The sequence below is a fragment of the Bufo bufo genome, chromosome 9, assembly GCF_905171765.1.
Source record: "Bufo bufo chromosome 9, aBufBuf1.1, whole genome shotgun sequence".
Lineage (NCBI taxonomy): Eukaryota > Metazoa > Chordata > Amphibia > Anura > Bufonidae > Bufo > Bufo bufo.
In genome coordinates, this window is record NC_053397.1 from 216,483,217 (window position 1) to 216,713,456 (window position 230,240).

Consider the following 230,240-nt stretch of genomic DNA (forward strand, 5'->3'; position numbering starts at 1 on the left):
ACACTAGCGTTAAAGTTTTCCGGTATTGAGTTCCGTCCTAGAGGCCCAATACCGGAAAAAAACGCCGTGCGCCAGGCACAGAGGCCGATGGGGCGCGTGCGCCAGGCACAGAGGCCTTTTTCCTAGATAAAGGAATCAAGTCAGACATAACTAAGCCAGGTTGTTAGACCTGAAAGATTTAAGTCTGCAACCTTGTCAATTGAATGCAGCCTGAAAATTTTTACTCTACATTCAGTCCTCATTAAAGAACAGGTGATGCTACTATCACCTGAGCTCCCATTTAGATCCACACACACAGATTCTCAATTAAAGTAATTAGAACTGTTGAGGCCATCCAGCTGGTTAAACACATGCATGGTTTACTCACCAGTCTTGGAGTATGTACCGCCAAAGCAAGCACCAATAATGTCACGCAGCTTCTGCCAACACTTTCATACGGAGCGTTGGTAAGGAGAAAAGAAAAGGCCCCATTCCAGCTGCTGTTTCAGACGCACTGAGGCGCGATCCTGAACCCATAGCCGTCCATAGTGAGGTAACCAGCACTCCATCAGGGTTAGGAGCAAGCCAGGGGACCTCCACATAAAAGGTACTGGCACCGCCACTTATAGGGTAGGAAGGATGAGGATAAATCCAACAATCGAACCCAGGCCATTAGAGAACCCACTTATAGGCTTGGACTCCACCAGGTGGGTTCCGGGCTGCTAAGGGACCTCTACCCCGAGGGGTGTTAGCAAGGCTATTTGAGGCCAGACCCCCCCCCCCGCTGTTAGTTTGGATCATCAAACCACGGTCAGGCACGAATTTGCAGCTGTAATACAAAAGCAACCGCATTACGGCGATCTGAATGGGGCCTCCTTTGATTTATTAATGGCGAAACACAGAATTATAGAATTCCACATATTTTCCAAAAGAGAAATTTAATTTCCAAAGAACAAGTTTTAAAACTAAAATACCAACAACAGTGCAAAAGAAAGAAAAGTGAATTATGATCCACTGTGTCAAAAACGTACATTCAGTTAAAGCTCAGCTCTTATCAGGTAGTGTAGAAATAGCTTTTTTTTTTTCTGCAGAAAGACAAAGAAACAACTTAGCTAAAGCCGCCATCATTCACACAGGTTGTATATAATCTCAGCCACGATCTATGCTCCAGCCCTTCCTTCTCAACATGCATGGTGGGGAAGGAATGGCTTTGACCCCTGTAGCCAAGTGAAACCTGCCACAAAGGGAATACAGCAGCGCCCAGGTCTGGTAGCTGCACAGACGGATCCGCACCTATAATGCAAACGCTTGTATCCGTTCAGAACGGATCCGTTTGCATTACCATGAACAAAAGGATCCGTTTTGACTTGCACTGAAAGACAATGGGAGCCGGATCTGTTTTCTATTGCACCATATTGTGTCAGTGAAAACGGATCCGTCCCCATTGACTTACATTGTAAGTCAGGAGGGATCAATTTGGCTCCACATCGTCAGGCGGACATCAAAACGCTGCAGGCAGCCTCCAGAGCGGAATGGAGGCTGAACGGAGGCAAACTGATGCATTCTGAACGGATCCTTATCCATTCAGAATGCATTGGGACTAAACTGATCCGTTTTGGGCCGCTTGTTAGAGCCTTGAAACGGATCTCACAAACGGACCCAGAAACGCCAGTGTGAAAGTAGCCTAAGGCCAACACAAGTGTATTACACACGCATTATTGGGGTCATTTATCAAACTGGTTTAAAGTAGAACTGGCTTAGTCGCCCATAGCAACCAATCAGATTCCACCTTTCATTTTTGACAGCTCCTTTGGTAAATGAAAGGTAGAATTGAATTGGTTGCTATGGCGACTAAGCCAGTTCTACTTTACACCAGTTTGATAAATGACCCCATACAAGTCTGTAATACACTTATGTGGACCTGGCTTAAAGGGGTTGTCCAAGCTATATTTATTGATGACCTATCCTCAGGATAGGTCATCAATATCAGATCGGCGGGGGTCCGACACAAGGCACCCCCGCCGATCAGCTGTTTGAAGAGACGGTGCGCGCCTCCTCTTCAAACAGTTGATCGGCGGGGAGCCGGGTGTCGGACCCCCACCGATCTGATATTGATGACCTATCCTGAAGATAGGTCATCAATTAATATAAGTTCGACAACCCCTTTAATTTGGAAAAACAACCTCTCTATCTGCAAGACGTTGCCTTCATTTACCCCCTCCCCCTGGCACATGATGTAAGATGGTCTCTCGGCCACTCTGCATTTATGAAAAATTTCTGCAAATTACAAATACAACAGTAGTGTACTTATTTTGCCCATCGTTTCTGCCCAGGTATGTGCTGTGGTGCACGTACAGTAGCAATCCTTATGTAGATTCTTAACGAATTAAGAAAATAGAAAGAAAATTGACTTTTTCAATGGCTTTTGAGACACGCTATCACACCCAACTGCTCCATCTGTATATAACGGGCAGCTGTCTTCACAGGTTTTCAATGAGTCCTAAGAACAGCTGACCGCCAGTTTGGTTTTTGAAACCCCAGTCCAAGTGGTTCTAACCAGAAAGTTGGTCTGCAAAAGGTAATGTTATTACATGGCAGACACGAATACCTCTTCAGTTGGCTGCGTAATGAGTGCGCCTGCACCTGCTAGATTAAGATAAAGGTATGCTCAGACAGGGTGGTACAAATATGGAATACACCTGTTCAGATTTCACTGTGGGCGATAACTTTTGTAAGGCCAAGAGCGAAATCTGCTGCAAAGTTTGACATCTTTCCACAGCAGAACAGCGCATACTGTGAATTTGTTCCACAAGGTGTGAAAGATCTTTTGAAAACCTAGTTCTCCGCAAATCCACCCTGTGTGAACACAGCATCTTAGTTTGCCGGCCATGCTTGTATTGCAGCCCGCAAACAGCGGGTCTGCAATATACGGCAGCGGCTGTGTGCGCTCCGTGCCACAGATGCGGACCCATTAAACTTAAACGGGTCCGCAATCCGGAAGATATGGAGCGGAAGGCCACGGAAGCACTACGCTGCGCTTCTATGGGATTTCGGTCTGTGCCTCTGCCCCGCATAAAATAGAACATGCTCAATTTTTTGCGGCACGGACGGATCGTGGACCCATTCAAGTTCAATGGGTCTGCATCCGTCAGTGCAGGCCACACAGATGGTGCCCGTGCATTGGGGACAGCTATGGGCGACACACGTTCATGTGCTTAGGCCCCATCTCTGTAACAATACTAAAAGGACAAATTTAAGCAACTGTCTAAGGCTGTGTTCACATCACGTTTTTGTCCCACATTTAACATAAACACGTGAAATATATGTAAAAGGGTTTGTGTAGAAGGAAGCCATACAGTGGCATCTGTATAGGGTTTCATTGTAAAAAAAGAAAAAGGATCCGGCAGGCAGTTCCGGCGATGGAACTGCGTGACGGAATCCTCTGCCGCAAGTGTGAAAAATACCCTTAGGGTCCATTCACACGTCCGTTGTTTCTTTCCTGATCTGTTTTGTTTTGTGCGGAACAGATCTGGACCAGATCTGTACCCATTCATTTTCAATGGGTTCTGAAAAAAAAAAACGGACAGCTCAATGTCGGATTTTTTTTCAGGACCCATTGAAAATGAATGGGTACAGAACTGGTCCAGATCTGTTCCGCACAAAACAAAACAGATCAGGAAAGAAACAACGGACGTGTGAATGGACCCTTAGGCTTTTTTTTCCTGGATGGAAAAGTCTAATGTACTACACTTTTGCATCCCCCCCAAAATAAATATAAATAAAATATATATATATTAAACATGGGACAAAAACGTGAAGTTAGCAGCCCCTGTGTATCTAAAACCACAAGCTATACATCTAAGAAAATAAACCAGAGCTTTAGGGCATATTGTCAGTAAACACGCTATACATACAGTACACATGCAGCCCGCAGTCATACATGAGCAACCCATGTACACTACAACCTGTTGAATGATGTGGAAAAATTCTGAATTAAAAGGTTCGTCGATTCGTGCAATAATACAAGATTCCCGATCAGACTTGTACCATACGGTGATTTCCTCATGAAAAACATGCTGAAAGTCGTATAGCAATAGATGCTATATTATTAAGCAGTGAAATTAATTATGATCCATGATGTACAAGTGTAAAACACAATCTATAAAGGTGTAACATTTGATTCTGGGGAGGAGAAAGATACAACACTTTATAAAAAGTCCTGCTATTAACATCATGCAAATGCAATTACAAAGCAGTCAGAAATGAAACAGGATCATTGCATGGGCGCTTTTTCTATAAAATGGTTTCACAGCAAAACTGTGCTGCATATTGGTTTATTCACAACCACTTATGTGGAGAGACCCCTGCAGGGAACGTGAAGTATTACACAGCATCAATGGCTGTCCATGAAATATAGGCTTGGCCCAGAGCGGGAGTTGTTAAAGATTAACAGCTCTCTACTCATCGAGGTCCATAGGAACTAAGGCATTTGCGGATCTGCAATACACCGGCACCGTTCCATGTGCATTCCGCATCGCGGATGCGGACCCATTAACTTCAATGGGTCTGCAAATCCGGAGATGAGAAGCACTACAGACTGCTTCCGTGGGGTTTCGCCCCGTACTTCCGTTCCGCAAAAAGATAGAACATGTCCAATCTTTTTGCAGAAGGGCCGGATCGTGGACCCATTAAAGTGAATGGGTCCGCGATCCGCTGCGGGTGCCCCACGGTGGGTGTTCGTGCATTGCGGCCTGCAGCACGGCCACGGGGCACATACGTTCGTGTGCAAGAGGCCTAACTGTGTATATCGAGAGGGGTTGTGTTACTGAAACAACCCCTTCAATGGCAAGCTTCAGTTTTGTTGGAATAAACTTTATAGAATAAAGCCCAAATGCCACAAAAAAGTTTAACATAAAAGTTTTTTTTGTTGTAACTTTCACTTGTATATATGTAAAGCTGCAGAACGTGTGAGTTTTCAGTTTGTATAAAAAAAAAATATATATCTACTGAAAATGTACATACACAAGGAAGTAGCCGCTGCACTATGGGTATAAATTAAAATAAAAAAATACCTTCTTAAGGCTATACATGCAAAAGGCAGCAAAAGGAGAAACGCTAAAATGACAACTGGAATCCATACTCCATGGAGCTTAATTGTAGAATGTCAGGCAGGGATCAGCAACCCCCAAGCTTTCCAGCTGTGGTGAAACTACAACTCCAAGCATGTACACGCTTGGCTGTTCTCATAAATCCCTTAGAAGGAAATAGAGAATGCTTGGAGTTATAGTTTCACAAGATAACTGCATTACCTAAGGGTATTGACCCCTGAAGTGGCCCCCGATTCAGACTGGCATATTGGACCCGTAATTTAATGGTTTGTATTTTGGAAGTAACACATGGACCACTATAAGGGACTTGTGGTCCTGCAGGTTCAGTTAAGTAGAACTGAAGTAGATTTCAGTGTTCACCTGGCCATACATCTTCAATAGCTGTCGGGTGAACGCTCATTAAGCAGACGGCTATTCCTCCCCGACCCCCTTCCCCAACACACACATCCCTGCTAGACCGGACACGTTTCTTCAATATAGAGGTGAGTGGAATAAGTCAGTGCTAGATCTGCACCACCAAAAGGATAGGGTGTTTAAAGCCAACACGCCTGACCCACCTCCCCCACCCACCAGCTACCATACACATTAGATCAGGCATGGCCAACCTGCAGCTCTCCAGCTGTTGTAAAACTACAACTCCCACCATGCCTTGCTGTAGGCAGTCTGGGCATGCTGGGAGTTGTAGTTTTGCAACAGCTGGAGAGCTTCAGGTTGGCCATCCCTGCATTAGATGGTTGGTTGGGCAGTCCTGTGAAAAGCGGCAGACTAAGCTGGCATTCACTTCATGTGTATGGCCAGTTTTACATACGGAATACAGACCATTAAATGCTGGTACGATACACTAGTCTGAATCCGGCCTAACAAAATGGGTGTTTAACAAAAAATATAATAATTCTTAATGCTCACAAGTTTTAGAAAATTTGCATATATACATGTAAATATCACTAATTTCTTTATATTATAAGGCAACATACACATGTTAGGTGTAGTGGGCAATAAGTCATTATATTACACAAGGAAAATGTGCCGATATCATGAATAACCTGCAACATGATCATTTCAGCAATAAAACAAAATTGACTGTAGGGGGGGAAAAAAAGCAAAACAAAAAACATACAATTTCCAGAATATTCATTTCTCATAAAAGTTTATCAACTGTACAAGTTAAGAAAATTATACAAGCTTTGTTTAAGAAAGGACAGTTCATTCAAAACATAGTTACTGTAAAAATCTCTCAAAGGCTACGAAGAAATCTGGAAAAATACACCACGTATCTTTTTTCAGCCCAGATAGCAATAGAAAAAGACATCATTGATGTCAATAATTTACATACACAAACCTTATTTGGTTTATTCTTAACTTCTACCTATAAAATTGGTGCCTACAACATTCAGGGTCCACCTTTCTTAGCAATTTCAAATCCGGCAAGATAAAATGAAAAAAAAAAAAAAAAATATATATATATATATATATATATATATACACAAAATAAAAAATAATAATTCTTCCCAAATAATGCAGAAAATGTAAATACTATGGTACCAGCAACTATTCACGCCTATGTTGTGGTATATGAATGTTACATTCTGAAGGTCCTTCCATTATTTCTCAAAAAGATAATATAAAATCCCAAAACAATGTGGCTGAAATGTTTTTTTTGGATCAGAAGAAACAATGAAAAAATATATATATATATATATATATATATATATATATATATATATATATATATATATATATATATATAAAAAAAAAAAAAAAAAATAGAGCTTGTTAAATAACCAGTTGAACCCTGAAATTTCGAGAACCCTAAAAACATACTTCAAAAATGTCTCAACCACTGACGGGCGAGGAGGAACATACTTTAAACCTCTCCTTGTGAAAATATTTCCTGAGAAATTTCCGATGATCCGGGACTGTCTTTTCCAGGGCTGTCAACCCGCCGTCTCTTTGCGGAGCGTTCATTGGTGTCATCCAGCTCTTTATCACAGCTGCTGTTAGCATGGCTCGATTTGGAATCACTGGATAAAGTGTCACGGTTGTAGCCATTGGTGTCTGTGTCGTTTGAAGATGGTTCTCCAGCGCTGGGGCCATTTAGGTGAACTCCTCCTAGCGTGGCATCATCTTTATAGGTGGAGACCTCAGAAGGACCATTAACAGCGACCCCTAGGAATTCAGAAAATAAAATTAGAGACAACACTCATCCTAAAATTATTTGTTTAGAGGCATGAGGAGCTGCAAGGGAGTCACGGGACAGTACTAAGAACATACCATAAAGAAAAGGCCCTGTGGCTGCTATAAGAACCACGAAGGAGGGTCCTAGATTTAGTTAGAAGAGCTTCTCTTCTCCATAGACTATGAAGGATTAGATAAGGAGAAACTGGACGAAGACCTGAATCCACTCTTTATTCTTTCAACAAGCCCAGAGCCACTCCATCCTAGGGTGGGAAGGTGTAATGCACCAGCACAGGGGCCAGATTTAGATCCCCCCCCCCCCTCTAGGGAGTCGTAGTTTTAACACAGCGGGAGGGCCGGAGGTTAGCCATCACAGCTCTAGGGAATTTGTTCCCAAATGTGCTCCCTTGCCAAACATAGTAACTTAGTTCATTTCTGAAACCTAGGCTCTGTTCACACTGGAATTTCCCATACCCCTGCCCTCAAAAATACCAGAAACTTGACAGACCCCGTTTAAGCCACTGTGGTCTCTTAGGTTGGTATCCTTTGGACCACAATTTCACCCATTCGTATGTTTTTATTGCATATATACTTACATAGTATTCGCATATACTTCTGTAAATATTAAAACAAAAACAGAACTTAAAGTATAACTGTTCTATTTTTTTTTTGTTGGGAGTATTGGATTGTGGTGATTAATATCTCCTTGGTGGCCCTATTTCCACTTTTCACTGTGTATTCAATTACCCCTTAATTCCACAGCTTTGTTCCCTGTACTGTCTGCTTTTACCTGTGCTTAAAATAGGGTTGCTAGGTATGGTCAGGACGGAGGACGCAGAAGCAGGCAGCGTGCAAGGTCACATTACTGACAGCCAGGGACTGTAAGTAAATGATTAAAGCCAGGTCCTCCCCAGCAGCTGATAACCGTGCCTGGGCTGTGTGCACTTCTCCCTGTCCCTGCACTTGGCAGACGCTCCCTCACTCAGCAGAGCTGGAGAATGCAGAGTTGGAGCAGCGCAGACCAGGGAATGGAGATCTGCCATCTGTTCAGTGTATAAATGAAAGCAACATGTGGTAAGAGGACCCCTTTGTGCTGCAGGAGAGTAACCATTTAGGGGGAGGGCTCTGGTTACTGACACTTCTGGGGGGCTATTGTTACTGGCTAGTGAGGGCAGGCGGGATTAGCCTCAGGGTGAGGGCAGTGGCGGCCATCTTAACTGAATAATGAGATTGCAGTTTTATGCAGACTGGTTGCTAAGGGCTGAATCTTATTAAATATGGGGTAAGTCAGTCTAATAGTAACTGATTCTGGAATATCATGTTATTAGTAACTACATATATGAAAATTGAAATTAGGGTCTAAGTGTGACAGTTATCCTTTAACATCCGTATATCTATATTTATTTTTTTACCATTCTGGTTAGTGTTGGCAGCTGTGCTATCCTCCTTCTCAGACTGGCTGGTGCTACTGTTAGAGGTAGTAGGTGGTGGGGACGGAGCCCGACTAGATGCGGCACTTTCACTTTCATCCAGAAGCCGGTCCATATAATCCCTACAAAGAGAAGTCAAATAGAGTCAGTACTTTTTCTAAACTGGAAAACATACACACAGGAAATACCAGCTAATTATACAAGACACTCACGTTACACCAGGGTGTAGGTTGTACTTCTTTTTGCCAAATCTTGTTTGTTGTGCAAAGAAGTCATACCGCTCCGACTTCTTCCACATGTAGTAAAAAGCCACACATTCTCCAACTGATCGTGTTCTCACCTAGACAACAAATGAAAACGTGGAGATCATCCGCTGCACTTCTGTGGATTTTGGTATATAGTATCACATTCTGCTTTTACATCAGCGTGTATTCTCTGCATAAGGATCCATTTACACGTCTGCAAGTGTTTTGCGGTCTGCAAATTGCGGATCCGCAAAACACGGACGCCGGCCATGTGCATTCCGCATTTTGCGGACCGCACATGGCCGGCCCTGCGATATAAATGCCTATTCTTGTCCGTGGCTGTGGACAAGAATAGGACATGCTCTATCTTTTTTGCAGGGCCGCAGAAGGGAACTATGGATGCAGTTGGCACACAGTGTGCTGTCCGCATCTTTTGCAGCTCCGTTGAAATGAATGGGTCCACACCCATTCTGTAAAATTGCAGAACGGATGGGGACCCATTCATACAGACGTGTGAATGGACCCTAAAGGGTAGTGACAAAGAAGGACAACATACTGTAATTGTGAGGGGCCCGATTTTTTTTTAAACGTTAAAAGAAAATATTCAAAAAAGTTAGACACCTGGCCCTCTGATGACCGTAAAATGTGAATCTGAATGTATTTTCTATACAGTAGACTGAAAATCTAAGGCTGGGTTCACAACGTGGTTGTCCTACATTTTACATATATGTTGAGGGGGAAAAAAAGGATGCAAATGCATAGTTCGCTATGCTTTTCCATCCTGCAGAGCCCAGCAAAAAAAGTTGTTTTTTTTTTAACATTAAAATTCTACAGTGACTTATGCTTCAGTATGGCATCTATTTAACGCAATGTAAACCCAGCCTTGGGCCTCATGCACACCACCATATGTATTTTCCGGTCTGCAAAACGGTGATATGCAAAATACAGATTATGTCTGTGTTGCTTTTTTTTTTTTTTTTTTTGTAGACTGCATTTTGTGGCCAAGAATAGGACATGTTCATTCATTTGCAGAACGGACATGCATATGCAGAAAGCACAAGGATCATCATGCAGACCACAAAATGCATATGGTCGCGCGCATGAGGCCTTAGACTTAGCAAGTATATTTGTCTATATTATACGCTCCACTTTAGGGCTCATTCACATGACCGTGCAGTTTTTTGTGGCCCGCAAATTGTGGATCCGCAAAACACGGAACGGAACAGGAAGCCTATTATAGAAATGCCTATTCTTGTCCACAAAACGGACAAGAAAAGGACAGGACAAAATTTTTGCAGGGCCACGGAACGGAGCAACGGATGCGGACAGCGCACAGAGTGCTGTCCACATCTTTTGCAGACCCATTGAAATGAATGGTTCCGTATAGGCCCGTATACGGAACGCAAAATATGTTCGTGTGAACGAGCCCTTATACAAAGGATCCTTGTATAGCAAGGTAAGGTCTCATGCACACAACCGTAGTTTTGGCCCCCGTCTGATCCACATTTCTTACGGATCGCACACAGACCCTTTCATTTCAATGGGTCCACAAAAAACGGGGACAGAACACAGATGTCATCTGTGTGCTGTCCACATCCATGTGGCCATTCTGCAAATTATAGAACATGCCCTATACTTGTCTGTTGTGCGGATAAGAATAGCCAGTTCTAGTAAAATGTGGAATGCACATGAGTGGGATCCGTGATTAGCGGATGCACAGTTTGTGGACTGCAAAATGGATAGAGTTGTATGCATGAGGCCTTAGTGGCAGGATCTCCATCGCATAAGCTGCACTTCCAACTTCCAGCAGTATTGCTACCTTGTTTGCTTGTATCAAATGGAAATCTTTTCCATATGCTTTCAGACCTTGCTCAAAATTCCGGCATTCTTCTTCAGTCCATACAGAAAGTTCTTCTGGGGAAGAAGAGCCACAAAAACAAGAGATTGTTTCAATTTCACTTTTTGCCATAAAAAAGATTTATTACAAGCAATCTATATCAATTGCATTTTAGGCTGCTTTCACACTGTGTTTTGCGTTTAGTCTGTCTTCGGACACTCTTAGCTTCCATCAAATGAATGAAGGCCTATGGATCACACAATCACCTTCCTGTGCATGCGTCAAATGTATCCATATGTGCCCATTCACAGAAAATAAGAAAAATGCCATTTTGACCTTCTTTGTGGCTGGTATAGCATACAGTGTGTATGTATGTAAAATATGTGTGTATGTATGTAAAATTATATATATATATATTTTTTTTTTTCATGGGATCCTAGGAGTGACAAATACCACTATGCCTATAATACTACACTATACAGTGGCATCTTTTGAAAGTGTATGTCGGGATATCCTCTTGATATGCTGCAAAGCACAGTGTGATAGCTCCTCTAAAGGCCCCTATACACCAGTCGGCACAGCAGGCAATTATGAGAAACAAATCTTTCTTTCCTGATAATTGGCTGCTCATTACAGGAGGTGAAAGATACATTTACACGCATCAATCACCTCCGCTGTAGCGTATACATTCAGTGTTTCTGGGCAGTACATCGTTATTTTGACAGCCGGATCTGCTGCTCAGAAATGACGACTTAGGTGACCACAGCAGTGATGCTTTTACCCAATGAACTAGCGTATCAGCATCTTTACACAGAGCAATTATCTGTAAGGAGCGTTCCTAGGAGTGCCCCTTCCTCATATTTGCCCCGCTCAGTGGCCCATGGTAAAGGAGCATTTACTGAGAAGTTTGGCGGCATAGTACAAGACCGGTTGCTTACCACGTGCTGCTTTCACATTAAACCTTAATCTTCTCAAAGCTTCTTCTGTGTCAAAATTACATTTCACCAGTTCATAAAGGGCCTGAGAAACAGTAATTGGCAATTTAGGAGTCATAATTAATAGTGGAGTTTTCTTTAATAAAATCTATCAAACTGGACACAGACATAAAATTTTAAAATAACTTCTAAGATTCCTAGATTAGTTTTAAGAGAACATGTATTACTAGACATCACATTACATTTTTTTAAATTAAAGGGGGCTGTTCAACAAAAATTCTGGCAGCCATTGTAAATGTGGTAAAACAATCAGCATTCACCTCTTCTCTCCCTTCCACTTCCAGCACTACGCTCTGGCCCTCCTCGCTGCGGACATCTTCCTAGCTGCAGCGTTTAACATTGTGATCATACAGGTCCATCACTGCAGTCAATCACTGGCCCCAGAAGAACAAGAGGTGTCAATGCTGAGGCCAGTGATTGGTTGCAGCTGTGAACTGTGCACACTGAAGGTCACCTCTGCAGCCAGGGAAAAATAAACAGCAGGAAGGACCTGAGCTCGGCACTGGAAAAGGGAGGGGAGAAAAGAAAAGGGCGGAGGGGGTACCCCTTTAAAACAACCCACAAGAGAGGTAAAAATGAAAGTAAAACTGTGGGACAAGGGAGCAAATATTGTAACCAGACTTCAACCCGCAATGTTTAGATCATAACAGGAATTTCCTCTCTGATCATATACATTATTTAAATAGTTTAATGCTTGTTTTTTTAACCGCTTGCCGCACACGTAACGCCGATAGGCGTCCGGGCGGCAGTGCTAAGCGACGCCTATTGGCGTCATCTCGTGAGACCAGAGATTTCCTGTGAGCACGCGTTCACAGGATCGCGCAGTTCACAAGTTGATCTACAGCCTGCCAGCGCTGATCATTCGCTGGCAGGCTGTAGATGTTAAAAAATAAATAAATAATAAAAAAAAATAATAATAAAAATATCGCATCAGAAAGGTATATTAGACGCTGTTTTGATAACAGCGTCTAATATACCTTCTACCTGGTCCTCTGGTGGTCCCTTTTGCTTGGATCGACCACCAGAGGACACAGGCAGCTCTGTAAGTAGCACCAAGCACCACAATACACTACACCCCCCCCCCCGTCATTTATTAACCCCTGATCACCCCATATAGACTCCCTGATCACCCCCCTGTCATTGATCACCCCCCTGTAAGGCTCCATTCAGACGTCCGTATGTGTTTTGCAAAACACGGACACCGGCAATGTTTCCGCAAAACACGGACACCGGCAATGTGCTTTCCGCATTTTGCGGATCCGCACATTGCCAGAACTATATAGAAAATGCCTTTTCTTGTCGGCAATTATGGACAAGAATAGGACATGTTCTATACTTTTGCGGAACAGAAGTGCAGATCCGCAATTTCGGATCCGAGCGGGACAAAGTCTGTCCCCATAGAAATGAATGGGTCTGCAATTCCGTTCCGCAAAATGCTGAACAGAATTGCGGACGTGTGAATGGGGCCTAAGGGTCCCTTATCACCGCCAGTTAGCCACTTGTTAGGTAGTTAGCGCCCAGCCCACCGCACTCACTGATTAGCGACAGCGATGACGCTAATCAGCGACTAATCAGCACTAGTACTATATAGTATCTGCAAGTGATCAAGACTGATCGCATTCAGATCTATATCAGTACATTAGGGTCTCCTTAGGCTCTACAAAAAACGAAGTGTTCACCCGATCAGGCCTGATCTTGAGCGCACACTTGCGTTCAGTCCGCCCCACCGCAGTGACAATTTTTTTTTTTCTGATCACTGCAAAAACACACTGTAAAATCGCTGCGGCCCTATAAAGATCACTTTTGAGCTTTTTGGATCTTTATTAGCGATCGCAGCTTTACTTTGCAAGCACTCCCATGTCCTTTCCCCTCTTTTTTTTGCACATTTTCTGGCAGAGATTTTTTCATCCACATTGATCGATGCGAATGAAGAAATCTGTGCCATTCATTTTTTCTTTCAGCCCAGAGGCTGAACGAAAAAAAAAATAATCTCATTACCCGTATGCTCAATATAAGGCCTCATGCACACGACCGTGCCGTTTTTTGCGGTCCGCAAACTGTGGATCCGCAAATAAACGGAAGGCGCCCGTGTTGCCTTCCACAATTTGCGGAACGGAAGCCGGCAATATAAATGCCTATTCTTGTCCGCAAAGCAGAACGGAGCCACGGATGCGGACAGCACACGGAGTGCTGTTCGCATCTTTTGCAGCCCCATTGAAATGAATGGGTCCGCATCCAAGCTGCCAAAACGGCGGCTCGGATGCGGACCCAAACAACGGTCGTGTGCATGAGGCCTAAGGAGAATAGCAGAAACTCCTAATGCTGGCAATACATCTACTGATTGCGGAGACCCTCAAAATGCCAGGGCAGTACAAACACCCCACAAATGACCCCATTTTGGAAAGAAGACACCCCAAGGTATTCGATAAGGGGCATATTGAGTCCATGAAAGATTGAACTTTTTGTCACAAGTTAGCGGAAAAGGAGGCTTTGTGAGAAAAAAAAATATATAAATAATCAATTTCCGCTAACTTGTGCCAAAAAAAAAAAAAAAAAAAATCTTCTATGAACTCACCATGCCCCTCACGGAATACCTTGGGGTGTCTTCTTTCCAAAATGGGGTCACTTGTGGGGTAGTTATACTATCCTGACATTCTAGCACCTCAAGAAACATGACAGGTGCTCAGAAAGTCAGAGCTGCTTCAAAATGCGGAAATTCACATTTTTGTACCATAGTTTGTAAACGCTATAACTTTTGCGCAAACCAATAAATATACACTTATTGCATTTTTTTAAATCAAAGACATGTAGCACAATAAATTCTGACACAAACTTGTATAGAAATGTAATTATATTTGAACAATTTAACCAGAGAACGTTAAAAATACACTTTTTTAAAGAAAATTGCGGCCTATTTTGATTAATATCAGAAAAACGAAAAATCTCAGCAGCAATCAAATACCACCAAAAGAAAGCTGTATTTGTGAGAAGAAAAGGAGGTAAAATTCATTTGGATGCCAAGTTGCATGACCGAGCAATAAACCGTTAAAGTTGTGAAGTGCCGATTTGTAAAAAAGGGCCTGGTCACTAGGGGGGTATAAACCTGTGGTCCTTAAGTGGTTAAGGACAGTCCACCAAAAAAAATGATGGCAGTGTAAAATTGTACAGTACGTGTATATGCTGGCTGTGCAAGCAAGTGTTGCCATAGTTGGGGCTCTTTTTTGTATTATGGCGGCAGTTATCAATTATTTCACAAAACCTATGTACCTGGACAACTATAGTAAAAGCTACGCAATATGTTAGCATGTTGAACACATCCATCAAAAGTTGAGAAGAATAAACATACCTGTTCATTGTCCTTTATATGTGCTCCTTCAGGGATAGCATCCAAACCTTTCTCCTCCCCAGTCCTTCTTGATGCTTCATTCAGAAACTCAATCACTCTTTCCTCCACTACAAAATCTGGGTTCCACAGTAATTGGTCGTCATTTTCATACACTGCAATAACAAAAAGCTAAAAATCTGAACAATTTTTTTATTTTACTAACTTAAATAGTTATATATATATATATATATATATATATTCTGTAGCACTTTACAGACAATAAGGAGACTTTTGTATTACTTACCAGTAAAGTCTCTTTCTCGCTCTTCCTTGGGGGACACAGGAAACCATGGGTATAGCTCTGCTCCCTAGGAGGCGTGACACTAAGCGAAAGCTGTAAGCCCCTCCTCCATCAGCTATACCCTTCAGCCTGGAGAAGAGACTGCCAGTTGCGTGTCCAAGTAGTGAAAGATAACCACCAACCGGAAAAAGAACTGTCGAGCCCCAACGGGGGCAACCAAGCCGGAACCACAACTGTAACCCAATGAAGGGCGGGTGCTGTGTCCCCCAAGGAAGAGCGAGAAAGAGACTTTACTGGTAAGTAATACAAAAGTCTCCTTTTCTCGCCCATATTCCTTGGGGGACACAGGAAACCATGGGACGTTCCAGAGCAGTCCCAGAAGGGAGGGACCAGAACAAACTCAACCAACGCCAGAGGCATCAATCCACTGCCGCCTGCAACACCAGACGGCCTAAAGCAGCGTCAGCCGACGCATGAGTATGCACCCTGTAGAACTTGGTGAAGGTGTGCAAGGAGGACCAAGTGGCCGCCTTGCAAATCTGCTCCGAAGAAGCCCGATTTCTCTGAGCCCAGGAAGCCCCGACCGCTCTAGTGGAGTGAGCGGTAACACCAAGGGGAGGAACCCTGCCCTTGGCGAGATAAGCCTCAGTAACAGCCATCTTGACAAAACGAGCGATAGCAACTTTGGATGCCGCCATCCCTCTGCGCGACCCTTCCGGGACCACAAAGAGCGAGTCAGTATGCCTGAAAGAGCTGGTTACTTCCAGGTAAATCTTGAGCGCCCTGACAACGTCCAGGCGATGAAGCTTCCTCTCCCGCGGATGGGAAGGGGAAGGACACAAAGAGGGGAGAACGATGTCCTCGTTCAGATGAAAGGCGGAGACCACCTTAGGAAGGAAGGAAGGGACCGGACGAAGAACCACCTTGTCCTGGTGGAACACTATGAAAGGTTCCAGACAGGAGAGTGCAGCCAATTCGGACACCCTCCGAAGAGAGGTGATGGCTACAAGGAAAATAACCTTGCAGGACAGAAGTCGCAAGGAAACCGTCCGCAGAGGCTCGAAAGGAGAAGCCTGGAGCGCTGAGAGAACCAGGTTCAGGTCCCAGGGCGGTACCGGAGGGCGATACGGGGGAACCGCGTGAGCCACGCCCTGAAGGAAGGTCTTGACAGGACCAAGGGGGGCCAGTGGGCGCTGAAACAAAATGGACAGCGCAGATACCTGACCCTTCAAAGAACTAAGGCCTAGACCTTGGGCCAGTCCGCTCTGCAGGAAGGACAAAACGGTGGGGAGAGAAAAGCGGAGCGGAGGAATCCCCAGATCGGTACAGAACCCCAAAAAAGTCCTCCAGGTCCTATAATAGATCCTAGAAGAGGACGGCTTACGGGCGCGGATCATGGTGCGGACGACATCCGCAGAAAAACCCCTACGTGTCAGGACGGTGGTCTCAACAACCACGCCGTCAAACGTAGGGACCCTAAACGCGGGTGGAAGATCGGTCCCTGAGAGAGAAGATCTTCCCTGGCGGGCAGTGGCCAGGGCGCGTCTGCCAGGAGCAGCATGAGGTCGGCATACCAAGACCGGCGGGGCCAGTCCGGAGCGACCAGAATCACCGAGACGCCTTCCGCCGCGATCTTCCGAAGGACCTTGGGCAGGAGAGGGATGGGAGGGAATATGTATGGGCGCGCGAAGCCTCGCCAAGGAAGAACGAGGGCGTCGGCTCCGCAAGCTCCCGGATCCCTGGCCCTGGACAGATAGGCGGGGACCTTGTGATTGAATTTTGAGGCCATGAGGTCCACGTCCGGAATGCCCCAACGAAGGCAAATGGCCTCGAATACCTCCGGGTGAAGAGACCACTCGCCGGGGTCGACGGTGGTGCGACTGAGGAAGTCCGCCGCCCAATTGTCCACCCCTGGAATAAAAATTGCAGATAGGGCCGGGACGTGGGCTTCCGCCCAACGGAGAATGCTGGTGACCTCCCGCATCGCTGCAGCGCTGCGAGTGCCCCCCTGGTGGTTTATGTACGCCACGGCCGTGGCGTTGTCTGATTGTACACAAACTGGATGACCCTTCAGCAGATGAGTCCAGTGTCGTAGAGACAGAAGGGCCGCTCTCAGTTCCAGGACATTGATCGAGAGTTTGGACTCCGATGGAGACCAAATGCCCTGGACGGATCGGGGAGGAAACACGCCTCCCCAGCCCGAGAGACTGGCATCGGTTGTAACCACCAACCAGTTGAGTGGCAGAAAGGACCTGCCCAGAAGAGGGGACTGTAACCACCAGCGGAGAGATGACCGCACCGGAGGCGACAGATGGAAGGGATGATCCAGAGACTGCGGCGATTTGTCCCAGGAGGAGAGGATCGCCCGTTGGAGAGGGCGGGAGTGAAACTGCGCAAATGGGATCGCCTCGAAGCAGGCAACCATCTGCCCCAATACCCGCATGCAGAAGCGGAAGGACGGTCGACGGTGGAGAAGGAGACCCCGAACCGCCCCACGGAGGATCAGACGTTTTTCCGAGGGAAGACGTACCTCCGCCGTTCCCGTGTCTAAAAGCATTCCCAGGAAGACGAGTTGTCTGGAGGGGGGAAGGGAGGACTTGGGGAAGTTGATGACCCAACCAAACCTCGCCAGAGTCTCTAGAGTGAGATCCACGCTGGCAACCGCTTGAGAAAGGGACGGAGCCTTGATGAGGATATCGTCCAAGTACGGTAGCAGAAAAACACCCCTGGAACGGAGTAAGGCTAAAACCGGGGCCAGGACCTTGGTGAACACCCGGGGGGCTGTTGCCAGTCCAAAGGGAAGGGCGACAAATTGGAAGTGGAGATCCCCCACGGCGAATCGAAGGAAGCGATGGTGACACTGGGCTACCGGAACATGGAGGTAGGCATCCTGTATATCGATGGAAGACATGAAATCTCCCTGCTCCAGGGAAGCCACCGCGGCGCGGAGGGACTCCATCCGAAACCGTCGAAGGAGGAGAAAACGGTTGAGCTTTTTGAGGTCCAAAATGGGCCGCACCGAACCTCCCTTCTTGGGAACTACAAAGAGGTTCGAGTAGAACCCTTGGAATCTTTCCTCTAGAGGAACGGGGGTAATCACCCCCCTGTCCAGTAAAGCTTGAACGGCCGCGGAGAACGCGGCCGCGTCTTTCGGGTCTCGCGTGGGGCGGGAGCGAAAGAACCGATCCGGAGGGAAGGATGCAAATTCGATTTTGTATCCGGAGGACACAATTTCGAGGGCCCAGGCGTCGGAGACGTGAGCCATCCAGACGTCCTTGAAAAGGAGGAGCCGGCCCCCCACCCGGGTGGGTGGGGGCGCGCCTTCAGGCAGAGGACTGTTTTGCTGCGGGTGTGCGGGCAGCCTGCGGCTTGCGCCAGGAGGGCTGCGCCCGAAAAAACGGCTTCCTACGCTTGTCCTGGGGAGGAGCCGAAGCGGCAGCTGTGGTGGGAGCCCCAGAGGCCCTGCGGGAGGACCGAAAACGAGACGCACCAGGGCGTCCGCGGGGGGCGCCCCTGGCTTGGGGTTGAGGAAGATGGGTGCTTTTACCACCCGTGGCCTCTGAAATAAGTTCGTCTAAGCGGACCCCGAAAAGGCGGGAACCCGCAAACGGTAGCCCCGCCAAGGAACGTTTGGAGGCAGCGTCCGCTTTCCAGACCTTCAGCCAGAGCTCCCTCCTGACGGCAACTGCCAGGGCGGAGGAGCGCGCAATAAGGGCTCCCGCATCAAGGGAGGCCTCGCAGACAAAATTCCCGGCCCGAATAATAAGCTGGGCCAAGGAACGTAGGTCCTGGATGGGGATGTCCGAGTCCAACTCCTGTTCCAGCTGCGTACCCCAAGCAGAGATTGCTTTCCCTGCCCAAGCAGAGGCAAAAACCGGTCTGAGGGCAGAACCGGAGGCAGCAAAAATGCCCTTGGACAGGGTCTCCATGCGACGGTCCTCCGCTGACTGAAGAGAGGACCCGTCGGGAACAGGGATGGCCGTGTTCTTTGACAGCCGGGCCACAGGGGGGTCTACCTTGGGTGGGGAAGACCAGGTGGCCACGACATCGGCTGGAAAAGGATAGCAAATGTCCAGCTTCTTTGGGTTGACAAAACGGGCGTCCGGGCGAGCCCAAGCCTTAGACACCACGGAGGAGAAATCAGAGTGGATTGGAAAGACTTTTGAGGCCTGCCTGGGTCTGATAAAGGAGACGCTAGCTGCGTCCGAGCTAGGGGGGTCATCCTGCACCTTAAAGGTGTCACGTATATCAGAGATGAGTTGAGCCATCGCTGAGGCTAGCTTGGACGGCAGGGCCGAGTCCATTTCCAAATCTGAAGCCGCCAATTCACCTTCAGAGAGCGAATCCTTTGGAGAGGAGAGGCTCGTCTGGGTGCGCACGCGTGGCGGGGAGAGGGAGGCATCCGAGGAGGAGGCTCGCTCTACTCTAATACGCTTCTGAGAGTGCCTAGCTCGGGAGGGGTCACTAGGAGAGGATGAACCCGCTGCAGCGGCAGAAGCAGTGGACCCGGAGGGCGCGACAGTCAGAGTGGCGTCCTGCGGGGTAGGTGGCCTGTCTATTAGGCGGCCCACGACATGAGTGAGGCTTTCCACGGCCTGGGACAGGGATCTAGCCCAGTCAGGCGGGTCAGAGGAAGCAGGGAGCGACACAGCGGGCGACTGAGGCTGCGGTGGAGCTCGGCATGCAGTACAGTGCGGATCAGACTGCCCCCGGGGAAAGGGTTCCCTACAAGCGGTACAGGCATGGTACCATGGCTTGGCGGCTGCAGAAGGGTCTGACATGGTGGAAAGATGTTGCACTTTAAAGCAACAGTACTGTGGCACGGAGGGGGTTAAACAGTCCTACCAGACCCGATGATACAAGCGGCAGCTGTAAGGGGAACAGACTGAGGAGGCTGTGGAGGAGAGGCAGCAGCACGGAGCTGAAAGGCTTCAGGATCGCACGGCAGAGAGATGAACCCGGAAGTAGCGGAGCGCAGCAGCACGGAGCTGAATGTGTAAGGAAGCTCCGCCCCCCCTCTGCCGCGCTGAAGCCGAAGCAGAGCCGCGCGCGCGCGGCAAAATGATTTTAACCCCCAAGGATGTTGAAGTGCCGGCCATGACATGGCGCCGTTCATGCCAGGAGAACGGCTCCCACCGCGCCTAGATGTAGCAGACGGCTTGCAAGTCTGCAGCCGTCCCCTGTAAGGCAGCGTTCTAGGACTTGCCCAGATAGACTGCCCTCCAACTATGCCCGGTAACGTCCCGATATGCGGGGGGGGGGGGGGGGGGGGCGTGGGGCGGGTTTGCAGTGGTCATGTAACAGTGGCCATGTTGGTAGCAGCGGTGGGAGGGAGGAAGGGGAGGCTGGAGCAGCCACTCTCACCATACGCTGTCTTCGCCCTCAGTCCATCCAGCGGGGTCGCCCCTTCAGCTCCTGGCACCGCGGTGGCAGGAAGCCGGGGGAGGGACTTGGCGTGCGGGCGACCCTGAGCTGGCGGGACGCAGGGGAGCGAGGCTGCCCTGGTCCACCTTGTCTTCTGTGGGGGAGGCGGCAGTGCGGAATTACCGGCACTGGCGCAACTCAACCCCGGGAGAAACAGAGGGGTCTAATGCGCCTCTGTTGTCCCTGTAGGTAGACAAAAAACCGAGTTAAAAACAACAAATACGTAAAAAATAAAAATCATAGGATAACAACCCTGCATAAGCAGGGGGTGTCTTGCCTCCTTGGACACTAAGCAAAAACTGGCAGTCTCTTCTCCAGGCTGAAGGGTATAGCTGATGGAGGAGGGGCTTACAGCTTTCGCTTAGTGTCACGCCTCCTAGGGAGCAGAGCTATACCCATGGTTTCCTGTGTCCCCCAAGGAATATGGGCGAGAAATCATTTTTATCACTAAGTACACAAAACAAAACTAGGACAGATTCAAATCTACCACTAATGGACACACACTTTCATCCTATTTAAAATGGAGCTACACTGCATTTCACTCGTTAAAGTAAAATCAAACATCCTATCCACTGGCATTAACCAGTCTCTGTTGCCAACCCATTCCATCTATACAGCGGGTAACAGGATCCGGAAAGCCAGCGACCAGATTTGTTTGGCCAAATTCAATTGATATTACCAAGGTAATAAAAGAAAAAAATATATATAAAAATATATATTATTACATTTAAAGCTTTTTAAGACTATTGCCCAGGTAAATACTCACCCTTTTCTGTTTCTCGGTATCTAGAGATTCCAATTGGGATTTCAGCTTGAAACATAGACCCCACCATAATCTCCTGGGAGGAAAAAAGTAAAGCTCATATACCAATACCTTTATACTTAACCAAGACTAATCATTTATTACAGCAATGTCCAAAGTAGGGGTGGGCGATATAGGCGATATGCGATATAAATTTGTGCCACGATATGGATTTTGAGCTTATCGCCTATATCGCCGGACCGCGATATGATCGCGCTCTCTGCGCGCACCATCTTCTCCTGAGCTGGCACACTGGGCACAGTGGAGAAGGAGAGAGTCCATCCCTCCCCACCGTGCGCGGCTGCCGCTGACCACCAATGACAAAAGAGGAGGAGGGGAGGGACTGACAGTAAATCATTGAGTTTTCACGATCTCAGTGAGCGCGTGAAAACTCAAATCCGATGGTATATTCTAACCCCCAGGCGTTCCCATGGTGACAGGGACGCTTGCCTGGGGGTTAGTTAGAATATACAGGGCCACGCCGCTGACAGTAGAACATTTAAAAACGAATCCGTAACTTTAACTTTATTCATTGGTGATCTCTTTACTGTATACCAACCTTACTAGGTCTTAGCTCCGGTAACAGCAGGCAGTGCGGGCGGGCGGCGCTCACTCACTGACGTCCTCCCACTAGGCGGCGCAGGCGCATGACGTCAGTGAGTGAGCGCCGCCCCCCGCACTGCCTGCTGTTATCGGAGCTAAGACCTAGTAAGGTATACAGTAAAGAGATCACCAATGAATAAAGTTAAAGTTACTGATTAGTTTTTAAATGTATTCCTGTGAGCATCGGGGGGGGGGGGGGGGGGGGGGGGGGATCTGTGGATGGCACCGTTTAGGGGAGGGGGGGGGGGGATCTGTGGATGGCACCGTTTAGGAGGGGGGGGGGGGGGGGAATCTGTGGATGGCACCGTTTAGGGGAGGGGGGGGGGGGGGGGAATCTGTGGATGGCACCGTTTAGGGGAGGGGGGGGATCTGTGGATGGCACCGTTTAGGGGAGGGGGGGGGATCTGTGGATGGCACCGTTTAGGGGGGGGGGGGGAGCTGTGGATGGCACTGTTTAGGAGGGGGGGGGGAATCTGTGGATGGCACCGTTTAAGAGGGGGGGATCTGTGGATGGCACCGTTTAGGGGAGGGGGGGGGGGATCTGTGGATGGCACCGTTTAGGGGAGGGGGGGGGGATCTGTGGATGGCACCGTTTAGGGGAGGGGGGAATCTGTGGATGGCACCGTTTAGGGGAGGGGGGGGGATCTGTGGATGGCACCGTTTAGGGGAGGGGGGGGGGATCTGTGGATGGCACCGTTTAGGGGAGGGGGGGGGATCTGTGGATGGCACCGTTTAGGGGGGGGGGGGGGTCTGTGGATGGCACCGTTTAGGGGGGGGGGGGGGATCTGGGGATGGCACCGTTTAGGGGAGGGGGGGGGGATCTGTGGATGGCACCGTTTAGGGGAGGGGGGGGGATCTGTGGATGGCACCGTTTAGGGGAGGGGGGGGATCTGGGGATGGCACCGTTTAGGGGAGGGGGGGGGATCTGGGGATGGCACCGTTTAGGGGAGGGGGGGGGGGGGATCTGTGGATGGCACCGTTTAGGGGAGGGGGGGGGGGGGGATCTGTGGTCGGCACCATTTAGGGGAGAGGGATCAGCTCCCTGCTGTTGTGTGCACAAAGCACAGGGCAGCAGGGAGAGTGTAAAGTCCTATTCACCCTAATAGAGCTCTATTACGGTGAATATGACAAGGGTTCTACGTTCTAGCCCTTAAGGAGACAAATAGTTATTAAATAAAAAGTAAAAAAAAGTTTAAACACGCCCCCCCAAATATAGAAAACAATATATCGCAATATATATCGCATATCGCACATGCTTAAAATTATATCGCAATATAGATTTTAGGCCATATCGCCCACCCCTAGTCCAAAGCTAACCAGGGTAATGGGACAGTGACATGTAAGGACACCTCTCCACTTGGTCTCAATGGCAGATGAATCCTATTTTACTCATCACTTGGGGTCTCAGATGCCCACCTACCAGATATTTATAGTGTATCCTGTGGACATTTACAGCATCACAAAAAGTAGTCATTTAAAAACATTTACTTTTTTCCAGTCTTCTGATGGAATGTAATCTTCATCGTCCTCAGATTCTTCTTCAATTTCATTATCTGTGAAAACAGAGACTGGTTTTAATTTTGCTGCTTTAAGTCCAGGACAAGTCATTAGAAATTAGTTTGTAATACTTTGTCTAGCGCAACGCTGAAGAGCCATCACTTACTTGCATCAAAATACTTGCAGCGTCGAGGACGGATAACTTCTTGCGTTTCTTGAGTAACTGGTGTGGGGTCGTCATTAGAGGAACGAGTCTCATCTTCCTGACCAGATGAATCTTTAATGGCTTCATCCTGGGAATAAAAAAATAAAAAAAGTAAAGCCATTTGTTACCAGCGCTGATCTGACCAGAGTTCTTCACCCCCCTCCTCACAATAAAATAAATACGTTCAGCCCATGGCAAGGTGATATTTGTCCATTGTGGGACGACCCCTTTAAGCATTTCTCCATCCAGCATGGATCGTATAACATTGGGGGAATGGGAGAATTTATTAAAAAAGGTCAATTAAATGCATGTATTCCTAAAAATATAGATATCATATTATTATAAGACACTGGCGAGCTTATAACCGTGGTGCTTTGTATTTGTATCTCGCCTACAAAACATTTTTTATTTTTTTAAATAAAGAGTTTCAAGCACCTTATGTTCTCCACTACAGCCGCTGTTTCCATCATTATCTTCCTCTTCTTCCTCCTCCTCCTCCTCTTCTTCATCCTCTTCATCTTCTCCAGGCATAGGTACTGTGCTGCCGTAGCCATAGAGTCTCAGCAACTCATGAATTGGCATCTCACTTTCCTGAAACATTACACATGCTTATAATAAGTTGAACTTTACAGCATCTTCTTTTTCATTACAGAAAAAAAAAAAAAAAGCTAAAAAAAATTAAAACAATATCTGCAAATGGCGTCACCTTCATAAGAAAGCGTTTCCAGACTGGAGTAATCCTTGTAAAGGCAGGACCTCTACCCAATGCAATAAAGTAATAAAATATCTAGGCAGGTCTTGTTAACCCCAGTGTAAACTATGGTCAGCCAGGAAAAATAAGGTAAGATACCAAAAATCATCATCCAACGTGTATGCACTATGCCATATGTAAATGGAAATTGCATATTAAGCATCCTTTGTGTTCAGGTTGCCTTGACTTCCACTCCGCACAGTGACTTATGTAGGCTCATAAAAACACACAGGAGTGCACACCGCATCATTAATTTACTCAGCTTGCTCCACTTCACCTTCTTGTGGCATTCTAAAAATTTAAATCCTATGAAAAACTAGATTTTTGTACTTACCGTAAAATCTGTTTCTCTTCCGTTCATGGGGGACACAGGCTTGACCATGGGTATAGATGTTGCCGCTAGGAGGCGGACACTAAGCACACAAAGTGTAAGCTCCTTCCTCTTCAGCTATACCCTTCCTACAGGGACTACGCTAAATCAGTTTAGTGCAAAAGCCGTAGAAGCCAGACATGAGAAAATCACATTATGTGAAAACCCAGAACCACACAGGCCCGAAAAAGGCCCTTAAACAAAAAACTGCCCCCCCCCCCCCCCCAATGAACGGAAGAGAAACAGATTTTACGGTAAGTACAAAAATCTAGTTCTCTCATCCGTATCATTGGGGGACACAGACTTGACCTTGGGACATTACAGAGCAGTCCCAGGGTGGGCCCAACAAGAAACCCTCTAGCCACTCAGAGGACCGCCATCTGCAAAACTCTACGCCCCAGAGAAGCTTCAGAAGACGCAAAGTTGTTAACTCTGTAAAACCAGGAGAAGGTGTGCAAAGACGACCAGGTAGCCGCCTTGCACACCTGAAGGGCTGAAGCCCCATGATGCATCGCCCAAGCAGAATGAGCAGTCACCCGGAAGGGTGGGGCCCGGTCACTATCACAGTACGCTGACAGCCCCTGTCTCGGCTGTTCGGGAACCACAAACAGGGAATCCGTCCGCCGTAAAGATGCAGTCTGGAACAGATATACTCGGAGTACAGAGCGACTGCTCCAGAGAATGCGACGGGTCCGGACAGAATAAACTGAGAAAAATCTCATTCAGATGGAATGCCGACACCACCTTCGGAAGGAAGGACTGAACAGGACGATGGACCACCTTATCCTGATGGAGGACCAGGAAAGGCGACCAACATAACAGAGCCGCGAGTTCTGACACCCTAGGGATAGAAGTGATTGCAATATAAAAAAAAAAAAAAAAAAAAAAAAAAACCACACACCTTATAAGACAGGAAGCGCAGCGACACTTGCTGCAAAAGGCTCAAACGGTGAAGACTGGAGTGTTGAGCACTAGATTAAGATCCCAAGGATCCCTGCAGAAAAGTCCAAACTGCCCAAAGCGAAGCTAAATTCCGTTGAAAAGGAATAGAGAGAGTCGACACTTGCCCTTTGAGGGAGCCGAAAGCCAGCCCCAAGTACATGCCAGACTGCAGGACAGCCAAAAGCTGCGGCAAAGAAAAGCGAACGGGAGACAGCTGCTGCCGCTCGCACCAACTAAAGTAAGACTTCCAGATCTGGTGGTAGATCCGGGAAGACGACTGCTTTCTGGCATGAATTATGGTCTGGACCACGGACTCCGAGAACCCCCGAGCCTTTAGTACGGCGGCTTCAACAGCCATGCCGTTAAATGTAGCGACCCGAAGATCGGCCCCTGAGACAGGAGGTCCTCCCGAAGAGGAAGATGCCAAGGCTAGTCGGCGAGGAGAGTGATCAGAGACGCAAGCCACACCTGGCGTGGCCAATCGGGGGCCACGAGAATGACCGGCAGTCCTTCGGACCTAATCCAGGGAGGTCTGCCTCCTACAGACACTAAGCTAAAACTGATTTAGCTTAGTCCCTGTAGGAAGGGTATAGCTGAAGGGGAGGAGCTTACACTTTGCGTGCTTCGTGTCAGCCTCCTAGCGGCAACAGCTATACCCAAGGTCAAGCCTGTGTCCCCCAATGATACGGATGAGAAATAGCCGTTTGTTTTTTCTTTTACCACAAATTTTCCAGCCTGCTCCACACAGCACTACTTATGGATACTAACCCATGGCTTAGATGTCAAGCTAAAAGGGAATTTATAAAAAATATAGTAAAATATATTCCTTTTTCTAGTGTTTTGATTTTCTGATTGTAGATTTTTTTTTATTCCATTTTGTATATGATTATGGGAGCAGCCATCAAGCCAAAGCTGCAGGGTGTTGTGCTTTTCATAAGTATATAAAACATTTATCTAAATATCATAATTATGGTGGATTTGATTATACCTATAAGAAAGGGTTACAGCCAGCTCACCTTCCGATCCTGTGTAGCGGTGCACGGGGCGGACTCAAGCCAGTCCAGCGGTAAGTAGACAAAAGTGAAAAAATGCTCCAGCACCAAAGGACGTTTTGTGCAAAAAATCCCGGTCTTTATTAATTCTTCACCAAAATGCAGGTACAGACAGCAACAGTGACAAGAACCCACTGCTCCCCACGATCTGCGCGTTTCGAACGGTGTCGTTCTTACTCATGATCTCAGAGATCTCATGAGTAAGAACGACACCGTTCGAAACGCGTAGATCGTGGGGAGCAGTGGGTTCTTGTGTCACTGTTGCTGTCTGTACCTGCATTTTGGTGAAGAATTAATAAAGACCGGGATTTTTTGCACAAAACGTCCTTTGGTGCTGGAGCATTTTTTCACTTTGTCTATATACCTATAAGAGGCCATATTGCTATATGTATGTATTTTAAAGATGGCCGAGAGAGGGTCATGGGAAGGACAGTTCAGATAAGATTTCTTCTCATGGATGTACCAGTTTGAAAAAAAGGCCTTGTCTCCTTATGGATTTATGACGGGGGATAAGGATGTTCACCAGACGCAGCTGGTGCTAATTACCTCTACAGTTTGGTATTTATTAATGAGGCAGAAAAGCTGTAATATCTATATACCCATATAATAAACCATAGTTTTGTATAAGAAAATCAATAAGAAACATGTATCGTTTTATATTGTTACGTATTATTAATGACGTTTATTTGTCATTATAAATTTCTCAATAGAAATGCATATATTCCTATTATATTATTAAAACTGTTTAAGTGTAAACTCTGTTAGTGTACTTTCACATTTGCGGCAGAGTGATCCGGCAAGCAGTTCCGTCTCCGGAACTGCCTACCGGATCCGGCCATCTGCATGCAAACGGACAGCATGTGTAGACTGATCCGTCTTACAAATGCATTGCAAAAACTGATCCGTCTCTCCGGATGTCATCCGGAGAAACGAATCAGTTATATATATTTTTTGCACATTTTTACCGGTCTGCGGAAGGACGGAGCCGGCATTGTGGTATTTTTAATACCAGTCCCGGCACTAATACATTTCAATGTAAATTAATGCAGGATCCGGCATTCCGGCAACTGATCCGGAATTTTGGACGGAGATCATACCGCAGCATGCTGCAGTATTTCCTCCGTCCAAAACGCCGTTCAGTGACTGAACTGATGACATCCGGAATGGATTTCTCTCCATTCAGAATGCATGGGAAAAAACTGATCAGTTCTTTTCCGGTATTGAGCCCCTATGACGGAACTCAGTGCCGGAAAAGAAAAACGCTAGTGTGAAAGTACCCTTAGTAAGATGTGTTATTTTAACTAACCATCAATCACCCATTGGTGTAGCAGAGGAGGCACAGATATCTATGAGAAAACAAGGCTCATCATTATTATCTATAACATAAATTTAGTAGTATGGGAAACATTCAAATGGTGCCCAAACATCTGTGTTTTAGTTTGTTTTGTGTCAAAATGAATCCCTCTAGCTTTGGTTTAGGTTCCAGAGGTCACGTGTATAGAATGTGAGAGTCATATTTGGATATTTAACCCTTAATAGAATGATACTAATAGCTTAGGTAATAGTGTCACCTAGGGGTAAACGAGCAACATTACACCAACAGCAGAAATGCATTTTGGGCAATACAATGACATCACAGTCATTATCGTATATACGCGCCTAGCCGACAATGATTGGAAAACTCCAAGCTAGGAAGGTGTGTCTAACTGATGAGTTTATGATCATAAACCACACACACACACACGAGGGAGAGGAACAGAACGGAAAAAAAAAAAAAAAAAAGCAACTGGACAGCAACAAAAGGGGAACTCTGATTGGAATAATTTCATTCCATAGTCAATACCAGGCTTGATAATTTATATTGCTACCCCATTATCCGAGATTTGTCATAGTTTGTGCAGAGCAAGGATTCGTATCTTATTAACGTTAGAGTTTTTATATCTCAAAAGTGTGGTCGGGACATTATATTTTCTTCTGTCTGAGAGGAACTGTGTATACGCTGGTATTTGTGTTGGTGCCTAGTGGCGAATTTTGGGTACTGCATATCACTGTGTATCATTGAGGTTCACATTGATTAATCTTTGATTGTATTTTAAATTATTGTATAAATTTTTTCTTTGATACTTTCTTTTATATAAAGCCTTTTGCTTTACATCCCCGACAAGGGTGAGGGGTGTAGATAAGCTGTGGCCATAGCGTTAGCAGTATATTGCTGTTAGCTATCAATAAGTATAATAGGGTCCAGTAGAGATCTGGCATATTCCCAGCACTGTCAGCTGGAAGTCACATTGGAGGAGGAGTGAAACTAGTCTAAGGCCAGACACAGACAAGCAAGTTCAATGCGAGAAACACATTGCACGTGTACGCTTGATTTCCCGTTCTGACCTCTGCTCCTCTGATATATAATGCTGCTGTGTGTCCCCGCCAGACCTGTCTCTTGATTTACACTGAGGGAATTAGGTCCAAACAATTCAGTAGATTCGAGGTCTCCCATGGGCACACAGTCAATATAATTAGGCTTGAGCGAATCGACTTTCGGATCATAGATCCAAAGTCAATTCATTCAAATACTTTGATCTTAATGCTGTTTCCATACAGCATTACAATGTATTTCTGTGGAGCCAAAGTTTGTCTTGCCAGAAGTCGCGTAAGACTTTGGTGAATTACTACTGTATTCATATCTGCGTATTTAAAAACAATTTTAAATATGAAACCAAAGTGGGCTTTGGTACCGAAGTACCAGCCAGTACCAAAGCTCACTTCGGAATGCTAATTTTAAATATTTTTTAAATATGCAGACATGCATACAGTAGTAATTCGCAACTTTGGGCGAGACGAACTTTGGCTCCAGGAAGCCAATACATTGTAATGCTGTACAGAACAGCATTAAAATTGAGGCATTTGAACTAATAGACTTTGGATCCATGATTCAAAGGTCGATTCGCTCAAGCCTAATTATAATGTGGTGTGATCCTGTCAGAGATCAGAACGGGGAATCACTCTTACACACGCTGCAAGTTTCTTGCATTGAACTGGCTTGTCTGTGTCTGGCCTTAATGAGGACAGGTCCTCAATATTAAACTCCCAGAAAACCCCTTTAATGTTCCAAATCAATGTCTTTTTGACATTGTGGCTTTCTTTAATACTAGCTGTCTTGCTCATTAAGTTATTCTCATTGAAATTCAATTATTTCACTACTTGTGGTAATGTCGCAGGGTGGGACAAACCTCAGGAGCCAGAGTGCTGCAGCGTTATGGACCGCTTTCTATTGGTGATAAAGTTCTTAGGTTATATTCACATCATACAAATTCATAAATAGGTAGGCTCACCAGATAATATTCCGGAGCTCAGCCTGCTCTCTACCAAAAAGCATCCAATTTAAGCACAAATATACAAATGACTGGCTCACGGAAAAAGTTAACATTTATCATTAAGAACATATACATATCACAGTCTAATACTAATAGAAATAAGAATCATAAAAATAGATAAATAAAATGTAAAATATTGAGATCTCATTAACGAATATACCCCAATAGCATAAATAATAATAGATAGATAAAAATAAATAAATTGATAAAATAGAATCAAATCGGTTTTGGTCCCATTTATTATCATCACATGCGGAGCTCTCGCACGTGCTGTTGTCAATGACGGCTTGGCTGACTGAGGCTAGGTTCAGACCTGAGCGTTTTGCAGCGCGTTCCTACGCGCTGTAAAACGCTCAACAGGCAAGAACCAATGCTTCCCTATGGGCATGGTTCTCACCTGAGCGTTTTACAGCGCGTACGATCGCGCTGTAAAACGCCCGACGCCCCAAGAAGTACAGGAGCTTCTTTGGGGTGTCTTGTCGCGCGTTCCCGTACAAAGACTTCAGCGGGAACGCGCGACAATGGGCGTTCGCTTGTTCCGGAGCCGCGTCTGTAAACGCGCATACAATCGCGCATACAGAGCGCTCCATCCCGTACGCTCAGGTCTGAACGCAGCGTAAGGCTACTTTCACACTAGCGTTTTGGCTTTCCGTTTGAGAGATCCGTTCAGGGCTCTCACAAGTGGTCCAAAACAGATCAGTTTTGCCGTTAATGCATTCTGAATGGAAAAGGATCCGCTCAGAATGCATCAGTTTGCCTCCTTTTAGTCACCATTCTGCTCTGGAGGCAGACACCAAAACGCTGCCTGCCTGACGAGGCGGAGCCAAACGGATCCGTCCTCGCACACAATGTAAGTCAATGGGGACGGATCAGTTTTCTCTGACACAATAGAAAATGGATCCGTCCCCCATTGACTTCCAATGGTGCTCAAGACGGATCAGTAATGGCTATAGAAGACATAATACAACCGGATCCGTTCATGGCGGGTGTATTATTGTAACGGAAGCGTTTTTTGCAGATCCATGACGGATCTGCAAATAACGCTAGTGTGAAAGTAGCCTTAGTTTTGAATCATAGTCCTGGTAAGAGATATCTAATACGTTATTATAAAGTATCAAAGAACATTTACTATATATGAGCAGACAGCTAAAGTGTAGTCTGCAATACGAACTATTGAGACATTTAATATCTTGAGCGCAATAACATTGCGTTACCGCTGCAGAAAAAAATCAATCATACATATGATATACTAATGAAGGAGATCAAAACTTAGTCAGCCAAGCCATCATTGACAACAGCACATGCAAGAGCGCCGCATGTGATCATATTAAAAAGGGACCAAGACTGATTGATTGTATTCTATTTTATCTATTTATTTATGCTATTGGGGAATATGTGTTAATGAGATCTCAATATATTACATTTTATTTATCTATTTTTTATTCTTATTTCTATTACTATTAGAGTGTGATGATATGTATATGTTGTTAATAATTAATGTAAACTTTTTCCGTGAGCCAGCCCTGTGTATTTCTATATTCATCTTAGCCTGAGAAATGCTGAGTGTGTCCTAGTAGACTACACTATACCATACAACTTTATCTAGTAAAACAAAGTATATGTTAAATGTATGGATGACATGTCTCTGTATAGCATCACTCAGAGGCATCTTTTTAACTAATATTTCCTGACATATTAAATGCAGGTCTTGTTTACATTTCCATTTGATGTCTGTAAAAAAATTTGTACGCGTTTCATTCAGGATGTCGTCAGTGTTTGGCCGTGTGTCCATTTTTTGCCCTCCGTGCTTCATCCATATTCCACGGACACCGCTTGGCTCAAAATTCATTTCCAGAGCATCTCCTATTGGTGGCCGAAACACGGATGCCATCTGTTTTGTGTCCATGTTTTTTTCCTGACCCATAGAGTATAATGGCCAGGTTTGTTCCGCATCACGTACCAAAGTAGCGTCTCTGACTTTCACTGACCCACGGTCAGTAAACAAAAATAAATAATAAAAATACTGACGTGTGAACAGACACCTTAGAAATTGATGGGAATGTGTGCTGTCCGTGGAAAATGCAGACAGCAGAGGTCAGTGAAGAACAGAAATGTGAACAAGGCCTCAGTGATGTGAACAGAGCTTTGTGTAGATGCTAAACAAGCCATGAACGAACACATCAAGCAAAAGGTCTACACTACTGCAACTGAACCCGTAAAAATGAAAACCAACTGAACATAAAATGACTATTTTTGTACAGGTTGCAGAGATTTAGGAATACCCAGGGCTCCAGATGGCGACCAAAATGGTCGCCAATGCGACTTAGAATTTACAAATGGCGACAAGACTTTTTAGTCTTGTCGCCATTTGCGACTAGACCCGCCGCCGCAGCTCTGCTCAATACAGCGGCGGGGCACAGGAGATCTTTTAAACAAAGTCCCTTTTAGAGACCCTCAGGATATTTATATTCGTGCGCCAATGGTCTCTTGAGACCTACAATCCCTATAGGGGTCCCTAACTGATCATAAAATATTTATCTTTATTAATTTTTTTTTTTTAAAGTTTTTGTATTCACAATAACACACAACAAAAAAGATGAACTTTTAAAATTGTCAGTGTCCAGTGATCTATGGGATAATGTCCGTTGGAGTAGTGTACTTTATTTGACACTCATCTGGTGAGGGCCCTCTTGTTTGATATAGGGTAGTATGCACGCTGTTTATAGGTTGGTTGGTTATTTGCATGTGTATACATATAGAGTTCTGGTGGAGGTATTGCTCCTGCTGAGATTTGCTACTTTTTGGCCCTTAATCTTAAGGTAACCATGCAGCTACAATGTTGCTGTCCTTTCAATAATTGTAGCTATTTTTTCTCTGCTGCAGGGCTGCCTCTGTAACCCTATTCAATCTTCACTGCTGTTTTCCTAACTCTCAACCTATACCGCAGCTATACTAGGTCCTCTATTCCTATTCATAGAGGTCTCTGTAGCGCTATGAGTATCTGTTACCCTCACTGCTGACACTCTCCTATCTGCTGCATCGTGCTGTATAACATAAATTTCCCTGCACGTGGACGCTGTTTAAAATTGTCACACTATACCACCCCTCCCGACATGTTTCGCCACATACTGTGGCTTCGTCAGGGGATGTGGGGCACAGGAGATGATCGTTCTCAGCAGCGCAGGAGGAGTCTCTCCCTCCCCCCTGTGCTGCCAATAAGAAGAGAGACGGGAGGAGGAGGAGGGGCTGTGGCCACTGCGCCACCAATGAAGAAAACTGAGCTGTAATACAAATACAGGAGGCGGGTGCCGGAATCAAATAGCCGGCACCCGACCTCTGTGACAGGGAGCTGCGATCAGCTGCAGTTGAGTTAACCCTTCAGGTGCGGTACCTGAGGGGTTAACTGTAGCTGATCGCAGCCCCCTGTCACAAAGGTCGGGTGCCGGCTATTTGATTCCGGCACCCGCCTCCTGTATTTGTATAAGAAACATTGGTGCGCAGTGCGCCCCCCCCCCCCCCCCCTTCCCCAGTATAATAAACATTGGTGGCTCAGTGGGAAGTGCCAATGAGGGTTAAAAATAAAAAAATAATTAACTCACCTCCTCCAGTTGATCGCGTAGCTGCCGGTCTCCTGTTCTTACTTCTTTCTTCAGGACCTGTGGTGACGTCACTGAGCTCATCACATGGCCCATTACCATGGTGATGGATCATGTGAGGAGCTCAGTGACGTCACCACAGGTCCTGAAGAAAGAAGTAAGAACAGGAGATCGGCAGCTACGCGATCAACTGGAGGAGGTGAGTTAATTTTCTTTTATTATAGTGTGACATTTCGATTTGGCGACTAAAAATTTGATTTGGCTCCTAAATTTTTCAGTTCAGGAGCCAATGGCTACTAGGTATTTTTTTTAGGCTGGAGCACTGATACCATTATTATAATTCATAATGTTAACATTTATGTTGTACAAAAAAAAAAAAAAAAAACACACACATGGATAATCTGGCATGTCAATCATGGTCACACAGGGTGGACTTTGGTCATCTGTAGTTCACAGTATGGTTACTAGGTGACTGTTACCTACGGCACGTTTCTGTTCAATATATTGTGCATTATAAAACTGAGCGAGCTGTAAACCAGCAAATCAAAAAGGTAATAAAAACACGGCACTCAGACTAATTGTTCTTACCCTTTCTAGATGCTCAATCTCAGAGGTGAAATTCACTTCCCCCTCCATTAACTCCTCCTCTTCCAACGTCCTCTCGTCGTCAAACTCGTGAACCAACATGTCAGCCGATGGATCGAACTCATGGTCATCAGATGTAGCCGAGCCTCCTGGTCACAAAGGCAACGCTTAGCAATTCATTAAAATACTTCAGCACAAAATTAAAAGTTTTATTCTGACCTAAATGTGAAAAAGCCACAATTAAAGGGGTTGTCTCACTTCAGTAAGTGGCATTTATCATGTAGAGAAAGTTGATACAAGCCACTTACTAATAAATGTATTGTTATTCTCCATGTTGCTTCTTTTGCTGGCTAGACTCATTTTTCCATCACATTATACACACACTGCTCGTTTCCATGGTTACGACCACCCTGCAATCCATCAGTGGTGGTCGTGCTTGCACATGCACACCATAGGAAAAAGCGTCAGCCTCTCCGGTGGCCGGGACCATGGGAGCTCACATAGGCTAGTGCTTTTTCCTATATTGAGCAAGAACGTCCACCACTGATGGAATCCAGGGTGGTCTGTAACCATGGAAACGAGCAGTGTATAATGTGATAGAAAAATGAATCCAGCCAGCAAAGGAAGCAATTAGTAAGTGGCTTGTATTAACTTTCTCTACATGATGAATGCCACTTACTGAAGTGAGACGACCCCTTTAAGGTTTAGGTTTTTCACATTTATCCTATTGCATTACTATTCTGCAGTCAATCCCCCCACAGCTCATATCACCCATGGTCTTCATTAGTTCAGGCTGGATGGAAAAATATTTGTGGGCATGCTTATTACGTAAAACACTTGAGGGCTACAATCACACAAGCAGATTTGATGTAGTTTTTGAGCCAAAGTCTGGAGTGGATTTAAAAAGAACAGGAAATATACAGGACAGACTTCTACTTCTCCTCCGTGCTGCATGAAACTGCATTAGGCCAAGTGTCTTTTTATGTTTATGTTTTTTGGCTTAAAAAACAAAACAAAAAACAAAACAAAAAAAACACTCCATGAAATTCTGGTGGTTTTTACAAGCATTTTTTTGGGGGTGTCATTTTTAGTCACACACTTTTTTTTCAGAATTTTACTTTCATAAAGGAAAAAAAAAAAAAAAAAAAAAGCCAGAGCTGCTGCGATTTTAAAATAAAAAATCATTTAAAATTGCATGTATGTTTCTAGACAAGCTGTGGATTAACTATTGTGATTTCATCATCAAAACAAATACTTTTGAAGACAGAGGGTATCACAATCATATAGCTATATTTTACCATTCTTCTATTATTCTTTCTAAAAGTTTATGAAAGAATTGCCAGCAGTCAGCATTAAAGGTCCATACGACTGGTACCAGTTTGGGGTGCGCCCTTGCACAATCTTAGGATACAACCCCATGGTGCGGGCATTGGCTGCCACCAGCCGCAGTGTAACCCTGACACTACCCAGTCAGTGACTCTGCAGGGACCCCCCCCTAAACCCCTGTAAGGCTACTTTCACACCTGCGTTAGGTGCGGATCCGTCTGGTATCTGCACAGACGGATCCGCACCTATAATGCAAACGCTTAGATCCGTTCAGAACGGATCCGTTTGCAATACCATGAACAAAAAAAATAAAATAATCATTTTTATTTTTTTTTGTTCATAATGCAAACGGATCCGTTTAGACTTTGCATTGAAAGTTAATGGGGGACGGATCAGTTTGAAAATTGAGCCATATTGTGTCAACTTCAAACGGATCCGTCCCCATTGACTTGCATTGTAAGTCCGGACGGATCCATTTGCCTCTGCACGGCCAGGCGGACACCCGAACGCTGCAAGCTGCGTTCAGGGGTCCGCCTGCTGAGCGGAACGGAGGTCAAACGGTGCCAAACTGATGCATTCTGAGCGGATCCACGTCCACTCAGAATGCATTAGGGCTGGACGGATCCGTTCAGGGCAGCTTGTGAGAGCCTTCAAACGGAGCCCCGAACGCTAGTGTGAAAGTAGCCTAAAACTCTGTTCTCTATTGCAGACTGTTGGCAACTCATTTATAAAACTCTAGTGGGTGTAATAGAGGAACGGCACAGCATAGAGTCATGAAAATAGATGCTCCAGAAATGATGTTACATTGGGAATGCAAGTAGTAACTAAAAACAGACATGCCGAGAGATGACAGGTCCTCCTCAATCCTGTGCAAAGACGCTAAGCAAGGACTTGGCATACACATCCCTTGCTACCTGGAAAGAAATCTTGTGGGGGTCTCAGCTCTCTAGGACGTACCGTTCCGGAGATATTCCCCAAAAATGACCTGCATTAGCCAATACAAGCCTAGCAAGTCTCTCTCTTCATATCCCAACTGCCATACACACAGTCACATGTCCCTCATCAGCCAATAGAAGCTTGCAGGCCCTTAGTCTCCACATACACACAGTTTTACTCCAGGTTTTCATAACAACCCAGCCATTTTTCTTCACAGCTGTAGGTCAGCTTTTGGCTAGGGCCGCACAACACATAGGGCACAACTACACTGCTACATGTGTCGCATGACAATTTTTATAGTAAGAGGCTATGGTGTTGCACTGCGACATGTGACATGCTGCGACGAGGCAGGATGGATTTTTGCAACTGTCGTGTCGCAGTCGCTGTATGTCACATGTCACAGTGCAACACCATAGCCTCTTACTATAAAAATTGTTGAGACAAATGTCACGCGACACAGGTCGTGTAGCCCTAGCATTAAAGGGGCAGGGCACTGTGGAGGTCACTGTTAAGGGGGCAGGGGCCACTATTAAAAGGGGCAACTGCTGTGGAGGTCAATGTTAACCACTTAAGGACCCTGCCATATTTCACCTTAAGGACCAGGCCATTTTTTGCAAATCTGACCAGTGTCACTTTAAGTGGTGATAACTTTGAAACTCTTACTTATCCAGGCCATTCTGAGACTGTTTTCTCGTCACATATTATACTTCATGACACTGGTAAAATGGAGTCAAAAAATACCAAATTTACCAAAAATTTTGAAAAATTAGCAAATTTCCAAATCTCAATTTCTCTACTTTTATAATATACAGTATTACCTCCAAAAATAGTTATTACTTTACATTCCCCATATGTCTACTTCATGTTTGTAGCATTTTGGGAATGACATTTTATTTTTTGGGGACGTTACAAGGCTTAGAAGTTTAGAAGCAAATCTTGAAATTTTTCAAAACCCACTTTTTAAAAAGGACCAGTTCAGTTCTGAAGTCACTGTGAGGCTTACATAATAGAAACCACCCAAAAATTACCCCATTTTAGAAACTACGCCCCTCAAGGTATTCAAAACTGATTTTACAAACTTTGTTAACCCTTTAGGTGTTCCACAAGAATGAAAGGAAAATGGAGATTAAATTTCAGAATTTCCCTTTTTCGGCAGATTAACAGCAAAAAAAAAACTCAATATTTATTGCCCTGATTTAGTAGTTTACAGAAACACCCCATAAATGGTCGTAAACTTCTGTACGGGCACACGGCAGGGCGCAGAAGGAAAGGAAAGCAATATGGTTTTAGGAAGGCAGATTTTGCTGGACTGTTTTTTTTGACACCATGTCCCATTTGAAGCCCCCCTGATGCACCTCTAAAGTAGAAACTCCAAAAAGTGACCTAATTTTGGAAACTATGGGATAAGGCCTCATGCACACGACCGTTGTTGTGTTCCGTGTCAGTTGTTCCGTTTTCCTGCGGACCCATTGACTTTCAATGGGTCCGTTGAAAACTCGGATAATGCACAGTTTGTCATCCGCGTCCGTGATCCATGTTTCCAGTCCGTCAAAAAAAATGACCTGCCCTATTTTTTTTCACAGACAACGGTTCGCAGACCCATTCAAGTAAATGGGTCCGTGAAAAAACACGGAGGCACACAAGATTGTCATCCGCGTCCGTGTCCGTTTTTTTCCTATCATTTGCATGGCAAACTTGACTTAGTTTTTTTTTTCACTTTTCATGTCTGGCGATCCTCCAAAAATCAAGGAAGACACACGGAAACAAAAAAGGGAAATGATAACGGAACAACGGAACCCCGTTTTGCGGACCGTGAAAAAAATACTGTCGTATGCATGAGGCCTAAGGTGGCAGTTTTGTTGGTACTATGTTAGGGTACATATGATTTTTGTTTGCTCTATATTACACTTTTTGTGAGGCAAGGTAACAAAAAATAGCTGTTTTGGCACCGCTTTTATTTTTTGTTATTTACAACATTCATCCAACAGGTTAGATCATGTGGTATTTTTATAGAGCAGGTTGTTACGGACGCGACAATACCAAATATGACAACTTTTTTTTAAAAATGATTCTTTAGTGTCTCCACATTCTGAAAGCCATAGTTTTATTTTATTTTTTTGGCGACTGTCTTGTGTAGGGGCAAATTTTTTTCGGGATGAGATGACGGTTTGATTGGCACTATTTTGGGGTGCGTATGACTTTTCCATCACTTGCTATTACACTTTTTGTAATGTAAGGTGCTTTTTTTACTGCGTTTTTTTTTTTTTTTTTACGGTATTCACCTGAGGGGTTAGGTCATGTGATCTTTTTATAGAGCAGGTTGTTACGGACGTGGCGATAAATAAAAAAAAGTAGACATATTAGGAAAACAACATTGCTTACCGGTAATCGTTTTTCTCGATACCCATGACGGCACCCAGTGCGACTCAGGACCTCCCATCAGGACAGGAAACCTGAGAAGATAAAAAGGACACACCTCCACCCAACACCAGTGGAAGAAAATTGTTCTCCGGAGAGAAGTAATAAGGGATTAAAGACCCTCTTCTTTTTTTTTTTTTAAATCTATATTACTTCATATAGACCTGACTGATACCTTATATATTTTTATAAATGTATCTGTATATGTATCTATATATGGGGAGGGAACTATCGGGTGCCGTCATGGGTATCGAGAAAAACGATTACCGGTAAGCAATGTTGTTTTCCCCTCACCCATGACGGCACCCAGTGCGAGATAGACTATAAGTAGAGTCTAGGGGGGGGCCACAGCCTGCAGGACCTTCTGCCCAAATGAGGCGTCAGAATGGAGCTGCAACCTATAATGTTTGAGAAAGGTATGTGGGGAACTCCATGTAGCTGCCCTACAAATCTGAGCTAAGGACACGTCAGCCCTTTCAGCCCATGAAGTAGACACTGCCCGAGTAGAATGGACCCCGAACCCAGAAGGAGGGGAAAGACCCAAGGAGATGTAAGCCTTTGTTATGGCCTTCTTCACCCATCTGGCAATAACCCCGCAGGATGCTTTTTTACCCCTATTCCCCCCTAAAAACTGGACGAGAAGGTTCTCGTCTTTCCTCCATGAAGACGTAACATCCAGGTAAACTAACAAGCATCTTTTAACGTCCAAGCAATGAAAACTTTTTTCCCTGCTATTGGAGGGGTTAGGAAAAAAGGAAGGCAACACAATGTCCTGGCTCCTGTGAAAATCCGAGACAACTTTGGGAAGGAAGGAAGGCAGGGGCCTAATTACTACTTGATTGTCCTGGATGACAGTATATGGTGGATGTGCAGAGAAGGCCTGGATCTCCGAGACCCTCCTAGCAGAGGTGATTGCCAGTAGAAAAGCCATTTTAATGGACAGGATGTCAATTGGGATCTCTAACAAGGGCTCAAATGGCTTATCGGTTAGGGCTGTCAAGACCCTGTTTAAATCCCATGGGGGGGAAAGGCCTTACAGAAGGATGGATTCTGGCCGCGGCAGAAAGAAAACGTTTGACCCAAGGATGCATTGCTAACTGATAGTCGAAAAAATAGCTCAAGGCTGATACCTGTACTTTTAGGGTGGAGGCTTTGAGTCCCTTGTCTAAACCTGCCTGCAAGAAGTCTAAAACTTTAGGTATTTCTGGAGGTTTAAATGGATCAGGGCTAGACCCTAGAAAGGAAGCAAAGATATTCCACACTCTATTATATTTCCTGGCTGTTGTAGCTTTCCTACTGCCTAAAAGGGTGGAAACAACCTTGTTAGAAAGCACTCTACTCAACCAGATGCCCCTGTCAAACTCCACACTGCCAATTGTAGAATCTCCGGATTGGGGTGGCATACAGGCCCCTGGAGAAGGAGGTCCTCCCTTGGAGGGATCGTCCAGGGGGGGCTTCCGGTTAGATTTAACAGGGTGGAGTACCAGATCCTTTTGGGCCATTTCGGGGCTACCAGGATTATAGAGGCTCCCTCCCTCCGTACTTTCTTCAGTACTTGTGGAATTAGGGAAATAGGTGGGAAGGCATAGCCGCGTTCTCGGCTCCAATCCTGGGCCAGACTGTCCACGGCCGTGGGGTTCTCTGTGTGATTTAAGGAGAAGAACCTCTCTGTCTTCCTGTTCTTCCGGGTAGCGAAGAGGTCTATAGTTGGGGTCCCAAACCTTAAGACAATCTGGGAAAAGACTTCTCCATTCAGACTCCACTCTGCCTGGCTGAGTTCCACTCGGCTTAAAAAGTCGGCCACCGTGTTCTCTTTTCCCTTTAGATGTATTGCAGATAGGAGCAGGTTCCTGTCTTCTGCTATTTTGAAAATTTCCTGGCAGAGGAAGATTAGGGATGGTATTTTTGTTCCGCCCTGGTGATTTATATAGGCCACTGTTGTTGAATTGTCCGAGTAAAAGACCAGTTTTTTGTTCAAGACATCTGGAACTGCCACCCTTAGAACTCTTTCTACTGCCCTGAGTTCCTTGTAATTTGATGAGCAGGCTCGGGTTCTTAAATCCCATCTTCCCTGCCAATATTTCCCATCTGAATGAGCCCCCCAACCCCACGGACTGGCGTCTGTTGTTATCCATATGGGTTCTATGAAGGACCAGGGCATCCCTGCCGAAAGATTCTTCTCGGATGTCCACCATAGGAGGGAATACCTTGCTCTGGAGGAGAGATGAAATTTTTCCTCTAGTGTTTGTGGAAGACCATTCCATTTCTTTAAGATATCCCACTGTAACGATCTTGTGTGAATCTGAGCAAACGGCACTGCGGGAATCGTAGCAGTCAGGTGCCCCAATACTGCCATCGCCTTCCTGATGGAACATCGGAAGGAGCGGAAAAGGATCCAAACATGTTCCTTTGTTGAAACTATTTTCTTCTGAGGAAGGAATGTTTTCTGAGCCGTGGAATCTAGCTGCATCCCTAAAAATACGCAATTTTGAGAGGGGGTTAGGTAAGACTTTTCTCGATTGACCTTCCATCCCAGATCTTTCAATAGAGAACACACCAGGACAAGATCCGTCTGTAACTGTACCTTCGTCTGGGCTATGAACAAAAAATCGTCCAGATGGGGTACTAACACTATCCTGGACAATCAGAGGAATGCCACCATCTCCGCCACAACCTTTGTAAAAATTCTCGGGGCTTGTGAGACCCCAAACGGGAGGGCCCTGTATTGCAGGTGCAGAAGCTGGCCCTTTACTTAGACTGCCGTTCTCAAATACTTTTGGGAGGAGGGATGAATAGGGATGTGGTAATAAGCATCCTCTAAGTCTATACTTGCCATCCAGCAATCTTTGTATAGCAGATCTATAGTCGTCTTTATCGTCTCCATCCGGAATCTTTTGTATTTCAGGAACTTGTTTAGTCGTTTTAGATTTAGAATCATTCGAAAGGACCCATTGGGTTTCTTTACTAGAAAGAGTGGGGAGTAATACCCCCTGCCCTCCTCTTCTATGGGAACTTGGCAAACGACTCCTTTGTCCAATAACAACTGAACCTCTGCCTCTAAAACTGTGGATTTTAAGGGATCTTTCGGAGTTGGAGTGTGGGTGAAGAAATTTTGGGGATAGGAGAGAAACTCCAATCTGACTCCCTCTGCTATCCCTCCCAAAACCCATTTGTTTTGGGTGACCTTTGACCAAGCAGGGAGAAAGGAAGAGAGTCTCCCCCCAACTTGGAGCCCGGCGTCATTGCTGCTTATCTTTTTTATTATCTTGGGATTTGAAAAGAAAGCCGCTAGATTTCCTCTGAAATCGATCTCTCTCTTTCCTATCGTAGGGCTTGCCCCTCTGCCTTCTAAAGCTCTGCTGGGGCCTACGAAAAAAGGGGGGCTTCTGAGGGACAGGAAACCCCCTTTTTTTGTCAGAGGCCTTCTCCAGGATGTCATCTAAAGATGACCCAAATAATCTGTCGCCTTCACACGGAAGGGCACAGAGTCTGGCCTTAGATCCCTGGTCACCCTTCCAGGATCTAAGCCAAATAGCTCTTCTAGCCGCGTTTGACATAGCAGAGGCTCTGGCGGAAAAGCGCATCACATCAGTGGAGGCATCCGTTAAAAAATCAGCTGCTTTTGAGAAGGTGGGGAGAGAAGCTAGGAGCCCTTCTCTAGGTCTTTTTTCTTTAAGATGTGACTCTAGCTGGTCAATCCATAGTCTCAGCGACCGGGAAACCCAGGTGGCTGCGACTGCCGGTCTGAGACAGGCGGCCGACGTCTCCCAAGCCCGTTTAAGATATATGTCCGCCTTCTTGTCTAACGGGTCAGAAAGACAACCTAAATCATCAAATGGGAGGGCAGACTTTTTTGCAATCTTGGCGACTGGTGCATCCACCGTAGGGGCCCTATCCCAGCTTGAGGACACTTTTTCTTCATAAGGGTATTTTCTTTTAACAGAGGAAGGTATGAAGAACTTTCTGTCAGGATTCTTCCACTCTTTTTTAATAATCGCCTGCATGCTTTCATGCATAGAAAAAACCCTATGCTTTTTAGGGCCTAATGCCTGAAAGGCCTGATCCGCAACTGATCTGGTCTGCTTAATGTCTTCCAACTGCATAGTTGCTCGGACCGCTTTTAATAATGGCTGCATATCCTCAGGGGAAAAGAAGGACTTCCCTGAATATTCCTCGTCCGAGGAATCTGAATTACTGGAATCTAACTGCCCGGATTCTCTGGCTTCACTATCGGACGAGTCCATTTCCATACTATCACATTCTGTGGCTTTATCCGGGGATCTGGCACGGCCTTTACTGAATGTCTTGAAGGATGCTTTGATTAAGGACCTCATAGATCTTGTAAGGGTCTGGGACTGTTCCGCTACCAGTTTGTCTATACATGCCGTACACAGAGGTTTCTGATAGGATGCAGATAGAGTCGTCTTACAATCTGCACACTCTGTGTTTTGACTTGGAAGACGACTTTTTGGGAGGCTTTGGGATCTAAGACAGAAATACCTTATTAGTAAAAAAGGAACGTTCTCACTATGTGAATTTTTCCTTCCCCATCCTTAGGACCAGTACCGGACTTGCAGGCCTCAAGGGGTCCAGCGCGTCCATCTGTAGGCTCCGACATGCTTGCTAGCTGGATCCTACTTCAGCACAAACACACTGTGCCTCCGCTGGCTGCCTGCACCTGCTGCCGCATTTATAGGTTTAAAAGACGCGCCTCGGCCCTCACTTCCGGGTCCTGCGCGTCGAGGGAGAAGCCCCCCCCCCCCCCCGACGTCATCGGCCGGCCCTCCGAAAGATGGCCCCGCGCATGCGCATAAGCGCTCAGACGCGCGGGCGCCATTCTCAAACTGGGCAAGCCGGCGTGGGGAGCTGCCTGAACACGGCCACAGCGGCTCCCCGCAGGACCGGCAGCGAGTGCGGGCGCAGGCAGACTTGTGGGGAGCGGCTTCCGGCACGGCCACAGAACTACCGCTCCCCAGGGATAGGTCTTCCCACGGCAATGCCACAGACCCCCCCCCCAGCGCTGGCTTCTTCTTTGAGGTATGTCCCGCAGAAATACTGCTGCTTCTCAGGAACTCCCATCCGGAGGACAGGAAACCTGAACTGGTGTTGGGTGGAGGTGTGTCCTTTTTATCTTCTCAGGTTTCCTGTCCTGATGGGAGGTCCTGAGTCGCACTGGGTGCTGTCATGGGTGAGGGGAAAGTTTTACACAATAACAGCATTTTTTAAACCAAAAAAACAATGTTTTAGTGTCTCCATATTCTGAGCCATAGTTTCTTTATTATTTGAGCGATTGTTTTAGGTAGGGGCTCATTTTTTGCGGGATGAGGTGACGGTTAGATTAGTACTATTTTGGGGGGGGGTATACGCCTTTTTGATCGCTTGCTGTTGCACTTAGTGATTTAAGGTGACAAAAAGAATTGTCTATTTAGCACAGTTTTGTCTATATAGGTCATGTGATATTTTTATAGAGCCGGCTCTATATAAAGAATAAATAAAAATAAAAAAAAGGCACACACATTAGGTATCGCCGCATCCGTAACGACCGGCTCTATAAATATATCACATGAGCCACCCAGTCCGATCAACACCGTAAAAAAAAAAAAATAATTTGTCACCTTACATCACAAAAAGTGCAACACCAAGCGATCAAAAGGCATATGCCCCCCAAAATGGTACAAAAAAAGTCACCTCATCCTGAAAAAAAAAAAAAACCCCGTACATAAGACAAGCGCCCAAAAAAACAAAAAAATATAGCTTTAAGAACATGGAGACACATTTTTTTGGTTTTGTGAAATAAATAAAAGTATACATATTAGGTATCGCCGTGTCCGTAAAAACCAGCTCTATGAAAATATCACATGAGCTAACCCCTCAGGTGAACACAGTAAAAAAAAAAAAAAAAAAAAAAAGACAAAAAAAAAGCCATTTTTTGTCACCTTACATCACAAAAATTGCAACACCAAGTAATCAAAAAGGCGTATGCCCCCCAAAATAGTACCAAACCGTCACCTCATCCCGCAAAAAAAAAATCACCTAAAAAATGACTCAGACAATGGACACACTAAAATATGATTTTTTTTTTGCTTCAAAAATGCTATTATTGTGTTAAAGTGAAATAAATAAAAAAGTAGATATGTTAGATATCGCCATGTCAGTAACAACCTGCTTTATAAAAGCTCAATATTTGGTTTGAGACAGCACACCAGATCTTCAAGAAAAATTTATACTTTTATTGATTTTTCAACATCAGTGGTACATAATATAGCAACGTTTCGGGCCCAAATTTGGTGCCCTTCATCAGGCTGTATAGGACAGATGTCGGATTTCACAGCGTTCTCTATAAAAATATCACATGATCTAACTTCTCAGGCGAACACCGTAAAAATAAAAACAAGCCATTTTTTGTCACCTATCATTTATAGTGCAACACCAAGCAATCAAAAAAGTGTATGCCCCTCAAAAAAATAATAATAGTACCCTACTTAAGACAATCTGTCAAAAAACAAAACAAAAAAAAAAACCTATGGCTCTCAGACTATGGAGACAAACTTTTTTTTTTATTATTTTAAAGGATAACTGTCACATTTAGACCCCAATTTCAATTTTCATATATGTAGTTACTAAATAACATGATATTTCAGAATCAGTTGCCATTAGACTGACGTACCCCATATTTAATAAGATTCAGCCCTTAGCAACCATTCTGCATAAAACTGCAATTTCACTATTCAGTTAAGATGGCCGCCACTGCCCTCACCCCGACGCTAATCCCGCCTGCCCTCACTAGCCAGTAACAATAGCCCCCCAAATGTGTCAGTAACAAGAGCTCTCCCCCCTAAAGGGTTAATCTCCTGCAGCACAAAGGGGTCCTCTTACCACATGTTGCTTTTATTTATACACTGAGCAGACGGCAGATCTCCCGTCCCTGGTCTGCGCTGCTCCAACTCTGCATTCTCCAGCTCTGCTGAGTGAGGGAGCGTCTGCCAAGTGCAGGGACAGGGAGAAGTGCACACAGCCCAGGCACGGTTATCAGCTGCTGGGGAGGACCTGGCTTTAATCATTTACTTACAGTCCCTGGCTGTCAGTAATGTGAGCCTGCACGCTGCCTGCTTCTTCTATCAACAGATAGACGGACCATGCCTAGCGACCCTATTTTAAGCACAGGTAAAAATAGGCAGTACAGGGAACAAAAATGTGGAATTAAGGGGTAATTGAATACACTGTGAAAAGTTGAAATAGGGCCACCAAGGTGATATTAATCACCACAATCCAATACTCCCCAAAAAAAATATATACTTTAAAAATGCTATTATTGTGTAAAACTTAAATAAGAAAAAGTATACATATTAGGTATCGCCACGTCGGTAACGACCTGCTCTATAAATATATCACGTGACCAATTTTTTTGGTCACCTTGCCTCAAAGTGTAATAATGAATGATCAAAAAAATCATATGTACCCAAAAATGGTACTAATAAAAACGTCAACTCTTCCTCGCCCCTGCACAAGACGATTGGCAGAAAAATAAAAAAAATATGGCGTTCAGAAAATAGAAAAATGCTTTATTATGTAAAACTGAAACAAAGTAGAAATATGATATCACCGCATGATCTAACCTTGATGAACGTTGTAAAAAATAAAAGCAGTGCCAAAACAGCCATTTTTTGGTTACCTTGCCTCACAAAAAAAACTTAATATTGAGCGATTAAAAATCATATTTACCCCAAAATAATACCAATAAAACTGTCACCTTGTCAACTAGTTTCCAAAATGGGAGTTTCTACTGTAGGGGTGGATCTGGGGGGCTTCAAATGGGACATGGCATCTAAAAACCAGTCCAGCAAAATCTGCCTTCCAAAAACCATGCGGCGCTCCTTTCCTTCTGCGCCCTGCCGTGCGCCCTTACATCAGTTTATGACCACATTTGGGGTGTTTCTGTACACCTCAGAATCAGGGTAATAAATGTTGAGTTTTGTTTGGCTGTTAACCCTCGATGTGTTAAAGGGAACCTGTCACCTCCCAAAACCATCCCAAGCCACCAGCAGTACCCATGTGTAGCCAGCAGCGTGTTTCTGATGATGCCTTTCTTCCTGAAGGAAGATGCAGCAAAAGTACTGAAAACGTTGTTTTATCCCCTGCCCGGCGCGCTTCTCCCCACATGCTTGAAGTCAAGGAGGCAGTGGCCTCCTTGCTTCAAGTCACGGTAACCGCTCCCCCTTCCCTGCCCCTTCGCGGACAGGCGGCTGTTTGGCAAAGGCAGCCGAACTGTCGTGCATAAGCGCTGTCAGTCACAGCGAAGGGGCAGGAAAGGGGGCCGCTGCCAAGTATGTGTGGAGAAGCGCGCCGGGCAGGGGATAAAACAAAGTTTTCAGTACTTTTGCTGCATCTTCCTTTAGGAAGAAAGGCATCATCAGAAACACGCTGCTCGCTACACGCAGGTACTGCTGGTGGCTTGGATGGTTTTAAGAAGTGACCGGTTCCCTTTAAAGAAAAAAAAATGGGATTAAGAAAATATAGAAAATATAGAAAATCTGTCAAAAAAATGTGAAATTTAGAAATTTCATCTCCATTTTCCTTTAATTCTTGTGGAACACCTAAAGAATTAACAAAGTTTGTAAAATTAGTTTTGAGTAACTTAAGGGGTTTAGTTTCTACAATGGGGTCATTTATGGTGGTTTCTATTATGTAAGCCCCACAAAGTGACTTCAAACCTGAACTGGTCCTTAAAAAGTGGGTTTTGGAAATTCTTAAAATTTTTAGAATTGCTTCTAAAATTCTAAGCCTTCTAACGTTCCTAAAAAAATAAAAGACATTTACAAAATGATGCAAACATAAACTAGACATATGGGGAATGTTCAGTAATAAATATTTTATGAGGTATCACTTTGTTTTAAAAGCAGAGAAATTAAAATTTAAAAAGCTGCAAATTTTTCAACATTTTGGGTAAATTTGGGATTTTTTTCATGACTAAAAGGTGAAATATTGACTCAAATTTATGACTGTCATGAAGTACAGTGTGTCACGAGAAAACAATCTCAGAATGGCCTAGATAAGTAAAAGCGTTTTAAAGTTATTACCACAAAGTGACGCATATCAGATTTGCAAAAATGGCCTGGGCAGGAAGGTGAAAAGTGGCCGGGGGGTTAATTTATTTATTTATTTTTTATTTTGAAAACTAAATTTTCTTTTTTTTTTTTTCCCACTCTGGGACTAAATTTTGGGAGTCTGATCCCCTTTACAAAGCATGACAATACTTCTGTATTGTCATGCATTACTGTAAGTGTATTACACACTGTAATACACTTACAGCCTTCCTGCTGCCTTCCCTGCCATCGGGTCCCCGTCACAGCAGCGCAGGGACCCAATGGCTGCTTCCTGCCTGCACGGACATCGCACGTGCCGCGATCAGCACTGACTGCAGCTGTGTAGAGGTTAATGCGCCGGCATTGGTGATTTCACCGATGCCAGCGCATGCAGCAGGGGTACGGCTATCAATGACTGCTGGACCCCTGCCGCTGATTGGGCAGGCGCAGCTCCTGCACCTGCCCGGTCACCATGAGGTACATGTACTTCTCTGGTCCTTAAGTCACGGCCAGAGATGATGTACATGTATGTCGTGAGTCTTTAAGGGGTTAAGGGGACGGGCCCCTGAGGAGGTCACTGTCAAGGGAGTGGGGTGCTGTGAAACTCACTGTTAAAGGGGCGGGATGCTGTGAAGGTCAAAGTTATGGGGATGGGAGGTCCCATTTTAAAGTGGCGGGGCACTGTGGGGGGTCAGTGTTAAGGGGCAGGGGACTGTGAAGTTCACTGTTAAAGGGGCGGGGTGCTGTGGAGGTCACGGTTATTGGTGATACTGTCGATTTCTTTTAACGACACACAAACATTAAATGAAATAGATTAAATATACCCGTGCTAAGCCGGGTCCTTCTGCTAGTTGTATATAAAAGTTAAGAAAATGCAAAAAGGTCAGCGAATCGGGGGAATATAGAAGTATTATCTGAAAACAGCCGCTGCGGTACACGGAGATGTCATACAATCTACATGAGAATCACCAGAGCACAGAGAGCGCGGACTCCATGACAGCTACAACAATGAATGCCATTCCTAGAATAACTTCCTATAGGAGTCGCACTGCACATTTATCCACTTGAGCTGGAAAGCATAATGTGCGCTGCAAGCAGCAATTCATTTTAACAAAATGCAATTAACTCCTTAAGGACACAGCCTTATTTCACCTTAAGGACCAGGCCATTTTTTGCAAATCTGACCAGTGTCACTTTAAGTGGTAATAACTTTAAAACGCTTTGACTTGGGCCTCATGCACACGACCGTGTTCCGCGGCCGAGAGCGGTCCGTGGTAACCCGGCCGGGATTCCTTCTGACAGCAGGAGCGCACGGCGTCATTGGTTGCTATGACGCCGTGCGCTTCATGCCGCCGCTGCTGTACAGTGATACACTCTTATAGATCATACGAGTGTATCACTGTACAGCAGCGGCGGCATGAAGCGCACAGCGTCATAGCAACCAATGACGCCGTGCGCTCCTGCTGTCAGAAGGAATCCCGGCCGGGTTACCACGGACCGCTCTCGGCCACGGAACACGGTCGTGTGCATGAGGCCTTATCCAGGCCATTCTGAGATTGTTTTTTCATCACATATTGTACTTCATGACACTGGTAAAATGAAGTAAAAAAAAAAAAAAACATTTTTATTTATAAAAAAAATACCAAATTTAGCAATTTTTTTTAAAAAAATTGCACATTTCCAAGTTTCAATTTCTCTACTTCTATAATACATAGTAATACCTCCAAAAATAGTTATTACTTTACATTCCCCATATGTCTACTTCATGTTTGGATTATTTTGGGAATGATATTTTATTTTTTGGGGATGTCACAAGGCTTAGAAGCAAATCTTGAAATTTTTCAAAAACCCGATTTTTAGGGACCAGTTCAGGTCTGAAGTCACTTTGCGAGGCTTACATAATAGAAACCACCCAAAAATGACCCCATTCTAGAAACTACACCCCTCAAGGTATTCAAAACTGATTTTACAAACTTTGTTAACCGTTTAGGTGTTCCACAAGAATAAATTGAAAATAGATACAATTTCAAAATTTAACTTTTATGGCAGATTTTCCATTTTAATATTTTTTTTACTTTTACAAAGCAAGGGTTACAGCCCAAAAAACTCAATATTTACGGCCCTGATTCTGTAGTTTACAGAAACACCCCATATGTGGTCGTGAACTGCTGTACGGGCACACGGCAGGGCGCAGAAGGAAAGGAATGCCATACGGTTTTTGGAAGGCAGATTTTGCTGGACTGTTTTTTTTTTTGACACCATGTCCTATTTGAAGCCCCCCTGATGCACCCCTAGAGTAGAAACTCCAAAAAAGTGACCTCATTTTAGAAACTACAGGATAGGGTGGAGGTTTTGTTGGTACTAGTTTAGGGTACATATGATTTTTAGTTGCTCTATATTACACTTTTTGTGAGGCAAGATAACAAGAAATAGCTGTTTTGGAACCGTTTTTATTTTTTGTTATTTACAACATTCATCTGACAGATTAGATCATGTGGTATTTTTATAAACCAGGTTGTCATGGACGCGGCGATACCTAATATGTATACTTTTTTTATATTTATGTAAATTTTACACAATGATTTCATTTTTGAAGCAAAAATAAATAAATCATGTTTTAGTGTTTCCATAGTCTGAGAGCCATAATTTTTTCAGTTTTTGGGCGATTACCTTGAGTAGGGTATGATTTTTGCGGGATGAGATGACGGTTTTATTGGCACTATTTTGGGGTGCGTGTGACTTTTTGATCGCTTGCTATTACACTTTTTGTGATGTAAGGTGACAAAAAATGGTTTATTTAGCACAGTTTTTATTTTTTATTTTTTACGGTGTTCATCTGAGGGGTTAGGTCATGTGATATTTTTATAGAGCCGGTCGATACGGACGCGGCGATACCTAATATGTATACTTTTTTTTATATTTATGTAAGTTTTACACAATAACAGCTTTTTTAAAACAAAAAAAAATTATGTTTTAGTGTCTCCATATTCTGAGCCATAGTTTTTTTTTAATTTTTTGGGCGATTGTCTCAGGTAGGGGCACATTTTCTGCGGGGTGAGGTGACGGGTAGATTGGTACTATTTTGGTGGGCAAACGCCTTTTTGATCGCTTGCTGTTGTACTTTTTGTGATTTAAGGTGACAAAAAAATGGTTTATTTAGCACAGTTTTTATTTTTTAGAGGTGTTCATCTGAGGGGTTAGGTCATGTGATATGTTTATAGAGCCGGTCGATACGGACGCGGCGATACCTAATCTGTATACTTTTCCCCCCCCTATTTTTTACCAATTTTTTTTAACTTTATTTGGGGAAAATGACGTTTTTGTTTATTTTTACTTGAAACGTAATTTTCTAGGGGGAAAACTTTATTTTTTCAACTTTTTTTTCCACCTAATTTTTTGTCCCACTTTGGGACTTTTGGGGGTCTAATCCTTTACAATGCATTCCAATACTTCTGTAGTGGAATGCATTGGCTGTATGAGTAATACTGTGTGTATTACTCATACAGCTTCCGGCCTGTGAGATCTAGGGGGCTGGATCTCACAGGCTCGTCACCGGAAGGCAGCGCGATGCCTTCTTTAGACATTGTGCTGCCTTCCATGCCATCGGGTCCCCCCTACAGCCGCATGGGGACCCGATGGCACCGCCCGCCGCAATAGGTAAAAGCCGCAAACCGCAGGTCTGAATTGCATTTAGCCGAGGTGCCTGCTCAATGATTTGACGCGGTGATCAGAAATACACAGGGCGTACAGGTACGCCCTGTGTCCTTAAGTACCAGGACATAAGGGCGTACCTGTACGCCCTGTGTCCTGAAGAGGTTAATTTTCAATTTGTGTTTTGGTAAAAAAAAATAAAAAAAATAAAAATAAAAAAAAATGTAAATTACCTGGGCTTGCATTCCCAAGAGAAGGCTGGAAAACAAAAGAGATGTGTTAGTCTGGAAGGCATTCACACAAACTATATACAAGAATATCGTACCACGATATCACCATAGAAATGTATCCCATTTAATTGAAAACACATCTTTTAGGGAAATGTTAAAAAGAAAAAAAAGTTAATACATACATGAAAACAATCTCATTAAATATCTTGTAACGACGTCGCTCTCATAAGAAGCGACGTGAGAGCAAAAGAATCAGGATTCTGAAAGATTTCCCTCTTTCTTTTTGCATGATCTGACCGATGACATCATCTGCATACAGGTTGTGTGCTCATGTGTTTGCTTCTCATTTACTGAGCAATGTATTTTCCATCAGAACAATATCAATCTAAAATATTGATCTGATTGAAATTTGTCTTTTTCTCAAAATTTCTGTTACAAAACGAAAATAGTTTTACAAAAATGGCGAGGTTTTGTAGGATCTGCAAAAATTAAAGCTCAGCTCGCTTGGAGAGAACGGGCCCGAGCTGCAGCACCACACAGCCCCAGAGAGAAGAGATGCTGTTTTAGGAAGAAACAGTCACGTTTTTCTAATCCTGTCTTCATCGGCGAATAACCTTTATCACCAGAACTGTAGAGCGTATGCAGCATCCTCCAGGAGACAGTCAGCGGGACAATATGTATAAAACGCTCTCTGTAATGGAAAACCCCCGCTATATCAGAAATGCCAAAACAGAATCCACTAAGACAGTGTTCACATCTCCGGTGAATACTTCCGGCAGGGAACAGTCTGCGGGCGTTCACCAGATCACCACCGGATCCCTACTCAGTATAATGGGATCAGCGCCGCTGCCTTCTCAAACAGCTGATCGGCAGGGGGGGGTCCCGGGTGTCCAGAGAATAGATCATCAGTTTAAACAAAGTGCAGAACCCCTTTAAAGTCCATGACCGGAAAGCACCGATACAGGCCAGGCAAAGCTAAACATGATTTTCAGGGATTGTCCCATGACCCCTATATCCCTTAGCCACAGGTCGGATTCTGTAGCCGTAAGGTCATGTAGAGAGACACAGCTTTATAAATCAGTATACTGCCATGTGCTCCTGCAAGACGACGAGTGTCCAGAACAGCAGATCACACTCTCAGACGGATCATGATTTCCGGACTGGACGCGCTCGAGTGAAACAGCCCTAAATCTGAGGAGAGGGAGGCGCCCCCCGGCTCCAATACCCCACCCTTATCCAATACAAGCAGTCTGGCAGCTCTTTGAAGCGCACCAGAAGGCTGACATATTAATTATACTGACCAAGTGGCTCTTCCACTTTGATGCAAGCGATGGGATTCTATCGCCCTTCTCACTTGGGTGTGTCCAGCCCTTGATCCCAAGGTGCTAAATACCTGACAATATATTTAGGGGACTCTAGGATGTCTTTTTTTCCCCAAATGTAACCTTTCATCATGAAAATGCTCTTCACACTACTGACAGCATGTTATAGAGCAGGAGGAGCTGAGCAGATTGATTCCTGTGGGAATAGTTTCAGTAGAACTTGTAAGTTCTGTGGAAGCAGAAATAACACAAAGGACAGGAACAAGCAGCAAGTCTCTAGGCACGCGGCTCCTAATATTCGGGCCCCTATTCAGCCTGCAGGCTCTTGACAATTCAGCAATCCAGGAAGGTGCCATATTGCCCAGTGCAATTATTTCCTTGGCAAGATACCTGGTCAATTTGGCAGTTTAAGGGGTTGTCCCATTAGGACATCTTATTCACAGGACAGGGGATACGTTTCTGATTGGCAGGGGTCTGACTACTAGTGCCACCGATTACAAGAACAGGGGCCCCGGCTGAATAGACCCAGTTTGAATGAAGAAGCAGTCAACACGTGTCCGCTCTATGGGGCTGCTGGAGACGGCTGAACGCTTGTACTCTACCTGCAGCAGAGACACAGATGAACACGAGTGCAGGTCTATCACTGCACTCAAACAGAGCAAAGGCCCCCCAATTCTCCTCATCAGTGGGGGCCACAGCGGTCACACCCTTGTTCATCAGACACTTATCCCCATACATAGGGGATAAATTGTCTTAAAGGGGTTGTCCGGTTTCCAATATTGATGACCTATTCTATCATATTAGTAGGGGGGTTGGGGTCAGTAGGGGCAGGGGGCTCTGTCAGGATTGGGGTCAGTAGGGGCAGGGGGCTCTGTCAGGATTGGGGTCAGTAGGGGCAGGGGGCTCTGTCAGGATTGGGGTCAGTAGGGGCAGGGGGCTCTGTCAGGATTGGGGTCAGTAGGGGCAGGGGGCTCTGTCAGGGTCGGGGTCAGCAGGGGCAGGGGGCTCGGTCGGGGTCAGTAAGGGCAGGGGGCTCTGTCGGGGTCAGTAGGGGCAGGGGGCTCTGTCAGGATTGGGGTCAGTAGGGGCACTGTCAGGATTGGGGTCAGTAGGGGCAGGGGGCTCTGTCAGGGTCGGGGTCAGTAGGGGCAGGGGGCTCTGTCAGGATTGGGGTCAGTAGACTCCGTCGGGGTCAGTAGGCTCTGTCAGGGTCGGGGTCAGCAGGGGAAGGGGGCCCTGTCAGGGTTGGGGTCAGTAGGGGCAGGGGGCTCTGTCAGGATTGGGGTCAGTAGGGGCAGGGGGCTCTGTCAGGATTGGGGTCAGTAGGGGCAGGGGGCTCTGTCAGGATTGGGGTCAGTAGGGGAAGGGGGCCCTGTCAGGATTGGGGTCAGTAGGGGCAGGGGGCTCTGTCAGGATTGGGGTCAGTAGGGGCAGGGGGCTCTGTCAGGATTGGGGTCAGTAGGGGCAGGGGGCTCTGTCAGGATTGGGGTCAGTAGGGGCAGGGGGCTCTGTCAGGGTCGGGGTCAGCAGGGGCAGGGGGCTCTGTCGGGGTCAGTAAGGGCAGGGGGCTCTGTCGGGGTCAGTAGGGGCAGGGGGCTCTGTCGGGGTCAGTAGGGGCAGGGGGCTCTGTCAGGATTGGGGTCAGTAGGGGCACTGTCAGGATTGGGGTCAGTAGGGGCAGGGGGCTCTGTCAGGGTCGGGGTCAGTAGGGGCAGGGGGCTCTGTCAGGATTGGGGTCAGTAGACTCCGTCGGGGTCAGTAGGCTCTGTCAGGGTCGGGGTCAGCAGGGGAAGGGGGCCCTGTCAGGGTTGGGGTCAGTAGGGGCAGGGGGCTCTGTCAGGGTGGGGGTCAGTAGGGGCAGGGGGCCCTGTCAGGATTGGGGTCAGTAGGGGCAGGGCGCTCAGTCAGGGTTGGGGTCAGTAGGGGCAGGGCGCTCAGTCAGGGTTGGGGTCAGTAGGGGCAGGGCGCTCAGTCAGGGTTGGGGTCAGTAGGGGCAGGGCGCTCAGTCAGGGTTGGGGTCAGTAGGGGCAGGGCGCTCAGTCAGGATTGGGGTCAGTAGGGGCAGGGTGCTCAGTCAGGGTTGGGGTCAGTAGGGGCAGGGCGCTCAGTCAGGGTTGGGGTCAGTAGGGGCAGGGGGCCCTGTCAGGGTTGGGGTCAGTAGGGGCAGGGGGCCCTGTCAGGGTTGGGGTCAGTAGGGGCAGGGGGCCCTGTCAGGGTTGGGGTCAGTAGGGGCAGGGGGCCCTGTCAGGGTTGGGGTCAGTAGGGGCAGGGGGCCCTGTCAGGGTTGGGGTCAGTAGGGGCAGGGGGCCCTGTCAGGGTTGGGGTCAGTAGGGGCAGGGGGCCCTGTCAGGGTTGGGGTCAGTAGGGGCAGGGGGCCCTGTCAGGGTTGGGGTCAGTAGGGGCAGGGGGCCCTGTCAGGGTTGGGGTCAGTAGGGGCAGGGGGCCCTGTCAGGGTTGGGGTCAGTAGGGGCAGGGGGCCCTGTCAGGGTTGGGGTCAGTAGGGGCAGGGGGCCCTGTCAGGGTTGGGGTCAGTAGGGGCAGGGGGCCCTGTCAGGGTTGGGGTCAGTAGGGGCAGGGGGCCCTGTCAGGGTTGGGGTCAGTAGGGGCAGGGGGCCCTGTCAGGGTTGGGGTCAGTAGGGGCAGGGGGCCCTGTCAGGGTTGGGGTCAGTAGGGGCAGGGGGCCCTGTCAGGGTCGGGGTCAGTAGGGGCAGGGGGCCCTGTCAGGGTCGGGGTCAGTAGGGGCAGGGGGCTCTGTCAGGGTCGGGGTCAGTAGGGGCAGGGGGCTCTGTCAGGGTCGGGGTCAGTAGGGGCAGGGGGCTCTGTCGGGGTCAGTAGGGGCAGGGGGCTCTGTCAGGGTCGGGGTCAGTAGGGGCAGGGGCCTCTGTCGGGGTCAGTAGGGGCAGGGCGCTCTGTCAGGGTTGGGGTCAGTAGGGGCAGGGGGCTCTGTCGGGGTCGGCAGGGGGCTCGGTCGGGGTCAGTAGGGGCAGGGGCCTCTGTCGGGGTCAGTAGGGGCAGGGGGCTCTGTCAGGGTTGGGGTCAGTAGGGCGCTCTGTCAGGATTGGGGTCAGCAGGGGCAGGGGGCTCTGTCAGGGTGGGGGTCAGCAGGGGGGCGGCTCCTGGGGCTCCCAGGGGAGGGGCAGTTCCCGCAGTCTCGGGCACCGGTCTCCGCGCAGTCACACGGGCGGGAGGGCAGGTATGATGGGGAGGGGAAGCTGTTTCCCGCCTAGGCAAGGCTGACAGGGCCAGGTATGGCCGCTAGGCCGGAGCCCCAGGAGAAGCTGACAGATCCCACGCCGCCCGGTACCCAGAGCTCGGGAAGAAGTTTGAGAGCTCGGGATTGGGCGGCAGATGCAACAAGTGGTGAGGGCGGGAGGGCCGGGCCCAGGGGCTGAGCTGGGGACGTGTCCCAAAGGCAAGAGGTAAACCACAGCCGCCGCCATGTCACACACTGGAGAACGAACCACCGGGGAGAATATTTTGATGAGTTTCCTCCTTACCTCCGCCATATTTGCCGTACGGATGGGTCACATCGCGGGTCAGCGCAAAAGCCCGGATGGAGGCGGAAGCGACCAGTACACTGACCGCCAGAGGGCGCAGCCAATGGAAACGCAGATGAAGGCGGGACAAGGAGGGGGTGGGGCTTCCGCCAAACTTAGCGAAAGGGCGGCGCGCCTCCGTTGTTATGGTTACACACAACGCGTTGTTGAGAAGCATCTGCGAGGACCGTGATCACTGACAACCGGCTCTGATACACCGGCAACATGTCCGGCCCTACCCGGACCCGAGCGCAGAAGCCCGGGAACAGCGTGTAAGTGTCACCGACCTGCTGGCCAGACCCCAGACTATAATACTGCTCCTCTGTACAAGAATATAACTACTATAATACTGCTCCTATGTACAAGAATATAACTACTATAATACTGCTCCTATGTATAAGAATATAACTACTATAATACTGCTCCTATGTACAAGAATATATCTACTATAATACTGCTCCTATGTACAAGAATATAACTACTATAATACTGCTCCTATGTACAAGAATATAACTACTATAATACTGCCTCCTATGTACAAGAATATAACTACTATAATACTGCCTCCTATGTACAAGAATATAACTACTATAATACTGCTCTTATGTACAAGAATATAACTACTATAATACTGCCTCCTATGTACAAGAATATAACTACTATAATACTGCTCCTATGTACAAGAATATAACTACTATAATACTGCTCCTATGTACAAGAATATAACTACTAAAATACTGCCTCCTATGTACAAGAATATAACTACTATAATACTGCTCCTATGTACAAGAATATAACTACTATAATACTGCTCCTATGTACAAGAATATAACTACTATAATACTGCTCCTATGTACAAGAATATAACTACTATAATACTGCTCCTATGTACAAGAATATAACTACTATAATACTGCTCCTATGTACAAGAATATAACTACTATAATACTGCTCCTATGTACAAGAATATAACTACTATAATACTGCCTCCTATGTACAGGAATATAACTACTATAATACTGCTCCTATGTACAAGAATATAACTACTATAATACTGCATCCTATGTACAAGAATATAACTGCTATAATACTGCTCCTATGTACAAGAATATAACTGCTATAATACTGCTCCTATGTACAAGAATATAACTGCTATAATGCTGCTCCTATGTACAAGAATATAACTACTATAATACTGCTCCTATGTACAAGAATATAACTACTATAATACTGCCTCCTATGTACAAGAATATAACTACTATAATACTGCTCCTATGTACAAGAATATAACTGCTATAATACTGCTCCTATGTACAAGAATATAACTACTATAATACTGCATCCTATGTACAAGAATATAACTGCTATAATACTGCTCCTATGTACAAGAATATAACTGCTATAATACTGCTCCTATGTACAAGAATATAACTACTATAATGCTGCTCCTATGTACAAGAATATAACTACTATAATACTGCTCCTATGTACAAGAATATAACTGCTATAATACTGCTCCTATGTACAAGAATATAACTACTATAATACTGCATCCTATGTACAAGAATATAACTGCTATAATACTGCTCCTATGTACAAGAATATAACTGCTATAATACTGCTCCTATGTACAAGAATATAACTACTATAATGCTGCTCCTATGTACAAGAATATAACTACTATAATACTGCTCCTATGTACAAGAATATAACTACTATAATACTGCTCCTATGTACAAGAATATAACTACTATAATACTGCCTCCTATGTACAAGAATATAACTACTATAATACTGCCTCCTATGTACAAGAATATAACTACTATAATACTGCTCCTATGTACAAGAATATAACTACTATAATACTGCTCCTATGTACAAGAATATAACTACTATAATACTGCATCCTATGTACAAGAATATAACTGCTATAATACTGCTCCTATGTACAAGAATATAACTGCTATAATACTGCTCCTATGTACAAGAATATAACTACTATAATGCTGCTCCTATGTACAAGAATATAACTACTATAATGCTGCTCCTATGTACAAGAATATAACTACTATAATACTGCCTCCTATGTACAAGAATATAACTACTATAATACTGCTCCTATGTACAAGAATATAACTGCTATGGGGGGCGGAGTCTGACTGCTGACCTGAGCAGACGCATGTAGGAGAAGCTCCTCTGCATGCATTCCAGCATCCTGGTTTATATTGCACCATAACTCATCAAAGTATGGGGAAAGTTGGCAGATACCTCCCTAAAGATAAGACCGACTCTCCGAAGCCGGACAGAGGTTCATCAGATATGGAGAAATACCTGCAAAAGAAGACCTCCGGTGCTGTGTGGGAGGCAGCTAAGATGGCGCCGCATGAACCAGACGACTGGTCACAAGAAGCTGAAAGTGCCACCAGAGATCTAGAGGAAGGGCTGCAACCGGCAGGCATAGCCCCTATATCACAGAAATTTCTCCAACAGGCTCTCTCAGCAGCTATTGCCCCAGTACTAAATGAGCTCCAGGAGATAAAAGTAGATATTAAGCAAATAGGGCACCGAGTGGAGACGCTGGAGGGGAATCAAGCAGCCATAATTTCCTTTGCACGCACGCTAGGAGATAATACAGCAGCTTGCATGGATTCCCTGGATAATGCCTTCTCACTCATCGAGGACCAGGAGAACCGCAGCAGGCGGAAAAATATTCGGCTGCGCGGTCTCCCAGAGCAGTTCCAGCACGAGGATTTACCTGAAGCAGCGGCGGCCATCTTTGCCAGTCTCCTGGGAGCAGAGAGCACGGAAGGAATTGAAATAGAGCGCATCCATCGGTCACTCAGACCAAAGCCAAAAGAGGGTGAAAACCCTAGGGATGTCATCTGTGGCCTGCTGAAATACACAGATACAGCAGCCATACTGAGAGCGGCCAGAGAAAAGAAAAACCTCACTCATGAGGGCGCTACGATCCTGCTGTTTCAGGACTTGGCGCCAACGACGCTAAACAAAAGGAGAGCCCTCCGACCCCTGACGGACCATCTGAGGCACATCAAGATCCCATATAAATGGTTATTTCCTTTTGGTCTTACGTTTGCGGTCGGGGGCAGAAGATGCACCATCCGGGTTCCAGGAGACCTAGCAGCAGCTTGGGAGCTACTCCAGACCGATCCGTTAGACATTCCGTCCTGGCTGCCATCGTCTGAGGTCGGAGTCCCATTGCCGGACCTGCCAGGAGTACAGAGATGGTCCAAAGCAATGCCAAGAAGGAAGATTGGCCCTAGATCCAGGGACACATGAATATTGTGACTTAAGTGCTTGCCTTAAATTCACACTTGTTTATGCCGTGAGTAATATATTGAGCTGAGGCGAATATATATATCTGTTTTATCAGTCCTGCAAGTATTACTATGTTCTGTATATTTGCTGACAGGATGAGGTTGTGTGTGTTAACCTGATATATATGCTCCGGTCACGCTCCTGTCTCGCTCCGGTTATACATGTCCCCATATATGTGGTCAAAATGTATACAAGCTCGTATGATGAGTTATGTCATCCAGATTCTTAATTGTACTGCACCAGGTTAGCTGGATCTGCTGGTTACCTATGTTCTGTACAAGATCTGTAGGTCCCCCCCATATATCTTACATCAGGGGTAAACTAGCGCAGTCCTGGTGTCAGCGCATTAGCTGGGTGGACGGCATACTGACTGTATGCTCCTTGTTAGGAGTTGTCAGATGTACCCACTCCAAGTTCTGTTATGTGGCCATGTTCCTAAGTTCTGTAAGGAATAATGGCCGGGTTCAGTTATACTCAGTTATGTACAGTTTTCAATCTCTTGTGCACAATATATTGGGCTGCTGTAGGAGGGTTATGCACACATAAAAGATGTCGCTGATTAAATGTACATCCTTTAACGTAAGGGGGTTCAATACTCCGCAAAAAAGATCACAAGTCATTCGTTTGCTACGGAAGTACCGCACAGACATATGCTTTTTTCAAGAGCTGCACTTCAGAACCACGAATGTCCCCACGCTGCAGAAGGGATACTTTAATAATTGGTTCCTGAGCACTTTTGACAAAGCCAAAAGAGGGGTTGGTATTGCCATAGCAAAACGTATACCTTTTAAGATGACAGCCACCCAGACAGATGCTGAAGGTAGATTCATCTTGGTGAAAGGGCTAATAGGCACCCAACCTGTAACCTTAGCGAGTTTATATAGTCCCAACAGAGGTCAGAAAGAATGGATCTCTAAGACAATGCAGGTACTTAAGGCTTTTGCTGAGGGGATCTGTATTGTAGGCGGAGACCTTAATGTGGCTCTGAACCCCAGTATTGATACCTCGGACGGATCCACTCAGCAAACACAGAGGACCTTGGGCTGCATTAATGCTCACATTGCTGATGCTAACTTAACTGATGCCTGGCGTCTGACGCATCCCACAGACAGGGATTACACCTTTTACTCTGCTGCACATAATGTCTACAAAAGACTAGATTATCTTCTGATATCAAATTCCTGCATAGACATGGTGGAACAGACGGTGATCGACCCTATCACTATTTCTGATCATGCCCCTGTATCGATGGTTATACATATTGCCAGTCTACCCTCCCAGTGCAGGCAGTGGAGACTGAATGAAACCTTACTAGATAGAAGGGAGGCAGTAGAGGCCTTATCAAAGAAGCTGTCATGGTATTTTGCAGAAAACCTAACTCCAGAGGTTTCCCAGACTATAGTGTGGGAGGCGCATAAATCTGTCATGAGAGGAGAATTTATAGCCCTGGGGTGTAAAATTAAAAGGGAGAGACAGCAAACACTCCATTCCTTACTCAAGCAGATTTCAGATCTTGAAGCCACTCATAAGAGGTCTAAAGCTCTGAAAATACAGCAAGAACTCCTCCTCCTGAGAACGAAACTGAAGGACCATCTAAACATTTGCCACGCCAAAGCGTATCAATATGCGCAGTTTCGGTTTTTTTCTCATGGGGACAGAGGTTCGAAGCTGATGTCTTCGCTTATAAAACAACGGAAAGATTCTATGTTTATCCCCAGCATAAAAGCTTCGGATGGCAAATTACTACATAGAACTGTAGACATAGCAAAGGAATTTAAAAATTTCTATCAGGAGCTCTATGGGTTAGATAAAAGCTCTATTAGCCCAGACCCAATAGCAAATTCTATGATGGAGGATTTTCTGTCTAACTTAAATTTGCCTCAACTTAGTAGAGAAGAGGGGTCCTCACTGATTGCTCCGGTAACAGAGGAAGAGGTAGGGAAAGTGCTGAGGTCAATGCCCTTGGGAAAATGCCCAGGACCGGACGGAATTCCGGTAGGATATTACAAGAAATTTGCGGATATTTTATGTCCTCATCTCACGAATTGGTGCAACTCTCTCCTTACAGGTGGGCATCTTCCTGCTCAATCTTTAGAAGCTAATGTGACCATACTGCCTAAACCTGGGAAAGACCACACGCTCTGCGGGAGTTACAGGCCCATATCTCTTCTGAACGTCGACGTAAAGGTTTGGGCCAAAATCTTGGCTACCAGGCTTAGTTCCTTCCTTCCCAAACTGATCCACCCTGACCAAGCTGGTTTTGTACCAGGAAGGGAGGGGAACCATAACTCCTGCAGAGTCGTCACGGCAATCCAGTGGGCTAAGAAGCATAGTACTCCACTAATCCTTTTAAGTGTAGATGCGGAGAAGGCCTTCGACCGGGTTAAATGGAGCTTCATGGAGAGAACATTGCAGAGGTTTGGTATCCCTGATCAATTTCAGAAAGCCATTATGACTCTCTACACCAATCCGAGTGCTAAAATTAGAGTAAACGGCACCCTTTCACCTTCCTTTCCCATCTATAATGGCACCCGGCAAGGTTGTCCATTATCTCCTGCGCTATATATTTTAGTGATGGAGACCCTTCTCCAAGCCATTAGAGACCACCCTGGTATAAGAGGGGTTAGGGCCAAGAAAGACACAATTGAATATATTAACGTCGCCTATGCAGACGACCTCTTGGTGATGGTGTCCAACCCGGTCGAGGCCTTCCCGCATCTCCTCTCCTTATTTGAACTGTTCGGTGCGGTCTCTAATTACAAGGTAAATTACACTAAGTCGGAGGTTATGAATATTACAGCCCCATCAAAAAGTGTATCTTCCCTCAAAGCTACAACACCCTTTATTTGGCAGACTTCTCACATCACTTACCTGGGAATTAATATCCCGTCTAAACTGGAGAACATTTTCCAGCTGAATTATACCCCCCTTTTGTCCGATATACAAAGATTATTAGGATCTCTCCGCATCCCCTACACCTCCTGGATGGGGAGAAAGAATCTGCTGAAGGCCTTTGTGTTACCTAAGATATTATATGTCATGCAGATGCTGCCTGTCTTCCTTCCCTCCTCCTTTTTCACGCAGATCCGGAGATTATTTTCTACATATCTGTGGGGGGGGAGGGGAGCCAGGATAGCTTACAGTAGACTGATTCTGAGGAAGACTCAGGGTGGGTTTGCACTGCCGGATGTTCAGTTATACTATAGGGCAATCCACCTTAGACGCTGGATGCAATTACATGCTTCTAACTGCTCAACGTTGGGTGGTGCCTTGGAGTTACTCCAACTCTCTCAACCACAAAGAGCAGCATTGTGGGGTCTGACTACCACATCTCTGCATAACCATACACTACTTAAAGGCACAAGTATGGTGATTAAGCAACTTAACAAAGATCGCGGCTTGTTAGGCGCCCCCTCACTAGTTATGCCAGCAGACTTAGCCCCCTTTGCAGCAAGACCTACATTAGCAAGCACTTCCCCAGCGTGGAGTTCCCTGAGGGAGTTCACTATCAAAGAGTTTTTGGATGCTGCTCTAGGCAGTCTACCAGCTGACCATCCCTTTCACCTAGCCATGCAGTCCTCTAACTTTCTGAGCTTGGCTGACTTTAAGGCAGTTAGTAAGACTCTAATAGATAAACAGATCCATAAACAGGATCAAACATGGTTCGAGAAAATCCTGTCCTCCAGCTCGCCACACAGTAGATTGATCTCCCTATTCTATTTAGGCCTAAACGTACCCAGAGCTAATGACACTCCTCTGTTTCTGAAAACCTGGGAGTCAGAATTAAATAGGTCCTTCACTGAGACGGAGGTTCTTAGATTATATGCACACTCACACGGCTTCTCCAGGTGCGTCAAGGTACAAGAGCACTCTTTTAAAGTACTCACCCAATGGTATATGACACCGAAACAGTTGTTCCTCAGGGGTTTGAGCCCCAGTGATCAATGCTGGAGATGTAAAGATGGTGTGGGTACACTTTCACATATCTTTTGGTCCTGTCCGCTGATACAGCCGTTTTGGGCGACGGTATCTAAGGCCATTAACTCTATTACACACAAGAGGATAACTTTGTCTCCTGAGTTGGTCCTTCTATGGTTACCCACAGAAGATCTTTCCCCTTCTAAGAATAGCTTAGCCACTCAACTGATTCAAGCGGCAAGGTTGATCATTCCACAAAGGTGGCTGAGCGCAGACCCCCCCACTTTAACCCATTGGATGAATAAGGTAGATCATATACAGCGCCTGGAGGAACTAGCCAGCTGGGAGAATAGATCTCATGAGAAGCATGCTAAAATGTGGAACCCTTGGTTACGTTATCGCTTGTCACAAACATCAGTTACTCAATAAAGGTCATCTGACCCTTACGATCTGAACTACTTCACTTTACCTCCAACACCAGATTGCCTTATACTTCTACAAGATGTGCTTAGAGATTTACGTTACGGTTATGAATGTTTTTTGTGAGGCCGTTGCCTTGCTGTTCACCAATTAGATAAATCGTCCCTGTAAACCATGTGACCGACACAAGTACACACTAATGTATGTCCAAGGCGTGCCCCCACAAGGATCAACTAGGGCCTATCATATGGATGTTATGCTGTATTATCTTTGCCTCATGCTATATCTCTGGTCTGTTTAATTGCATTATTAATACTGCTTAAACCTGTTTGGGGGATGTGCCTATCCACCCTGGTTTAGCAAAGGTACATTCTTTTTGCCTTATTACTATGATGCAAGGTCACTGATGTAACAACTTTTTGCTACTTTTCAATAAAAAGAAAATTGTCAAGAATATAACTGCTATAATACTGCCTCCTATGTACAAGAATATAACTACTATAATACTGCTCCTATGTACAAGAATATAACTACTATAATACTGCCTCCTATGTACAAGAATAGAACTACTATAATACTGCCTCCTATGTACAAGAATATAACTACTATAATACTGCCTCCTATGTACAAGAATATAACTACTATAATACTGCCTCCTATGTACAAGAATATAACTACTATAATACTGCTCCTATGTACAAGAATATAACTACTATAATACTGCCTCCTATGTACAAGAATATAACTACTATAATACTGCTCCTCTGTACAAGAATATAACTACTATAATACTGTCTCCTATGTACAAGAATATAACTACTATAAAACTGCCTCCTATGTACAAGAATATAACTACTATAATACTGCTCCTATGTACAAGAATATAACTACTATAATACTGCTCCTATGTACAGGAATATAACTACTATAATACTGCTCCTATGTACAAGAATATAACTACTATAATACTGCTCCTATGTACAAGAATATAACTACAATAATACTGCCCCTATGTACAAGAATATAACTACTATAATACTGCTCCTATGTACAAGAATATAACTACTATACTACTGCCCCCTATGTACAAGAATATAACTACTATAATACTGCTCCTATGTACAAGAATATAACTACTATAATACTGCTCTTATGTATGAGAATATAACTACTATAATACTGCCCCTATGTACAAGAATATAACTACTATAATACTGCTCCTATGTACAAGAATATAACTACTATAATACTGCTCCTCTGTACAAGAATATAACTACTATAATACTGCTCCTCTGTACAAGAATATAACTACTATAATACTGCTCCTCTGTACAAGAATATAACTACTATAATACTGCCTCCTATGTACAAGAATATAACTACTATAAAACTGCCTCCTATGTACAAGAATATAACTACTATAATACTGCTCCTATGTACAAGAATATAACTACTATAATACTGCTCCTATGTACAGGAATATAACTACTATAATACTGCTCCTATGTACAAGAATATAACTACTATAATACTGCTCCTATGTACAGGAATATAACTACTATAATACTGCTCCTATGTACAAGAATATAACTACTATAATACTGCCTCCTATGTACAAGAATATAACTACTATAATACTGCTCCTATGTACAGGGATATAACTACTATAATACTGCCTCCTATGTACAAGAATATAACTACTATAATACTGCTCCTATGTACAGGGATATAACTACTATAATACTGCTCCTATGTACAAGAATATAACTACTATAATACTGCCTCCTATGTACAAGAATATAACTACTATAATACTGCCTCCTATGTACAAGAATATAACTACTATAATACTGCCTCCTATGTACAAGAATATAACTACTATAATACTGCCTCCTATGTACAAGAATATAACTACTATAATACTGCTCCTATGTACAAGAATATAACTACTATAATACTGCTCCTATGTACAAGAATATAACTACTATAATACTGCCTCCTATGTACAAGAATATAACTACTATAATACTGCTCCTATGTACAAGAATATAACTACTATAATACTGCTCCTATGTACAGGAATATAACTACTATAATACTGCTCCTATGTACAAGAATATAATTACTATAATACTGTCCTTATGTTGTGCAGCGTTTCACTTTTACACTTTGTGGCTCCTTTGCCCTCATTCAGACATCACATATAATGAGTAGATATAATGCTGTCTTTAGTGTATGGTGCGCTGTGATATCCTGAGCATTTTTTTTCTATGCAGGTCGTTATGTCAGAAATGTACATTTTTTCTCATAGATTCTTCTCGTTCTCCACAGGCCAAAGATGGTGTCTCACGTCAAGAAAATTATTAACTTATCTAGTTTTGTAACGCAAAGCAGAGCAAACCGGAGCATGATGGGAAGCAGAAAGAGCATAAGCCTTCACTTTGACAGCAAGAACATGGATAAAAATTCTGTCTCAAGTGGAAAACAAGTGATTCCGGCAAGTATGATGAAAATAACCGGGCCCTTAAAGGGGTTATCCAGCCCCTATAATGACCCCCCCAATGCCCGGGCCCCTCATATAGGTTATTCTTACCCCGCTCCTCGGCACCTGCGTTGCTCCTGCTCCCCACACGGCCGCTGCTACAACTCTGTAGCATCACCCGCGATGCTAGTGGAGCTCGTCCCTGTCGCAGCCTGCTATTCGCTGCAGTTGCGACGGCGAGCAGGTAAGAAATTAGAAGAAGGCAGCGGTCGCATGGAGCGCGGCCTTCTCTTTAAACAGCTGATCGGGTGTCGGACCCCCACCGATCTGATATTGATGATCTATCCTGAGGGTAGGTCATCAATATAAATAAAGCAGGCAACCCCTTTAAAGGGAACCTGTCACATTGAGCATGGCGTCTGAGCAGCAGGCAGTGTGTTATAGAGCAGGAAGAGTTTCAGTGTAATGTGTAATTTATCCATTTATATCTCTGCTCATCCTGGGCTTTGAAGTCCAGGAGGCGGTCCTATCAGTGATTGACAGCCTTCCTTCTATTGCTGTGCATACAGAGATAGCTGTCAATCACTGATAGGACCGCCTCCTGGACTTCAAAGCCCAGAATGAGCACAGATATAAATGGATAAATTATAAGTTGTACTGAATCTTTTCCTATACAACTGTCTATCATTCTGCTCCGCTCCTTCTGCTCTATAACATGCTGCCTGCAGATTACTTTGTGTTTTTACGGTGACAGGATCCCTTTAAGGATGCAACTCTTTTGGTTCTTAAAGGGAACCTGTCACCTGGATTTTGGGTATAGAGCTGAGGACATGGGTTGCTAGATGGCCGCTAGCACATCCGCAATATCCAGTCCCCATAGCTCTGTGTGCTTTTATTGTGTAAAAAAAAAAAACGATTATATATATATATGTGTAAATGAAGCAAGTAAGAAGCCCAAGGAGCTGTTACTAACGTTTCCAGACCCAAGCCACGCCCACTGTGAAGGAGCCCAGCACTGCCCCGCATCCTCCGAATCTCCTCCTTGCTCCCGACGTCACAAAGCTAGAGCGCCGTAATCTCGCGATGCGCTAGCTAGCGCATGCGCAGTTCGTTCCCTGAGGCTGATGCCAGCACAGGGAAGGAACACTATGCCGACACTACGGATGTGCTAGCTAGCGCATCGCGAGATTACGGCGCTCTAGCTTTGTGACGTCGGGAGCAAGGAGGAGATTCGGAGGATGCGGGGCGGTGCTGGGCTCCTTCACAGTGGGCGTGGCTGGGCTCCGGAAACGTTAGTAGCCTCATTTACATATAAATAAAATCGTTGTTTTTTTTTACACAATAAAAGCACACAGAGCTATGGGGACTGGGTATTGCGGATGTGCTAGCGGCGATCTAGCAGCCCATGTCCTCAGCTCTATACACAAAATCCAGGTGACAGGTTCCCTTTAGAGGGGTTGTCTACCATTATTTTTACATTTCTCCCCCAGCCCGGCAGTACCTGTAAAGAGAACTGCTCCACACAGCCACATTCCAGCTTTCTTGCTCCCAGGCACTTCATGTCTGGTTCCAGTGTTAGCTTCAACATGGACTGTCACGTGTGCCTCTGCATCCAGTGACTGGTCTCAGAGGTGACATGTCCCTTAGAGGCATGGCTCTGCAAAGGCAGTCATTGGATGCAGCAGCACACATGACTCACTCAAAACACAAAAGCTAACAGTCGGGCATTGAAAGTGCAGTGAAGACACAGAGCCATAATGGAGTGGGTTGGTGGGAGCAGGTGAGTATAGATCTCCCCGCAGGGACCACTGGCATGCTCTTTAAGAACCCTTTGGCTTTTATGTCTTTTCCGTTAGGCCAGGATCTGACGGGCTCCTTATCTCTGCTCTCTGACCTCTTGAACACCCATTAAAGGTCTTATCTTACTGAAAGTGTTTATGACCTTTTAGTAATTTAGAGATCAGGGTTATTAGATGACCAGCACCAAGTGAAAGTACCAGTCACACAGCTAGAAAAACAGTAAACCCATTGTGACAGAACAGCTCAATATTTTTAATAGAGGCCAATTGAGAAAATGATTTTTATCCAAAAATGAGTAACATGCAATCATAAAAAAAAATGGCCCCAGAAGGTGTACATAGCCTTTAAGGTTGCAGTGATGTTTATTTATTTTTTATTGTTGCATTCCAAAAGTTACACTTTGTTTCTTGTTCCCTCAGGTTTTTGATGAAGAAGGAAACGATGTAACACCTCGTGCATTGTTTCAAGCAGAACTGGGGGCTGCACCCTCAAAGCAGGCAAAATTATTTACCCCGCCAGATACATCCGCTTTTACTGCATCCGACTTCTTCTCAACCATGTCCCTGCAGCAAACTGGGTTAACGGCCAGCTTCATCGGGCCATTTTCAAGGTGAGTGAAGCAGAGTACATTCAGATCACTATGTCCTTCCTTGTTGTTATAGGTGTAGTCTGTGGACCTGACCGTGATCCAGTGGGGCCACCATTGACACATTTATGCCACATAGCGCTTAATAATCTATTGATAACTTCCGCCCTGGGGAAAAATACCGCAGCTGCACCTCCTCCTCCCCCATCTTTCCTGCCCTCTAATTTCTATTTTACATTGGATGGGTTTTTTGTTACTCAGGGAGAGATGCTGCAGCGGCCTCCCCTCCTTCATGCTTCTACTTACTGGTTTACACTAGATGGATATTTGGTTACTGATGAATAGATATTGAAGCTGCATCCCCAGCTCCATGCTGCATTTACTGTTTTATACCAGATGGATAAATGCAGCAGCCTCTCCCTCCTCCCCCATCTTTCCTGCCCTCTAGAGAGAGAATGCAGCTGCCTCTCCCTCCTCCCCCATCTTTCCTGCCCTCTAGAGAGAGAATGCAGCTGCCTCTCCCTCCTCCCCCATCTTTCCTGCCCTCTAGAGAGAGAATGCAGCTGCCTCTCCCTCCTCCCCCATCTTTCCTGCCCTCTAGAGAGAGAATTCAGCTGCCTCTCCCTCCTCCCCCATCTTTCCTGCCCTCTAGAGAGAGAATGCAGCTGCCTCTCCCTCCTCCCCCATCTTTCCTGCCCTCTAGAGAGAGAATGCAGCTGCCTCTCCCTCCTCCCCCATCTTTCCTGCCCTCTAGAGAGAGAATTCAGCTGCCTCTCCCTCCTCCCCCATCTTTCCTGCCCTCTAGAGAGAGAATTCAGCTGCCTCTCCCTCCTCCATGCTTCTATTTACTGTTTTACACTAGATGGATATTTAGTAACTGATGAGAATATATTGCAGTTGCACCCCTCCTCTATTTTACAATTTACTGTTTTACACCAGAAGGATTTTTGGATTTGAACGGATGGATTTTTTCTTATTGCAGAAGCATTACCCTCCTTTCTGCTTCTGTATACTGTTTTACACCAGATGGATATTTGGTTACCGGTGGAGAAATATTGCAGCTGCATTTCTTCTTCCATGCTTCCACTTACCATTTTACAGTAGATGGATTTTTAGATTTGAATGAATGGATTTTTTTTGTTTGTTATTGCAGCAGCATCCCCCTCATCTTTGCTTCTTTTTTGGCTCTTTTAGGCTAATTTCACGCAAGCAAGTGAAATTAGACCTGTAAGGTCCATGGCCAATCCAACCCTGGTCATATATTTTTATGTACTCATTTTCCTAGAACTCTAGAGGAGCGGTGACTGGCCTGTAAGACTCCTTATGCTTACCGGAAAGGAGAAATAGTATCCCCCAAATCATGTACTACTGACTGATGGGGAAAAAATATAACAATGGGTGTGCTTTTTAAAAAAAAAACTCTTTCTTTTCAGGTCAACCTTTGGAGGAAGCAGTATGTCAAGATCGAGTCAAGAGGCTGAGTCACTTTCAGAAGATATAGAGGAGCCAGGTTTCAAGCGTGACGTTGGGCTCAGTTTACCTGGTAAGACCACATAAAGTTGACCATTACATTCATAGATTGTCTGTCATACAACATTGGGTGTATGGTCTTGGGGGGTTTTCCCAATAGTATGTTTTTCTAAGATCAACAGCTCCAGTGGCTGCTTACCCCTTTCACCTTCATAGACAGGGGTCTTAAACCTTCGGGAAAGGGTACAGCTTTCTAAAGTGTTCATAGATGAACGTTAGCAGAACCTGCCAGTTTCATCTTGATCACTTAACTAATTTATACGGAGGTGTCCTGACCTTCACCCCAATGGCAGAAGTTGGGGTAAAGAAAGATCGAGCATCAATCTCAGATTTATGTAAGTATCTCTTCCACAGATTTCCACTTAAAACAAGATGACGTACCAGAACAACAGAAGGAAGAAGATCTAGATAAACCAGTCCATGTCTACCTGACGGAGACAGACACAGTATGGCTGCTGGACATACCGGCAGCTGTGATCACCAGCGATGACCCACAAGCAGAATTAATCAAGTATGACCGCACACATTGAATCGTAACGACACGTCTATGTGGACTTTAACTTATCTTTATTTCTCATTAAGCTTGCGGAATCAGACCTACTCGGATCTCTGCAAGAACAGAGCCGGAAATGATCGCTACATCGAGAGGATGATGCAGACCATTAACGGGGCACCGAAAAGTAAAGAGGTCCAGTGTGAACGAATTGTCCTGGAAGATGCCGGTACGGTTATACAGTATTAGGGCTGATGCACACGACCGCGCCGTGGTTTGCGGTCCGCAAATTGTAGATCAGCTAAACACGGACAATTTGCAGAACGGAACGGGACGCCCATAATAGAAATGCCTATTCTTCTTCTGCAAAACGGGCAAGAATAGGACATGTTCTATTTTTTTGTGGCCCCACAGAATTAAGCAACGGATCACAAAGTGAAAGGTGTCCTTACATTCAGCTGAGCTAGCCCTCCAAGACATCATGTCTGGTTTAACATAGAATTTCCTGGTGACAGGATCCCTTTAATGAATGTCTTCACGTGTCATGACTGACGGAGCAAATTTCCTTAACATATGACCACCTTGATGAGAGGATGGCCTCTTCCTGACTCACAGTTGGACATCAGATAATGCACTACCCCTTATTATTCCCCACTTCTGATAACGAGTCACCTTTTATCTAAAGTAAAGTCACTTTTTTTTCTGATTGTCACACATGTAAAGATGGACAATGCCAATTCTCAGCGCTGATCAGAATATTCTTTTCATCTGTGTAGGTGTCATGGCTTCAGTTTGGGATCTGTATGACTCCTATAACTCTCCAGAGAGCGCACTGGTGGTAAATCCTGTCGTAGAGACACCCAGCAGATCAGCGAGCGTCGCCAGCAGCAGGTCCAACACCAGCAGAAAGACAACATCAGTGGCCTCAATGGAGAGAGGAGGTATCTGTATGAAACTGCATTATCTGTTCTGAGGGTCTGAGGTTTGGGTAGGTTGACTCTTACGTTAAACAGATCCGGCAGGCTTTTCCGGCAGAGAACAGCCTGCCAAAGTTCACCGACTCCGAGCTAGCTGGATACTTTCACCGCCGGATCTCATTGACTATAATAGGATACAATAGGGGATCTGACTGCTTTCCGGCATAAAGGCCAGTTTTCGGACGGACAAAAAACGGTTTTTATCCAGCTGAAAGCCAGCATTTCACCAGAAAGTGGCCAGATCCCTGCCGGATCCTATTATTGTCAATTGGGTCTGGCAGTTAACGGCAGTATCTGGCTAGGCCAGATCCAGTGAACTCTGGCAGACTGTTCTCTGCCGGAACAGCCTGCCAGATCCGTTTAACGCAATGGTGAACCTAACCTTATGTCTTCTCACAGACAACCTTTTCATTATCAGAGGGTCCAGCTCCCCGTACCTCTAGCAAACAGGTTTTTTTTGACAGGGGAAGATGTGAACAGCTGTGCATTTGTCTTGCAGGGGAAATGTATCATCAAAGGCTATGTACACCTTTGGGGGCAATTTTTATTTATTTTTATATTGAGCTAAAAATAATTTTTTCAATTGGTCTTTATTTGTAACAGCGACTGCTGTGCAACGCTGTTCCCCTGCTTACCGCCACGGTCCCGGGTGCCGTGCTCTTCGGTGATCAGTGGCCAGTGCTTTCCAGTTACCGCTGCAGTCAGGGTGTCACAGGTGAAGTTGCAGATAGCTGGAACTTATAAATAAACGACCGACTGGCTTGATCCCAAACTAAGGAGCATATAGGTGAGCCCTATAAAACCCTAAGACCTCTCCCTGACTGCTAAGCACATGCAAGGGTCTCAATGGTAGACGATTGCATGCCCACGTACCTAAGACTGTGTGACATCTGAAAACCCTATAATAGTGAGGGGACACGACCACCGGCTCACTGCACTTAATACGGACGGAGTCAGGGTCACCTAGAATCAAGCCAACAAGGAAACACAATAAAGGAAAAGACTTATCTGAGCAAACAGCAGCAGCAGCCTCCAGCAGTGAACACTTCATCCAGGAAGTAGTATAAACCGCAAAGTGAGGCAGTATGACAGGGATTATAAAGGAAGACAATTAGTCTAAATAAGTGACACCTGGCAGAAGGAAAGGAGATGACAAAGTGAAACCAAAACAAAGTACGTCATACAAGAGGTAGAGAAGAACGTCTGTCAGACCTTCTCACAGAACTGGCGGTGACACCGGGACACTCTGTTTGTGTGAGTGATGTTTATTCTGAGGGTTCCGCTCCACAGCTTCCATTCAGCCCTGAACACAGCATGAGTTCGGCTGGTTTCATGTGTCACTGCTCTAAGGGCGCTACGCATCACTCCTTGGGCTGGGTTGGGTCAGGTGACCTTGTTGACCAACCCTGGCTCTCCTACACATACTTAAGGGGCTCAGCCCTTTTCCCAGATGCCTGAGTGTCAAGGTCCTAGTCTGTTACTAAAGAGCTTGATAACCACTTGTGTTCCTGACCTATACTTGGTCCATGGACTCCGCTTATCGTCTGATACCTGCCTGCTTGCTTTGTCTCTCCCGTTGCCGACCCGGATTGCCTGACCTGTACCTGTGCCGCCTGCCCTGACCTTCTGCCTGTTTGACTAGGCCTCTGCCTCATCCTTCGGTTCCTGCTTTGTTGCTCCTGGTAATGACCCTGCGTGTCTACCATGCCTGTACTGCTGGTACCTAACTCAGGTATCTTCTGGTTCGCCTGGACCAGCTGCTACTGACTTTGGGACTGCTCTGGATTAACACCTGGCAACTACCCTAACGGCCCAAGTCTATCCTCACCAGGGGAGCACCCAGGAATTTTGTCTAGGGGGTCCGAAAGGCAAAAAATGTGGCACGTGTAGTGCGCTGTGCCAATTCTTTTGCCTGCCCATTTTTCAAAGCCCCCTTTATATTTAAAAATGCAAGGGGGGGGGGGGGGGTATAGTGTGTTTCACTAATTCGTTTATTTGGCCATTCTAAAAGCTCTGTAAGAATAGAACAATGCAGCGTGCCGATTTTTTTTGCCCCGCCCATTATTAAAAGCCCCTCCTACATATAATAGGCCACTCCCAACAAACACTGTACAGCTGAAATTCTATAGTTGAGGCCTGTCTCTACACATCATACAGAGAGGGGAGGGTCTGTCCTGGCTGCACTGCCTGCTTATACAACAAGCTACAGCCAGGAAGCTCCTCCGCTCTCCTCCCTCCCCAGATCCTGCTCAAGGCCTGTGGTTCCCCCCCACCATCTGCCACCCGCCCGTGGCCTGCTGCCCCCCTTTGGCCGTCCTCTCCCAGCTCTGAATCCTCCTTCTGAAAATGGCAGGAGGGGAGCCGGAGCATCTCCTCTCCTACATAGCGCCCCATACCTCTTACGTTCAGTGATGTTACCTTTGTTGTAGACATTCTCTTTCCTCATCTTCTCCATTCAGACCAGACCGCCATGATGATTTTTCAGCCATCTCCCGTCTCTGCAGAGATTGACAAACAGACATTAGTTTCCCACATTTCCATCATCTTCACATCTTCTGAACACCCTTTCCTGCCACCCCCAATACTATACTGCAGAAACAGTCCCCCTGGAAATACTACTACCACACAGATAGTGCCCCAATACTGTGCCCACTGTGCCCCAAATACTATACTGCAGAAACAGTCCCCCTGGAAATACTACTACCACACAGATAAGTGCCCCCCTCAACAATTATTGGCACACAGTGCTCTAAAAAATAACTGCGCCCAGACACTAATAGTATAAAGATAATGTTCCCCAAAAATAATTGTGCTAAGCTGATACTGTGGCAGGGTGCCCCCCAAAGTAACAGTGCTCCCCAAAACCCCACCAATAGAAATAATTCTCTGCCAGAACACACACAGTAGTAATAATGCCCCTATAGTGCCCATACTAGTAATCATGTTCCTCATAGCCCCCCAGTAGTAGTAAAGCTCTGCATAATACCTCCTAGTAGTAATAATTCTCCCTATATTATGACAGTACATGAAATACCCCCGCTTAGTGCCCGCTGTTGAGCTAATGTCCCCATAATGTATGCCAGTATAAAATGCCCCAGTAAATGCCCTCATAGTGCTCCTCTTCCCCTTCCCCATAGTGTCCCCCATAATATGCCAGTAAAAAATGCCCCTTCTAAGTGCCACCATATGCCCCAATAGTGCTCCACTCCCCCATAGTGCCCCCAAATAATGCCCCATAGTGCCTCCCATAATGTGCCAGTAAAAAATGCCCCCTTAGTGTGACCAGATGCCATAATGCCCCCCATAATGTGCCAATAAGAAAAAAGGCCCCTTTAGAGCCCCCACTTCCCCATAGTGCCCCCAAATAATGCCCCTATAGTGCCACCAGATGCCCCATAGTGGCGTTCTCCCCTATAGTGCACCCCATAATTTGTCAATAAAAAAAAGCCCCTTTAGACCCCCCAGATGCCCCCATAGTGCTCCTCTCCCCCATGGTGCCCCCCCCCATAATGTGCCAGTAAAAATTGCCCCTTCGAAGTGCCACCATATGCCCCAATAGTGCTCCACTCCCCCATAGTGCCGCTCTCCCCTATAGTGCTTCCCATAATGTGCAGTAAAAAATGCCCCCAAAGTGCCACCCCCCCAAAAAAAAATTGGGCTGTGAGAATTGTCAGATGCCCCCATAGTGCCAGCTCCCCCCTCTCCAAAAAAAAAAAAGAAAACACTGATACTTACCTCCATCAGCAGCGATGCAGGCCTCTTCCGGCCTGTGTCTTTGCTGTGTGCTGCCCGGCTCAGGCGGCGCGATGATGACGTCATCACGCTGACTGAGCCGGCCTCTGATAGGCTGCAGTCATTAGTGCCTGCGGCCTATCAGAAGAACAGGGGAGGGACACGCCTCTCCCTCCCCTGCCGCAGCACAGGCATCTGTATCGCTGTCCTGAGGACAGCGATACAGATGAATATGGAGATGAGCACTTCCACAATGGAAGTGCTCATCTCCGACTGCCGCAATTATATCCAGGGCCGCGCCGCCTGTGGTGATCGGCGATGGGGCCCTGAAGGATAAAAAAATAAAATACCACTGCTTTTTAGCAATCCCTACTGTGGCTTGTAGAGGAGGTTTCCCGAGTGGTCGACCTCCCTCTATGACGTCTGTTTAAGGGATTTACTGCGGTTGGACTGATCAGATATTTTTTTATATATTTTTTTTAAATTTTTATTTAAAGAAACTTCCAGTGAAACCATCACCAAGTTTCTGTTGCCGGAACTGTCCGCTTATGTATTTTTTTAGTTCCTTCAGTGCTTTATGCCTCATATAAAGTTATTCCAAGAAGCCGCATAGAATATAGCTACAATAACATCACAATATAAAATTTCAATTCCTCTTTTTTGATGCCCTGACAATTCCTGTAAATGGACTCATACCAGCCGGACAAGAGACGCCCATCTATAGATAGTACTGTTTAGTAGGTTATTGCTGCGTCCAAGGCGTCTCATTCAGCCGACCAGTACCCTGCTCTGTAACGATGAGGGGCAACGGGCAAGAACCCTGAAACAGAACCCCCACAATTCCAGAAGGAAGGATCTGCTTGGGATTTCCCCCAAAAGCAGGGTGACCGATCTTAATGACAACCGTATTGATTGTCTCCCAACGGATTCAATGTAAAACTTTTTTGCCAAGTTTAAAAGTTAAATCACAGAATAGAGTGGCCTAAGTGGGAGGAAATGCTCAAACCCCAAACACTGTGGCGTATTTATAACCGGGGGGGGGAGCAGATCCTCCGCATGTGATCCGTTGCTAACGGCAATCCCCAGCAAAAATGCATACAATGGAGGATTCCGGCAGCGGACCACATGTACCACAAAAACATCCTACACAAGATGGAATAATGTGTGGAGGAGAATATAAGAGCAAATAGATCACTGCAAAAGGTGCACCACAATAGTATGCAACTGACAATAGATGGCTAAACCCTCACGCTGATGTTAAAAACTGAGATTTTAGCCAATGTATTCCTGTCAGGATCAGGAACATATCGGAGCCCGCGCACCCCTGTGTCACATGGCCTTCTATAGGTGGGGCTCGCAGCCTCCCCCCATTGTATTAGTGATCTTACTTTGGAGGTATGTGGGAGTTTGGCTGTGAGTCGGACCTTGGCACCTATCGGACATTGTTCACACACTATAGGTAGGTTAGCGTTAGGTCCCGCTCTACACTGAGTTACCTTGGCCTGTGTCCCTGCTGTGTGCTGCCCGGCTCAGGTGGCGCGATGATGACCTTGGCGGGGTGCGCGGGCTCCGATGTGTTCCTGACTGGCTAAAATCTCATTTTTTAACATCAGTGCGAGGGTTTATTAGCCGTCTATTGTCAGTTGCATACTATTGTGGGGCACCATTTGCAAGTTTAAAAGTTATCCCCTAGCCGCAGGATAGTGGGTAGGGGATAGCAGGCCTGTCTGATCAACGGGGGTCTGACTGTGGGGTCATGGGTCCCGTTGCCCTTTCCGAATCGCTCGGCAGTTCGAGCACATGTGCTGATGGAAGATTGCCGAACATTGTATCCGCGCAGTCCTATAATGATTGGTTGGACCCCCACTGATCAGGTAAGTTATCCGATCTCCCGTGGATAAGGGACGACTTTTAAATTTGGTCCAACCGAATAGAAATATCTTGACTCAGCGGCCTACCTCAGATTTGTATTTTAGGGGGACACATTTTGAGGTTGATATGTGTTTTGCATCTTTTTTCAGACCTCTTCTCCAGCACCGTCACCGATCTAGACAGATTATCAGTCGTCCATATTCCAGATGAAAGTGAACCAGACGGAAAAGAAATCTTACAATCAGAGAAGTTCCAGCAAGACCTTGTCATCATGGAGCGGGTTGTGGTCGAAAACATATTTCAGGGGAAGCTTGCGGCGTATCGGCAGCTGGCGGTTCTTATTGGTGTGTGCAGCTGTTGTACCCGTTCTCATGTCTTCACTTTTTTTATGTTCGACCTTGTGCTAAAATAAAATAAAAGTTAAACTTTTTTAGATTTGTATTTTACTCTTAGGTGCGGGTACTTCACTTCCTCCTAAAACCATTTATTTTACAGATCCGGACGCCGCAGACGATACAGAGGTCATACCCAACGTCACGTCCCCCAGTTTAGACAGATTGTGGTCTTTTGTTTGTGAGGTGACTAAAGGACACAATGTGAGCAGCACCTCCTGGAACAAGAAGAACCCGGTAAGTACCATCGGAGAAGGTCAGGCCGTCGATCGTCCCCGCCTAAGCTTCTCCAATTAATGGCGCACTCTCCTTGTACAGGATCTTCTTGCTGTTGGCTACGGACAGTTTGGCTATAAAGAACAGAAGAGAGGGCTGGCGTGTTGCTGGTCACTGAAGAACACAACGGTAAGACGTCTTCTTCATTTTATGGTTTCTCCATTCTTGCAGTCCAATAGGATGGAATTTCCAACACAAACGTAACCAGAGCCAAGAGCGCAATAGTGATGACCTGTCCTCAATATAGGTAATTAATATCTGATCGGTGGGGGTCCGATCCCCAGCACCCCCAATGATCAGCTGTTTGAAGAGGCCACGGGGTGCTCCTATGAGTGCTGCAGCCTCTCCTAGGCCAATGACTTCACCTTCATTGGTTTATATAATAATCAAGTGAATGGGCCTGGGCTGCAATACCAAGCACAGCCACTTTACACTGTATGGCGCTGTGCTTGGTAAGGCTACTTTCACGCTAGTGTTTTTGCTGGATCCGGCAGGGCTCAGCAAAAATGCTTCCGTTACTGATAATACAACCATCTGCATCCGGTTGTATTATCTGTAACATTGCCAAGACGGATCCGTCATGAACTCCATTGCAAGTCAATGGGGGACGTATCCGTTTTCTATTGTGGCAGATAAAACTGATCCGTCCCCCATTGACTTGCATTGAGGGTCATGCCGGATCCGTCTTGCTCCGTATCCCAGGACGGAAAGCAAAATACAACATGTTGCGGTTTGCTCTCCGGTCTGGGAACGGAACGGAATGCATTTTGGAGCGCTCCGTTCTGTTCAGTTACGTTTTGTCCCCATTGACAATGAATGGGGACAAAACGGAAGCGTTTTTTCCCTCCCCGTTATTGAGACCCTATGACGGATCTCAATACCGGAAAATATTAACTCTAGTGTAGAAGTAGCCTAAACTGTAAAGACAGCTATTTCAAACATCTGATAAATGGGGTGCCAGGAGTCGAGCCCCCATCGATCAGATATTGATGACGTATCCTGATGATAGGTCATCAATATTTTACTCCCAAAAAACCCTTTAAGTCACAATGCTGCAAACACCTCTTTTCAGAGTGATGCTGCTCCCATGTGGGTGGTATTGTTATTAAGTAAGTATTTTTTTTTTCTTCAGTGGCCAGAGAGGATTTACTACTGTGAGAGTGGAGTGACTGCCTTGGATTTTTCTGCATCGTCACCAAACTTGCTGGCAGTCGGGATGTATGATGGCACAGTGGCAATTTACAACGTGCAGAACAAAGAAAGTGTCCCAGTGCTGGATAGCAGGTATGCAGTAAATAATGGTGCAGTTCCTTTGCCGAGGCACACTAATACCCCCAATACTATGCACCCTATCCTCCTTACAGCTATGGCTACAAAACATGTGATACAATATGATGCAGCAGTGAGTAATGTCCTATTCTAAATAACACTGGGCATCTGTCAGCAGATTGGTACCTCTGACCTGTTGCATGTGCGCTTGGTACCTGACTTCTCCTAAGGTCACTCAATGTACAAAGAGCGTGACAGTTGCAGAGAGAGCAGAGCCTCTAGGGGTAACAGTGACGCCCCCGTTGCTCCTAAAGGCTCATTTGCATATATTAAAACATCACTTTTCTCAGTAATGTTGGGTAATATGAACATTGGACCAACACAGATGCCTTCAGCTGCCAAGAGCACATGTAACAGGTCAGCCGGTGTCATAGGACATGTTCTTGTCCACGCCGATCTCAGGCGTTGGGCCCCTAATGATCATACATTTATCACTTTTTGTGTGGACAGAAGCAACATTTATTTTTGTGTCTTCTTAGTGACAACCCAAATAAGCACACGTGTCCGGTCTGGCAGGTGAAGTGGATCGAACAAGACAGCAGCCTGGGGGAGGATAAAGGGGAGATTCTGGTGTCCATATGCGCCGACGGCAGGATAACGAGGTGGCATATCAGGAAAGGGCTGGATTGTAGCGGTGAGTGTTAAAGGCAGCAAGCGTCCGGCATTGGTTCACGTGGGTCACTTTGGTGTCCTGCTGCTTGGGCTGTGTGCATCAACTTGTGTCGCTGACAGAATGACTTAAAGGGGTTGTCCAGCTTTTGGGACTTGTTTAAAAGACTCCTGCAGCATGTTCTACCTGTTGAAAAAACGAATCTTCACCTGCTCCCCGCCACTCCATTCCGGCTCCGTGGCTCTTTTCAGTGGTATTCTGGTCCCCGTCCTGTAGACTCCGGGTCAAGTGTCCCAAAAACTGGACAACCCCTTTAAGCCCATAGCCTTCTTTGAATTTAGTTTTACAGTTTATATATAGAATTAATCTACACATAATTGTAAATACATTACATTAACCCCTTAATGCAGCCTCTTTTGGGCTCGTTGGTTTTTCATCAGCGTGTTCCAAGAGCCAGAAATGTGTATTTTTATCTGTTGATGTTCGGTATAATGTATTGTATGGCTTTTTTTTATTTTTATCTTTTTTAAATACAGCAGTTTCACCATAATTCTTTTTTGTTTTAGATTTCTTTCCGCGTTCATTGTGCGGTGTAAATGAAATCCATAGGGCTGTACGATTAAGGCGATACCAAATTTCTAACTTTCATTTTTCCATCAATGGAGCTGTCTGAAGGCTTGTTTTCTGTGGGACTGGTTTTAGTTTTGATTGGCACAATTATTTAATTTTTTATTTATTTTACTAATATTTTGTTCTATTATTTGAAAGGCGGGGCGTTCAACAAGACACTTCCGTCATTGTTGTCTTCTTTTTCCATTGTTCTCTGTGCAGGGTAACAACGTGATCATTTTATAGCATGGGTCCTTACACGTGCAGTGATACCATTTATGTGTAGTTTTGTTAGTGTCGTTTTTTTTTCTGTTTTTTTTCCGTTTTTTTTTATATATTTCTGAACATTTTATTTAAAGAGGTTGTGCACTAATTTCCAGACCTCTCAGACTGGTGGGACCTGTGTTGGTTATCATACTTACCTGATCCACGGCGCTGGGTCCTGGCTCATTCACGCCCCATGTAAACTTATTGTTTGACGCCACTGCAGCCAATTACTGGCCGCTGCTCCCATTGCATCATGTCCAATGGTTATATGATGCAAGGGGAGCAGAGCACCGCCACGGCCAGTGATTGGCTGCAGCAGCGTCAAACAGGAAGTTTACATGGAGGGGCCAGAGACAAGCAGCAGAGGCCGGGGAGTGAATAAGCCGGGACCCAGCGCCAGGGATCAGGTAAGTATGATCACCAACGTGGGTCCCACCAGTCTGAGAGGTCTGGAAATTAGTGCACAACCCCTTTAACTTTTCTTATTTTTTTTTTTTTTACTCATGGTAACCAATAACCTATGTAAGGCTACTTTCACACTGGCGTTTTGGTTTCCGTTTGTGAGATTCGTTTCAGGGATCTCAAACGGTTCAAAACGGATCAGTTCAGCCCCAATGCATTCTGAATGGATAAGGATCGGCTCAGAATGCATCAGTTTGGCTCCGTTCCGCCTCCATTCCGCTCTGGATGTGGACACCAAAACGCTGCTTGCAGCGTTTTGGTGTCCGCCTGGCGATGCGGAGCCAAACGGATCCGTCCTGACTTACAATGTAAGTTAATGGGAATGGATCCGTTTTCACTGACACAATTGAAAACGGATCCGTCCCCCATTGACTTTCAATGTAAGTCAGGACGGATCCGTTTTGACTTAGACTTTTTTTTAAAAAGAATAATGCAAACGGATCAATTCTGAACGGATACAAGCGTTTGCATTATAGGTGCGGATCCGTCTGTGCAGATACCAGACGGATCCGCACCTAACGCAGGTGTGAAAGTAGCCTTAAACTCACAAAGGTGTCCAAGCTGTTTATGATGTTAAAGGGGTGGTTCACTCCGGATAATCTGTGTCTATGTCCTATAAGGGTGTGATCACATCACAGAGTGGGAACTGCTGCAAAAAGTGTCTCTTGCTCTGGAGGACTTGGTGCAGCCGGATATTACACATAGGAGACCTATAACACCGCATTTAGGGTCCATTCACACAACAGTATCCGTTTTGCGGTCTGCAAAATTGCAAATCCACAAAACACAGATATCGGCCCACGTTTTGTGGTCCCGCATATTCCGCCTTGCATTAGATATACCTATTCTTGTCCACAAAACGGACAAAAATAGGACATGTTCTATCCTTTTTGCGGGGCTGTGGAAAGAACAGACGGAGGCAGACAGCACGCTGTGTGCTGTCCACATCTTTTGCATCTTTTTAAAATTAATGGGTCTGCATCTGATCCGCAAAAAATGGTCGTGTGAATGGACCCTTACTGCGCACCAGTGACCACAGACAGGGCTCTTGTATGATTGGACATTTTCTCTTTACGGCAGATCTAATGAGGTTGAAGCGCACAGGAAAAGACAGACTGAAGAAGTCCACTGGAGAAAAAGAGAAGAAAGAAGCGTTCATCTCTCGGCAGGCTCCCGGGATGTGTTTTGACTTCCCTCCGATGGTATCTGCTAGTTACATAGATAGTTATAGACCTGTAGAAAGTTGCTGAACTTTTCATGATATATAAGGGAGTCTTCTAATATAATGATTTATTTGTGAGATTTAGTGCCGGTGTTTGCTATGTATGAACATTTCTGTCTTCCCAGGACTCTAACATCTATCTGGCTGGGACCGAAGAAGGACTCATACACAAGTGCTCCTGTTCATACAACGAGCAGTTTCTAGATACATATCATGCGCATAAGGTGAGATGGTGGGAGACGCTCTTCTCCAAGGTCCCTTGTACATTGGACACGTCACAGTTCTGCTTCTCCATTTGTAGTTGTAGCAGCTTTACTTCTCTTTACTTTATCATTTTCTGGGAAACACAGAGTAACAACCACTATGGCTGCCATAAGCGTACCCAGGTTAAGGCTACTTTCACATCTGCGCTTTCCCTTTCCGGTATTGAGATCTGTCATAGGATCTCAATACCGGGGAAAAGCGCTTCCTTATTTATCCCCATTTATTGTCAATGGGGACAAAACTGAACTGAACAAAATGGAATGCACCAGAATGCATTCCGCTCCGTGTGGCTGCATCCCCATCGCAGACAGAATAAGGCTGCAAGCAGCGTTTTTCTGTCCGCGATGTGGTGCGGAGCAAGACGGATCGGTCATGACTCACAATGTAAGTCAATGGTGGCGGATCCGTTTTCTCGGACACAAAAGAAAACAATCGGTTCCCCCATTGACTTACAATGGTTTTAGAGACGGATCCGTCTTGGCTATTTTAGAGATAATACAACCGGATCCATTCAGAACGGATGCAAACAGTTGTATTATGACGGAAGCGTTTTTGCTGATCCATGACGGATCCAGCAAAAACGCTAGTGTAAAAGTTGCCATAGTCTACTTTCACACTCGCGTTTTGGCTTTCCGTTTGTGAGATCCATTGAGGGCTCTCAGAAGCGATCCATTGTAATGCATTCTGAATGGAAAAGGATCCTCTCAGAAGGCAATGGTGTTCAAGACGGATACATCTTGGCTATGTTAAAGATACTACAAACGGATCCGTTCTGAACTGATGCAGACGGTTGTATTATCTGAACAGATCCGTCCATGACGGATCCGCACAAAACGCGAGTGTGAAAGTAGCCTAAGTCCCCCAACTTTCTCAGGCTTCTGAATAGCAGATCCGCCCAGTTATATAGCAATACACCCTCCATGATCATACTGCTGCTGTAGGGCCCTGAATGTGGCAACGCCTGTAGGAACAGTGGCCGTATTGGTTGTTACCCAGCTTTTCCAGAAACGGATGCATCTACACTTAGGCCTCTTTCACACGAGCGAGTTTTCCGCGCGGGTGCAATGCGTGACGTGAACGCATTGCACCCGCATTGAATCCGGACCCATTCATTTCTATGGGGCTGTGCACACGAGCGGTGATTTTCACGCATCACTTGTGTGTTGCGTGAAAATCGTAGCATGTTCTATATTCTGCGTTTTTCACACAACGCAGGCCCCATAGAAGTGAATGGGGCTGCGTGAAAATCGCAAGCAAGTGCGGATGCGGTGCGATTTTCACGCATGGTTGCTAGGAGACGATCGGGATGGGGACCCGATCATTATTATTTCCCCTTATAACATGGTAATAAGGGAAAATAATAGCATTCTTAATACAGAATGCATAGTACAATAGCGCTGGAGGGGTTTAAAACTCGCCTTAATCCACTTGATCATGCAGCCCGGCTTCTCTTCTGTCTTCTTCTTTGCTGTGCACAGGAAAAGGACCTTTGATGATGTCACTGCACTCATCACATGGTCCGTCACATAATCCATAACCATGGTAAAAAAGATCATGTGATGGACCATGTGATGAGCGCAGTGACATCATCAAAGGTCCTATTTCTCAAAGAAGAAGACAGAAGGAGATGCCGGGCTGCGCGATCAAGTGGATTAGGTGAGTTAAATTATTTTTAAATTTTTTTAACCCCTCCAGCCCTATTGTACTATGTATTCTGTATTAAGAATGCTATTATTTTCCCTTATCACCATGTTATAAGGGAAAATAATACAATCTACACAACACCGATCCCAAGCCCGAACTTCTGTGAAGAAGTCCGGGTTCAGGTCTGGGTACCAAACATGCCGATTTTTTTCCTCCCGCACGTGCAAAACGCATTAAAATGTTTTGCACCCGCGCGGAAAAAAACGCAAACATTGAACGCAATCGCAGTGAAAACTGACTTGTTTTAGTGTCAAAATCGCACCATTTTACCATTTTCCCTGAACGCATCCGGCCCCAATCCGCAACGCCCGTGTGAAAGGGGCCTTAAAGAGCTTGAATCTTTAACGTCTTAATAGGAGGAGACAAGGCATTTTGTAATCTTCTTGGAAGTTTTCACAGGTTTAACCCTATCAATGGCTCAACTTTGAAGCACTTGACTTGACACAGATTTAAAATCTGCACTGCAGGTCAATTTACATAGCAGGTTGAGATTTCTTAACATCATTTCCATTTTGCCTGTACGGTAAAATGCTGTGGACTTGCCGCACACAAATCCGCGGCAGAATATCCACAGCGTATCCGTCCTGTGTTGAATGTATAATGCTTTGTGGGTCAGCAGGAGGTTGTACATTAGCTGGGACAATTATGTCCCTTGCAGGCCCAGTAAGTCCATGCATTGCAAAGACAGCCCATTCGAGCATGCAATGCTTCATTTCCCCTGTGGTGGCGCTGCAGGCAAATTGAATGCTTACTGTTCACAGAATACAGTTGATCACTGGATCAATTAGTTTTCATGGACCCTTCTAACAAAAAGGGACTGTGAAATACAGAGCACCCCTATAAGGATAGGACCCACACCGAATGGTTCCTGGCAATTAGACGGACAGTGGATGTTTTATGAAAATATCACGGCTGATTCTCTGATGCGATTATGGGAAGAGCCGAACCTTGTTCCTGGATAATTAGATTTTTCTCATCTTACTAAAGTACATTTCATAGATTGCCTCGCGCTGATTTAATTTATAAATGACTTTATTCAAGCCGAGAGCTGGAGGTGATTCACTTCTGGTGCCTACGTGACCCAAGTCTCTCTGTGTGGATGAGTAATCTGACTTCTAACCATGTCTGAGACCGTGGGATGTATAGGAAGACGTGGGCCTACAGAGACCGTGGATTGGGGTCCCCTATACATATCTGTATCATTACAGAGCAAGCACAGCCCTCCCCCAAATAAAAGGATATGATGTGAAAAAGCGATGACAAAATCTCATTTATTTGTAAGGGGTTATTGGCTTTGGAAACCATTTTTTAGCTGATTGGGCTGCCCGCACAATGGGCACGAACGTGAGTCTTTTATAGGGTTATTCCCATCTTATAAAAAGGATATATCATCATTTATGGGGGGCCAACCTCTAGGAACCCCACAATCCTGAGAATAAAGGGGCTGCAGCACGGCCCTATTAAAGTGAATGGGGCCATCTGCAGAACAGTGAAGTGCTGTCCCTTTATTCTCCGGATTGTGTGGGAACCTGGAGGTTGGACCCCCCCCCCACTCATAAAAGGATATCATATCCTATAGAGATGGGGAATGTCCATTTACGTTAGTCTCTGCTGCCAGAGTTCTTAAAAATAAACTTTTCAGCTATTTCTTTCTTCGTTTTATCTGTTTCTGAGAAAGCTGGATGACAGTGATCATGGCCATTACAGCACCTTGTCACTGAGCCCCCCTAGTTATGCATCAATATTGAGCGGTGGATGTATCACAGAATTACTAGGGCAGGTTTACCGTTCAGGAATCAGAGAAAATCTTCAACAGTGATGGCCAGTTTGCAGTGTTCGCCAGCGAACACATGGGGGCTGCCATCTTTAGTAAGGTAGACTCACCCGTCCGGCGATGCACAGGTAAGGGCTTACCTGTGCATCGCCGGACGGGTGAGTCTACCTTACTAAAGATGGCAGCCCGCATGTGTTCGCTGGCGAACACTGCGAACTGACCATCACTGATCTTCAATGGAAGTTATAATGGTGGCCATATTGGTTGTCACCCAGCTTTCCCAGGGTCCGATACAATGAAAAAATCATTCCCGCAGTTTTGTATAACTAGACAGAAGAGGACGACACAATGATTTACAATTACGAATGATTCTTCCCTTTTGGACACTGAAATGCTGTTTTAGTAAAATTTACATTTCATTTCATGTAAAGGAAAGGAACCAAAAAAGTAGCAAATGTGGATTTTCTTGGCAGCAGCTTGGTACAATGTACGTGTTCTTCTTGACGTGCCTGTAGGGTCCGGTGTACAAGCTGGCGTGGTCCCCGTTCTGTGCAGACGTCTTTCTTAGCTGCTCAGCCGACTGGTGCATCCATCTGTGGCGTCAGGATATCTTAACTCCAGTCTTAACGTTCTCCGCCACGACCAATGCCGTCCATGACATCATGTGGTCTCCGAGTTCACCGCTGGTATTCGGGGCAGTCAATGAGAATCGGGTGGAGATCTGGGATTTAAGTGTCAGCACGTAAGTAACCGAAGAAGTCTAGTATGCAGCTTTCTAACCTACTGTATGTCCTGTTTTAGTTTTTTAAACTTTTTTAAGATCTCTGCTTACTGTCAGTAAATCAATGCAATGGTACGTCCATTGGATGGCACAGAAGCGGGAGCTATGCTGTCAGCAGCGCCATCCCGCTGCAATAGATATGAACTATCCTGCGGAAGGGGATAAGTATGTGATCAGTAGTGGTCCGCCGATCATGAGAACAGGGGATCTTGATTTCCGTAAATGAATGGACCAGTGGTTGGGCATGTCTGCTGACGCTCTATTCATTCTTTTTGGGATAGCGCTCAGCTATCTCCAGCAGCTCCATAGAAGATAAAAGGAGCAGCAATGGACATGCCCAACCGTCTCCTTCATTCAGTGACATCGGCACCCCCATTCACATCAACTGCTGAGACCCCCGCCAACCAGATGCTTTTTCCCTATCCTGTGTATAAGGGATACGTTTATATCTTGGCACAATCTGTTTTATAGGGGTTCTCTGAGACCGGGTGCAGGGGTTAAAAAAAAATATAAAAGATTCACCTGTCGGCCTTAGTGGCCTTATCTTCCGGTTCTGGTCTGTTCCATCTACACGTCACCAATGAGGCCATTGATTGATGTGTGCCATCTACACGTCACCAATGAGGCCATTGATTGATGTGTGCCATCTACACGTCACCAATGAGGCCATTGATTGATGTGTGCCATCTACACGTCACCAATGAGGCCATTGATTGATGTGTGCCATCTACACGTCACCAATGAGGCCATTGATTGATGTGTGCCATCTACACGTCACCAATGAGGCCATTGATTGATGTGTGCCATCTACACGTCACCAATGAGGCCATTGATTGATGTGTGCCATCTACACGTCACCAATGAGGCCATTGATTGATGTGTGCCATCTACACGTCACCAATGAGGCCATTGATTGATGTGTGCCATCTACACGTCACCAATGAGGCCATTGATTGATGTGTGCCATCTACACGTCACCAATGAGGCCATTGATTGATGTGTGCCATCTACATGTCACCAATGAGGCCATTGATTGATGTGTGCCATCTACACGTCACCAATGAGGCCATTGATTGATGTGTGCCATCTACACGTCACCAATGAGGCCATTGATTGATGTGTGCCATCTACATGTCACCAATGAGGCCATTGATTGATGTGTGCCATCTACACGTCACCAATGAGGCCATTGATTGATGTGCGCCATCTACAAGTCACCAATGAGGCCATTGATTGATGTGTGCCATCTACACGTCACCAATGAGGCCATTGATTGATGTGTGCCATCTACACGTCACCAATGAGGCCATTTAAAGATGTGTGCCATCTACACGTCACCAATGAGGCCATTGATTGATGTGTGTCATCTACACGTCACCAATGAGGCCATTTAAAGATGTGTGCCATCTACACGTCACCAATGAGGCCATTGATTGATGTGTGCCATCTACAAGTCACCAATGAGGCCATTGATTGATGTGTGCCATCTACATGTCACCAATGAGGCCATTGATTGATGTGTGCCATCTACACGTCACCAATGAGGCCATTGATTGATGTGTGCCATCTACACGTCACCAATGAGGCCATTTAAAGATGTGTGCCATCTACACGTCACCAATGAGGCCATTTAAAGATGTGTGCCATCTACACGTCACCAATGAGGCCATTGATTGATGTGTGCCATCTACACGTCACCAATGAGGCCATTTAAAGATGTGTGCCATCTACACGTCACCAATGAGGCCATTTAAAGATGTGTGCCATCTACACGTCACCAATGAGGCCATTGATTGATGTGTGCCATCTACATGTCACCAATGAGGCCATTTAAAGATGTGTGCCATCTACAAGTCACCAATGAGGCCATTGATTGATGTGTGCCATCTACACGTCACCAATGAGGCCATTGATTGATGTGTGCCATCTACATGTCACCAATGAGGCCATTGATTGATGTGTGCCATCTACAAGTCACCAATGAGGCCATTGATTGATGTGTGCCATCTACACGTCACCAATGAGGCCATTGATTGATGTGTGCCATCTACAAGTCGCCAATGAGGCCATTGATTGATGTGTGCCATCTACAAGTCGCCAATGAGGCCATTGATTGATGTGTGCCATCTACACGTCACCAATGAGGCCATTGATTGATGTGTGCCATCTACAAGTCACCAATGAGGCCATTGATTGATGTGTGCCATCTACAAGTCACCAATGAGGCCATTGATTGATGTGTGCCATCTACAAGTCACCAATGAGGCCATTGATTGATGTGTGCCATCTACACGTCACCAATGAGGCCATTGATTGATGTGTGCCATCTACACGTCACCAATGAGGCCATTGATTGATGTGTGCCATCTACAAGTCGCCAATGAGGCCATTGATTGATGTGTGCCATCTACACGTCACCAATGAGGCCATTGATTGATGTGTGCCATCTACAAGTCGCCAATGAGGCCATTGATTGATGTGTGCCATCTACAAGTCGCCAATGAGGCCATTGATTGATGTGTGCCATCTACACGTCACCAATGAGGCCATTGATTGATGTGTGCCATCTACATGTCACCAATGATGCCATTGATTGATGTGTAGAGAGCACTTCATATTTCCAGTCCATCAGGGATAGGAAACAGAGGAGAAGAGATCCTGCCACTGCAACCGGGTGCCTGTGATGGGGGGAGCCGGAGAGCCCCTTTAATGTCTAGGGGAATAGGATAGGAGGCTGGGAGAGGGAATAAAGAGGACCGACGGGGTGACTGAGAAATGATACCTAGGAGAGCTAGTATTAGTTGTCAGAAAGCTGCTTTCACTCCATAAATCTCCATAGCCGTATACAGTACAATTGTGTTATCTAATATTGTCCATTATTTCTCTCTTAAAGCTTAGATCCGATCATTGTCAGCTCCGCTAACCCAGGAGTGAAGCTTACCACCCTGTTATTTGCCAGGAATACAGATTGTGTCCTGATAGGAGACAGCGATGGACAAGTCAGTGTGTACACCCTGCGGAACGTGTCTGGCGGAGAAGCGTCACCGGTGAGTCTTGTGTAGACACTGCTGCTCTTCACTAGGTTGGGATAAGCTCGCCCATAGGGATCACTAGACCCCACTGGAGAGTCTCCCCACCCTTCACCCCCACTACCTGGGCTTCCTCCAGCTCGGAACTGTTTTCTTTGGCCACACTCCCTACAATTTTTATTTAATTCTAGGGTTTTGGTACGTTCAGACACCGCAGATTCTACATGGAAAAGTCGGTAAAAATTGCTGTACAGTGCAAGTGACTGGGGTTTTACAAAACCCCATTCCCATACAACATAAACAATCTGTACAGATTTTAGGGGATGCTGCAGATTTCCGAATCCCCAGCATGCCCTATGTATCTCCAATTTTCCACATTCCACATCCATTTGCAGTGTAAAATGTAAGACAAGCAGACTTTGCAGCAGATTTGTTGACTTTTGCAGCAAAACCTGGGAGTGAATTGTACGGCCACACGGCCAGGTGTCTGCTTGCAGTTTTGGAAGCCAAAATCAGGAGTGGATCATAAAAGGAAACAAAAGACAAAGGTCAGATACGACTGCTCCTGTTCTTTTAGCAGAAACCTGACCACGTGGCCGTACCCTCATAAGGCAGAGCAATATGCCGTTCAGGGTTTTTGGAAAGCCGGATGACAACCCACTGTAATGGCTGCAATTAGCGGTTACCATTTTTTAAAGGAGCCATTTATGGCCGAGATCAGAACACTTGTCATATGCGGTGGCCAGAAGCAGTGAGTGGGCTGTGCTATTTCCTTAAAGGGCTTGTCCCACTTCAACAAGTGGCATTTATCATGTAGACAAAGTTAATTGTGATTTCCCATATCGCTTCCTTTTCTGGCTTCATTCATTTTTCCATCACGTTATACACACCGCTCGTTTCCAGAGGTTATGACCACCCTGCAATCCATCAGTGGTGGCCGTGCTTACAAACTGTAGGAAAAAGCGCCGGCCTCTCTGGTGGTCGGGACTGTGGGAGCAGACATGAACTCCAGTATCTGTGCTGCAGCGGTGGCCATAACCCCTGGAAATGAGCAGAGTATAATGAGATGGAAAAATGAATCCAGCCAGCAAAGGAGGCAATATGGACAATAATAATACATTAGTAAGTGCCTTGTATTCACTTCCTCTACATGACACATGTCATTTGCTGAACTGAGAACAACCCCTTTAATTCCCATTTTCTATGTTACAGCGTGGCACTGCCTGCTCGACTCTTCCACCTGAGGTCGGCACATATGACGGGTATTTCGACCTCAGCCATAAATGACTTGGAGGGGAATGCTCTTGATCAGGCATGCTCAACCTGTGGCCCTCCAGCTGTTGTAAAACTACAACTCCCACAATGCCCTGCTGTAGGCTGTTCGGGCATGCTGGGAGTTGTAGTTTTGCAACAGCTGGAGGGCCGCAGGTTGACCATGATTCAGTTGATGATAACCCGCCATCTTAGGATTTGACTTTGCCGATTTGTTTGAACAGGAGGGGAGAGCTCATAAATTTCTGACAAGGCCGAACCCTTCACCCCAAAGTGCACATTTTACTATGTTTATAGGAAGCGACACATAAAAATGACTCGCCTTCTCTGAAAAAAACCCTTTACCCAAGTGACTCGCGGCCTCTAAGTGCGGTTTTATGGTGGACGTCAGGATTTATGAGAAGGGCCCTTAAGCTGCCATGTTAATGATCTGTATAAATCTGCATGTTTTATGGTCGTCTCACCCGCAGACCGTTCCCGCTTTAACCGGACATTTCTTCTCTTCTACAGGTGAACGCTTTATATGAGCTAATTGAAGCGACTCTGGCAAGTCAGCTGTGAGCTCCGGCCAGGAGCGGTGATGTCATCACATGAGGCAATAAAACATCTACATTTCCAAAGTGACCGACTTTTGTGTCTGTTTATGAACGAGGGGCACCTTTACAGGTGAAATGTTCCCACCTATACCCAGCAGGTTAGATCGGAGGGGGGGGGGGGGGGGGGGGGTGAGACCTCTGGGAACCCCACAGTTACTAATTCTTCCCCACCTGGTCTGTAGGAACAGCAAGAGGGGATGGAAGTTCCCCGTTCTACTGATCAGTAGGTATCCTAAAGGTCAGACCGCCATCGACCTAACCCATGTTCACAGCGACAAACCCCTTGAATGTCGGTGAGGACATTTTGCCGCATAGACATAAAAGACTCAGCTACATAATCTCCCAAATCATTGACTGTGGTTGCAACGTCCTGTCCCTCGTAGGAAGAGCAGCTCTGGAGCACAAACTGCTCCAGAGCTGCTCTGAACACTGAACAGAAACATTCTGAATACCTATATACGTTTTACTATGTTGGAGCAGAAATGTGATTTACATTTCGAATAATCAAAAGCGGACAGCACTCCTAGCGCTCAAGATGTGCCGGTGTGCGCCCCCGAGGAGGTTAGGTCCAACTCACCCATAAAGACGCAAAATCTGAAGCAAGTGATGCGGGGAGCACCCCAAATACCTTGCAGAAAGGGTTCTCTATTATTCCAGATGCATCGTTTCAATTGTCACAGCTTTTATCAAGCATGATGACAGCCGAAAACTTGCATCTGGAATAAAGGAGGACTACTTTTTGCAAGATATTCGGAGTGCTCCCTCCATCCCTTGTTTTGCGTGATTTTGTTCTTCACTCGCCTCTTGTCCAAGGACTAAGCAAAAATGTCATGTTCTTTTTACACTTCCTGTGCTCCCGGCATGTTCTTGAGGGGTAAAGTGAGAAACCCCTGGCTTAGACCCGTCGCCTCTGCCTTGAGATCACTGCTGCACCTAAGAATTTTGGAGAGTCCGGACTATTTGGAAACCCCTCAAACCTCCTCAATATGTCATCGGGAAACTATTTCCATTATAGTCTAAAACTGCTGATAACATTTTAGATAACTGTCTCTTTTTGAGATTATTGGATGTAGTGGGCATGCTCTTTGACATGCGCAGGCAACTAAAAATCTATCAAATGGGGAAAAAAGAAATCACTCAGTGATCACTTGCACCCAGTATGGTTAAAGAGGACTTTTCACCGCTCCTCACATTCCTGTTTTAATAGCTTCATGCATCCCCCATGTAATGACGATTCTGGAGCATCTCTTCTTACGGCTCTATGTAGTGCCGTTCCTTTATCATTTCTACTAGAAGTTAGGAGTGAATTGCTAGCAGTCTGCAGTAAGGGTACAGAGGGGCGGTAACCAGTTGGGGGTGTGTCCCTGCACAGACTGACTCTATCCAATCAGTGCTGCCATTTTCAGTCTGTGCAGGTACACACCCCCAAACTGGTTACCGCCCCTCTTTACCCTTACTGCAGACTGCTAGCAAGTCACTCATAACGTCTAGTAGAAATGATAAAGGAACGGCACAACTTAGAGCCATAAGAATAGACGCTCCAGAATTGTTGGTACGTGGGGAATGCATGGAGATATTAAAATGGGCATGTCAGGGGCGGTGAGAGGTTCCCTTTAAGCAGTCTCTCCTGTAATACTTGCCTTTGAGACGATCTCTTTTTTAAAGTCAATTATAATACAGGAGAAACGATTCACTTTTTGACCTGTGAGGTTTATCTGGGGAAGCCAAATGTTTGTTTTCTGCATAGAACAGTTCCTGATAAGATCTGTTATCTGAAAACTCCATCAATGGGAAATCCTTTTATGACAGGTAATGACGGTTTTATGCCATCAAACTGAGATATTGTGAAAATCCGACATTTCCATACCCCAGGGGGGAAGGGCTCCTCCAACAACATAATAGGAAGAGAGATCATCTTGTGTATGTTTGTAAATTTGCTCTTCCTTGAATTAATTCTTTATCTCTTGAGACCATTTGGACTTAAGAAAATTAAGGCTACTTTCACACTCTCGTTTGGTGCGGATCCGTTCAGATAATACAACCGCATGCATCCGTTTAGAACGGATCCGTTTGTATTATCTTTAACATAGCCAAGATTGTGTCAGATTCTATTGCACCAGATTGTGTCAGTGAAAACGGATCCGTCCCCATTGACTTACATTGTGTGTCAGGACGGATCCGTTTGGCTCAGTTTCGTCAGACGGACACCAAAACGCTGCAGGCGGCCTCCAGAGCGGAATGGAGACTGAACCGATGCATTCTGAGCGGATCCTTTTCCATTCAGAATGCATTAAGGGCAAAACTGATCCGTTTTGGACCGCTTGTGAGAGCCCTGAACGGATCTCCCAAACGGAAACCAAAACCCCAGTGTGAAAGTAGCCTAACCCAGAAACTGACATCAACTTCTATGGGATGTAGTGGGCATGCTCTATGGCCTGTGCAGAGGTCATGGTGCAGGTAGGAGCTCTCACCAATAGCTATGGTCGGTGGTGTTCCTGTGTTATCTGCCTCCATCATAATAAGGAGGGGTGTTACCGTTTATTGTAAGCAAGCCCTCTGATAATGAGATGACTACTGACCCAACGTACACAGCTGTAAAGTGACTGGAACAGCCAGTGTACAAGACCTCCAATATGTAAGGATTTTATGAATATGGATGATGTGGAAAATAAAAAGAAAACTAAATTTTTTAATAATCACCTTGCTTTCAACAAAGTCACTTCTGAGTGTATTGGCAATTATAGGTGTAATAACATTTCTGGGGGAGATAAGGGCGAGGGGTATTAGTAGTCAGTGAGGAGAGGCAAAATATTACACTGCCTTGTGCCTCGGGGTCTGTGGAGAGCATCGCGTTGGGTACCGTGATGGCGTCAGACAAATGATCAGATGCGAATAGATTTTTAGCTGTTGTTTATGTCATATGTGCTTTTTTACCTGGTTCTCCCCCTGGAATAGAAGAAATAAGTACCGTACCCACCATAGCATCTCCCTGCGGAGTATCAGATCTTATCACCCAGACATGATGATATGAATACAAGTTATGACAGGTATCTGGGTTTTTTGGAAGGTAGAATAGCAATTAAAGGGGTTGTTCTTGTTCAGAGCTGAACCCGGACATCCCTCCATTTCCCCCCGGCAGCCCCCCTGACATGTTCATGCTCCGATGCTCTCCTTTGCCCTGCGCTAAATTGCGCAGGGCAAAGGCATTTTTAGGAGTTCCGGTGACGTACCGAGGCTCTCCGTGGGGCAGCTAGGAACCCTGGTGACGTCACCGGCACTGATGGGCGGGATTTAGCTCTGCCCTAGCCAGTAAAACGGCTAGGGCAGAGCTAAAGCCCGCCCCTCAGAGCCGGTGATGTCACCGAACACACTGCCGGGCGGAAAGTTTCCGCCCGGCAATGTGTTATTGAAAACAAAAGTGACCTTGCCCTGCGCGGGGGCTGCCTGGGTGAAAATAAGGGTACGTCGGGGTTCAGCTCTGAACCTGGACAACCCCTTTAATTGGTTATTTATAAACCCCAACCTTAGGGCTCATGCACACAAACGTATTTTTCTTCCGTTTCCATTCCGTTATTTTACAGGTCTATATGCGGAACCATTAACTTCAACGGGGTTTGAAAAAAATAGAACATGTACCATTCTTATCAGTTTTGCAGATGCAACACAGACGTCATTGTTTATTTTTGCGGACCGCAAAATACGCACAGTTGTGTGCATGAGCCCTTAGGCAGATGCCAAGGCCCACTGGGCTTTGGGGAGTCCACAATGTGCTTTATGCCTGTAAGGCCTGTTTTTTCAGTGGTCCGTGTCCAATTTTGCTTCAGTTGTGTTTCCTTGTGTCTTCCTTTTTTTTTGTCTGACAGGGGAAAAAAAAGGAAGGTTAATGAAATGTGTAATTTTATTGCACCAAGGTCTTGTAGAAAAAAACAGACGCGGACACGGATGACATACCAGTTGTGCATCCGTTTTTTTTGACGGACCCATTGACTTGAATGGGTCCGTCCTCCATTTTCCACTGACAAGAATAGGACAGGTTATATTTTTTTGACGGACTGGAATCACGGATCACGGACTCGGAGAAAAAACGGAGGACTATCAGTTTTTTTTCACAGCTCCATAGAAATGAATGGGACCTCCGCTAAACTGTGAAAAATTACGGAACGGACGCGGATGCACACAACGGTCGTGTGCATGAGGCCTAAAGCTAAGGGTTGGTATCACTGGGGCCCAATGTGAATCTGTCACTGAAGACCACATGTACCCCTGGTGGATGCACAGATGATCCAGTAAATATGACTAATAAACAAGCGCAATAAGTGCCCATTATTTCATTTCATAATTAGCACACAAAAATTTCCCCTGGGGCACAAATAAAACCTTTTACCATTTTGATTTTTGCTACTTAACACTGATATTCTGTAAAAAAAAAATCTTCTGATCATAGACAAATACCAGTTCATGGATATTACAAAAAAATCTCAACCTTTTATCATTTTTAGGTCCAATATTCTGCACTGATTAATATTTTAATACAGTCCTGATCAAAAGTTTAAGACCACTTGAAAATGGCAAAAAATCCTATTTAGCATGGCTGGATCTTAACAAGGTTCCAAGTAGAGCTTCAACATGCAACAAGAAGAAATGGGAGTGAGACAAAACATTTTTTGAGCATTCAATTAATTGGAAAAAACGAATAAACTGAAACAGGCTGTTTTTCAGCTGATCAAAAGTTTAGGACCACATGCCTTTAGAAGGCCAAATCTGTGCAAAGATGTGGATTCATTGTCCTTCTCTGTTGGGTAGTCACACGTTGTGATGGCAAAGGCAAAAACTCTCCCTTTTTGAACGTGGTCGGGTTGTTGAGCTGCATAAGCAGGGTCTCTCACAGCCGCCATCGCTGCTGAGGTGGGACGCAGGAAGACAGTCATTTGGAATTTCTTAAATGATCCTGAGGGTTATGGAACAAAAAAGTCAAGTGGAAGACCCCAAAAAATTTCATCAGCACTGAGCCGGAGGATCCAATTGGCTGTCCGTCAAGACACTGGACAATCCTCGACCCAAATTAAGGCCCTTACTGGTGCTGACTGCGGCCCCATAACCATCAGACGGCATCTGAGACTGAAGGGCTTCAAAAACAAAAAACGTCTTCAAAGACCTCGTCTCCTTGAACGCCACAGAACTGCTCGTTTGGACTTTGCAAGAGAGCACCAAACATGGGACATTCAAAGGTGGAAGAAAGTTTTATTCTCTGATGAGAAAAAATGTAACCTTGATGGTCCTGATGGTTTCCAACGTTACTGGCATGACAAGCAGATCCCACCTGAGATGTTTTCTACGCACCACAGCGGAGGGGGCGCCATAATGGTCTGGGGGGCTTATTCCTTCAGTGGAACAATGGAGCTTCAGGAAGTGCAGGGGCGTCAAACGGCCGCTGGCTATGTCCAGATGTGGCAGAGAGCATTCCTCATGACTGAGGGCCCTCGTCTGTGTGGCTACAGGACAACGCTACAGTACACAATGCCCGCAGGACAAGGGACTTCTTCCAGGAGAATAACATCACTGTTTTGGCCCATCCTGCGTGTTCCCCTGATCTAAATCCAATTGAGAACCTTTGGGGATGGATGGCAAGGGAAGTTTACGAAAATGGACAACAGTTCCAGACAGTAGATGGCCTTCGTGCGGCCGTCTTCACCACTTGGAGAAATGTTCCCACTCACCTCATGGAAACGCTTGCATCAAGCATGCCGAAACAATAACGGCGGAGCTACTCATTACTGAGTTCATGTTTGGAAGTTGGATTTCTGTTTTGGGGGGGTTTAGTTTTTTTTGGAGGTGTGATCCTAAACTTTTGATCAGCTAAAAAACAGCCTGTTTCAGTTTATTCGTTGTTTTCATTAAATTGAATGCTAAAAAATGTTCTGTCTCACTCCCATTTCTTCTTGTTGCATGTTAAAGCTCTACTCGGAACCTCGTTAAGATCCAGCCATGCTACATAGGAATTTTTGCCATTTTCCAAGTGGTCTTAAACTTTTGATCAGGACTGTATATCTTTATAGCAGTTCAAGCTGCATTTTCTCATACAGAGCTTCAAATACCCTGCATAGACGGTTCAATTCTGATAAACTCCTGCCTGCAGCCACCACTAGATGGCGCATAGAAGCTTACTGCATACTGAGTTTTTATTGAATTCAGTGGATGCAAATTCACATCACTGTTTAGCTTTCAGTTCTTCTGATCCATCAGAAGAAAAGTCAAATTTAAAAAAACTGATCTGTTACTTTCAGCATCAGTTATGCACACTAATTAGCATCTTTTTATGACCATTAGTTTGCATCAGTTATTTTTGACGGGAGAAAAAAAATACTGCATGCAAGACTTTTTCTACCATCAAAAATAACTGATCTCTGATGGAAGGGACACAAACTGATCGTAACTGATGCTCAAAATAACAGATACGTTTATTTTTTTTCTGGATCAGAAGAACAGAAAGCTAAATGGTGATGTGAACTTAGCCTACATTGTATGCAGTCAGCTCCTGAGCTCCCTCTAGTGGTGGCTTCAGGCAGCCAGAATGTTATAATTTAGCTGTGCATCCTTTTCAGGGGATTTGGAGCTCTGTATCAGATTGTTGGAGCTCAGAGCCCTATAAAGATAAGTTCAGGAATCAATCAGCACAGGATATTAGAGCTTTTTAGAATAAAAGGGCGAAGATTCACTTCAGCAAACTAAAGTATAGGGATACCTACAGACAGAATAGTAATCACTCTGTCCAGATATTGCTTTGCATTGAGAACTCTCCAAATAGATACTGATATTAGACTTTCTAGAACCTTTGCTGCATCTTGTCGCCATCTTTACTGCCTGACAACTGGATGAGTGCCCCTCACATACAGGGTAACGTCAATGCTCTCCATTTGTCCTGGAGTCATTTACTTTTAAAGGTTTTTCCATATAAATATTGCACGTATGTAGGAAGAAGAAAACGTCCCCATCTCAATGTTTACACACAGGCGGTGATGGCTCCTTAAAATCCGTGAAGCTGGAGTAATGCGATAAGTAGCAGTTTAACGACCCTATGACCCTTGGATGTATCATGTTATTATGCGCCATTAAGCATTACAGAAATTTGACAGAAAATTCCAGCCAATGGGACGTTGAAGTTCTGGGTATAAATTGGCCAGAATTTCCCAGTTCTCCACATCTCCTCCAGATTTCTTGTATTCAGTCCCACTTTGGAGCCCACCCATCATTCTCCGACATGAGAGTCCTACCCGTCTGCTGCCTCCTGCTCACACTCCTGATAGCAGCTGAACAAGTAACAGCAGATGGACAGTTTGTGAAGCTCTGCGGCAGGGAATTCATCAGGGCGGTGATCTACACCTGCGGAGGATCCCGCTGGAGGAGGCTTTTGTCTGGACAGCCCCAAGACATGGCTGGTAAGTGTGTAGATGCTTGGTAGGCTGTAATATGAGCTGCAATACCACTTCTATCCACCAGGTGGCAAAGCAGGACAACACTTTTTTTTTTTTTTTGCAACACTTACATGCACATTGTACTTTATAGAATACAGAGGGCAGGATGCATGCATACCGTCGGGCGTTTTATTATTTTATATCACCACACGGTGTACAGTAATATAAGATGTCATCTCTAGAGGAATTTATTCATAAATGCAGTCTAAGCAAGTGCACTAGATATGAGCAGCCTGCACTCCCTGCAGGTATAATATTAGGGGCTATAATGCATTTTGTTTCATCTGAAATGCAGGCCTTTTCATTGAAAGATATTTTCTATTTAAAGGGGTTGTCTCACTTCAGCAAATGGCATTTATCATGTTAGACATGTGGCCGCAGCCCCTGAATACGAGCAGTGTATAATGGGATTGAACAATGAATGAAGCCGGCAAAGGAAGCAATATGGAGAATCACGATGCATTAGTAAGTGCCACGTAGGAACTTTGTCTACATGATAAATGCCATTTGCTGAGGTGACACAACCCCTCTAAGTAGACCTGTTTAAAGGAACACTGAGTCTAGGCAAAACTATTACACTGGGCTATGCCTCGTGCAGGGGGTAGAGCATAGCACTGGATCATCCGTGTGCCCGTTCAGAAAATTATAGAGCGTGTCCTATTCTTGTCTATTGGCATTCCTATAACGAAATTGTAGCATACGCATGGACTGTATCCGACTGCAAAATGGATATGGTCATGTATACCTTACTCCAGGGATGGCCGACCTGCGGCTCTCCAGCTGTTGCAAAACTCCCAGCATGCCCAGACAGCCTCCAGCTATCAGCCTACAGCAAAGCATGGTGGGAGTTGTAGTTTTACAACAGCTGGAGGGCCGCAGGTTGGACAACCCATTGATCTGAGTGGACACTGTGTAATGCCTAAATTCTCCTGTGGTGGCGCTGCAGGGACATTAAACACTTAGGGCTCATGCACACAAACATATTTTTCGTCCGTGTCTGTTCCGCAAAAAAACAGAAATGACCCCGCAAAAAAATAGAACCTGTCCTATTATTTTCCTAAGGATAGGTCTGCTCTATTATGGCCTGGACGTTCAGTTCTGCAAAATGCAGAACGCACACGGCCGGTATCAGGTCAGAGTCATGTGCATGTGCCCTTTCTGTCAGGTTTCCCCCCAGATTACGGCCGATCACTGGGGGGGCTGTCAAGGAACCCCTCTAGCAAGTAGATATTGTCCCCAGCTGAGAGCCCCTTTAACTTTGTTCAGTCCAATACAATTTCTGACGGAGGTTGCGTTGTCCACAGGCAGAGAAGACCTTTTCGCCGCGCACACCGTGGATGAGGACTTGGTGGGACCAGTGGAATATCACGTGCAGAGAATAAACTCTCAGAACCAGGAGAACCTGCAGGAAACAGAGTCTTCCGAGGAGTTCTGGGGGGCGAAGAAGAACCCGGCTCAAGAGCGACGCGACCTAAATGAACTGCTGACAACGGCCTGCTGCAAAACCGGCTGCAAAAAGAAGGACTTGAGCTCCCTGTGCTAGAGCCACGTGTGTGTATTATATGTGTCTATAGCCGGGGTGCAAATAATTGATATCCCCTCCGTCGGTGCTAGTGATTTATGAACATGTTAAAAGTGAAATTTACAGACCTCAGGTTTCAAGTGTGAACAGACGACTAATAAAGAGTATACAGAACTTGCTGGATGGAAAAGTCTCATTCATTCAAATCAGTGAATAATAATAATAATACTGCCCCCTATAGGTGTATATATAAAGAAAAGGCAACATATATATATTTTTTTTTTAACAAACCTACACAAACATACAAATTCCATGCAGTAGTTGACTCTGATCAGGTTCAAATCAAAGACCCCGGTGCTACAAAGAAGAGGAGGTGACCTCGAACGAGGGTTCATTGTAGAAATGTCACCTTGGTCTCCACGGGCATTCACGTGAATGGGGATTGCCTGCAATACCAGACACAACCACAAGGAGAGGAGTGATGCTGTTTCTGGACACCCAGCCAGAAGAAGGTAACGTGCGTAGATCTTGGTCAGGGCTCGTGCACACAGATCCGCATAAAAAATGGATGACATTCGTGTGATGTCGATGTTGCATGTTTTTTTTTTTTTGCGGATCCATTGTAACAATGCCTGTCCTTGCAAAAAGGACAAGAATAGAACATGTTCTTTTTTTTTTTCTTTTTGCGGAACGGACATGCAGATGTTCGTACACAGAATGCACACAGTCATTTCCGTTTTTTTTCAAGCCCCATTGAAATGAATGGTTCCGCATACAGACCTGTAAAAAAAAAAAAAAACGGAACGGAAACGGAAGAAAAATACGTTCGTGTGCATGATATTCCTGTTTTAAATATTCATGTAGTCAGTCAGTACCCAAAGGATATGCCATATATGCCTGATATGTGAAGGCCTAACCTCTAGGATCCTCACCTTGGGACCCCCATATTCCTAACAGGTGAGGGTCTGTCTTAAGTGGAGCTGCCATACACTTCAGATGGCTGCTCCCTACACACATGCATGCTCGGCCTATGTTCTCAATATGGAGAGGGGAATAAGTTGCTGGTGGTGGCTGAACTGCAATCCCAGTCACAAAATCAAAAGCGGTGCTGTTTCTGAGTTGCACACAACCCCCTTAAAGGGTAACTCCACTCAAGATGATTCTCTAACTATTGTTAGGCTCTTAAGGCCTTTGGACAAGGGACCTATCCATTTCCGTCCTATAGCATATCAATCACTTGTATTGGAAAGTTCAGGTTTTATTGGATTGCATCTTTTTTATTGCAAAATTCAGGCAATTTTTCATACATTTTTATTCCACTGATGTATCGTCATACAAGTGCATTATCTGCTTTCCATCATCAATGACATAATAAATATTTTTGTACAAAGAAGTCGACAATCAATATCCGAAAACCTACTAGATATGCACCCGCCGGTCAGTGCAAAAGTCCCCTGAACTATAAATCCCAAAGTGAATACATTTTGGAGTCATTCTCAGATGTCGATTTATTAAAGAGGCTGCACAGGTTTATAAAAAAAAAAAGTCTGCTTTCTTCCAAAAACAGTGCCCCACCCGTCCATGGGTCGAGTCTGGTATTGAAGCTCAGCTCCACTGAAGTGAAGGGGTCTGGCTTGCAATAACACACACAACCTGTCAATAAGTGTGGGGCTGTTTTTTGAAAGAAAGCAGCCATTTTTTTCTAACCACGTACAACCTCTTTAAAATTAATATATGCCGTTTATCCTGTGCTGGGAAAGCTGAGTCCCAGCCAATACGGTAGTCACTGTACAGACTCTTGCTAGGAGACAAGGCATGCGGCCATAGATGAGAAGGGAATGATGTATCACTGCAGAACTAAGCAGATTTGGCATTTTGAAGTCTGGAAAAGCTCTATGTACAGCTCTATGGGAATGACCCAGCTTTCCCAGAAACTGATATCAGAAATGGTTGATTAAACTTGACAAGAGCGAGTGACTCCCAGGGGAAGGGGGGGGGGGGATCCGCTTTGAAATTGAACATCTAGTGCGGTTCGGTGGACAATGTGGAACTACAAGCCCCAGAAAACCCTGAGAGGTAGTTGATGAGGGGTTTGCAGTGACACATACATCACAAGGGCTCATGCACACGACCGTATGTATTTTGCGGTTTGCAAAACACGGATCCGCAAATTAAAAAACGGAGGACATCCGCATTGCATCAGTTTATTTTGCTGATCCATTGTAACATTGACTGTCCTTGTCCGTAAAACAGACAAGAATAGGACATTTTATATTCTTTTTGCGGAACGGACATACGGACATGTAATGCACAATGAGTCATTTCCTTTTTTTATGGACCCACTAAAGTGAAGGGTTCCGCATACGGACCTGTAAAAAAACGGAACGTAAAAAAATATGTCCGTGTGCATGAACCCTTAGGCCTCTTTCACACGACCGTATGGCTTTTTGGCTCTATTCACACATCCGCAATTCCGCTCCTCATTTTGCGGAACGGAATTGCAGACCCATTCATTTCTATGGGGCCCAATCCGGAAACGCGGACCCGCACTTCCGGGTCCGCATTTCCATTCCCCCAAAAAATAGAACATGCCCTATTCTTGTCCGCAATAGCGGACAAGAATAGGCATATTCTATTAGTGCCGGCGATGATCCGCAAAACCCACACGGACGTGTGAATGGACCCTTTCAGTGTTTTGTGGTCTGTTTTAAACGGATCCGTTGTTCCGTTTTTTGTTTCCGTTACGTTTTTCCATATGGCTTATACAGTATACAGTAATTACATAGAAAACATTGGGCTGGGCATAAAATTTTCAATAGATGGTTCCGCAAAAACGGAACAGATATGTAAGACATACGGACGTATGTGTTATGTTTTTATTGCGGACCCATTGACTTGAAAAGAGCCACTGTACATGATTTGCGGGCAATAATAGGACATGTTCTATCTTTCAACAGAACGGAAAAACGGAAATATGGAAAGGGAATGCATACGGAGTACATTCCGTTTTTTTTTGCGGAACCATTGAAATGAATGGTTCCGAATACGGACCGTATACGGAACGCAAAAAACGACCCGTAAACGGAAAAAAAAAAACAGTTGTGTGAAAAAAGCCTTAGGCTGGGTTCAGACCTGAGCGTCTTTGATATGCGCGTTTAACGCGCGTTTTTGACGCGCGTTTTTTGCAATAGTAAATGCGCGTTTGTGTGATTGACTGCAGTGTCCTATGGCCACAAACGCGCGTCAAAACGCCCCAAAGAAGCTCAAGTACTTGTTTGAGCGTAGGGCGTTTTACAGCGCGTTTTTCAGCGCTGTAAAACGCTCAAGTGAGAACCAGGGCCATAGGGAAGCATTGGTTTTCATGTGTTGAGCGTTTTACAGCGCGTTTGAACGCGCTGTAAAACGCTCAAGTGTGAACCCAGCCTTAGGCCTTGTTCACACGACCGTGCCGTTTTTTGCAGTCTGCAGATTGCGGATCCACAAAAACCGGATGCCGTCCGTGTACCTTCCGCAATTTGCGGAACGGAACAGGAGGCCCATTATAGAAATGCCTATTCTTGTCCGCAAAACGGACAAGAATGGGACAGGACTCATAATTTTTGCGGGGCCACGGAACGGAGCAACGGATGCGGACAGCACACAGAGTGCTGTCCGCATCTTTTGCGGACCCATTGAAATGAATGGTTCCGTATACGGACCGCATGCGGAACGCAGAAAGTGGCCAGTATACGGAACGCAAAATACGTTCGTGTGCAGGAGGCCTTAGAGTGATGATCCTTCTGTTGGGCATCGTTTGCCGGGCACCTACTCGTAATATACGGCATAGACATTGGCCAGGGCAAACAGGGAGCTGTTCTTGAAGGTGTAGGAGGAGAAGGTGTCGTACGCTGGGTCCCAGATACACCGGCTGCCCACCCGCATGTTCTGATCGCTCAGCTGTCCGATGTAGATAAGGACAATGATTTTATATCTGGGGATCATCAGGTCCTTGACTCTGGCCTTCACAACCTGTAATTGATAAAAGATGCAATATATAAAAATGACTCCTTTAATTAAAGTGACACTCCACTTTTAATTAACATGGCCCCACAGTCAGAAATGTTCCTCCTTACATCTTTATATTGAATAGTTATTATTGATTTCACTTATTTTTCAGTGTTTATTCCTCATTAAAAAAAATTTCAAAAAAGAAACCATCAAGATTTTGCTGTTGATGGATCTGTTTTTCGGACCATAGCTCTGTTCAGCATCTGCAGGTTCACTTCATGACCTACCTCAGAGATTGTCTTTGTCATTTGTCTACAGAGCTCGGCCTCGTACTTCTCCTCCTGTAGATAACTTGTCAGGACGTCCTTTAAAATATTATTGACTGTGGCCACAGGAAAACGGCGCACGGGACCTAAGGAGGCATCAAATGTTTTTATACAATATCTGACCTGGGCTAATCTGAGTGATCAAAGGGCTTGTTAAATTGTGCAACCCGTGTCAGATTCATATTTTGATACATCGGAGGCGGTATTATAGTAGTTATATTCTTGTACATAGGAGGCAGTATTATAGTAGTTATATTCTTGTACATAGGAGCGGTATTATTGTAGTTATATTCTTGTACATAGGAGGCAGTATTATAGTAGTTATATTCCTGTACATAGGATCAGTATTATAGTAGTTATATTCTTGTACATAGGCGCAGTATTATAGTAGTTATATTCTTGGATGTAGGAGGCAGTATTATAGTAGTTATATTCTTGTACATAGGAGCAGTATTATAGTAGTTATATTCTTGTACATAGGAGCAGTATTATAGTAGTTATATTCTTGTACATAGGAGGCAGTATTATAGTAGTTATATTCTTGTACATAGGCGCAGTATTATAGTAGTTATATTCTTGGATGTAGGAGGCAGTATTATAGTAGTTATATTCTTGTACATAGGAGCGGTATTATTGTAGTTATATTCTTGTACATAGGAGGCAGTATTATAGTAGTTATATTCTTGTACATAGGCGCAGTATTATAGTAGTTATATTCTTGGATGTAGGAGGCAGTATTATAGTAGTTATATTCTTGTACATAGGAGCAGTATTATAGTAGTTATATTCTTGTACATAGGAGCAGTATTATAGTAGTTATATTCTTGTACATAGGAGCAGTATTATAGTAGTTATATTCTTGTACATAGGAGGCAGTATTATAGTAGTTATATTCTTGTACATAGGAGCAGTATTATAGTAGTTATATTCTTGTACATAGGAGCAGTATTATAGTAGTTATATTCTTGTACATAGGAGCAGTATTATAGTAGTTATATTCTTATACATAGGAGCAGTATTATAGTAGTTATATTCTTGTACATAGGAAGCAGTATTATAGTAGTTATATTCTTGTACATAGGAGCAGTATTATAGTAGTTATATTCTTGTACATAGGAGGCAGTATTATAGTAGTTATATTCTTGTACATAGGAGGCAGTATTATAGTAGTTATATTCTTGTACATGGAAGGCAGTATTATAGTAGTTCTATTCTTGTACATAGGAGGCAGTATTGTAGTAGTTATATTCTTGTACATAGGAGCAGTATTATAGTAGTTATATTCTTGTACATAGGAGGTAGTATTATAGTAGTAATATTCTTGTACATAGGAGGCAGTATTATAGTAGTTATATTCTTGTACATAGGAGGCAGTATTATAGTAGTTATATTCTTGTACATAGTAGCAGTATTATAGTAGTTATATTCTTGTACATAGGAGCAGTATTATAGTAGTTATATTCTTGTACATAGGAGGCAGTATTATAGTAGTTATATTCTTGTACATAGGAGCAGTATTATAGTAGTTATATTCTTGTACATAGGAGGCAGTATTATAGTAGTTATATTCTTGTACATAGGAGCAGTATTATAGTAGTTATATTCTTGTACATGGAAGGCAGTATTATAGTAGTTATATTCTTGTACATAGGAGGTAGTATTATAGTAGTTATATTCTTATATATAGGAGGCAGTATTATAGTAGTTATATTCTTGTACATAGGAGCAGTATTATAGTAGTTATATTCTTGTACATAGGCGCAGTATTATAGTAGTTATATTCTTGGATGTAGGAGGCAGTATTATAGTAGTTATATTCTTGTACATAGGAGCAGTATTATAGTAGTTATATTCTTGTACATAGGAGCAGTATTATAGTAGTTATATTCTTGTACATAGGAGCAGTATTATAGTAGTTATATTCTTGTACATAGGAGCAGTATTATAGTAGTTATATTCTTGTAGATAGGAGCAGTATTATAGTAGTTATATTCTTGTACATAGGAGCAGTATTATAGTAGTTATATTCTTGTACATAGGAGCAGTATTATAGTAGTTATATTCTTGTACATAGGAGCAGTATTATAGTAGTTATATTCTTGTACATAGGAGGCAGTATTATAGTAGTTATATTCTTGTACATAGGAGCAGTATTATAGTAGTTATATTCTTGTACATAGGAGCAGTATTATAGTAGTTATATTCTTGTACATAGGAGCAGTATTATAGTAGTTATATTCTTATACATAGGAGCAGTATTATAGTAGTTATATTCTTGTACATAGGAAGCAGTATTATAGTAGTTATATTCTTGTACATAGGAGCAGTATTATAGTAGTTATATTCTTGTACATAGGAGGCAGTATTATAGTAGTTATATTCTTGTACATAGGAGGCAGTATTATAGTAGTTATATTCTTGTACATGGAAGGCAGTATTATAGTAGTTCTATTCTTGTACATAGGAGGCAGTATTGTAGTAGTTATATTCTTGTACATAGGAGCAGTATTATAGTAGTTATATTCTTGTACATAGGAGGTAGTATTATAGTAGTAATATTCTTGTACATAGGAGGCAGTATTATAGTAGTTATATTCTTGTACATAGGAGGCAGTATTATAGTAGTTATATTCTTGTACATAGTAGCAGTATTATAGTAGTTATATTCTTGTACATAGGAGCAGTATTATAGTAGTTATATTCTTGTACATAGGAGGCAGTATTATAGTAGTTATATTCTTGTACATAGGAGCAGTATTATAGTAGTTATATTCTTGTACATAGGAGGCAGTATTATAGTAGTTATATTCTTGTACATAGGAGCAGTATTATAGTAGTTATATTCTTGTACATGGAAGGCAGTATTATAGTAGTTATATTCTTGTACATAGGAGGTAGTATTATAGTAGTTATATTCTTATATATAGGAGGCAGTATTATAGTAGTTATATTCTTGTACATAGGAGCAGTATTATAGTAGTTATATTCTTGTACATAGGCGCAGTATTATAGTAGTTATATTCTTGGATGTAGGAGGCAGTATTATAGTAGTTATATTCTTGTACATAGGAGCAGTATTATAGTAGTTATATTCTTGTACATAGGAGCAGTATTATAGTAGTTATATTCTTGTACATAGGAGCAGTATTATAGTAGTTATATTCTTGTACATAGGAGCAGTATTATAGTAGTTATATTCTTGTAGATAGGAGCAGTATTATAGTAGTTATATTCTTGTACATAGGAGCAGTATTATAGTAGTTATATTCTTGTACATAGGGGGCAGTATTATAGTAGTTATATTCTTGTACATAGGAGCAGTATTATAGTAGTTATATTCTTGTACATAGGAGCAGTATTATAGTAGTTATATTCTTGTACATAGGAGCAGTATTATAGTAGTTATATTCTTGTACATAGGAGCAGTATTATAGTAGTTATATTCTTGTACATAGGAGCAGTATTATAGTAGTTATATTCTTGTACATAGGAGCAGTATTATAGTAGTTATATTCTTGTACATAGGAGCAGTATTATAGTAGTTATATTCTTGTACATAGGCGCAGTATTATAGTAGTTATATTCTTGGATGTAGGAGGCAGTATTATAGTAGTTATATTCTTGTACATAGGAGCAGTATTATAGTAGTTATATTCTTGTACATAGGAGCAGTATTATAGTAGTTATATTCTTGTACATAGGAGCAGTATTATAGTAGTTATATTCTTGTACATAGGAGCAGTATTATAGTAGTTATATTCTTGTACATAGGAGCAGTATTATAGTAGTTATATTCTTGTACATAGGAGCAGTATTATAGTAGTTATATTCTTGTACATAGGAGCAGTATTATAGTAGTTATATTCTTGTACATAGGAGCAGTATTATAGTAGTTATATTCTTGTACATAGGAGCAGTATTATAGTAGTTATATTCTTGTACATAGGAGCAGTATTATAGTAGTTATATTCTTGTACATAGAGGGCAGTATTATAGTAGTTATATTCTTGTACATAGAGGGCAGTATTATAGTAGTTATATTCTTGTACATAGGAGGCAGTATTATAGTAGTTATATTCTTGTACATAGGAGGCAGTATTATAGTAGTTATATTCTTGTACATAGAGGGCAGTATTATAGTAGTTATATTCTTGTACATAGGAGCAGTATTATAGTAGTTATATTCTTATACATAGGAGCAGTATTATAGTAGTTATATTCTTATACATAGGAGCAGTATTATAGTAGTTATATTCTTGTACATAGGAGCAGTATTATAGTAGTTATATTCTTGTACATAGGAGCAGTATTATAGTAGTTATATTCTTGTATATAGGAGCAGTATTATAGTAGTTATATTCTTGTACATAGGAGCAGTATTATAGTAGTTATATTCTTGTACATAGGAGGCAGTATTATACTAGTTATATTCTTGTACATAGGAGCAGTATTATAGTAGTTATATTCTTGTACATAGAAGGCAGTATTATAGTAGATATATTCATATAAAAAGGAGGCAGTATTATAGTAGTTATATTCTTGTACATAGGAGGCAGTATTATACTAGTTATATTCTTGTACATAGGTGGCATTACCATAGGATTTATATTATTGCCAATTATCCTCAAATCATATTCAGTACCTAACTGGTAGGTGTTTTCCATCTGCACTGCTGGACGGGTGATGTCATCATGATGTCCTGGCTCGTCGATATAAGACACTGTACTCATTGAGCTGAAAGGAAAATAATAGTGGATTTTGAATATTTATTGTTTCTTAGTTGTATGACACATTGTCTAATCTTCACCAACAGTCGTGTATCTGCAGATGTGGTCATGATTTCTGACGGACATGTCATGGAGAAGTTTCCGTGTAAATCTACTTCTTTCCCAATAAACCATCAGATCTACTCACTCTCTGGATTCCCGAGGTTTGCTGAGGTTTTCCCGTGGTCTGACTTCATGGCTGCTCAGAGACGAAATACTCCCCCTCTTCTTCAGCAGGCGAGCGGCCTTGTCTTTCGCGGCGTCGGACATTGCTACGAATATTAGGGTGATATCACTGCAGGGTAGTAATAAAAATATATATTAACTAATTAAATTAATGCCTAACATAAGAAATAATTGCCCCACAGTGGAAAAACGTGGCTCGTGTGACACACAGAAGATTCTGTATCCTTACATTAGAGAAAATAGCTTCAGGTAAGTGTCACTTTGTATCAGATTAAACCTTCCAGTGACGTTGCTGGGACCCCAAACAACCAGCTGTAAACTGTGTGTGATCCTGCCAGCAAGTCTTCAATTTTACTGCAGCGCCACCACAGGAGAAATGAAGCATTACACAGTTGCTATTGAAGCCGATGGTCTGTCCTTACAATACACACACCTGTCGAGTCCTGTGGATCGGGAAGGGGGGGGCTCCACTCTGGCTAGTAGATGAACTGGGGGTCCCTCTCTATTCAGGGGTGCAACTAGCCTTTGTTCTGCCTGAGGCAGGAATTGAAACGGCGCCCAACCCCTCCAGCCGTACTGTTTAAGGCATACTGTGATACAATTGACTATAGAGAGATATTCCCACTTGTCTCTAGGTCTTGCCGCCTGAGGCAATCGCCTCACCTGGCCTCATTGGTGATGCTGCACCCCTGTCTCTATTAACTCATAGATAACTAGAAACACAGAAAAAACAATTAGCACCAGGAATGTGCACGGCGCCTGCACTGCTCAGACTGGACAGACTGGCTACCCGAGGGAATGTAACACCAGAGCGGTCGGTTTCTTAGATACCCACAATACCGCCAACAAGCGAGACGGGTTGGTTAGAAATTCATCCTTCAATTTCTGAGGTAGCTACAATGTATCTCACAGCAAAACGACCTGTGATATCACGTGATAATAATAAATGTGATCAGAAAGAACATGCATTCTGCCGCTTTTGCATCAATTGTGCTGCTGCGAGATTCCCCCAGTTGTGTGAACTCTCTCCTGTGAAACGCGTCATGTTTTGTTGTAAAAAGTTTCTGCGACTGAAAATCAGCTCCATCTGAATGGGGTTGTTTCGGCGGCAAGCACACGGAGTTGCAGAAATTTTCTACAGCAAAATCGCGTCGGCACCCTTAGGCTGTAATATAGTAATATATGGGCGTTATATCCATTCTGTGGCTCAGTGTATTCCTATGGGACACAGTCCTGGAGCATCCAGCTAAGGCTAGTTTCACACTTGCGGCAGGACGGATCCGACATGCTGTTTAGCATGTCGGATCCGTCCTGTGGCTGTTCGCCGTGCCCCCGCTCCGTCCCCATTGACTATAATGGGGATGGGGGCGGAGCTCCGGCGCAGCACGGCAGTGCACGGAGAAAGCCGCCGGACTAAAAAACCTGACATGCAGTAATTTTAGTCCGGCGGCCTTAAGCCGTGCACCGCCGTGCTGCGCCGGAGCTCCGCCCCCATCCCCATTATAGTCAATGGGGACGGAGCGGCGGCCCGGGGGCACGGCGAAACAGCCGCAGGACGGATCCGACATGGTGAACAGCCTGTCGGATCCGTCCTGCCGCAAGTGTGAAAATACCCTTACCAGCAATTCCATAACCTCTAATGCACAGTGGTGCACATACCATAGAGGCAGATTATGCAACTCCCCTGGGAGAAGGCGGACTACTACTCATGTTCCAGACATCAATTTACTGCATTTTCCATCAGTTTTCACTAATAAATAGAATTTTTACAGCTTTTATTCAAGTCAATGTAACTGTATTCATTCCCATGCACTGAGCTCCCCCTAGAGGCGACTGCAGGCAGACAGTTTTATAATACACTGTGTGAGGGGGAAGCAGGAGATTTATCAAAGTATTTACTCCAAAAGAAATATGGTGGTCAGAATAAGTGCCATAGTTATGAAGAAGCAGCCGACGAGAGGGCGCGACTTCCTCCTTCAGACTAAGAATTACAGCAAAAAAGCCGGTCATCCATGTCCTCCTGTTCCACTGTTTCTGACATAGAAGTCGGAAGTGGGAGGGTGATTATTATTTATTACAATTTTTATGAATTAAAAAGGTCTTCAATTTAAAGGGTTTCTGTCACCCCATTAAACCTTTTTTTTTTTGTCTTTAATAATAATCCCTATAGTGCGATCTCATGATACATAATCAAATTAATAATTTTGGTTCAGTAGATTTAGCTAAAAAACGATTTTTAAAATATGCTAATTACCTTGCTACCAGCAAGTAGGGCGGCTACTTGCTGGTAGCAGCCGCATCCTCCGATGGTAATGACGCCCCCTCGGCATGCTGATTGACAGGGCCAGGGAAGGGAATCCTTCTCTGCTGGCGCTGTTAGAATTTGAAATCACGCGCCTGCGCCGTACCTGGCTTCAATCGGCGCAGGCGCACTGAGAGGCGGCCGCTCTGCTCGACCGCTCCATCCTCAATGCGCCTGCGTCGATGACATCATCGCATACACCCGGAAGAGATCGCACTATAGGGATTATTATTAAAGAAAAAAAAAAAAAGGTTTAATGGGGTGACAGAACCCCTTTAATATACAAAATTGTAAATTCAATAGAAATTTGGGAGTCACATTTTGACACATGTGAACTGGGAAGTTGGGGTAGGTAGTATTCTGCTGAGGTAGAGTTCTGCTGACTGGTATCTGATGTGCCTGGGGTAGTCGGGTGAGGTAGAGTTCTGCTGACTGGTATCTGATGTGCCTGTGGTAGTCGGTTGAGGTAGAGTTCTGCTGACTGGTATCTGATGTGCCTGTGGTAGTCGGTTGAGGTAGAGTTCTGCTGACTGGTATCTGATGTGCCTGGGGTAGTCGGGTGAGGTAGAGTTCTGCTGACTGGTATCTGATATGCCTGGGGTAGTCGGGTGAGGTAGAGTTCTGCTGACTGGTATCTGATGTGCCTGGGGGGGGTGGGGGGGGTCGGGTGGGGTGGAGTTCTGCTGACTGGTATCTGATGTGCCTGGGGTAGTCGGGTGAGGTAGAGTTCTGCTGACTGGTATCTGATATGCCTGGGGTAGTCGGGTGAGGTAGAGTTCTGCTGACTGGTATCTGATGTGCCTGGGGGGGGGTCGGGTGAGGTAGAGTTCTGCTGACTGGTATCTGATATGCCTGGGGTAGTCGGGTGAGGTAGAGTTCTGCTGACTGGTATCTGATGTGCCTGTGGTAGTCGGGTGAGGTAGAGTTCTGCTGACTGGTATCTGATATGCCTGGGGTAGTCGGGTGAGGTAGAGTTCTGCTGACTGGTATCTGATATGCCTGGGGTAGTCGGGTGAGGTAGAGTTCTGCTGACTGGTATCTGATGTGCCTGGGGTAGTCGGGTGAGGTAGAGTTCTGCTGACTGGTATCTGATGTGCCTGTGGTAGTCGGGTGAGGTAGAGTTCTGCTGACTGGTATCTGATATGCCTGGGGTAGTCGGGTGAGGTAGAGTTCTGCTGACTGGTATCTGATGTGCCTGTGGTAGTCGGGTGAGGTAGAGTTCTGCTGACTGGTATCTGATGTGCCTGGGGGGGGGGGGGGGGGGTCGGGTGAGGTAGAGTTCTGCTGACTGGTATCTGATGTGCCTGTGGTAGTCGGTTGAGGTAGAGTTCTGCTGACTGGTATCTGATGTGCCTGGGGTAGTCGGGTGAGGTAGAGTTCTGCTGACTGGTATCTGATGTGCCTGGGGTAGTCGGGTGAGGTAGAGTTCTGCTGACTGGTATCTGATATGCCTGGGGTAGTCGGGTGAGGTAGAGTTCTGCTGACTGGTATCTGATATGCCTGGGGTAGTCGGGTGAGGTAGAGTTCTGCTGACTGGTATCTGATGTGCCTGGGGGGGGGGGGGGGGGGGGTCGGGTGAGGTAGAGTTCTGCTGACTGGTATCTGATGTGCCTGGGGGGGGGTGTCGGGTGAGGTAGAGTTCTGCTGACTGGTATCTGATGTGCCTGTGGTAGTCGGGTGAGGTAGAGTTCTGCTGACTGGTATCTGATGTGCCTGGGGGGGGGGGGGGGGGGTCGGGTGAGGTAGAGTTCTGCTGACTGGTATCTTTTTGTAGTTATTTGTCAGTCTGGAGATCATTGGGTACACACCACACAGAACTTGGGTTGCTACATTGTATCCATTATACATTTACACACCGGTTGCCATGGCAGCTCAGCATGTATCGTTGACAGTTATTACAATGGCACAGTTCATACATGATAAACTTTACACAGCGGAAACCTTACCTGCCGCCGCTCCGCCACGATCAGACCCCGGCCAGCGTTCTGTTGCCCCGGCAACCAAGCAGCCGACGAGAGGGCGGGACTTCCTCCTTCAGACTACGAATTACAGCAAGAAGCCGGCAGACTGACGGGGAAGCTGCGCTGACGTCATCCATGTCCTCCTGTTGCGGCAATTGACAGTCGGGTCCTAGTGCCGCCGGCTTTTATTAGCTGTAGAATGACACCTGGATTCTGCAGAGCTTATAGCTGATTTTTATTTTTTGCTGCATCCTAGGCTACAGAAGCACTGCACAATTTGCTGTGCAGTTCCCAGTCGTTCCTCAACCACATGCGACTTTTTCCTGTGTCAAATAGTTTATGTGCTGGAGAGGATGAGTCTGTAAACTAAGGATGCATAGGGACAATGGTCAGATATGAAAAATGGTTGGATTACAGTGGGCTCAATGTCCCCAAATGGGAATGAAACAAGGTGGCGGCGACCATTACAAAGAGCGTGACCTAGGTGTATTGTTTGCGACCGTTGGAAAGTGACCAATGACGACGTTAAGGTTACAGCTAAGTGTCGCTGCATGGTCCTAGCCTAAGGCAGGGAACGTGTGGCCATGTGGTATAAAATCGCAATGTTGTTACTGCTACATCACAACCGGCGATAATCAGCCAAAGGTTTAAAGGGCGTCTGTCAGCAGTTTTGTCCCTATGACACTGGCTGACCTGTTACATGTGCGCGTGGCAGCTGAAGGCATCTGTGTTGGTCCCATGTTCATATGTCCCCGCAGTACTGAGAAAAATTGTGTTATAATGTATGCAAATGAACCTCTCGGAGCAACGGGGGCGTTACCATTACACTTAGAGGCTCTGCACTTTGATTGACAGGACCAGGCGTGATAACGTTTTCACCGCCCGTACCTGTCAAAGTGCAGAGGCCAGAGACAGTTGCAGAGAGAGCAGAGCCTCTAGGTGTAACGGCAACGCCCCTGTTGCTCAGAGAGGCTCATTTGCATATATTAAAACAATCATTTTTCTCAGAAATGCAGGCACATACGCCTTGTCGTTTCATAGCAGCTGGAGTGCCGAAGTTTGCAGATCCCTGGGATAACTCATCAATATCCTGAACCCGGAAAAACCCTTTAACCCCGCTGAGAGTTGTAGTTGTTTTGCAACAGCTGGAGGGCCGCAGGTTGAGCATGCCTGCTTTAGGCCAAGTGCCAGCTACCTCTGGCACTCCAGCTGTTGAGACAGTACAACTCCCAGAATGCATGTTGCTCGGCTGCCTACAGAAGTCAGTAAATATGCTGGGAGCTGGAGCTTGCTGATCACTGCTCTATGCACACATTTGAACCTTCTGTTGGGTGTACAGTCGTGGCCAAAAGTTTTGAGAATGACACAAATATTAGTTTTCACAAAGTTTGCTGCTAAACTGCTTTTAGATCTTTGTTTCAGTTGTTTCTGTGATGTAGTGAAATATAATTACACGCACTTCATACCTTTCAAAGGCTTTTATCGACAATTACATGACATTTATGCAAAGAGTCAGTATTTGCAGTGTTGGCCCTTCTTTTTCAGGACCTCTGCAATCCGACTAGGCATGCTCTCAATCAACTTCTGGGCCAATTCCTGACTGATAGCAACCCATTCTTTCATCATCACTTCTTGGAGTTTGTCAGAATTAGTGGGTTTTTGTTTGTCCACCCGCCTCTTGAGGATTGACCACAAGTTCTCAATGGGATTAAGATCTGGGGAGTTTCCAGGCCATGGACCCAAAATGTCAACGTTTTGGTCCCCGAGCCACTTAGTTATCACTTTTGCCTTATGGCACGGTGCTCCATCGTGCTGGAAAATGCATTGTTCTTCACCAAACTGTTGTTGGATTGTTGGAAGAAGTTGCTGTCGGAGGGTGTTTTGGTGCCATTCTTTATTCATGGCTGTGTTTTTGGGCAAAATTGTGAGTGAGCCCACTCCCTTGGATGAGAAGCAACCCCACACATGAATGGTCTCAGGATGCTTTACTGTTGGCCTGACACAGGACTGATGGTAGCGCTCACCTTTTCTTCTCCGGACAAGCCTTTTTCCAGATGCCCCAAACAATCGGAAAGAGGCTTCATCGGAGAATATGACTTTGCCCCAGTCCTGAGCAGTCCATTCACCATACTTTCTGCAGAAGATCAATCTGTCCCTGATGTTTTTTTTGGAGAGAAGTGGCTTCTTTGCTGCCCTTCTTGACACCAGGCCATCTTCCAAAAGTCTTCGCCTCACTGTGCGTGCAGATGCGCTCACACCTGCCTGCTGCCATTCCTGAGCAAGCTCTGCACTGGTGGCACTCCGATCCCGCAGCTGAATCCTCTTTAGGAGACGATCCTGGTGCTTGCTGGACTTTCTTGGACGCCCTGAAGCCTTCTCAACAAGAATTGAACCTCTTTCCTTGAAGTTCTTGATGATCCTATAAATTGTTGATTGAGGTGCAATCTTAGTAGCCACAATATCCTTGCCTGTGAAGCCATTTTTATGCAACGCAATGATGGCTGCACGCGTTTCTTTGCAGGTCACCATGGTTAACAATGGAAGAACAATGATTTCAAGCATCACCCTCCTTTTAACATGTCAAGTCTGCCATTTTAACCCAATCAGCCTGACATAATGATCTCCAGCCTTGTGCTCGTCAACATTCTCACCTGAGTTAACAAGGCGATTACTGAAATGATCTCAGCAGGTCCTTTAATGACAGCAATGAAATGCAGTGGAAAGGTTTTTTTGGGATTAAGTTAATTTTCATGGCAAAGAAGGACTATGCAATTCATCTGATCACTCTTCATAACATTCTGGAGTATATGCAAATTGCTATTATAAAAACTTAAGCAGCAACTTTTCCAATATTTATGTAATTCTCAAAACTTTTGGCCACGACTGTACAGTACAGACCAAAAGTTTGGACACACCTTCTCATTCAAAGAGTTTTCTTTATTTTCATGACTATGAAGGCATCAAAACTATGAATTAACACATGTGGAATTATATACATAACAAACAAGTGTGAAACTGAAAATGTCATATTCTAGGTTCTTCAAAGTAGCCACCTTTTGCTTTGATTACTGCTTTGCACACTATTGGCATTCTCTTGATGAGCTTCAAGAGGTAGTCCCCTGAAATGGTCTTCCAACAGTCTTGAAGGAGTTCCCAGAGATGCTTAGCACTTGTTGGCCCTTTTGCCTTCACTCTGCGGTCCAGCTCACCCCAAACCATCTTGATTGGGTTCAGGTCCGGTGACTGTGGAGGCCAGGTGTCATGGTCTTACCTTCTTGCTGTTCTCCTTCGTTTGACATGTGCTGGCGGCCATCTTGGTTTCTGGGTTTCTTGTAGCCTTCCACCCTGCGGCTCCTCCTTCCCACTGGGAGGAGCTGGATGCCTAGCTCATATATATAGGAGGTCTGTGGCTTCAGTTCCTTGCTTGGTCCTCCTGTGTTCACATGCTTCTAAGACTGCTGCTGCTTCTGGTTCCTGATCCTGGTTTCGTCTGACTACCCTGCTGGTTCCTGATCCTGGCTTCGTCTGACTACCCTGCTGGTTCCTGATCCTGGCTTCGTCTGACTACCCTTCTGGTTCCTGATCTCTGGCCTCTCAAAGACTCTGCTTCGGTTTCACCATTCGTTTGGACTTTTGCTTTACAGCTTTATTTTCAATAAAGCCTTCTTATTTTCACTTATCTCTTGTTGTACGTCTGGTTCATGGTTCCGTGACATTAGGACCAAGCCATGAGTTCTGACGGTACAGGGCCATCCTCGCTACCCATGCTGGTTGCCAGACTTGATCAGCAGGATCACCTGTTGGGTCGGTTCGCTGTGGCGTTGCAAACCCTGCTTGAACGCACGGCTCATTTCGCTCCCATTGCCGATGGGTCGGTTGTCGCTCCTACTGCCGCTCCGGTTGTTGCGCCAGAGTCTACCCCGACACCTGTTGTTGCGCCTGCGGTGTTTCGGGGTATGACCGGTTCTGCCCCTCTTCCACAGCGCTTTGGGGGAGAGCCAACTCAGTGCCGAGGTTTCCTTAACCAGGTGGGCATTTATTTTGAGTTGCTGCCACATGCCTTTCCTACTGAGAGATCAAAGGTGGGCTTCTTGATCTCGCTGCTCTCGGACAAGGCCTTGGCCAGCCCTTTATGGGAGAACAACAATCCGGTGGTTGCCGAGTTTTCCGGTTTTGTTGCTTCTCTCCGGAAGGTATTCGATGTGCCGGCTCGTGCTGCCTCTGCTGCGAAGCTCCTTATGTCCATCAGACAGGGTTCACGATCCGTAGCTGAATACGCCATTGAGTTTCGTACCCTGGCAGCAGAGGTGGGCTGGAATAATGAGGCTCTGGTCGCTGCTTTCTCTCATGGTCTCTCGGATGCCTTGAAGGATGAGATTGCAGCTAAGGACCTACCAGTGGAGCTCGAGTCTCTTATTTCTTTCCTGATTTTGATTGACACCAGACTCAGGGAGAGACCTTCCTTTAAGGAGAGCCTGCGGAGGTCTTCTAACAGATTGGCGCCTACGTTTGCTGTCCCACCCGTGCCTCCCTCTCCTCCCACGCCTCCTGGGGATGACTTGTCTGGGGGTGAACCCATGCAGCTGGGGTTTGCTCGCCTGTCCGAGGGGGAGAGGGTACTCCGGAGACGCGAGGGTCGATGCATGTACTGTGGTCTCGGTGGGCATTTTCGGTTGGCATGTCCGAACCGTCCGGGAAACGCTCGTACCTGAGATCCTGTCGGGGGCAGATCTTGGGTGGAGTCTCCTCGTCCCCGGTTTCCCGTGTTGACAAACCACTGATCACTGTTGTCCTCTCCTGGGTCGGGGGCTCGGTGACGACCCAGGCGTTGGTGGACTCGGGTGCTGGTGGTTTGTTCATTGATAGTGTGTTCGCTGCCGCCAATTCCATTCCTCTGCAGGCTCGAGGTTCCCCACTGGCTCTTGAGGCGATAGACGGCAGACCCCTTCTGTCGTCACACGTGACTCATGAGACCCTTCCAGTGGGGATAGCCATTGGTGCCGTTCACAGAGAGTCGGTCTGTCTCCAGGTTATTTCGTCTCCACACTACTCGGTGGTCTTGGGGTACCCCTGGCTCCAGAAGCATAATCCGACTTTCGATTGGAGATCGGCCGAGATCCTCTCTTGGTCACCGCAGTGTGGGACTAGTTGCATCCATGGGTCTGTCAAGTTGCTGTGTACTTCCTCGGACTCTCTGTTGCCTCCTGAATACGAGGAGTACCGGGATGTATTCGATAAGGTGCGCGCGGTTGCCCTACCTCCGCACCGCCCATACGATTGTGCCATAGAGTTACAACCTGGTGCCGTTCCTCCTCGTGGCAAGGTCTATCCACTGTCGGTAGCGGAGAATGAGGCCATGGAGGAGTACGTGAGGGAGGCGCTTTCACGCGGACACATTCGCAAATCCTCGTCCCCGGCAGGGGCTGGATTTTTCTTTGTGAAAAAGAAGGGCAGTGAGTTGAGGCCTTGCATCGATTACAGGGGTCTCAATCGCATCACGATCAAGAACGCTTACCCGATACCCTTGATTTCCGAGCTGTTCGATCGCCTTAAAGGGGCCACGGTCTTTACCAAACTCGACCTGAGGGCGGCATATAACCTGGTAAGGATCAAGGCGGGCGATGAGTGGAAGACCGCGTTTAACACCAGGACCGGTCATTATGAATCCTTGGTTATGCCCTTTGGGTTGTGCAATGCGCCCGCAGTCTTTCAGGAATTCATCAACGATGTTTTCCGTGACCTGTTGCAGCAGTGTGTGGTGGTCTATTTGGATGACATCTTGGTATATTCTGAATCCATGGAGGCCCACATTCTGATGTCAGACGAGTGTTGCAACGGTTACGAGAGAACAAGCTGTTCGGTAAGCTTGAGAAATGCGAATTTCACCGATCCCAGGTAACCTTCTTAGGTTACATCATTTCCGCTGAGGGGTTCTCCATGGATCCTGAGAAGGTTTCGGCTGTCTTACAGTGGCCCCAGCCCAGTGGTCTTCGTTCCCTGCAGCGCTTTTTGGGCTTCGCCAATTATTATCGGAAGTTCATCAGGGACTTTTCCATGCTGGCCAAGCCTCTCACGGATCTGACCAGGAAGGGCAGTAATTCCCAGGTCTGGCCGCTCGAGGCCATCCGAGCTTTTGAGGCCCTAAAGTCCGCTTTTGTGTCGGCTCCGATTCTGTCGCATCCCAACCCTGGGTTGCCCTTTGTCCTCGAGGTGGACACGTCTGAGACGGGAGTAGGCGCCCTTCTGTCTCAGCGTAGAACACCAGAGGGTCCTCTGCTTCCTTGTGGGTTTTACTCCCGGAAACTGTCTTCCGCGGAGTGCAACTATCAGATTGGTGACAGGGAGTTATTGGCCATCGTGCAGGCCCTTAAAGAATGGAGGCACTTGCTCGAGGGTTCGGTGGTTCCGGTTCTCATCCTGACGGACCATAAGAATCTGACCTACCTTTCTGAGGCTAAGAGATTGACACCACGTCAGGCCAGATGGGCTCTGTTCTTGTCACGTTTTAATTACGTGGTCTCCTACCTACCCGGTTCCAAGAACATCAGGGCGGATGCCCTATCACGGCAGTACTCCGAGCTGTCCAGGGAGGAGTCGATTCCGACTTCGGTCATACCTCCGAATCAGATCCTGGCCGCCATTCGCACCAGCCTGACCTCTCCTCTGGGTGAGCAGATTTTGGCGGCTCAATCTGGTGCTCCCTCTGGGAGACCCAACGGCAGATGTTTTTGTGCCTGAGGAGTTGCGCACTCGGTTGTTGCGAACCTACCATAACTCCAAGACCGCGGGGCATCCTGGAAAGAATCAGCTGTCCTTGGCTGTTTCACGTCTGTTCTGGTGGCCTTCCCTACGTTCCGACATCGCCGCATATGTAGCGGCATGCTCCGTTTGTGCCCAGAGTAAGTCCCCTCGGCACCTTCCGTTGGGCCTTCTGCAACCCATAGCCACCGGGGAGCGCCCATGGTCACACCTGGGGATGGATTTCATTGTGGACCTCCCTGCATCCCGAGGCCATACGGTCATTCTCATGATTGTGGATCGGTTTTCCAAAATGTGCCACTGTGTTCCTCTCAAGAAGTTACCCTCTGCACAAGAGTTGGCCACGATTTTTGCCAGGGAGGTCTTCCGGTTGCACGGTTTGCCCAAGGAGATTGTGTCGGATCGGGGGAGTCAGTTTGTGTCCAGGTTCTGGCGCGCCTTTTGCTCCCAGTTGGGGATTCATCTCTCCTTCTCCTCGGCCTACCACCCTCAGTCCAATGGGGCCGCAGAACGATCCAATCAGGCCTTGGAGCAATTCCTTCGTTGCTATGTCTCCGATCACCAAGACAATTGGGTTGACCTTCTGCCTTGGGCTGAGTTTGCCAGGAACACGGCGGTGAACTCTTCCTCTGGGACGTCTCCCTTCATGGCCAATTATGGGTTCCAACCTGCCGTGTTACCGGAGGTATTCTCTCCCCAGGATATTCCGGCGGTGGAGGATCACCTTTCCGTCCTACGTGCTTCTTGGGTACAGATCCAGAAGTCCCTTGAGGCCTCTGCGCAGCGCCAGAGACTCCAGGCTGATCGCAGACGAGCGCCTGCTCCTTCCTACCAGGTCAGAGACCGTGTATGGTTGTCCACCCGCAACCTCAACCTTCGAGTGCCCACTCCCAAGCTGGCGCCTCGCTTTGTTGGTCCCTTCCGAGTGCTTCGCAGGGTAAACCCGGTAGCCTATGCCCTTGCGCTTCCTCCTGGCATGCGGATCTCTAACGTGTTTCATGTCTCCCTGTTGAAGCCACTGGTGTGTAATCGTTTCACTTCCTCGGCCTCGTCCGGTCCGAGTGGGCAATCATGAGGAGTATGAGGTGAGCAATATCCTGGACTCACGCCTGGTCCGCGGTCGGGTGCAGTTTTTGGTCCATTGGCGTGGTTATGGTCCAGAGGAGCGTTCCTGGGTTCCCTCCGCAGATGTCCATGCTCCTGCCTTGCTCCGAGCCTTCCACGCACGCTTCCCTCAGAAACCGTTTTTTGCTCCGCGGAGGAGGGGCCCTTGAGGGGAGGTACTGTCATGGTCTTACCTTCTTGCTGTTCTCCTTCGTTTGACATGTGCTGGCGGCCATCTTGGTTTCTGGGTTTCTTGTAGCCTTCCACCCTGCGGCTCCTCCTTCCCACTGGGAGGAGCTGGATGCCTAGCTCATATATATAGGAGGTCTGTGGCTTCAGTTCCTTGCTTGGTCCTCCTGTGTTCACATGCTTCTAAGACTGCTGCTGCTTCTGGTTCCTGATCCTGGTTTCGTCTGACTACCCTGCTGGTTCCTGATCCTGGCTTCGTCTGACTACCCTTCTGGTTCCTGATCTCTGGCCTCTCAAAGACTCTGCTTCGGTTTCACCATTCGTTTGGACTTTTGCTTTACAGCTTTATTTTCAATAAAGCCTTCTTATTTTCACTTATCTCTTGTTGTACGTCTGGTTCATGGTTCCGTGACACCAGGTCATCTGGCGCAGCACCCCATCACTCTCCTTCATGGTCAAATAGCCCTTACTTTCAAAGTTTTCCCAATTTTTCAGCTGACTGACTGACCTTCATTTCTTAAAGTAATGATGGCCACTCGTTTTTCTTTACTTAGCTGCTTTTTTCTTGCCATAATACAAATTCTAACAGTCTATTCAGTAGGACTATCAGCTGTGTATCCACCTGACTTCTCCTCAACGCAACTGATGGTCCCAACCCCATTTATAAGGCAAGAAATCCCACTTATTAAACCTGACAGGGCACACCTGTGAAGTGAAAACCATTTCAGGGGACTACCTCTTGAAGCTCATCAAGAGAATGCCAAGAGTGTGCAAAGCAGTAATCAAAGCAAAAGGTGGCTACTTTGAAGAACCTAGAATATGACATATTTTCAGTTGTTTCACACTTGTTTGTTATGTATATAATTCCACATGTGTTAATTCATAGTTTTGATGCCTTCAGTGTGAATCTACAATTTTCATAGTCCTGAAAATAAAGAAAACTCTTTGAATGAGAAGGTGTGTCCATACTTTTGGTCTGTACTGTATATGCTCCACTCCTCATGTTCATAGGGGACAGAAGGCATACAGTAGAATACATCGCCCGCAGGGTACAATTAGAATTTATAGGGCCCCCTCACAATAGCAGAAAGCTCCCATCTTGGTTTTCCCAAAATACGTCAGGCCTGAGCCTCATAACTGCTAAGGTTGCTGCACCCATGATAACCATACATGCTCCTAAAAAGCACAATAACTGTGTGTGGCAGGGACATCATAATGCACAAGACTTTATCCCTTTAGTTAGACTCACCAGATGCTGCGATCAAGTCAGCCAAATAATGTGCAGTAAACCAGATTATTATTATTTTTTAATAAAATAATTGGGGTGCATTAAATGACAGCATCTCAAGCATGAAACTCAGCAAACAGGGAGACCTCACAGAAAACATTACAACGGCGAATTTACCGAAAATGGTACCAAACAGGTGGAAACAAAGGTCTCTTCTCGCAGCCTCTAGGAAGAGATAAATGATGGTAAGAAAAGTATACCTGGCTGATATCTGTCACTCAGTGTCTGACATATGCCCCAATATAATGATGTTTTAAAGGCAAATCAACACGTTTTTATTTCCGCAACCCCTCCTGCGATCCTGTATGGGGTTTCCAAGTCGCCCTCAAAACTAGGACGGCTCCAAAATTCTTCTGGTTAGAGGAGTCAAAGCGGAACAAAATAATTGGAAAGTCTAATGCTGAAATAAAAAATAAAAAAGGTATAAAAAGGATAAGCAATGTCGTACAGATGCTTTCCTCTAAAAGTTAGTAATTTTGTGCGTTTAACATATAAATCACCTCCTAGGGGTACTGCCTACCCATTATTTATTTTATTTGGTGTTGGCCACTCTATTCCAGGGGCTATGACTTCAGTCTCATTCATGTAAATTGGGGTAAACTACAATTACCAGACAGCTCATAGACAGGCGTGACATCCATTCTGGAAAAAAGGCAAATCCCCCTAACTCTGGATAACCCCTTTAACTGGAGTCCACCATACTTTACACTTTGGCTCTGCTTGTTCAGACTGACTGGAGTATATAAGCACAAGCCTACCTCAGACACTGCACTAACCAAAGAACAGTATTAGTTTTGCCTTGGGTGTTGCCATTTTGCCGCAGTGCAGCCTCTAGTACCTGCGGCTCTCCAGCTGTTGTAAAACTACAACTCCCACCATGCCCTGCTGTAGGCTGATAGCTGTAGACTGTCCGGGCATGATGGGAGCTGTAGTTTTGCAACATCTGGAGAGCCTCAGGTTGGCCATCCCAGCTCTAGTAGATGGTTGGGCATACGATCTGCTGTCTCCTCGCACACATTGTGCATAAAAGTGATCTGATTGTTTGCTTTGGACAACAACTCAAATGCAGAGGGCCCGTTTTGCTATACACAATGCAACAAAAATGATCACTGACTATTAGAAACAAATGCATCCTTGTATAAAATCCCTATTATATAGAACGTACACAGACCAGCTTTTATCTGGATGATGGGCCTGTGACTGCCCTGTGGTGATGGCCATTTTAGGGATCATCAGGCCATTGCACTGCGTCGAGTGGCTCAACAATCGTATGTACGCAAGACTGACATGCAACTTCTTTTCCTCTATACATTAAGATTTGCAAACTTTTATGCAACGGTCATGCAACAAAATTAAAAACTTCTAAGGAAAGATAAGAAAATGAATGTTCAAGTCTGTGTGCAACCCCAGCTCCAAGCCTGGATCACACAATACATTTGTCGAGGTTTGTATTTTACACATAAAACATAGCACCAGCCAGATGTTGCAGGTAACCTAGTTCTCATCCTCACAGTGTGGTATATACATGGAGTCATATTCCCGCATCCCCCCCCCCCCCCCCCCCCCCGAAAAACTGTAAAACGGAATGCTATTGCAACAAAAAGCATATTAATTGGTGTGTTTATGAACCACATGCAATGTTAGAGGGGTTGTCTTATGGTGCGATATATGGAGATCATAGAAGTGGTTTTTCCAGAAAAAGTAAAAAAAACAAAAAATAAAATGAATGCTGCTCTGAAACTCCAGTTCTTGCGGACTCAAGCTGTCCATGTTTACAGGAAGTCCATTCATCTGAATGGCAGGCATACAAAGCTGGTCATAAACATAAGATAGCTGTCAGCCGATGGCCAAGTCTCCCGACCACCTCTTGTGGTTGCATATCTTTCCGAGAACAAAAGGATTGGGCATATTGAAATCCAACTGCCCAATCTTTATCTCCTCAACATCTGCCATTGCCGGAGTCTTAAAAGACCACATACCAGGTTGGCTGGTTACGCTGAAATCGGCACGTTAAGCCTAGATATATATAATGTGTATGGCTCGCAAATAAGCGAGTTGGAGCACCACAGGGTGGGGCTGAATCATTGGAGCACTGCTTTTGTTTCACCCCAGTGCTCTGCACACTGTCTCCTCCCCTTGACTGACAGGGCTAGACATCTGCATTATGAGGGCAGAGCTGTGTCCTAGCATGTACATACCATATACACTATGTACTGTTGCCTTACCATGAGGAGAGTGGATTTCTATATTTAGAAAGCTAATATACATATTATTGCTTTCTTCACAGGCCCAATATATGGGTATAAAGACACCAGTAAGATGTATTAGCCTTCGAAGTATAGAAAAACCACAGTCCCCAATGTGATGTAGCCTGAAGGTAAGTGGTCAACCTAGTCTGTAGCGATCTCCTTCATTTAACCCATAATAAAAATCTATAGCCTTATCATATTGAGAATAATGTTTTTTATGCTTAGAAAGCAAATACATATTGCTGGTTTCTGTATAATCATATATTGTGCCTGTGAATAAACCAGTAATATGTTTTAAGTTTCTAAGCATAAAAAAACACTATTCTCAATATAGTAAGGCTATTATAAGGCCCTTTATTATGGGTTAAATGAAAGAGAGAAAAGTAACAAAAAAATACATATACAAGTCTCTCCTGGGACTTGAACTTAAGGTCGCTACATGCAAGGTTTGACCACTTATCTCCAGGCTACAGCCTTACTACATAGAGCAAAATAGTTTTTTTATACTTAGAAAGCTAACACATATTACTGGCTTCTTTATAACCATATACGGTGCTTATAAATAAATCAGTAATATGTATATTAGCTTCCTAAACATAGAAATACACTCTTCTTACTATGGAAAGGCTACAGTACGTAGTGCATACGCTAGGACACAGCTCTGCCCACAGCATGCTGATGTCTAGTCCTGTCAATCAAGGGGAGAGGGGGTGTAACAAAAACAGTGCTTCAAGAATTAAGCTCCACCCTCTAGTGCTCTAACTTGATCATTTGCTTATGAATAAACATGTAGATATTTCTGCAGCTGCTTAGCATATAGACAAAAGAAAGGTATAGTTTTAATCAGGATGATGAGCCCTAACTGGCAGTATGCCTGGATTAATAGGGTTGATCATGCTGACAGAGGCTCTTTAAGACTATCTTTCCGATCCAGCTTCCCCCAGAAAAAAAAAACAGCTATTTGCTAGGTGTGCCAGACCCCTGACCCATAATGATCGCCTAATTGGAATAGCAGCAAAAAGCTTAATTGGGGATGTCTATAATGAAACAACCCTTTAATCTTGATATTAGATCAGATGTAATGGATAAGTAGAAACCAGTGGCATTAGTTAGAGCTCATTCAGACGGCCGTATGCTGCCCGTAAAAATGCGGATCCGTTTTTTTGCGGACAGTTCAGCATGTCCGCAAAAAAACAGATTGTATTCCGTTTTTTTGCTGACCCATAGACTTCAATGGGGCCATGTCCTGATTTTCCCTGACAAGTATAGGACATGTTTAATTTGTTTTGCTGAGCAGTGCAATGGAAGAAAAGGCCCCATAGAAGTGAATGGGTCAGGATCTAATCCGCAAAAAAAAAAAAACAGATCCGCATTTTTGTGGACAGCATACGGCCGTCTGAATGAGACCTTATGCTAAGGCAATGTGCCATGTCAGGACCTCCTACTGTGCTGCAATCTGATGAAAATGGCTTATTTAGATATATGTCCCACAATGCACTGCTGTTGGAATTATTAATAGAGACTCAGATCCATAAAAAACAGTTGCTTTAACGGCTCTTGATTTTGTATTCGAAAGCTTTATTGGTTTACTTGACAAACCTTGTTCTGTGTGTGGGTTTCTTGTTTTTGTTTTTTTGCTTTTTGATCCTGTGACACCCTTCTGACATTGTCATGCAAATGTCATGTCTAAATGATTTGCATGTTTGGAGACTGTTGTCATGTGCATAGACAAGGATTCAAGACATTGTTTAACCTTAGGCACCCCCTATCATAACTACTGATATAATACATTTCACTCTATATCAGTGGGCTGCAACCTGTGGCCCTCTAGCTGTTATGAAATCACAACTTCATGCTGGGAGTGATGGTTCCACAACAGCAGAAGGGCTATGGGTTGCAGACCGCTGTTTTATATATACACAAAAATCTCCTTATAAGCAGTGTGCCATTCAACAGTACTACTCAGTTGTTTTTATCTTTACATATATATATATATAACCGCTTAATTACATCCATTTATCAATGGTAAAATGTTGAAACGAGAGTCTAACTGCCAAAATACAGCCTTACTGAATTAGGTACAATTTACAAATACGATAATTACATTTTTTAAAACCATCAACAATGTTACACCTAGATATAAATACTGCAGGACAGGGCGACACGAAGGTTTCTCTGGAAAATGCTTGGGAAGAAGTTGACGCAACTTCCAGCAGAAATTTCCCACGCTCCAAGAAGAGTTCATGATCTTTAAAATTACAACTTGTTCGGGAACACTGCTCCTTGGGGGTGTAGTCCTCCATTAGACGTCAGCTAGGTACTTTCCTTTAAAAAAAAAAAAAAAAAAGAAAAAGAAAAAAAAAATCTGTAAATTTTGTTGACAGTTTTCCACTCTTTGCGGCCATAGAGAATTTATATGTACTCATGGTTAGTATGATTGAAGACACGGGTCCATCAAGAAGGGAGGGGATGTTGATGAAAGGATGAGGGAGGGATAGATCTGAGAACTTTGCTGCCCCTATTGACCCAGAAGAGGGGAAAAAAAAATAATGCCTGAACTAATCTGCCCTAAAAGAGAAAAATGTCCTTCCTGATTCCATGTGGTGATCAGACAGGATCAATGGGGGTTACAATTTTTTTTTGCAAAAGTAACCTTAGCAGTATTTATAATGACACAAATAATACACACTCTTATGCCAAATGCAGGTGTTGGGAGTCAGAGCTCCACCGGTCTTATATTGATGACCTATCCTAAGGACAGATCGTCAATATGAAAGTCCCAGAAAACCCTCATTCTGCCTTTAGGAAAGCTGGCTGAGAGGGGTGTCCTGCGCCACCAATGATTTTAATACTGGGAAGGGGGGGGAGGGGTTGGGCACACTGCGTCACCAATGATAATTAACCTTTAATACAGGAAGCGGGTGCCAGCAGCAAAATCACATAGCCGCACGCTGCCTCTGACAGGGAGGTGCGATCAGCGTCAGTTAACCCCTCAGGTGACGCAAATGAGGGGTTAACTGCCGCTGATCGCAGCTCCCTGTCAGAGGCAGGGTGCCGCCTATGTGATTCTGCTGCCGGCACCTGTATTTGTATTAAACGTTAACTTTCATTGGTGGCCACTCCCCCCCCCCCCCTCTTCCCAGTATTAACATCATTGGTGGCGCAGTGCGCCCGCCCCTATGCCGCCCCTCTCTCTTCTTACTGGCAGCAGCGGCACAGGGGTAAGGAAGAGAGTGACTCCTTCTCCCCTGTGCTGCTGAGGGAACATGGCGCGCGCTGACAGCAGCCTAGTATCGATAAATGTCAAATCCCGGTAACGTATCGATACCGGGACAAAAGTATTGATTATCGATATTTCGATACCAGCAACAACCCTAGTCTCTAGGTGTAACGGCAACACCTCTGTTGCTCCTAGAGGCTCATTTGCATATATTAAAACATCATTTTTCTCAGCAATATGGACACATATGAACATGGGACCAACACAGACGTCTTCAGCTGCCAAGTGCACATGTAACAGGTCAGCCAGTGTCATAGGTACAAAACTGCTGACAGATGCCCTTTAAGAAGCATAACCAATTTTTTTTTTTAGCATTCAGGATTCTGGGAAAACTGTCTGACCAGTCCAAGGGGAGCTGCACTGGTGACATACTGGCCAACCAGATTTTTCAGAAATATGCAAATGCTAAGATCAAAATAAAACTTCAGCTTTACATACAAATGACTTCAGATGAGTTTATAGGAATTTTGCATCACTGTATGCTTTTCTTTTAAATACATCACTTACCTGCTGCAAACCTCTTTTTCACAAGTGAGAACCTGTACCCTCCTCCTACAAGCTCGATGTCACATCCAGACAAAGTGCTTCCTTCGCTAGTGAACTGTACCGCTAAGGGCGCTGGTTTACTGGGGCCTTCTGACAGCTGGAACCTCGCGAGCAAAGAGCCAACACCTTAAAAAAAAAAAAAAAAAACACACAGGGATTGTTGAAAATAGGTTTTCCAAACCAAAAACCCCTTGAGGGCAGATGGATTCATTAAGTATCTAGTGCCCTCCCAAATACTAATGTTCCAGTTCCACCCAACGGCTACAGCTACAGCACTCAAAGGGAGCATCACTAAGCTTTCTCAGACTCCTTAATGGCTATGAATCAGGGGCGGCCTGGAAACTTAAAGTGTCCCCATTTTGTAGTTGGGTCCAAATTGATGGAAGGCAGGGCCAGCAATACAATATTGTGCATATTATACCACCCCAACAGAGCCAAATACCACAGTCCATCCCAAAATACTGCCAGCAGCACAAAATACATCCCCAAAAACTTACACTGGCCGACCGTGGGGAGGGCTCAGTCGGCCCCCTGGGAAATTTCCTGCAAAGTCTATGGCCAATCCGCCCCTGCTATGAATGTCATAACTAGGCAGACTTGTATTCAGGAGTCTGACAGAGCTGAGTGACAGTCCCTATAGGAGTGGTAATGGCAGCCATATTGCTTGTCAGCAGCTAGCGAGAGTGCTGTGATTCAGACCCCCACCAACCTGATAGAAATGGCCTACCATAAGTCCTGGAAAAGCCATTTAAGGCACACTCAGGTATCAACAAATACATTATGAAATAAAAAAAAAAAGGAAGCACAAAACATTAATAATAAGAAAAGTCAAAAATCCACAATGTAAACTGCTGAGATGTTAAAAAAAAAAGGCGTAAAAATGTCCTGAATTTACCTCCATTTTCTGATTTCTGGGAAATATCTGGAATTTTCCATAATATCCTCTGTTGTTCTGCATTCCTGAAATGGATAAAATCAGTCAGTGGCGCAGACATGCCTCGCAGCAGCCTTACTCTCCGCTAACCATCCGCAGGGCACTGGTAAGGATATTCTACATTGTCTTCAGGATTGGGACATTTAAACTTGTTGTAATGTCATTAATAAACTACGTGGGTTATTTACTTAATATGCCAAAGTTTGGTGTATTTTAGGCGCAGATGGCGGTGCAACAGTTAGTTGCGCCGCTATCCGCGACTTCGCCCCATTCACGCCAGGTCTAAATTTGTGGGCGGGGAGGGGCCGGTAGCCCATCTCATTCATAATTTTCTACGCCTGTTTAAGGGCTCTTTCACACTTGCGTTGTCCGGATCCGGCATGTACTCCACTTGCCGGAATTACACTCCGGATCCGGAAAAACGCAAGTGTACTGAAAGCATTTGAAGACGGAACCGTCTTCCAAATGCTTTCAGTGTTACTATGGCACCCAGGACGCTATTAAAGTCCTGGTTGCCATAGTAGGAGCGGGGAGCGGGGGAGCGGTATACTTACAGTCCGTGCGGCTCCCGGGGCGCTCCAGAATGACGTCAGAGCGCCCCATGCGCATGGATGACGTGTCCATGTGATCACATGATCCATGCGCTTGGGGCGCCCTGACGTCACTCTGGAGCGCCCGGGGAGCCACACGGACGGTAAGTACACTGCTCCCCCGCTCCCCGCTACACTTACCATGGCTGTCAGGACTTTAGCGTCCCGGCAGCCATGGTAACCACTCTGAAAAAGCTAAATGTCGGCTCCGGCAATGCGCCGAAACGACGTTTAGCTTAAGGCCGGATCCGGATCAATGCCTTCCAATGGGCATTAATTCCGGATCCGGCCTTGCGGCAAGTGTTCCGGATTTTTGGCCGGAGCAAAAAGCGCAGCATGCTGCGGTATTTTCTCCGGCCAACAAACGTTCCGTACCGGAACTGAAGACATCCTGATGCATCCTGAACGGATTACTCTCCATTCAGAATGCATTAGGATAATCCTGATCAGGATTCTTCCGGCATAGAGCCCCAACGACGGAACTCTATGCCGGAAGACAATAACGCAGGTGTGAAAGAGCCCTTAGATGTAGAAAATGGTCTAAATGTAAGACAGCTCGGAAGCGGTCTTACATTTGAAACTGGTGCTGGATGCGCCAAAGTTATGAAGAGGCCGGCACCTGTTCATAACTTCTACGGATCCACTGCCAGCGTTGGGCCTCTATTAAGACCAGCATCTAAATAATACCACATTTTCCAATCACTTCTTGCTGCTTGAAAGGTTTATCCACTTTGGAAAATCCCTTTTTGTTAGATTATCACAGGGTATCCTGCTGCCTGGACCCTCAGTTGTAATCTGTTGTGGAACTCGGCAGCAAATAATCTGTACTGCCCACTCCAAAAGGGGAAATTAAGCGTTACAGTTTCTGTTGAAAGCAATAGACTGTCCCTGTAATTCACAGATATGCCTGGTCCTTCATAGTAAGGGCTCAAGCACACGACTGCGATCGGTCCAGGAAACACAGTCCGCGTGTCTGTCGGATCTCCCGGGCCAACCGCGGCTCCTCTGAACTGAACTTACTGTATCTTATAGAAATCCAGAAAAATAAAAAAATAAAAAAATAAAAAAATGGAAAATCCGGAATAAATTCCACTTTTTGCACCCTTTTTGGATGTGCTGTCTCCATTTTTTTATTTTTCTGGATTTCTACAAGTTGCTTTACTGGGGGGTTTTTACCGCCCCTCCTGGAGACGAGCACCCGACGCATAACTTCTTGGGAGTGCTGTCCACCCATATTTTCTGCTTACTGTATCTTAGTGATTTATGATGCAGTCAGTACATATCTGATCGCAGATCTCTTGTACTGAACTCTCCGTTCTCAGTGCATCATAAAACACAATGATACAGTCAGTTCAGGGAAGCCACGGGTGGCCCGGGAGATCCAGCAGACACAGGGCCGATCACAGTAGTGTGCATGAGTCCTAAGAGACGTTCTTTGTAGCGATGCTTTGACTTATAGAGGAAGACCCTTAACACTCCTCTCTTAACTCACTAATAGGGTGTATGAAAATGGGTTTTCTAAATCAGGAAACACTTTAAAACCAAAGCTTTGAATCAGAAAATGCATGAAGTTCCACCCTGGGGCTGCAAAGCAACTTTCTTATATATGTGATGTTTCACTTTCAAGATGGAGCTTACAGTCAAAGGAAACATTCACTGTTTACATTGGAAACCTATCCTGATGCACAACTAACCTAGGTGCATGGCAGGTTACAGTGTATCAGACAAAGATGTACACCCATGTCTGCCGAATAGGATCAGGGCAGGTTTTTTATTCACTAACAGCAAGCAGAGATCCAGAAAGCAGTCAGAAATGATATTGGAAAGTTGCACAAAAAAAAAAAGCTATCTTGAATAAACTGGAAAGCCCTTTTAGCTCAGTCTCCAAAATGGATATGAGGCAGCCATAGACCTCAATTACTAGTAAGCAGTGACACTGCTTAGGCACTTATTACATTATCCAGCAGTCTCTTGTAATTGGATATAGTTTTGGCCTAATATATGTTTCCCATTTTTATGTGAAGGAGTCAGACTGAGCCAAAAGGTATTACTTGTGTATAAAATCAAATTAGGGTCTTTTGCTGGGTTCAGCTTACCATACAGCAGCGGGAAGCACTGCCTGTAGTTTCTTCACTCCACCATCTATAGGGATAATGAATTGGACGTTGTTCAGGGCTACTGGTGAGGCCATGGACTCAGGATTGTATTTGTAGTCTATCCGAAGATCTGTGCTGGAAGGTTCGCACCTCCAGTTCACTGCAAGATTCAGAGGAGTAGACTGGAGGCCCTGTGAAGATACCTGGTAAAATAGAAGAGAGCGTTACTTCTGACCTGACCTCTAACGAGATCCATAAATGCAACAATATCAAGTGTATTATTATTTTGAATATTATTTCATAGTCTGCATGTAGATATAATCTGTGTAAATTTCATTAACATTGTACATCCATTACATTATTTATCCTGTACTGATCCCGAGTTACATCCTGTATTATACTCCAGAGCTGCACTCACTATTCTGCTGGTACAGTCACTGTGTACATACATTACTTATCCTGTACTGATCCTGAGTTACATCCTGTATTATACTCCAGAGCTGCACTCACTATTCTGCTGGTGCAGTCACTGTATACATACATTACTTATCCTGTACTGATCCTGAGTTACATCCTGTATTATACTCCAGAACTGCACTCACTATTCTGCTGGTACAGTCACTGTGTACATACATTACTTATCCTGTACTGATCCTGAGTTACATCCTGTATTATACTCCAGAGCTGCACTCACTATTCTGCTGGTGCAGTCACTGTATACATACATTACTTATCCTGTACTGATCCTGAGTTACATCCTGTATTATACCCCAGAGCTGCACTCACTATTCTGCTGGTACAGTCACTGTGTACATACATTACTTATCCTGTACTGATCCTGAGTTACATCCTGTATTATACTCCAGAGCTGCACTCACTATTCTGCTGGTGCAGTCACTGTATACATACATTACTTATCCTGTACTGATCCTGAGTTACATCCTGTATTATGCTCCAGAGCTGCACTCACTGTGTACATACATTACTTATCCTGTACTGATCCTGAGTTACATCCTGTATTATACCCCAGAGCTGCACTCACTATGAACATACATTACATTACATATCCTGTACTGATCCTGAGTTATAGTCTGTATTATACTCCAGAGCTGCACTTACTATTCCACCGGAGGGGTCACTGTATTATATACTGAGCATAGCTTTTGGCAATCAATCAGGATCAATACAAGTTTAGTAATATATGTAAGCAGTTTATGTAGAAAACTCTACATGCAAACTGTAAAATAGTGTACAAAGCTGGACACAGACTTTAATTTAGTTACTGCTGTTGTTACCTGATATTTCAACATGTCTACATTATAATAAGTCGCTTGTGGCTTTTGTTCTGAGACTTTCTTCAGATGTGTCATCAAGTTTGGCATGTTGACCCAGAATTCTTTTGCATTAGGAGTGGACTGCGTGTTGTCACTGTAAATACAGACAGCGAAGAGTTAATAAGCACACCTGCAGTGTACAGAATTACTCATATAGAACCAATGTATGCAATTACTACAGTGTAAACATATAGAGGATTAAGAGTTTCATTTTGCCCTCAGGTTTTCTGTCTGCAAGAAAGTTACATTATTTGCACACATCGGAGTGTGCATGTATGAGAATTTGGTGCAAGGACTATAATTTGGAGCAAGCTTAAACTAGAAATCCTGCAAACTGATTAATACAGTACGTTACATCTGCAGCACGAAAAAAAAAAAAAATTGTACATTACACGATTTGCTATAGTGCGCATTACACTTACTAAAGTAGTCTCAGCCACAATTTTGCAAAGTAGATCTGCATGACTGCGGAGGATAAAAGAGGCAACAGGAAGGCAGAGACTAAGGCTGGTCTCACACTAGTGAGTGTCACGCTCCGGACTCGCAGCGCAGCTCCCGTCCTGAACTTCCAGCACTGCCAGGGTCGCAGAGCATTACACTGATTTATGATGCTCTGTAACCCCTACAGTTTTGGAATGTATTGGATAACACTGACAGCATTATGTCAGTGTTATCCAATACATTCCAGAACTGTAAGGGTTACAGAGCATCATAAATCAATACAATGCTATGCGACCCCGGCAGTGCTAGAAGCTGCACTGCGAGTCCGGAGCATGGAACTCGCTCGTGTGAGACCAGCCTAAGGCACTCCTGGGCTTGCAGCTCTGAAGGCACAGCTACTTACATTGCTCTAAGTATTTTGAGCTGTGAGCACAGAGGCAGCAGGGCAGTCTCCATTTCTTCATTGCACAACTCCGCAAGCTGCTCTCAGTGGCAGTGTGAAAGTGCTTTTAAAGGGGACTGTGTCATTTACTGTATTTCATTTTAGCTTACTTTATATGATTTATGTACATAGCGGATGATAAATAATGTGTTGGTCTTTTTTATGTTGTAGCCATTTATTTTGTATTGATGAAATCTTATATGGGAGGCGGCCATATTGTGACACTCCCTTCCTGAATTGCCTTTGCAGCAGGGTGTGTACGCTTTATGGCAGCTGCTATAAATGGGGGCTAATTGACGGAGAAACGTCACTCATTTTTGCAGTCTCCAGGAAGTGATGGAGTTTAACCCTCTCCCATTGACCATGGGAGATGAATACAGAGCATAGTGTGCATATAGATACAGCTGTCAATAACTCCCTGGCCCTCTAATGATAATAAAATGGTCCGCTCATTCTGTCCCATTCTATACAGCAAAGCAATGCTGGCAAATGAGCTACAGAGAATGGGGAATATCAGCTTTTTGTGATGGTTCTAGTAGTTACTGTAAATATAGCAATAATTTTAGATTTTTGATATGTCACATACAAATGAAAAAATAAATAAATAAATAAATAAACCAAAATAAAAAATATATAAGTATAATAAAAACCTAATTTATGTAATATGTAACTATAAAGTTCCCTTTTGGGCTATCGGCAGACACAGGCTGTTTGACGACATCCTGTACCTGCTATGATACTGACAATGTACACGATGCCATTAACAAAGACCTGTATTCAGATTTGCAGGATCTGCCGCTTTCTTGCTCTATTCTCAGAATCCCTTCTCCTTATAAAATGTTGAGGACCATCAAAAATATCAGGAATGTGGATGCAATACCGAGATACTGACCAGCAAAGGAGCTGTGGATTCGGCAGGACGTGTTCTAACTGGCTGTAGTTTGTGATGCGGAAAGTCAGTGCGGCTGGTGCTGGGTTGTTGGAGAAATGACGGGTGATTCCAGCTGGGAATGACAAGACCATTTCTCCTGTGATTTTCACTATCAACCTGAAAGACACAGAGCGCACAATGTAAATGTTATCGGCTGCAGACTCTACTTTTTCAGTGACATCCAAAATGCTACAGGAACTGAGCTGCGCACTTCACATAATGCTTTATTTTGTTGTACATATTCTAGACTGAATTTCAGTGACATTTTTTCTTCTCCGTTCACATGTAAAGCCATTTTTACAACTGCGTTGCATAGCTTTTAGACGCTATGATCTGACTACATGTCACAATCACGTCTTAACAGATTGAGGACTCATGCAGACAACTGGAGTTTTGGTCCGCAGCTGCTTTCCATATGTCCGTTCCGCAGCCCCACAAAAATATATAAAACATGTCCAATACTTGTCCATTTTGCGGGTAAGAATAGGCACTTCAAACATGCTGCGGGACCTGCGGAAGGGAAAATGCAGGATGCACAAGGCTGGTATCCGTGTTTTGAGGATCCGCGAATTGCGGACTGAAAAAATCAATACGGCCCAATCATAACTAATCTTTATATGGATTCCCATAATGCTCTCTGATAAAACGGTGAGTACCTGAATGGAAATGAAGATATCAAGAGACGCAAAATCAATATACAATAAACAAGGAGCAGTAGCTTTAGGTTACAGTCACACGACCGTATGAATGGGTCCGCATCCGTTCCACAATTTTGCGGAATGGGTCCAGACCCATTCATTTTAAATAAGGCTTCAAAAGATGGGGACAGCACACCGTGTGCTGTCCGCATCTGTAGTTCCGTTCCGCGGGCCCGCAAAAATATATAGCATGTCCTATTCAATCGCGGAACGCACACCGCCGGCATCCATGTTTTTTGGATCCTCAATTAAAACACGGTCATGTGAATGTCGCCTTAAGGCCCATTTTCACTGGCAGAGCATCGAGCGGATAACATGCATAGGAAGGCTCATTAGCGATAATCTGACAGTGTAAAGGTGCCGACGACTACCTGATGAATGAGCGAAACGTTTGAGCCGTCACCTAAATCAACATTTGCCGGCAGCAGATTATGCCATCTAAATAGCACTCTGCTGCCAGCAAACAATGATTCTGTATGGGGACGAGCGATGGCATTAGTGATTATTATTCCTTTAATTATTGTTCCACTGATCTAACATTTATACCTATCCAATGTATAGGTGATAAATGATTTTAAAAGATTACAATGGTAACTTTTTTTTTGTTTCCCCAACTTTTCCTCTCCTCCTTGACTTGTAGGCGGCTGATAAAAGTCTCGTAGGTTTCTTTACAAGTAACAAAGGAGGCCGACTGTGACAAGCACATGTAAACAGTGGCAGCCCCCTTAGATAAAGGCGCACTATCAACTTCCACATCTTTCTGCCCTTTTGACCGTTATGGCCCAAATGGAAAGAGGAACACAGGAGAGGTCTGGTTACAGGTTTGGCAGAGACACAAGTCATATGATCCCTCGACAGGACCGTGTCATGTTACACAGCTGTACTCACTTATTGGTATCGACCCCTTTGAAGTAAGCGTTCACCGTCTCTGTAAAGGCGGCTGCCACTGGCAGGGTATCCTGGGCCCCCATGGTTAGGGGGCTTGGTCCTCTAGAAGATCCTGCAAGACAAGGGGAAGCTGGTCTCTTGTTATGGATGTAACAATATCAAGCTGTAAGCAAGACACAGTAACCATCTACTGCTGGAAGTGGGGGGCATAAATATAATACATGGGGGGTATTTATAGGGTCTACTCTAGTAACATAAAAAGTGTATAACGCAAAGCAACAAGGCAGATGCTAATAGAAAAAAAAGCATTTGCACTAATTCCCATAAAACCCCAAAATATATCTTAGCAAGATTATATAATTTCTAATTAAAAGGGTATTCCATCTACAAAAATTAGGTGTTCTCATCCTCCCAATTTGCAAGATCTCTGCTTGCTGTCGGTGAATGGGAACATCCATGTTTACATCCAGAGACCAAAAACCAGTACATACCTAATACTTCTTACAGCTGAATTTGCAACAATTGCATCCTATCTAGACAATTCTCTGTATGCTAAATATAATGTAAACCTCCCTTCTGCCCAGATATACAGTGTATCACGGCAGGTAAAATGTATCAGCCTGAAATCCAGTCTGATCAGCTAGCAGGGCATTGTCTAGACTGGATGCAATGGTAACAAACTTTTAAGATATATGATTTAGGTCTGTAAGATTGTCAGACTCTAGAAGGAAACAAGGTTTCTGTTCACAGTCAGCAAGTGGAGATTTTGTAAACAGTGAGAAATAGAAACACAAAGTACGTTAGGATCTTGTAAAACTTTACAAGTGGCCGCTTTCTTCCAGATACAATACAACACCTGTCCATGGGTTGTGTGTTGTACTGCAGGTTTGCCCCATGTACTGTAATGGTGCAGAGCTGCAGTACCAGACACAGCCCATGGACAGGTGCGAAATGATTTTTGAAAGAAAATGCAGCCATATTTTTTTGAATCCTGTACAACCCCTTTAAGTTTATGGAAGTAGAATATACAATGGATATATAAAGTCTACACACCCCTGTTAAAATGTCAGGTTTCTGTGCTGTAAAAAAATGAGACAAAGATAAATAATTTCAGAACTTTTTCCACCTTTAATGTGACCTATAAACTGTACCACTCAATTGAAAAACAAACTGAAATATTTTAGGTGGAGGGAAGAAAACAAAAAATAAAAATAAAAAATGTGGTTGCATAAGTGTGCACACCCTCTTATAACTGGGGATGTAGCTGTGTTCAGAATTAAGCAATCACATTCACAATCCTGTTACATAGGAGTCAGCATACACCGGCCATCATGTAAAGTGCCTCTGATTAACCCCAAATAAAATGCAGCTGCTCTAGTTGGCCTTTCCTGAAATTTTCTTAGTCGCAGCCCACAGCAGAAGCCGTGGTCCACAGAGAGCTTCCAAAGCATCAGAGGGGTCTCATTGTTAGAAGATATCAGTCAGGAGAAGGGGACAAAAGAATTTCCAAGGCATTAGATATACCATGGAACACAGTGAAGACCGTCATCATCAAGTGGAGAAAATATGGCACAACAGTGACATCACCAAGAACTGGACGTCCTTCCACAATTTATGAAAAGACGAGAAGAAAACTGGTCTGGGAGGCGACCAAGAGGCCTACAGCAACATTACAGGAGCTGCAGGAATATCTGGCAAGTACTGGCCGTGTGGTGCATGTGACAACAATCTCCCGTATTCTTCATACAGTCCTGATCAAAAGTTTAAGACCACTTGAAAAATGGAAAAAAATCCTATGTAGCATGGCTGGATCGTAACAAGGTTCCAAGTAGAGCTTCAACATGCAACAAGAAGAAATGGGAGGGAGACAAAACATTTTTTGAGCATTCAATTTAATAAAAATAACGATTAAACTGAAAGCTGTTTTTCAGCTGATCAAAAGTTTAGGACCACATGCCTTTAAAAGGCCAAATCTGTGCAAAGATGTGGATTCATTGTCATTCTCTGTTGGGTAGTCACACGTTGTGATGGCAAAGGCAAAAAAAAACTCTCCCTTTTTGAACGTGGTCGGGTTGTTGAGCTGCATAAGCAGGGTCTCTCACAGCGCGCCATCACTGCTGAGGTGGGACGCAGGAAGACAGTCATTTGGAATTTCTTAAATGATCCTGAGGGTTATTAAAACAAAAAAAGTCAAGTGGAAGACCCAAAAAATTTCACCAGCACTGAGCCGGAGGATCCAATTGGCCGTCCGGCAAGACACTGGACGATCCTCGACCCAAATTAAGGCCCTTACTGGTGCTGACTGCAGCCCCATAACCATCAGACGGCATCTGAGACTGAAGGGCTTCAAAAACAAAAAACGTCTTCAAAGACCTCGTCTCCTTGAACGCCACAGAACTGCTCGTTTGGACTTTGCAAGAGAGCACCAAACATGGGACCTTCAAAGGTGGAAGAAAGTTTTATTCTCTGATGAGAAAAAATGTAACCTTGATGGTCCTGATGGTTTCCAACGTTACTGGCATGACAAGCAGATCCCACCTGAGATGTTTTCTACGCACCACAGTGGAGGGGGCGCCACAATGGTCTGGGGTGCTTTTTCCTTCAGTGGAACAATGGAGCTTCAGGAAGTGCAGGGGCGTCAAACGGCCGCTGGCTATGTCCAGATGTTGCAGAGAGCATTCCTCATGGCTGAGGGCCCTCGTCTGTGTGGTAACGACTGGGTTTTTCAACAGGACAACGCTACGGTACACAATGCCCGCAGGACAAGGGACTTCTTCCAGGAGAATAACATCACTCTTTTGGCCCATCCTGCGTGATCCCCTGATCTAAATCCAATTCAGAACTTTTAGGGATGGATGGCAAGGGAAGTTTACAAAAATGGACAACAGTTCCAGACAGTAGATGGCCTTCGTGCGGCGGTCTTCACCACTTGGAGAAATGTTCCCACTCACCTCATGGAAACGCTTGCATCAAGCATGCCGAAACAATAACGGCGGAGCTACTCATTACTGAGTTCATGTTTGGAAGTTGGATTTCTGTTTTTTTCAAGTGGTCTTAAACTTTTGATCAGGACTGTATGTCTGGGCTATGGGGTAGAGTGGCAAGACGAAAGCCTTTTCTTACGAAGAAAAACATCCAAGCCAGGCTACATTTTGCAAAAACACATCTGAAGTCTCCCAAAAGCATGAGGGAAAAGGCGTTCTGGTCTGATGTGTCGGGAAGTAATAATTCAATTAAGAATTATTGATTATGCTCATAAAAATAACCATAAAAAAATTAATTTTTTAAAATATGTCATCTCATCAATCATCTCGGTGGAACCTCCATTTATGTCATATATCTTCTATATAAAAGAATCTTCATATAAAAGAGAGGATCATAAATAAAAATATAAAAATTATATTATCCTTAATTATCTTAATTTGATTTGTGCAAGCAGTGAAACAAAGGGACAATTGTATATGCAAAATATCTATATTGTTTATTATAAAAACAAAGAATATAAAATCAATACAATTGCAAAACAGATGATGAAGTTACAAAATAATACCCAAAATGTACCACACGGTGGTGCTAACAAACCCCTATCTCACCAGCACAGTATAACTTAGTGATTTATGACAACCAGTGTCATACCTTTAACAAACAGACTCATATACCAAAAGAAACTTAGGATCTTCTGTTTATCAAACAGGCTATAGCAATAAAACATGTATTATACAGGAAAATAAACATTATCCCTTGACTCTGTTTTCCTATGACCAATCAAAAATATGATATTAATATGATAAAATATTCAGCTCGGCAATCAGACTAAGGAAAATAACTTTCCAAGGGTTTAGTCCTCTTTTTAAATAATGTCAGATCTTCCATTAACAATATGCATCTTTGCTAAGAGAATAATCAGCATTATGGAGGCACCTAACACTATATATTCCCACAGTATGGGGACTCTTGGCTATATACCGAGAGAAATATCTTATTAATATCACAAGCAGTAAACACAATATACGTTACCGGGTCAAAAGGTAGACAGAGTTCAGATGGGACCAGTTCTCAAGAACTTTCCTAGTAATCCAAAAAAATAATCCAAGTTTCTTCTGGTAAAGCTTTCTTGTTGAGTTTCCCTATTTTTCTTGACTGAATGGATGGATGGATCTATAGATCTCTTAATGGCCCTGCACACGGGTAATTATTCCCCACCTTATCTAAGAATCATCCCCTTCTAGATTAGGGATTTCCAATCAGGTAAGGTGGGTGTATTCGTATGTTAATAACACAATGATGTCATATTAACCCTTGACAGGACATAAAACAAAATGATAAAATAATATAATACTGTCCATCTGCCTCCAGATGGCACTGTGGTACTGCAGATTAATATTACAACCTTAAACATGAATTCTAAATACCTAATAATACGTTCACATGACCTTCTTAACCTTTATAATATACATAATTGAGGAAGGTCTTTTCCTGACACTTTTAATTACCTATAAACTAGACCTGTTGGAGTCACTGTCTTCTCCTATCTTTCTGAATATATGTTAACTTGATAACAATTTATAGAACGACCTTGATACTCGGCATCGGGACTTGTATATTTTACTTATCTACATCCATGAATAACTATCGTTTTGAAATAACATTTAACTTCTCAGAAATCCAATTAACAGAAACTTACTTCAGAGTTTCTGTACCTTCTACAGGATACATTCTAAATGATACATACAGGGTATAATATATATATATATATATATATATAAAAATCGATACATTGTTACATGAATTATTGGTTAAAATATGTTGTAAACTAAATATACCATATATATATGGCCCAGCCAGAGCCCAGACCTAAATCCGATTGAAAATCTGTGGGGTGATCTGAAGAGGGCTGTGCCCAGGAGATGACCTCGCAATCTGACAGATTTGGAGTGTTTTTGCAATGAAGAGTGGGCAAATCTTGCCAAGTCAAAATGTGCTATGCTGATAGTCTTTTTGGCTATAAGTCTGAGTGCTGTAATAAAATCAAAAGGTGCTTCAACAAAGTATTAGTTTAAGGGTGTGCACACTTATGCAACCATATTATTTTATTTTTATATTTTTTCTTCCCTCTACCTAAAAGATTTCAGTTTATTTTTCAATTGAGTTGTACAGTTTATAGGTCACATTAAAGGTGGAAAAAGTTCTGAAATTACTTATCTTTGTCATTTTGGTACATCACGGAAACTGACATTTTAACAGGGGTGTGTAGACTTTTTATATCCACTGTATGTCCAGGGATATATACTTGTTTAAAGGCATTCATTAAGAGTCTCTGCTTTAGGACCCCAAAAAAAGTGACAGCTCATTATGTCTATGGATTACACCTTTAAATACACACACATACACACACATAAGGGTCCATTCACACGTCCGCAATTTCGTTCAACATTTTGCGGAACGGAATTGCAGACCTATTCACTTCTATGGGGCAGCACGATGGGTCCGCAATTCCGTTCCCTAAAAAAATAGAACATGTCCTATTCTTGTCCGCAATTGCGGACAAGAACAGGCATATTCTATTAGTGCCGGCAATGTGCGGTCCGCAAAATGCGGAACGCACATTGCCGCTGTCTGTGTTTTGCGGATCTGAGAAACACGTTGCGGACGTGTGAATGGAGCCTAACATGGAGATACTTTGCTGTTGCTTACTCTTCTTTTTTGGCATATATTTCACTTATGGCAGACTGTCCTCCATAATACAACACAAACACCTGGGCAAAAGGTTTATAAAATACATTGCCTAACTAAGTTCCAATTGCATGACAGTTTCCCTTTGCTTTAGAGAAAATATTGATTTTTGTGCCATGATCTGGCCATTCAAGTTTCATTAAATCTATGGTTTGTATAAATATATACAGAATCTGAGCAAACTAGAACCTTCATTTTGCAAGTGAAGCAAAGGCATGATGTGATGATGATTATCATGGGCAATACCATAGTCTCAATTCAAGACGGACCACACGTCAACTTTGGCAGCGCAGTGCGATCAAAGACTGCAGCATAGAGAATGAGTAAAAATGAGTGTGGGTGCATTGCGTCCCAAAAGTTTCTGCGACATAAAAAATACAAGAATTCGAGCAAGTTCACATTTCCTGTAAATGGCATGTGACAACAACTTGTGGGTTACAACACAACCCCATTTTCTTTCATGAGTTGCATGATGTATGCAGCACAAAAACGCTATTTACCCCATGCACACAGCCATATTTGCGGTCAGCATCTGAAGGATAGGATGTGGACCCATTCATTTCAATGGGGCTGCAAAAAATGCGGATAGCACAACGTGCGCTGTTCACATCCGTTCTCTGACCCTGCAAAAAAGATAGAACATGTCCTATTCTTGTCAGTTTTGTGGACAAGAATAGCACATTTCTACAGGATGCGGAAATTTTTATGCCAGATCCGGCACTAATACATTTCAATGGAAATTAATGCCGGATCCGGCATGTGTACAGGATTTTTGGCCGGAGAGAAAACTGCAGCATGCTGCAGTATTTTCTCCGGCCAAAAAACGTAAGAGGGACTGAACTGATGCATCCTGAACGGAATGCTCTCCATTCAGAATGCATTAGGATAAAACAGATTTTTTCGGGTATTGAGACCCTGTGACGGAACTCAATACCGGAAAAGAAAAACGCTAGTGTGAAAGTACCCTTAAATTACAAGCAGCTGAAACGCCAGTACACAAAAAAAGGTAATCAGGCAATCAAGCCTCGATAGGGGGGGGGGGGGGGGGGGGACAGACACTAGTTTTAAAGCAACATGCTTAGTTTTTGGTGACCACTAAGGCTGGTGCATAACACTCTGGGATTTACAGAGCACCAAAAAGTGAACCGCTGTGTCGCTCTCCACCCCCTCAGGCATAGCACCGTGTATCAGATCTGCCCAGACAGTACTCTCAATTATTTTTCACTTTATAATATTAGAGATATTCTAGTTCTAACTATATGAGAAACAAACTGTATTTGTTGCAGGTAAGACCACATTCCTCTAAGTAAAATCTATGTAGTACTTTGATTTTCATCTAAATTAAAAGATGCTAGAACTACCTTATCACATGCATTAAAGGCTGTGGACACCTTTTGGGGCAATTTTTTTTATTTTTTATTATTGCATTCTGATCATTTTGGTCTAAAACATTGGTCTTTATAAAAAAAAAAAATGTTTTAAATGTAACGTTTTTCTTCTAGATCTTTCAGTTTCAGTGCACTTCCAGTCTAGCAGCCGTTGCGCTTCACAATGAATCCGTAAAGGAGCTTCTCTGGCGGCTGGATGCGTAGTCCTCATTTCCGAACTCCTGACAGCTCAAACACTTGTTATAGCTCACTTCTTATCAAACTGATAAAAAACGATTTATAATGATGAGCGTTTATGAGCCAACAGAGCAGCTCCCTGAGGATTCAGTGCAAAGCAGAGAGCCGGCTAGTCTGCAAATGTACTAAATCTGAAAGCCCTAGAATTAAAACTGAAAATTATTTTAGCCCAAAATTAATAGAATGCAGTAATAATAAAAAAATAATAATAAATTATCCGCAAAGATGCCTTGCAGACTGAAATACTTTGAGATACTTTGTAGACAGGGCATGAAATGTAATAAAGAATTGTGCAGAACTGTGAGGGAGAAAGAAGAGGAAGGGTTCTTGCTTTACTGTAGAAGCAGAAGTGCAGAGCAGCCAGCGATGATCATGCTACTAGCCAATGATGCTGGTAACAGGGGAGGGGCCATGACAACCTCTTGATCATGTAATAATTCTGCAGTATACCATTGGTGAACTCATGAATGGCTGATATGTAATATGGCTCCTCAAAGGTGTAAGATTACATAAACTCAAGACTAGCTGCCCAACATTCCTGCCTAAAATCAGGTCAGTGGTGAAAATGATCTAATGAATTATATAAAAACTATACGTAACCAGGAAGATTGTCCAGATTATTATTGCTCACTTTGGTTTTTCTAGCCAGGTTTCACTAAGGAGTATAATTAATATTCTGTGAGGTTAGTATGTGGGTAGCGCAGTGATTTCTGGTTCAGGATGGGGTTTGATTCTCTGCACTCCTGCAGAGCAGCTAATTGAAGGGACCACAGCCCCCCATTTTTCACATGGGGCCATCTACCTGCATGCCATCTTCATCCCGTTCACTTGAAGTTGTAATATCCTGTACTGTCCCTACGAAGAAGTGGGTAGACAGTCCCAAGTAAACTAAACAAAAAAAAGGAGGATGAAGTGCTTGTGCTACAGCCTCTATAAGCAGCTGGGGTGCCGAAAGAGAACATACCCACCAATCTGATGACCACCTATCCTGCAGATAGGCCATCAATATCTTGAACCCAATAAACCCCTTTAATAATCCTAAACAAAGCTGTCGCTCATATGTAAGACGTGTCTGCGGATCAGTGCCATATGAGTAAACCAATCGTAAAAATATACCGGTAATTTTTTTTATTTCAGGGGAACAATCTGCTAACTCTTCCCTCAATCCTCCTCTGGTTGCATGCTTGTAAAGATGCAAAATAATTATTTCTTATGCATGGGTCTGGTCCGATTACTCTTACACATGTTTCAGGTTCAGATATGGCTATGCAGCATAAGCAAGGTAAAAGTGTGTGTGTGTAAGGCTAGGTTCACACTTATTTTTATTTTCATCATTTAAAAGGGCATTCCCATCTGGGACACTAAAGGCATATCGTTATCTCCAGAACAGGGCTTCCGAAGTGCAGGGAGGGCAGCCGCGCATGTGCTACTACCCTCCATTCTCCGCTACATGAGTTGCAAAGATATCCAAGCACTGGCTCGGCTATTTCCGGCAGTCCAACAGCAGTGAACGGAGAAGTTGCCGCACTTGTGCGTCCTGCGCTGCATTCAATGCTTTGGGACGGTTTTAGAACTCCCACAGTGAAGGTGTACTCTCTTTCACTTCAGGGGGCCCGTTCTGGAGATAGGAGTGGGTCCCAGAGGCGTGACTTACACCTATCTGACATTGATGGCATATGCTAGTGATAAGTCATCAATGGCTCAGATGGGAATATGCCTTTAACAAAGAATCAAGCTGGAGAGGACAACTGAGCGGCGGTCTCAGAGCAGATCTCACCACGGGTCTGGCTACTGCTACCGCCGGCAGACAGGAAATAATCCAAGAAGAAGGTGCAGAGGATGCAGAGGACATAAACTATTACATGAAGGCCGTTTAGATGAAGCTCTCCGTTATGGCATGCGGAAAAGGAGCTTGAATGGGGGACTCTTCTCTATGATGTCCACAAACTCTTATGAGGCATCTGGAAAGTGATTGCCTTAAAGGGAACCTGTCACCGGGATTTTGTGTATAGAGCTGAGGACATAGGTTGCTAGATGGCCACTAGCACATCCGCAATACCCAGTCCCCATAGCTCTGTGTGCTTTTATTGTGTAAAAAAAAAATGATTTGATACATATGCAAATTAACCTGAGAAGAGTCCTGTATGTGAGAGGAGTCAGGGACAGGACTCATCTCAGGTTAATTTGCATATGTATCAAATCATTTTTTTTTTACACAATAAAAGCACACAGAGCTATGGGGACTGGGTATTGCGGATGTGCTAGCGGCCATCTATCAACCCATGTCCTCAGCTCTATACACAAAATCCCGGTGACAGGTTCCCTTTAAATGGTCCCTTCATTACAGGGGGTCCCCAAACAAGACCTTTATGTCATAGCAAGAGTGGAGACTGGTTACAAAGCGCTCTTCATACTCTGAAGGACCCACCACGGCCATGCAATGCATGTGCCGTCCATTAATTTAGGCAGTGTACCATTTCTCTACTAGGGGTGCTGCAGGGAAACTGAACAGTTACTGCTAGGTTTCCCGACAGAATATAACTAAGGGTACTTTCACACTAGCGCTATTCTTTTCCGGTATTGATATCTAGTAAAGGGGCTCAATACTGGAAAAAAAAACGCATCAGTTTTGTCCTAATGCATTCTGAATGGAAAGCAATCCGTTCACTATGCATCAGGATGTCTTTCGTTCCGTCCCTTGTACGGTATTTGACCGGACAAAATACCGGAACAATACCGCACTTGCCGGATCCGGCATTAATTTCCATAGAGATGTATTAATGTTTAAAACCGGATGAGACAGATCCGGAATATCAACGGATCCGGGGAAAAAAAAAAAAAAAAAGGATATCAGTATATGAATTAATGAGAGAGTTATCTTCATTGGTGGGCAGCGGCCACAGCCCCTCCCCTCCTCTTGTCCTCCCTCCTCTCATTGGTGGCACAGCGGCCACAGCCCCTCCCCTCCTCTTGTCCTCCCTCCTCTCATTGGTGGCAGCGGCAGCAGCAGCACAGGGGGAGGGGGACACTGCTTCCTTCTCCCCTGTGCTGCGGAGGGAACACGGAGAGCGCTGTCAGCGACGCGATCCGTGTTCCCAATAAGTTATCGGTATATCGGCAAAATAGATGCTGATAACGTTCAAAATTCTGAATATCGGCCGATAATATCGGTAAAACCGATAATCGGTCGATCCCTACCTGCAACCAGCTGACATCACTGCCCTCCATGTGACTACAGCAAAGAACTCATCACAACCAAAAGGACTCATCCATCTGGTAAACTGACTTTTGCTCTGTTTAATCCTCAGCCCACTGTATATATTCTGTGTGTATTGTGTTATGTCTAGTGAGCCCTTGAGGCAAATAAATATATAATTTAATCTTGTGCTCTCTTGTATCTCGATCACGAATCCCCACGTACGTGTTTCAGCCTATGTAATCTCGTTAGCGGACCGGGCTGGTGGCAGTCTTCCCGGGCTGAGAACGCGCTGTTTCACTGCTCTCTCAGCTTGTTGCCTCTGTGTGCTCGTGTGGACAGGAGGAGTTTGTGAAAACTGTACCAAGACTGACCTTACCCGCTCCTCCAGGAGGAAGTAACGTCACACCTTGGTAACCACTGACCATACCGTATCTCGTGAGCTCGACGTAGTTGACGTCTGACGTCAAGCGGGCACGCGGGGTGGTATTCGTCACACAGTTTGCATGCGGTTTGCCGGATCCGGCAGGCAGTTCCGGCTATGGAACTGCCTGCCGGATTCTAACAACGCTAGTGTGAAAGTAGCCTAACTGTAGGGGTTCCTGCAGTGGTCCACCCAGTGATAATCATATTTTCAAAGGTTTCATTCAACAAAAAGTGATAGACCCTAGAGGACAACGCCTTTCAGACCAGTGCACAGAGGAATGAAAAATACACATTTTTTGCACCAACTGACTCCAGTGACATGAATCAAAACTGATGCCAAAAATCCAATTTTTGTATGAAAGTAGGTATATAAAAATGTGAACAAGGCCTAAACACATGCTGGGGGTTGAAAGATGCTGTGTATGCCCCATTCATTCAGGGGATGCATAATGCATGCTAAGAAAGGCTTGGTCCTTACCAGTGTAAATCACGTAGCTAAGTGTGTCATCCCTGGCCACAGCTTTGGTGAGCACACAGACACAACAATTGATATGTCATTTTACTATGTAAGGATATATACATTGTTTTTTTATTTTTTTATTTTATGTTATGAGAGTGCAGCCTGTCACATGGTGGAGTCCACTGTTATTTACTGGCAAGCTATGGCTTCCATGGACTATTGCATTCCAACATTCATGTGATGTCCATGCAGGTTTTAGGAGGATTTCTCCTTTAAGCCGGAACATGGGGTCCAAAATGATTCCCAGCATTCCTGAGATGCTGGATTGCGAATCTTTAGAAATGAGGTCTGTGAAGGCCGAAATTATTAGAGGACAATTCAGGAAACATTTACAGAACAGTAGGAGGCAGTATTATAGTAGTTATATTCTTGTACATGGAGCAGTATTATAGTAGTTATATTCTTGTACGTAGGAGCAGTATTATAGTAGTTATACTCTTGTACATAGGAGGCAGTATTATAGTAGTTATATTCTTGTACATAGGAGCAGTATTATAGTAGTTATATTCTTGTACATAGGAGCAGTATTATAGTAGTTATATTCTTGTACATAGGAACAGTATTATAGTAGTTATATTCTTGTACATAGGAGCAGTATTATAGTAGTTATATTCCTGTACATAGGAGCAGTATTATAGTAGTTATATTCTAGTACATAGGAGGCAGTATTATAGTAGTTATATTCTTGTACATAGGAGCAGTATTATAGTAGTTATATTCTTGTACATAGGAGGCAGTATTATAGTAGTTATATTTTTGTACATAGGGGCAGTATTATAGCAGTTATATTCTTGTACATAGCAGGCAGTATTATAGTAGTTATATTCTTGTACATAGGAGGCAGTATTATAGTAGTTATATTCTTGTACATAGGGGCAGTATTATAGTAGTTATATTCTTGTACATAGGAGCAGTATTATAGTAGTTATATTCTTGTACATAGGAGGCAGTATTATAGTAGTTATATTCTTGTACATAGGAGCAGTATTATTGTAGTTATATTCTTGTACATAGAAACAGTATTATAGTAGTTATATTCTTGTACATAGGAGCAGTATTATAGTAGTTATATTCTTGTACATAGGAGGCAGTATTATAGTAGTTATATTCTTGTACATAGTAGGCAGTATTATAGTAGTTATATTCTTGTACATAGGAACAGTATTATAGTGGTTATATTCTTGTACATAGGAGCAGTATTATAGTAGTTATATTCTTGTACATAGGAGGCAGTATTATAGTAGTTATATTCTTGTACATAGGAGCAGTATTATAGTAGTTATATTCTTGTACATAGGAGCAGTATTATAGCAGTGATATTCTTGTACATAGGAGGCAGTATTATAGTAGTTATATTCTTGTACATAGGAGCAGTATTATAGTAGTTATATTCTTGTACATAGGAGGCAGTATTATTGTAGTTATATTCTTGTACATAGAAACAGTATTATAGTAGTTATATTCTTGTACATAGGAGCAGTATTATAGTAGTTATATTCTTGTACATAGGAGGCAGTATTATAGTAGTTATATTCTTGTACATAGTAGGCAGTATTATAGTAGTTATATTCTTGTACATAGGAACAGTATTATAGTGGTTATATTCTTGTACATAGGAGCAGTATTATAGTAGTTATATTCTTGAACATAGGAGGCAGTATTATAGTAGTTATATTCTTGTACATAGGAGCAGTATTATAGTAGTTATATTCTTGTACATAGGAGCAGTATTATAGCAGTGATATTCTTGTACATAGGAGGCAGTATTATAGTAGTTATATTCTTGTACATAGGAGCAGTATTATAGTAGTTATATTCTTGTACATAGGAGGCAGTATTATAGTAGTTATATTCTTGTACATAGGAGCAGTATTATAGTAGTTATATTCTTGTACATAGGAGCAGTATTATAGTAGTTATATTCTTGTATATAGGAGCAGTATTATAGTAGTTATATTCTTGTACAGAGGAGCAGTATTATAGTAGTTATATTCTTGTACATAGGAGCAGTATTATAGTAGTTATATTCTTGTACATAGGAGCAGTATTATAGTAGTTACATTCTTGTACATAGGAGCAGTATTATAGTAGTTATATTCTTGTACATAGGAGCAGTATTATAGTAGTTATATTCTTGTATATAGGAGCAGTATTATAGTAGTTATATTCTTGTACAGAGGAGCAGTATTATAGTAGTTATATTCTTGTACATAGGAGCAGTATTATAGTAGTTAAATTCTTGTACATAGGAGCAGTATTATAGTAGTTTAATTCTTATACATAGGTGACAGTACAATAGTAGTTATATTCCTGTACATAGGGGGAAGTATTATGAAAGTATGATCTGTCCCCTCTCGTTTTCCTAACCAGCCCTTTCTTATTTTCTAATTTTTTGGCATAACTTTACTTTTTTCAGATTAGGCTACTTTCACACTGGCGTTTCTGGGTCCGCTTGTGAGATCCGTTTTAGGGCTCTCACAAACGGCCCAAAACGGATCAGTTCAGCCTCAATGCATTCTGAATGGATAAGGATCCGTTCAGAATGCATCAGTTTGGCTCCGTTGCGCTTCTATTCCACTCTGGAGGCGGACACCAAAACGCAGCTTGCAGTGTTTTGGTGTCTGCCTGACGATGCGGAGCCAATGGGGACGGATCCGTTTTCACTGACACAATATGGTGCAATTGAAAACGGATCCGTCCCCCATTGACTTTCAATGTAAGTCAGGACGGATCAGTTTTGACCTACTTTTTTTTGAAAGAATAATGTAAACGGATCCGTTCTGAACAGATACAAGAAGGATCCGCACCGAACGCAGGTGTGAAAGTAGTCTTAGGTAAAAGTAAATTTCTTAGGATATGTTTTCTGTCATATACAGTAAGACTGTTTTATTTCTAGGGAAGAGTATTTACCATCATACAATGTCAGTTTAATGGAACATCTTCGATTTTTCACAAATATCTTTTTGTTTGCACATTTTTTTCCTTAAAATGGAAGTGGTCACTTATTTACAAGACAGACTTGTACGTTTAACCTTTCTCAGTCTGTAATTTCTTTTATTTTACAGGAAGTAAAATTCACCTGAAAATTTAATGATAAACCAGGCAAAATACTCTGTAGCTGAAAGAAATTATACCTTTCAATAAGTGATCTGTTGTTTCATTCTTAAGAAAAATGACTGGTATTCCATGCGGAAATGAACAGTTAAAAGGAAACCAGTCATCAACTTTATGCTATCCTCGCTGAAGGCCGTATAGAGTAGTGACAGAGAACCAGCATTATAATGGATGCCTGAGAAGAGCCATAGATATTCACAATCTTCTGCTCTCCCTGCCCACCCAATAATGATTGGCAGTTCTTTCTGCTGGACGGGACGGACAGACACCTGGCACCCCCGCCGATCAGCTGTTTGAAGAGAAGGCTGTGCTCATATGAGAGCTGTCTTCTCTTCAAACAGCTGATCGGAGGGGGTGCCAGGTGTCTGACCCCCATCGATCTGATTTTGATGACCTATCCGGAGGACAGTTTCCTATAACTCTGTGTCTACACCCGCAGACCTATGCATTTCTGTGGTAACAGACTACAAACAAACCCTGTGTAGTTTGATACGTCTAGATCATCTGTCCCTACTTCTTAATAGAGGCATGTTCACACCTACGTTGGAGGCTCCATCACAGAGTTGGTCAAAAAAAGTTCTGCATGCAGAAATCAAACTGACCCCATTATATTCAATGGGGTCCTGTCAATTACGTGGCTAACTCAGCAGCACTCCTGTTAGTTTCGTTGTTCTGCTCCTATAACAGTGCAGAACAATGGAAATAACAGCGTTGATGTGAATGTGCCCTAACATAGATTTTGCCAAGACGTAGGTTACAGATGGAATGGAGTATGACTTTAGAATCAGACTACTCAGGGTTTGTTTGTAGTCTGTTACCATGGCAATAAATAGATCTGCATAAGAGCTGCAGATACAAAATTGCAGGAAACTTTTAATCAAGAATATTTGCAAACTTGCTTATTTTTGCTTCATTTCACAAATACGTTGCAAAGGCAGATACAGCTTTTAAATGCTGGGAATGAATCCAGAACGGCTTCCCACTGTGTGGTCAGATAAACATTCTGAAAAGCAACCAAAAGGAAAGAGAATCCGACATAGGTTTTATTCCCTGACATTTTTCATAGATCTTTTAACCATTTAGTAGACAGGGTAGTAGACTGGGTGACAAACCCCATAGAAGGTCTTTCAGTCGCCATAGGGGTTGTAATCCAACTTACTGGCGCTCTTCTTTTTTATTAAATTGAGCAGAGTTTATGTGCATTTTCTCCGAGACTGACCAGATCATCACAGGCCCTTCTAAGGAGCAGTCATAGCATTTCGGATGGAGCTGAGAGATGACCAATTAGACATGCAGAACGGATGTTGTATGGGATAGGGAGAGTGTAGCAGCAATGTGAACTTTGACTTTAGCGGGGTAGCCAAAGTAGTCCATGTGCTGTGATTGCGAAGCCGCTTTCAGCCCCATCAGCAGCGTAGGCTCAGCCAGACAGCATCTACACTATGCAGGCGGAAACTGCCAGGGCAAGTGGGTGGGTGGGAGGGAGGAAAGGTGGGGCAGATTGGTTTGTATGCTATATGTACTACTTACCTTCAAAAGTCAAATAAAATTTTCCTCGGTCAAACCAAATGAGGGAAGGCTGTTCATTCTCTGTGTGGAGAGGATTGGAAGCGGGTCGGAACAGGTTTTGGGAGAGGAGAGAGAAGGACATAAAAGTCAGAGCAGGATAATACTACAATAATGGGTAGGGGAATGGTTCTGCAAGCCACCTGTGCTACATGTCTGGAGGGAAAAATAATCTTGTATACCTTGGATTTCATGTCCTGTACGTCTTAGGATCTGTTCACACTGGAGCCGTCCTATGACAGACACCAGTGGCCCCTGACAAAGCCCATTTACATGTAATGGGTCAGTTGGGTTTCTGTCACCTTGACGGGAAGAACTGCAGTATACAGCACTATTTTTCTCGTCAAATAATACGGAATTTGCGAGAGAGGGTCCTCACGTGGCCTCCAACATAAATGAGAAAATGTTCCTTTTAATATATCTACTTTGATCATTGCATGTAGCACCACCACAGGTTGTAATTGGTACTGCAACCACCAAAATGCTCCAATAATAATAATAATATTTGAATTGAATTCAATAGGGAAAACAGCAATAGAAAAAAAAGTTATTACATTTTTATGTTCAGTGCCACATAATCAAACCAAATTTTCTTTTTCTTTTTTTTTTTTTTTTTACACACAGCCTCACAAGGTCCTAGTATCGTTACTGTTTGACTTGAAAGGGGTGTGATTCTTTGTAAGCGGTAAGTGGGCAAACGTGCCATTTCAAGGTAAGAGGACAAAATGACATCCCTGTCGGCAGGTATGCAACAGCTCTTCATTAAAATAAGTGACTTCCTGTAAAGCAACTGGGAAACCGTCATGCAATGAACAATATCCTACTGTTGAGCTGGTGAACCTGCGGCAATGAGTCAGGCTCCCGGCTGTATGAAGACAAAGATCAATAGAGCGATTATTCTGATGTGATCTGATAGTGTAATGTCTAATTACTTCTGTTTTCACATAGAAAGCAAAAAATCCTTTAATCTGGCATATGCAAGACAGGTGGAGGGTTATCACATATTCCAGACCAGTGGACGACTGCAGAAATGCAAATAAAAATAATTATATTGATGCCATGCCATATATCTGTTCACCATAGAGTTCCATTGTATAAAAAAAAACTAAAAAAATAAAATAAGAAATACTTTTTTCTTCTTCACTGGACTGTGCAGGATACAAGAACGTAGAGTACTCATGCTGGTCTTCAGAGTCATGTGGGTGGTCCTACTTAGTGATGGACAGCTTCCCCTATGTGACTATGTATAGAGATTGCTGTCAGTCACCCACATCACTCCAAAACATAGAAAGAGCAGGGGGTTCAATGCATAAAATACTATTTATATGGAATCTTTTCCCTAAAACTCTAAGAACTACTGCAAATTCATGGTGACAGGTTCCGAATTTCTCACCGCACAGACGACTATTTACTGAGATCATCTACTTGAGCACCTATGGCTACCAAAACGTGGCCATAGACATCTGTTGGCACACCCCCATACACATGCATGCTGGGCTTGGCTGAGCATGCATATGTTCTCAATAGGAAATAGGCCGCCGACAGACATCTCCGACGGCAGCTTATCCTCCTTGAGAAGAAACGGATGGGTATGTTGAAATCCAACTGCCTGATCCTTCTTCCCCTGACATCTGCTGTTGGGGTAGAGTCAAAACACCCCTGTAATCGGGTCGGTCGACTGACATTTATCTAATGTGTATAGAAACCTAAAGTCCGGTTGGTGGCAAGCATGAGATTATGCTTCACAATCTGTGTATTTCTCTTTGCTGTTTCGGTGAGAGGGATCAGGGGATCAGCAGTAAGATTCCTTCATTAGAGAGGATTCACACACAGCATTTTGTAGCGTTTTCAACCTTTTCTTTTATTAGCTCAGATGATACTTTAAAGTTATAAAGGGCATCTGTCAGTCAATTATCTATTATTATTACTGATATCAGTCTACTAGTATTATCAGTCTACGGTTAGCTTGCTATTATATATGTATATTATCAATGAGTTAAAATATGTGTATTATTAGTCTATTATAAGCATATGATTAGTCTGCTATTTATCATCAGTGATATTAAAGGCTCAGATCTTTTAAAGATTTGTACCTATGACACCGGCTGACCTGTTCCATGTGCTCTTTGCAGCTGAAGGCATCCATGTTGGTCCCATGTTCATATTTGCCTGCACTTCAGTTTTAATATATGAAAATGAGCCTCTAGGAGCAACAGGGGCGTTACCGTTACACCTAGAGGCTCTCCTCTCTCTGCAACCGCTGCGTCCTCTGCACTTTTATTGAAAGAACCAGGTGTGATGACGTTTACACTACCTGGCCCCATCAAAGTGTAGTGGGCGTGACAGTTGCAGAGAGAGCAGAGCCTCCAGGTGTAATGACAACGCCCCCGTTGCTCCTAGAGGCTCATTTGCATAGCGCATAACATCATTTTTCTCAGTACTGCGGGCACATATGAACATGGGACCAACACAGATGCCTTCAGCTGCCAGGTGCACATGTAACAGGTCAGCCAGGGTCATAGGTACAATCTGCTGACAGATGCAGCATGCTTTGGGTGTGGTACTTTCTCCATAGGCTTCTCTTCCAGAAACAAATGCGTGAGACAATATAACAAAAACTCCAGTAAAAATGCTTGTTATAAACGCCATAAAAATGGATGAAAAAAGAAAAACAGCTTGTGTCGGAAGTGAAAAGATCCTCTAGGAAGGCCATGTAGCCCGATGAAATGAATCATTCGTCGCCACTGTTGCATTAGTGTTTGGCTCTGGATTACATGACATACTCCAGACTGCTGGAAATATCCGACTATAATATGCCAAATTAAAGGAATTTTACTGTGTGCTCCATGATTCACTATCCCTAATGATACCTCTCCATCCTTCCCGGTCACAATATTGAGGCCTGTAATTGAGTAACATTGGAGGAGTCGCACATCCTAGAGATGGTCTCTACTACTGAACATGGCACACATACTACGACCTCCGGAAAGCAGTCACCCTCGCTATAGTACAGTACCTGCAGGCGTCTCTCGTCTGTCAAACGGGGGCCGTTTGTCAGCAAATGCATCGCCTTCTGATATCATGATCAAAAGAACGAGGGATAAGTAAAAACACAGAATAAAAGCCAAGCCATGCAATAAAGCGGTTACGTACTATTAACAATCACATGAGGAGAGAGAAAAAAGGAAGCGGTGCTGAACTTTATACAGACTGTACATTACATCCTAATGTATCATCACATTTACACAGTTTATACATACATGTAACGTACATAAAATGTTGAGCAACTTAGTACAAGACAAGTCATTTAACGTATTTACAGGTCCTGAGTTACAGCCTGCATTATATTACAGACCTGCATTCACAATGTTGCTGGTTGTCACTGGAAACAGTCAACAAGCCTGTTGACAGATACACCACTGACAGCTTAGCTGTAACGCAGGAGGGCAGTCTTTTCCTACATTGACTGGTGTAAGTGCTACATTTTCCAGGAGGCAAATACCCATGTGCAGACACTGAAACAGAAAGGGATGCGGAGGTATTTTAGCTAAAAAGAGTTATAAATGTAGTTTTGGTGAATATTACAGGATGTAACTCAGGATCAGTACAAGATGAGCAATGCATGTGCACAGTGCCTTCATCAGCAGAACAGTGAGTGCAGCTCTGGGGTATAATACAGGATGTAACTCAGGATCAGTACAGGATAAGTAATGTATGTACACAGTGACTCCACCAGCAGAATAAAGAGTGCAGCTCTGGAGTATAATACAGGATGTAACTCAGGATCGGTACAGGATAAGTAATGTATGTACTCAGTGACTGCACCAGCAGAATAGTGAGTGCAGCTCTGGAGTATAATATAGGATGTAACTCAGGATCAGTACAGGATAAGTAATGTAATGTATGTACACAGTGACTCCACCAGCAGAATAGTGAGTGCAGCTCTGGAGTATAATACAGGATATAACTCAGGATCAGTACAGGATAAGTAATGTAATGTATGTACACAGTGACTCCACCAGCAGAATAGTGAGTGCAGCTCTGGAGTATAATATAGGATGTTACTCAGGATCGGTACAGGATAAGTAATGTAATGTATGTACACAGTGACTGCACCAGCAGAATAGTGAGTGCAGCTCTGGAGTATAATACAGGATGTTACTCAGGATCAGTACAGGATAAGTAATGTCATGTACTTACAAAGTAACTCAACTTTTTATGTAAATTTATTCCATATGTAAAAACTGTAAAATGGTGAACATATACTTAAAAAAAAAATCAAAAATCCACTCTACTACATCTAGACAGCAAGAATAGCGAAGAAGACCACTAACAGGGAAGAACAAAACAACATGTTAATAAAGAACGACTGGAGATGCTGTAAAGAAGCCATATTGGTGGACATTCAACTCTCCAGTTAACATATGGAATGGCTTAACAGGATTGGCATCAATGTGACAGAAGACCACGGCTGAAGGACTTCTCTAATGCTCATCAAGATAACATATTCTCATGAAGGCTGATTAGACTAGATAACTTTAGGGGATGGTTCTGTCAACCAGCTAACACCTTTGCTGAGGCCTTTTCGGCCCTTGGCAAGAGTGATCTCCCTACTGTAAGCAGCAACAAGACATTGCAATACCATATAGCCTGAGTGATAGAGACGGAAATAATCTCTGAGAAAAGCGCCTTTCTTTGGACATTTGTTGTTGCTTCCACTTAAAGAGGACCTTTCACTTGTATAAACTATGTGAACTGAGTATGCTGCCATGGAGAGCGGCGCCCGGGGATCTCACTGCACTTACTATTATCCCCGGGCGCCGCTCCGTTCTCCCGTTATAGGCTCTGGTACCTTTGCTCCTTAAGTTATAGTAGGCGGGTCTTCCCTTGTCTTGTGGGCGTCTCCTTCTCCTAGGCTGCAGCGCTGGCCAATCGCAGCGCACAGCTCACAGCCTGGGAGGTTTTTTTCTCCCAGGCTGTGAGCTGTGCGCTGCAATTGGCCAGCGCTACAGCCTAGGACAGTGGTGGGCAACCTTTTTTTTCAACTGAGCCAAATCTCGCCAAAACCACGATTGAAATTTATTTTGAGAGCCACATTTTTAAAACCGAAAATACATAGGATGGTACACTGTTTTTAGTTTCAATAAGTTTTTATTGAGAATATTGTGCATGCAAGTATCCACATAGGTCGGGTACTGTGGGACTCTTTGCACCGGCCCTGTCACGTGGACGTGACCAGAGCCTGTGCAAGGATTTTTTGGCAACACAAGCGAAGCTACATCTCGGTGACCCCCTTCTCCCACCGCCCCGCCCGCAGCTCACCTGGTCCTGGTTCTGTCTGCAGCAGCTGGCTTCTCCTCTGTGTGGTCCTGATATCTTCGATCTGGTTTGAGGACTGTACTTTTCGCCCTATAAGATGCACATAGGTTTTAGAGGAGTATAATCAGAAACAATATTTTCCATTATACCTCAGGTCAGACCACCAATCAGACCCCCAATGTTAATCATACCTCAGATCAGCCCCCTATATCAGCAGTCAGCACCCCATCCATCATGCCCATGTCAGCCCCCATCCATCATGCCCCCATGTCAGCCGTCATGCCCCTATGTCAGCCGTCAACCCCCCATGTCAGCACCCCATCTATCATGCCCATGTCAGCCGTCAGCACCCCATCCATCATGCCCATGTCAGCCGTCAGCACCCCATCCATCATGCCCATGTCAGCCGTCAGCACCCCATCCATCATGCCCATGTCAGCCGTCAGCACCCCATCATGCCCATGTCAGCCCCCATCCATCATTACCCCCCATGTCAGCCATCAGCCCCCCATGTCAGCCATCATGCCCCCCATGTCAGCCGTCAGCACCCCATCCATCATGCCCATGTCAGCTGTCAGCCCCCATCCATCATGCCCCCCATGTCAGCCGTCATGCCCCTATGTCAGCCGTCAGCACCCCATGTCAGCCGTCAGCCATCAGCCCCCCATGTCAGCACTCCATCCATCATGTCCATGTCAGCCGTCAGCCCCCATCCATCATGCCCCCCATGTCAGCCATCATGACCTTATGTCAGCCGTCAGCACCCAATGTCAGCACCCCATCCATCATGCCCATGTCAGCCGTCAGCACCCCATCTATCATGCCCATGTCAGCCATCAGCACCCCATCATGCCCATGTCAGCCCCCATCCATCATTACCCCCCATGTCAGCCATCAGCCCCCCATGTCAGCCATCATGCCCCCCATGTCAGCCGTCAGCACCCCATCCATCATGCCCATGTCAGCTGTCAGCCCCCATCCATCATGCCCCCCATGTCAGCCGTCATGCCCCTATGTCAGCCGTCAGCACCCCATGTCAGCCGTCAGCCATCAGCCCCCCATGTCAGCACTCCATCCATCATGTCCATGTCAGCCGTCAGCCCCCATCCATCATGCCCCCCATGTCAGCCATCATGACCTTATGTCAGCCGTCAGCCCCCCATGTCAGCACCCCATCCATCATGCCCATGTCAGCCGTCAGCACCCCATCCATCATGCCCATGTCAGCCGTCAGCACCCATCCATCATTACTCCCATGTCAGCCATCATGCCCCCCATGACAGCCGTCAGCCCCCATCCATTATGCTCCCTAATGGGGGACAATGTTGGAGTCTGCACCATCGGGGGGGTGACATGATGAGGGACAATGTTGAAGTCGGTACCTGATATATCACTGGGGTCTGGCTGGAGTGGGGTCGGTCTGGTCCTGGCTCCAATCTCAGCTGGCTCTGCCTTAAGGTGTCTTCTCCAGAGTCCAGACTAGAGTCCAGCAGGGTCGGCCAAGTTCCAACAAGTCGTGCCTCAGTGTTACTCTGTGACTGTGTTCTTCTGCTGCCAGCCTGGAGGGGCAGCTTTTACAGGTCATAGCAGACAGAGCAGCTCCGCCTCCTCGCCTCCCTCCGCCGCGGCCCCACTGACAGTCAGTGACGCCTCCTTTGGCCTGAGCGCCGCACGGCACACATGTAGGCAGGACAGCCGCAGGCTGCCGCCCCCGAGAGGAGGGAGGGGAGCGGGCGCCGGGCACACAGAACAGTGCTCCAGACTAAAAAAAAATTCCAAGTAGCCATTGGCTCCTGAACTGAAAAATTTAGGAGCCAAATCAAATTTTTAGTTGCCAAATCGAAACTGAATCAAAATTTTGGTATCGTGACAACGCTACGCCGATCAGATCGGCGTAGGGTTGTTTTGAAACCAAAATTTTGATTCGCTTTCGTCACCATAAAAAAGTATTGTGATACTCAATACCGTGCAAAAAAAAAAAAACAACAAAAAAAGCTGTGTGCATTTCGCATTTTATGAAACATTCGGCCCATAATAGAACAGTCCTATGCTATTTTTTGGGGTGACAAGGTGACTAAAAAGGCTATGTAATATGTTTATTTATTTATTGTTTATATATTTTATATGTAAAATTGGGAAAGGGGGGATTTAAACTTAATATTTTAAAGTACTTTCACATTAGCGTTTTTCATTTCCGGCACTGAGTTCCGTCACAGGGGCTCTATACCGGAAAATAACTGATCAGTTTTATCCCCATGCATTCTGAATGGAGAGTAATCCGTTCAGGATGCATCAGGATGTCTTCAGTTCAGTCATTTTGACTGATCAGGCAAAAGATAAAACCGTAGCATGCTACGGTTTTATCTCCGGCGAAAAAAAATGAAGATTTGCCTGAATGCCGGCTCCGGCATTTTTCCCCATAGGAATGTATTAGTGCTGGATCCGGCATTCAAAATACCGGAATGCACCCGCACTAAATCCGGACCCATTCACTTCTATGGGGCTGTGCACATGAGCGGTGATTTTCACACATCACTTGTGCGTTGCGTGAAAATCGCAGCATGCTCTGTTGTGCGTTTTTCGCGCAACGCAGGCCCCATAGAAGTTAATGGGGCTGTGTGAAAATCGCAAGCAAGTGCGATTTTCACGCATGGTTCCTAGGATGAAAGTCTATTCACTGTATTATTTTCCCTTATAACATGGTTATAAGGGAAAATAATAGCATTCTGAATACAGAATGCTTAGTACAAGGTCAATATAATAAACATTGGTGGCGCAGTGCGCCCCCCCATCACCCCAATATAATAAACATTGGTGGTGCAGTGCGCCCCCCTCAATATAATAAACATTGGTGGCGCAGTGCGCCCCCCCCCATCACCCCAATATAATAAACATTGGTGGCGCAGTGCGCCCCCCCTCAATATAATAAACATTGGTGGCGCAGTGCGCCCCCCCATCACCCCAATATAATAAACATTGGTGGCGCAGTGCGCCCCCCCTCAATATAATAAACATTGGTGGCGCAGTGCGCCCCCCCCATCACCCCAGTATAATAAACATTGGTGGCGCAGTGCGCCCCCCCCATCACCCCAATATAATAAACATTGGTGGCGCAGTGCGCCCCCCCAACACCCCAGTATAATAAACATTGGTGGCGCAGTGCGCCCCCCCCATCACCCCAATATAATAAACATTGGTGGCGCAGTGCGCCCCCCCTCAATATAATAAACATTGGTGGCGCAGTGGGCAGTGCCAATGAGGGTTAAAAAATAAAAAAATAATTAACTCACCTCCTCCAATTGATCGTCTCCTGTTCTTACTTCTTTCTAGTTTCTTCAGGACGCAGGACCTGTGGTGACATCACTGTGCTCATCACATGATCCATCACCATGGTAATGGGCCATGTGATGAGCTCAGTGACGTCACCACAGGTCCTGAAGAAACTAGAAAGAAGTAAGAACAGGAGACCGGCAGCTACCTGATCAACTGGAGGAGGTGAGTTAATTTTCTTTTATTATTTTTAACCCTCATTGGCACTTCCCACTGTGCCACCAACGTTTATTATACTGGGGGAGGGGGGGCGCACTGTGCCACCAACGTTTATTATACTGGGGGGGGGGGGGGGCGCACTGTGCCACCAACGTTTATTATACTGGGGGGGGGGGTGGCGCACTGTGCCACCAACGTTTATTATACTGGGGGGGGGGGGCACTGTGCCACCAACGTTTATTATACTGGGGGGGGGGGGCACTGTGCCACCAACGTTTCTTATACAAATACAGGAGGCGGGTGCCGGAATCAAATAGCCGGCACCCGACCTTTGTGACAGGGAGCTGCGATCAGCGGCAGTTAACCCCTCAGGTACCGCACCTGAAGGGTTAACTCAACTGCAGCGGATCGCAGCTCCCTGTCACAGAGGTCGGGTGCCGGCTATTTGATTCCGGCACCCGCCTCCTGTATTTGTATTAACAGGTCAGTTTTCTTCATTGGTGGCGCAGTGGCCACAGCCCCTCCCCTCCTCCTCCTGCCTCTTCTTATTGGCAGCGGCGGGGACAGCAGCAGCACAGGGGGGAGGGAGAGACTCCTCCTGCGCTGCTGAGAACGATCATCTCCTGTGCCCGCCGCTGTATTGAGCAGAGCTGCGGCGGCGGGTCTAGTCGCTAATGGCATCTGGAGCCCTGCAGAAGAGCCGCATTAAAGTGTGTAAAGAGCCGCATGTGGCTCGCGAGCCGCGGCTTGCCGACCACTGGCCTAGGAGAAGGAGACGCCCACAGGACAAGGGAAGACCCGCCTACTAAGCAAAGGTACCGGAGGGCATAACGGGAGAACAGAGCGGCGCCCGGGGATAATAGTAAGTGCAGTGAGATCCCCGGGCGCCGCTCTCCATGGCAGCATACTTAGTTCACATAGACTCACAAGTGAAAGGTCCTCTTTAAAGGGGTTTTCTGGGTTCAGAGATGAACCCGTAAATATCCCCTTCTATCCCTACTTAGCAAGGGCTGCTTCTGGAGATCCGGTGACGTATCGGGCTCTCCATGGCTAAGCTAGGCGGAGGCTTCAGCCTAGCAGTGAGCCCCGTGACATCACCAGCACTAATGGGTGGTCTTTACCACTGTCTTAGCCTGTAAAACAGCTAAAGCCCACCCACCAGTGCCATCACTGGGAACACTGCTAGGTGGAAGCCTCCGCCTAGCAGTGTAAAAATATAAACAAAACAGCCCTTGCCCTGCGCGATACAGAGCAGGGCAAGGGAGAGCATCAGAACATGAAATGCTCCGATGCTCATGTCAGAGGGGCTGAGAGGGGGAAGAAGGCAAAATGTTCGAGGTCAGCTCTGAACCCGGACAACCCTTTTAAGAATGTAAAGATATTAAGACTCTTTCACAAGGGCCGACAAACAGTCAATAACGGGAATAAACCAAATGTTCCCGAATATTGCCTTGACAGTTGATCGGAGGTGTTAGCTGCATATAAGTATGGCAATCATTCCCTTTGTGGAAGATGAGCGATTGCTACTTCAACGAGTCAACGATGGCCGGCAGACGATCTCTGATTTTATGTGCCGCACGCAATCTCTGATGAGCGAGTGTTTAATCCATACATTGAGTGATCGGCAGCATCTTTTTATGGGGCAGTTGCTGGGAATGAGAGTGCGTACGAATGACCATCCCCAATAATTGCCTTGATCCTCGTCCCGCGTAAAAGGGCCTGTAAGAAACTAAGAAGCTGGGGAATCCCACAGCCTCCGAGATACACCCAGCACTTCTTAAAATGCAAACACTGATTAAAAAAACCAATCTTCCCCCAATGGAAATCACATAGTCAGTGAATCATGATGAATTCGACAGGATCAGTTGTACTAATGTTAATTTGTGGCTTAAACCGATAACCTATCCTTAGCATAGGCCATCAATGTATGATCGTGGGGGTTCGCTAAGGATCAGCTAAACAGAGGGGCAGAATTGTTATACCCCCTTCACACCCTGTGACAGATTTACTACTGTCCATAATTTATACAGCATAAAACTACACCAGAGGGGAAGAAACGGCACCAGATTTATCACAGGATGTCAGCAAGACCTCCTTAAATCCATAGCAAAGAAAAGGGTAAAACTAAAGCAAAAAATGAAATAGTTGATCAAGGTTCAAGCAATAACTACAACCCCCCCCAACAAACAAAATCAAAACCGCAAGTGCAGGTCAGTCACAAAACAGAGATTAGACAGAATATATATTGTGTGTATATATATATATATATATATATATATATATATATATAAACAGTTGCAAGAAAAAGTATGTGAACCCTTTGGAATGATATGGATTTCTGCACAAATTGGTCATAAAATGTGATCTGATCTTCATCTAAGTCACAACAATAGACAATCACAGTCGGCTTAAACTAATAACACACAAAGAATTAAATGTTACCATGTTTTTATTGAACACACCATGTAAACATTCACAGTGCAGGTGGAAAAAGCATGTGAACCCTTGGATTTAATAACTGGTTGAACCTCCTTTGGCAGCAATAACTTCAACCAAACATTTCCAGTAGTTGCAGATCAGACGTGCACAACGATCAGGAGTAATTCTTGACCATTCCTCTTTATAGAACTGTTTCAGTTCAGCAATATTCTTGGGATGTCTGGTGTGAATCGCTTTCTTGAGGTCTCAATCGGCTTGAGGTCAGGACTCTGACTGGGCCACTCCAGAAGGCGTATTTTCTTCTGTTTAAGCCATTCTGTTGTTGATTTACTTCTATGCTTTGGGTCGTTGTCCTGTTGCAACACCCATCTTCTGTTGAGCTTCAGCTGGTGGACAGATGGCCTTAAGTTCTCCTGCAAAATGTCTTGATAAACTTGGGAATTAATTTTTCCTTCGATGATAGCAATCCGTCCAGGCCCTGACACAGCATAGCAGCCCCAAACCATGATGCCCTCAGCACCATACCTCACAGTTGGGATGAGGTTTTGAGGTTGGTGTGCTGTGCCTCTTTTTCTCCACACATAGTGTTGTGTGTTTCTTCCAAACAACTCAACTTTGGTTCATCTGTCCACAGAATATTTTGCCAGTACTGCTGTGGAACATCCAGGTGCTCTTGTGCAAACTGTAAACGTGCAGCAATGTTTTTTTTGGACAGCAGTGGCTTCCTCTGTGGTATCCTCCCATGAAATCCATTCTTGTTTAGTGTTTTACGTATCGTAGATTCGCTAACAGGGATGTTAGCATATGCCAGAGACTTTTGTAAGTCTTTAGCTGACACTTTAGGATTCTTCTTCACCTCATTGAGCAGTCTGCGCTGTGCTCTTGCAGTCATCTCTACATGACGGCCACTCCTAGGGAGAGTAGCAGCAGTGCTGAACTTTCTCCATTTATAGACAATTTGTCTTATCGTGGACTGATGAACAGCAAGGCTTTTGGAGATACTTTTATAACCCTTTCCAGCTTTATGCAAGTCAACAATTCTTAATCGTAGGTCTTCTGAGAGCTCTTTTGTGCGAGGCATCATTCATATCAGGCAATGTTTCTTGTGAAAAGCAAACCCAGAACTGGTGTGTGTTTTTTATAGGGCAGGGCAGCTGTAACCAACACCTCCAATCTCATCTCATTGATTGGACTCCAGTTGGCTGACACCTCACTCCAATTAGCTCTTGGAGATGTCATTAGTCTAGGGGTTCACATACATTTTCCACCTGCACTGTGAATGTTTACATGGTGTGTTCAATAAAAACATGCTAACATTTAATTCTTTGTGTTTTATTAGTTTAAGCAGACTGTGATTGTCTATTGTTGTGACTTAGATGAAGATCAGATCACATTTTATGACCAATATGTGCAGAAATCCATATCATTCCAAAAGGTTCACATACTTTTTCTTGCAACTGTATATATATATATATATATACACATATACAGTACAGACCAAAAGTTTGGACACACCTTCTCATTCAAAGAGTTTTCTTTATTTTCATGACTATGAAGGCATCAAAACTATGAATTAACACATGTGAAATTATATACATAACAAACAAGTGTGAAACAACTGAAAATATGTCATATTCTAGGTTCTTCAAAGTAGCCACCTTTTGCTGTGATTACTGCTTTGCACACTCTTGGCATTCTCTTGATGAGCTTCAAGAGGTAGTCCCCTGAAATGGTCTTCCAACAGTCTTGAAGGAGTTCCCAGAGATGCTTAGCACTTGTTGGCCCTTTTGCCTTCACTCTGCGGTCCAGCTCACCCCAAACCATCTCGATTGGGTTCAGGTCCGGTGAATGTGGAGGCCAGGTCATCTGGCGCAGCACCCCATCACTCTCCTTCATGGTCAAATAGCCCTTACTTTCAAAGTTTTCCAAATTTTTCGGCTGACTGACTGACCTTCATTTCTTAAAGTAATGATGGCCACTCGTTTTTCTTTACTTAGCTGCTTTTTTCTTGCCATAATACAAATTCTAACAGTCTATTCAGTAGGACTATCAGCTGTGTATCCACCTGACTTCTCCTCAACTGATGGTCCCAACCCCATTTATAAGGCAAGAAATCCCACTTATTAAACCTGACAGGGCACACCTGTGAAGTGAAAACCATTTCAGGGGACTACCTCTTGAAGCTCATCAAGAGAATGCCAAGAGTGTGCAAAGCAGTAATCAAAGCAAAAGGTGGCTACTTTGAAGAACCTAGAATATGACATATTTTCAGTTGTTTCACACTTGTTTGTTATGTATATAATTCCACATGTGTTAATTCATAGTTTTGATGCCTTCAGTGTGAATCTACAATTTTCATAGTCATGAAAATAAAGAAAACTCTTTCAATAAGAAGGTGTGTCCAAACTTTTGGTCTGTACTGTATATATATATATATATATATTTTTTTTTTTTTTACAAGAGCGCCCTGGTCACTATTCAAGAATATAACAAGTGTGTGTCTAGATAAAAGTATTGCTTTAACCCATTAACAACCACAGTGTTTTGGTCTACGTGATGGTTTAAAACGAACTACTTGTTAGACTTCTGGCTTCAATACATTGCCAAATTGTCACTTTTTGGGCTTACTGGTGCCAAAAACAAAATTGCGACATTCTGCATTTGTAGACCACTCACTACAGTTTAGGAAAATGGGTTGCTGAGAGGGTGTAGTTAGATATGTTTATTAAACTCCAAATTTCTCAATTGCAGGCTTTTAAGAGTCCCAAAAATAGTCTCAATCTTACTCCAATAAAGGGGGTGGCATAGAAAGTCAAGTAACATCTCAAGACAAAAGTATAAGATTTAAAGATGCATCACATTTATCTAATACCATGTGACATTTGATAAACTTGGCGCAAATTACGGCAAAACTGACTCCTGCAAAATGGACTTCAAAAATTTCCCTCATGATAAATCTTTCACGTTAACATTTGTATGGAAATGTTTTTTTCTCTCCTTTTTTTAGTACTATTATTGGTAGTGTGTACAATAATTTTTTACTTTATTTACAGGGTGTGGATGTTGTGTTTTTCTTTCTTTTTTACTTTACATTATATTTTTTTTAACTTCTGTTCGTATACAATGTTTCTTATTATAATATGTCCCCCATGTGGTCATTAAACATCTCTAGGGTACATTCCCTCTTTACAAGTATAACGTTGAAGTCTGTAGTTATTTGTCATGAAGGCAAAAGTGATTCCCCTACATCTGTCCTGACTGCATTGAGGTGTTTTTCAATGTACATACTGCAATTGTTTTGGTCCCCTGACGAGCTATTTAGTATGTGCAATTTCTAGGTCCTCAATAGGGAGAAGCATCAGCAATCTAAGCACCATAAAACCATTCTTGAAGGTTTATGATGAATTGATGTGCATTGTAAGATGTTATAATCCCCCAAAAATGCACAGAATCAAAACATGAAAAATGTAAGAAAAGCAAAAGTATTTACCGACTGTCGGTGTGGTGGCTGCACTCAAAGACGTTGCTGAAGAAATGGAGGAGGTGCTCTCAGCTCGGGCCAAGGGGGCGAAGGGAGGTGGGCTGGATGAATGGATGGGTGGACTGAATGGCCGTGGCTGCAGAAGAAAGAATAAAGGTCATCTATATGCACAAACTTGACAGAAGAACCGTCCCTTTTTTCAGAAATGTTCTGGTCCCAGAAGCGGACGTAACACATCACTTTAGGACTGGTAGTCAGATGTAGAATGTCATTCATTGATAGACTGTCAATTGTTACTGATGGATCATCAATGTTTATTCCTGGAAAAAACCCTTAAAATACATGTAGGGAGATAACTCACATCTGTTACTGCAGGTTTCCCAGGTGGTACTTTAGGCCGAGATGGAGGACGAGGAGGTGGTGGTGGTGGGGTTGTACTGCAGGTGGCTAGTGGAGTTGCAGGGCGAGCAGGAGATGATGTTCCTTTAAGGGAATAAGGAAATGAAATATCACTATAAGAGTCACATGTTTTGGTGGCATTATTACATCCTGTTTATATATTACATTTGTAAAAATATTTTCTATTATTTTGATAATGTTGTAATAGAAGGTGAAGTGCGGGGATAAAATCTCTACACACTGTTACGCATTGCACTGAGCCGGACATACATCCTGTATTATACTCCAGAGCTGCACTCACTATTCTGCTGGTGCAGTCACTGTGTACATACATTACATAACCTGTACTTATCCTGAGTTACATCCTGTACTATACTCCAGAGCTGCACTCACTATTCTGCTGGTGCAGTCACTGTGTACATACATTACATTACTTATCCTGTACTGATCCTGAGTTACATCCTGTACTATACTCCAGAGCTGCACTCACTATTCTGCTGGTGCAGTCACTGTGTACATACATTACATTACTTATCCTGTACTGATCCTGAGTTACATCCTGTATTATACTCCAGAGCTGCACTCACTATTCTGCTGGTGCAGTCACTGTGTACATACATTACTTATCCTGTACTGATCCTGAGTTACATCCTGTATTATACTCCAGAGCTGCACTCACTATTCTGCTGGTGCAGTCACTGTGTACATACATTACTTATCCTGTACTGATCCTGAGTTACACCTGTATTATACTGCAGAGCTGCACTCACTATTCTGCTGGTGGAGTCACTGTGTACATACATTACATTACTTATCCTGTACTGATCCCGAGTTCCATCCTGTATTATACTCCAGAGCTGCAGTCACTATTCTGCTGGTGCAGTCACTGTGTACATACATTAGATTACTTATCCTGTATTGATGCAGAGTTTCATCCTGTATTATACTCCAGAGCTGCACTCACTATTCTGCTGGTACAGTCACTGTGTACATACATTACTTATCCTGTACTGATCCTGAGTTACACCCTGTATTATACTCCAGAGCTGCACTCACTATTCTGCTGGTGCAGTCACGGTGAACATACATTACATTATTTATCATGTACTGATCCCGAGTTCCATCCTGTATTATACTCCAGAGCTGCAGTCCCTATTCTGCTGGTGCAGTCACTGTGTACATGCATTACTTATCCTGTACTGATCCTGTTACATCCTGTATTATACTCCAGAGCTGCACTCACTATTCTGCTGGTGCAGTCACTGTGTACATACATTACATTACTTATCCTGTACTGATCCTGAGTTACATCCTGTATTATACTCCAGAGCTGCACTCACTATTCTGCTGGTGCAGTCACTGTGTACATACATTACTTATCCTGTACTGATCCTGAGTTACATCCTGTATTATACTCCAGAGCTGCACTCACTATTCTGCTGGTGCAGTCACTGTGTACATACATTACTTATCCTGTACTGATCCTGAGTTACACCTGTATTATACTGCAGAGCTGCACTCACTATTCTGCTGGTGGAGTCACTGTGTACATACATTACATTATTTATCCTGTACTGATCCCGAGTTCCATCCTGTATTATACTCCAGAGCTGCAGTCACTATTCTGCTGGTGCAGTCACTGTGTACATACATTAGATTACTTATCCTGTATTGATGCAGAGTTTCATCCTGTATTATACTCCAGAGCTGCACTCACTATTCTGCTGGTGCAGTCACGGTGAACATACATTACATTATTTATCATGTACTGATCCCGAGTTCCACCCTGTATTATACTCCAGAGCTGCAGTCCCTATTCTGCTGGTGCAGTCACTGTGTACATGCATTACTTATCCTGTACTGATCCTGTTACATCCTGTATTATACTCCAGAGCTGCACTCACTATTCTGCTGGTGCAGTCACTGTGTACATACATTACATTACTTATCTTGTATTATACTCCAGAGCTGAGTTCCATCCTGTATTATACCCCAAAACTGCACTCACTATTCTGTTGTTGATTGCAGCTCTGGAGCATAATTCAGGATGTATCCCCTGTATCACATGATCAGTGTAATATAAGTAATACAATGTATCTGAAAAATTTCTCAACCTTTTATAAAGATGAGATGGTGGACATATGCAGTAAGTAAAGTTTACTGCTAGTGTGGAAAATCCATAAGCCGTGCTATTTTATAGTGCAATGCAATCATGAGTTAAGAATTAGGCCGTGTATAGAGGAGTTATCAGAAGCAGATTTTTTTTCTTTATTCACACCATCAAGCTATGTCTACTTTGACAGGCCGTGCTTAAAGGGGTATCCCCATCCCATCCATTCACGGCTGAGATTAGAATACCTATCGTACGTGGTGACAGAAAACAGCATAGCACAGCCTGCTTGGCAGTTTCTATAACTTTGGCCATCACATATGATGGGTGTTCTGGTCTTAGGTATAAAGCCACAAATGACAGGTGGGACAACCTCAGCCACAAATGATGGGTGGGCCGATGTCAGCCACAAAGCCACGTACAACAGGTTGGCCGATCCATGTGCGTTTGGGACAGGAATACAGCTTTTAATGACTTAATTTCTATTCCCACACTATCAATTATGCCAATATTGTTAAAAATCATAAATAAAACATACCACTTGCACTTCCCGCGCCACTGGGTCCCGGAGACGACACCACTGCTCTGTAGGTAGGTGGTGGAGGTGGGGGCGGTGTAGCTCTTTGACCAGGGCCAAAATCTTTAGGAGATGCAGCAGTCTCCAGTATATCATCTTTAATGAATGACTGTTCTGCAATTTTTTTGTGGACTTCCTCCAGGTTGAGGGGTGAGGGAATATTTCGACAAGTTTCCACAGGGGTCAGCGGTTCACAGGGGCTGTCTGGTTCTCTAGGAGGTGGAGATTCAATAACTGCTGTAGATCGTAGGGGAGGTGAAGAAAGAGGGGGAGAGGAAGGAGGAGGTGGAGAAAGGGGGAGTGCAGGAGAAAGAGGAGGAGGGGAAGAAAGAGGAGGAGGTGGTGAACGAGGTGGAGGAGGAGGGGAAAGAGGAGGAGAATGAGGTGGAGGAGGAGGAGAAAGAGGAGGAGGAGGTGAACGAGGGGGAGGAGGAGAAAGAGGAGGCGGCGGTGAGGGAGGGGGAGAACGAGGGGGACGTGGGGAAGAAGGAAGTGGTGGGGAAGAAGGAAGTGGTGGGGAAGAAGGAAGTGGTGGGGAAGAAGGAAGTGGTGGAGAAGAAGGAAGTGGTGGAGAAGAAGAGCAAATCTTTTCTGGGGAATGGTCATTAAATCTGATCCACGTTTCTTCAGAGTTGGTAGCTACAGACTTGGGGGATAAAACAGGGCCAAAAATACTGTCCAAGTCACTGATAGAAGCAGGTTGTTCTTCTGTGATGACCGTTTCTTTTTGCTCTTCTCCAGCAGCAAGTCCTTGATCTACAAATGATAAAATACAGCATGCAAAATATATATACGTTACAATGCAGAAACGCGAAATTACCTTGCAGTTTTTGTATGGACCTTGAGAAGGATCAAGGTTGCGTAAACGAGTAACAAGTTGTAAAGAGGGTTGTCCAAGTCAAATGAACGCAAAAACAACAAGTGAAGTTATATGCACCGCTTTTCTTACATAGCCCTTCCAGCGTCACAATGCGGTCCTGCAGGGCTGAAAGTCATCTTCCTGGCTGCAGCAGTAATGTTCCATACGCAACTCATCAGCATGCAGCCAATCCCTGGTTTCAGCAGTTTACGGCATGTGACAGTAGGCCAGTGATTGGGAGCAGCAGTGATATAGTGTGTATAGGAAATCACTGCTGCAGCCAGGAATACAAACCCCATTAGGGAGGCTGAAATGCTGGAAGTGGCCGGGAAGAAAAACATTGAGTATGACGCTAATTTTACCAGATTTACTACTTCACTTTACCTCAACAGCCCCTTTCATTTTTTATTTTTTTTGCCAAGTATTCGAGGAAAACAGGGAACACGTACTTAAATAGCCACTCAGAAGCTGCCTGCTAAATCCATAGACAATCTACAGATCACCTTAGAAGTGTCATCTGCAGGACAAAGTGATGACGTTTCTGTCAAGGTTTGGCTTACCTGTTCCGGCTGGTAATGGTGAAGCGGTTCTGGGTGGTGTGGCTGGAATATTTTTGGGTGGAATGGGTGGAGGTGCTAAAAACAGAGAGATTGAAGAAATCACTTGATACATCATAAGCAATCGATTTATTAATCATCATCTGACCTTTACATAATGCTCCTCCAACGTTCACTTTGCCATATGGTATTAGGAAAAAGGGTGCACTGTGTCTGGTAATGCAGCCCTGACCCCAAGTGACACTTTTTCTAAAGTCATAGAATATCTTTAATCAATTTATGCAGTGCACATGTATGGCACAGATAGAAAGGGGCTCCCTTTCTGTTATGTAATTTGGGGGGGTTCTAACTGAAAAAGCATTTAAAAGGGGTCTGTTTGCATTGGAATTGGGGTACGTTTATATGGTATCTAAATCAAGAGGAAAGAATATCCACCACAATATCTGCATGTGTTACATGTAGATTCTCCATGGACTGGCTGTCAATTTTCCTCTTTATCTTCATACACTATATCCACTGTGAAAATCTACAGTTCATTGCAATTTTTTCTGCAACGTGTGAATGAGATTTGGTAAAATATCATCCACTTTTCTGCTACTATAACACACTGTTGATTTCCTGTCCGCAAAATCGGGACTGAAAATCAGCAGAATATCATCCCAATGTGAACATAAGGCATGAGCGAACTTCTGTTTTCAAGTTCGCCGTACAAGGTTTGGGTTATCTAAGAATTCCCTTATGGAATCCATAATCACCCGAACCTTGTACGCTGAACTTGAAAACAGAAGTTCGCTCATCACTAGTGATCATACAAAGAAAAACTCCAAAATATGTAAAAAATTATTCTGTACTGTAATTCTAGTCCTGTACTGGAAAAAAATTGTAGTAATGATTTAAAGAATATTTTTCCAGACTTAAAGGGGTTGTCCAGGAAGGAGGGTGGGGAAGGGGGGGTATTTGGCAAACCCCCCATTCTCATAGACCTGCAAAGGGAAGATGACTTACCTGCTTCCTGGTGTCGGCACCCCGCCCCTTCTACTCCAGGCCTGCAATGCTCTGCTGGGCTCCAGCTTTGTCAACTTCAGCAAATCACAAGCCACGGTGGTGTCAAGCTCCCCTTGTGACCATTTGTCATGATGCAAGGGGAGCCTGACACCGCTGCGGCCTGTGATTGGCTGCAGCGATATCAGACCGGAGCATTAACAAAGAAGAGGGGAGTCAATGCCAGAATGCAGGTAAGTAAGCTTTCCTTTGCAGGTCCCGCAGAATTTGGGGACCTGCACAACCCCTTTAAACTTAGAATAGATCATCAATACCAAATGGTGGGGTGGTCTTATTCCCTGCACCCCTGACAAATTGGCTGTTTGAAGGAACTGCAAGTCTTAGGCCTGTGGCAGCTCAACTCATTCAAGTGAATTTGACTGAGCTGCGATTCCAGACACAGCCACTAAACAATGCATGGCGCTGTGCCTGGTATACGATGAAGAGGCTACATCACTTACTTGAGGGTCGCAGCCCCTGCAAACAGCTGGAAGCCATACCCCAACCAACCTGGCTTCATTTATGTTTACTATGGCAGTCACTGATTAAGAAAAAAACTTCACAAGTTGCATATTAAAGGCGCAGATTTTATCGCAAAGGGGTTTTGGAAAATTGTCTTAGACTATGCCAGGAAGGGAGCTGGCATAGTTTAAACCATGCCGCACGGCCAGTGGCACCAAGTGCCAAAGTTACATAGAGGCCTGTGCATGGGGATTAAGACCGGCATATAAATTGCTAGTATGTTGCTGTGTTTCTATTTTTTGGACTCTGTTTAGATGTAGTTTTATCTGGTTTTCTTCAATACAAAAATTACTTAGAGCTTTAAAAAAAAAAAAAAAAGTACTGGTGTGTACTGTGCTCTGTGATGATTACCACTGGCGGCTAAACCTGGTGCAAAACAGTCAAATGTTGCCCTACTTTGCAAGTTTTCTGCCAGCACAGGTTTTGCATTAGAGACTGAAGTTTGTAGTTTCCCTATACTTGCACTATAATACCTTATGGCCAGGACAAACTACTTACTTCCAGTTGGGAACGGCCTTGACAGCTTTGGAGATTCTGGAGCTGTGGTGCCTATTTGAGAGGCTCCCCATATTTCACACTGGTCTAGAGAAACTGGAAAAAAAAATAAAAAGTAATAATAATAATATTGCAATAGCTTTTCACGATAACATTTTGCCACCACTAGGGGGCGCTTATTGCATCCTGTGTTACTACTGTACATGTAAAATATGAGAAAAATAACTGGATCGCACATCCTCAATACTATGTTTTTATCTAACGGCTTCTCTGCATAATGAACATATCGCTTCTCAGCGCAATTTATCGTATACCTACCCCTATGCTGCATGCTGTACATGAGGCATTAGTATACAATTTGATCAAAAAGCATAGATCCACTCACCGCGACAAGGTTGCCTCTTCGAATGGGACCCTATTCTAAATTTGGCGAAGCGCTGCACGGCGACCACCGACGCCGCAGCACCACCCCAGCAGGACCCAGTACACAAACAGCGCCCCCGCTGTCTGGCAAAGCCACCCTGGCACTGGGCCCCACCAACCCACCAGGACAGCACCAAAGCAACAATGGCTGCTGTGCAGTGCCTGTTGGGGTGGTGCTCGGCGTCGGTGGTCGCCGTGCAGTGCTGCGCCATATTTAGAGTAGGGTCCCATTTAAAGAAGCATTCTTGCAGCGGTCAGTGGGCCTATGCTTTTTTATCAAATTGTATACCAATGCCTCATGTACAGCATGCGGCACAGGGGTAGGTATACGATAACTTGCGCTGAGAAGCAGTTAGATAAAAGCATAGTATTAAGGATGTGCGATCCAGTTCTTTTTCTCATATTTTACACTGTGTTACTACTGTGTTTAATGCATGTCTAGTAGCTCTCCTCCAAAAGGAAGAAAATACCTCAAACCAGCCAAAGCAAAGACTCATCCAAAGCGAATAGACACCCATCTGCAGTCAGCCGTTTCGGGTTCTTGCTCCTCTTCACTACATAGCAGGGTGCTAATTGGCTAGATGAGATGAATTCGACGAGCTCATCTAACCAACGAGTAACCTTCTCTGTACTGATGATGGACAAGAAGCCCAAAACGGTCTACAAATGGAAGTCTCATTCTGTAGGAGTCTCTGGATTGGCTGCATGAGGTAATGGTCTTCCTTGCCACGCAGCATTGCCTGAAGTCAGTCTCTGGAGAACCAATACCTTCCATAGCCGAGATCAATGCACAATGGGAAGGATTTACTAATACGGTCTTAAAATGAGACAATTTAAGTTTAGACAGTCTCAAAGGGGTTTTCCAAATGTTTTTTAACTGATGACCTACACCTCACACCAGCGCCGCGGCCTTCTCTCAGCGTTTCCTAGGTCATGTGACATCAAGTTCATTGGTCACATGGCGTAGGAGCAGCTCAGCCCCATTGAAGTGAATACAGCCATACAAGCTATACAATGTATGGCGCCGTGGTTGGTAAGCCGTGGCACTCACAGTAGGCCGCTGCATTCTCAATCAGCTGATTGGCGGGCGTCCTGGGTCTCTGACCCCCACCAATCAGATACTAATGACCTACCCTGAGGATAGGTCAACATCAGTAAAAATGACTTGTCTCATCTCGCGGTTTCCAGGGTGAGATCTGACTAAGCGCCAGCCCCACGCGGCCAGGCTTACAGAAACAGTTGAGCAGACAAGCACTCTGCTGGTTCCGTAATGCCCATTGCAGTGAATGGGAGCTACACAAACAGTGTAGCAGAACAAGCTAAGAGTTACAGAAGCAGCATAGCTTTTCTGCTACGTTGTTTATGTAGCTCCCATTCACTACAATAGGAGCTATGGAAATAGTAGAGCGCCGGGACACTAGGCGGTTTCCATAAACTCAGCCAGCGAGATGGGACGAAGCCTTTAAAGGGATTTTGTCACCAGATTTAACCCTATTAAGCTAGCTGACATTAGCGATGTGCTAATGTCAGCTAAACCTAACTAGCCTATACCTACTTTTATCTATGCCCCCGTTACGCCAGAAATCAAACTTTTATAATATGCTAATTTGCCTCTAGGAGCAGGGGGGGGGGTCGTTCTCCCACCTTTGTCGCCTACCTCCAAGTCCTGATTGACAGGGTCAGGCAGCGCTCGCATCCGTCTGCCAGCCCTGTTCTCCGGTGAAATCTCGTGCTGTTCAGAATTCGGCGCAGGCGCGGTGAGGAAGCTGGCAGACAGTGATCATCTTTCCCTCACCGCGCCTGCGCCGAATGTTGCGAGATTTCACCAGAGCACATCGCTGGCAGACAGATGCGAGCGCTGCCTGGCCCTGTCAATCAGGACATGGAGGGAGGCGACAAAGGTGGGAGAACGGAGCCTCTAGGAGCAGGAACAACGCCCCCCCGCTCCTAGAGGCTAATTAGCATATTACAAAAGTTAGATTTCTGGCGCAACGGGGGCATAGATACAAGTAGGAATAGGCCAATTAGGTTTAGCTGACATTAGCACATCGCTACTGTCAGCTAGCTTAATAGGGTAAATCTGGTCACAGAAACCCTTTAATCTGTGCCAGATTTATCACAGTGGCTGATGCCGGATAATAAATCTTTAAACAGTCTAGTGTAACTTTACAGCACCTACAGTAAATCTCCTGCCAACAGTATGCAGTAAGCTCATAAGCTCCCTCTAGTGGCTCTCTTTGGTTATAGTATTTTATGTGCATGGAACTGGAGGATGACTTTAAAGGATAACTGTCGTATTTTTTTTTTTTGAGTATTGGATTGTGGTGATTAATATCACCTTGGTGGCCCTATTTCAACTTTTTACTGTGTATTCAATTACCCCTTAATTCCACATTTTTGTTCCCTGTACTGCCTACTTTTACCTGTGCTTAAAATAGGGCTGCTAGGTATGGTCCATCCTCTGTTGAAGGACGGAGGACGCAGAAGCACGCAGCGTGCAAGGTCACATTACTGACAGCCAGGGACTGTAGGTAAATGATTAAAGCCAGGTCCTCCCCAGAAGCTGATAACAGTGCCTGGGCTGTGTGCACTTCTCCCTGTCCCTGCGCTTGGCAGACGCTCCCTCACTCAGCAGAGCTGGAGAATGCAGAGTTGGAGCAGCGCAGACCAGGGAAGGGAGATCTGCCATCTGCTCAGTGTATAAATGAAAGCAACATGTGGTAAGAGGACCCCTTTGTGCTGCAGGAGATTAACCCTTTAGGGGGGAGAGCTCTGGTTACTGACACTTTTGGGGGGCTATTGTTACTGGCTAGTGAGGGCAGGCGGGATCAGCCTCAGGGTGAGGGCAGTGGCGGCCATCTTAACTGAATAGTGAAATTGCAGTTTTATGCAGACTGGTTGCTAAGGGCTGAATCTTATTAAATATGGGGCAAGTCAGTCTAATAGTAACTAATTCTGGAATATCATGTTATTAGTAACTACATATATGAAAATTGAAATTAGGGTCTAAATGTGACAGGTATCCTTTAAGGGTGCTTCCACAGGGGATTGATATGCTGTGGATTTTGCTTGCAGCAAAACTGCAGCCTTTTGCAGTATCAGCAAAGAGGAAGAAACATCATACACATAATGCAAAAAAATGAAAATAAAAAATCTGTTGCGTAAATTGACCTGCATTGAGGATTTTAAATCTGCACCATGTAGATTTATGCTGCATAATTCATCCTTTTCAAATTTACAACATTTATCTTCCCTATTGCTGCTTGTGCCATGGTGCACGATGACATATCAACCACAACGATGGCACATCATAACTACAGCAGCCAATTTCAGACTGCTAAAGCGGTATTTCGAGTATATACTGTAAACGTAGAGGAGGCAGCAGGCCGATGGTGCAGCGATCCATTGCAGGGGAGAAGACTCAGTAAGACAAGTAGTGAAAAGTTAATCACTTTACTATTTTAAGTTTAAAAGACTCATCTTTACCTTCAGACCGTGGACCTTCAAAGGCAGTCTCCAGAGGAGGACCGAATAATTCAGCAGGTGCTTTCTTACTAAAGTTTATAATGAAGATGTGAAACCAATTAACGCCTGGAACTTCACAGTGGATTATTTTACTCATTTGTAGCAATTATAGAAAGGCGATAAGAACTAAAAAAATTGCTAATGATTGCAACACAGTATGGCGGATCTGTAACCAGCCTCCGCTGGCTGTAATCTGCAACCATTTGCACTTTATTTTGCACATTTGGCACTAACCTTGCAATCTCAGCTGTAGGAGTTGAGCGCCTCGGCCTTGCTATCTCTTCACCTGTAGAAACATTGTAAAGTTTTCACAGACGTGGGAGGCCTACCTCTCAGGCGGTGTGCACAAACCTATGTATTAGCCAATATGCCTATAATCTGGAAACCCTCTGCAGATTAATGCTATATATGTACACCTCACTCATTTTATGCAAAACATTTTTTTTTTCAATTGGTCTTTATTTAAAATATTGAGCCGTTCTGTCACAAAGTTAACTGTTTGACAATGTAATAAACCTTCTAAATTACTAAAAGGTCATAAACACTTATCTAAAGGGGTTGTCTCACTTCAGAAAATAGCATTTATTACGTAGAGAAATTAATACAAGGCACTTACTAATGTATTGTGATTCTCCATATTGCTTCCTTTGCTGGCTAGATTCATTTTCCCATCATATTATACATATATTTCCATGGTTACGACCATCCTGCAATCCATCAGTGGTGGACATACTTGCACACTGTAGGAAAAGCATCAGCCTATGTGCGCTCCCATGGTCCCGGCCACCAGAGAGGCCAGCACTTTTTCCTATAGTGTGCAAGCACGACCACCTTTGATGGAGTGCAGGGTGGTCTGTAACCATGGAAATAAGCAGTTTATAAAGTGAATAGAAAAACGAATCAAGCCAGCAAAGGAAGCAATGTGGATAACAACAATACATTAGCAAGTGGCTTGTATTAACTTCTTCTACATGATGAATGCCACTTGCTGAAGTGAGACAACAAGTGTTGAGCGAACTTGTGTTTTAAGTTCGGCGTCTAAAGTTTGGGTTATCGAAGAATCGCGTTATGGATTCTAAATTCCGTTATGGTCCGTGGTAGCGGAATCCATAACGTGATTCTTCGATAACCCGAACTTTAGACGCCAAACTTAAAACACAAGTTCGCTCAACACTAGAGACAACCCCTTTAAGGTAAAGATAAGAACTGAGTTATAATGAGTGTTTAGAAGATCAAAGATCAGAGATAAGGAGCCATTAGCTGCTGACTGACGGAGCAGAGTGAAAATTCAGAGCGTGCTACTAGAGAATCTCAAGGCTGCACAAAGACAAAGGTTCAACATTTTTATTAAAACCAATTGAAAAAAATGATTTTTAGCTCAAAATGAGTACAATGTAATAATAATAATCAAAGGTGTAAATAGCCTTTAAATTTGCTTTCAGTGTTCTTCTCTATTTGAGTTAAGGAAACCAATATATACCTTTACTTTCCAATACTTATCATTCCATCATCTTGAAGAGAATCATCCATATTTATTGCTTTTTTTTGGCCAAAGAATAGTGCGAAAGAAGAAATAGAGTCGCTTATGGGGGAATCGCTATCATACGGATATGCTAAGATATGCCATAATTTTATGGTCTGTGAGGCTCCGACCTCTGGGATCCCCGCCGATCCTGAGAATGAAGGGGATGCAATGTTGATTTAATACTGGGTACCCTTTGACCTCTTTCCTGCACTGTGGTGCTCTGGACACCCAATGCACAGTGACCTGCAGCACAGCACCATTCCAAGTTAATAGAGTCGGCTGCAGTTTGCCGCACAGCCGGTCACCTGCAATGATGCTGTGTAGGACATATGCAGTGTCCCCTTCATTCTCAGGATCAGTGGAGATTCCCCACTAATCATAAAGTGATAGCATATCCTAGCAGTATGCCATCACTTGGGTCTGTTGAGAGTAGTCTGGACTGCACCATGAACTCTTACAAGGTACAATTAAAAAAAAATATATCATTATTATATATATATATATTTTATATGTGGTCACACAAAAAGATCTATGATGCTGCAATATCATCTAGAAAATGTCACCACCACGAGACCTGGCTTTCCTTGCTCTTTACACAAGATGCAACCTACTGAGTTAGTGGGTAGTGCTGTTACATGTTATACAGATATTAGCGACATTAATATCAAGAAAATATTCAGCTACACAGTGTATAAAACATTAGGGATGCCGATTTCTAGAAACACAATACCAGGTACGTGTCATATGAGTAACTGGAAAAGTAGTCAGATTGGTAGGGGTTTTAAGGCTGTATTCATCCACTAAGTTGTCCAGGGTAGTAGGTTGGTATGAATAGTAGTCTATCCCACAACATATGGCTGACATGTAGGTTTTAGTAAATTATTGTATTTTTTAATAACTCTTTGTTACGAAGGCCCTCTGTTATTCCCCATAGAACTGTATTAATACACTGACAAATAGGTGTTACTATACATTCTGGCACTGTTCAATCAGTACTGCTAAATGTCAGACGATCTAGGGACACATCCCTTTGACAAGAGGAAAGGTAACAACCAGTTGTCACATATACCTCGGAGGAATAACAGAAGAACAGCATAAGGCCCCTTGCACACGACCGTATGGCTTTTTCAGTATTTTGCGGTCCGCAAAAAACAGATCCGCAAAGAATACAGATGACGTCCGTGTGCATTCCGTTTTTTGCGGAACGGAACAGCTGGCCCCTGATAGAACAGTACTATCCTTGTGATAGAACATGTCCTATCTTTGAACGGAACGGAAAAATTGGAAATAAGGAAACGGAAGGCATACAGAGTACCTTCCGTTTTTTTTTTTGCGGATCCATTGAAATTGAATGGTTCCGTATACGGAACGCAAAAAAACAGAACGTAAACTGAAAAAAAATAAAAAAAACCTTCGTGTACAAGAGGCCTAACACAGAGCTAGGAGAAATGATGCTTCAGAATTGATACTTCATGGGGAATACATGTATTTACTAAAACAAACAGGAGAGCGGACAGACCTTAACAGGGTTTTCTGAGATTTTTGTAACTGATAACCTAACTTCTGGATAGGTTATCAGTATCTCATTAGGGAGGATCCTACACCTAATGAGATCCTATACCTTTGCCTACGCCATGTGAAGTCACTTTCAACAGTCACATGGCGAAGGCGCAGCTCAGGCCCATTCAAGTGAATGGAGCTAAGCTGCGATACCAAGCACAGCCACTATACAATGTACGGCGCTGTGCTTGGTGAGCTGAGAGAAGGCCGTGGCGCTACTGCGAGTGCCGTGCCTTCTCAAGAAGCTGATCGTCGGGGGTCCCAGGTGTCCACATGATAGGTCATCAGTTAAAAAAATCCAGGAGAACCCCTTTAAATAAGACACTTCTATGACTGGAATGGGTAACCTTTTTTTTTTTTACCGATTAGGACAATCTATAACTGGTTTTATGAAATGGACAATTAATTTGAACTGGATGCATAGATGAGATGATAAGAGGACCACCGCCAAAAAGCTCCATACAACTACACAGAGCATTGGCTTGGCACAGTGGTATCCAGCCAACCTGCGGAGTATTCAGTGAAGGCATCTGTAATGTTCTGCACACTCAGGAACTGCTATGATAATGCACTAACAGAGAAGCTATACTAATACGACTCTAGACAGAGAAAATTCCCTCCAATCCTTCTACTTACTTGACAAGTGTCTCTTAATTGTGCCCTATTAATAAAAACAGACACGTATTAAAGCACACGGCATGCACTGGTTATCCATGCACCCTGCAGACACGCATTACTATTATATGAAGCTGATTAGGCAGAGCGGGGAAAAAAAAGTGACACTACAAACTTTAAAGGGAATCTGTCACCAGCGACCTCCCTAACCTGCTGTCTGCATAGACACAAGGCTGCAGTCCACCTGATTAAAACGCGGTTTTTCTTTTGTTGATCTGAGGCTCCGTTCCCATTCTGGCTGATTTGACTGACAGGGAGGGGTTGGCCACAGAAATGAGTGGAGCTCGGGTGCAACAAGAGCAATGGTGATGCCCTCATTGCACCAAAGGCCTGATTTGCATATTCAGAAAAAGTATCATAACTCGGAAATGGAGCCTTGGATCAACAAAAGAAAAACAATGTGTTAATCAGGTGAACTACAGCTGTGTCTATGCAGAGTTGGATAGGGAGGTCGCTGGCGACAGTTCCCTTTAATCCAAGCACTACATTTTAGTAAGACCTGATGGTTATTCGGGAGCAGAAGAGGAAGGTTATGAAGACACACAATGATCCTTACCGTCACACCAAACCATACAAGAATAGCTCGTCTGTGTTAGCAGACTCAAGGATTTGCGGGGATATGAAAGCAGATTTGTTGTATAAGGCCTCTTGCACACGACCGTATGTATTTTGGGGTCCACAAAAAATACGGATGACATCCATGTGCATTCCGTATTTTGTGGAACGGAACATCTGGCCCTTCATAGAACAGTCCTATCCTTGTCCGTAATGAGGACAATAATAGGACATGTTTTAATTTTTAGCGGAATGGAAATACGAAAACGGAATGAAAATATGTTCATGTGCAAGAGGCCTTAATTAGATTTTATCCAGTTGGGGGAAATTACATCCTCCAGAATATAACAAAAAAAACGTGCCCCCAAGAAATGCGGAGTTGCCCGAAGCAGCACATTTTATACAGTATATTTTTCTGATAGTGCAGACGACATATATTTTTCCAGTACATCCGGGTTGAGGAGAGGATCCCTTTTGAAATACAGCTACCATTTTTGGAGGTAGATGGAAAGGCATAAATGGCGTCAGGGTGTCAAAGAGAGGACATCTAAAGCTATTAACTGGTGGCAGGGTGTAGAGTATAGGGGCATATATGCTTCTAGGGGGCACTATGTGGGCATATATGATACTAGGGGCACTATGAAAGGCCATTTATAATATGAGGGCACTTTCAGGGCCATAATATAATATACTGAGGACAGTGCAGGGGTTGGGATAAAAAAAAAAAGCCAGTAAAATTCATCCGTTTTTAAAGGTGGTTAGAAACTGATGCAAAATGGCCATGAAAAACTGACAGTGTATGGGGCTGTTCACACCTCGTTTTTGTTGAACGTCAGGTAGATACTTTGTAGGCTTATTCCGCGTTTGAGCACGATCCTCCGTTCTGGACACTGCTCACCTTGCAGGTGCGCACGGCATTACACAGATTTCTAACTTCTACAGGATCATCCTGACATGAAGCTGCCACTATGGTTCTAAGGGTCATACAGACACACATAGCATAATGGCTCGTTCACACGAACGTGTGCTGCCCGTTGCCGTATTGCGGTCCGTATTTGCGGATCCGCAATGCACGGGCACCGTTCCGTGGCAATTCCGCATCACGGATGCGGACCCATTCATTTCAATGAATCCGGAGATGCGGAACGGAACACTACGGAGTGCTTTCTGGGGTTCTGTTCCGTGCAAAAAGATAGGACTTGCTCTTTCTTTTTGCGGAACAGAAGGATCGCGGACCCATTCAAGTGAATGGATCTGCTATACCCATGTGCCTGCCCCATGGACGGTGCCTGTACATTTGCGGTCCACAGCACGGGCATCACACGTTCGTGTGAACAAGCCCTAATGCTGTGTGCTTCTGCAAGACTAGCAGTGTCCAGAACGAAGGATCACGCTCACACACGAAACGTGATTTCCGGACTGCACATGCTTGTGTGAAACAGCCCTTAGTCATACTGTAAAAAAAAAAATTGTGAAACTTTTTCTATTTTTAAAATAAAGATTGCCTTACGTTTCCATCTGTCTCTCACTCACTGCAATGTAAAAAAAAAATAACGGATACATTTCTAGTATTTTTGCAGGACAGAAAAGTGTGGTATGTTACGTTATTCAGTCCTGCAAAAAAAATAAATTTAAAATTGAACAGAAATGTAAACAATAATGCACTTTTGAGATGTGAAGAGCTCCTGTCTGTTTTTAATGCCCATTTTTTTTCACTGTTGTGTAAATGTATCCGAAATCCATCTGAAAGTACATTTGGCTGCATGGTAATATGTGAAACTTGCTAAATGGTGGCTTGAGCGGCATAACTGGTAGCTGATAGTGTCATAAGTGGGTGCAAGTTATCAAGCTATAGATATAGTTGGCTGCATGGTGTATTGCAGGGATGCCCAACCTGCGGCCCTCCAGCTGTTGCAAAACTACAACTCCAAGCATGCCCGGACAGCCTACAACAGGGCATGATGGGAGTTGACGTTTTACAACAACTGGAAGGCCGCAGGTTGAGCATCCCTGGTGTATTGGAATGGTTTTTGCAAAACTTACTGAATGGTAGCAATCATCAGGCTATACTGGCAGCAGGGCAACAAGGGATACAACTTGTGACGTGAGACAATCTAGAACTGGCCGCACGGTATCACATATATCAAACTGGAGTTGTTTGGGTGTATAACTTACTAAATGGTGGCCTGTTGTAGAGCTAACTGATTCGTGAGTGAATAGAGCCTACATGGAGATATACCTGGTGGCATGAGAGATATAACTGGGAGTGAAGCTGTGCTGAAATACAACTGGTAGCATGGCTTATGAGGAGGTATACTGGTTAATGTCCTGCAAACATCGGAGGCTCGAGGAAGCTGCAATCCAGCTACTGCTAAGAAGGAAACTCAACCCTGGCTTGGCAAACAAAACCTCAATTCAAACATCCCATTATTACATACAAAAAAAAATATACATAAGAAGTGAGAAATATCAGATATGTAGCAACTCTTATCTTACCGGGCTACGTCTCTGCGGCCAGCACAAGGGAAGAGAGAAGACACACCTAGTCAAAGAGTGATACATGAGTGATCACTAACACACAAACCACTGGGTCCCCACCAATAACACAATCAGGGCAGAGATCCATTCCTGCTTTTCAGTACCATTTAATCCCGTCCAAATCTGCATATCATATCAATACTGCTGGAAACCAAAAGAATTATAAATGCAGCTCTGGATGCAACTGGAGAAACATGGATGACAGCAGACTGTATGTGATGTCCACAGGTTGGTCTGTCACCAGAACTGTCCTATTAAAGAGATATTAATGGACGGATCTGCACAAACTAAATGGCCTCGTCGCTATGTAAACTGAAGGCGCTTGACCCCCCCCCGGAATCAGGGGGTTCAAGTGATAGTAAGGAAACCTCAAGCGAGTCCTTTATGCATTCTGGATTTGCCTAATTTTCATAGGGGGAGCCTCATGAGGTGCAGCCACTAAGTGCATCTTACAGGGCAACACTTTAAAGGGCTCATGTACATGACAGTAGCATTTTGCGGAACGCAACGTCCAGCCCATTATAGAACAGTCCTATCCTTGTCCGCAATAAGGACAACGATAGGAGATATTCTATTTTTTTGCGAGGCCGCAGAACAGACATGCATCTCTCGCAGCCCCACTGAAGTGAAAGGGTCGGCATCCAACCCGCAAAAAATGCGGATCGGATGCGGACCAAAAAAAAGTTCATGTGCATGAGCCCTAAATGTGGAGAATTCTGCCTTTACAGATATCAGGTCTTGTTTTATACAGAAGAAAAAAACTTAAAAACATGACTGTAAGAAAGAAAAGGAAGCATTAATACGGTTACCACCACCAGTTCTGCAGGTCCGCTCGCTGGAGGTCTGATCCCGGTCATGTGGATCTGATTTTTATGCACATTTACAGCATATCTAATCTTAAAGAGTAATTCCACCCAGAGACATAATCAACATTAAAGAAAAATCAAGGTACCGATTGTGCCGCTTCAGTACCAGTCAGGACTATTATATCCTCATTAAAGAACTGAATTTAAATATTTGCCAGTCCCCTTCCCATTCACTCATATGGATGCCAAGAACAGCCTCCGCTCTTCAAACCAGTACCTGATGGGTATGTGTGTGGGGGGCAGCCATGCGCCCAACTGTGCTGTGTCAATTCATATATTGTGGTAAAAATTCTGGCACAGAAATCACATAGAAACCGTAAGACGTATGGGAGACAATGGGTTAAATGCGATTAGAGCTCAGAATCAATCAATACTACACTCACTGCACAAAAATATTCAGATTTTTTAAAAATTATTTTTTTTTTTTTTTTTTTTTACAAATGATCAAATTTTTTTTTATCCATGACCAGTATTTTAAAGGGAATATGTCAGCGGGAAATTCACTGTAAGACCTGGCCCGCTGCTGGCTCAGCTGAATGTAATGATACCTTTCACTCAGCGATCACTTGCTTCATTCTGGAGAAAAAGTAAAGTACTTTTAATCTATATGCAAATGAGCAGTTAAGTGCACTGCGGACGTGCACCGTTGCTCCTCCCTTCTCCCTCTTAATTGGTAAAGTCCTGCAAAGTCACCTTGCCTGGTCCTGGTATCGAGGGGTTCCATTAAACAACTTATTCCTTATATGACCGTTGGGGTCCCACAATGATCAAGACAAGGGGGTCCCATGTTCCCTTGTCTGCATGGAGCGGCAGACATGCATGTGCACTGCTGTTTCATTCAGCTCTATGGGGTTGCTGGGGATAGATTAGTGATTGTACTCAGGCGCTCTATTCAAACGCGGGAACATAAGCCCTGTTGTTGTGATTGGCGGGGGGCCCCAGTGGTCGGACCCCTGCTGATCAGACACTTATCCCCTCGCCAAGCTGTAGCTTCACAGCAGCCACACATTGGAGACCTGCTGATGTATACAATATCCAAATGCACTACAATAAGGGCAATGTTTGCAGCTAAATGCTACATAAATAGTTGAGCCACTCTATAAATTTTTTATGCATCATGTAACCTCCAATTGGGATTATCATCCCTCATTCCTGGCACCATTTGGCAGAAAATCATAATTATGCCATGCTTGTGTTGTGCATAGATTAAAAGGAATTCTCCAGGCAAAACTGACGCACTGTTTTATGTCCAATTCAGGGCCTAAAGGGGCGGAGCATAACACAGCGATTTAACAACCCCAACAAAAAGGAGTCCAGAGTCATGCTCCGCCCCCGCAGGCCCAGTGTTTGGTATTACCTGCAATGTTCCTTTACATGTTTACATGTGATTTTATAGAGAAGTGTGAAAAAAAAATATCGTAAATACAAACCAGTGGACAAATTACAACATAAAAAAAGAAAATGAAGGAAATACAAATCTTTTATAGCTTACCGGACTTTTCCTCTACAAAATGAAGCACATTGAAATAAAAAATAAGCACACAAAATGAGAAATACTTGATTAGTGGTCAAACTCACCAGCACACAAGATCAAATCCATACGACATATTTAAGGTTATGATGTCAATCAACAAAAATGCCTATATGTAAATATAATACACTCACTGATAAAAAAAATAAGGCACCAAGAAGGAGCTGCTGGAAATACACATTCTATGTGTGACTGTAATGATATATGTACAGTAAGTGATTACAATATTAGAGCTAAAGGAGAAGTTTATTGGGAAAACTTTACAATTAAAAGGCGGCTCTAGGACCCTGTTGTGCCGTCTCTAGCCTGGAAACAAGATGAGATACGGCCTCTAGCCTGGATACAAGATGAGATACGGCTTCTAGCCTGGATACAAGATGAGATACGGCCTCTAGCCTGGATACAAGATGAGATACGGCCTCTAGCCTGGATACAAGATGAGATACGGCCTCTAGCCTGGATACAAGATGAGATACGGCCTCTAGCCTGGATACAAGATGAGATACGGCCTCTAGCCTGGATACAAGATGAGATACGGCCTCTAGCCTGGATACAAGATGAGATACGGCCTCTAGCCTGGATACAAGATGAGATACGGCCTCTAGCCTGGATACAAGATGAGATACGGCCTCTAGCCTGGATACAGGATGAGATACGGCCTATAGCCTGGATACAGGATGAGATACGGCCTATAGCCTGGATACAGGATGAGATACGGCCTATAGCCTGGATACAGGATGAGATACGGCCTATAGCCTGGATACAGGATGAGATACAGCCTATAGCCTGGATACAGGATGAGATACAGCCTATAGCCTGGATACAGGATGAGATACAGCCTATAGCCTGGATACAGGATGAGATACAGCCTATAGCCTGGATACAGGATGAGATACAGCCTATAGCCTGGATACAGGATGAGATACAGCCTATAGCCTGGATACAGGATGAGATACAGCCTATAGCCTGGATACAGGATGAGATACAGCCTATAGCCTGGATACAGGATGAGATACAGCCTATAGCCTGGATACAGGATGAGATACAGCCTATAGCCTGGATACAGGATGAGATACAGCCTATAGCCTGGATACAGGATGAGATACAGCCTATAGCCTGGATACAGGATGAGATACAGCCTATAGCCTGGATACAGGATGAGATACAGCCTATAGCCTGGATACAGGATGAGATACAGCCTATAGCCTGGATACAGGATGAGATACAGCCTATAGCCTGGATACAGGATGAGATACAGCCTATAGCCTGGATACAGGATGAGATACAGCCTATGGCCTGGATACAGGATGAGATACAGCCTATAGCCTGGATACAGGATGAGATACAGCCTATAGCCTGGATACAGGATGAGATACAGCCTATAGCCTGGATACAGGATGAGATACAGCCTATAGCCTGGATATAAGATGAGATACGGCCTCTAGTCTGGACACAAGATTAAATACCGTCTCTAGCCTGGATACAAGATGAGATATGGTTGGGCATGGAGGCATACAGGTTCTGTGTATCCTGCGGCACATTTGCCCACAGATGTTACAACTGGGCCTGTAGATCCTTCACATTCGTAGGTTGCTGAAGCTGCCTCCCTCGCTAGTCTCATAAATGCTTGATTGATGATACATCTGGTGACCGGGTAGTGAAGGAAGTGTTGTAATCTGGCAGACACATTTCTGGGAAACCCTTGCAGTATGTGGGCGAGCACTGTCCTGCTGAAAAATGCCTGATGGAAGCCCTGTCATGAGAGGAACACATGTGTCGCAGCAATATGTCCTGCACATATGGCTGAGCGGTTAGTGCCCCTTGTATCACTACTAGGGGGGACTCCAAAGCAAAGGCCAAACTGAAGCGCTCACTGCAAGGCCTCCATACTGGAACCTGGGCGTCATCGGATCCCAAACAGAATCTGTATTGATCGCTAAAGTCAATACTGTTCCAGTCTATAGTTTTCCAGGTTTCTTGTTCACGAGACTACTGAAAACGAAGGCAATGGTGGCTGGCTGTCAATGGCAGGACATGTTATGGGAACTGTGACACCGAAAGTGCCTTTTAAGCACCTAGTAAGGTCCAAGCAGAGACAGGGGGTTGTAATGAAGGTGCACCTGTGCCTGGATGGTAGACAACAAAACTGTGAGAGCTGCTCATGCTAGTCTGCGGATCAATTGATCCTCTCTGCTGGTGATCTATCTGTCAGGCCCGTCCAGAGCCTGTTCACGGTGTGTGCGTGCCGTCATGTAACCAACTGCCCCAACACCTCCTAACAGCTAGGTCAGAACGGCCTAGATGGCAGGCAATTCGTGGGAACGACCGTCCTGCTTCTCTCAGTCCCTCTCATAGTTTGTCAACTGGGAAAAATGTCTTCGAGAGTGTCGTAGAGGCAAGTCTAGCAATCAACAATCTCTCACCAAGTGGTGCACTACCCAAAAGTAGCCTTTGACAGCCTTTTCGTAGGGCAGCAGGTAAGACACTTTTAGGCCCTCTTAGGGTAAGACCCAGTGTCTAATCAGACCACATCTGTAATTATTTACATATCTGCCTGAGACATTACTGCAGGACGGGTTTTGCAGCAATTTGACATCTCTCTGGGTGCGTTATTTGTCAATGGGTGCACATCTGACACTTTACAGGGAATATATATATATATATATATATATATATATATATATATATATACACACACACACACACACATATACATATATACACACACACACACACATACATATCATTCACGTTTTTACATTGGATACTGGAGCACATAGAATAGGATGACTTTGCTGCAGCTCACTTGTCTACTTTGCTGTGTAGACTGGGTCAGAGTCATATTGTCATCACATGCCAGGGTCGGCAGAGTCATCTCATTATCATTAGAAGACATGGCCAGCAAAGATATCTTATTATTATTAGCGGACGGGGTCTGCAGAGTCATTTCATTACATTAGAGGGCAACGTGAACAGTCATCTCATTACCATCATAGGGCAAGGTCAGCAGAGTCATTTTATTATTATTAGAGGGCAGGTGAGCAGAGTCATCTCATTATCTTTAAAGGGCAGTAGATTTTGAGGGGCTGTTTGGCATTGGTGTCGACCAACTCAAATATGTGTGCTCATCTGTCTGCAATCCATCTTTCCTGGGGCAGGCCACTTCCTGGGAGCTTCGAATCCCCACCAAATTTTAAGTGGCTTGGTTAAGTGACCAATACAGCCATTGTCTGGCCTCAGTGGTCACATGTACTGGAATGACATGTCACTGCTAGTGGCTTGACGGCTGAGGCCAACAATTCTGGTTTTGGCAGAGACCCAGCACCGAGAAAAGTGGGTCTGCAGACAGGCGAGTGTTTTTTTTTTTATTTTAAATGGGCCCAAATCTTTAGCATTGATTTCATTGGCTCCTAGTCTACACAACCCCTTTTGACAGATGACAGCTCTGTTGTACTGCTGGAGGCCTACACACACATATAGGCCTTGCATACAGCTCTGCTGCTGTCCCCTGGTCTGAGGAAGCGGCTGTACTCCATCTTTTCCTAGAGAAGCATTTGCTTCCATCCATTCATTACAACTGCCACACACCCTGTTACACCGTCTACACAAACAATAGAGGAACACTGGGGCAGATTTATAAGCTTAACATTTAGAGCTGTATTACACCAACAGATTATCTGACCAATCATTGGTCAGATGACCGTTTACACACACAGATCTTTTGTAATACACACCAACTATTGGCCTGATTGGGTAGAAATTGGTCAGATAATCTGTTGGTGTAATACAGACGTTAGACAGTGCATACCAAAGGCTCCCTTACTCTCTCCGAGTCATGCTCAGCACCTTAAGCAGGTAATTATCGGAAACAAGCAGCTCAATCAGGATAATGGTAAATCTGCTTCTCCATCCAATATGGCCGCCCCCAAGAACAGTTTTTCAAACAGAAAATAAATGGCAAAAACATTTTTCTTTTTTAAGGAACAAGTTAACTTCTCTTCCGCAGACTTACATCTAATTACCGAAATTATTATTAAATACATGAAACAATCCCTTTAAAATGAGGGCACCTCAGCCCAATAATAGTACTTAATTTTTTTCATTCTCTCCAGTAAAATTTGACTTTGCGTATTCTGTACTGCAAACATTTGAAAAAGACTCATCCAGGGAGTCACAGTAAGGTCTATTCAGAGGAGACAAGATGTTCTAGATCTAGAGGACAAGAAAATCCTGCAATCCTGTTGAACGGCTTCCTCTCTAATAAGACGCCACTAGCTTTCTCTTATATCAATGACTCCATTACAAAGCTTTGTTAAAAGGATTGTCCAGGAAATAAAAAACAAAAACAATATTCACTTGTTTAATTCCCCCCGCCGATCTAGCACTGATGCTCCGGTGGTCCATGACGGTCTTTGTTTATTTTCCTGCAGTAATGTCGTACCCACGAGCGAGGTGACCACTTCAGCCAATGACTAAGCTCAGCGGTGCTGCTAGCATGTCCAGCACCAGAGCGCTGAGCTCAGTGATCGGCTGCAGAGGTCACGGGGATGCAGAGCAAGTCATCACTGCAGGGAAACAAAAATAAACACTGGCGGGAAACACCGGAGCAGCGATGCCGAAGAGGCAGGGAAGTTATCAGGTGAGTAATAGTTAATTTTAGACTATTTTCTACTTCAATTCTTGACATCTTGGACAAGCCCTTTAAGTTCTTAAGGATCCAACCTATTCTGGAATTCAAGGTGGTTATTATTTTTTTTTTTGTTTTTCATCTCCGCACTTTTTTATTTTTCTATCGACATAGCCGTATATGGGCAGATTTTTTTGTGGAACGACTTGTATTTTAAAATGGCACCATTGTTGGGTATATCTGACATATTGTGTACCTTTCATTCATTTTTTTTTTTTTTTTTTGGGTGGGTGAAAAAAACAACTCAAGTCCACCATTATTTTTTGAGTTTTATTTTTATGGTGTTCACTGTGAGTTATAAATTAAATGATCACTTCATTCTGCGTCTCAGTACAACTGTGGTGATGCCAAATTTATTGCTATTTTTATATTTTTCTACTTTTGCACAATAAAAATATACGTCGTTCCTGTGTCGTCGCATAACATTTTAATTTTTTTATTGACGGAACTGTGCGCACTTGTGTTTTAAAAAAAAAATATACTAAATTTTAAGTCCCAGTTGAGGACTTGAAAATGCGATCTTCCTATATCTATATAACACACTGCAATACTTCAGTATGGCAGTGTATTGTCACTTACAGTAAAACTGACATAACGCCAAAGGCAGGGCCTGAGGCATCCATACATGGAAGGCCAGATGGTCACGGCTAGGACCCAGACTGCCATGGTAACCCTTCAGCACCCCACAGTCCCGTGAGAGGGGTGGGTAATAGGGTGACAGAGGGAGCCTCTTCGCTCACTCTAATCAGATGCTGTGATCAGCCGCTGATTTTATGAAATCCCATTGCAGTTGTAAATGCTTTGATTTGAGGATACTTTTTTTTGCAGATCTTTACACAGGTTTTATCATTGACTTCAAAGCGGTAAACCACAACGTTACAAAACAAACACAATTCGGTTTTCCATAAAAATCAATTCTGAAAACTTTCCTGGCATTGACCACAAATGTTAACATGCAGTCTGAAACGGGATTGGCCTGGATAGCAGTGAATGCCATTGTGAAAAACAGCAGCCATCACCCTGGAGACTATCAGGCCTCAGCAATTAACATGAAGTGCTCCAGTTTCGGAGGGGACAGACAGTGACACAGCTGTGACAAGTGGGTGTCAGGGCTGCGTGTGTGGGGGCGCAAGGAGTAATCTTTGTTCTAGCAAGAGCACAGCATTAGCCTGCAAGAGACAAGAGCGATCTGACAAGAGGGAGATGCCATATATACTGCCCTGTACTGTAGCGGTGCCCATACATCCAACCACAACACTGGAATACACACGGTTTCAGCATTTTTCTTATACATTTTTCCAATAAACATTTTGTATAAATTCTTTACGACTTTCAAGATCTCTGCTTGCGGTCCTTTTATTGGAACCACCATAATTTAAAGGGATTCTGTCACCCAGATTATGCTTATAGAGTCATTGGTAGGGTCTGCTAGATCTCATGTAGCAGAATGATGTAGTTTATGCAGAAAATCGATTTTATAAAAGTGTAAATTACCTCTGAAAAGAGCCCAAGCGGCTGTTCCTAACGTCTATGGAGCCCAGCCGCGCCCAAAGGGGCCTAATGTCGTCCCGCTTCCCAAGTTCCCTTCTTGTTCCCCCGACGTCACTGTAATCTTGCGCATGCGTGTGTATGCTGCACATAAGCGCCCGTGTGGTCTTCCATCCCTTTGCTGGCATCAGCTTCAGGGAATGGACTGCGCATGCGCCAGCTGTCTGCGCACTTTGATTGACAGGGTCAGGCATTAGGATGTTTTCACTGCCTGGCCTTGTCAAAGTGCAGAGGGTGCGGAACTTGCAGAGAGAGCAGAGTCTTTAGGTGTAATGGCAACGCCCCCATTGCTCCTAGAGGCTCATTTGCATATATTAAAACATCATTTTTCTCAGCAATGCAGGCACATATGAACATGGGACCAACACAGATGTCTTCAGCTGCCAAGCGCACATGGAACAGGTCAGCCAGTGTCATGTACAAGTCTGCTGACAGATGCCCTTCGAAATTTGCACAGATCCTTTATTCTATACAGCAAAAATTTTTAAAAAAAGTCCACGCATACAGGCTGGTGCGTGCCAAGGACACCCATTTGGCATACGCGGGGCGAATGTGGGCCTATGATAGTTCAAAAACATAATGGAAACAGCCCAAGATGAACCAAAATCAGTAAGGTAGTGATCGGAATAGCCCCCCCCCCCCCTCTATGGAGCCGGTTATGTGATCCCTTTCAACCAATCATATGAGAAGGATGGGGGTTGTACATATAGCGTGGACTCTCCTGTGGCCCCCATTGAGAGCCTGGTGACAGCTGCTACTGTATTCATAAAAATGACATCCATATGATGAATGTCCTGACATAAAAGATCAGTCAATATGGACAGATTCAATCCTAATGCACAAATGTAATATAATACAAAGAAATGCCACAGAACTAAACCTAAACAGCGGAATATCATTTATAACCAAGGCTAAACGCAACAAACGCCACTTTTCTATGCAAATTTCAAATTTATATCCTATAAAGAAACCCATAAAGAAAACTATTGGTAAACCAAGAGAAACAAGAAGATTTTATACTTTAACCCCTTAAGGACATAGGACGTACCGGTACGCCCTATTTCCCGAGTCCTTAAGGACCAAGGACGTACCGGTACGTCCTAACTTTTAAATCGGGATTCCGGCGCCCGAGGGGTTAAACGGAACGGGATTTCGGCTGAAATCCTTCAGCCGGCATCCTGTGACAACGCCAGGGGGGGTCATGTGACCCCCCCGTGTCGGCGATCGCAGCAAACCGCAGGTCAATTCAGACCTGCGGTTTGCTGCGCTTTTTGCAGTTTCTGATGCCCGCGGTCCCTGACCGCGGGGATCAGAAACTTTAGAGTGGCTAAAATCTATATTTTTTACCCCCCCCCTGCACCCCTGCATGATTTGATGCCGGCGGGTGGTGCGGGGGGGGTGTCGCATGCGGTGGGGGCGTTGCGGGAGGCGGGCGGTGCGGCAGGCGGGATCGCGATCCCCCGCCCGCCTCCCATGAATGATCGTTGGCTTCTAGTGGTTGTACCAGGGTGCCAGCACATTGCTGGCACCCTGGTATAAACGGCTGACATCTGTGCAGATGTCAACCGTTTAACCCTTTCCATACCGCGGTCCATACGGACCGCTGTATGGAAAAAGTTAACTGTCATCGGTCAGGGAGCTCACTCCCTCTCCATCGGGGGGCTGCTGTGCCTTTGCAGCCCCCCGATGGAGAGGGAGAGAGCCCCCAGAGAGCCCCCCTCAGCCCCGTGCTTACCCTTCCCCGTCTGCGAAGTTCTGAGCAGACGGGGAGGGTTTCCATGGCAACAGGACGCCTGCTCAGGCGTCCTGCTGTCCATGGTGCTGAACAGATCTATGCTGAAAGCATAGATCTGTTCAGTGTAAGTAAAATACAGTACAGAACAATATATATTGTACTGTACTGTATTATACAGACATCAGACCCACTGGATCTTCAAGAACCAAGCGGGTCTGGGTCAAAAAAATGTAAAAAAAAAGTGAAAAAAGTTAAGATAAAAAAAAACACATTTATCACTGAATAAAAATTAAAAAAAATAAAATAAACTACACATATTAGGTATCGCCGCGTCCGTAACGACCTGATCTATAAAATGGTCATGTTACTTTCCCCGCACGGTGAACGCCATAAAAATAAAAAAATAAAAACTATGAGAAAATTGAAATTTTGCCCACCTTACTTCCCAAAAAAGGTAATAAAAGTGATCAAAAAAGTCGCATGTACACCAAAATAGTACCAATCAAACCGTCATCTCATCCCGCAAAAAATGAGACCCTACTCAAGATAATCGCCCAAAAGCTGAAAAAACTATGGCTCTTAGACTATGGAAACACTAAAACATTTTTTTTTTTGTTTCAAAAATGAAATCATTGTGTAAAACTTACATAAATAAAAAAAAAGTATACATATTAGGTATCGCCGCGTCCGTATCGACCGGCTCTATAAAAATATCACATGACCTAACCCCTCAGATGACCACCGTAAAAAAATAAAAATAAAAACAGTGTAAAAAAAGCCATTTTTTGCCATTTTACGTCACAAAAAGTGTAATAGCAAGCGATCGAAAAGTCATATGCACCCCAAAATAGTGCCAATCAAACCGTCATCTCATCCCGCAAAAAATGAGACCCTACTCAAGATAATCGCCCAAAAACTGAAAAAACTATGGCACTTAGACTATGGAGACACTAAAACATTTTTTTGGTTTTAAAAATGAAGTTATTGTATAAAACTTACATAAATAAAAAAAATGTATACATATTAGGTATCGCCGCGTCCGTGACAACCTGCTCTATAAAATTACCCCATGATCTAACCTGTCAGATGAATGTTGTAAATAACAAAAAAAAAAAACGTGCCAAAAAAGCTATTTCTTGTTACCTTGCTGCACAAAAAGTGTAATATAGAGCAACCAAAAATCATATGTACCCTAAACTAGTACCAACAAAACTGCCACCCTATCCTGTAGTTTCTAAAATGGAGTCACTTTTTTGGAGTTTCCACTCTAGGGGTGCATCAGGGGGGCTTCAAATGGGACATGGTGTCAAAAAAACCAGTCCAGCAAAATCTGCCTTCCAAAAACCGTATGGCATTCCTTTCCTTCTGCGCCCTGCCGTGTGCCCGTACAGCAGTTTACGACCACATATGGGGTGTTTCTGTAAACTACAGAATCAGGGCCATAAATAATGAGTTTTGTTTGGCTGTTAACCCTTGCTTTGTAACTGGAAAAAAAAATATTAAAATGGAAAATCTGCCAAAAATTTGAAATTTTGAAATTGTGTCTCTATTTTCCATTAAATCTTGTGCAACACCTAAAGGGTTAACAACGTTTGTAAAATCAGTTTTGAATACCTTGAAGGGTGTAGTTTCTTAGATGGGGTCACTTTTATGGAGTTTCTACTCTAGGGGTGCATCAGGGGGGCTTCAAATGGGACATGGTGTCAAAAAAACAGTCCAGCAAAATCAGCCTTCCAAAAACCAAACGGCGCACCTTTCACTCTACGCCCTACTGTGTGCCCGTACAGTAGTTTACGGCCACATATGGGGTGTTTCTGTAAACAGCAGAGTCAGGGCAATAAAGATACAGTCTTGTTTGGCTGTTAACCCTTGCTTTGTTAGTGGAAAAAATGGGTTAAAATTGAAAATTAGGCAAAAAAATGAAATTCTCAAATTTCATCCCCATTTGCCAATAACTCTTGTGCAACACCTAAAGGGTTAATAATGTATGCAAAATCAGTTTTGAATACCTTGAGGGGTGTAGTTTCTTAGATGGGGTCATTTTTGGGTGGTTTCTATTATGTAAGCCTCGCAAATCGACTTCAGACCTGAACTGGTCCCTAAAAATGTAGTTTTTGTAAATTTCTGAAAAATTTCAAGATTTGCTTCTAAACTTCTAAGCCTTATAACATCCCCAAAAAATTAAATATCATTCCCAAAACAATTCACACATGAAGTAGACATATGGGGAATGTAAAGTCATCACAATTTTTTGGGGTATTACTATGTATTACAGAAGTAGAGAAACTGAAACTTTGAAATTTGCAAATTTTTCAAAATTTTTGGTAAATTAAGTATTTTTTTTGTGCAAAAAAAATAATTTTTTTGACTTCATTTTACCAGTGTCATGAAGTACAATATGTGACGAAAAAACAATCTCAGAATGGCCTGGATAAGTCAAAGCGTTTTAAAGTTATTAGCACTTAAAGTGACACTGGTCAGATTTCCAAAAAATGGCCTGGTCCTTAAGGTGAAAATGAGCCCGGTCCTTAAAGGGTTAAACATGATGGCAGATCCCACTTTCATCTCTTCGTCGGGTTATCCATTCCCGGGCGCTGCCATTAGGGGGGTGGGGCACTTGTCTATATGGTGTTCAGGTACATGTCACATCCACATGATGCCAGGACCCAAGGTTTCCAGCAAAACATAGCCCAGAGCATCACACTTCCTCCACCGGCTTGTCTTCTTCTCATACAACTCCTGGTGCCAACTCTTTCCCAAATAAGCAACGGACACCAAGTGCAACCATGGCCCAGTCAACAGTTGTCCCTCCTTGGTCCACTTTGGCAGGTACTAACCATTGCACACTAGGAAAAACCCCACAAGGCAGGCTGTTTTGGAGATGCTCTGACAAGTCTGCTTGCTTGCTGCCTAATATATCCCACCCCTTGACAGGCACTACCGTCACAAGATAAGTCAATGTTATTCACGTCTTTATGTTACGGCTGATCCATATATAATATTAGTACCATACAGACACTCACCACTGGGGAAGGGGACAGTGCAATGTTTCCTATGGAGGCTTTTAGCTCGTCCACCGTGGCGGCACTCTTCAGGCTGTCTTTGGCCTGCAAAGGCTTTATCCTGATATTGAACTTCTTGCGAGACTCTTGTTCTTCTTCAGACTCACTTGAGGAATAGAAGTGTTTTCCTTTGGTAGGTGAAGCACAGTTAAAGATCATTCAGTTTAGGATGAGAAGACATGCCGATAATGTTAACCCTATAATGATCAGGCCTGTCTGGATCCGAATGACATACATTTAATTTTTTATTTTTTTCGCCTCGGTTTCAAGCGACAGAAGTTATAATTTTTTCTCCATTGTTTGGGTATACATACCGTATAAACTACTGCATCATTTATAAGATTTTTTAGACCATATAAAATAGCAGTTTTTTTGCCATATTTATTTCTAGCTTATGTTTATTTATACTCTTCAAGTTTCACACGTAATATAACCTGTTAAATTAGTTCTTCAGATTATTAAATGTCTACCATATGCCCGGGCCCCTCACACTGAATATACTTACCTGGCTCCCGCTGCTGCTGCTTCTCCCCGCGCGTGGATGAAAACATGCAGTTCCAGTCTTGCGCGCTCCCGTGGGTCTACCCTCCAGTCCGTGGCTTGTTTACTTCCTCTCCAGCGTGGGTGTGATCATCTGCTCCGCTGCAGCCAATGACTGGTGTCCACAGGAGACAAATCATGGCTGAAGCCGGTTATTGGTTGCAATGAACCCTGCCCATACTGGGGAGTAAATAAGATGCAGACCGGAAGATGGACACATGGGAGCTGGCACACAGAACCACAGCAGCAGGGACTAGGTAAGTATGGTTCTTTCCATAGCAGAGGCAGGCTGCCGGCAACTTGGCTGTCATTAGACAGCCAAACATTCGATCCAGTCCTGGACAGGACACCAGTCTGGGGCTTATTCTACAGTGCTGCAAAAAAAAACAACAACACAGAAATCTGATGGTTGTTATTGGTAACGGTCAACACGCTTCAGTAAGCTACACTTCACTGAAAGCAAACCACCAGAGTCAGATACTGAGACAGCAAAAAAATTAGAGATTTCAGCTCCAGAGTACATGCAACAAAAGGATATAGCCAGGCTCAATATCAGGTCTGATGCTGTAGCCCTCCTCATCCACTTCTGGACAAGTCTGAAAAATAAAACGCAAAACATTTTCTAATTCTAACCTCATGTCTTGGCCGCAGGCTGCGCAATTTCAGCAGGAAAATCAAACACAAATAATAAGAGTTTCATCTCCTGATGCAATCAGTACATCCAGGCAACTGTCCATCATGGAGATCTTGCAGGCTGCCCCCTACTGTTTTGGGCAGTCAAAGGAAAGTTGCAAACAATGTTTCCTTGGTTTCTACCCCTTGGTTTGCGCCAATTATGTAAGGACATAAAATCAATATATATGGAATAGTATAGATTATATGACTTACATATCGCTCCCAGTCAATCTCTGCATAGAATCCATTTGGTGCTCCATTTGCTTTCTTCTAAAAATGCAAAAAACAATTTACAGACAAAATACAATGAATATGGAATTCACTACTGCTCCCTATTGCTGCTGAACAGTTGCGACTATGGGGGGTAGCAGTCTCACTGGCAACAATGGTGGGTACTTGTCCTTATATTAGTATAAGGGGTCCGACTCGACATTGCATAATATATATATACACTCACCTAAAGAATTATTAGGAACACCATACTAATACGGTGTTGGACCCCCTTTTGCCTTCAGAACTGCCTTAATTCTACGTGGCATTGATTCCACAAGGTGCTGATAGCATTCTTTAGAAATGTTGGCCCATATTGATAGGAGAGCATCTTGCAGTTGATGGAGATTTGAGGGATGCACATCCAGGGCACGAAGCTCCCGTTCCTCCACATCCCAAAGATGCTCTATTGGGTTGAGATCTGGTGACTGTGGGGCCATTTTAGTGCAGTGAACTCATTGTCATGTTCAAGAAACCAATGTGAAATGATTGGAGCTTTGTGACATGGTGCATTATCCTGCTGGAAGTAGCCATCAGAGGATGGATACATGTTCTCATTCTGTTTACCCCAAATTCGGACTCTACCATTTGAATGTCTCAACAGAAATCGAGACTCATCAGACCAGGCAACATTTTTCCAGTCTTCAACAGTCCAATTTTGGTGAACTCGTGCAAATTGTAGCCTCTTTTTCCTATTTGTAGTGGAGATGAGTGGTACCCGGTGGGGTCTTCTGCTGTTGTAGCCCATCCGCCTCAAGGTTGTGCGTGTTGTGGCTTCACAAATGCTTTGCTGCAGACCTCGGTTGTAACAAGTAGTTATTTCAGCCAACGTTGCTCTTCTATCAGCTTGAATCAGTCGGCCCATTCTCCTCTGACCTCTAGCATCCACAAGGCATTTTCGCCCACAGGACGGCCGCATACTGGATGTTTTTCCCTTTTCACACCATTCTTTGTAAACCCTAGAAATGGTTGTGCGTGAAAATCCCAGTAACTGAGCAGATTGTGAAATACTCAGACCGGCCCGTCTGGCACCAACAACCATGCCACGCTCAAAATTGCTTAAATCACCTTTCTTTCCCATTCTGACATTCAGTTTGGAGTTCAGGAGATTGTCTTGACCAGGAGCACACCCCTAAATGCATCGAAGCAACTGCCATGTGATTGGTTGACTAGATAATTACATTAATGAGAAATAGAACAGGTGTTCCTAATAATTCTTTAGGTGAGTGTGTATATATATATATATATATATATATATATATATATATATATACATACATATACACACACACACAAAAAACATATATACAATATATAATACATACAACTGGATCTGGCTGTGCATGCTACTGCAAACATACATAGTCTCTGGGTTATCAGATCATGAGGGGGGGCCCCAATGATAAAACTATCATCATCAGTAACGCTTATTAATAACTGGCTAACAAAAGAGGTCTTGCTGGAGGGGAGACCCTGTCTCTAACTTAATTGTCCTAGTGTGGTTAAAATGAAAAATATAGCAGCTCTGCAATAGGAGTTAATAAAAAATGTTTTCTATGGTTTTGTTTTTACAACTCCTATTCAGATCCATGTGTCTCCATGGTAACAGACAACAAACAAACCCTGTGTAGTCTGCCTTTTAAAGTCATTGGGGGACAGTTATTAAGATCTGCGTTTTTCACACCCATCTTAATTCCCTTTGTACTGCTAGAGGACGCATCAAAGTTAGGCCTCATACACACGACCGCTCCGTATTTTGCAGTCCAGAAGCCTTCCGCAATTTGCGGATCGGAACAGGCAGCCCATTGTAGAAATGCCTATTCTTGTCCGCAAAACGAACAAGAAAAGGACATGTTATATTTATTTTGCTGGGCCACCGAACGGAGCAACGGATGTGGACAGCACACGGAGTGTGGGTCCGCATCCGAGCCGCCAAAACTGCGGCTCGGATGCGGGCCAAAACAACGGCCGTGTGCAAGAGGCCTTATGCAAAGGCTCAGGCCTCTTTATAAATTTGGCGCTTTGTCCTGCAGGCTGTGCGACGGCCTTAAAGGGGTTGTCCAGGTTCAGAGCTGAACCCGGACATAGCCCCTTTCTCTCCCAGGCAGCCCCTCTGAAATGGGCCACTCCAAATGGGGGCTGAAATCTGATTGGTTGCTATGTGCAATACAATACAAGGCCTCATGCACACGAACGTATTTTGTTTCCGTGTTCATTCCATTTTTATTGCCGATAGGATGCGGACCCATTCATTTTAATGGGTCCGCAAAAAACGTGGACGGCACGCAGTGTGCAGTCCGGATCAGTATGTCCTTCAGTAGCCCCGCAAAGAAGATGGAACATGTCCTATTCTTTATTGGATTGTTACAATGGATCCGCAAAAAAAAAAAAAACGGATACAACACGGACATCATCTGTATTTTTTTTGCGGATCGGCAATTTGAGGACTGCAAAACACATACGGTCGTGTGAATGTAGCCTTAAGATGTTTTGCTGTCTCAAGGTGGACTTAGACGGCCCAATGTTCGGGCTGATTATCGGTATGAACATTCCTTCGAGCGCTTGCTTCTGATAATCGCCCAAGGAAACGCTCGTTCATCAGGTGAAATGATTGTGCGGACACCTCAATCATCGTTCCCTGGCAGCAGATCGCGCGGTCTAAAGAGCGCTCTGCTTCCCAGGAGCATTTATTTTGTATGGGGACAAGTGATAGCAGCAGTGATCCCTCGTGCTCATACTGTGGAGGTGATCGCTGCATGTAAATGCAGCACTTCACGAGCGGCTGACTGTCGGGAAGGAACGCTTCCTACCCAACAATCTGCTTCTCCTCACCCCATCTAAATCCACCTTTAGTCAGTGGGACTGGTAAAATATAGACTGTGGACATTCAAGAATTAGACAGCAAAATATAGATAAATAGGGATGACTTACAGTGCTGTCCCTGTCTGGTGATCCCCTGCAGGAAGGAAAGGAAGGAGTTAATTATAAAGAATTAGATTACATGATAAAAACTCCACAGAAGTCCCTAGAATTCCCGTCTGATCCTGAGAGTAAAATACGTTTTTTTCAAACTCTATAGCGGATCTGGCTGCAAAAGCTTCATGTATTAGGTGTAGACTGTGCTGTGGATTTAACCTCTGAAAGGGGTGATTAAAGGGAGTGTGGCACCAGGAAATTCACTGTTCAGCCTCATTCACACATCTGTGTCCGTGCTCAAATCCGTGAGAAGGTGATCAGTGATGCATCCATGAGGATGTCCGTGTGTCATCCGTGTTTCACCGACACTGTGCAGCTAAAAAATTATTTTCAAAGCATCTCTTCCTAATGATCAGTGAAACACGGATGGCACGAACCCAAAGACTATAATGGGTGGGATGGATCCGTGAACGCGGACAAAAAAAAAAAAAAAGAAAAAAAAAAAAGAGGATGCATCCGTGGTAAAAACACGGACCCACGTACCGTGCTAAAACAATGATGTGCGAATACACACATTAAAATGAATGGGGACATGTGCTGTCCGTGGAGAACATGTACAGCACACGTCCGTAAAGCATTGATGTGTGAATGAGGCTTTAAACTGCACGATTACATGTAGGACTAGCTCAGGTGAAAGTGATGATACCTTTCAATCAGAGAAAGCTCTTTTTTGGAGAAAAAAAAATACTTTTAATCCATATGAAAACGAGCAGATTAGTGCACCAAGGGTGGGCCCAAGCCACTCTGTACACCGTAGCTCCTTCTGCCAGACCCTTACTCTTTTTGACATTGACAGGCTCCTACATAGTAATCTTGCCTATCCCGACACTAAAGAAAGAGAGAGAGCAGGAGGAGCAAGGGAGCACAGAGCCTGTCCTCAGTGCACCTAACAGCTCATTTGCATATGGATTAAAAGAAGGTGTAACAGTGCATTTCCTGTTGACAGACTTCCTTTAACCCCTTACTGACCACCAATACGACTTTTTACGGCTGTAACTAAGCGGCGCCTTTTCACAGTGGCCCGTCTAAGTCGCGGACTGGCAGGAGCGCCGACTCGGGCTGTTTAACCCCTTACATGCTGCAGGCAATAGCACCCACCGCATGTAAGTAGTTGCAGAGTGAGAGGACTCCCTCTGTCTCCCGTCAGCAACCCACAAATGAGATTGCGGAATGCCGATGTGTGTATATGCTGGCTGGGACCTGGTATAGGTCCCAAGCCTGCCTTGAGTGTTTCCCAGCAGTGATGGCCAGTTCGCATTGTTCGCCAACGAACATATGCGGGCTGCCATCTTTTTTTCACAAGTCCGGCGAGGCACAGGTAAGCCCTTACCTGTGCCTGTGCGCGAGCCGGTCTGAAAACAAATGCGGTCACCGGGAGCAGGCAGTTCCGAGAACAGCACGATGAAGGCCCCCGGTGGCTCTTCTCAGAACTACCTGCTCCCACTGATCGCACTTGTTTTCAGACCGGCTCGCGCACAGGCAAGGGCTAAGGCTACTTTCACACTCGCGTTCGGGGCTCCGCTTGTGAGCTCCGTTTGAAGGGGCTCACAAGCGGCCCGAACGCATCCGTACTGCCCTAATGCATTCTGAGTGGACGCGGATCCGCTCAGAATGCATCAGTCTGGCAGCGTTCAGCCTCCACTCCGCTCAGCAAGCGGACACCTGAACGCTGCTTGCAGCGTTCGGGTGTCCGCCTGGCCGTGCGGAGGCAAACGGATCCGTCCAGACTTACAATGTAAGTCAATGGGGACGGATCAGTTTGAAGTTGACACAGTATGGCTCAATTTTCAAACTGATCCGTCCCCCATTGACTTTCAATGTAAAGTCTGGACGGATCCGTTCAGGCTACTTTCACACTTAGAATTTTTTTTAAACTATAATGCAGACGGATCCGTTCTGAACGGATACAAACGTCTGCATTATAGGAGCGGATCCGTCTGGGCAGACATCAGACGGACCCGCTCTGAACGGTAGTGTGAAAGTAGCCTTACCTGTGCCTCACCGGACTTGTGAAAAAAGATGGCAGCCCGCATATGTTCACGGGCGAATGCGAACTGGCCATCACTGTTCCTCAGCATGGACAGGAATAGTGCATTGTATTTTAGAAGTGATCAAAAGATCGCCTGTTATAGTCCCCTTGTGGAACTATTAAATGGTTAAAAAAACTATTTATTAAATAAAATAAAAATACGCTTTTTTCCACTGAAAAAACGCTGTTCAATGGAAAAAGTTGCAAACAGAAGGCTACTTTCACACTAGCGTTTCTATTTTTCGGTATTGAGATCCGTCATAGGGTCTCAATACCGGAAAAAAAAAACGCTTCCATTTTGTCCCCATTCATTGTCAATAGGGACAAAACGTAACTGAACGCTCCAAAATGCATTCCGTTCTCATACCGGAGAGCAAACCACAGCAAGCTGCGGTTTGCTTTCCGTCCTGGGATGCGAAGCAAGACGGATCAGTCATGACCCACAATGCAAGTCAATGGGGACGGATCAGTTTTCTCTGAAACAATCTGACACAATAGACTTTCAATGGAGTTCATGACGGATCCGTCTTAGCTATGTTAAAGATAATACAACCGGATCCGTTCATAACGGACGCAAATGGTTGCATTATCAGTAACGAAAGAGTTTTTGCTGAGCCCTGCCGGATCCAGCAAAAATGCTAGTGTGAAAATAGCCTAAAATCTCCCCCACATGATTTGTATCGCCGCGCCCGTAAAGACCCGCAGCTATCCTGTACGGTCAGCACCGTAAACAAATGCCAGAATTGCTGCTTTTTGCTTAGTTGCCACCAAAAAAATGAACAAGTGAACAAAAAGTGTTATTTACCCCAAAATAATACAAGTTGTCCTGCAACAATCAAGCCCTCATACAGCTCCGTAGCAAGAAAAATAAAAAAGTTATGGGTCTTGGGATGTGGCGATGCTAAAATATTTTCTTCTTTTTAAAAAAGGGTTTTTATTTTGCAAAAATCAGAAAAATTTAAGAAAACCTAAACGGATTTGGCATCTCTGTAATCGTACTGACCCAGAGAATTATCCAGAAAGTAACAATCTTATTTATGCCGCAAAAAGAACATCACAAAATTTATAACGTAAAAAACTCCCTCCGAGAAAGAGTTAATAAAATGTAATCAGTAAGTTATGTGTACCCCAAAGTGGCACCATTAAAAACTACAACTTGTCCCGAAAAGAAAAACGAGCCCTTATATGGTTACATAGACTGAAAAAAAGTTATACGTCCTGGAAGGCGACAATGAAAAATAAAACAAAAAACAAAACACACAAAAACGCTTGGCCAGTAAGCCCTAAAACAGGCTGGTCATTAAGGGGTTAAGAATCTGCATCATGCTTGTATTTCTGTAGGACAATGCAGATTTAATTAGTAAAATCTTATTTTCTGGGCTTGTAATGTGATTTGCTGCAAATGTTCACTGCAAAATTCTGCAGGTAAGACCACAGCGAATGCCCTGCGTAACATGGTGCTGTATGGCGAGAGCACATGTGCCCTGCACGTTAATATACCAAGTGCATGGGACCTTAGGCCTCTTGCACACAAACGTTTTTTTTTCCCGTTTCCGTTCCGTATATGGAACCATTCATTTCAATAGATCCGCAAAAAAATGGAAGATAGTCCGTATGCCTTCCGTTTCCGTTCAAAGATAGAACATGTCCTATTATTGTCCGCATAACGGACAAGGATAGTACTGTTCTATCAGGGGCCAACTGTTCCGTTCTGCAAAAGAACGGAATGCACACAGACATCATCCGTATTTTTTGCGGACCGTAAAATACTGAAAAAGCCATACGGTCGTGTGCAAGAGGCCTTAAGATGCTGCTCTTCTGCATACTGGGCCTCTAAATGTTCAGAGTTAAGGCTCATGCACACGACTGTTGGATGTTTTGCGATCCGTAAATTGCGGATCTGCAAAGTACGGATACCAGCCGTGTGCATTCCATAATTATGCGGAACGGAACAGCTGGCCCCTGAGAGAACAGTCCTATCCTGGTCTGTAATGCGGACAATAATAGGATAGGTTCTATTTTTTTGGTGGACCGGACATACGGAAACAAAATGCACACACAGTAATTTCCGTTTTTTTGCGGCCCCATTGAAGTGAATGGTTTTGAATATGCGCCACAAAAAAACTGAACAGACACATAAAAAACACGTTTGTGTGCATGAGCCCTTACATAGAGACCGCAGGTGTGACACTATATAGCACTCAATTCCAGCCACATGACTTCCCTACACGAAGTCAATGGCAAATGTTATGCAATCATCAAAGCACCATACTGGCAAAGTGCTGCACAGACTTACGTGGAATCAGTGTCTTTCTCTTTCTTCCGTATGCCAAAAGCCTTTCTGGTACGTTTTTTCAATCCTAAAAAAATAAACGTAAAGTTTTAAGTCATCAGTGGAAGTCACAGTAGTCAGTCCCCAATGATCAGAGACTGATGGCATATCCTGGCAATGTGCCACAAGTGCCTGTAATCAATGTTTAATTGCCTGTAAGGGTATGGCCATAAATCCACATCTCACATGTGGATTTGTTGTGGATTTTGGTGCAGATTGGTGCAAAGGGTGGAAATTCGTACCGTAAATTGACATGCAACGCAGGTAAATTTATGTTAAATTTTTTGCGTACAGCGAGGATGAGATTTCTAAGAAATCTTAACCATTTTGGAGGTATAAATACTAGGCAGCAAATCTAAAAAAGGTGTTCTATTTTTTTTTATATAGAGATGTCTATAGGAAAAACACCACGTCCACAGCATCCTACAATTGAAAAAAAAAAAAAAAAGACAGAAAACAATCATAAAATGGCACTAGGAAAAAAAAAACAGTATGTTTGTACGGTGTTTTTATTTTTCTATTGCCAATATATAACATCTGGATGCAGCGCTTTTCACTAAGGCCTCTTTCACACGGGCGTCATGGATTTGGGCCGGACAAGATGCGGGTGCGTCGCGGGAAAATGCGCGATTTTTCCGGGCGAGTGCAAAACATTTTAATGCATTTTGCACGCGCGTGAGAAAAATCGGCATGTTTGGTACCCAAACCCGAACTTCTTCACAGAAGTTCGGGTTTGGGTTAGGTGTTGTGTAGATTGTATTATTTTCCCTTATAACATGGTTATCAGGGAAAATAAAAGCATTCTTAATACATCCACTTGTTCGCGCAGCCCGGCTTCTCTTCTTTCTTCAGGACCTGGGTAAAGGACCTTTGATGACATCACTGCACTCATCACATGGTCCATCACATGATCCAGATGAGCCAGGCTGCGCGAACAAGTGGATTAAGGAGAGTTAAATTATTCTTTATCTTCTCCATCCCTAATTTACTTAGCATTCTGTATTAAGAATGCTATTATTTTCCCTTATAACCATGTTATATTTTCCCTTATAACCATCATCTCTTAGCAACCATGCGTGAAAATCGCACCGCATCCGCACTTGCTTGTGGATGCTTGCGATTTTCACGCGGACCCATTCACTTCTATGGGGCCTGCGTTGCGTGAAAATCACCGCTCATGTGCACAGCCCCATAGAAATAATTGGGTCCGGATTCAGTGCGGGTGCAATGCATTCAACTCACGCATTGCACCCGCGCGGAAATCTTGCCCCCTGTGAAAGAGGCCTAAGGCCTCTTTCACACGGGCGTTGCGGAAAAATGTGCGGGTGCGTTGCGGGAACACCCGCAATTTTTCCGCGCGAGTGCAAAACATTGTAATGCGTTTTGCACTCGAAGGAGAAAAATCGCGCGTGTTTGGTACCCAAACCCGAACTTCTTCACAGAAGTTCGGGCTTGGGATCGGTGTTCTGTAAATAGTATTATTTTCCCTTATAACATGGTTATAAGGGAAAATAATAGCATTCTGAATACAGAATGCTAAGTAAAACAGGGCTGGAGGGGTTAAAAAAAAAAATAATAATCATGTGACGTACCATGTGATGACCGGAGTGACGTCATCCCAGGTCCTTAAACTATAGTTAATGCTCTCCACAGGTCCTATACGGTAAAAGAGTCAGACGGAGATGCCGGGCATCGCGAGCAAGTGGATTAAGGTGAGTTAAATGATTTTTATTTTTTTTAACCCCTCCAGCCCTGTTTTACTTTGCATTCTGTATTCAGAATGCTATTATTTTCCCTTATAACCATGTTATAAGGGAAAATAATAAGGTTCGGGTCTCCATCCCGATCGTCTCCTAGCAACCGTGCGTGAAAATCGCAACGCATCCGCACTTGCTTGCGGATGCTTGCGATTTTCACGCAACCCCATTCATTTCTATGGGGCCTGCGTTACGTGAAAAACGCACAAAGAGGAGCATCCTGCGATTTTCACGCAACGCAAAAGTGATGCGTGAAAATCACCGCTCGTGTGCACAGCCCCATAGAAATGAATGGGTCAGTATTCAGTGCGGGTGCAATGCGTTCACCTCCCGCATCGCATCCGCGCAGAATACTCGCTCGTGTGAAAGGGGCCTAAGCGTTCTTGGAAAAAAAAAAGTGGAGTCAAACATCCTTAAACTGTTTTTCCCCATCTTGTACATTTACACCACGGTCATAAATGCCTAGGACACAATCAGGGACCTGCCTTACATTTACACATGCAAATCACCCGGAGCATTCAGGGACACGGAGCTCAGCTGCAGAGCTACAATTACTGTGGTTTGGTTGTCGGATAGAGGAAAGCGGCCCTGCCCCGGGGGACACACATTAATCCTGACAGGAGGGTAAATATTTTCTTTACATTACTATATGTTCTCTGCAAAGCACAGCGGAGCGTACTCCACGCGGCAAATCAGTGCCCGACCTCTGCGATGACGCAACACGTCACCCTACAACAGATGACACGCTGCAGGATTGTTTCCAGTGTTAAAATATTACAAAAACAGAAGTGAGGTGAAATACATAGATATTCATCAAAGCCCGGAAAGATCTAAAATACAGTATATACACATACGCCACCACATAAAGTTCCTTTAAAGGGATTGTCTACAGGATAAAAAAAAAAACTGAAATAAAGGGGTAGAATAAAAAACAAAGCATTACTCAACGATCCCCAGTCACTGCCGTTAGAACAGTTCATGTGTCCAGTGTTGGACGCAGCCAATCATTGGCCTCCCAGGTAGACCGCCTAAGCCAGGGATTGACTGAGCAGCCATTTTTTCATGATTCAATGCAGCTAAAATAAAAAAAAACACTAGTCTAAAAATGTCCTAACGTTTTCAGTATACAGCAACTATGCAGACCTATAGTCATATGTTAGTCCCTGTCCCTTCCATCTGCCCCACCTTTTACTGCCTGAAGGAGAAGAGGGGGCATTAGAAGTGGAGTAAAACAAGACTGCAGGATTAATGATGCCTTTTTAAAAATATTTTATTCGTGTTTTTTCCTGTTCTTTTTGGAGTCCCGGACAATCCATTAATTCTCCACGTTGGAATGAATGTAGATCAGTAATTGCTCTCTGTAAGGGATTCCATTGCATATATTTTTTCCAGTTACAGAGGGTGTCCTACTTCAGTAGACCACCAGACAACATATGGGGGGGGGGGGGGCCTGCAAAAAAGAAGTGACCATTGCTTACCTAGCAGATCCCACACCGTCGTTCCGGTCCTCCCAGCTGGGGTCCGTTTACCTGGCTGCAGCGGTGACATCACATCGCCCACACGCAACTGCTGCAGCCAATCACTGACCTCTTCGGTGCATGGCCAGTGACTGGCTGCAGCGGTCACCCATTGTTGATGTGACATCACTGCTGTTGCTGGATAAACAGGGTGAGCAATGATCACTTTTTTTTTTATTTGTAGGCAGGATCCCCCATGATGTCCGGTTTCCTCCTCAAACCAGACAACCCACTTAATTGCTCGAACCAGCACAATTAAGGTCCTCTTAACATAGACAATAACGAGTGCCGATGCTAATATACAGGGCTTTTTACACAGAACGATTCAAAGTGAAAGGGGGAAGAACAATCATCATTCTGATTGTTCATCCTCTGTTCAGTAGCTCATCCCATTTAGGCTAGTTTCACACTAGCGCTAAACTGTTCCGGTAGAGGAACATCCTGCCGGAGTTCATCGTATCTGGCACAGCTGGATACTACCTTTACCCTGACTATAAAAGGGACTCGGCTTATTTCCGCCATTAGTGCCGGGATTTGGCCGGACAAAAAACGCTGCCTGTAGCGGCATTTGTCCGATTAAATGAGACCTGGCTTGTTTCCGACATTAGTGCCGGGATTAATCCAGACAAAAACACTGTCTGTAGCGGTATTTGTCCGGTCGAATGGCGGCACTAATGACGGAATCAGCCCCGATCCCATTATAGTCAATGGGGCCTGTCAATGCTCTGGCAGTTTCTGGCAATGCCGGATGCAATGAACTACGGCAGGCCTGCTGGAACAGTTTAGCACTAGAGTGATCAAAGATGTGATCACCCGACAAGTGAGATTTTTCCAGTTTGTCCGGTGAATTTGGCAATTTTACGCTGACCAGTTATCGGGAACGAGCGTTCATACCAAAGTTCATTGCAGACAATTGCACCGATCCTCAGCCCAAAGGGCCCTAACTGACTGCAGCAGAGGACAGGGAAAGTGGTGCAATTCTGCTTCGCCCCGACGCAGGGAACATGAGCCGTTCTACTGGACTTGCAAGAAAAGCAAACACGATCCCTTCATCAATATTTCAGATGAATTAATCTGCAGGTATAGCGGGCTGGATGTTCCACAATGAGGTTAAACGGTGATGTGAGCTATGAAGTGATGGATGCGTGAAGTGTGCATCAAATAAAGGAACCACTGACATCACAGGACTCCTTCCATGTGTCCCCTACTTGTTTGTAGTCTGTAGCCATGGAAACAGATAGGTCTGCATAGGAAATGGGTACACAAGCCTTTTGATTTTTAACAAAACTCCTTGCAAAGCGGAGGCATGTTTTATTTTACATGCACTGGAAAGATAATGGTGGTGAAGGGGTGCACACTCTATACCCTATATTCCCATAAAACTGCAAAAGCCCTTTGTGTACGGATCTGGCTGAAATTCCTCAAAGCAAAAAAACAACCCAATATGGAACGGTTTTGTGGTGGCACTGCCGCAGGACTGGCAGTGGGATACGTGGCATACGCTACTTTCCCCCTAGGCATTACAAAGGTTTGAAAGCAGAGGCATAAAAACCCGCTAGCATAAATTGACATGCTGTAAACTAAAAAATAAAAAAAAATAAAAGCAAAAAAAAAAAAAAACACAAAGCGACTTTTTATATGCCACTGCAACTTTTTTAGTTGCAAGTGGCATTTTCAGGGCGCCTTCACCAGATTTTAAAAAACGGGAAGTGGGGAGGACAAGGTGTGGGCGGGGCCATCAGCTGCGGTACATTCACCATTATTTGTGCCAAAAACTGGCATAAATAACGACCGGACTATATGGTAGCTACAAGCTGCCATAGAGCTCATTCTGGAGCACGGACTGCCGGAGGAGGCATGTCAGTGGCATACGCCGGTCTTAAATCAGGGCCTGTGAACGTTTCCATCCATATGATGCTTTCATGCTGCGTTTTGCAGTGTCTGACGCAAGTATAAGTGGGGAGGATTTCCCAATGTATACCTACGTTGGTTATCCCTGTACAGGCATGTTTTTCTTTTGCCTTTGCCTGGAAAAGAGTAGCAGACAGATGCTGAAAGGACTCTCTTTTGGCCTTTGTCACATGAATGAGGGTCCTATATATACACTTTTGAAGCATGCATTGGAAAACTGCAAAATGCAGCATTAAACCATCTTAAAAGAGGTACACAAATAACACAATGGGGGTCATTTATTAAGACCAATTATGCCAGAAACTGGTGTAAAAAAGTTGCATGGCCCTGGATTGGTGCAGGTGGGATGGCAGAAGTGGGGTCATCAGCACCGGCAAATTCACTTACGCCAGTCTCCCGGGGTTGGGGTAGATTTCAGCCACATGGGCTGTCCCTCGTCATAAATAAAGCTTAACCTCCGGCAGTGCTGGGGATATGAAAGACCAGGGCAAAACTCCAATCTTTGATAAATTAAGCCTAAAAAAAAAAATCCGAATAAGATCTGCCAGCGGCAACTTACTGATGGTTTTCAAGTAGCAACCATTGCATGCAATAAAAATAATGAACTAAAAATAAGTGAAATCATCAAAAAGTGACCAAAGCTAGGCTTCAAATAGGTTAGCAGGTTTTGTTTGAAGACCTAGTGAATCAATGAAGTAGAAAAGGCTACACAAATTTTTGGCAATAGTCTGACAGGTAGGCCTCAATGAAAAAGGCGAAAAATATTAAGTCAGGCAAATATTCGGATATGGTAGAGAATGCTCAGAGACCTACTTCCTCATATTAATTCTCAGAAACAAACCGCCTTCTGTGCAGTGAATGCAAACATTGTTCAGATCTTGTGCCCGTCTGACATCTGACCAACAATTTCCAATTCACACAATGCAGTAAATATGAGGAACAAAGGGTTCCTGATAGACAGGGCTTATTCAATGGGGGGACTTTTCCATTAGAATCCGCAATTCCTGTACATTACAGCGCGTTCTCCAGTCGATCCGCTGACATAACTGTATGTACAGCACAAAAAGAAGACCTTGAGTTATCGCCATGGTAACAGAGAATGCTCGGGACAAAAAAAAAAAAACAATGGCAAAGACGTTTTTCCGAGAACATTTATGCTGCAAAGATTTTTCCTCTGCGGTTTATAATTACTTCCATGTTCAGGGCAGAAGTACGAGTTAGGGCTCATGCACACGAACGTTGTTTGGGCCCGCATCCGAGCCGCAGTTTTTGTGGCTTGGTTCCGAATCCATTCACTTCCATGGGGCCACAAAAAGATGCTCCGTTCCATGGCCCCGCAGAATAAAAATAGAACATGTCCTATTATTGTCCGTTTTGCGGACAAGTATAGGCATTTCTATTATGGACGGCCTGTTCCGTAAATTGGGGAACGCACACGGGCGGCATCCGTGTTTTGCAGATCCACAATGTGTAGACTGCAAAACACGGCGCGGTCGTGTGCATGAGCCCTTATTGGGCTTTCTACCACTGCAGTAAGTGATAGACTATCAACAAAAGGGGGCCAAACATGCTTATGGGTGTGGATGGGGCGACTGTTCAGGGCTACCTTCTTCCAAAAACAGTGCCACGTCTGTTCCCAGGTTGTGCGAGGTATATTGAAGTGAATAGGGGTGTGCTGCAAGAGCACGCACAACTCTGGAGATAGGGGTGGTCCTGTTTTTGGAATAAAGCAGCCATGTTTTTCTAATCCTGGACCGCCCCCTTTAAGGCATTAGAGTAAATAAGACTCAAAATATAAAAAGAAGAAAACAAAAAGGGGCATAGAAAATAATGATTGGTAATTGTATTTTTTTTATTGCTGTGTTTTTCTCTCTTCTGGGTTTATGTGCGGTTCTGCTTGCTGGTGGCGGTTACGGGCTCGGTCAAGTGGAGTTATACATGTCATCATTGCAGCAAAACAATAAAAGGCTGGAACCAGCAAGGGATGAAATAGGAGAGTATCCATTCTTTTGATACTTTATCACAATTGCTGCCTTAGGGAACATTCTTTAATAATTCGGACATCCCTTTAATCTTCTCCTTCCGTTTAATCCTATTTTGTCTCATATTACAATTTAAACGGAGAAATATATAAAGAAACCTTCTCTACGTCTCACAGTAGATCAGCCATGTACCTTCTGCACCTAAGGGCTTATGCACACGAAAGTACTGTATTTTTGGTCCGCTTCCAAACTGCATTTTTTGGCGGGTCAGATGCGGACCCATTCACTTCAATAGGGCCATAAAATATGTGGACAGCATTTTGTGTGCTGTCCACATCCGCACGTCTGTTTCGTGCAGTCCGCAAAATTATTGCACATGTCCTTTCCGTGTCCGCATTACGGACGTGGATGGGAGTGTTCTCTAAGGGGCCAGCTGTTCAGTTAAATGCAGAATGCACACGTCCGGTTATCCGTGTTTTCTGCGGCCTGTGATTGGCTGCAGTGGTCAAGTTTCCCCCTTGTCGCTGGATGTCGATTTCAGCTCTGCAGGGAGCGACAGAGACTGAACCCAGAGGTGGAGAGCAGGCAGGTATGATCAACAATACGGGCACAGGCCCCATATATTCGTCTGAATGAGCCCTTAGACTAACAGATAATATAGATATGCTGGGACCATAAACTGTACTGATGCCTTAGGCGGGTACTTTCACACTAGCGTTTTTCTTTTCCGGCACTGAGTTCCGTCCTAGGGGCTCTATACCGGAAAATAACTGATCAGTTCTATCCCCATACCTTCTGAATGGAGAGTAATCCGTTCAGGATGCATCAGGATGTCTTCAGTTCAGTGTCTTCCGTTTTGGACGGAGGAAATACCGCAGCATGCGGATCAGTTTCCGGAATGCCGGATCCGGCATTAATTTACATTGAAATGTATAAGTGCCGGATCCGGCATTAAAAATACTGCAACGCCGGAACCGTCCTTCCGGTTTGCGCATGTGCAGACCGGTAAAAATGTGAAAAAATAATAATATAACGGATCCGTTTGTCCGGATGACATCCGGAGAGACGGATCTGTTCTTGCAATGCATTTGTAAGACGGATTTGCTTGCCGGATCACTCTGCCCCAAGTGTGAAAGTAGCCTTAAAGGGGCTGTCTCATCTGACACATCGGTGACATATAACTAGGATATGCCAACAATGTAAGATAGATGCAGGTCCTCTATGGGGCCCACAAAGTGAACGAGAGGGAACTGCACAAGAGGGCCACTCTACATTCACTTCTATGAGAGATCCGAAAATACTCGAGCACTGGATTGGCTATTTCCGGCAGTGGTGCACTTTCCTTTCACTTTTATGGTACCTGCACCTATCCGACATCCTAGCAATATGCCACCGATGTCTCAGGTGACACAACCCCTTTAAGGATGACCTGCCACTTCTCCTGACATGTCTCTTTTAGTAAATACTTGTATTCTCCATGAAGCATCTTGCGTCACTCCTCTGTTATCCCTACTAGAAATTAATGAATAAACTGACAACCGGTTGTGGGGGCATGCCAGTGCTGTCGGTGTCAGACTGTGTAGGGACATACTCCTATGACAAGGAGGATGGTAACACCAAGGTATCAATGCACTCATAGGATTCCAGAAGGAACAACACAATGCAAATTTATGAGAAAAAGATTTAGAATTAATATTTCATTTAGGAACATTTCCTAAAACAGAGATGTCAATAGAGAAGTAAAGAACAGGTACGCGCCCACAACTGGGCACCGGCTTGAGCTCGAATAACAGAGCGTCTATGATGGAAAATTGTAGCATTGTTAATTAGAGCTGCAGCCGCTGATTAAGAAAGTGAATTTAATTTTGCATTGAGTAAGGAATGTTTTCCTGTGCCATTGGCAGATCGCCAGCTAAGATGTGGTTTCCTCTAATGCCTGGTAAACACATTTTATATATTAAACCGAGTTACGTGGTAAAATGACCCCTGAATAGAACGTATACGAGAATCTCCAGCACAGTGGGGGTCAAGGTCTGAAGATCGTATTATATAGCGAGGAAATCATTGGCTGCACAGTTAGTTATTGCTCTGGAACTTCAATGTAAAGAAGGCAACTGCTGAATGTGTAAGGCTAGGGCTACACGACGACATTTGTCGCACCAATGTTGCGCGACAACTTTTATAACGATAGTCTATGGTGTTGCACTGTGACATGCTGCGACAAGATGGATTTTTCTGTAACTGTCACAGTCGCAGCATGTCGCAGTGCGACACCATAGACTATCATTATAAAAATTGTCGTGCAACATCAATGTCGTGCGACACATGTTGCAGTGCAGTTGTGCCCTATGTGTCGCGTGACACATGTCGTCGTGTAGCCCTAGCCTAATAGTGATGAGTAATGAGCTCTGTCCGGCCCCCAGCCATTAGTCACAGCTGGACAGTAAGAGCCTGCCGCATGCTGCACATGGCCGGACTCGCCACATATACATGCCCAATGGCCTTGGACAATTCCTCTAGCCACATAAACAATTAAAGGGGTTTTCTAGGTTCAGGATATTTTGACGGCCTGTCCTTAGGGGTCCGACTCTTGGTCCCCCACTAATCAGTTGTTTGAAGTGGGTTGTGAGTGCTGCAGTCTCTTCAATGTTTACATGGGTCCGTCCACCTACACTACGCATCTACAGTAGCAGCGACACAAGGTATCGCAACTTCGTCCCATTCAAGTGAAAAGGATGAAGCTGCAATACCCTACCCTGGAAGCTGATATAAGGTGCAGATTTAAAAAAAGGTTTCCATGACTCTAAGGCCTCTTTCACACGAACGTGTGCGCTCCGTGGCCGTATCACGGACCGCATTTGCGGATCCGTAATACACGGGCGTCGTTCCATGGGCATTCCGCATCACGGATGTGGACCCATTCACTTGGAATTTTCTAATATACATATATTTAAAGGGGTTGTGCAGGCAGTGTATATTGACGACCTATCCCCTGTTTGAAAAGGAGGCGGAGCTCCATGTGAACGCTACTTCCTGTTCATTACACTGCCAGTCATCTTGGCAACGCATTGTAGAGTTTACTTGAACGGAGCGAGTACTTGTAATTACACTGCACCGACGCTGCAAGGGAGCTGAAGGGCAGTGTAATCATGAGGAAGCAGCGCTCGCACGGAGAGCCACCTCCTCTTCAAACAGCTGATCGGCGGGGGTGCTGCACCATGAGATATCGATGACCTATCCTGATGATCCCCTTTTAAAATTCTGCACACACACTTTTGTTATATCAGGCGGTGGACCCCTATATGCAGTAGAATGGTATAGCCCATGTATCAGTCTTGTGTAATGTATCCATGGCATCTCCACATCATACAATCCCTGACATTCAGTACTGTAAGCATCAGTGTTACATGACATACATGTGCTGTGTCAGCACACAGGACACATTCATGTGATAAGTAATAGGACTAGTGTTGGAATCACGATTTTACTGTGGTTATTACACAACTACTGTACATTACTTTGTGTATTTACATGGCTGCCTGTCTGTAGGTGATTTGTAAAATAACTGCCTGTCTCTAGGTGACGTTATCATTTCAGATTAGGGTAAAAAAAATAACAAAAAAAAAACAAAAACACACCCACGTTTCTACACAGACACTGATAGACACGATGAGATACGGCTGTGGCTAGTAATACTGTATATACTGCTCCTAAATACACTACTATTCACCTGTTAGATACCTGGGCAGTTAACTGAAAGCCAGGTCACATGACACGTATGAGGGTCACATGACCTATCCAGCTCTCCTTTGGATGCATCTTACAGGACTAAAATGGGCCATACCACTTTTTTTCTTTAGGGAGAGGCTACTGTAGGGATATAATAAAAGGTCTGAAAGAAAATATATATTAGAAAATTGTTCAACATCCTATTCTCTAAATAAATAAATAAAATAATTAAAACCAGAATACCCCTTTAATTCTTCTGTGAATTTACACTGTGGATTTCACTCTGAAATGCAAAAGGGTGACATCTGAAGCAAAATCCGCAAGTAAAATGTTGTGGGTCATTTTAGGAATCATTTACATACCAAAAATCCTGAAACACTGTTAAAAGCTGTTTTAATGTAATTTACAGCATTTTAAGATACAAAAAAAAAATCTTTTAAATCATTTGACGTTGATAATCTGTTCTGTTGGAGGATGAGCCCTGGACAGAATCAGTCTCCTTCTCCCTCTGGCAGTTGGCAATATATAGTCTCTTCTTACTTGCCCTATAGAAGGAGTCTTCTCAGCTACATTGCCATGTTCCTGCAGAGGCTCCGACAAACAGGGCAGAAAGCTATTTCTGTTGGCTGCCGTGCAGAGAACAGAGGATCACCATGCGGAGACCTGGCTGAGCATGTGTGTCCACCAGCACTTGGTGGACATGCATACTGCTTTACACTTTGAAAGCCAGATGTCACCATACTATGTAAGTAAATGCCGGAGCTCTTCATTGGACCTAACAGCGTGTAAATGACAAAGATTGTGTCATATGTCATAGGATTCATATAGATTGTAAGCTCTTGCGAGCAGGGCCCTCATTCCTCTTGTTGTAATTATTGACATGTCTGTTGCTATGTTATTTATGACTGTTTGTACATGAATCCCTGAACTGTAAAGCGCTGCGGAATAGGTTGGCGCTATATAAAGATTATTATAGGACTGACCCATGACAATTATTAATATTATTATTATAACTACAAATATCACATTGTGAAAAAAAAGTAACATTAGGCTACGTTCACATACGAGTCATGAACTCTGGTAGCCTGATCCAGCAGAGGAACTGGCTACCAGAGTTTACCATATCTGCTGGATCCCCTTCGACTATAATGGAATCTGACGGGGATACAGACAGCTTTCGCCATGAATTCTGGCTTTCAGCTGGACAAAAAGCACTGCATGCAGGACTTATTGTCTGGCCGACAGACGGCATTCATTCCGGAAACCGGACTGATCGCATTACAGTCAATGGGGATCCAGCAATGCGTGTTCGTGTCCGGCTATACCAGATACTGTGAACTTCGGTAGCCTGTTCCTCTGCCGGAGTTCCCAACGCATATGTGAACGTAGCTAAGGGTACTTTCACACTAGTGTTTTCGTTTTCCGGTATTGAGTTCCGTCACAGGAGCTCAATACCGGAAAAAAACTGATCAGTTTTATCCTAATGCATTCTGAATGGAAAGCATTCCGTTCAGGATGCATCAGTTCAGTCCCTTTTACGTTTTTTGGAGGGAGAAAATACCACGGAGAGACGGATCCGGTATTGCAATGCATTTGTCAGACAGATCCGCATCCGTCTGACAAATGCCATCAGTTTGCGTCCGGATTGCCGGATTCGGCAGGCAGTTCCGGCGACAGAACTGCCTGCCGGAATCCTCTGCCGCAAGTGTGAAAGTAGCCTTACTAGTAAATGATTATGTATTCATGGAGACACAGGAGTGCTGCGGAGCTGACCATGGTGCTGATCTCCACAAGAAAAAAAATAATAATAATGCAAAAAGTGGGCATTGCGTTATAATTTCTGGTGCTTATAGAACAATTCTCTCACCCCCCAAAAAAATCTATCCTCATCATCTGTCCAAAATGGGGGACATCCTCTATGACGTCGATATGCTGAAAAGGCAGAAGACTCCCTGTCTGTACATCCCGATTCTCTGCTAGTGATTACGATCTACATGTCTGCAGCACATAATAAGCATCTTAATAATGTTTTGTGCATTGGGTTGATATATATTATATTTAGGGGCATCAAGATGGAATATGAGGGTTTCAGGAAAAAAAATTAAAAAAAAACTATTGTAATGTAAGGCAAGATGAGCAAATATGGCTCCCGCTAACCATGCCTGCATGTGCCGTCTAAATACTACAACTCCCCAAACTGTTGCTAATCTTTGCCTTGATGTAGAGACTGCGAGTTCCCGGTATAAGAATAAAGCCAACTTCAGAGACATTTTGTGTAATTTCCTTCCCTGGTTTTCATGTTTCCCTGTGATCTGAGCCTCCGCGGCTCTGACCGAGATACCCTCTGGCTTCCAATCATCACACAGCAAAACGCAAATTTCAACCTACAGCAATGACAAGTGAAAAAAAAAAAAAAAAAAGAGGCCGGGGATGGAGGGGGTTTCACTGGGATATTTTTTGGTCTCTGATCCTTGCTAAAGATTACTTAGCGCGAGTACAACGCACGTAAATATTACAAATTACAGAATGAATGAATGGCAGTGCACCCCAGGACGGCGGGGAATAGAGCCCGCAACCATGAATGATTAATCGCCCCCCCTAGATTAATGCAAGGAACTCTTTTAGGATGCAGCTTTAAGATGATTTCGCTTGAGGGAGAACTTGTATTATCCATAAAATAAAGGCTACTCTGCCTTGTTTCATTCCTCTGTTATCCTTCCTGGAAATGTATGACTAAATTACCATTCCCTTGACAATAGGGTGTGACCCGATACAGTCTGATACGGTCAGGCAAGTGTAGGGACAAAATCCACTAATAAGGGGAATGGTAATGTTTGCCAGTTGGCAATGTATTCAGACATTTCCAACACAGAGGTCTAAGAAAGTTACTTCTGCATTGACATTTCATGAGGAATGCAAGCATCTACTAAAACAGACATGTAAGGAGAGGTGACACATCCTCTTTAAGACATTCATCTTAAAGGGGTTGGATACTTTCTAGTAAAATTTGTAAAATGCTGTAGACCAGGGATGCTCAACCTGCGGCCCTCCGGCTGTTGTAAAACTACAATTCCTCCGATGCCCTTCTGATGATGACGATGGGAGTTGTAGTTTTGCAACAGCTGGAGGGCCGCAGGTTGGGCGTGCCTGCTGTAGACTCTTGTGTTTTGTCACCGAAAACCCTACATCCCCTCATCACTTACTCCAGGTCCTCAAATCAACATCCCCTGCAGCTCATGAACAGAAGTGCAGACGATGGGATAGTGACGGGCTCCACCGCTGTGACCGCTTTCTCAGCTGCGTGCAGAGCAGGACGCGGCCGGAAAAGCCGTCACATTGGTAAATCACGAGACCGTCGCCAACTTGAGTCCGATGAACACCGTTACTGTCGCCGTCCACTGTGTACATCTCCTAGCCATTGACTGAAGGGGAAACTGACCTGAAAACATGGAGTAAGAAATGAGGGGCTTTAGCATTTTCGGTGACAGAACACAACATTTTACATGATTTTATAATTTTTACTACAAAGTGGTCAACCCCTTTAAAAAAAAAAAAAAAAAACACAAGGCAAGCAGCCATAATAAGGACACATTGTAGCCATATGCCATGCCACCAGAAATATTGCCGTATTGTTATGTAATACCGGAGATTATTATTAGGTGTGAACAGTCACAATGTTTAGGCTGGAGTGGGTCCATGTTTTAGATGCAATGACTGTAATTATAGATCCAGAACCGCCTATATTATCATAGGTACACAGCTTATGTCGCCATGCATCTGTCGGTGCTTCTGTGAGGAACTGCAGGAAGGGCTGGAGCTTAAAGGGAACCTGTCATGTGGATATTTGATTATAATCTAACTAATTATATACAATCATTAACTACTAAAAAGTACCATAGATGTATTCACTTACTGGTGTGACAGATGGTTACCTCATAATATATACACAAAGATGCCGCATGCTAATGAGCTGATTGGAGTCCGGCGTGATGTCATTGAGTCCAGTGTATATTTAATTCAGAGCTATAGCCACTCCCCTGCCCACCTGCTGCTGATTCATATGGAAAATAACTGTCAATCAGCAGCAGGTGGGCAGGGAGAGTCAGGAGCTCAGGAATATTCATGACTCATCATTATCAGCTGGAGCTTTTCAATACAAGATGTTGGCAGATTGACTGGGTCAATTAAAGAAAGTGACCCAGCATTTTGGTAAGAGAATCAGTCACTTATTTATGTTGCCCTTAGTTAGGACACCATAAAACTGGTGACAGGTTCCCTTTAAGTACAGGAGACGATATAGAGCTTTGCCTCCCACAAGAACGCTACCCTGCGCTGAAATACTCTGTGCTCCTTCCACAACCTCAACAGGTATAATGCTAGTAAGTATCTGGCTGCTGCTACAGCACACCATCCCTGGCAGCTAGTAAGCAAAGATCCAGAATCTGCAGTGGAGCGGCGGGGGATTGGAGAGGCGAGTTGTGCTTTTATTTTTATTATATACTTTCAGTTTTTTTTTTCCCCCAACAACCCCTTTAAAATCAGATAAATGAACACTTTCCAACAATAAAAAAATATAAAAACTCCACTTGTGATGGGTGAAATGATTTAGCTCTTCACCTGTAAAAAGGCTGTCTCCACTGCTGAAGAAGCTCTCCCCTGCTGCTTGAGTGACAGGGTCGAACATCTTGCCCGGACATGACAATCGCGAGCCTGCAGCGCTGCTCCAGGTGGCAGCGACTGTGCATGCGCCACTACACTTCCAGGTAGCGGCACATGAACAGTTGGTGTGCTGGAGGAGGAAGCAGAGCCTCAGCACTTGTGTCGCTACTTGGAGCAGTGGTGCAGGTGCCAGATTATCAGGGCCAGGCGAAATGTCTGATCCGGTCAATCAAGTGGCAGGGGAGAGCTTCTTCAGCAGCGGGGACAGCCCCTCAAAAGGTTAAAGGGATTCTGTCATCAGAATTTAGGCCTATAACCTAAACATATGGCGAGGTCCCTACTAATACACTGAATCCTAAAGTGACCTTATCAAATGCGCCTGTGGCTCTATAATCATATAAAACAGGTTTATATAACCTGTCACTCACGTCACAAATGTGTCCAAGGGGACGTCTCATCCTGCAGGGTGCCCGGCTGCAGGCATCTCGTTTTGGTGCCCAGCGCCGCCTTCTGAATTGAAATCGCCGCCCTCCCTTTCATTAGAGCCGCCTACCTCAGTTCATCGCCGCCTCTCTAACGTCTCCTCAGCCAGATCCGCGCGTGCGCACTAGGTATAACCTGATGCGCCCGTGCGGACTCCTGGCAGCGGCCTCGTTAAGCGAAGTGCGCATGCGCCATCCGGCGCACTTCGCTCGAGCCTGCCTTGACCGCCCTATTACAGCCATCCAACATCCTACAGCTAAGGTTATACCTAGTGCGCACGCGTGGGATCTGGCTAAGGAGAGCGGACGTTAGAGAGGCGGCGATGAACTGAGGTAGGCGGCTCTAATGAAAGGGAGGGCGGCGATTTCAATTCAGAAGGCGGCGCTGGGCACCAAAACTAGATGGCTGCAGCCGGGCACCCTGCATCATGAGACGTCCCCTTGGACACATTTGTGACGTGAGTGACAGGTTATATCCGTCATGAACGTATCCGGTTGTGTCTTCTATAGCCATGACGGATCCATCATAAACACCATTGAACACTATTGTGTCAGAGAAAACGGATCCATCCGTTTGGCTCAGTTTCGTCAGGCGGACAGCAAAACCCTGCAAGCAGCGTTTTGGTGTCAGCCTCCAGAGCGGAATGGAGACTGATCAGAGGCAAACTGATGCATACTGAGCGGATCCTTTTCAATTCGGAATGCATTATGGAAAACTGATCCGGTTTGGACCGCTTGTGAGAGCCCTGGACGGATCTCACAAACGGAAAGCCAGAACGCGTTTTAGGGTACTTTCACACTAGCGTTTTTGTTTTCCGGTATTGAGTTCCGTCACAGGAGCTCAATGCTGGAAAAAAACTGATCAGTTTTATCCTAATGCATTCTGAATGGAGAGCATTCCGTTCAGTATACATCAGGATGCATCAGTTCAGTCCCTCTTACGTTTTTTGGACAGAGAAAATACCGCAGCATGCTGCAGTTTTCTCTCCGGCCAAAAATACTGAACACTTGCCAGAATGCCGGATCCGGCATTCATTTACATTGAAGTGTATTAGTGCCGTATGCGGCATTAAGTGTTCCGGCAAAACGGATCTGCGCAGACCTTTAAAAATGCAAAAAAAAAATATGAATACCCGATCCGTTTTTCCGGATGACACGGATCCGGTATTTCAATGCATTTGTCAGATGGATCCGCATCCGGATCCGTCTGACAAATGCCATCAGTTTGCGTCCGTATTGCCGGAATCCTCTGCCACAAGGGTAAAAGTACCTTACTCTATCTCCTGGCAACTGCACAACTCTTTGTGGATTATTATTTTCGATACATTGTATTTGTCTAGAATTGTCAATTGGGCAAAAATGCAGACCAAATTCTATTAGTAATTAATCGGTGCAGAAATCCAGGTAATTAAAAAGGTTTTCCTTGCTCTTCTACTGTATCTATTCCATAGATAGATAGATAGAGACAGATGGACAGACAGATATTATATAGATAAATAGATACAAATATATAAGATAAATAAATAGGAGATAGATAATAGATAAATATTTTTTACACTGTGTGAATTTGCACCAAGTGGTTATAAAACGTCCATATTCCTAGAGCCGAGGACTCGAGGAGGAGGAGGAGGTTACATGGATGTGCTGGAGATGTACAGCGGCTATGACACTGATGCTCCTGCATTGATGAGAAGGTTGGATCCATCTTCCAGTGTGTACCAGACACATTTGCACACACAGATAGAAAGCATAGGGTCTTCGTGCCGACATGATGTGTGATGCATTCACTGCCAGCCTCACCGATACAGGCCGCCCTTTAATCCTGCTATGAAGCCTGCCCAAAGTGTATTAAGCTCCTGCTGACAAGCAAGGCGAGCCAGATGCCGAAAGCTGGGAATCCATTCAGTGCTATAGGCCCAAACCATGACGGCCGGTTCAATAAAGCCATAGAGGAAGCAAGAATCCCCGCTACGTGGTGATCAGACACATCAGATACAAGCGACATATAAAACCCTCATCACGGGCAGGGGGATCGTCTTCCACAGCGTGCTCACAAGGGGTTAATACATTAAACCATCTCTCCCCATCCTAAGGGCAGACTTGCATGCCATCTCCTCAAATAATCCTTTTGGAATCAAATGCTTAAATTTTAACCTGGAACAGACCTCAAGGGGAGGTCATTCATTACCCAAGCATGCACCCGGCCCCTTTAAGTCGTGGAAGGATTGGGGGGGGGACATTTTGCAAAGAAAACATATTTATGTACTCCAGGTTCAAAATTAATAAGATTGCATAAATGTGCACGCCCTTAGATCAGCTTTATACATTGGCCTTGAGGGTCATTTTGCATTTTCATACAGTCTGGAGCTATGCACGCCGTCCAGGACTAAGGATTTACTATATTTTTCTAGTATCCATGCAAAATCGGGCCAACTGCACTGCCCCAGATCATCTCAGATTTTTAGTATGATACAGAAAATCCTGACACCCCATGCCACCGTCGTCAGTGCAAACGATCAACGGAATCGGCCGACTGGGTGGGATGGATTCTCGGTACGTCCATGGCCGGACTGGCAAAAAAAAATAAAAAAATCCTTGGGCATTGGCGCCGACATCAGACCCCGGAGAGGAGGTACAGACCCAACCTCTTATAGCACCTTGAAAAACAGGTCGACGATACTTTCATGTGACCAATTGCATAAATACGCACGCCCTGCATAGGGGCTATATAGTGGGAAGGGGGTTGAATTTTGCATCTGTACATGCATGACCCCCCCAAATATATTACGACTTTAGGAGGACTGAGTGCATCTCACACTGACACATCCAGGGGGCCCCCATCCAGGGCTGACTGTGGCCCCCCCAGGACTGAGGGGCAGGGCTGACCTCATTAATGCACAATGTGATATGCATGGAAAAGGGGAGCAAGGATGAATGGATGGAGGAGACAGAGGGAGGGTGACATTCAGGAGGTGGGGGGGTGTATGGCATTAAAGACCAGATCCGGGAGAGGAGGGGGTGAGGGGCACGGCATGGTGCAGAGAGGAGGAGAGGACACCCTACCTTCCATCATGGTGGCACAATATCATTCCTTAATCTCCCAGGAGGCTGAAGGGCGGCAGTGTGTGGCTGTGCGGAGTCAGGGGCCCGCCTCGGTGTGTCTTGAGGGCCCTCGGCAGGCAGCAGCTCAGGAGGATGCTGTGAGGAGACGGGAGAATCACCCCGCTGCCAGGAGCCGGCCAATCCCCGCCCTCCGCCTGCATCACGTGACGCCGTCTCCTCACACAATACTCGCACCGAGCCCGGCCGCTGACGCACTTCCCTCAGGCATTGCCCGGTAACGGGCCCGGTCACCGCGGCGGACAGCAGCTACATGGCGGCTCCAGCATTCACTAATGATAGTTCCAAGTGTTCACTATTATTTTTTACCTAATATGCCTCCTGAATACCGACCTGCTGCACGGTATATTCCGCAGTGTGAGGTAATATTTCCCGCCTAGAGTTTCCTATGGGTGTCCCTATGGTGCTAGCCATATGTGCCCATAATTCCCTCACCTTTAGGTGCACCTCTAAAACCGCAGCTCGCATTGCAGGGCCCTGTTCACATTTAGCTTCCTCTGTCACAGATTAAATAAAAAATACAGGATGAAAACACCCAAAAACTGCATCATAGTCAGTTTCGGACTGGGGTACCTAGGGCCCACCGGTAAAAATTATTTTGGATGCATTCAAATATAATAAATAATTTAACAATTTTTTTATATGAACATAGGCTGGTTGAGGTGCAGTACATTGAATATATGTATGTAGGGCCGTAAATCTAATGTGTTATGTTCCACTTGTGCAGGGGGTCGGAGACTAGGGGCCCACCGGGGGATTCCCCTGTGGGCCAGTCCAAGCCTGATCATAGTCAATAGGGTCCATTGGATGACGCATGTGACCGTCGTATGACCGATCCGGTGCCTCCGTTATTTTTGTTCTGTTCCGATAACGCCATAGGTGCCCCAATAACTGCTGCACCGTTTAGTACTCGACACAGACACTCCCATAAGTGCCTCTCCCAAAGACGCCCCCCGCAGTGTTTGCCGTAGGTGCCCCTATGTATCTCAGCCAAATGTGCTGCATGTCTTAAAGGGGTTGTGCCACCAGTTAATATAATTTATGTAGAGGAATTAAAGGGGTTGTCTCACTTCAGCAAATTACATTGATCATGGCAGGGATACTCAACCTGTGGCCCTCCAGATGTTGCAAAACTACAACTCCCAGCATGCCCTAATAGCTGTATGCTATCCAGGCATGCTGGGAGTTGTAGTTTTGCAACAGCTGGAGGGCCGCAGGTTGGGCATGCCTGATGTAGAGGAAGTGAATACAAGGCACTTACTAATGTATTGGGATTGTCCATGTTGCTTCCATTGCTGGCTGGATTCATTTTCCATCACATTATACACTGCTCCTTGTTTCCATGGTTACGACCACCCTGCAATTCACGATTGAGAAAAAAAAACTGCACCGCCGTATTCCTAACTGGTCACTTTATTTGTAGAAAGAAAAAAAACACTCAAGC

The 230,240-nt window shown here is 44.5% G+C and overlaps 5 protein-coding genes across 6 annotated transcripts; 2 read left to right on the forward strand and 3 right to left on the reverse strand.

Moving 5' to 3' along the window:
* Positions 1-6,821: 6,821 nt before the first annotated feature.
* MIER1 (MIER1 transcriptional regulator) lies at positions 6,822-57,142 on the reverse strand. 2 transcript variants are annotated; one of them, XM_040408507.1, is made up of 13 exons: positions 57,057-57,142; positions 52,241-52,265; positions 34,597-34,742; positions 24,362-24,517; positions 23,888-24,014; positions 23,713-23,777; positions 21,586-21,658; positions 15,116-15,267; positions 11,713-11,794; positions 10,757-10,848; positions 8,905-9,032; positions 8,675-8,814; positions 6,822-7,253 (listed from the first exon to the last, which is right to left on the reverse strand). In XM_040408507.1, the coding sequence occupies exons 1-13, from the start codon at positions 57,063-57,065 to the stop codon at positions 6,952-6,954; spliced, it is 1,497 nt and encodes a 498-aa protein (XP_040264441.1). In that variant the 5' UTR covers positions 57,066-57,142; the 3' UTR covers positions 6,822-6,951. The 2 variants fall into 2 exon arrangements, with proteins under 2 accessions (XP_040264441.1, XP_040264440.1); XM_040408506.1 differs by having other exon boundaries at positions 10,757-10,851.
* A 134-nt stretch (positions 57,143-57,276) lies between these two features.
* On the forward strand, positions 57,277-92,852 carry DNAI4 (dynein axonemal intermediate chain 4). Its single transcript, XM_040408505.1, has 17 exons — positions 57,277-57,367; positions 67,101-67,266; positions 69,471-69,661; positions 71,071-71,180; positions 71,522-71,678; positions 71,750-71,889; positions 72,437-72,601; positions 78,391-78,585; positions 78,737-78,870; positions 78,952-79,038; positions 80,042-80,193; positions 80,718-80,872; positions 83,267-83,388; positions 83,534-83,632; positions 87,666-87,892; positions 90,825-90,978; positions 92,743-92,852. Exons 1-17 carry the CDS (start codon positions 57,321-57,323, stop codon positions 92,791-92,793), a joined length of 2,352 nt encoding a protein of 783 aa, XP_040264439.1. The 5' UTR covers positions 57,277-57,320; the 3' UTR covers positions 92,794-92,852.
* Positions 92,853-100,086: 7,234 nt separating this feature from the next.
* Positions 100,087-101,843, forward strand: INSL5 (insulin like 5). The gene is made up of 2 exons (XM_040408622.1): positions 100,087-100,264; positions 101,605-101,843. Exons 1-2 carry the CDS (start codon positions 100,087-100,089, stop codon positions 101,841-101,843), a joined length of 417 nt encoding a protein of 138 aa, XP_040264556.1.
* A 3,659-nt stretch (positions 101,844-105,502) lies between these two features.
* DYNLT5 (dynein light chain Tctex-type family member 5) lies at positions 105,503-111,402 on the reverse strand. Its single transcript, XM_040407519.1, has 5 exons — positions 111,317-111,402; positions 111,050-111,196; positions 110,778-110,869; positions 106,097-106,221; positions 105,503-105,830 (listed from the first exon to the last, which is right to left on the reverse strand). The coding sequence occupies exons 2-5, from the start codon at positions 111,169-111,171 to the stop codon at positions 105,627-105,629; spliced, it is 543 nt and encodes a 180-aa protein (XP_040263453.1). The 5' UTR covers positions 111,172-111,196; positions 111,317-111,402; the 3' UTR covers positions 105,503-105,626.
* Positions 111,403-124,731: 13,329 nt separating this feature from the next.
* SGIP1 (SH3GL interacting endocytic adaptor 1) lies at positions 124,732-228,912 on the reverse strand. The gene is made up of 26 exons (XM_040407521.1): positions 228,740-228,912; positions 209,604-209,667; positions 205,234-205,258; positions 202,246-202,302; positions 201,896-201,953; positions 200,779-200,954; positions 187,347-187,358; positions 184,257-184,281; positions 180,770-180,821; positions 180,497-180,564; positions 176,591-176,683; positions 174,533-174,607; positions 173,696-173,869; positions 173,075-173,350; positions 170,389-170,510; positions 170,037-170,163; positions 158,316-158,372; positions 155,264-155,323; positions 139,120-139,231; positions 137,495-137,650; positions 135,681-135,813; positions 134,386-134,588; positions 131,661-131,725; positions 130,727-130,891; positions 128,539-129,264; positions 124,732-125,090 (listed from the first exon to the last, which is right to left on the reverse strand). Exons 1-25 carry the CDS (start codon positions 228,747-228,749, stop codon positions 129,242-129,244), a joined length of 2,388 nt encoding a protein of 795 aa, XP_040263455.1. The 5' UTR covers positions 228,750-228,912; the 3' UTR covers positions 124,732-125,090; positions 128,539-129,241.
* Positions 228,913-230,240: the final 1,328 nt, after the last annotated feature.

Coding starts and splice junctions, on each gene's coding strand:
- MIER1 (XM_040408506.1), bottom strand. Junction 34,743..52,240: donor TCTTGGGAATGCAAGCCCAG/GTAATTTACATT, acceptor CTTTGTGACCAG/GAGGCTCGGCTACATCTGAT. Junction 10,852..11,712: donor TAATGTGAAAGCAGCACGTG/GTAAGCAACCGG, acceptor CTTCTTCCCCAG/AAGAACTTTCTGTATGGACT.
- DNAI4 (XM_040408505.1), top strand. CDS start 57,321: ATGTCCGGCCCTACCCGGACCCGAGCGCAGAAGCCCGGGAACAGCGT. Junction 72,602..78,390: donor GGCCTCAATGGAGAGAGGAG/GTATCTGTATGA, acceptor ATCTTTTTTCAG/ACCTCTTCTCCAGCACCGTC. Junction 79,039..80,041: donor GGTCACTGAAGAACACAACG/GTAAGACGTCTT, acceptor TTTTTTCTTCAG/TGGCCAGAGAGGATTTACTA.
- INSL5 (XM_040408622.1), top strand. CDS start 100,087: ATGAGAGTCCTACCCGTCTGCTGCCTCCTGCTCACACTCCTGATAGCA. Junction 100,265..101,604: donor ACAGCCCCAAGACATGGCTG/GTAAGTGTGTAG, acceptor CGTTGTCCACAG/GCAGAGAAGACCTTTTCGCC.
- DYNLT5 (XM_040407519.1), bottom strand. CDS start 111,171: ATGTCCGACGCCGCGAAAGACAAGGCCGCTCGCCTGCTGAAGAAGAGG. Junction 106,222..110,777: donor GGAAAACACCTACCAGTTAG/GTACTGAATATG, acceptor ATGCCTCCTTAG/GTCCCGTGCGCCGTTTTCCT. Junction 105,831..106,096: donor TGACAAAGACAATCTCTGAG/GTAGGTCATGAA, acceptor TATCAATTACAG/GTTGTGAAGGCCAGAGTCAA.
- SGIP1 (XM_040407521.1), bottom strand. Junction 155,324..158,315: donor CAGACGAGAGACGCCTGCAG/GTACTGTACTAT, acceptor CTCTCCACACAG/AGAATGAACAGCCTTCCCTC. Junction 131,726..134,385: donor GTGCTTCCCGCTGCTGTATG/GTAAGCTGAACC, acceptor TATCCATTTCAG/GAATGCAGAACAACAGAGGA.